Below are 246,920 nucleotides of genomic sequence, written 5' to 3'. Positions count from 1 at the left end.
TCGTCTGGAAAATGGGAATAAAAAAGCTGACCTCAGGGGCTGGGGTTGTGGCTCAGCGGTACGGCGCAACCCTAGCACGTGTGAGGCGCGGGGTTCGATCCTCAGAACCACATAAAAGTAAATAAGTAAAATAAAGGTATTGTGTCCAACTACAACTAAAAAAATAAATATTAAAAAAAAAAGCTGACTTCCTAAGGTCATTTGGAGAATTAAAGACATAAATCACTTAACATAATGACCAACAGACTGCCGGGCTGGTACCCAACCTGTAATAACTGTATTATTGTAATTTTATAATTTGATCATCCACGAAGATAACCTGTGTAAATGCTTTGACCTGTAGTTCTGTTAGAGCTAAGCAATTTGGATTCAATGGGCTTAGGCATAAGTTATCCTTAGATGTTTGCCCTTTTTTTCTTCTGAGAAAACAAAACCGTTGATATTTGAATGCAGCATTTAGAGTGTCTTAAAAGCCACAAGCTTTGAATAGCAGCAGCTAGGGTGGATTTTTGGAAGGAAAGATCAGAGCTCATTTTCACCTCTCAGAACTACCCCCTTCCCATCCAGTGAAATGAAGGTTCCTGCCCTGTTTGCTGCCTGATCTTAGGATATGTAAAAATGAGAATTATAAAAAAGCAACAGATTTCTACTCTCACCTTGAAGTGGCATGTAATATACCCTGAATATAAGCACTAAACTTGATGTTTTAAAAGGAGGGGGACAAAAAATAACTTTTTAATCAAGCACCCTATCACTGAACTACACCCTAGACCAAGGGACCAGGGTGAAATTTTAGTTTGAGGGTTTTTTTGTAATTGGTGCATTATAATTATACATAACAGTCGGGTTAATTATGTCATATTCAAACATACATAAGATAATTTGATCAATCTCATTGCCCAGAACATTCACTTTCCCTCCCCTTCCTTCTTCCCCTGACCTGATTGCTCTACTTACTGATCTCCCTTCTGTTATCATTCATCTTTTAATTAGTGCATTATGATTTTATATATATGTGAAAGTGTGGTCTCAGAATCCCTTTTTTTTATTCCTTTTCTTTATTTCTCTTTAGCCTCCATATTATGAGAGAAAACCTGCAACTTATGGCTTCCTGGCTCTGGTGTATTTCACTTACCATGGTGTTCACTATTCATTACCAACAAATGACATAATTTCTTTTTTATGGATGAATAAAACTCAATTGTGGCCAGGCTCAGTGGTGCATGCCCATTATCCCAGCAGCTCCCAAGGCTGAGGCAGGAGAATTGCAAGTTCAAAGCCAGCCTCAGCAAAAAGCAAAGTGCTAAGCTGTGGGAGAACAACCTTGCATGTGACTGAGTCACACTCTCTGGCTGGGTGCTGAGGCGCTCATTCACAGAAATGTGGCAGAGCTTTCCCCACCCTTCTTGGGTTCCTGGGACCGTGTCTCCTGCATGGGTGTGTCTTGTTACAGCCCCACGGGTGGAGCTATGCTCACCTGTTCCTTTGTAATATAACCCTTTGCTCTGTTTGGGATAGAATGTTCCATGGAAACACCTTTTGTGTGTCCCCCTATCTTACTGTGTCCTTGGGTGTGGCCTACCTAGATGTCAATCAACCTGATGACAGCAGACATCATGAAGCTAGACTCAGCCCCCGGAAACCTGACCCCTTGCCACATTTGAATAGCTTCTCAATAAAAGGGGTCAGCATGTGGTCTCTTGCTGTCTCTCTTCCTGTGGACCCTTAAGGTCAGAGGAGCCATCACAGCAACCTCAAAGAAAAAGGTATTTGTGTCTCTTGTGTGGTTATTTTGCGCAGCCCAGTTATCCCAGTTTATCTGGAGTGACCCCTGAGTGTTTTAGTCGAGAATGAAACCTGGCACTAAGCAACTCAGTGAGACCCTGTCTTTAAATAAAATAAAAACAGGGCTGGGGCTGGGGCTCAGTGGTCGAGTGCCCCTAAATTCAATCCCCAGTACAAAAAAAAATCATTGTATATAAATGCCATATTTTATATACCATTCATCTGTTGACAGGCACCTAGCTTGGTTCCATATCTTGATATTGTGAATTGTGCTGCTATAAACATTGGTATGAATTTATCACTATAAAAGCTGATTTATGTTATTTTGGATAGATACCAAGGAACAGGACAGCTGAGTCATGTGATGGTTCTGTTGCTAGTCTTTGAAGAATCTTCATGCTGTTTTCCAAAGTGGTTGTACCAATTTGCCATCCCAGTAACAATGTTCCTTTTTTGTTTGTATCCTTGATGATTGCCATTTTAACTGGAGGGGGTGAAATATCAGTGCAGTTTTGATTTGCATTTTCTTCATTGTTAAGGACGCTGAACATTTTTTCATGTATTTGTTGTCCATTTGTATTTCTTATTCTTTTTTTTTAACCAACAGTAATCACATTTATTTTCATTTCACATCAGTTGCTGAGGTTCTGAAGATACTGTACACATCATTCAGCATTTTCATAATACAGTAATAATTACACTTGCTGCTAGGTTGTATTTAATGTAGTACATTGTAAAAAGCAAGTTATATCACAAATTTACTTTTTAATATTTTGGCAACTTTCAAAATAACTGATTTATTTGCAATCCTGTGAATTTTGTTTATTTACAAATATTATCTGAAAAGTAGACCATGAACTTCAGACTGCTCAATGTCCTTTGATACCAGGAAAGTCAAATCTTTCTCTAACCTAGTCTCATGTCTGGGCTGCAAACTAGTGAATTACATAATAATAAACGCACATTAAAATTTTTATCCTGCTGGGCGCGGTGGCACACACCTGTAATCCTAGCGGCTTGGGAGACTGAGAAAGGGAGTTCAAAGCAGCCTTAGCAACTGTGAATTGCTAAGCAACTCAGTGAGACCTTGTCTCTTAAATAAAATACAAAATAGGGCTGGGGATGTGCCTTAGTGGTCAAGTACCTCTAAATTCAATCTCAGGTACCAAAAAAATAATAATTATTATTCTGATCTACTAGCTTAACAATCAGTTTTTAGATTATCATTGCTAAAATAGTCACTTTTATGCCATTGTCCTCCTAATCATTATATGATGTGTACTCTTATTAATTAAGCACTTTTACTCTGCCATCAGAGTTCTGGAGTTCAAATAAAATTCTAATAGATATTAGCATGTGAGTTTTGATAAGTACAAATTACTTAAACTATGTCTCACTTGTGTCATCTAAAACTTAGGATAAAAAATATATACCTCTTTTAAGATTGCTATAATGATTAAATTGAGGCATTTTAGTACCTGATACATAGTAAGACTCAATAAGTGTAAATAACTATTGTTAAACTTGAATAGTTAATACTTTATTGTAATTATTTTTTTATTTATATATGAAAGCAGAATGCATTACAATTCTTATTATACATATAGAGCACAATTTTCCATATCTCTGGTTGATTATATTGTAATTATTACTAATTTCAACATATTTCAAGATAGAAGTTAACACTGCCAAGGTGCTTTGAGGATGCTGCCACACTCTTGGAAAAAAAGATAATGTGATTCTTTCTGTTACATAGGTTTCTACTTGCAAAAAGACTAATTTGAATGTTACTCTCTCGTTGTGCCTAGATTTTTCACAGTCAAGTAACAGCTTTATATAAACTGTCATATTCCTAGAACCAAATCAAATGAAAAAAATCATACCTCCCAAAACCACTCAAAACTGGATTTTGCCAGACTCAGTGGCATACACCTGTAATCCCAGCAACTCTGGAGGTTGAGACAAGAGGATTACGAGTTCCAAGCCAGCCTGAGCACCAAGAGGATTATGAGTTCCAAGCCAGCCTGAGCACCTTATCGAGACCTTGTCTCAAAATGAAAACTAAAAAGGGCTGGGGATATAGCTCACTGGTTAAGTATCCCTGAGTTCAATCCCTAGTACAGTAAAAACCAAATGAACAAACTGAACTTCTGGTGAAAAGAAAAACCTTTTAGTAGACAACGTTCTCTACTGACAGATTGCTTATTTTGATGGGGGATTTTACCTTCACAAGGAACAGCAAAAGAGCCAAGAACATGCACTATTTCTTAGGGTTAAGGACCTGGCTTCACTTGGATGGAACAGGGATGCTGAGAGACTTTTAATCATTATTGTTATTAGTCTCTTTCTCATAAGTATAGATAATATTAAGACATAACCCCCATATTTTGTTTCATTTTGCTTTTGAGACTTGGGTCTCAGTATGTTGCCCAGGCTGGCCTTGAACTCCAGAATTGCTAAAAAGATTCTCATGCCTCCACCTCCCAAGTAACTGGTAGTATAGAAACATGCCATCAGACCTAGCTTGCCCAATATTCTCTCAATTCTTATTGACCATCACTTCACTCCAAGCAACTAAGTATTCTATGATTATTGTTTTAAGAGAAAGATGTAATGGCAAAGAAAGGAGAGGGATAAAAAGGAATCTCTTTCTGGTTTTGCAGAAGACGTGGCTTGACAGAAACAGAGAATAATTATTGACACACCAAAAGATTTGAACAAAACATCTTTTGTAAGACCATGGCTTTCCACTTTCAGAAGAAAATAAAACTAAGTCAAAGAAACAAACCCCATCTCCTGTGCTGAAGAATGAGAGGATCATAAATGGCAGAGAGAGGAGAGTAAGAGGGAAAGCAAGGACAAAGCAGATTTCCTCTTCCCAGAGTCGGGAGTGTTGCCTAGTCCCCTGATCACTTCCCTGAAAACCTTAATAGATGAGTTTTTTAAGATCCAGGAGCAGAGGAAACATGTACCCTGATACCTAAACAGCCTCCAGAATAACGACAGACCTGAGAGAAAAAAACACGTAGGAGTAGGTAGAAAGGAACTAGACAGGCTCCCAATATCCCTATACATCTAGGTGGGCATGGAAAAGGAAAGACAATCTCTAGATTTAAAGAGAGCTTGCAGAAGGGAACTCTGAAGTCAGCAGAGGCCTCTGAGAACTGAGGTAAGAGAACGGATTTCTCATTGGATTCCTGTGTAGACAAATGACATTGAGAACCACAGCATACCAACCTAAAAACTTGCCACCATGTCAGACCATTTCAAATTAAGATCCAATCTCAGTAAGGGTAATGAGGGATACCAGAAACTGACAACAATTACATTACCAATCCTTCAGAACAGCAATTCAAAATTGAATATAAGTGAATTACAGATAAAGTTGTATTTCACACACATCTGAGTTGTTTGCCTTTACATGGGCAAAGGTTGTGGACCACTGAATCCTTATCAGGACACCAGACAAACACAAAGTGGTGCCCAAGTCCTATGTCAAGGGAAATAAGTTAGGAAGGACACCATAGTTGGGGAAAAAAATTCCAGGATCCTATTTGTAGCATCAAGCTCTGCTGCAAAATTAGAAATTCAAGAAGAGATTAATATGTAACTCTTTTTTTTTTTAATCCATACTGGGGGTTGAACCCAGGGCCACTTTATCACTGAGTTACATCCCGAGTATTTTTTTTTTTAATGAGACAATCTCACTAAATTGCTGAGGATCTCTCTAAATTGCTGAGGCTATCTTGAACTTGCAATCCTCCTGCCTCAGCCTCCCAAGTGGCTACAATTACACATGTGCACCATTACACCTAGCTAACAAGTGAGTCTTTAAAGAGACAAAATATTCTGCTCCCAGAGGAATACTTGGTGTTGAGGTAATTACTTGTGGGAGAGCTTCCTTACCATGGATCCCAGCTCTGAGCCATACAGAGTGTTGCTTCCAAAAGAGAAAAAATTTACAGATCAGAATGGAAGAATAGCTCTTAGGCTCTGCCAATCTATAAGTATACTTGTAGGCTTTCTGACCAGGAACATTGAACCAATGAAAGACAGCAGATGCCACCAGGGGACAGCAAAGTCTATGGCACTAGCAGAAACGATCCCACATTCAGAATGGTGCCCCAAACTTTGTGCCTGAGTATTCTCAATATGCCAAGATTGTTCTAGCAGCTGAAAACCACATGACAAAAACAAACAAACACAAAGATATTGATTATCAGTTTACAATAGCACCAGAAAGACAGGGCTTGTGTAATACAGAACAATAGTAAAAATTTTTCTGAGGAGTAATAAAATTATTTTCTTTTCCACGGAGTATTAGACTGATTTAAACTGTTTTCAGTTGCAAAGTATTTATTTACCCTCATCTGACAAACGAAACTATTGATAGACTCCTTCAAATCCTCAGTATTTCTTTCCCCCAAAGGAAAACAAAAAGGTTACATTAAACCAGGCATGGTAGCACAGACCTGTAATCCCAGCAACTCAGAAGGATAATAAGGCAGGAGGATTATGAGTTCCAGGCCAGCCTGGGCAACTTAGCGGGACCCTGTCTCAAAATAAAAATTAAAAAGAGGGCTGGGGACATAGCTTAGTTGGTAGAGTGCTTGTGTCACATGTATAAGACCCTGGGTTCAATCCCCAACACCAAAAAAAAAAAAAAAAAAATTAAAAAGAGCTGGGAAATGTAGGTGAGTGGTAAAGCACCCCTGGGCTCAATTTCTAGTACAAAAAAAAAGTAAATAAATAACTAAAAAGACTTCCTTAAAAATAATTTTGTGACTATCACAAACAAAACTAGCACCTATTATTGATCATTACTATGTGCCAGGCTCTGTGCTAGGTGCACAGAGCATGCTTATTTAGCATGCTTATTTAGTCCTCAAACAACTCTATATTGTAGATAACCTTGTTATTCAATTTTACTCACCAGGCCAATAAGGGTAAGAGAGGTTAATTAAGTTGCCAAATGATTCCAAAGTCAATTTACCATAAAGATATAATCTAACAATGTGTGTTGTTTTTTTGTTTGTTTGTTTGTTTGTTTTTGTTTTTAACTGCTAGGGATGGAACCCGGGGCCTCACACATGCTAGGCAAGTACTTATGCTGAGTCACCCTCCCCTCCAATATCAAACAATATTTATAGGTCTAAGTATTTGTAAAAAAAAAAGTCATTATTTATATATATATATATATATATATATATATATAGAGAGAGAGAGAGAGAGAGAGAGAGAGAGAGAGAGAGAATCTTGAACTTGAACTCCTTCTGACATTAACATTATAGACTTGCTCTACATTTTGGCTTTGATCTGACATGATAAAATGGATCAGGTTTTTATACCTTTTATAAGATATTTTATATCTATAGAATGTGAACAGAGAAAAATAGCACATTCTTCTGTAGAAAATAAAAACAATAATAAAGTTTCTTTCTAATCATTTGATGTCAGTCAACTTTGGATAGGGCAAAGGGGAAGTAGAGGAGGGGAGGGGGTATGGGGATAGGAAAGATGGTGGAATTAAATGGACAACATTACCCTAGGTACATGTGTAAAGACATGAATGAGGGCTGGGATTGTGGCTCAATGGTAGAGTGCTTGCCTAGCACATGTGAGGCCCTGGGTTCGATCCTTAGCACCCCATAAAAATGAAGTAAAGATATTGTGTTCACCTACAACTAAAAAAAAATAAATATTTTTTTAAAAGGCATGAATGGTGTGACTCTACTTTGTGTACAACCAGAGAAATGAAAAATTGTGCTCCATTTGTGTAATATGAATCAAAATTCATTCTGCTGTCATGCATAACAAATTAGAACAAATAAAGAAAGAATTTATGTCAATCTTTTGGTATCTCCATGAACTTCCCTAATTCTGGGCAGAGATGGAAACTAAAAGAAAGATTTGTAAACAACAGTTCTTGGTGTCTCTGATAGAAGATTGTGTGTAGTGAAAGTTTAAATAAAGAGGGTCTGTTGGGTTTTATTGATTGACAGGACTTTTTGTGATTTAGGATTTTCTGCCAAAAGCAACAATAAGTTCAGCAGGGTTGATAATGAAGAGGTTTGCATTTTTTATTTATTTGAAGTTCTGGAAATTGAACTCAGGGCCTTTAAAATGCTAGGTGAGTGCTCTACCTCTGAGCTACGTCTCCAGTCCTCAAATTCATGTTTTCGAAGAATGTTTCTGAATCTAGCATGGAGGACGACATGAGGGGAGCCAAAATGAATGTAAGGAGGACAGTGAGTGAGTTAGTAGTGATGAGAGATGACCAAATTTGGACTAAGGTGGTGTTTGTAAAGATAAGTAAAAATGGATGGATGAGAAAGGAATATACAGATAAAATCAACAGTACCAGGTGAGAGATTGGATAAGGGCTGTGACAAAGAAGAAGGGATTAAAGGATAACACCTGGCTTCCTCGCATTTGCAATTGAATGGATGGTGAGGCTGTTTACTGGGATGAGGAACTGCTCACAGTCTAAATATATGTAAGTCAAATGGAAAAAGAATTCTCCATTTGTTTTCTTTTTTTTTCTTTTTCTTTTTTTTAAGAGAGAGAGAGAGAGAATTTTAATATGTATTTTTTTTTAGTTTTCGGCGGACACAACATCTTTATTTGTATGTGGCGCTAAGGATCGAACCTGGGCTGCATGCATGCCAGGCGAGTGCGCTACTGCTTGAGCCACATCTCCAGCCCCTCCATTTGTTTTCAATTCATCCAAATTTTCTCAAAACTCAGAACTATAAACAAGTAGGTTCAGTATTTTCATTTCCTCTTCAAAATTTAGTCATACCTGAAAAAGGGTTAAATGATACTTATTGTCTTCCAAGTCAAAGATTAAATCATGAAAAGTCCTTATTTGTATAGGAAAACTTTTCCTTCTAGTCATGTTCTTTACATAAATAGATCTTTAAAAATTATTAAATGCTTTAATAGCCTTACTAGAAATATAAACAATAAAGGCCCAAATTGTAGAACTTCATGGACAAAAGGAAATGTCTTTGTAATTTACAAAACCAATTTAATTGTTTAAAATTACTTATAGGTTATAAAAAGTTATTGTTTAAATTTTAAACAGCTAAATAGAAAATTATCTGGACATCTTTATTATAGTGAAAGATCATCTTTACATCATTAAGTTAAAATCTTAAGCGCTAATATTTTATGCAGGTTTACTCTGTCATGAGTGTTCTATATGTTTTATATTCATTTTATTTTTTTTAAGTAAACACATTCACAAAACACAATCAAATGATGAAAAGGAATACACAGTGAAAAGTTTCCTAGCTAATCAGACACCAAATTCCATAGTTGGAGAAAATCAATGCTACTCTCTTCTTAGGAGATTTTCTTGAGCATTTCTGTGAGTATGCAAGCAAATGCATTTGTACACACACACACACACACACACACACACATTCTTGGACTGGGTGTGTAGCTCAGTGGCAGAGTGCTTGCCTAGCATGTGCAGGGCCCTGGGTTCAATCCCCAGCACTACAGAAGACAAACTCTGCATGTATTATTTACTCTCCACTCCATTTTTATGCTGTTCTATGCCGCAGTCTGGCTGGGCACAAATCACGAGCCACTGAAGCAGGAACAAACTTTATTTTTAAACTGCAGGAAAACACTTCACACAGCTCCCGGGGAATCCTCCCCAACGCCACAAGGCTTGTCCAGGAACCCCCAGCTGTAAATATCTCTCCCGGAAATCCCTCCTCCTGCACTTCCCCAACCAATGGGAACTCTCGGGGAATCCCCGGAAATCCCCATGAGAACTCCAAAATAGTGCGAGAACTCAAAAGTTGCGGCAGAGGCGGATAGTAATGCCTTGCCTGTCAATCAATACTGTTGGCAAAATGCCAGGGGCCATACAGACTCCGCCGTGGCTCTCAGCAGTTCTACACTTTGATTTTTCTGATTAACAATATATCTTGGGGCTGGAGTTGTGGCTCAGTGGTAGAGGGCTTGCCTGGCATGTGCGAGGCCCTGGGTTCAATCCTCAGCACCACATATGAATAAATAAAATAAAATAAAAAAGATCCATTGATAACTAAAAAGTATTAAAAAAAACCAATATATCTTGGCAATATCCCTTACCATAACATAAAAAGTTTTCTCATTCCTTCTTCTTCTTCTTCTTTTTTCCCCTTTGGTACAAGGAATTTAACCCAGGGGCACTCGACCACTGAGCCACATCCCCAACTCTATTTTGTATTTTATTTAGAGTCAGTGTTGCTTAGCACCTCACTTGGCTGGCTTTGAACTTGGGGTCACCTGTCTCAGCCTCCTGAGCCTCTGGGATTACAGACATGAACCACCAAGCCCAGCTTCTCATTCCTTTTTAAGCATGGTATTTGATTGTCAGTCCATTAAAACAGCTCCTTATAGATGGAGGTTTAGATTGTTTTCACTCCTTTTCTATTATAAACTACTGCAATAATATCCACATACAGATATAAATTTACTCACTTATATCTGCATTTTAAAAAATATTTTTTTAGTTGTAGTTGGACACAATGCCTTTATTTTATTTATGTTTATTTGGTGCTGAGTATCGAACCCAGAGCCCTGCATGTGCGAGGCAAGCACTCCACCGCTGAGCCACAACCCCAGTCCCTACACATTTTTAATTTAATTTTAATAGTTATTGCTCAGCTCTTCTATGTGATGGTTGTACTAATTTATATCCCCCAAGCAATGTACAAGAGTGTCTGGTTCCACCAAACTCTCACCAACAAATGTATTTTTAAGCTTTTTAATCTCTGCCAATCAGATGGGGAAGTGCCTCAGTACTTGGACTTTAAATAGATTTTTTTCACTAATCCTTATAACAGTATTATGATCATTTTACATGTGAGAAAATTAAAGTTTATGGAGATTAGGTAACTTGCTTTGAGTCATTCAAATTAAAAAAAAAATGGAAGAATCAAGATTAATTTTACTCTGTCTACATCTTGAACAAAACCCCTAATCAGTAAATATTCCCATTAAACAATACAGCCCCCAAATCTTAACACTAAAATTGTATTTCTTTTTTTTAATTTCTTTTAGTTGTTGATGGACCTTTATTTTATTCATTTATTTATATTTCGTGCTGAGAATAGAACCCAGTGCCTCAACATATACTAGGCAAGTGCTCTACTACTGAGCCACAACCTCAGCCCCCTTAAATTTTATTTCTCAAGATTATTTTTGATGATTCAGAATTGTGCTCAAAAAGTTTAGTAGGATTTTACAGTATCTTAGTATCATCATTATCAGTATGATTATCATTGAACAATAGATGTTTGTCCTAGATTAAACTAAAAGTGACTTAGTTAACAGATGCCAAGTGAATTACCTTTAATGGTCTCATGATTGTCAATTCTGAAAATTTCATCCCATGTCCAAAGCTTGAGCCCTCATTATCCACACTCAGTGGCTCAGTTTCAGAGCTAGTTGAGTACATAAAGATGTCTATACCAACTTAAATAGGCCAAGAATGCTAAAGTCACAATAGCAGGCTTAAAATCTTTTTTATGTCTAGCTCAGAGTGAAATATTAAGCTTCTTTGAGTATAAATGGAGTCAGTTTGCAAAACAAAACCACCAGAAACCATGTGGCTATTCCCTGCCACCCTTTGACATTATTTGAGAGAATGTATGTGGGATGGAGGAACTAACTATATAAGAATCATGTGCTCACAACACCTTAAGCTACAATTTGGAGACATTATACATGTATTTACTGGGTGTGGGCTTTCAGCATGTTACAGGTTTGACTTGTTTGTAGCTCTCAGTGGCATGCTTGAAGTCTGTCAGGACAGGTTTCATGAAGAAAACACACTGTTACCTCAACTACAGCTCCCATCCATTAAATTCTGCCTAAGGATCTCCTAGGGAGCATTTCACACCAATGCAGAAAACATGAAGCATTTAATAAATGGTGGTCGGACAAATGATTAACCATCTTGAAAAAAACAAATTCAGAAGTATACTTTGCATCTGTACAAAAATGAATTCCAGACAGATAAAACATATGCATGTAAAAAAATTCATTCCAAATCCTATCACAGACCAAATGGACAAAGAGTTTCTACAAATAAATAAGAGAAAAACCAGCATCCCTAGAAAAGTAGGCAACAAGTCTCAGAAATGGAAATATAAATGTCTCTTAAACTAATGTTCCATGGGTTGGAGCTGTAGCTCAGTGGTAGAGCGCTTGCCTTGCATGCGTGAGGCACTGGGTTCCATCCTCAGGACCACATAAAAAAAATAAATAAATAAAATAAAGATGCTATGTCCATCTAAAATTTAAAATATATATATATATATATATATACATATATATATATATCTCAAAAAAGCTGATGTTATAACTCCTTCATAAGAAATGCACTTCACAACTGCACTCTGTCAGAAATTCAAAAGTTAATAACTTTAATTGGGCAGGAGAAACTATGAGGAAATGTACATGTTCATACGTTATTGGTGAAAGAACTCTGGCAACATGTATGAAAACATAAATGTTATGCCCTTTGACAATCAGTTCTAGGGAAATACCGTTTTAAAGAGTCCTTTCGTGACAGGGATAGAGACCTTTCCTGAAGGAGGTGAGGAAGTGACCTATGCCAACACTTGGGGTAGAAGAGCTCAGGCAGAACACCAAGTTCAGAAGAGTGCAAGCAGGTGATAGAAACAGCAGGAAGGCCAGTGTAGCTGGGGTACAATAAGCAAGGGGGAGATATGTCACAGCAGTAAGTATGGATGGAATAGGACCTTTAGGGGCCTCTCGGGCCTTAAGTCATTACAAAGCCTTCATTTTTCACTATAAGGAAATGGGAAAATCACTGGGGCATTTTGAGCACAGGAATGACCAGATATTAACTACTTTATTTATTTATTTAGGTACCAGGGATTGAGCCCAGGGACACTTAATCACTGGGTCACATCCCCAGCCCTTTTTATTTTTTTTGTTGAGACAGTTTCACTAAACTGCTTAGGGGCTTGCTAAGTTGCTGAGTCTGGCTTTGAACTGGTGATCCTCCTGCCTCAGCCTCCTGGGATTTTAGGCATGTGCATCTGTGCCTGGCTGAACTACATTTTTATTTAAAAGAAAAAAATTTTTAGCTACAATTTTCAAGATGACACCACCTTGAATTTTTATTTGATTTTCTTTCTTTTGTCACCCATTGATTTTTTTATGTTTTATTTATTTTTTTGCGGGGGAAGGATACTGGGGATTGAACTCAGAGGCACTCAACCACTGAGCCCCATCCCCAGCCCTATTTTGTATTTTATTTAGAGACAGGGTCTCACTGAGTTGCTTAGCACCTCACCATTGCTGAGACTGGCTTTGAAATCTTGATCCTCCTGCCTCAGCCACCAAGCTGCTGGGATTATAGGCATGTACCAATGGGCCCAGCTCCATTGATTTGTTTTATTAGAACTTTATAGTTATATACAGTAATTGGGTTCATCCCAATAAGCTCATACATGCATGGAAATCGATTAGAGTTCATGATCCCTCCTCCTCTCCCTCTCATCTTTCCTCCTCTCTTTCACTCTCCTTCCTCTGCTCTACTGGACTTCCTTTCACTCATTTATTAATTTATATTTGATTGTGAACTACATTTTTAAAAGACAAATGGAGCAAATTAAATTCCATATTTGTATGATCATATCAAAATGAGCCCCACTATTTTGTATAACTTTAAGGCACTAATAAAAAAAAAAGGGTGGGGATGGGCTGGGGATGTGGCTCAAGCAGTAACGCGCTCACCTGGCATGCACAGGGCGCTGGGTTCGATCCTCAGCACCATATAAAATAAAATAAAGATGTTGTGTCCACCGAAAACTGAAAAATAAATATTAAAAACTTTTCTCTCTCTCTCTCTCTTTAAAAAAAGGGGGGGGGGAATGCGAAGAATAGGACACGAATTTAAATAAGAAATTAAATGCCTTGATTCTTCATGACTGTTTAAAACAATAGTCTTATAATTTTAAGTGTTAATCAGTATTTAAAAAAAAACAGCTTATAGATCAACTAAATAAGAAAACAACTAGCATATCTAGAAATTAAGACACCCCAAGGTGCTTAGGTCTAACACATACTCTAGATCTCATGAGTCATTACATTATGGAGTTTTCATTACTTCTCTAATTGTGTCAGCTGAAAAATGGAAAGGATTTCAAAAACAAGTGCAATATAAACACAAAGAAAACACTTTCTGAATCCCCTAATCCTGCACAGGTAAATGTCATAAACAAATGCTCACTACATTTCTGCTATGATCATGCCGTGTCCTCAGACTGAGAAAGAGCAGAAAACAAGAAACTAGGTCCCTAGTTCTGTGGCTCTTCCAGTGCAAAAGGAGACAGAATATAAATAAGTAGATAAATAAATAAACAAGACAATTAGACCATTACTCTTAATCAGCTTTTTATGCCAAAAAAAAAAAAAAAGGACTAGCAAGACTATTTTTAATTGATTTTATTTATCTTGTTTGTCTCCTTAATAGCACGTACAAGTACTTTATTTGTTCACTATTTTTTTAAATATCTTTTTAGTTGTCAGTGGACCTTTATTTTATCTGTATTTGCTGCTGAGAATCAAATACCAGTGCCTCACACATGCTAAGCAAGCACTTTACCACTGAGCCACAACCCCAGCCCTTGTTCACCATCCAGCACTTCTCATTAGCTATGTACTGGGCAAAGAAATTATCTTAAATACAGCTACTTTCTCAGAGTTTAATGTCAGACACATTCACCCCATAAGTTTGTTGAATTAATGAATGAGTTAATGGATCCATAAATATTCTAAGCAAAATATATAACTAAGAGACTAATGTCATGCACTCCTCTGAAGTCTTATACAAGCAGTATCTGTTCATCTCTACCCTTTGTTTCTAGTTTCTACAGATGGTCACACAGATCTGCTCCCACCTCACTATCTTGCTTTCTCTACATGCATATTTGTCCAATGAATAAGATGTTAATACCTGTGTGTGGGGGGGGGGGAACAGTCTACCACTATAATAAAAATTAAGGAGTGACAAGAGGATCAGTTAAGAGACTATGGTAAGAAGCCAGAGATGACAGCAGATTAAATCAAGATGACAGTAATCAATAGGGGATAAATGGCCACATTGTGGGTACTTTAAGGGGGCTGGGATGAAACCCTGGCCCTTGTGCATGCTAAGCAGGATCTCTACCATTGAGCCACACTCCCATCCCTGCTTTGTTTTTTAAACATATAAATGGCGTGAAAAAGGTGGAGGGAAGCTGTTAGAGATGAAAAAAGACTTCAGAGACATCAGCTAAATATAATTGCTTCAAGTCTGATTTGAGCAAATCTACAATGGGGAGAAGTTTTGGGGATAATCCAGGAAATTTAAACCCTAGTTCTGCATTTAGATTTGTTAGAAATGATATTGGTATTGTGGTTGGCATTTTAAAAGTCATTATCTGTTACATTATCTGTGTACTGGAGTGTTTATAGGTAAAATTATGTGGTGTTCGGGATTTGCTTTAAAATATTCCAGAAAATTCAGGGAAGGCGGGGGAATGAAATAACACTTCGAAAATATTTTAATTGTTGAACCTGGGTAATGATAAAATGAGGCTCATTATAGAGTCTCTCTAGGGTTGGAGATGTAACTCAGTGTTAGTGCGGTTGCCTAGCATGCAAAATGCTCTAGTTTCTATCCCTAGCACTGCAAAAACAAACAAACAAAAAAACAATGTCTCTACCTTTGTTTATGCTTGAAATTTTTCAAAAATAACTTTTTTTTTTAGCAAAAGAGAGGATCAGGCATAGTGTCACACTCCTTTAATCCCAGCTACTGGGAGGCTGAGATGGGAGGATTGCAAGTTGCAGGATAGCCTCAACAACTTAACAAGACCCTATCTCAAAATAAAAAATAATGCAACTCAGCCAGTAGTAAAGTGCCTCTGGGTCTTGTTTGTTTGTTTGTTTTTGTTTTGTTTTGTTACTGCTCCCCCTCAAAAGAGAGAAAGGGGAAAGGAGAGAATGAATAAGAAAACAAAAGCTAAATTAAAATAAATATAGATCTCTCTTTACAGGCCTTTGTTATTAAACAGGAGTAGAGAGATAAAGTGATAGCTGGAACAGAAGGAAGCTTGAATGTTTTTGCTGTTGCTGTTGTTTGGTTTTAGATAGGAGAAATAAAGGCATATTTGTTTTTCCTTTCTTTATTTGTTCTAATTAGGTATATATGACAGCAGAATGCATTGAAATTCATTGCACACAAATGGAGCACAACTTCATTTCTCTGGTTGTACACAATGTAGAGTCACACCATATGCGCACTCATACATGTACATAGGGTAATAATGTTCATCTCATTACACCATCTTTCCTGACCCCGGTCCTCCACCCTTCCCCTCCCTCCCCTTTGCCCAATCAAAAGTTCCTCCATTCTCCCCCCACCCTCCAATTATGGATCAGCATCCGCTTATCAGAGAAAATATTCGGCCTTTAGTTTTTGAGAATTGACTTATTTCACTTAGCATGATATGCTCTAGTTCCATCCATTTACCAGCAAATACCATAATTTTATTCTTCTTTAAAGCTGAGTAATATTCCATTGTGTATATGTGCTACATTTTCTTTATCCATTCATCCACTGAGGGGTATCTAGGTTGGTTCCATAGTTTGGCTATTGTGAATTGAGCTGCTATAAACATTGATGCAGCTGCATCACTGTAGTATGCTGATTTTAAGTCCTTTGGGTAAAGAGTGAGGAGTGGGATAGCTGGGTCAAATGGTTGTTCCATTCCAAGTTTTCTGAGGAATCTCCATACTGTTTTAAATAGTGGTTGCACCAATTTGCAATGATAACGTCTTGCCCGTGTCCCACGCAAGAGGTGAAATGGGGTTCCCCTTGGTGGAATGGGCTGGCTAAGAAATAAAAGCTAAAAAAAAATAGAATGGCAAAACAAACAAACAAAAAACCCCCACAGAACACAGAAAATAGTTTCAAAAGCAGGGTCAGGGTGGGCAAACCGATTAAAGCTTCTAGACTCTGACAAAATGGAGCCTGCCCCTGCTTATTTGTATTGGGAAACATCAAAGACTTTCCATAGAATGTTCTTCTCCAAAAAAGGTTAAAGTTGGGCTGTCCAGTTCCCAACGGGTTATGCCCATCTCCAGAGCTACTAGTGAAGTGGCACTCCTTTCTCCACAGAAAAGCCCTCTTCACCATGGCTGATTTTAGGACTGTCAGCAAAAGAGTCCATTGTAGATAAACCTCCTATTTTCGTGTCACCCTGTTTACTTGGCCACTGGCCGAGAAGATACCAGCACTCCAGGTGCTGGACACCCCCTTACTAGTTTTTCACAAACGTATCCAGTATAATACTTTGAAGAAATGTGCAAACAAGGCCTCTGGCCTTGAGCTGGGACTTCACAGAGATGTCTACATTTTTAAGATAAGTTACAAATGGGCTCCATGGTAACAGCTGGCAGAGGGAGGAAAGAAAGGGGAGAAGCAGCTCTCCCCTTCTCAGGTGTTGTCCTTGAAGAGTTAACATGCCCAGAACAGTGAAAGAAAAAGCTGCTTTTATGTGAGCTTCTGCAGACTGTGAACTTCTGAGCCCCTCCCCTTACATGCTGGGTATAAAACTCTGAAACTCCCTGAACTCGGGGTTCAGGGGATTGATTGATTACAGCAAAGGCTGTACCCTCTGAACCTGGCTGCAGCCAAATAAAACTGTTTCCTGCTATCTTCGGTGCCTTGCCTCGTTTGTCCCTACAACACTAGGAGGGATCTTTCTAGCAGAGCGGAGATAAATAAAGGTCACGTTTGTTGGGCAATCTATTGCAGAGGGAGAGCCTCGGATTGTTTGCAGTGCCAAACCTAAATCTCCCTGGCTACCATACCAAATGTAATTCATGGATGGCTTCCTGTAACAAAGGCATATTTTTATGTCATTGGAAAGAGAAAGAAAACGTGAAGATGCAAGGGAAAAGGGAGACTTTTTGAAGCAATGTCTTTGATGAAATCCAGTGCAGACATGGAAGTGTTTTTTTTAAAAATTATTTTATTTATTTATTTTTATGTGGTGCTAAGGATTGAACCCAGTGCTTCACACATGCTAGGCAAGCGCTCTGCCACTGAGCTACTGCCCCAGCCCAGGAAGTGGTGGTCTTAATCAGGAGTACATAGAGTTTATCCACAGCAATAGGAAGCAAGGCAAGATGGAGAGGGTGGACACAAATGTGAGTAGGGACACGAAGAGAAAAGAGCTTGTTGAAATTCTCTGCTGAAACTTCCTTTTCCTGAAGGGATCAGGACGCAGGATTATCGTACTGCTGGTTATCTGTGACAGTCTTGCTTCCCCACATGTTTGAACATTAGAGAAGCACGCCGAGGCAAGCATATAAAGCAGGGTTTATTTAAAAAGGGGTAACAGTCTGGTTGGGGTCACAGGACATTTGTTGACCATGCTCCCCTGGGTGGTACTTTCTGCTGCCGCCAAAGCAGCCCCGTCTCAAGAATGCAGTAGTCCTAGGACCAGGGGTATTGCGGGCAACAAGGATCTTTCATACAAGGCAGCCACCTCTTCCTGAATATGGAGGAAAAGTTCTTCCTGGGCTGATCCCTGAGGAATTCTTCCAGTTTCTTTATCCTAAAACTGGTGTAATAGGACCCTACATGCTTGGAACTGGTCTTATCTTGTATTTTCTATCCAAAGAAATATATGTGATTACCCCAGAGACCTTCTCTGCCATATCAATAGTGGGTTTACTCGTCTATGTAATTAAAATATATGGTGCCTCTATTGGAGAATTTATTGATGAGCAAAAAATTGCCCCACTAGAAGAGGTGAAGCCACAGTGAACAGAGTCTGAGAGTTCTGGGAAAGAACTGATCTTACTCTGCTTGTCCCATGGGTTTTCTCTCATTCTTCCCAAAATGACATTGGGAAGAAACCAGTAGAAAACATCAGAAGCTTGGGTTGGAGTTGTGGCTCAAAGGTAGATGCAATTGAGTTGGAGAAGTCACTGCAGGCACTGGTTCAGAAGCGCCACTATCTTTTTGATGTCCAGAGGAATAACATTGCTATGGCCTTGGAGGTTACTTACTGGGAATGGCTACATAAAGTATACAAGGAGGTAAAGAATCACCTGGATTATTATATCTCTGTGCAGAATATGATGCATCCAAAGGAACAGGAGCACGTCATAAACTGGGTAGAGAAGCACGTGGTACAGAGCATCTCTGCACAGCAGGAAAAGGAGATGATTGTCAAGTGCATTTCAGATCTCCAGCTGCTCGAAAAGAAGTCTCAAGCACAGCCAGTTATGTAAATGTATCTGTCTCAGTTGAGACAGCTACGCACAATTGACTGAATAAATGAAAACTAGTCTACACAAAAAAAATAAAATAAAATAAAAATAAAAAGGGGTAACAGACTTCTCCCGAGAACGGGACCATAGTTGGTATCATGGTATCCCAAGAAATGAGGTGCTCTGCCCTTTTCATATGTCCTAGGATTCCTTTGTTCTCCTGCTTTTCCCCCTTATCTTTCTCCTAGTATGGAGGTGAATAGGCCCAGGAATGCTGGGTAGAGTGGTGAAAAGGTGGGAAATGGGTGGGCTGAAGGGGAAAGGGCTGGGTGGAGTAGCCAAGGACACATTAACAACCTTATAACTCTCTGTAGGGAGAGGAAATTCCTGGGACAGTTTACCTTGGCAACAGGTTGGAGCAGGGGCAGGTTCTCGACAAGATCCGTCAGGGGACAATCTCCAACTTCCCAGACTCACTTAAAATTGGCCTCCTTGACCTGACCTGACTCGATTTACCTATCTACACTGCCTGCCTGTCTAATACTGGCTTCAAAGAGAATAATTTATCTAGGAAGGTGGGGGAGTGAATGGACCAGGGAGATCTGAAATGATTGCCAGGTAACATTACAAGCCTACTAGAATTCAATGTTCCAGAATCTAAAGAGTGACTAATCATTGAGGGTTTTTCTTGGCCAGACTGTATGAGTAAATACAGGTGAGGAAGAGGCAGAGTTGCAATCTGGTTGTGGTTTTATCAGGTATTAGCAAATGAGCACACACTGAGAAGTTGGAGCATTATGAACAATAGAGCTAGGTTGCTATAACAAAGCAACCCAACATTTACTCTGTGACTTAAAACAGATGTCTTTGTCTACTTCAGCACAATCAGAAGGTAGCACTGCAGATCACTGGGTCTCAGCTTCAAGCAATCATTTACAAACTGAAGGACCTTCCATCTTGTTTCTCTTCCATGCCTAAGGTATTTTGCTCATCTGAATCATGGAAACAAGGTAGCAGCTTGAGGAGGAAGCACTGCCCTCATTTTAAGGGCTAATGGCTTATGTTCCATTAGCAAAGTACATTCTGATTTCCGATGCTACAGTTCAATGTAAGGAAGCCCAGGAATCAGTGTGCAAGTGAGGCTCTACTTCTATCATTTTAAAAGGGGAGAATAGATGATAAAGATGATGATGATGATGATGATGATGATTTTGGTGGAAGTGCTGAGGATCAAACTCAGAACTTCCCATATGTTAGGTAAGTTCTCTACCACTGAGGTGCTTCCCCAGACCAGGAGGATGGATCTTAGCAGACAATTAGAACTCTCTGCAATGGAGTGATTATAACGTAAGAATTTACACGAAGCAATGAAGAATGGGAGGATCTGAGAAGAAGGAGGCATAACCAAAAGGTGGTAGAGTTGTGGATAGCAGAGTATAAGGATGACTAAGGTCAGGATTCTAGAAAGATGCTTGACATTGAGAACATGGAATTATACTCATTGATTACATCAGGATGTAAGATGATCTCATATAAGGAGTGACTCACACAGGATGAAAGGCAAAATTATAGGAGTAAAAGAGGTCAAGGAACCGAGGTAAGACATGTGAAGGCTGAGCCATATGAATGTTGAAATGCTGGGTACTCCTGTCCCAGCTACTAAAATCTTTTAAGAAATGAAGGCAAGTGATAAATGTGGGATAGTAGTTAGCATAATCTGATGATATGAGATTCAAAGCTAGAATATTATTAGTTATCTAATTAGTTATACATGACAGTAGAATGCATTTTGACACATTGTATACAAATAGAGCACAACTTCTTATTCCTCTGCTGTACATGGTGCAGAGTCACACCAATACTGTAATCATGCATGTATGTAGGGTAATAATGTCTGTCTCCTTCTACCATCCTTCCATCCCCACTGCCCCACCCTTCCCCTCATTCCCCCTCACACAATCCAAAGTTCCTTCATTCTTCCTACCCCCACTCCCAAAACCTGCCTTACTGTGGATCAGCATCTACTTATCAGAGAAAACATTTGGCCTTTAGTTTTTTAGGACTGACTTAGTTCACTTAGCATGATATTCTCCAGTTCCGCTCATTTACCAGCAAATACCATAATTTCATTCTTCTTTAAAGCTGAGTAATATTCCATTGTGTATATGTGCCACATTTTCTTTAACCATTCATCTGTTGAGGGGCATCTATATTGGTTCCATAATTTGGCTATTGTGAATTGAGTTGCTATAAATATTGATGCGGCTGCATCATTGTAGTATGCTGACTTTAAGTCCTTTGGGTAAAGACCGAGGAGTGGGATAGCTGGGTCAAATGGTGGTTCCATTTCAAGTTTTTTTTTTTTTAAATAAAGCTCTATCATTTTATTTTTATTTATTTTTTATTTTTTAGTTATAGTTGGACACAAGGCCTTCATTTTATTTATTTTATGTGGTGCAGAAGATTGAACCCAGGGCCGCACATGTGTAAGGCGAGCGCTCTACTGCTGAGCCACAATCCCAGCCCCCCATTTCGTTTTCTGAGGAATCTCCATACTGCTTTCAATAGTGGTTGCACCAATTTGCTGTGTATGAGTGTACCTTTTTCCCACCAGCAATTTTTGAGTGTACCTTTTTCCCCACATCCTCACAAACACTTATTATTGCTTTTATTCTTGATATTTGCCATTCTGACTGGAGTGAGATGAAATTTTAGATTACTTTTGGTTTGCATTTCTCTAATTGCTAGAGATAATGAACATTTTTTTTCATGTTTGTTAATCGATTTTATTTCTTCTTCTGTGAAGTGTCTGTTTAGTTCCTTAACCCACTTATTGATTGGGTTATTTGTTTTGTGTGTGTGTGTGTGTGTGTGTCTGTGTGTGTTTTTAGAGTTCTTTATATATCCTGGAGATTAGTACCCTATATATATAAAAATTTTTTGAGAGGGCATCTTGGTATATTGCTCAGCCTATTCTTCAACCCTCTCCAACTCCTGGGCTCAAGTGATTCTTCTGGCCTCCAAGTAGCTGGGGTTATAGGTCATGCCACCATACTGGCTAAAAGCTGGGAATTTTTAGGGAGGAGAAGTAGTTTGAAACTGGAAATGAAGAGTGAAGGGAATCCTCATTCCATCTCCAGTCTGTTAAGCAGGATGTGAGAGCTAGAGAGAGCTACAGGGGAAGTGGAAATCTCCCAGGGGTGATTCAGGTTTCAGGCCCAGCAAGGCAGGGAAGGGGGCCTTCACAGAGCAGGGTGAGGACTATGCTTCCCACTTTAGGCATTACAGTGAGCACAGAGGGAACATGGTTGGGGAAGAATGGGAGAATGGAAGAGAAGGTGTTAGAGAGTCAGTCAGCTGTGTCGGGGCTGGAGTGAGGGACTTGGAGGGTGCCTGGATGTGCACAGCTGCTTTTAGTGTTGATGGAAACAGGGATAAAGGGATGGTGTGATTAATCATGGTGGATTCAGGGTAGATAAGGTTGACAAGGTTGAGAGTGTTTTGTGGTAGGGAGGAATGAGAGGTCTTTTCAGGAATTCTGAGGCCATTCTGCTCTTTGGCCACTGCAAGGAGAAGCCAGGGAAGGGTGGTTTGAATTACAGCTAGAGTAAGAAAAACAGCTGGAATCTATAAAGGAATTTCCTCTGGAGGAAGGGCAGGGTTCTCCTCAGGCTGATGAGCTACTGATTTTTGTTTTTTTTAAACATTTAGTTTTTCGTTGTAGGTTGACACAATACCTTTTTTTTTTTTTTTTAATGTGGGGCTGAGGATTGAACCCAGTGCCTCACGCATGCTAGGCAAGTGCTCTACCTTTGAGCCACAACTCCAACCCAAGCTTCTGATGTTTTCTACTGGTTTCTTCCCAATGTCATTTTGGGAAGAATGAGAGAAAACCCATGGGACAAGCAGAGTAAGATCAGTTCTTTCCCAGAACTCTCAGACTCTGTTCACTGTGGCTGGAATCTCACACACGGCAGGGGAAATTCTTGCCATATGGCATCACCAAGCCAAAATTTATCATCTATTTTTAAGAGATTATAATTTCTGGAGACTTTTCCTGGCATATCCCCCAGATTCTTCTTCCTGATATATTTCTAGTTTATGAATCAAGTCTTTCATCCATTTATTTATCCAACAAGTATTTCTTTCCTTAGTAATTAGTCTAGCGTAGCTTTATTTTAGGCATTTAGGAAAAGATAGTAGTGGTCTATTCCCAATTCTGCAAGAGTTTAGTCTATTTGGGATAATAAGATAAAAAATAAAAAAAGATAGAAGGAAGGACACAAAGGGAAGAGAGAGGAGAAAGACCACATTGACAGTAGCCAAAACAGGTTATTTTGGGCCAAAATATGTTATTTTGGGCTGGGAGTATAGTTCAGTGGTAGAGTGCATACCTAGCATACATAAGGTCCTGGGTTCCATGCTCAGCATTGCAAAAAAAAAAAAAAAAGTTAAATTTAAAAAGCTATATGTGAAACTCATGAAAACTACAAAACTTTATTATGGGACATGAAACAGGATTACATAAATGGAGAGACTAACTGGGTTCCCAGAAGGGGAAGATTCAGTATTGAAACAACATCAAATATGTTGAAATTAATCTAAAATTCAATGTCCTCCGGTAAATATGCAATATGCCAACTAAAATTTTTTAAACTTGATGAGCTGATCATAAAAAACTAAAAACTATTGAGTAAGCTACACATGAGCCAAAAAGCTTTCTTTGAAGGGAAACAAACAGCAATCCCACTTCTGGGTGTGTATATATGTGTGTATATATGTATGTATACATATGTGTACGTGTATATTGACAATCTCTCTCTCATATATATACTAGAAGAGCCAAATTTGCACATGCTTGATTCTTCTTGAATTGGTATTGTCTTTTGCCATCACCTATGGACCTCAGACTCCAGATTCTTCAGTTTTGAACACAGACTGGTAATAGTGGCTCTTCAGGAAGCCTCCAGGCCTTCAGTCTTAGGCTGGGCTGCATCATTGGTCCCTCTGGTTCTAAGGCTCCAGATTCTTGGACTTGAATAGCTACTGGTATCCCTGGCTCTCCAGCCTATAGATGGCAATTGTAGGAAGATGCAGCCTCTGATGGTGTGAGCCAATCTAATAAATCCCCTCTTCTAATTATATATATTCTATTGTTTTTATTCCTCTGGAGAACCCTAATATACCTCCTAAATTTAAGACAATTATAGCAATGTGATGACTGACTGGAAAGGAAAAACAAACAGAAAAGAATAGCAAACTCATTTGAAAAAACAATAGGAAGCTTTGCACAGTGACAGAATCATTAGCCAATGAGGTTTATCTGAGGCAAGATTATTGCTAATTGAAAATGATTCCCCACACCCCACCATGATGGCTTGAAATACAGTCAGCATTGGCAATTTTGACAGTCTTTACAGAGACTGAACATAAACAAACAAAAGCAAAACTGGAAATTAATGCTAATTTTTTGGAAAAAAACTTACTTTGCAGTACTGGGAGTTAAACCAGGATCTTGAGCATGCTAGGTGAGCATTCTACCACTAAATTATATCCTCAGATTTAATGCTAACTTGTAATGATTTTTTTTAACATGCTGGATACCAACTTAATTTTTCACGATAGAACATGGTGATTTTAAAAATATATTTTGGATCCAAAAATTATAATGTTAACAAAACTCCTTTCATTCTCAACTACTTGTCTATGTAAATAAGATGTCCCAGCATTTCCAGCTATAAAAACAAAAATATTTTACATATCATGTTATATTCATTATATTTATAAAATTATATTATACATAATATTGTTAATTTGAACCTGTCTCAATATTGCAATCAGTAATCTTCATCCATAAAAATGAATAAACTACATCTAGTGCTGTCATTCAGATATGCATTTACAATTTTTTTTCTGGTATTGGGAATTAAACCTACAGTGTTTTACCCCTATCCTCCTCCTTCAGCCCTTCTTTAATTTTGTTTTGTTTTGAGGCAGGGTCTCACTGAGTTGCCCAGGCTGGCCTCAAATTTACAATCCTCCTGCCTTATTCTTCTGAGTAGTTGGAATTACAGGCCTGAGCCACAATGCCAGGCTGCAATTTTCTTTTTTATGTTTTAAGAATGACAAACTTGCCAGGCATGGATACCAAAGAATGACTGATAATTTCTCACAAATAGATTTTTTTTTTTCTATAATCCCAGCAACCCAGGGGGCTGAGGCAGGAACACTACAAGTTCAAAGCCAGCCTCAGCAACTCAGTGAGTCTCTTTGCAATTGTCTATAAATAAATAAATAAATAAATAAATAAAATACAAAATTGTAGCCAGGCATGGTGCACACTATAATTCCATTGGGAGGCTGAGGCAGGAGGATCCCAAGTTTGAAGCCAGCCTGGGCAATTTAGCCAGACATTGTCTCAAAATAAAAAATAACCATGGGGATGTAGCTCAGTGGCAGAGTGCCCTGCTGGGTTCAATCTTTAGTAATGCACAAATTTTTGAAAAATTATATTGTTATATTGATTAAAATTTTTACTACTAATAATTAAAATGATAGAAGATTTGAATATTTAGACCATTTATTAACCCAGGAAATAAATTAATTTAAATTTATTTACATATAAGTTACAGGTTACAGAGTATAATTGATGATTAGACTTCAACTGTAAAAAGTGTTTTACATTAAGATAAAACCATGTGGGAAAAGTAGAATAGAAATGTTAGTTCCAGGATCTGAAAGACTGATGCGAAATCTCTGGATGTTTAAAAAAAAAAAGCCTCAAATTATTAGGATATTTAGATTTCACTGGATACATTTTTTTTTTTAACAACAATGTAACATGGTTTGAGACCGAGTCTTTAGTTTGCTTAGGGCCTAACTAAGTTTCTGAGGCTGGCTTTGAACTTGCGATCCTCACATCTCAGCCTTCCATGCCCTCTAATATTTTTTAAATGAAATGTACATTAGCGACTGTTGGATCCAAATTACACCTTGATTAGAAAATAATTGGGAAATGTAGCTCAAGGAATAGTGTTTAAACCAGGCACAGTGGTATATGCCTCTAATCCCAGTTGCTTAGGAGAATTAGTTCAAGGAAGTCTTGGCAATTTAGCAAGATCTTGTCTCAAAAATTGGGGGTGCAGACATCCACTGTGGTACACACCTGTAATCCCAGTGGCTTGGGAGGCTGAGGCAGGAGAATTGTGAGTTCAAAGCCACCATTAGCAACTCAGAGAGGCCCCAAGGTACTTAGTATTTTATTAAAAATGGCTGGGGATGTGGCTCTGTGGTTAAGCGCCCATGGGTTCAATCCCTGGTACCAAAAATAAATAAATTTTTAAAATGGGGGTGCAGCTCAGGAACAGAGTGCTCCTGGGTTCAGTCCCCAAACCCACTGTATCCCAGAGCGGGAAGCAGGGTGGGGAGAGTGAGAGAGAAGAACAAGTGCTTAATTGAAGTATGGGCAAGTTAAGAAAGCACTTTGATAACCAGAGAGAGAGAGTTACATGAAAGTATCTCCTTTATACTAAATCTTGAAAGAGGAGTAGCTCAGGAGAGGCCAATTAATGCAAAAAGAGCTGAAAAAAGAAATCTTTGCCAGGATTACAACAGAAATGGAAATTTCAAACTGTTGCCCAGGTCATCACTTCAGAAAATGTGTTCTGTAAGAAGTAAGGATGCACAAGAAGGTTGACAGCTGTTCTGTGGAAAAAAATTTTGTTACTGACAATTTCATTTTTAAAAGGTATCCTTAAAAAAAAAAAATCTCTGTGTGAGAAATTACCAGTCACTTTTCGGTATCCATAGGGGATTGATTCCAGGACCCCCTTGAATATCAAAACCCAAGCCCAAGTCTCTTATATAAAATGCCATAATATTGGCATATAAACTACACAATCATACTTTACACTTTAAATTGACTCTATATTCCTTATAACTAACACAAAGTAAATGCCACATAACTATTCTACTGTATTATTTAGGAAACAATGACAAATAAAATAAGTCTGTACATAGTCAGAACAAAGGCGATTTTTTTCTAAATGTTTTTGATCCAAGGTTGGTTGAATCTGTGGGTGCAGAACCCATATATATGAAGGGTCGGCTTCATACTAATAAAATTGTACATGGGATTGTTCTGTAACAAGTGGCCTTGTGAGAGTATAGCACAATAATTAAGAGGATAGATTTTGGTGCCAGAGTGATGGGTTCAAATCAATGCTGGCTATATACTAGTAGTGCACAGTAAGTGCATGGGCAAAATGACACAACTGCTACCACTTTCTTCATGAGGTTGTTGCCAGGGTTAAGTGAAATACGTTATAAGGAAAATGCTTAGAAACATGGTCTGGGATATAGTAAGTGATATGGATGGACTTACGGGCCATACCTAAGAATGTCAGAGATGACTTGACATGGGGTGAGGGGCCTTTGATATTCAAGTCAGTGCATTGTCAGCTTAAATATTAATAATGGCCATGCTATGTTATTGTTCAACAAACATTAACTTGTTGGCTACTGGTTTGTCTTAATAAATGTGATGTGCCTTCTTTTAGAGTATATTACTATACTTTTTACTTTCACTAAAACGTTAATTAATGTATAAGGTTAAAAAACATATAAATCAAAATTCAATATTTTCAATTTTAGTGATTCTGCACCAAAAATTAGATCACATTGTGCTTAATCCAAGTACATCTCATAAACTCCTGTAATATTTTGTAAAGACAAAAACAATTTTGGAAAGGGTTAAATTTTTGGAAAATGCTGAACTGTACATGAAATGACTAAAATATTGACCAAAGGTACAAGACTGCCAAAATACCTGCATTAAACTTTTCCAGTTGGACTGTGGACTATTTAGGTGACCTTGTTATGCCATTAAAGATACCACTGATGACTATAGGTGAACATTTTTTTTTTGAGATGGTGTCTCATTATGTGTTGCTTAGGCTGTCCTTGAATTTGCAATCTCCTGCCTCAGCCTCCCAAGTAGCTAAGATTATAGGCATTTGCTATGATGTTCAGCCTATTTTATCAATTGAATATAACTTGACTACAGGGCTGGTCGACACTGTATTGGTGCTAATAGATTCACATTAACATTTTTTGGGATACCAGGATTATATTTAATACACTGCCAAGTAGGAATGTACTGGCATTCACTGTGGCGATAATATTAAGTGAGGGACTGAAAGTTTAGCCAATGCTTTGTATTTTTTGTCATTTCTGAATTTTATAAAAAGTTTAGCCTGCTACAATATTTAGCTCCTCTTTTCACCTTAAATAATGAATGGAATGTCAATTATTCTTGGAAGGAAAGCAAGCAGGAGGCAGAAAATAGTAATTTTTTAAACATTTTTGGGTTTGATGCATCAAAGAGAATCTAAAAATTATGGACTCTCTCCAAAAAACTACACATTTTTACAATACTTAGTATATTTCAGGGATGTGAGTAATGTTTCTCAAAGTATCATCCATGGACCATTTGCTTCCAAATTTCTCGAGGTTCTAGTTAAGTTCAGATTCGTGAGTCCTACTACTGGTTTGAAATCTCACCAGATCAGGCCCAGAAACAACAGCAACAACAATAATCATCATTATTATTTTTGCTGTGCTGGTGATGGAACTCAGGGCCTTACATATGTTAGGCAAGTACTCTGCCGCTGAGTTATACCCTTAACCCCAAAATAAAACTTTGAACAACATTCACTTTTTAAATTTTTTTTTTTTTTTTTTTTTTTAGTGCAGATAGACATAATACCTTTATTTTATTTATTTTTATGTGGTGCTGAGGATCAAACCTAGTGCTTCACACATTAGGGAAGCTCTCTACCACAGAGCCACAACCCCAGCACCAATATCAACATTTTTTTTTTTTTTTTTTGTACTAGGGATTGAACTCAGGGGCACTCAACCACTGAGCCATATTCCCAGCCCTATTTTGTATTATTATTTAGAGACAGGGTTTCACTGAATTGCTTAGTGCCTTGCTTTTTGCTGAGGCTGGCTTTGAACTTGTGATCCTCCTGCCCTAGCCTCCTGAGCCGCTGAAATTACAGGCATGCACCACTGTGCCTGGCCCTAACATGCACCTTTAAAATTAAAAAATAAACTTTTTTTTTAATAAAAGGAAAACACAAGAGAAATAAGCATATCCATGTATATCATTTTAAAAGTCAAACAGTACTAGAAGGCTTGTGGTTAAAACAAGTCTCTTATCCCTACTTTTCTCAACACCTAGTCTTATCCCTCAACTTCTTTAATTTCACTAATATTTTTCTCCATATATTAAAAAACATATATGCTATGTCCATTTTTCTTTCCTTGATTTTGGTGCTGGAGATTAAACCTGTGGCCTTGTACATTCTAGGCAACTGCTCTATCACTGAGCTAGATCTCAAGCTCCTTATACCACTGTTTGCTGATTTATCAACTTTAGTCCTTGTCTGTTGACTTCCTGGCATGGTGAAAAAACACTAAATATCTCTCCCCTAGCTCAACTTTGTTTTTCTTACCCTGAACCCTAATTATAATTTTTTGTTAAACCAATGGTCAATGGTAAGTCAATATCAATATTAATCAGAGTGAACTATGATGATTGCAACTTCTTTTCCTCCATGTTTTCATTTTTTTTGAAGTTAATAACTGCCTCATTTTCCCATTATTTTATCTACCTATTGTTAATGTTTTCCCAATGTTCCAGCATCTCTGCTATATACTGACCGATTTCATATATATACACATATATACATATATATATATATGTGTGTATATATATATATAAATATTTATTTAGTTGTAGTTGGATGCCATAACTTTATTTATTTTTATGTGGTGCTGGGGATCGAACCCAAGGCCTTGCATATGCTAGGCAAATGCTCTACCGCTGAGCCACAACCCCAGCCCAATTTCATATATATATTTTTTTAGTTGTAGATGGACACAATACCTTTATTTTATTTACTTTTATGTGGTGCTGAGGATTGAACCCAGTGCCTTATACATGCTAGGCAAATGCTCTGCCACTGAGCTACAACCCCAGCCCCCAATCCCATTTTTTTTTTTAATGCTGAAAACACTTTAACATTATTTATTTATTTTTAAATTTTTTCTGAGCTGCCTCTGGAGCCCTCTTTCTTCCTCCTCATTTCCGGTACTGTTGTTTCCTTGAAGTTCTGGGATATCCCCTCGTGCCACCTTAGGATTTTCCTTGCTACTTTTCTTGTTGTATCTTCTTTTCCACATCTTCCATGTTCTTTTTTTATTTCCTTATTTTGCTGAAGTAGTCCTTCCAGTTTCCTAAGAAAGAATGCACAGGAGGTATAACATTTGAGATCTTGTATATCTGAAAATGTATAATTTATGTGACTTGATTCACAGTTAGTTTGGTTAAGGATTCTAAGCTAAAAATAGTTTTCCCTCAGATTTTTTTTAGTTCTCTTTCTTTCTGTCTTTTTGGTCCTGGGGATAGAACCAGGATATGCTAAGCAAATGTTCTTTCATTGAATTATATCCCAGCCTTCCCTAATTTTTAAGGTTATGCTTTATTATTTTCTATCAAGGGTAACAATACTGATGCAATTTTGAGGGTTTTTTTCTGATCAGCTTTCTGTTTCTGTAGATTTTATAATTTTTTTCTTTGTCCAAGATGTTCTGAAACATGATGTGACTTGAAATGGTTTTGTTTAAAATTTTAAGATGAGCCTGTCAATAATGGGCACTCCTAGGCTGGGGTTGTGGCTTAGTGGCAGAGCACTTGCCTAGCATGTGTGAGGCACTGGGTTCGATCTTCAGCACCACATAAAAATAAATAAATAAAAAAAAGGCATTCTGTCCATCTACAACTCCAAAATAAAAGCACTCCTATCTTTGAGTCTGGGAAATTTCCTTCTATAATTTCCCTGATAATTTGCTCTCCTTATTTTTTTCTGATTGCTCTTCCTAAAATTCCTATTAATAAACACTAGGATTCTCTGACATTCTCATCTTTCCTCTTTTATTTTCTATCTTTCCACAACCTTATTTTTACCTTTTATTGAATATTTACAAGTGTAAATATTCACAGATTCCCCTTCATATTTTGAGATACTACACATTTGTGTTAGTCAACTTTCCATCACTATAATGAGATACTTGAAATGATTAATAGCTTGCTGTTGCTATTGGGGTGGTGGTGGAACTTTTAAAAGTAGGGCCTAGTAACAGATCTTCAGGTCATTAGGGGCATACCCTTGAAGGAAACAGTGGGACCCCGGTCCCTTCCTCTTGCTCTCTTTTGTTCTCTAGTCATGAGATAAGTGGTTCTGCTCTGCCACACATGTCCATTTTGCATCTGGCACCCCACCAGAGGTCTAAAGCAATGGGTCCACTTGATCTTGGACTGGAACCTCTAAAACCATGAGCCAAAATAACCTTTTCTATGTGGAGTATGATTTTTTAAAATTCACAAGTAGATGTGCCTGCAGTGAAGTTTTTCACTGCTGGCACATCTACCTGTGATATTTGGGCTCTGCTGTACCCCTTCTCTGAGAGGAGAACATTCACTTAATGCCCCTCTTTTGGTCCACTGAGGGAAAGCTGTCTAGCTGTGCAGTCTGAGTACAGAAACCTAGGGGCTAACTATTTCAAAGAGACTTGCAACCATCCCTCCTAATCTGAGCCTGTATCTGAACTAACTTTCAGGGGCAGCTGGTACCTCCCAAATGCTGAAGCTTTAATCTCCCAGGAGAACTGGCCTTCATCTTGAGATTTAGGTTTCAATCTCCTCTTCTCTGCTAAACTAATTACTATTCCTTCATTCACTGTCATCTTCCATATACTTCTTGTCCAAACACTTGTTGAAATCTCTACTCTCATACTCCCCATCCTTTGTTTTGTCATTATAGGTTAATGGGTTATTGTTTCTTTTATTTCTTTACTGACACTTTAATGAGTTTTGAAGGAAAAAAATTATTGTGTACAAGGGAGATTCTTGTGAGCAAATCACAATTCATAAGTGGAATTCCGAAGTAATTTTTTTTTTTTTTTGGTACTGGGGATTGCACTCAGTGATGGTCTACCACTGTGTTACATCTAAGCCCATTTTATTTTTTATTTTGAGACACAGTCTCACTAAGTTGCAGAGGTTGGCCTTGAACTTGCCATCCTCCCTAGTCATAACAACTATAGGCATGTAACACTATGCCTGGCTCCAGAGTAATTCTTATGCAACATATACTTGAGGGCTACCCGCTAATTAGAATACTGAATAACTAGTGACCATTTACACGAACTAGATAAATTTATGTGAAATGAATGATTTGCAAACCAACTATGATGTTTGGTGAACTACTGTCCTAGGGAAGGACAAATGAATAAGAAGAAGAAAGGAAAGAAGGAAGGTCACAAATTAATTGTAGCTATTTTTATCTATCTACACTGTGGGATAGATACATTTTTATATTCATCTTTGTACTTTTTCTTCATTTTCTAAATTTTATGCACTGTCCATGATTATTGTTGAGAGTATGGGAGAGAATTTCTGTACATCTCCCTAATATCTTACCTGTAGAGGTGACATACTGTCCACAGAATCTAAAACACATACATTGACTGGATAGGCTCTTATTGAAAGCTTAGACCAAAGTTAAACATTACAGAGGTATTATTAGGAAATAGGCAAATATTTCCTGAATCATAAACGACTAATCCTGAAAAGAAACTATGAAATAAAAGTTGGGGTTGGGAGTTGGAAGTGTCTTCCTTCCTTTTTCTTTCAGTGCTGGGGATTAAACCCACGACTTTGTACATGCTATGTAAGCATTCTATCACTGAGCTACACCATAGCCCTAAAATCCAGTGTTTTAAGGGACTAGAAAACAGAATCAGAGGAGTAACTAAAAATGGAGATAAAGGGAGTTAGCCAGTCGATGTGTAATCAGTGACATTAAATTGAGCAGTGAAAAATAAATAGGAGTTAACCAGACATAGTTGTGGGAAGGGGGTGTGGGTAGAAGTAAAAGCACATCACTGTGACTGGAAGATAGCCAGTGTGTGGGGTGGAGGGTGATGTGAGATATATTTGGGAGGTAGACAGTGACCTAATCATATAGGACTTTGCAGGCAACACTAAAAATTTTGGGTTTTACTAGGAGAATTACTAGGAGGTTTACTAGAAACCATTGAAATGTTTTAATCAAGGAAGTGACATGAAACAATTTACATTTTTGAAAGATCCCTATGGCAGTGGCAATGGGGCAAGGAAGTACCAATTATGGCTCTTGCCAAAGTCCCGGACATAATGGTAGCTTGAACTAAGGCGGTGGCAATGTACACAGAAAGAAATATTTGAAATTTAGAAGAGAAGGGTTAAGAGAGCTTCCTGTGTTTCTGTTTTAAACAAATATATAGAGGCAGATGTCATAGGGAAGATGTCAAGAGAAGCAGAATTTGGAACAAGTAAAGATCAAGAGTTCAGTGTGGGATGTTTGTAAGATATCCAAGCAGATATACCAAGTAGGGAGGTGATTATAAATATCGGGAAGAGATGTCAGATCCAGAGGTAAAAGATTATGTGTCATCAACAAATAGATGACATTTAAAGTCACAGAATGGGTGAGTTTATTTAGGGAGAGGGAGGATATAGATGAAAAGAGTAGAAGAGAGAGAAGGAAAGCCTTTAAGAATTTCCTATTTTTTTTTTTTTTTTTTAAGAATTTCCTATTTTAAAGAGAAGTACCTTCTGGAGGATGAGAGAGTAGTCTTTAAGTTTGGTTAAAATCAGAAGGAAGTCTGCATGCAGTACCAAAGAATGCAGGTTTCAAAAAGGAAGATATGATCAATTTGATTGCAAAGATGATAGGAAAATGTCCTTTGATTTCAGTACTGTGGGGGTCACTGATTACCACTGTAAATTATCAGGTAGATTAAACTCTGTTGCAAATGCCAGAGGGACAAATTTACCACGGATTAACCCATTAGGGTTCATTCAGTTCAATTTTAGATTTTGAATTTTATTTTTTCTGAGATGTTCTGGTTACAAGGATAACTATTTCATAACTTCTATTCTTTTTTACACTCACTTTTCAAAAAAAATAAATTTTGTTTTTTAAAAAAACTAAAACTCATTCTATCTTGCAATTGCCATAAAGGGTCCACTGGACCTTTTCTTATAGTCTCTTAGTGATTTTGATTTCCTCTAGTTTCATACAAATAAAACATTTTGATATATCATTATTGTAAGAATTATTTCCACATTACTCAACAATACTCCTAACTGTGCTAGAAAAGGCAAAAGGTATAGAATTTGTAATCACCTAGCAGGTAGATTCAATAGTGAAATAAATCATTCACTGTAAGATAATAATTTTCTTGGTTCACTACAATGTCTAAAATATTGCATTCTCTCTTTTTTGTGTGGGGGATGGGGGACTGGGGATTGAACTCAGGGGCACTCAACCATTGAGCCACATCCCCAACCCTATTTTGTATTTTATTTAGAGAGAGTCTCACTGAGTTGCTTAGCGCCCAGCTTTTGCTGAAGCTGGCTTTGAACTTGTAATCCTCCTGCCTTGGTCTCCTGAGCCGCTGGGACTGCATCATCATTTAAGGGAGTATTAAAAAAAAATCTGGAGATAGTATCTTTGCATTGTTTATTGTTGTTTTAATCTTTTATTAACCACTAATGAAATTCAGAGTTTTTCATTTGTCATCCCATATAGCAAAGAAAGGAAAATTGATAAAGAGAAACATTTCAAAATATTAGAAAAATTAGAAAATGAATGCAAAAAAAAAAAAAAAACCTCTAGATTTTAAGGATGATGGTGCAATGTATCATACAAGTGAATTCTTAGACTGTGAATTCACAAAGGACATTCTGGATGATTTTCTCAAGCTAAGAAAGATGACTCAACAACATGTATTTAAGTATTAAAAAAAAAAGTATGGAATTCTCATCCAGTTAGACATTTAATGGGAATGACTTTCTTATTCAATATTTTGCAACTAGAACCCAAGCCATTTTAAATTTTTTATTGTTGGCTGTTCAAAACATTACATAGTTCTTGATATATCATATTTCACCATTTGATTCAAGTGGGTTATGAGCTCCCATTTTTACCCCATATACAGATTGCAGAATCACATCAGTTACACATCCATTGATTTACATATTGCCATACTAGTGTCTGTTGTATTCTGCTGCCTTTCCTATCCTCTACTATCCCCCCTCCCCTCCCCTCCCCTCCCCTCTTCTCTCTCTGCCCCCTCTACTGACATTCGTTTGTCCCCCTTATATTATTTTTCCCCTTCCCCTCACTTCCTCTTGTATGTACTTTTGTATAACTCTGAGGGTCTCCTTCCATTTCCATGCATTTTCCCTTCTCTCTCCCTTTCCCTCCCACCTCTCATCCCTGTTTAATGTTAATCTTCTTCTCATGCTCTTCGACCCTACTCTGTTCTTAGTTACTCTCCTTATATCAAAGAAGACATTTGGCATTTGTTTTTTAGGGATTGGCTAGCTTCACTTAGCATAATCTGCTCTAATGCCATCCATTTCCCTGTAAATTCTATGATTTTGTCATTTTTTAATGCAGAGTAATACTCCATTGTGTATAAATGCCACTTTTTTTTTATCCATTCATCCATTGAAGGGCATCTAGGTTGAGAACCCAAGCCATTTTAAAAAGATGTGTGATGTACCTAAATCAATCGCTTTCATATACTCCAATAATTAATATGCTAAAAAAGAAATTGGGAGAAGTTCCCATTTGCAATAAACTCAAAATATTAATAAAATATTAATTTAACAAAGGATGTGATGAAGGACCCCTACAATGAAAACCACAGAACAATGAAGAAAGTAATTGAAGAAGACCTTAGAAGATGGAAAGACCATCCATGTTCTTGGAGAGGCAAAATTAGTATCAAAATGTCCATGTTGTCAGGTGTAGTGACGCATGCCTGTAAGCCCAGTGGCTCATGAGGATGAGGCAGAAGAATCTCAAGTTCAAAGCCAGCCTCAGCAAAAGCAAGTCTGCTAAGCAGCTCAGTGAGACCCTGTCTTTAAAGAAAATACAAAATAGGGCTGGGGATGTGGCTCAGTGGTTGAATGTCCCTGAGTTCAATCCCCAGTTTACCCCCCCATCACAGAAATGGCCATACTACCAAAAGTGTTATACAGATTCAATACAATTCCCATCAAAATACTAATGACATTCTTCACAGAAGTAGACAGAGCAGTTCTAAAATTCATTTGGAAAGATTAGAGACCTAGAATAATTAAAGCAATCCTGAGCAGAAAGTGTGATGCTAGAAGCAGAAGACCAGATCTGAAATTATAGTACAGAGCTATATTAATAAAAACAGCATGGCACTATCACTAAAACAGACATGAAAGACAAATGGAATAGAATAAAAGACACACACAAACTTATATAAATACAATTATCTTATACTAGACAAAGAAACCAAAACCATATGTTGGAGAAAAGATAGCCTCTTCAACTGGAAATCTACATGTAGAGGAATGAAACTTGACTCCTGTCTCTCATCTAGCACAAAAGTCTACTCAAAGTGGATCAAAGACCTAGGAATTAGACCCAAAACTCTGCAACTGCTAGAAGAAAATGTAGGCCCAATACTCCAACATGTTGGCATAGGAATCGACTTCCTTAAACAAGAATCCTAAAGCACAAGAAATTTAAAAAAAAAAAAATCAATAAATGGGATGACATCAAATTTAAAAGCTTCTGCACAGCAAAGGAAACAAGAGTGTGAAGACAGAACCCACAGAATGGGAGAAGATCTTTGCCACCTGCTTTTCAAATAGGGCATTAATATCCAGAATATATATGAAGAACTCAAAAAATTTAATACCAAAATACCAAATAACCCAATCAATAAATGGGCAAAAAAAGCTAAAAATTCATTTCTCGAAATAAATGCAAATCATCAACAAGTACATGAAAAAAATATTCAATATCTCTAGCAATTAGAAAAATGCAAATCAAAACTACATTGAGATTTCATCTTACTCCAGCCAGAATGGCAATTATCAAGAATACAAATAATACCAAGTGTTGGTGAGGATGTGGAGAAAAAGGTAAATTCATACACTGTTTGTGTGACTGCAAATTAGTGCAACCACTTTGAAAAGCAGTATGGAGATTTCTCAGAAATTTAGGAATGATATCACCATATGATCTGGGAAAAGTGGGGGAGGGGACATTTTATCAAAATAGAAGAAAGATCAGTAGAATAGATGAAGGGAACTGAGGGGTTGGGAGAAGGGATGGGATAAAGGAAGAAGAGTAGAATGAATCTTCCCTAACTTTCCTATGTACAAGTATGAATAGACCACAGTGAATCTCACCATCACAAGACACTAACTTAAAAAACAAAACAAAACAAAAAACAACTAAAAGTGCATAATAGATCAGTAGAGTAGAGAGAAGGGGAGGGATAAGGCGAAGGTAAGAGGAAATACTGGGGACTGAATTAGAGCAAATTATATTCCATGCTTTTATAATGAGTCCCAATGTTATATATAATTTAAAAGAACCAATAAAAAGAAAAAAAATGTGATATATGTTCTGCTATCTTTTGTGATCTCATGTATCAACATACTTTATAAAGTTTTCAAGGCAACAAATAATAAAGGAATATGCACATACATAGGTGAATGGAAGGAAACATCTGAGGTAGAGATGAAAAAAAATTCCATGAATTGCTAATTCTAATTTTTGTTTATAAACCTAAAAATGAAAATGTTTCGCAGTTAAGAAGCAAAGAATATGGCTATCCTGTCTTCAACAAAATGATGAATCATTGAAGTTTTCAAAAGCTTTGAGTTTTGTGTTTTTCAGGTACAAGAAACAAGATTAATTATGAACTAAAATTGTCAGAGATGTATTTGAAATGAATATGATAATTATGTTCCTGGCTCATATATGTTAATGGATAACTAGTTTTATTCAAACTGAAACTACCATTTATGGTACCTATTTCTTCAAATGTAGGAAAATATGGGATAAAAAAATGAGTTTGCTATGTTTAAATTAAAACTTATTAAATATCTTTTCAGTATTCTTTTATTCTTGCTTCTGTAAATGATTTGCAAAATAACTTAAAATATAAAAAAAATGGGGCTGGGTAATGTAGCTCAATGTTATGGCACTTGATTATCATGTGCAAGGTTCTGGGTTCAATCCCCAGCACTGTCAAAAAAAAAAGAAAGAAAGAAAAACTAAACAGGATCATTGGTGATGAGTTTTTTCCTCTGGCATACTGATAGATAAATAGATATAGGTTTATTTAACATAATAAGCAACAGAGAAAAACAGAACCAACGAACCTCTCAAAGATTCTTTTTTAGACTCAGATAATAAAAATTAACTCACCTAATTGGGAGAAGCAGCTTAGTATAGATGGACGGTGGATCAATAATGTCATTAAGGACCCAGCTTGATTATAATTCTCAGTTCTGCAATTTTCAGTTCTGGTTTCATCTATATATTTGTATCAAGACAGTTGCAGCAATGAATTTAGACATACAATATCCAAAGGAAGAAAAAAATATCTCTTAAAATTAAGGAAACTTTTTCTAGAATAACTCCTCCACCAGCTCCTTTTCCTCTTGCCTCCTTTGTCAGGAAGAAGGTGGTATAACACACCAGGGAGGCTACTGACAAAGTCCATGACAGTCTATCTGTGAAAGTCAAACTGAAACAACTTACAGAACATACACTAACAACTGTCACCTGGACTCAGAATAAACCTGGATACATGTCAGCCCTTTTAAGTCCTTTATTTTCATATTAATGTTATTCTGTCATCTCCAAGTTTTCAGAATATTATTACATTCCCTGTTCCTCTTTGACAGTTGCATACAGAGTCATATGATCAGTGCTGGAGACCAGGACTGTGACCAGTTTCAGCGACAGGCAGTGACCAATGAATGACAGACAAAAGACTGGGTTTTTGAAGAGGCCCTGAATAGCCAAAAAGAAAATTGATGAGACTGGGAAAGATGTCTAGGGCTGTATCTCCCAGAACTTTGTTGGCTAGGATTTTTGTACACTTGGAAAACTTAAAGCAGGTGGAATGACTAGAACTAGAATGAGGAAGAATGTGATGTTGAGAGGAAGCAAAGGAGAAAGAGGAGGGAGCAGAATCATTTCATATCCTTTTTTCTCCTTAACTTGAAGTCTTGTCCTTAATGGTTTGTTGCCTAGTCAAGACCATAACTAAGTTAATGGAGTAGACTATTTTGGATGATTTTTTTTTGAACCCAGGTGTGCTTAACCACTGAGCCACATCCTCAGCCCATTTTTTGTATTTTATTTAGAGACAGGGTGTCGCTGAGTTGCTTAGGTCTTCACTGAGTTGCTGAGGCTGCCTTTGAACTCTCAATTCTCCTTTCTTACCTGTCTCAGCCTCCAGAGCCACTGGGATTACAGGCCTGTGCTACTGCACCTGGCCCTCTTTTGGATGGTTGTATTGCATACTTGGACTGGGCTAGAACTGACAGTTCTTGACCACAGGGAACAAGGAAGACCTGTCAAGTTCTTTATGTAATTACAAAAGCTTCTAGGCTCATAGGGAGTACTTAGGTTTTAGTTACAATAATAAAGGGCATTTTCTGACCAAGGATGGGGTAAGAAAAGGAGATTTGTGGCCACCCCAGTGTGTTAAGTCACAGAGATGGAGCCAATACCTACCTTATAGGATTCTGATAAATAGTGCACCTTTATGAGGTGAAGACCCTTAGTAAACAGAACAAAGTTAAAATCCGGGCTCTGCTTACATTTAGTAGTGCAAAAGGATGACTGCTCCCCACTATGAATACCTAAAGCCACCACCTTAACAGTAAAAAATCTCAGAGAAAAAAACAATTTAAGTGTTAGTCTCTACCATCTTTCCCTTAGCTTTGTGAAACTGCAGCATTTTATTTTTCATACCTATTTATTCATAGCTATTTTCCAACCAAGGCCAGAAACCTACACAATTAAAGAGGGGTGGGGAATGCAAATTAAAATTAAACTTAGATCCTGAACATTTTTTTTTTTCCCTTGCTGGGGATCTAACTCAGAGCCTTGAGAATGCCAGGTCAGTGCTCTACGGTTCAGTTATACTTCCAGTCTCCTGATATTTTTGATTACTTATATTTATGGAAATACATTTGCCTTTTTGAGTCTTCAAGAGTCCTCAAAGGACTTGTTCAAAGGAATAAGTTGGAGAGCCCAGGAGGTAGGCTTGAGATTTTACTCACTTTTGCTCTATTATCCATCATCTGAAAAACTTTTTGAGTCCAAAGCTTATAAAACATAAAGAAGTTGCTTTAAATCTGGAAACGTCCTTCATCACAAAACATTAAATTCTCAGGGGAGCTGCGGTGGGACTGGACAGGAAAATGAACTCAAATACAATTCAGTCTTTCCCCAATCCAGATACTATGTGCAGTTATTAGTATAATTATATGCCTTTATTGTTAAATATAAATTAGGAAAGCAATTCCTCTATAAATTACCTTGGTTCTAAATCTATATAATATGCTCCACGCATTTTTAAAAAAGGGCTTAACATTTCACATGCAACTTTTTATATAATCATGGTATGTGGTGTGACCCAAGATGTCAAGCAGAACTAATGACATAAACTGCTTAAAATATATATTTTTTTTCTTTTTGGTTATTGAGGATTGAATACAGGGTGGTTTACCACTGAGCCACATCCCCAGCCCTTTTTTTTTTCATTTTGATTTTGAGACAGGGTCTCGCTAAGCTGCTTAGGGCAAACTGCTTAAATTTTAACGGAGAAATCTCTGGATGTGGAAGAAACCTGCCAATCAACACCTTGGGTGGCCATGGAAACAGCAAACTCAAGCACTAAGCCCTCTCCCCAGCAGTCGTCTTCTATAAAGGAGTCCTCGTACCTGCGCAGCGCGAGGACCCAAGTTCAGGGCTTTGTCTCGAAAGAACAAAGGTCGGCCAGCCGCCTTCTCACCGCGAGGCGAGACCCAAGGCTCCAAGGAGCCTCGTGCCCTCGTGGAGCCTCGAGCCCTGGTGGAACCGCGCCCCCGCCGTCACCGGCCCCAGCCCGGTCCCCTTTCCGCGCTGCCACGCCCCGCCCCACGCAAGGGGCCGCTGCTCGGGCCGCGCCTCCGTCTCCCGCCTCCGCCTCCCGCGGGGTTGCGTGCGCCCGGGGCGGGCGGCCGCCGGGCCAATGGCCGCCGCCGGGGCCGCCGCGCTCCTCCCGCGCCGCCGCGGGGCTGCGGACTCCTCCCGCAGGAGGTAACTGTCAGCGCGCGAGGCGGCGGGCCGGCCCAGTCATATGACCGGCCGCCGGCGTCCCCGGCGCGGAGCGCAGTTCCTTAGCCGCCGCAGCCCCGCCGCCGCCGCCGCTATGGCCCCGCCGCTGCGGCCGCCGCGCCTGGCTGCGCGCTGAGCCGCCGGCCCCGAGCGCGCGGCCGGAGCTGCAGCGGCGGCGGCAGCATCATGGCCCCAACCCTACTCCAGAAGCTCTTCAACAAAAGGGGCAGCGGCGGCAGCACAACGTCGGCGTCCGCCCAGGGCAGGGCTCCCAAGGAAGGACCCACCTTTAGGTAAGGGGCGCCGAGGGCGAGTCCCGCGCGGTACCCGCATCGGCTTTACGCTGGTCAGAGGGGCGGGAGCCGGGACGTCGCCGCCGTCGCCGGCTCCCGGCCCGGGGTTTGTCACCGTGCACGCGCCCGCGCGGAGTGCTGCCCGGGACCCTCTGACCTGAGGGTCTCTTCCTCCCTACCTTCCTCCCTCCCTCTCCACCACTCAGGGTCCTTCCCGGTTGGGAAGAGTTACGCGTGTTCTCGGGGTCCCGGGCGTGCACAGGGCTCTGCTCTGAGAGATTGGCGGTGGTTGAGGTGAACCCCTTCCGGGCACAGCCGCCTGGAGCCTCTGCGGGCCCTGCAAAGCTGTGAGCTGTCATTTTGAGGGCAGCACCAGCCTATTGTGTGCGTGACAGTATTTTGAAGTTGTGAAGGAGCAACAGCCACTAAAAAGGCATCTTTCTTCTTTCTTGCCATATATGACAAGCTCTCCAACGGATGAATGAAAGTATGTAATTTCCACATCATTTGGAACGTTGATGCCGCATGATGTGTGAAAAGGGGGAGTGAAATGCTTTTATGAAATGTACGAGATTTCAGTTTAACAAAGCTGATGCATATACTTAATAGATTCAATATTCTGGATACATATCTTTGAATAATCATTTATTGAGCGTTTACTCTTTTAAATGATTTGTGTTGAGTTCTCTCCTTCTCTAAGGACGCCGTGAGAAGGATGCTATTTATTCCCATTTTACAGGCAAGAAACCTAAAGTCATAGAGAGCTTAAGCAGCTTTCTCAAGAACCACAGCAGTAAGTGGCAGAACCTGCGTTTTTATCTAAGCAGTTTAATCAGGAGTAAATTTCCCATACTATTCTGCCCTTGAAAAGGGCTAAGTTATTTTTAAAAATGTCCCATATTGCCTTTCAGAACCCTTATGTTGAGAAGTTTATTTATTTATAAAAGATTTCAAGCAATTTTTTTCTTTTTCTTTTTTTTTAGTGAGCATCCACTCCCAATTATGACACTCTGACAGGTGCTTTTGGCCAAAATGTCTTGCAAAATGTTTTGCAAAAGCAAGACTATTGTTTAATAGATCTAGACCCAGTACAATAAACCTTTTAAAAGTTTCAGGTGAAACTTTGAAATGAATTTTGGATTAAGTTTTATGCTTTGTGTAAAACTTTTCTTGAATTCCACTTAAAAACCCACAGTCCCTCACTGTAGTTATGTGAGAATTAAATAACTAGTATTTTTTGTGAGGTGTGTGTGGTGTTTGAAAGGTAAATTGTAAGAACTGCCCCTTTTGTTTTGTCTACTATAGTTAAAGTCTCATATTTCCTTTAGGCTAACTGAATCCTTATAATTTGAGCAGGGAATTTTCTGCCTTGTACTACTCTGAGCACTAGTGATGCCATGTACCTTCTCAGAATGGTAGAATTACTTCAGAACCAGGGTGTGTAATTTCTTCCTCTCCTTCTCAGTAACCCAGATTGGATCAAGGGTACAAAGCCTGTAGGAAAAGGGGCATGTGTGTTACAGGTGTCTTGCTGAGGGCATTTAAAGGCATTGTAAATGCCGACGGAGATAGTGGAGTTGTGTTGTCATTATTTTCTCTGTTGGCTGCTCAGTTGCCTACCACCACTTCCTCCATCTCTAAGTTTAATTGGGCGTATTTTAAACAAAAACAATTGTGGTTATATTTAGGGCTTGCCATATTAGGGAAATTGATTCCCACTTTGTGGGAACATTTTCAGTACAGTGTTCTGACTTTTCATTGGTGTAAAATGAAGGATAAAAAAATTGTGCCACAGACTGCGGGTTTTTTTTTTTTTTTTTTTTTTTTTCCTTGACCTCATTAGGATTTTCTGTAAGATTTTGAGTAAGTGTTTTTGGAGAATTTGGGGATCTCTGTTGAATACCTCACTTGATGAAGGCCTCCTTTTAGTACTATCCTTGATTAGGGATAATCAATGGAAAAGAAGGTGAAGTAGCAGATATCAGCAAAGATGCAGGAAGTTGGGGAGAGTCTACCAGTGCTCACCAGATTAATAAGATTAATAATGGACATCTGAACAAATCTTTCCTTCACCTGGCCTAACTCTTTAAGATGTTGGGTTGCCCTCTGGGAAAAGCTTCCCAGAGAATTTCCCTCTCCTTACCTAAAAAATAATGATCCTGAGTTTACTTTTATATTGATTTTACTAAACAGGAGCTGGTGTGTGCTTTTCAGGGAAGTGGGTGCCTCATACAGGGAATTAATTGCCCTTGAGAGTGTACCTCATATTTGAGTAGACAGAAGTTAAGGCACAACCTATAGATGAAAAGTTAAGCATTCCTAGTGTGAATTTGTATACTTTATACATTTAAACACAGGTGTAACATTTAGATCTAGAGAATGAAAGGTCCTCTTATAATTTTGTAGGGCAGTTTTATAGCATATTTTTGGGGAAATTCTAAACAAAAGTAAGATCTAACTTTTTATGTTTTTTAATTTTTGTTGGAGAGTTTGTGGAAACCTTTTCTGTCTAATGTCTGTAATGGACTTTCACTCGTTATCTTAAACTTTCCCTCAGAATTGATTTGCCCTTGACGTTTGTTTACTTTGGTGTACTTCCTAGTTCCTTCTCTGGATTTCTTATTGTTCTCTTGTTCCTCCAGTTTTCACATACTATATTAGAGTGGAAATTTGTTGTCTAATATGTAGCTTGTATCACATGTCATTTTCAGCTCTTCATGCTTCCTGGCATTTCACCTAGAAAGAGGATCAATAGAGTCACTGTTCCTTCTTGTTTGTTTTGTTCAGGATGAGCCCTTTAGATAGCTTCCAGGAAACAGGTTGTTAGAAAAATTTAAAAAAAAATCAAAGGAGATTGAATTTACCCATTTAAGAGAGGTAGACAGGAATATGATATGAATATGGTATTTTTGAAGTTTAAATTCTGTCTTTGAAATTTAAGGGAGTTTTCTCTGCTGCTATTCAGAATGCTTTTCACTTTTAATTAGTTGATATACAAGTTTGGACTTGAATAATGCTTTGTTTCATAATGATAAATTAGGACAAAAAATTGACTTGTATAGTGGCTCAAGTCAGAAATGGAAGTGGGCTCTTGATTACCTTGGATTTAAGACCAGGTTTACATGGGATTTTATAAAAGCAAAAATATGTCCAGTGACTTACACATCTGGTTCAAGTTTGAAGGATTAGCTTAAGGTGCTTTGTTTAATTTTTTTCGATGTCTCTGGTGAGTTAATGGACCAGCTTCCACCTAAAATGTGCATGTAACAGGGAGGTGAAAAATATCTGGCTGTCAAATGTTTTATTGTGGACCAGTTAAATGAAGTGAGTAGGCATGAATATCTCCTGGGATGTGGGGAGTGAATAAAAGCATTGAAGCTGCTTGGTAGTTAGCTGTGTAAATTCCAGAGTAAACTCCACTCCTCTTTCCCTAGTCTTGAGGACCTCCAGCCAAATGGCCTAGTTATTGCTAATCCCCATTGTTCTGTTAGAACAATTTAAAGTAATCTGTTATAGGGTTAGTATGAATATAATATAATCTGCTTATCATTGTTATCAAATAGCAGCTGATGTCTTGTGTTATGCCTTGGTACTCCACCTGTACAAATCCAGGTAGGACACCCATGGTTGCACCTACTGGAATTTACAATCCATGGGACAATAGATGAATAAACAACAGACAATACCTTGGAAACTATAACATGCATAAAAGTCAAACAGTTGATAGAGAAAAATTTTTACATTTACTTGCTGATCTTGTACTTGCATGGCTGAGGGCAGGACTGTACTTTCTGCCCACTGCCAGGTCCCAAGATGCAAACATTTCTAATAAGATTTTTCTGAGGCAGGATGAAGAATATTCTGGAGAAAACCATGATTTTTTTCAGTACACTAAATTTTTTTAAAAAAATATTGTTTTAGTTGTTGATAGACCTTTATTTTATTTATTAATATGTGGTGTTCAGAATCGAACCCAGTGCCTCACACATGCTAGGCAAGTACGCTACCGCTGAGCCCCAGCCCGAGCCCTATGGTCAAATTTTTAATGCCCTTAAGATGTGTGGCACATGAATAGTAGCTTTGATTTTTCTTTTTTTTTAAGTACTTTCTAAAAGTCTTTCTGGAGAGGTATTGCCTGTGCTTTGGATCTCCTCGAACACTTTTTTACATTATATCTCCTTGTCCTGAATACCAGCATACACCATGGGGGCTTATACTAATGATTTCTAGCAGAGGTGCAAAAGGGAGTTGTAGGTTCTGTTAAAAGCCCGAGGCAAACAGATTAAGGAGGCCATTGAGTTCTACTTCATGCACCATGTTGATATGAGTTTCAACAAAACTACATTTCCCTGGTCCTCAAGTTCTGCCATTTGTAAAGTGATATCACCAGTCTTATGTAATACAGTTGTGCTGAGGAGGCAGTTTAAACATCCTTTAAAAAGAATAAAATGTGGTACAAAATGATTTTAAGTATTACCAACTCCTTTTAGGTTATGAAGTTTTGTAATACTCCTGTTGAGGTTTTCCTAAAATTGAACCATTTTCAGAGGTTGTTTTCTTCCTGCAGATAAAGGACTGAGCTGAGGTACATGTTTTTGTTGGTTTGTTTAATGGTGATGTAATCAGTAAATGAAATAGACCCTTTAATGCTCAGAGGAGCATTAAAGACATGCTTCAGCCAGTAAATCAGACCTGGATAGAAGTGACTGGGCATTCAGAAATATTTTTAGGAATATGGTGTATTTACTTTTTTCAGGATTAGTTGCAAGTTTTTATTATCAAGACTATAGTCTTGTTTAACCAAAGGGGGCATTGGTTAAGCAAAATGATCATCACACAAAGGTGTTCTCACTAGAAGTGAAAGTAAGATGTAAATGTATATGATTAACATTTTAAAAAAGAAGTATTTTGGGCTAGGGTTGTGGCTTAGTGGTAGAGCACTTGCCTAGCACTTGTGAGACACTGGGTTTGATCCTCAGGACCACATAAAAATAAATAAATTAAATAAAGGTAAGAAAAAGAATGCTTTAGAAAAAATTTTTAAAAAGTATGTGATTATATATATATATATATATATATATATATATATACACACTGTACATCAGTGGTTATTAAGAGGTAGGTGAAAATTTCATTCTTCTTTGTTTTATTTTTTTGTTGCTAATTTTGGATTTTGTTGTAATGAATTTTTGTTGCTTTTGTGACAAATTATTTTAAATAATTTTTAGAATATTTTATACTATGAGGGAGTAGGGTAAGAATAATGTTTGCTGGAGAAACCTGATTTGAATAAAATCTCTTACTAGACTTTTTCCTCTTATGCTCCCTTCAGCAGCACATATACTTTTAAAAAATTTTCTTCCCTCATTAAAATAATCAATAGTTTGTGTTATTAAAGTAATAATTTTATTAGGAATTTTAATGTACTTAAAGACCTAAGATCATTAAATACCTTAGGTGGACAAGTTAATTGGTGATGTTAATAATTATAGGAATGCATATGTGCAAAATTTTTACCAGTTGGGCAGGGTTACTGCAATCCTTTGAACCCTAGTGTAGTCTTCACCTGAGGCTCAGAGCAGTTAAGAGTTGAATGCAGGTCTCCTCCAGCTTTATTTGAAATATATTTAGAGAAGAATGATGCAGACTTTTTGATTTGGAGAGAACTTGGATAAGTTGAAAGACCTAGATGAGACATTTTTTAATATGAAACGTATTATAATTGTAAATTGTGAAGTGTGAATTTGTCATGTTACATACACATTGTTGTTTGATTAGGTAGGTGGTATTGAGAGAAGGACTGAGGCATATGGTGGTTTAATGCACAAACTATATAGCTCCAGGAGAGCTTTGGTTTTTGTTGTTGTTGCTTTAGGTTGTCTTTCTCATGGTTTGCTTCTAAGATCAGTTTAAGGAAGCCACGTTGACTTTGTGTTTCCTTGGCAAAGGAAGTTACAAAAGATTGTCCTTGCCCTCATGAAATGCTTTGGCTGCCAGCATGAATTCCTGGTGGGTGAATCTGATTTGAGAACTGGTAATGTGATTTACTTCTCCAGCCACTGTTTTTCTTGGTGTGTGCAAAAGGAACAAATGTTTTATACTGATTGTACAAATCCTTTGCCTGGTGTGAATTGTTAGACCTGGGCTATGAGATCATGTACTTGGCTATAAATGTAAGTTTTTCCTTTGAGTATAAGAGTGCTGAAATACTTGGTGAATGCCTACTTACCAAACTTTCTTTATCTCAGGTTTATGAAAAGTGATTATTATGTAAAAGAGGAAAAACAGGATGGACTTTTCCAACTAACTGGGCATGTTACAGTGATTTCCCTCAACTCCACCCATCTGTAAATGGAACATCCATGACTCACTTCTATGGCCACACAGGCACTTTTGTAACCAGTGCTTGAATGGGAGGGTGGGATGGGGATGGAAGGAGATGGGCTGGCATCCCACTTGTGTTCAGTCAGAATCTGTCCAGCTGCCTTTATAATGGAGTTCTGAAAAGAACAATGTTCCTTCTCATACAGCATTCTACGTATTTTTTTCTTACTGTATTTCTGTTTGTATCAAAATAATACAACATATTAAGTGCAATAAAATGCAGCCATTAATACTATAATGTTGTGGGTAAGTTTTGTAGCAAGAGTGCTCTGTTATGTCTGGATTCCTGATTATCATGTTCTTCTCTCCTGAACACACACACACACACACACACACACACACACACTCTCTCTCTCTCTCTCTCTCTCGTACATATACACACACTTATTTAGGTACCAGGGATTGAACCCAGAATCAATTAACCACTGAACCACATCCCAGTCCTTTTTTTATATTTTATTTAGAGATAGGGTCTTGCTGAGAGTTGCTTAGGGTTGCAGCTGGCTTTGATCTTGCAGTCTTCCTGCCTCAGCCTCCCAAGCTGCTGGGATTACAGATATGAGCTACTATACCCAGCTAGAATATTTTTCTAGTTTTTTTTTTTTTTTGTCCCTGTGGCCTTGCTTATTTTGTAGATTGTACTCTAGAATTTGTGCCTAGCATAGTGCTAAGGAGAGATGTCTATATTGCTTTATGAAGATGATTTTTATCACCACACCCACAACTTTTTAATCATAAATAAGAAAACTAGTTGTATTTGCTCTATCTTTAAATAAATAGCCATTGCTGTTTGATTATCTACGATATCTAAAAAAAATGAAAACCAATTCACAAAGGGTGTCATAAGTGGGAGTGGTACTGGAGCAGTAAAATTCATCCCCAGAAGCTGAGGGGGATGGATCAAGAACCTGCATATCTGAGGGGAACTCTGATTCCCAGTAAGAATAGTTGCTTGTTGTCATAGCAACTCCATTTCTTCACAAGTTGAAGACAAGTTAGATGTTAACCTGCACATTCCTCAAGAGATGAACCAGGTGTTGATTTAGGATGTGTTAGGAAGAAGCAGCAGAACCACCAGTCTAATCAGTTTTGCCTTTAACACCTTATAAATACTTCAGACTGCCAACTGTCTCTCCAATGTACCCAGAAAATTGGACATTTTCTGTTTTCTGTCTTGTAGTCAAAACCTTTAGGGTTATGCAGGGGGAGGGGGAGGGGGTGGGGCTTTTGTGTGTGTGTGTGTGTGTGTGTGTGTGTGTGTGTGTGTAATGCTGGAATTGAACCCCAGGCCTTGTTGCATGCAAGGCAAGCACTCTACCAACTGAGCTATACCCTCAGCCCTAGGGAAAAGCATCTTTGTTATCATTTACTGCTTAACTACCTACCTATACTTGCTCAAGTTCTTTTACAAAGTATGATTGAGAAATAGTAACAAGAATATCTTTTAAATTTGATGCCACAAATCTTTTAAATTTAAAACTTGCATTTGAATGTAACTGTGCATGAAGTAAGAAAATGTATTGTTAGAGCCTAAATATGAGAGTTCTTTTACATCCCAGGCTCTGCTAATTGTATTTGTTGTGCTTAATGCAGTGCTTGGCAGGAAGTTGGTATTTAATAAACACCTGTTGAGTGAATGAATGAGTGAATTTAAGAGTTTTGAAAGTGATAATCCTTAAAGCATCTAGTATTCCAGAATCTGATTTCTTGAAATGTTAATGTTTATAGTAGGGAATTGTCTTTCTTGGTGTTTCTCATGTACATTATGATGTTAAAAAAGGAAATGTTTTTATAGGCACCTCGAAGAAATTTCCTTATTTCTATTAATATTAATTAATTGGTATCAGAAAGGGTAAGTGTTCTAAAGGATAGATTGACCTACCCAACCTCCAAAGAAAAATATAAAAAGGATACATGTTTAAGTAATATAGCTCTCTCAGCTGTCAGAAGTAACCTAAAATATTTAACTTAATATTTGTGAAGCTATGGAATTCCTAAGTATATGTTGATAATAAGGAACTCTTTTCTACATACTGTGTGTATGTGTGTGTGTGTGTGTGTGTGTTTGTGTGTGTGTATTACTAGAGATTCAACCCAGAAGAGCTCTACCACTGAGCTACACTCCAACCCACTTTTGTTTTAATTTTTATTTTAAGGTAGGTTCTCCCTAAGTTGTCGAGGCTGCCCTTAACTTGTGATTATCTTACCCCAGCCTCCTGAGTTGCTGGAATTATAGGTGTGTTCCACCACGACCGACTGTTCTTTATACTTTTTAGATTCTTTTGAATTCTTGTGTAGCATGGTAAAACTAATAGATTATAGATAGAAATGAATGAACTGTTCTCTTAAATCTAAGATACAGCACACTTAGTTCTGAAAACAGTATTGTAGGCTGAACCCTGCAGAGAACGTGTTTGCATCTTACATGAAGTGCTTTAGAAAAAAAGGTTGAATCATCTCTGCTTTCCATGTATGATTTTTCCATTTGAAAAACTAATTTAAAAATGGATGTATGAATCTGACTTGTTCCCTTAGGGGAGTATGCATCAGACTAACATATCATTAATGGTGGCCCACACTGTGTGAGAAAATGAGGTATGAGTAAACATTTTCCCCAAGCATATCAGGCAGTGACTGTTTGCTCTAGAATGGTACATTAAATAAGTTAGTTGCTAGGGCAGAAGGTGGTGGCAGGAACTACTGGCCCTACCCAGAGGGCAAATATGGATTCCTAGAAGCCATTTGATTCTTTCCTAGCGTGCAGGACTCCATGGAGGACACTGCAAACGTTGGTAACTAACCCCTACTATGTTATGCCATAACTATTATTTGATGCCATATGTTCCTGAAAAGTTGCTTCTGTATGAAATTATGATTTGTCTTTGTTCAAGATTATTAATTTTAAATGTATCTGGTTAAAAAATCAAACTGTATATAAAATATGTTGAAATATAAGCCTCTCACTTTATTCCTCTAATTCCTGTTCTCAAAGGCTACCATTATTGTATCAATTTCTTTTGTTTCCTTCCAGAAGTATTTTATGCAAATATAAGAAAAAGGCTTTTTTTAAAAAATAAAAATGGCAGTTGCTGTGTGTATTCTTCTGCATTTAGCTATTAATTGCCTTGATTTCCTCTGAATCAATGTACATATAATACTTTGTCTAGGAGTTCTTTTTTTGAGGGGAGGGGAGGGTACAGGGGATTGAATTCAGAGGCACTCAACCACTGAGCCACATCTTCAGCCCTATTTTGTATTTTAATTAGAGACAGGATCTCACTGAGTTGCTTAGCACCTTGCTTTTGCTGAGGCTGGCTTTGAACTTGTGATCCTCCTGTCTCAGCCTCCTGAGCTGTTGGAATTACAGGTGTGGGCCTGGCTCATCCAGTAGTCTGATTGGACATTAAGATTTAAATGCCCAGACTGCTTTTTCAGAGATCCTGATTTAATTGGTCTGAGCTGGGACTTCCTGTGCCTTTCTTTATGAAACCCTCCAGGTAATTTTAGTGTGTAGCCAAGCATTTTAACTAGTTCCCTATTGATGAATTATTCAGGTTATTTTCAGGCGTTATTGTTAGAAAAGGTGAATTTCCTGGCCAGAAGATCCTTATGCATAACCTTAAGTGTATGTGTGCGCAGCGTATGTGTATATGTGTGTATGCATGTGTGTATGTGTGTGTGTATATATGCATATATGTATACAAACACATACTTTCCAGAAATTATCCAGAAACCTCTAGAGAGGTTGCACTTGTTTACATTCTTTCCAATGGTATGTGATAGTGACTGTTTAGTAAAATACCCTAGAGAAACAGTATTGATGAGGTGGTGATGAAACTTGGACCCTACCTCACTCTTAGTAGTTGGACCCTACTCATTTTTGATCACTTTGTCTAGTTTAGTGGCTGTTTAGATTGTTAAAACTCTTCTGCAGTTCAATCTGGCTATGCTACCTCTGAGCTGCATCCTGCCCTTTAACTTTTTAAAAAAGTGTTTTTAAAAGCATTTGCTAAGTTGACTAGTTTGGCCTTGAACTTGGCAATCCTGCCTTAGCTCTCCAGTCACTGGGATTATAGGCAGGTACCTCCACAGCCCACACTTATAATTTTTTGACCTAGTATTTTAAAAGAAAAACTATGTGCACAAAGATGTTTATAAAAAAGCTTCTGCACATGAAGATAACTCTTTTTTTTCTTTCTTCTGTTTTATAGATATATTTTTTTTTTAGTTGTGGATAACATTTTTATGTATTTATTGGTATGTGGTGCTGAGGATCAAACCCAGTGCCTCACACATGCTAGGCAAGCATTCTGACACTGAGCTACAGCCCCAGCCCCGAAGATATTCTTTTAAGTGTTTTCATTATAATGATAAAATAATTTTTAAAAATGTAACCAGTTGTCCAATAGAAAAGTAGCTAAGTTACCATGTTAACTTCATATGGTATTATGTAATGGTTAAATCATTATAAAGACTGTATTAATTTGAAATATTTGATATGTTAAATGAAAAAGCAACATCAATTGGTACCTAAGTTGGGAATATATTAGTAAATACACAAATGTATGACCAAGAACTGGAAAGAAAACAGTTAAGAACAGTCATTGTGATTGGGTAATGATTATGGATAAAAATAAAATGCTTTATAAAATTATAAATTTGTGTGGGGGAAAAAATTAAAATTTGTAAAAAAGATTCTTATAAAGCAAATAACCTTTTATTTATGTTGTTAAAGATGTATTGTCAGGGCTGGGGATGTGGCTCAAGCGGAAGCGCGCTCGGCTGGCATGTGTGTGGCCCGGGTTCGATCCTCAGCACCACATACAAACAAAGATGTTGTGTCTGCCGAAAACTAAGAAATAAATATTAAAAAAAAAAAAAAAATTCTCTCTCTCTCTCTCTCAAAAAAAAAAAAAAAAAAGATGTATTGTCAGGCTGGGGTTGTAGCTCAGTGGTAAAGTGCTTGCCTTGCACATGTGAGGAACTGGGTTTGATCCTCAGCACCACATAAAAATAAATAAATAAATAGAGGTATTATGTCCATCAATTAAAAATATTTTAAATAAAGTTATATTTTAATCATAGGCTTCATTAATTTGTGAAGACATAATTATAGAATATGTATGCAAATGGCTTCCCCCAAATCTTTAAGATATCTATAAGCAACTTTTCAAGAATTTTAAGGGATAGCCCTCTAGTTTATTAAAAATAACTGACCATTTCTCATTTTTCACAGTTATTCTTTGAGGCCGGGTGTTTTTATTAACTAATTTATGAGTTATATACATTTATAATAATTTATAGATGAAAAAAAATGAGACTTGTTTGAGCTTGAGTGGTTAACAGTGAAACTGGGAATTCAAGCTATAGTCAGTTCTTTACTAATACATGATCTGTATTCTCTCTGTAGATTAATACTTGAAGTACCTAAGAAATTGAGATTCTGTGCTAGATTCTATGAGGTTTGTGAGGAGGTATGAAGTCTTAAGTAGTAGTTCTAGGGAGCTTACTGTTAATTATGTGAATAATAGATATCAAGTTTGAAAACTAATTGATAACATGAAGCAGAATCAGGACCAAGTCTCTAATGTTAGATTAAGAAGAAAGGAAGGATGGTCAGTGGGCTTTTTAGTCTGGAGTAGTTGGGGGAGACTTTTTAAGAAGGTAGGATCTGATGGGTAGAACTGAGAAAGTGAAGACTTTTTATACCTTTGGAGGTGTTCTTGAATTAATGATGAATGAAACTGGTTTCTTTGAAATGAGTGTTCTGTGAGATAAGATACACTGCAACCAGATTGGGCCTTGTAGGCATTATCACTTTTAATTTTAGGTGACCCTACAGTGAAGATGGAGAGAGTTCTCCAATGTATAGTGAGGTTAGTAGAGTAATTCCTTCAAAAGAGGAAAATAGTATTTTAAAAGGGGTATAAAATCACTTTTCTTGCAAGATTGTCTGAATACTGTAGAGATAATATATGTTAGTTATACCACAGATCCTGGCACCTATTAAGCATTCAATAAATAGTGACTCATAACCCTCAGAAATTTAAATATTGTCTTTTCCTCCAGCTCCTCCACCTGCTTCACTGTATTAATAGTATTTCAGGTTGTAGGGAAGAGCAAGCAGCTTGTCTTACGAAAAGGTGGGTTCCTTCTCTGTGGCAACTGTAGCTCTGAGTAATAGGGAGCTTCAACGACTTGCTCAGCCCGGGTACCTTGACTTATATTCAAAAGATATTTGAATCATATCTTTTCCTTGCCAAAGACAAAGAAAGATTTGTTTAGCTTATGAAATTGTAGTAGTGACAGTTTCAAGGGAGAAACAAGCCATGCTGGAGGTTTAGGATGCTGAAGTTACATGTATATAAACTAGTTTTTCCCATGACTTTCTTTTCTAAAAATCATGATGAGAGAGGTGCATGTTGGTTAAATGTGTAGCAATGTGATATAGATCACAATTTCAAAGTATAGTTGATAGGCTGAACTTAATGGTGATAGCTCATATTTGCATGGGTTTTATTTTCCAAAGCAGTTATATTTATTTTACAGAGTAGGAGACAGGTTTACAGGCCAAGAACACAGAGCTAGTTGTCCTTACAAATACGTGAATAGGACCAGATCTTGGAGCATAGACCTTCTTTTATTTTTTTTTAGTACCAAGAATTGAACCCAGGAGTTCTCAACCCCTGAGTCAAGTCTCCAGCCCTTTTATATTTTTATTTTGAGACAGGATCTTGCTAAGTTACATAGCGCCTCTCTAAGTTGCTGAGGCTGGCTTCGAACTTGAGACACCCCTGCCTCAGCCTCCTGAGTCACTGAGATTACAGGTTGCACTACCCTGACCAGCTGGACATAAGTCTTTTGATTCCTGTCTAGTGCCTCAGCCATTTTTTAGTCCTATGAATATGGCAGAGTTCCTCTGTTTAGCACTTATTAAAAATGGCTATGACTTGGTAGCTAAATTATATGTTATTGATTTTTAATTATCATAAGTTTATATTCCCTAATATGTTGTTGGACCATTGTGTTATTTCCATAACTTTTCCTCTTTTTGTTATTGAGGGGCTCAGAAATCCAGCCTTCTTCCCATGAGTGGCCCTGTCTCGTTTCTCTCTGCTCTTCCCCTTACTCTCCTTACTCCAGTAAAAACGAGCTTGTCTTAGTTCCTCAAACAATTTTGAGTCTTCTCTTTACAGGGTTTCTTTGCCTGGAATTTGCCTCCTCCCTTCCTCCTTTAATCTTACTAACTCCTACCTATTGCAGTGGTTGGGAGTGGAGGTGGGCGCTAGAACCAGACTTCACCACGTAATAGCTGCATGATCTTGAACAAGTTCCTTAACTCCTCTGTGGTGTGTTGCTGCTTTCTCATTGATGCTTTGGGAATGATAACTACCACCTCTTGGTGTGGCTGTGAAATTTAAATGAGTGTATTCTTGCCAAGTTAGAACTGCGTGGCACATACTAAGAACTCCGATGGGTAGAAGCTTTTGCTGATAGCATCCACAGCCCCAGTGGGCTAGTTAGCCCTGTTCTCTCTGACTTATCATTGTATGTAGCACCCTTTCCCTCTGGGTTCTGATGGCCTATGCATGACACTCCTCCACTATCAGGACTTGGAATGACCATGTCATGTCTGTGTTGTTCACTTTAGGACACAGTACCTGGTACTATGTATGTAATAGACAAATATTTGAATAAATGAATAAGCAGAAGCTTCCTTAGCGTCCATCATCAGCTTACATATTTTAGTTCAGCTTTCCTTTCTTTCTGTGAGCATTTTTTTTTAACCCTTTATTTGGGTCCTTTAGGTGGGTAATTGTAGAGAAGGCAGATGATAGAGAAGATCATCTTTTTTTATTTGTTTGCTTTTTAGTACCAGGGATTGAACCCAGGGGCACTTAACCCACTGAGCCATCCCCAGCCCTATTTTATATTTTATTTGGAGACAGGGTCTTGCTAAGTTGATAAAGGACCTCACTAAGTTGCTGAGGCTGGCTTTGAACTCATGATCCTCCTGCCTCAGCCTCCCTGTGTGCCACGGCACTCAATGAAAAGATCATCTATATACTGGTTTAACCTAGATTTCATCATAGACGCTTTGGAATTAAAACACATGAACTGTTCAGTGCAGTTTATTCCTCAAGAGGCCTGTCCATTAAGGGCAACTTCTTTGGGAGAAGAGGATATACATAATGGACAGGCCTCTTGAAAAGTTGTTGCATTCTTTAAGAAAAAGTTGAAGTGGGTTCCACATACAACAGGCTACACTCAGGAGGAGCTCTATGTTGACGCTGGCTTTAATCTATTTACTGCTACAGCCTCCCTACCCCCAGCTCTTGCTCTCTAAACACACACTCTCAGGATTTCCTGGCATTCAGTTTTTGCTGGTCATCAGGTGTGCCATGGCCATAAAGTAGTGGCTGAAGCCACTTGACTTTTTCACCTTAGATGCTCTCTTTCTGATCAAGAGTGAAAACAATGTGAAAGGAAAAGCTTCTGTAAGAGTAGAATAGTTTCTGGCTAAAAATGATGAGTCTGTTTTTTCCAGCTTCAGGGGTGGTGGTGAGCAGTCTCAGTCCTGGCAATCATGTGGAGGGGTTCTGGGTGGAGTAATGCCTTCCCGGAGGGGACAGGGCCTCAGATAAATCCATTAAATGGTGTGGAGGATGGTAGAAGAATGAGATCAGCCATTAATTTCTGCAGAATCTATCAGATTTTCCAGGGGAAGTAGTGAAAAGCAGAGGTTAACCAACCCCACACTGGACTTCACAGCCATGTTCCCCTTCTCTCCGCTCCCAAATTCAAAGCCTCTAAAAGAGGGTGTGTGTGTGTGTGTGTGTGTGTGTGTAAAATAGCAGGCTTTTATCCCTCAGAAAGTATTTTCCCTGTAGTTAATATACTATGTTATGAAGGACAGGTAGTTCATTTATTTGTTAGAAAGTGGATATATTATATATTAACCTGGTTCTGGTAGAATGACCAAATACTCTGACCATCCTTTTATAATAATGTTTCTGATGTATGCTCTTAGTTCTAAAAGTAAACTTACAAATGAACTTATAGGGCCCCTCTGCAAGAATAACCAACTCATTCTTAAACTCACTTTCTCCTAACTTAGAACATAGATCACTTCTGATACTATGTTTTGGGATTTTCCCCCCACCACGAACAAGTGGGCAACTGGTTCTTTAGCAGCAGATACCCTCTAATCCAGTGCCGTTCTGAAACTGTCTACCTAGAGATCTATCTGGATGAGACCTCTGTTCCAAAGATCTTGGTCTCCCCACCTTAGATGCCAGTTGTAAGCTCCAGATCATCTTACCTGTGCTTCTGCCCAATCATCTATAAATTGGGAATGGATCCCCGATCTCCTCCTCAGGTTTAATTAATTTGCTTGAGTGGCTCACAGAGCCAAGGAATAGTTAGGTTTACTGGTTTGTTGTGAAATATATTACAAAGGATACAGATGAAAAGATACATAGGGCAAAGTATGGCAGAAGGGCGCAGAGCTCCTGCACTTTGGGGCAGTGCTACTCTCTAGGAAACTCTGTATTTGGCTCTCCAGAAGCTCTCTGAAACTTGTCCTTTGGGGTTTCAGTGGCGATTTCATTGCCTAGACATGATTGAAACATGGACAGCTGTGTGGAAATGTGATTGAACAAAAGTATGATCTAATGCTATAATGGATTAGGTGGGGAACCCCAGCAAGGCCTGTCCAGATTCTTTGGCATTCATTCCTCATAGATGGGGGCAGAACTCATTCTGAAATTAGGGTCTTATCTACTATCAGATAAGGTAGGTCAGAGAAAGACAGCCAAGAATGGAGTTTTTGTGACCTGCCTTGGGGAAGAGAAATTCTAGTTTCTCTGGCTTGTTATTCTCGTTTCTGCAGTAAATCTTCATTCAAGAGCATCTACTGACATCTTCCACATTCCAGGTACTGTGAATTGCTGGAATATGTAACGACTATGATGTATCCCTGCCCTGAAGAGGTTCAGTTGGTGAAGGTTAATTTGCTATTGTTCTATGGGAACTTGTATAACCAGAACTAATAGCATACTGAGAAGTAGACACAAGGGGGCCTTAGAAAAGTGCTCCACAAGATTTATTAGTTGATTTAGGTCTCTAAGCTTGGTAGAGTCCAAGTTCATTCTTTTTTCTGTACTTAGCATTTTCTTAGGTTTTTTTAAAAAATATTTATTTTTTAGGTGTAGATGGACACAACATAATGCCTTTATTTTTATGTGGTGCTGAGGATTGAACCTGGGTCTTGCCTGTGCTAGGCGAGTGCTCTACCGCTGAGCCACAATCCCAGCCCCTTAGGTTTTTTTTAAAAAAAACTTCTATTTGAAGCATTTGATGACAAATACATGTTTTTTTTTTAATATTTATTTTTTAGTTGTAGATGGACACAATACCTTTTATTTTTATGTGGTGCTGAGGATTGAGCCCAAGACCTCTCACGTGCCAGGCGAGTGCTCTACTGCTGAGCCACAATCCTATCCCAGACAAATACACAGTTTTTAAATTATTTTGATATTTGTGCTCATAGTCCCCCCCCCCCCGCCCCTGTTCAACTTCTCATTGTCTTTCCAGTTTATCAGTAGATGATGTTCTAAAACTAAATAATTGTTAGAAGTTGTTCACCAGTTTTCTCAAAAACTAAGTAGATTGGAGAAGGCTGAGGGTGGAGAGGTAGGTGGAGAAGAGGCAGCAGGAACTGATTTCTGATAAGAATTTTTGGTTTCTTTCTGACACCCTCAGGCAGTATTGTTTCTACCTCCCTCTATAACCTTTTTTTTAATTTTTTTTTTAAGTTTCCATAAATACTGTTAGGTCTTAGGTGTTTCTTCTATATCAAGAACCCTTTAAAGAGTTTGCATTTTGGTTTGTTTGTGATACTAGGAATTTTATTAGTTATGACCAGTCCCTGTTGAAATGTGAGGAATTCTCTTTGGGAATGCCATTGTTCTGCCGAAGCTTACAGACTGTCAATATGGACCATCAGTAGTGACTCTTGTGTTTCATTTCCCCCCATGTTCTCTGCATCGTATTGAGTAGCAAATGAGGTTGTATATATTCATAACTTTGAGTGTAATATGTGCCATTTGAAGGTTTGAAAACAGGTAAAAGATGGTGACGTAAGGGCAAGTTATGAAGTTGTATCACTTAGGAGATGAAAGACAGTAAAGCCCAGAGATAGAGTCTATCCAGTCTTACTCTTAGACTAGAATAAGCAAAATTCTTTCCCATAGGAGAATGCAAAGGTGAATGTGGGCAAATTCCAGCTAACAAACATTTATTGGGTGCTTTTTTTAAAAAAAAATCTTTTAGCTGTAGATGGCTACAATACCTTTATTTTATTTGTTTATGTTTATGTAGTGCTGAAGATCAAACTCAGTGCCTCACATATACTAGGCAAGCACTCTACTACTGAGCTACAGCCCCTGCTCCTTATTGAGTTCTTTTTATATGCCAAGCATTGTTAGTTTCTGGGATCAGATGGAGGAATGAGACATGATTTACTTTCAGGGAGCTTACAGTTTTGTAGAGGAAATGTTCACAGAAGGACCCCATCAGGTACAATACAGTCACTCTTCCTTGTTTGCAGATTCCATGTTTATGAATTCACCTACTTACTAAAATTTATTTGTAACCCCTGAATCAATATTATTGGCTCTCTTATGGCCATTCACAGATGTGTGCAGAGTGGCAATACATTTGAGTCTTTTATACATGTTCCCAACTGAGGTCAAACAAGGCAACGTTCTGCTGTCGTGTTTCAGCTCTTATACTGTAAACAAGTACCTTTTTGCAATACATTCAGTGATATTTTTTTCATTTTTTGGTTTTTGTTGGTGATTTCATTGTTTAAGAAAGTGTCCATCAGTGTAGTATTGATGTGCTGTCTAGTGTTCTTAAAACTAAGAAAGTTGTGGTGTGCCCTTGAGAGAAAATGCATATGAGTTAAGTTTGGTTCAGCCTTAAGTTAGTATTGTTGGCTCTGAGTTCAGTGTTAATGAAGCAACAATATACATTAAGTGTCTTGAAAAGGAAACACACATTAAAAATGTATTAATTAATTAATAAAATACTGAAACTATAAGTTTGTAGGAACCTAACTCTGTTTTTTCCTTAGTAGCAATTGTTGGTACAGATTCTAAGTTGGGTACGGATTCTAAGTGCCCTGAAGCATGATCCAGGAATCTTATAAGTCCAGGTGTGAAAGAGACCTATGTAGATTATTAAATGACTGGCAAGATTCTTACTGCACAGGTTCATTTGTTCTTTTGATGTTTACAAGCCCAACACCACTAGTACTGCATGAAAAGACACTGAGGGAGAACCCCCGCAAAATGTGTTTATCCATTAAGTTGAGGAAGGAGAGGGAGAAGAGCTGAATGGTTAAGGGTTGTGCTGGTGTTGCTAATTGCTATGATATGCTTTTTCTTCTGCAGAGTGAGATTGATGTTATTCTTCCAGAGTATTCTTTGTTATCTCATAGTTCTTCAATTTTCAGTTCCCTTGTCATGTGATTTTCAATATTATAGCACTTAAGATTGGCAAATGTTCATACTTATGATTTGGCCAATAGAGGTAATGATTCCTTTCAGTTCTGTCTGTGTGGGGTTTGGGGATGTAGTTGGCTTCCTCTTGACTGTCCTCAGAGTTTGACAATTCTGGATACTGAATTCTAGCCTTTCTGTTAAGTTTCCTTTCTGTTCTCATTGGTCATTGTGATGGGTTTTCCAAACAGACAAATCATACATATACCACCATTGTAAGTCTTCTTCTGAAAACTGTTGCTTAGTTCACTAAACTGGGCACATTTGGCTGGTGGCACCTGGAATACATCTGGTCTGAATTGAGATGTTCTCTAAGTGTAAAACTCACGCTCTCTCTTTTTTTAAAAATTGTTTTTAGGCGTAGTGTGAAAAACAGACTGTGAAATAATATTTCATTAATAGTTTTAAGATTTTGTATATGCTGGGTTTCTTTTTGCATTTTAAAATGTGGATATTGGAATATTTAAAAACATGTATGTGACTTACATTATCTTTCTGTTGGATAGCACTGATTCCTTGGGATTATTCCTTTGGATTTCCAAGGATTAATTTAGAAATGATTGCATTAAATGGTATACTTGCCAGATTATTGGGGGGCAATTGTATTTGTAATGCCATTAAAATTACTGCTGGAATACCTGAATATTGCTCTTGTAAACAAAAGTAATACTATCAAAAATACTAAAACTTCTCCCTAAGAAGTGACTTGTTTTGCTTAGAAATTCCTCTGTAATAAAATGAAGTAAATACAACAATTCTACCATATAGAATATAACTGAATCCTTTTAAAAATCAATATCAGGGGCTGGGGTTGTGGCTCAGAGGTAGAGCGCTCGCCTCGCACGCATGAGGCACTGAGTTCAATCCTCAGCACCACATAAAAGTAAAATAAAGGTATTGTGCACCACATAAAAATAAAATAAAGGTATTATGTCCACCTATAACTAAAAAATAAATGTTAAAAAGATCAATATCAGGGTTAGCTTTTGCTTGTGTTTTGGATTAATTGTATATAATCAGGTTTTTAAATGTGTAATTATTTTTCAAAGGATCTTTTTAATCTATGTCACATTGAGCCAGGGTGTAATGAGGTTTTGCTATCCCTGTGAGAGTGACCATTTTCAGAACTTGGATGAAGAGCTTTTTGCAAGACAGCCTTAGTACATATGACAGAAAAGAGATTCATTTAAAAGAATCTCATTTAAGAACTATTTGGTAAGTACTTTTTCCCTGTTCAGTGTTTGTTTAACTGCACAAGCAAAACACAGAAGAAATTAAAGTGATACATGTCCTGTAGAAGCTCCTCATCTGACAGAGGAATTCATAAAGGACATTCTAATATGGTGTATATTGTGAGGTGTGAGCAGAGATTAACAGTTTATAAAATCAGCCAAAGCACTAAAATGTGAAAACTGTTTATGAGAACAATGCAGGTCCAAAATTACCCGAATAAGTACCCCTTCTACACATTCTTTTATGAGAATTGTATATAGCCTGCAGCAATTCTTCTCTGAACTAAGACCTAGGGCAACTTGTAAGACACAGGGACTGTTGTTCTAAGGTTTAGCTAAGGGAAAAAACTGAAGCATGGTTGTAGTTAGGGAGGTTCTGAACTCTTAAGAAATAAGAGTCCTTCAGAGATGTTATATATAGAGTTCATTCTGTCTTCCCATTGCAAATGTTGAAACATTTTCAGAAAAGGGCCATTGTGGGAATTTTTTACAGAGCAGATGGCCCTTGGTTTGTGTCCTCAAAGAACTTAAATTTGGCTTGGAGAGTTAGATGAAAGGAATTTTAGAAGAGGGGATTTATCAGTTGGAAGAGAGAATGCCATTTATTAACTTGAAAGCTAATTATTTCATAGTTATAATTTTCTAGTTGTTGCACTAATTTGTTCTAGAATTTACTGTTCCCAAGGGACTCTGCAGAGTCTATTTTAGAGTGCTTAATTGCCTGGAGCTTCAAGAGAATTGGCTGCATTTTTGGCGGGTGGAGTTGGGGTGGGGAGGTGATTGACTTTCTTGGGTAAAATTATTATTTGCCAGATGTCGTTGTGGCCAAAGTTATTTATCTTGGCTTCATGTTGTATAAACACAATGTAGTCGTCTCTGAGCTTAGTAACTCAAATAGGACAGTGAGTACTTTTGGACTTGTGTATATAAAAAATAGTACATCACATTTGTCTAGAGCTTTATAGGTTTTCAAAGGGACTTTCAAATGCTCATGTTGAACATTTGCAACATGTCTCAGAAATAGGTGGCAGAAGTATCATCATTAACCTTTTGTTTATCTCCAAGGAAAGTGAGGCTCAGAGAGTCTGAATATCTTTCCTGACAGTCATGTGGATAGTAAGTGACTATGTCAGAACTAGATAAAGCTCATGCCTTCTAGCCCAAGGTTCTTTTTCTAGTGTGACATCCTGTCTCAGTGGGAACACCGCTGATGGTGATGACTGTCCTGGTTCTGGCATCTCCTGAGTTCCTAGTGCACAGCCTTATCATGAGGAACTGATTCAGAGAAACGAGTGTCTGCTGATTCAGAACATCCTTTTACCAGCTTTCTCTTCTCATAAATTGATTTCTGTCCACTCCCAAGCAGCTTTCTTAGTTTTTGTGGCTAATAGAACTCCTCAAAGCCTTTAAAATTCTGTCTCTTTCTTTCTGATGGGGATTGAACCCAGGGCCTGTGCATGCTAGGCAAGTGCTCTACTACAGAGCCACGGTCCCCAGCTCAAAGAGTCTTTCTTAGTTTGCCAATAATAAATTTATTTTATGGGAAGCTTTTCATTTTAACTGTGTGTATGCATATATATATATATATATATATATATATATATACACATGTGCATACACATGTATACACATATGCATATATATGCATTCACACACTCACATTTTGGTATGGGGGATTGAACCTATTACCATTTAGTAATAGCCCTAGTCCTTTTCATTTTTTGAGACCGAATCTCACCAGGGTGCCCCAGCTGGCCTCAGATTTGTAATCCTTTTGCTTTAGCCTCCTGAATTGCTGGCTTACAAGGGTGCCCCAATATGCCTGGCTAATTGTAACTATATTATGGTGAATATAGTTGTTGTTACTTGTCAGACGAAAACTGAAAGAGAGCGGGAAAGAAGCATCTTCTTCTGTCACTGACTTATCTCTTAAGCTCAACATTGATTTCTTTGAATAATTCTTAGCAACTCTATAATTCTTTTTTAAATACATATTTATTTTATTTTTAAAATTTTTTCTTTTTAGATATACATGACAATAGAGTGTATTTTGTCATTATTTATACATGGAGTATAACTTATTATAATGAGAATCTCATTCTTTTGGTTGTAGCAACTCTATATTCTTTATATCATTGACTCTCATATTGAATAGGTTTATTAGCAGGCCAGGATTGAGTGTGATACCATTAAGAAGGTGTTCTTCAGGCTGGGGATATAGCTCAGTTGGTAGAGTGCTTGCCTTGCATGCACAAGGCCCTGGGTTCAATCCCCAGCACTCTCCCCTGCCCTGCCCGCCTCAAAAAAAAAAGAAGAAGAAGAAGGCTAACAACAGTCCTGACAAAACATGGAGCTTAGACTAAGGTAGTAGCACTGGAAGTTGTGTTGGAAACTGCCTTCTCCCCATTGGCAGGTTTAAGAGGGAGTCAGATAAAACTTTTTACCTGGCCTTTATGTCAGCAGTGGTCAGTGAAGAGAAGACCATAGTACTATGGGTACTTCTAGCAAGACTACCTTATGATCTCCTGGCCCTGTTACACCTGACATACTAAATATTTGAAAGGACAAATGAGTAGGGTCTTTAGATAGTATACTTTAGACATAAGGTCATCATATGCTGTAGAAGCAATGAGAGGCCTTTATAAATTATAGAAAAGTGTCAGGCCAGGTCTGGTGCCATACAACTATAATCCCAGTTACTTGGGAGACTCAGGCAGGACTATTGTAAATTCAAGGCCAGTCTGGGCAATTTAGAGTTTGTCTCAAAATAAAATTTTTGAAAAGGACTGGGGAGTTGGGCACTGTGGCACACTCCTATAATCCCAGCAATTTGGGTGATTGAGACATGAGGATTGCAATGTTGAAGCCAGTCTTTACAACTTAATGAGACACTATCTCAAAATAAAGGGGGAAAAAAGGTTGGGGGTACAGGGTGCCCTGGGTTTAATCTCAAGTACCAAAAAGTAAAAAAAGTGGGGCGGGGGGTAGCTCAGTAGCAGAGATAGCTTACATCATGAGGCCCTGGGTTCAAGCCCCTGTATTGGGGAAAAAAAAAAATTTAGAAGAGTGTTATGCCTCTTATTTTGTTTAATCCTATTTGGTGGCATGTTTAATTGTAAAACAGGTTAATAAACAATTCTGAGTAATTCCAGGATTATCCCAATGGCTACAGTAGTTAAAATAATAATATTAATTATGTGTTGGCATGATAATTTGATTGCATAATTTATTTATCTTTGAGATAAATGTATCTCCATGTTATAAATGTTTAAAAAATTATAAATGCTTAATTTAAAATGTTATAGATGTAAAGAGACCTTTTCACCAAAACATTCTTCCCAGGAAGACTCAGGGAGCAGTCTAATGTGAGACACACTCATGTAGCTCACCTGAATGAACAAGGCAAATGGGAAGATGAGGAGGGTCGAGGAGGCTGAGAAGTCTTGCCAGGAGGACCTTCATGCTCAGCCAGTGTGAACTGGGGCAAATGAACTGCTGCTTCTCAGAACTGACAGCATTTTAGGACTTTGTGTGGCTCTTTATTGCATGCTGAGTTAATCCAGGTTGCATGTTTCATAGCATCAACAGAAATGTTTGATTATGTTATAACTGTATATCCAAATGGAAGGAAGATGGAGGTTCTGGAGCAGAGAATTCTCCATTATTCTTTCAAACATAAATTTCCTGAATTATATGATTCTGTAAGAATAATGATGGTTTTTGATGGGCAAAATATGAGCCCTGAAAACTAGTAGTGCTATACAGCCCTTTTCAGTCAAGTAGGTAGTGAGTAGATGTGTTTCAGAAGAATTTTTACAGGGTTCTTCAGGGCAACCTCTATTTTACTTTGTAACTCTGTGTCCTGCTCACATGATTTGCAGAAAATGAGAACTGTGAATGATTCCAATCCAATAGCTCAGCTTTCAACTTCCTAAATGGCTCTGGACTACTGACACCTTGCTAAGGTCCAAACACTAGTGACAACCTGGGTTGACATCAGAGTTAAACTTTAAAAGTTGCATAATATTCTGTTGCTAATGTTTTCTAACTTTTGGAAGTCTTAGAAATAATTGGTTGGCTCTTGTTAATTTCTGTGCAACATGGAGATGGGGTGTAAAAATCATACTTAAAGAAAAAGGATTGTGGATTAACGTTTGGTATTGGATTTTAAAAAAGTCATGAAGGTTTTTATCTAAGTTGCTGGTTATCTCACTGATTTTAGAAAGAGTGAATCATTTTACTGGGATGCCCCTTCTTGGGGGTGGAGAGTTAGGCTGCCTTAGGACAGCCTCCTGTTAGCAGGTCTGACCTGGCTGCCTCCTTTTGGTGTTAAAGTTCAGGAATGAAATAATTACTTAAAACCACAGCTTTATTGTAGCTCATCTCCCAGGGTTACTGTGTCATTTATTAGGTCCCGGACCTCCTGGAGTCTTTCCTTCCTTCCTTTCTTCTCCTTCTCCTCATGTTGCCTGTCTGCTGGTACTTGGTGAGATAACCTTTGTTTTGTTTTGTTTATAGTACTGAGGACTAAACCCAGTACTGAATCCCCATCCTTTTTTATCCTTTCTTTTGAGACAAGGTCATGCTAAGTTTCCCAGGCTGGCTTCGAACTTGTGATTTTCCTCCCTCGGGCTTCCAGATTGCTGGGATTACTGCATGCACCACCAGGGCCAGATAACCCTTAAGTAGCACTTTTTCAAAGAAAGTGTAATGTGTATAGTTTAAAAATTCCTCTCATTATATGTATTGTATTGCTGCTTAATATTAAATAAAGTCTCCAAATAAAGGGAAATTGTGGAGTTTTGTTTTTAGTTAGATACTTGAAGAGTATAATAGCTGCAGCTACAGACTTTTGCTGACTTACATAAATATCAATATTTTATTATGTTGAAGGAAAAAAAAAATAGTGTGGATAGAATTTCACCCTTCCAGGGAAAGTACATTTTTATATATTTATTTTTTTATTTTCCTTTTAGCTGAGATTGTTTTGACTCTAAAAATTCCGTTACAATAAAACCAATAGAATTATTATAGAATAAAGAAATCAAGTGATCATTACTAGCAAGAAGTTTTTTTAAAATGAAAGTAGTTCTCCTGGGATTGGAGATTTAGCTCAGTGGCAGAGCACTTGCCTACCACATGCAAGGCCCTGGGTTCAGTCTTTAGCCCTGAAAAAAAAAAAAAAATAAAGTGAAGTAAATAATTTTACCTATTATTTGTAAATGATATATGCCTGTTATTAGAAGATGTAGAAGATTAAAAAAAGAAAAGTCAGTCTGGCTACTCCAAGGCACTTTGATATTTATCTCTGGTATTGTTTTCTGTTTTTGTTTTTGTTTTTTTTTTCCATGCTGGGAATCAAACTCAAGGCCTTATACATACTAGGCTACTAGGCAGGCACTCTACCACGCATGGAGCCACATCCCCAGCCCCTATATTTGGTTTTAAAAAAGCGCATTTGATTTCAAAGTACCTGTGCAATTTCAGGTCCTTTTCTTTTTAGTTAATATGACAATATAAAAATCTTTCTATGTTTCACATATTTTTATCTAGACATGCTATTCATTCATTCATTTACTCATTTCCTTCTTTGTGCTGGGTACTAAATGCTTTGTTCTTCAAAGTGTGGAGACATGGGTGTAGAAAACAATCTAGATTACAGTGAATAACTACAGCTCATTCTGAATTTTCATGTAACTTTTTGTTTTGTTTTGGTTTTGGTGCTGAGGATTGAACCCAAGACCCAAAGAGTATTAAGCAGATATTAAACCATTGATCTATATCTCCAGCATCATGTAACTTTATATATATATATATATTTTAGTTATAGGTGGACACAATACCTTTATTTTATTTTTATGTGGTGCTGAGGATCAAACCCAGTGCCTTATGCGTGCGAGGTGAGCGCTGTACCACTGAGCCCACAATCCCAGCCCCCTCATGTAACTTTTATTTGAAACTGAAGGTTAAATTATCTCGTAGGCAGGAAGTTCCTGGTTTTAAGTCAAAGTACTAATACTGGTTGATTTTAGTATATGTTTAAGCTAACCGTATGTGGGTAAAAAAGGAAAAAAAAAATCACTCTGCTTAGGAGCCTGTCCCTTAGCCTAGTGCTACACTGGACAAGGTTGAGAGTGGAAAGCAGAGCAGGCATCCTGTGTGGTCATTGATGTCCTTGGCTCCTGCACAGGGATTGTTTACAGGAGAACAGGGCAGGGTTCATGGCAAGGTGTCTGACAAGAGACTTAGTCACCTACAAAGCACATGACTGGGGCCTTGTCCTCAGAGGACTAAATTAGGCAGACTCCAAACATTCTCAGTGGTGTAGGATTTAAGATGGTGGAGAAAAAATTTCTTAATTTATCAGTCAGTTATGTCCAACCACCTCCTCCTTAACGTTTTTGCAAGTCTGTCCACAGATGGTCCTGCACAGGTGTGCACCACTAGGAAGAATAGTGCAAGAATGAGAGGGGTACGGGTTTACTTGTGAGCAAGAATTCCAGTGCCTGGGTTTCAGTCCTGACTCTGCCACCCGCATGTTACATACCTCAGGCCCAATTCCTTAACTTTTCTGGGCTTCATTCTCCTGTTAAAAGAAGATAATACTGCTGCCTACTTTCTGTGATTAAATGAAGCATGTAGAACAATGCCTGGCATGCAAAATAGGCCCTCAGTGAATCTAGCTAACTATCATCTACCTTGTATGACCAAGTTTGTACATATTGCCAAATTTCTTAAGTGCTGAGCTAGTCAGATGGTTGAGTTAACACTGGGGCAGTTGTGTTATTTATTTACTTATGCAGTACTGGGGTTCAAATACAGGGCCATGTGCATGCTAGACAAGTGCTCTATCACCGAGCTATAGCCCTAGCACCTATGTTATTTTTTGGTTGCACACTGAACTGGTATTGTGAGGATGGGCTGAGCTTAGTAATCAAAAGCTATCCCTGATGGCATTTCTGAAGACAGACTTGGTTTCAGTCTTGGATCAGTTTCTAAAGCCCTTTTCCCTAAGGCATGCTGCTTCAGAAAAGTTCTCACTCTCTTACCCAAGTCTGCTTGCTTTAGTCTAACATGAGGGCCTTTTTTGTTTTTTAATAAGTTTCATACTAAATTATAGAGAAAAGTATATGTATTCTGAGTGGTCCTAAATTATACAGAGTAGTATATATATTTTGTTCATAGCACTAGCACTGAGATCAAGAAACAACATTCTATAACCTTTTTGTGTTGCTTCCTGGTTATCACACTTTGAAAGTCACAGATGGAAATGTTTGTGATTGGTTGTTGTTATGTATGGAAGTCATTATGGGGAAAGGTTGGTTTGGTACTGCAGATCATGAACCTCACTGTTCCCTCTCTTCCTGCATTTATTCCCTTTTTTTTTTTTAATTACTAAGGTAATGTGAACTGGCAAAGAAAGAGTCTTTATAAAAAGATTCATTAGATGAAAATATTGGACTGGACTTTTCTGTCTTCAAACTCATTTCTTTTGATTGGGACTTTTGAGGGTTTTTTTTGGTACTGGGAATTGAATCCAGGGATGTTTAACACTGAGCCACATCTCCAGCCCCTTTTTATATTTTATTTAGTGGCAGGGTCTTGCTAAGTTGCTGAGGCTGGCTTTGAATTTGTGATCCTCCTGCCTCAGGCTACTGAGCCACTGATATTACAAGTGTGTGCAGCCACACCCAGGTCCTAAATTTTTATTACATATTGTGATCTGCTACATTTTTATAACCTCAAGAGTGAGGTCAAGGGAATGCAAAAGTGCATCAGTACTTACCTTGAAACTTTCCAGATTTTTTAATTCTCCCAACTGTAAATCAGGCATTGGCCAGGTATGGTGGCACACGCCTGTAATCTCAGCAAGTTGGGAAGCTGAGGCAAGAGGATGTTCTAGTCCAGCCTAAACTCTGTTTCTCAATAAATAAATAGATAGGACTGGGGATGTAAGTCAGTGGTAAATTGCCCCTTGGTTCAGTAATTCAGTAAAAAATAAATAAATCAGGAATGAGAGTGGGCCTTTCTTGGATAGGACGTAGATCCTGGGGTCACTGCATTGAGTCTGAGCATAACATGAAACTTAGAGTGTTTTGGTTGATCAGAGATTCTGTCCATGTGCAGGAGGTTGGACTGGTGGCATTTATTGATTCATATACTTGGCGCTTTTCTGTAGGACCACTCAATATCTAGGATATGAGAAGGAAAACTGTACAAATATCAGCTTAAAATTAAGGGACTGAAAAGAAAATAATTAAGAGCTTGAAGAGAGCTTGCAGAATGGAAGAAAATCTTTGCCTAGTACTCTTCTGACAGAGGGAGGAAAAAAAAAATATATATATATACACACACACACATATATATATATATATATAAATTTGTCCATTTATTGACTAGGTTATTTGGTGTTAAGTTTCTTGAGTTATTTATATATATGAACATAAATAATAATATATAAATATTTAATATATGTTTATAATAAATATTATAAATTATATTTTAATAAACATAATAAATATAAATTATAAATATATATGTATATAAAAATAACTTTAAAAACTTAACACCAAGCAAATAGTGTAATCAATGAATGGCAAGTGAACTAAACAGAAATTTTTTAAAATAAAGAAATACAAATGGCCAGAGCCAGGGTTGTGGCTCAGTGGTAGAGTGCTTGCCTAGAATGAGTGAGGCCCTGGGTTTGATCCCTGGCACCACATAAAATTAAAACAAGTAAAATAAAGGTATAGTGTCTCCATCTACAACTATACACACACACACACACACACACACACAAACACGCACACTCATATGTAGAAAGAAGTACAAATGGCCAACAAATACTTGAAAAAATGTTTAACATCCTTAGCAAGCAATCAGGGAAATGCAAATTGAAACCACACTGAGATTTTTATCTCACTCCAGTTAGAATGGCAGTCATCAAGAATACAAATAATAAAAAAGCTGGCAAGGATGTGAGGGGAAAAAAGAACATTTACATATTGTTGGTAGGACTGCAAATTAGTACAGCCGCTATGGGGATTCCTCAAAATACTAGCAATGGAATCACCACATGACTGAAGTATTCCATTTCTTGGTATTTATCTAAAAGAACTAAAATCAGCATATTAGAGTGATACATACATATGTTTATAGTAGCACATTTTATAATAGCCAAGAACCTGTCTAGGTGGGAAAATGTATAAAATATATTTATACAGTGAAATTTTACTTAGCCATAAAGAAGAATGAAATTATGTTATTTGCTGATAAGTGGATGGAACTGGAGAACATCTTTTTTGGAGGCAGGGGGTACCGGGGTTGAACTCAGAGACACTCAATCATTGAGCCACATCCCTAGCCCTATTTTGTATTTATTTAGAGACAGGGTGTCACTGAGTTGCTTAGCACTTCTCTTTTGCTGAGGCTGGCTTTGAACTTGCGACCTTCTGCCTTAGCCTTCCAAGCCCCTGGGATTACAGGTGTGTACCACTGTGCCCTGTTGGAGAACATCTTCCTAAGCAGGCTCAGAAAGTCAAAGATTCAATGTTTCCTCTCATATGTGGAAGCTAGAGAGAAAAAAGTAATAAAAAAGGTATCTCACTGGACTGTTGTTGTGGCTTAGTGATAGAGCGCTTGCCTAGCATGTGTGAGACACTGGGTTTGATCCTCAGCACCACATAAAATAAATAAATAAAATAAAGGTATTGTGTCCATCTACAATTAAAAAAAATTTTTTTAAAAAAGGATCTCTTGGGCTGGGGATGTGGCTCAAGTGGTAACACGCTCGCCTGGCATGCACTGGGCACTGGGTTTGATCCTCAGCACCACATACAAATAAAATAAAGATGTTGTGTCCACCGAAAACTGAAAAATAAATATAAAAAAAAAATTCTCCCTCTCTTCTCTTCTCTTCTTTTCTGTCTCTCTCTCCCTCTCTCTCTCTCTTAAAAAAAAAAAAGGGTCTTGTTAAAATCGAGGGGAGACCAATAGAGTAGAGGAAGGGGATCGAGGGAGACAGAGGAGGGGATGGGTAAAGGAGGTTCTGGGGAATTAAATTAACCAAATTGTGCTATGTGCATATAAAAATATATCACAATGAATTTCACTTTAATGTATAATTATAAATGCACCAACTTAAAAAAAAATGGAGGGGAGACCAACAGAGTAGAAGAAAGGGATCAAGGGGAAGGAGGAGGGAAGGTTCTAGAGAATGAAATTGAGCAGTTTATGTTAGGTGTTTCTACATATTTCACAATGAATGACTCTTGCTATTAGGGATAATCATAATGTACCAACAAAAACAAAAACATTGAGGTGTTGGCTAGCAGTATAACTCAGTGGTAGAGTGCATGTGCAAGGCCCTGTGTTCAATACCCAGTTCCAAAAAATGAAAGTCTGAACCAGTAGTCTTCTTGCCTTATGTATATCACGTGGGTTCAGTTCACTATACTTCTGTGCTCCTCCCTCCCAGACTGGTGAAGTTCATCTGTATTGTGGAAGTATCAGAGGAAGAGCAACATTCCAGTCAACATGTTGAACTGCTGGAGGAGTGTGGGAGTCTCGTCAGTGGTTGCAAACACTTTTCTAAGTTTGTAAACTTTGGATAAAGCAAATTATTTTCTGTAATGCATGGATCAATTATGTAAGGGAAGTTGAGAACTCAGCCATGTGTAAAGCTACAAATAAGATTGATGTGAAATTATAGTATGCTTATGATTTAAGACTCAAAAGTAGGATCCACAGCATGATAATGGATAGCAGCGTGAGTGTATTGTTCTATTTCAGGAAAGAGAGGACTGAGAAAATAGGGAGATTGGTTGAGGGAAAGAACAGACTTTAGGGCTCTAAAGGTCTAAACATACCTTCTCTCTACCCAATGAGATGCTCTGGATTCTCAGAAAAATAATTGATCTCAGAAAAATAATAATGATACAGTTATTGCTTGTTTTTCAATTACTGAAGAAATTTTAGAACTCTCAAGTAAATGTAAAGAAATTAGAGTCCAAATAGAAGCATCCATTTTAACTACAATAGTGGTTTTGATGTGCATCTGTACTTTATTATTTTTTATCTGATTCTATATTGTGGAATTAAGGGTTATGGACTGGGATAACAGAGGAAATGACATTTTCACTTTTTAACAGTCCAAGTGTCCTTTGCGTTAAAATACCACGTGAGTTACATTGATTGTAGTGACCATAAGATGTGAGCCTCTGGGAACTTTTGGTATAGAAAATAAGGTTAGATTGCAGAATGAGTGTGCAAGTGCCTCCTGCTCAGAGTGTGTGCACAGGACTGTCACAGAAGCACTGCTTGTTGCAGGTAGATTTGTATCAGGTTTAATGCACATACTTAGTTTCATCAGGAATTATCTATTGGGAATCTACCATGCATAAAACTTGGCACATTCATACAAAGATGAATGTCAAGACCTAGGGGTTTTTTTAATATTTATTTTTTAGTTATAGGTGAACACAATATCTTTATTTTATTTTTATGTGGTGCTGAGGATCGAACCCAGTGCCTCACGCATGCTAGGTGAACGCTCTGTCTCTGAGCCACAACCCTAGCCCAAGACCCAGTTTTTATATTCAAAGTGTTTACAATCTAGTTAGGACATAAGATACATATACTGTCATAAAACAAGTATGCTTAAAAAGTATTATAGGGAAATACAAGGAACAGAGGCCTAGGGAATGAAAAATTCTTCGTGGGGAAGATGGAAGTTTTGCTTAAGGAAGTAATTATCCAATTGGACAGTTCCCAGCCAGCAGCACCTGTATCCTGGAACTTGTTAGAAATGTGAGTTCTCAGATTCCACTTCAGAACTTTGGGATCAGGAGCCCCAGGTGTTGGTCAGCAGTTTGTGTTTACAAGCTTAAGTTTGAACATCACTTTACCAAGGAAATGGTGGCTGAAAGATGTGCTGACTGAATTTAGGGAGGAACAGCAACTGGCACATTATAAGGTACATGAGGATGGGTGCCTAAATGAAGGGGACTGGTTAAAGGGACCTAGTGTTTTTTGTGCCATGTAGTTTAGTTTCTGTTTAAGAGAATTCTTTCTGAATGTAGCTAAATCCTTTTTTCATTTAAATGTCTTTTATAAGTACGTTGTCATTTTGATCTCTTATTATTTACAATGTTTGTACCTCCTGGATGAGGAATAAAATGTACATGTTTATATCATTATTCAAAGTAGAAAACACACATCATATTGTATATGATAAAAAATTCATATACAATAGATGTTTCAAAATAGAATTTCATGACTTTTCGTCAGATCCTAGGTAAATATCTGTTAGAGACTGAAGTTTTAAAACTAAAATTGAGTTTTTATACATAAAGAATGGGGTGTATTCCCCTAGTACCTCTATTATCTATTTTATAAAATATAGGGTTTGGGGGCATTTTTAAGGCTCTATCTCTCTTTTCTCTTGTGGTTTTTAGGCCAGACCCTAGGTAGTTGGAAAAGTTGGTTTGGAGCCACACGTGAACCCCTTGTTAGGTGGGCACAGAATGTTGAGAGGAGGCTCTGCTCTCCCAATCACCTTGTGCCTAAAACTGAAAATATTTTTAAAAAAATGTTTTTTAAAGAGACGAGAGAGAGAGAGAGAGAGAGAATTTTTAATATTTATTTTAGTTTTCGGCGGACACAACATCTTTGTTTGTATGTGGTTTGAGGATCGAACCCAGGCCGCACGCATGCCAGGCAAGCACGCTACCACTTGAGCCACATCCCCAGCCCCTGAAAATACTTTTATAGTGCTGTATAAGTAAGTATAAGTAATCTTCTGAGTCTTTGTTAAAAAGAGAAAGTTATCTTAAAGACAGCTCAAGGGGAAAAAGAACCCATGACCAGACTATGGCCCTGCAGTTAAGCTTTAAGCTCAACGTGTTCTCCTTCCTGAAAAATGAATTCATCCTCTCCTAATCTGATTTTTTTTAATATTTATTTTTTAGTTGTAGTTGGACACAATACCTTTGTTTTATTTATTTTTATGTGATGCTGAGGATCTAACCCAGGGCCTTGCACATGCTAGGTGAGCCCTCTACCACTGAATCACATCCCCAGCCCCTCCTAATTTACTTTGACTTGATACTGTCAATTTAGCATGTGCCATGTTGAAGCCAAGCTATTGCCATAGGTGTACTGCAATCTTTATTTCATAAGGGAGAGTGCATTTTAGATCTTTTTTGAGTTCATTTTAGGGAGACTTTCAGGGATTGAATATACAGTCATGTGTTAGGGCTGTCCTACATCAATTTTTCCTCATATGAGTGGAGTGAAATACATGGCTACCATATGTGAAGGTATATTTAAAGCTTCCTATAACCAAAGAGCCAGCCAAGGGTTCACCAAATTTTAGGGGTCTGTTAATATTTCTTCAGCCAGATTCCAGGATGAGGAAAAGAAATTGGGGCAATCACTTGTTGTTGGGTTTTTGTTTGTATCAGATTTTACCTGTATTCTGGGGTACTATAATTTTTATTTCTTCTAAAAGGAAAATTTGGGGCTTTGTGGTGTAACTCAATGGCAGAGTGCTTTCCTTGCATGGCAAGGCCTTGGGTCCAGTCACCAGCATGATAGGTAGATAGGCAAAAAATGTTTTATCCATGAACTCATAGAATGATATTGATTTTATAACATTAGTCTTAATTTTCAGATGATGTATGTTAGTATCAGAAGTCAAAATTGAAGTGGCTTTTGTCCTAGGGCTTTCTCAACTTGGATGTGTTGGAATTTAGTGCAAGAGTTTTGAGGGTTTATGGCTTGTCATTATCGTTACTCTTTTTGCTTACTAATTTTTTCCCTATATTAAAGCAAAAGTATGTCCGTACTCGATTCCTTCTCCCTACATCACCATAATATACATTTAGTCCTACATTTTGGCTGCTGTCTCTCACTTGCTATGGGTAGAGTTTTGCAAGGTTGCAGAGAAAGACCTGTCAGCTGACACTTGCTCACATGAGAGCCATTAAGAGGGTGGTGTGGCCAATGTCAGAACAACCTTGCAGCTGAAGGCAAGTCACTGCAACTGCCCAGAGCCATATGAATAGTCTTGTGACCAATTAATTGACTACAACATAATCTCCAGCTAGGGAGTGCAGATGGAGTGAGTCAGTCCAAGCTGCTCAACCTGTTGAGTGTTTTTTCTTTTGCTAACTGGAGTACAAGCTTGGGAACAAAAGTAGGAAGTGGGATTTGTACTCGTCTATGTTTATAATGGGTTTGCTGAGAGCATGTTTTATAATGTGATGGATGCATTTAACTTCCTAAATCATCCATGGGCTTAATTTATGTAGCAAATGAATGTTCCTCTTTTTTTTTTTTTTTTTTTAAAGCTTCTTAAAGAGGAAATTAGTAGGCTGTTGCCAAGTAGCTTGTCTCATATACTGTATAGGGAGTGAAATGATAGCTTAGAACTGCTGGTCGCTGCGGAATATTCCTCAAATAACAAAGGAACTTCAAGATTTGTGTCCAAGTCCACGTTCACATTGATGGTTGGGATAAACCGGAAGAACATTAAACCACTCAGAAGATGTGTGGCGGCACAGCAAAAACCACAAACCGGCCAGGAGACTGGCAAGATTCGGCCAGATGTGTGAGTGGTGTCGTCTCTGGTGCTGGGAGAATTTACAAGACGCTTTTATGCACAAAGATTCGAAAATGTGCTGGGGTTGGAAGGGGTACTGATCACACGGAACCAGATGACAGGTTTGAAATTTTAGTTCTATTTTAAAGTCTCAGAGAAAGTTTTAATTCACTTTTACCAAGTAGATAGAGTTGTATTGACTTGAAAGTTGTTTTTCAGTAATGCCTCAAAGTGGGAGAAATGGGCTTACTGATGTGTGTACAAAGAGAAGACTTTTCCTTTACGGAAAAAGTTTTAGGCTTGGGCATTTTTTTTAGAGATTCTTATGTTTCTACTACCCATCTGCTTTCTTAACTTTTGATTATGTTTGCTGGAGCCAACTTAAAAGAAATGATTATATCCTTGTCCTTTTGTTGCAACTTGAACAATACTATTTGCATTTATTTATGGGGGAAAAAGTTGTAGTCCTGAAGTACCTCCATACCTAGTAGATAGGGCACAGGATTGTGCTTCTTCCTAGCTGCATGGTAGGTGAATGCCTGTGCCTTCTGGTGGAGGCAGGGTGCTGAAGGAGAGCCCAGTCTCCCTCTGGAAAATCCTTTTCACGAGAGAGGGATAATTTTAATACTGGAGCTTGTCTAAAAAGAATAACTTTATACTTGGTATATTCTTTTAGTTTATTTCATCTACTTTGGAAGAATTCATTAATTTCACTAGTAATGGAACTTAAGTGAAACACTATTTGTAAAGAATATTGCATATTAAAAAAAACAAGAAGAAGAAGAAAGAAAGGAAAAACTTTGAGAATTGTGTTTCATTTCAAAATCTTGTGTCTCTCGATAGTAAGGAGAACCAAAGGTTAAGCTCTGCTTCTCACGAAAAGTATAAAGTTTCTAAATTCATTTAAATGCTTTTTTCTTACAGGAATTGGCTCAAAATGAGCACATTTTATAAGCTGTTTATCTTATAAGTATGTTCATTGATTTGAATGACAAATAACCAGGATATAGTTTCTGTCATGTAAAAATCTTTGAGGAGAAACTTAATTAAAGGGTAAATACTTCACTATAATCTGAGAACCCAGTAGATTAGAGAGTTAGAAGGGGGAAGTCACTTCAAAAGTGTTGGGTCATATGTTGTCCACTCAAAGAGAGATGTTTGTAGAAGAGGAGGTAATGAATGATGTGGTATTTTAGAAAAATACATTTGAGTATGCGGATAAGGATTTCACTTTTATAATGTTTTTATCTATTTCTTTTCAAGAAAGGACAGCTGGGTGATAGGAGAGTGATGGAATGGCTCAGTCTATCTGAATCCTGATTGAGATCCCCAGCTCTGCTGCCCAGGAGCCTTATAACCATGGGGAGGTCTCTTGGATTTTCTGGGTCTCACTCTCAGTTGTTAAACTATATGGTAGATTCATATTACTTTAAAATTATTTTCTAAAATATTCTAAGATATACTATTAGGACCTTCTGTATTCTGTATTTTGGTTATCCTATAGAATTCCACCTCTCCTAGTAAGTTATTTGGTGTACGCCATTAAAAAATAAATAAAATAGAATTTTTATATAAGCTGCTAACCTTTCAGTGACTTGGCTGTTTTGGGTAGGATTTTAACTATTTTTATTTAAGCAACACTTTAAACTTAATGAAATGTTTTTGTACTCATTTCCCCTTTCTTTATTCCCCTCCACCTTTTTTCCTGTACTGAGGATTTAACCACTGAGCCATATCCCCAGCTCTTTTCATTTTTTATTTTGAGACAAGGTCTTGCTCAGGGCCTTGATAAGTTGCTGAGGCTGGCTTTGAACTTCTTGTGCTCCTCCTGCCTCAGCCTCCCGAATCACTGGGATTACAGGTGTGTGCCACCCTTTTATCTTAACCTCCTTTAGATTTACTTTCCTAATGCTAAGGTTTACAAAAAAATTTTTTACAATGATGACATAGATTTTTAGATTAATTTGGAATTAATTGGAATTAATCTCTGGTTACCAGATACCTTGGTAGATGTCACTCATTTTCTCTTCCCTTTGTTACAGTCTTAAGAATATATGTGTTCTTTGCAGTATTGTGCTGGTTTCCAGCTTTATTATGAGTTGGGCCAACCTCAGGGATAGAAGTGAATTATTGACAGAAGCTCCTACTGTGGGGATCAGGCTCCAAAGTGCTCATGAGTTATCTGTTTGCCTGAGTTATGTGGCAGTCAGTTAGGGAGACTTTCAACTCACCTTTTGCTCTTGGCTATCTGAAATCAATAATATCAGGTAGTTTTCTTAGTTGAGCATACTGACCAGTAGGGAGATGTGTACACCCCCTACTCCCCCTTCCGCCCTTATGATTTTTTTCCCCAGTAATTCAAAAGATGAATAAAAAAGTCTCCACAAATACACTAGAGTCACATGGCATACATAACAGTGGCCACTGTGCTAAACAGACATAATTCAATGCAAAAAGAAACATTTTTATTATCTCATTGTGGTTTCATGGATAGAAGTTGTCCACTTCCACTCCTCTTCACCTCTGTATTGACAGATATTGGGGTTCAGTTCGTTTTACGAAGTTGCAGATTTAACAAAGAACTACAGTTTCATGAGGCATTGTCAGTCCTTTGTCAATACAAATCTCCTTGGTAACAATTCAGATATGGTAACTTTGAAGTATGATGCTGAGTATATGATGCAGTGTTCAAATAATTGCTTCCAGTTTCCTGTCTTAAAATCTGGACTGTAGCAAGGCTATTAACAACTTTTGATTTTGGCCTTGTTCAGAAAATTAGATAAGGCCCTAGGACTGTTTATATGAACATTTGCCAAGCATATCTGTGAATCAGTGGTAAGAGAAAACCTGTCATACCTTCTTGTTTTAAAGTGTACCCTTCACATGCTGAAGAGGAACTGAAACAAAATACTTCAGAGTCAATTAAGCTTACAGTTTCATATCTTGAAATTTGAATTCAGAAGAAATTTTCTGTGCTGCTTTAGTTACCATCATGGGTGCTTGGGGTGTGACTCAGTGGTGACCCTGGCCCCAACACCAAAACACTACAATCCCCTGGATGGAAAAAGCAGAGGATTGAGTTTAGATATGGATTCACATACATTTTAGGTCAACTAATTCTGTTTAAAAAGGAAAATTCTTAGATTGTCTGTGGTGGTTGCTTTAAGAGGAAAGTGAGTGCAGAAACCAAGGTGTATTTTCACTAGTGAACTGCTTCACAGACATAAGCCAATCATGATTTGCTACTAGTCTTTATTTATAGGAGTTAGGATTACTGACTAGGAAATGCAGAACTAGTCCCAGATTTAGATAGCAGTATGTTAAAGCACCAGACCAAAGAATTGTGAAGAGTCTAGGAAAAGGCTGCTAAAATAAAGTACAATGCAGGTTGTAGGCGTGGGAAGAATATTTTTCATTGCGTTCTGCACATAGAAACAGTGTGAAATTCTACTCTGATACTACTTAATAGAAAAAGTAGCTGTTGGACAGGTTGAATGAAATGGGTGGAGGAAAAAAAAAAAAAAGACCAAAGCCTAGTCAGCTGATAGTCTTGTGCTTGTGACAAACTTCCCAGGGAGGTTGTACATTGCTGGGTGTGACTATGTTCTGGTCATTACTGTCACAAGTTCTTCTGTCCTTCCTGCATTCCTTCCCTTTTCACTGATTTTGTGTGCAATGAGGAATTTTCTTTGTCTGGTTATAAAAGCTGATTCCACTGGTTGATGGTTGTGAGATGTAACTTGAGACTGAGTAAATGCATGAAGGAATGTGGTGATAATCTGGTATTGCTGCAGTTCCATGTCTGATTTAGATTTCAGCATTCGTCTTTTCTGAGGACATGTTAATTATTGGGAATGAATCACAGAAGTCTAAATACAGGGGATTTTCATAGAAACTGACAACTGATATAAACTTTTGTCTGGGTCTTATCTTGATAAGCGTTGATGACATAACAGGGTAAAGCACTTGTTATTAGTCACCATAAGTAATCGTGTCCAGAATGACAGTGTTCCAGACGGAAGGCGAGTTTACTTCATCACTGAAGTCTGCAAGCCATGGCAGCTTCTGAAGCCTTTTCCCCTCAAGTTCCTGCTCAGCTCTGTGTTCAACTGGAATGCTCATTGGACTGGTCCAGGATTCCTGATTCTCCTATTATGACTCCTGTTGTCAGTCAGGCTCTGGCTTAGCCTTATCCTTTTATTGTTAGATTGACAAAAGCTGAATATCTGCTGAACAAAGATGGAGCAAGCTGTGATGGGAACTGGTGAGAACCATAACTTGTGACCCATCTAAGATTATAATGGAGCTCCCAGTCCAGACTCACCAAAGTGAATCCAGCCCGTGGACTGTGGAAACACCAAGATTGCTAAGAATTTTCTTTTCTTTTTTTTTTTTTAAATGGGCCTAAAGAGGATGTTTGGATATCAGGTATAAATCCATGTGTTAAGCTTTATATTTGAAGGGTTTAATCTAAAGTTCTATCAGTTTAGAAAGTTTAAAAAACTACTTTCAGGTCTTTATAGAACAGATATTAATGAAAACCCTGTTTCTCACTGTTTCATATTACCCTGCTCAAAGTAAATTTAAAAAAATTAAAAAGAAGAACTTTATGAAATTAAGTTGTGTTTTAAAAAAATATTTATTCTTAAGTTTTAGGTGGACACAATATCTTTATTTCACATTTATGTGGTGCTGAGGATTGAACCCAGTGCCTCGTGCATGCTAGGTGAGCACTCTACCACTGAGCCACCACCTCAGCCCAATTAAGTTATTTTTTTCATCTTTAATGTGTGAAAACCTGTGGAAAGAACTTTTCTACCTTGATTTCATGATTGGGGTAGGGAAGTCTTCTCTGCCTTGAATTCACTATGTCTTTGGGAATGTTTCCAAATATCTCTGTTTCTACTCTCTTCTAAAAAAGCATAGATGATGGATTGGGTAGTAATTTCCCAAGTAAGTGATTTTTTTTTTTTAAACGTAGGTTCCTGATTCACTTTAAATCACTGAATCAAATTCCTGCAGGTGGAACCTGTAAAGCTTTGTACAAGGGAGCCAAGTTTGGGAACTACTGTGTAGGTGGTGTTAGGTCCTTTCAGCTCTTAACTTTCAGAAATGGGAAGACTTGGCTCTGAGTAATCAAAGGAATCAAAAGTACCTTATAATAATCGTTTTCCATGTAAGGGAGCAAGCCACATAGATATTTGCTGAAATACAGTCTCAGCAGAGTGAACAGCAGATGGCAAAACATGCCTGATGTGCATCCTAAAAAGAAAAATGTTTCCTGAGGGCAAAGATGGTTTGGATTCAGAACGTAAATGGCCAATAATCCTTTGTGGGAATGTGAATAGGGCAGAGGTGTGCTACTAGTAGGCAGGACTAGCAGTGGCATGCTATGATATGAGGGAGGTAGAGGTTCCCCGTCCTCCTAATATTGCTTCCACTGTCCTTCACTTGATAGCAAAACCTCCTGTTACTCAATCCTTGTTTCTTTGTATTTAACCCTTGTTCTCTGTAGGCAGTAACTCATATCTTAGTGTGAACTATTCTTATGAGAATCCTTTGCTCTTTTGGGAGGAGCAGAACGGGCAAGGACTGGGAATGTTCCCTGGAGCAGTGTGAAAGTGGACCCTCACCTTTCTAGCTGAGTGGATGGAACTCATGGAATTCATGAAGTGGCCTGTGATTACTGCTGAACAGGAACAGACTTGATGGTGATATCTGAAGCTCAAGTAATATGTCCTTGGTTCTCACCATCACTGGGAACCCTCTATCGGGCCATAACAGACCAAATTCAGAGAATAATCCCATCACATATTTTAAAACTATTGCCAAAAATTCCTGTATTTAAAAAAAATTCCTCTGACAATTGAAATTAAAAAAAAAAAAATTTCCCTTTTAGAGTACATTTAGAGCAGTTTTAGGTTCACAGCAAAATTGAGCAGAGTTCCCATAATACTCCTGCCCCCATGCACCTGGTGCCTCCCATACTGTTGACATTTCTCACCAGGGTGGTGTACTTAACCAATTGTAACACAACCGATGAACCTGTATTGACGCATAGTTATCACCCAAAGTCTGTAGCTTCCATCAGTGTTCACTATTGGTGATGTACATCTAATGGGTTTGGACAAATGTATGATATGCTTTATCTATTATTTATACAGGCTAGTTTCCCTACCCCAGAAACACTGTGTACTTCACGTATCCATTCCTTCTCTTTTCAGCCCCTGCAACCACTCATCTTTTTACTATCTCCACAGTTAAACCTTTTCCAGAGTGTCATTTGATGAAAATCATACAGTATTTAGCCTCTTCAGAATGACTTCTTTTACTTAATATACTTAAGGTTTTTCCTTGTCCATTCATGGCTTGATAGCTCATTTCTTTCTAACCCTGAAGAATATTTCATCTATAATCTTTTTACCCATTGAAGGACAGCCTGGTTGTTTCCAAGTTTTGGCAGTTATCAGTAAAGCTACTCTAAACATCTGTGTGCAGATTTTTATGGGAACATGTTTTTAACTTGATTTCTGGATTGTAAAGTAAGAGTAATGTTTGGTTTTGTAAGAAAATGCCAGATTGTCTTCCTAATGTCTCTATGACCAACACTTAGTAAGAGTTTCTCTTACTCCATATCCTTGTCAGCATTTGGCATTGTTAGCCTTCTAGATTGGGCTATTTTAATAGTGAATAGCTCGTATTTTCTTTTAATTTGCATTTTTCTAATGACATGATGTAGAGCATGATTCTTGCTATCTTTTCTGGTGAAGTGTCTGCTCAGGCCTTTGCCCTATTTTAAATCATGTTGTTTGCCCTTTTTAAAATCATGTTTTGCTTTCTTATTGTCAAGTTTATAAGAGTTTTTGTTTTTGTTTTGGATGGCATTAGATATGTCTTTTACACATATCCCCCCGCCCCCAGTATGTGGCTTGTCTTCCCATTCTCTTTACAGTGTCTTTGGCAGAGTAGAAGTTTTTAATTTTGCCTTTTGTTAATTTCTTTTATGGGTTGTGTCTTTGGTGTTTTATCCAGAAACTCTCAGCCATACCAAAAGTGACCTAGGTTGTCTCTTGTGTTATTCTTTCTGAGTTATATTTGCATGCTACATTTACATTGGCAATTCATTTTGAGTTAATTTTTGTGAAGGTTGTAAGGTATGTTACTAGATTCAGTTGTTTCAGTATCACCTGTCAAAAGTTCAGATTCAACTGTTCATTGCTTTTATATGAAATATTAAAAAAAAATTCCAATGGATGTATTCAGAGCTGATCTTAGCACCCTGTCTGTGTTCATGTCAGGGTAGCTACTTTCCTCCTTTCTTTTTATTTTTTATTTTTATTTTTTATTTATTATTTTTTTTAATTATCACCACTTTTATTCACACACAAGAAAAAAAGAAGAAAAGAAAGGCAAATTAGAGCTATAGTACAAGTCTCTCTCTTTTCTCTCTCTCTCTCTCTCTCTCTCTCAGCATATTTCAAAAATAGAAGCAGGAAGAAATAAAAGTTAACATTTCAACTGTAATCAGAGAAATGCTGTCTTTGGATGTACAGCCTGATTTCTGAAAGTATCATACCTATAAAAATGATCAAATATTTATAAAAAATCACCTTTCATATTTATAATATGAACATTAAAATTTCTAATTAGTTAATGTAAACAGAGGACACAGATGAATTGTGAGTTTCATACTAAATATACCAAAACTTTAACACATTATTTTGTCTGATTTGCTTCACAAATGGGAAGGTAATGGGAAACAATGTTAGCTGCTGGACAATTGTCTTACAACCGCTTTTGCATGGTAAATTCATAGTTGAACATTCTCTGAAATAGGTTGGAAGACTCTCATTCCAGAAGTTCCCTGCCTATATCAGAAGGAAAGGAATATGCTTCTCTCTGAAGACACAGGGACACACATTAAGAATTATCCAGGTTTTGTAGTATCCTCCTTTCTTTTTAAATGCCCTCAATTTGAACTTTATGTTGGTATTAATTAATTAATTTTTGGTACTGAGGATTGAACTCAGGGACACTCAACCGCTGAGCCACATCCCCAGCCTTATTTTGTATTTTATTTAGAAACAGGTTCTCACTGAGTTGCTTAGCGCCTACTATTGCTGAGGCTGGCTTTGAACTTGCAATCCTCCTGCCTCAGCCTCCTGAGCCGCTGGGATTACAGGCATGCACCACCACACCTGGCTTGTAAATTTATTTTAAAGAATTTTGTGAATCCTTTTTTCTGATTGTTAAGACAATATAGTTTTATGAAACATTTGGAAAATGCAAGCAAGCAAATTTAAGAATGAAAGTCCAAATCATCCTTAATACTACCACATAAAATTGAACTATTAACACTTTTATTTATTTCCTTCCAGTGTTTTTTTTGTTACATGGGGGTAAGCTAAGTTGTACTCAGTATATTATATTATACATCAAGTTATATGATCTGCTTTTCTTTCATTATAATAACATGATAGTTTTACCATGTCATTAAAATTGGCTTTTTGTTTGAGTGTATGTGCCTGTATGCACAGACCCTGTCACTCTGGCTAGTGTGTGTGGCTATAACAGGCTGTCTAATGATGACCCCTAAATCAGACTGCCCGCCTCTGCACTTGGGATAGCTATCACAAATTGCCCTTCATATATGGTCATAAAATTTTGTATCTCTATCTGTATTTATTTGGTGTGGATGGTCAACTCAGTTTTTGGCCAGTCTAATAATAGGTATTGATTTTTATTTTATTTTTATTTCCTTATCTCTCAAATCAGGGCTTTGTACCTGCTAGGTAAGTACTCTATCACTGAACAATATCCCAACCCCCTCCTCCTTTTGTTAAATTTTGAGACACAGGTGTCTCTTAAGTTATCCAGGTTGGCCTTGAACTTGAAATTCTCCTGCCTCTGGCTACCAGCTTTCCTTTTCTCTTTTTAAAAATGGGGTTTAGCATTTTTCCATATGTTAAGACTATTTCTTTGTGTATGTGTGTGTGAACTTTCAGTATCTTTTGCCTACTTTGCTGTTGTTTTAATGAATCTTTTAAACAATTGACTTCTAGTTTTTTAGTATCAGGGAGATACTTTGTGATATGAACTAATTTTTTAAACTTTTTAAAAGGCCTTATTATATATAGATAGGTATTTTAAATTGAAGTCACACTGTAGGTATAATTTTGTGTTCCACGTTTCAATCTTAAATTATATTACCAGTATTTGTATTTTTCAAATAGAGCAGGTTTTTACACCTCAGATGGGGAAACAGAGGGTGTTACCCTAACTCATTTGTCACTGGTGTTGAGCCAGTAGTGTGGAGTTGGGAAAGCACAAAATCCAGAGTCTTGTGACTTTGGTTTGAGTTCTGACTTTGCCTTGTACTGGTTATAACCTTGTTGAAGTCTCCTAACTTCATTGTAAAACAGATTATATAATACAGATTCTCACAGAACATTTTGTGAAGGTCAGCTTAGGTAAATTCTGTAAAACTGTTTGGCAACTCTAAAATGTTAGGCAATTATTTGTGTTGTATGCTGATCAGTTTTTTTAAAAAACAATATTTTTATCCAAAAATGTTCTTTTTTCAAAAATAGATCTTTTTATTTATTTATTTATGGTGTTGAGGATCAAACTCAGTGCCTCAATGTGCTACGCAAATGCTCTACCACTGAGCCACAACCCTAGTCTACGCTGTACAGTTCTGAACAGACTTGTCCTGTCTACCTCCCAGCACCAGGCCTTGGAAACTGATGTCTCTGAGCTCCATGAGAATTATGTAGTAAAAAGAGCATTTAAATAGTATGATGGAAATTCATTTGATACAGTACTAGAACAGCAATAGCAAACTGAAAACCATAGATAGATTTAATAAATGAAAAAAGGAATACTTTTTTTTAGAGAGAAAAGTTCTCCCATTCTTGGGGGACACAGGGGTTAATGAAGGACAGGAAGATGTGATATATAAATGTTGAGAAGAAAGCTCAATAAATGTCATTGTCTAAGACCAAACTACATATTTGGAAACTGAATCTGAATGCCTTGAATTCATTAAGGTGGTTTCCTTGTAGGAGTTCACCCACTGCCTCATGCTTCAGCTACCAAGAAGCCTCTTAAAGGAACTGGTATCAAGGGTATTTGTCTTAAAGCAATAATAGTCCCACCCACTACTGGGGGTTGAACTCAGGGCCTCACACATGCTAAACAAGTGCTCTACTACTGAGCTGCATCTCCAACCCTGTTTTATTTTATTTTGAGACAGAGTCTTGCCAAATTGCAATCCTCCTGCCTCAGTCTTCTGAGTAGCCAGAATTACAGGCATGCACTATCGTGCCTTGCAATAATGGATTTTAAAAACGAGGGGTTGCATACTGGGATTGTGGCTTAGTGGTGGAGTGCTTGCCTAGCATGTGTGAGGCACTGGGTTTGATCCTCAGCACCACATAAAAATAAATAAATAAAATAAAGGTATTGTGTCCATCTATAATTATTTTTTTTTTTGTAAATGAGGGGTTGATTTTGTTACAGTACTAATCTTTTTTTATTTTAAATTAATGAAGAGATAGTACAGTCACATAGTTTAATATTCAAAAGGCACAAAGCTGTGGTAAGCAGTTAGAGCACACTTACTGTGTGCCTGACTCTGTTAGGTACTTTATAGATTACAAGAGAAAGACTGAAATGTAAACAGTATTCAGGGAAGTCATCTGCTTTCTCCACTCTGAACAACCCAGCTTTCTGCTCGGAGACAAGTTGTGTTAGGTATTCTACTCATATGTAATAAAATCCAGATTCCCTCATTCCCAATTTTTCCTTTCTGTAGGTATATGGTAACATTTAATACACAATTTTCTTTGTGTGTGCATGTTTGTTTTTTGTGGCATCTGCTGTACTGCTGTACTTGGTACACCCCAAGCCCTACTACTACTACTACTACTACTACTACTTTTTTGTACCAGGTATTGAACTCAGGGGCATTCAACCACTGAAACCCATCTCCAGCCCTATTTTGTATTTTATTTAGAGACTGGGTCTCACTGAGTTGCTTCGTGCCTCACTTTTGCTGAGGCTGGCTTTGAACTCACCATCCTCCTGCCTCAGCCTCCTGAGCCCCTGGGATTACAGGTGTGCACCACCATGCCCAGCTACTTCTTTTTTTTTCCAGTTAGAATTATGTCTTAGAGTTTATTACTCTATGGAATTGCAAAGGAGGAGCTTTCCCATTCTTTGTTGTATCTAAATAGCACTATATCATGTGGACATACTATAGTTTTTTCACCATCTATGTTGACAGTTTGTTTTTAGTTCTTTACTATTCCAAACAGTTCTGCAGTGAATACTTTTTGTACATAATTGTTTTGCACCTGTGCAACTTTATATGTGGGACTGGTTTCCTAGAAATGGGGTTCCTGGATCAAGGGTATATGTGTTTGTGCTATCTTTTTCAGGAATATTATTTTATAACCAGAGACAAATTACAATTGTTTATTTATTTTGGTTCTCCCAATTTACATACAAAAGAGACCTTTCACAGAGAATCATATTTTTGACCTCTAGAAACTTCTAGGAAAATAGAAATATTACCTGATCTCTGTTTCTGTTAATTAATATGTAAAACAGTTAGAATTAATATGTAAAATAATGTCTCCGAGGCTTTAAAGACATTCATTCATCTGTTACTGGAATACGGTTTCCCTGGAAATAGGGAAACCTTGCCTTCTGGAAAAGCGAGGCAGTGGTGTTTGCAAGTTACTTTTTAGCAAAGCCATTGTACATTTCAGTAATCCAAGAATTTATTCAGTCTTGAATGCTTTGGTTATGCTGACAAGGATATAAAAAATTATCTCGGTGAATATTGAATTAATGCACACACAAAGATGAACATCAAAACTCTCTTTTTGCTGGGTTTTTCTTTTTTTTAAAAAGTGCATGCATTTTCTAGTTTGTAGATGTTGGAAAAGAACAATTAGTGCTCATTTAGAATTAAAGGAACATTTTGGGGAAAATGGGCCATATACAGATATTCGTGGAGTTTAGGGAATAAACTATTAATAACAGCAACAATAAAATCTGGAAAACTAGTCAAGGACAGAATCTTAACTGCATGGGAAGCCCTGCCTTTTCAGTGTCCCTCTTACTCCAAAAGGATTTATACTTTAGTCCTTTAAATTTTGTAAGCATCTTTTGAAAGTTTTATTAATGAGGCATGTTTTTATTAAGAAGCATGCTTATCAAAGCATAGAGTGTATCTGTAAGTGTTAAAGAATACCATACTGCAATGTACATTAATTAATTCGGATTATTTTCCTCTTAGGACCTGGCTGAGATTATCTGCTGCAAAGTATCCTATGCACATTTAATAGATGACAGGGGTTTATAGTGTGTTAGAGCTGGAAGGACCAGACCTGTGGGGATAATTTTAGCCTCACCCCATTTTACAGAGGAGGACAGGTTAGACTGTCCTCCTCTGATCACAGACTATATATATCCCAGGCCTTCTGACCTCTAATGTAGTTTCGTCTGCACTGTGGTAGCCCCAGGGCAGTGGAGCATGAGTAGTGGTGGTGTGAGCCACATGGAAACCTCACCTCATTCAGTTTTACCTTATATGACCCTGAGCTCAGAAAAGATGGGAGAAACTGTCTTCTGTACTTGATATTTCATAATAGCTAAACCTCAATCTGTATTGTGACTCATACTATAATGTTTGGTCACGGCTGTGAACACATTTTGTATAAACTTAAGTGGTTTTGTGATGTTTGCTGCCATTTATAGCATTGTTTTGGTGGCAAGTGTGGGAAACAAGCCAGGAGCTATACCCTACTTAAAACAAAAGCTTCTGGATGTTGTCTTTGTTAGGGATCAGCTATCTTCAGGAAAATAGGGGACCTGAAACTTACGTATACCTCTTTTGTCCTTCCCTCAGAAAGAGTATTAGTTACATAGATGAACAATCCACTATCCCACAATTCCCCAATCCTAAAATATTTGAAAAATCTTTTGGAATTGATCTGAACTGATGGAAGGCTATTTATAGTCTCCATTTAATCCACCTAGTTAAAGTATTCATAATTTGGGCTGGTAAAATATTAATTTGTTTGATTTTGGGGTTTGATTACATCTTACACTATGGAGTAGGTATTATGTAGTTTAAGCAGCTTCCTAAAATTGAGGGATCTGAATTCTGAAATATCTAACCCTGAGGATCTCTGTTAAAGGAGTGTGCACCTGACCTTGGAATTATGCTCTACATAAAAGCACTTTTGTACTTATGTAGTTCTTTTGACAATCTTATGGGACGATAAGGCAGACATATTTTGGGAAAGTTTATAGTACTAGAATTGGAGGGTTCTTCAATTAGTCACCGGAGTTGAAACAGGTAGAGTTAGAAGCTCTGTTTACCATGGCGAATGCTAATCCAAGTCCCAGGCATCGTGTCCTCTGTGACTTCCATCCGTCACGCTACTATATGGTCTTCTCTTCGTCCTTTGACTTCCCCATAAACCATTTAGACATTTATCTGAGTACCTGTAGCAGTGGACTGTTACCAAGTTTACTTAGGTATTTATGTGCATTTTGAGGTCAGAAATGAATTTAGTTAATTTCTGTTACCATAACTGGATTAGGACAGGTGCTTAACAGTGTGTGGAGGAATTGTGGCAGAGTGTGCTTTGGGACTTGTGTTCTTTCCATGCCATGCTGCTGACTATGTAAGATGTGTTCTTCATCCCAAATTATTCTTAAGAGTAAAGGATTTACTTACATATCACTATCTTTTTGGTATTTTTAGTTTTTATTAGAGCATTATAATACCATAATAATGAGATTCATTTGTTACATATTCATACATGCACAAAATATAACTATAATTTTATTTCGTATCTCTCCTCCTTCCCTCCCTTCACCTATTTTTTTAAAGATAGAAAAATTGTAACCAGTATTTAATGTAATTATTTTTTGATATCAGTAGGATACATTTAACGGAATAATTAATTAATTAATATCTTTAGTATTGCATATTAAAGCTTCTTATGAAAATTAGAATCTTAAAGCACTTTTTAGTGTACTCTTAACCACAGGACAGTAACTCAGTGGTGAATTGTTATGCATTTCCTATGAAATAACACCAGGCGATTCTTGCACACCTAAGCTTGCAGAAGTACAAAATAGGGAAAGAAAGGAGAGTCAACTAATTTGCAGATTATGTTCCCATTAGTCATCTTCTTAAGAGTATTAAACTAGCAAAAAAAAGAAAATAAATACCCATTCTGTAACTGCCATCTATTTACACAACTTTTTCTTGAAATAAATAGCTTACTACTGGATGGGGGAAAAATGTATATTTTGTGCTGACAGGTGAGCTCTGAATGCCACCTTGAGCATAATTTTGACTTCTCTAGTCCCAGTTTTCCTTTCTTTTCAGGTTGTCATTCAGCCCTCTTCACTTTGCTTGAGCAAAACTTTTGGAGACATTTCTGTTTGTAATTTAATTTTTTTTGAGAGTAGAGAAGTGCTGAGAGTTAAAAACATAGACTAGGGTTTAAGAGTGGCTGGAATATATCATCATAAACATAGTAAGTTCTGTTGGAGCAGGGGTTATGATTCGTTCATTGTTTTACTCCAGTTCCTGAATGATTGCTCAACACAGTCAGCAGGCAAGAACTACCTTTTAAATACATGGTATTCATCAGTTTTTGTTATCATTATTGTTTTCTTTTTAAAAAATATTTTCTTGATTTTGATATTTCTTTATCATATATGACTTTTTAAACATTTACATTCTTAGGTCACAAGACTGCTCTTTAGACTCTTTATGTGAAGTTGTTTTTGACAGTAGAGGGTTGCTTCCTTGTGGGAGACCAAGAGGGGAAAGGTAAATCATGCTTTTCGATATGGGCTTACGCCCACTTCTGGTCTGATTCCTGTAAAAGTTTGAGGCAGGAGTAAACTTGGACAATAGAACTAGTCTTGGAGGATATAGCAAATCACCCTGCAACAAATTATATAACTGTGCTCTCTTCCTTATTGCTATTACTCTTTAAAACCCTGGAGACAAAATACAGTACTACCTCTCCATTGACCTGAAAATGCTCTTCTCAAACCACTTCAGTATTTTTTCAAAAACGCAGGTCAGATCATGTTATTGCCTCTCTTGAAAACTTGGAATTGGTACACCCCTACTTATAAAACAAAATGTGCATTCCTTGGCATAGCGTCTAAAGTCCCCCACAGGTAGTCCTGTACTCTCTCCAGTTTCATCTGCTTTGTCATTCATCTGCAAGAAACATATTCCAGGCACACAAGATTTTGATATTGTACCATTTGCTTTTTTTGTGTTTGTGCTGTATGTACCCTCAGCCTATGATGACTCCCTTGTTCGTTATTCCCTCTGTGTCTTTGTCCGGATTTTATTCTTATGAGGACACAAGTCATTTGATTAGTGTCCTTACTAATTTAGTATGAGCTCATCTTAACTTGATTACATCCATAAAGACCTTTCCAAACAAGGTCATATTTGTAGGTATAGGAATTAGGACTAGAACCATACGTAACATATGGGTTTATAAATTTTAGAGAAATCTCTTTTGCTTGTCAGCTTTCAAGGGAATAATTCAGACTTTGACTATTGCTTTCTGCTCTTCATTAGTAGTTCCAAAAATAAGGCCTAGTTTCCATTCTAACCAGGCAGATTTTAGCATCATAGAATTTTAAAATCCAAAAACCTCCACTTGTAATTTTGTTTAAAATTTTACAGTAAAAAAAGGTAGGCCATCTTATTTTCTTGTGCTTAAATCATAGTGGGCAAATAATACATGGTCCCCTGAGGCCAGATGTGGTAGTGTTTCCTTACTCTCAACAAAGGCAGACAAACAAGATTGTTTTGATTAAAATGCATTTCTCTGAAATGGTCAGTATTTTAAGGCAAACAGCCCAGAGCTTATTGTTTATTGAAGAGTTGCCCTCAGTCATATGGAGACTGTATCATTTGATATTATACCATTTGCTTTTTTTGTGTTTGTGAGTTAGCCTCAGTAAAGTCCCAGGAACTTTGTTCAGGGCTCACAGAAGTTCCATAGTAAGTGACGGTTAGATGTTGAAGTGACTATGAATGAAAATATATTTGTCACGTGACTGCTACTACTAACTCAAGCCCTGTTAGTGTGGTAGGGAAAGGAGCTGGCGGAGTGCTGGGAATCTCCCTGGATTATCTCCTTTAATCTTCACAACATGCCCTATGATCTGCTAGGGAGACTTTCCCAAGGCTATAAAACTCGTGGGAGGCAGAGCTCAGATTTGATCCCAGGCCTGTCTTATTCTGAAACCCTCATTTAGTGGCCTTTGTCAGGTCTCTTTTTCCTTTACCCAACTGTGCAACTGTTAATTCCCTCTGCTAATAATAGAGATGATGAATGTCAAAATTATGGTTGGGTGTTAAACTAAAGAAAGTGATCATATGAGAGAAGAATAGAGTTTTCCTTGTTTCTATAAAATACTTTTAAAACATTTGTGTCAAAAAATTGAATAATCTGACATATGTACTTCTCCTGTACCTTTTATTTCCATCTTTTTTGATTGAAAAAGAACATGAAATTTTTAATAAAGTCTTATAATCATTATTAAATTTGAATTATTCCTAGGTAGGCTATCTTTGTTTTAATTGATATTTTGAAACATTCATCGTAAGAATGGAACAACTTGTAAGTTATAATGCTATTTTGGCAAAAATGTAATTATTGGGACAAAATTAAGAGTAAGAAAATATAAGGCAATTACATCTTTGTTGACTTTTTTCACTCACTTCTAATGACTTCAACCTGTGTATTTTGGTTTCTGTTTGTTTGTTTCTTTGTTGTGCTGGGGATGGGACCCACAGCCTCAAGCATTCTAGTTAGTGCCCTACACTGAGCTACAGGCCCAGTCCTTGGACTGTTTTAATACATAATTTCAGAGAGTGTTTTAATGGCCTTTTGTAATTTTAAATTCAGTGGTTTGAGTCACAGTCATCAGACTTTAGGTTGTGACAGAAAATGAACTTCAGGGAATAGTGCTTACTCAGGAATAGCTGGTTTCAAGTGCCAGCAGGAGTCTGTGTCATTCCATTGCTCACCTGCTTTTCCTCCATGTTGACTTCATTTTCAAACAGGCGCTTGCCTCGTGATGGCAAAAATAGCCACCAGCAATCCTGGGATTACCATTTACAAGCTGAGCAACTAAGTTTTGGGACTGGCTCCCATAGCTCAGCTCAGGTCATGTGGCCATGTCTCATTGCCAGATCTAGAACTTGGACTACCTCTGGACTGAGAGTAGAGGAAAAGCGCTTTCCAAAATAAACTTGCCATGCTGTTCTCAAAATTAGGAGAAAAGAATGCTGGGCATAAATTAGAACACAGGTTGTTGAAAGAAGGTACAATCAGAACTTTGTATTTTTTGCTGCTGGGATTTAAGAAAACAAATCTGCTGCACTAAAAGAGCATGTTCCTTTTTAACTAACCACTGCCAGAAAAAGGAAAGAACCAAAAATGCAGTTTGTGATTGGGTACCAGACTTTGTATTGATTTTCTTTAAAAATTACGATATTCATACTCCTTCAAAGACTGTAGAGTCCCTACTGTGTGTCACCCCCTGTGTGAAGTGCTTTATGTATTTTATTTATCTGTACAGGTACTTTGTGAGGTCAGCATTACTATACTCATTGTCCTTAATCAAAGAAGATGAAAGGTCAGAGTGTTTGGATTGAATCCAGATGCGTCTAACTTCACTTACACAGTCTCTTACTTTTACAGTTGTCTGTCCATCTGTTACCTGTCTCTCTTACATCCTCCTCCAGCAGTTCCTGTCTAAGCACCTGGCACCTCGGTTCTGCCTCTTGAAGGTGTCTCCATGCCTCCCTCCATTCCTGTTGCTCTGGCCTTCATTAGGGAGGACCTGAACTCTTCTCATACATTCTCTTTGGCGTACCTGCCTCTAGTCTTAGCCCACCCCCATTTTCCTTAGAGCAGCCCAGCTGAACTTTTAAGCAGTATGGGTCTGATCTTAACAACCGTCTGTTTGCCTCGGCTTCTCCTTGCACTGAGAGCGAGATCCTGCCTCTGCCGCTTTCCACCACCTCGCCACACTCTCCAGGCTCTTTTTGTCATCTCTTCCCCTGGTGCAGCAGTCGTACGCTTGCCACGTTCCTTAGTCTTCATAGTACATTCTTTATTCTCGTTCTCTCTTTAACTCTTACTTCTTCAGTTTTGTCTTTAAATGTCACTTTAAGTCCTCAGGGACTTCTTGCCTCTCCCACTCCTTCAATCTGGAAACCTGAGACTCCCTCACATCCTTTACTTTTTCTTTTTGCCCTTTTGGCAATTTTTAGCTGCACATTTACGTACAATTTATTAGTCTGATATTCCTCATTAAACCTTGGACTCCATGAATGCAAGGACTGTTTGTTAGTCACTGACTCTTTGGCATCTGCCACAGAGCCTCAAATGGGTGATGATTGAATTCATCTGAATGTGCCGAGAGCAGTACAGTTTTCATTATTGCTTTTTCTATAGTTCTCTCACTCTGGTATCATTTATTACTGAAGAATAAACCTGTATTTTCTTCTGAGTAGTTTTGTCCCAGTAGCTTTTGGTCTGCTTAGGAACAAGCTGTGCTTCCTAGCTATAATCTTTAGCACTTCAGATGCTATGCAGTGATGCACTTGGTTTTCAGAACTTCTGTATCAGAGCCAGACATAATAGGGGAAAATAATAATTCAGAATATATAACTTTTCTCAATATGACCTGAGTGTGGGTGGCTGGAAGAGGGAGTGAGAAGGCTCTACTGACTTGTTCCACATGGTCCCCTGCTCAGTGACACAGAAGCTTAAATACTCCTTTACTTCTGGTGTGCCATCCTCAGAACCCAGGCAGCCAAATTTAGCCCTCTCTGCATGTCCTTGCAATTTCTGGCTGCCATCTGTGCCCAAACTGGCTTTGGAAAGAGAAGCTTTCTCTCCAATGATTTATTATTTTAAAGCAGTCTTCCCAACCTTTCTCATGAAAACCGGCAGTACTTATAAGGCACCTTGGCATCCACATTGGAGGCCATCGCCCCTGATTCCTACATACCCCAGGTCCGAGGGGATCACTATCTTTCTCTCTCTCTCTCTCTCTCTCTCTCTCTCTCTCTCTCTCTCACACACACACACACACACACACTCACACACACACACTCTCACACAGGTGTTAGCTGAAACTTACTTGTCCATGATCATCCCAGGTGTTGGAGGTAACCTAATTTCTCTCTCCCTTTTTAATCCACAGTTGGTCATGTTCAGAGTTTGACTTGAGTGACATTCGCCTGATAGTTTACCAGGACTGTGAGAGGAGAGGCAGACAAGTGTTGTTTGATTCTAAAGCTGTTCAAAAGATTGAAGAGATGGCAACTCAGGTATGAAATGCTGATTTGCTTTCACCTTTATCATTTGTGCTTTTAACTGCCTTGTTTTGCTTTTCTTTTAATTAAAAAAAAATTTTTTTTGAGTTGGGGTCTTGCTACATTGTCCAAGCTGGCCTTGAATTCCTGGGCTCAAGGGATCTCTCAGTCTCCTGAGTGCTGAGACTACAAATGTGTGCCTCCATGCCTGGCTTTTAACCACTTCATTGATCCATCACTTATTAATCCATGATTATCTTAAAAGTATATTGCATGCTACTCATGGTTTAGAAAAAAACATAAGCAGACCCCTCTTCCCTAGCAAGCATGCACATGTCCATTAACAAACACACATGAAACTGTTAGTGGGTAATCATGACAAGAGTTGACAGTGTATTTAAATCTTACTGGAGGTGAGTTTGCTGGTCAGTTTCCATCCAGTAGGATTTTTTTATGTCAAGCATGTGCATCAAATGTAGGAAGAAGGCAGAACACTGAAATGCAGAAAGCAATAAAACGTTTGCCTGAAGAGAAGTAATGTATCATTCTTTCCTGTGTTTCTCATAGATATTTAAAGTATTGTATAGTATTAGGTTAAACAAATTTATGTAGCTTTTTAAACATAAAGTGCCCATTTTCATCTTCTAAAAGAGTGTTTTTCAACCATATTTGACCAAGGAAGATTTCATTCATTTAATTTTTTTTTTTTTTAATAGAGAGTGGTATTGGTGAGGTGGGGCAGGGCTTGGAGGGGCAGGGTTAGGCAGGTGAGGGGGGCTAGCTATGGGGATGAAAGAACAGTTCCTTACCCTTTTGAGCCAGAATAAGAAAGGTGAGAAGAGTCTGGTCCTCCTTGAGTCTTTGGCTGTCAGTCCAAGGTACTTCTAAATTATGATCCTTAGGCCTTTCACTCTCTTTTCAGTATTTGTGCAGATGTTTACGGATTAAATACATCCCTTTGTACTCATCCCTTTTATGCTCAGTAGCTTGCTACCCATACTGAACAAATTCTGGCAGTTTGTAGAATGTCTGCCCTAAGTTAATGAGCAGTTTATAGCTTGGTCTTTGTCTCATGGGGCCTAGGGGCCCTGCTTTTGATAATGATCACTTTTGCAGAAAGGAAGTGTTTGAAGGCAGTTTAGCAGGGTGGATTCCACAGCATTTCAGGTGGAATTGTACCAGGTAGCTAATCATTACAGAAGTTGTTGGGCTTGTTAGGTAGGTGGAGGAGCAGGTGAGATGTCTCTTGGTAATTCACTGTAGGTTTTAATTGTGGATTGGAATTAAAAGCTTCGGTGAGCCAGCATTTGACCCTTTATTGGTGGACAGGAGATGGCAACCCCTTTTTCCCTGAATACCTCACAAAGATGGTTTAGTTGAGGACACACGTCCCATCACTAGGGCTGCTGATGATGGAGGGGAAAAATCCTCACTGGTTTTCAAGTGGACTGGAATTGTCAGAATAGCAGAGTAGTGATAACTCTGTAATCTGGAACACAGGCTTTCTTAGAAGCACTTGTTTAATCAAAAAAGCAGCTTAGGTTCAGGAACATTTGTAGGTTTCCCGAGACTACACAGAATCCAGCTGGTGCTCTGCTCACTACCAGGTGCTGTGTCCAATTATAGACTGTTGACTGTGTTGTACGCCAGCCAAAGGGTCCCACAGTCTGTGAAGCAGGTGGGACTTCCTGTCATTTTAGGCCCTCTGAGGGACTATGTTTCTGGCATAAGTGGCATTAAATAACAGCAGTACAACTTTGAATGCCATCATTGCTGGAGTGATTGTTGTGGACCAGCACATTTTATGTTTTCCTTATGTTTTTTTTCCCATTTTCAGCCCCCCTCACCCCCACTTGGCAAGCACAAAATGTCATGAGTTTGTATAAAGCACATGACTGCAGGCATTTGCATTAGACCACCAGTGTGACTGTCACACTGAAGATTAGATAAGCTGCAGTTGCATTCATGGTTTTCCAAGCAAAAGCTGTATAAGGAAAAAAAAAATAGTTCAGAATAGAAACTACTTCTCATAGATGCTGCAGGATGCTTCTGTAGGGAACGATAGCTTCTGGTGGAAGATGAAGTAAAAAATTAATGATGGTAAATCTTTATACCTTCATGTCACTATCATAAGAAATTAGCAGTGAACCCTGTTGAGGGAATATGGAGTAGATAATCCTCTGTCACCTCTAACCTTTAAAGACCATATTTCCATCACATGCTGTGTAATTAACAGTAGCTCCTGTTTCAGGGTTTGGGCTTCATCTTTCACAATTTCAACCTCGTGATTTTCTTTCCTGTTACCTTCAAAGAGGTACTAGAAGAGGTGTGTCATGAAAAACACAAGCCCAGCCTGTCCAAAATAGTTTTGTTGTCTTAGTTCCATTTGCTTGTTTAAAATTTAAACTTAAATCACCATCTTTCTCCTCATCATTTTCATAGTTTATGATTTTACATGATACTAAAGATTTTTTTAAGAATTGAAAACATTCTTTATCATTTGATGAAATACAAAAGCTGGTAATTAAGGAGAATAATGTCTAAATTCACTAGTTTTTGTGTAGTAGCTTCAGTACTTCCCCCTCCCAAATATTGTAGGCTCCAAGGAATCATATTTTTGTCATAATTTTAAAGAAAAAGTCTACGAGAGCTTCTGGTTTTGAATGTAGTGCAGGTTCCTGCACGGTTTGACAAAGGAATTCCCAGTGAAGAGCTTGTTGATGAAGCCTGATATACTTAGTATCCTTTACCTTGCTTGCCTCTCTTAACCCAGAAAACAGAGGATGTCCCTGTGAAAACATCAGCCAAGTGCTGCCAAGGAAGTAGCAGCAGCAGCAGCAGCAGCAGCAGCAGCATCTCTTCCCATAGTTCTTCTGGAGGATCTTTACAACACACCAAGGAGCAGCTTCCAAAGTACCAGGTAAAACATGCCTTCTGTAGGAACACCCCATGGGTTGAAGTAATTTACTGTAACTTCTCCTCAGGGGCTAATGCCTGCTGGAGGGTTCTACTTCAGGAATGTGAGAACAAGTATTCAACAGAGTGATCCTAAATGTTTCACATCAGTGTTGTTTTCACACTTTGTCTTTTATCTCTCTATAAAAATTGTAATCCAGCAGAGATGATACAGCATAATACATACTGAATGAGGAAGAAATATTGCAAACGAGGTAAATTTTTTTGTTTTGTTTCCTTTGCTGTTATTATTATTCTGATCCAGAATAGTAAACCTATGAACTCCTAAAGATTCTTTGAATGCATATGGGCATCCTGAGAAGGTAGAACTTGCCAGTGAAAGAAGAAAGTCTTGTCTAGCAGAAGAAATAAATAGTAAGGCCAAACTTGAGAGTGAAGGTTTGAGGGCTGGTGGCATTCTTTTTTTAAAATTTTATTTATTTATTTGTTTTAGCTGTTGATGGACCTTTATTTTTTATTTATATGCAGTGCTGAGAATCGAACCCAGTGCCTCACGACATTTGAGGCAAACTCTCTACCACTGAGCCACAACTCCAGCCCAGGTGGCATTCTTTTACACTGTGAGTTGTGTGTTTGGGGAGGTAGAGGATAGGAATGAGAAACATAGATACAAAAGTAGAAATGTTTTGTAAATTTTGAATAGTAATGGCAGAAGGGCATTAATTGATGGGTGATGTACCAAACTTTCTCTTTTAAGCCCATGTAGAATCTTGTCTTCTATATTGCTGAAAAAGCAAAGCCAGGGTAATTACCAGCAGCCACAGGCCCATAGAACTGTGTTAATTTCGTAGTCAGGACTTGGGCCATGCATTTGCCCTTATTGTACAGTGCTTTGGGGGGGTCTCAAGTAGTTTGTAATTTAAAAATTATAGAGTGAAATTTTCAGCTAGTTGATAATTACAATTTATATTCCAAGAAAAAAAGCAGATTATAAAATTAAGAAGGTTATTAGTAAATAAGGTGATAGCCAGATGGTTTCTATCTGCATGTGGTGGGAAGAGGTTGATGTGAGCTCTAATCCAACAGAGGAACCTGGTTAATAAGACTGGTTTACTTTATCTTTCCACCTCTGCCATCTTGTGTAAGTAGGTTATATATGTGTGTCAGTGTGTGTATATATACGTATGTGTGCATTTGGAGTTTTAGTAAATGAAAAGAAACACGGGGGCATAGCTTAGTGGTAGAGCATCACCTAGTATGCACAAGGCCGCACATTTAATCTCCAGTGTTGCAAAAAGAAAAAGAAATGAAAACGACTCAGTGGAGAATGTTGAGGATGATCCCCATGTTTTTCCTCAGATAGAAAGCACTCTGTCAAAGAGTCTGACTGATGGGTTGGGGTGCAGGGAATGTTACTTTGTTTCAAGCTATGCTAGGGTGCCTGTGGAACACTGGTTTGTTCAACATTTATTTCTATCCTGTCCATCATTGTGTCCCCAGGACTTAGCATATGTACTTAAGACTGCTATATCCCAAAGGATTCGGATATAGGATTTTAGAGCCTGAGGAGAGGTCTGGGCCTAGAGATAAAAATGTAGCAGGTATTCCTATGTGCATAAAAATCAAAGTCAAAAGAATGTTTGATTGAAAATGCAGGCAGTGAACAGAAGTGCCCTCCAGGGAACAACCATGTTTAAGGGATGATTTCAGAAAGAAGAGATTGAAAAAGCAAAGTAGTAGTTTTAAGAAAACAAATTGGAAAGTGTCCATTAGATTTGACAGGAAGGTGAAAGTTATCCTTAGAGCAAATGAAATCGATGGAGCATGAGAGGTGAAGTTAGGCTGTGCTGGTTAAAAAGCAAAGGAGAGGGTTGGGGTGTAGCTTGTGCATAGCACCACCAAAAAATAAAAGTAAATGAGAATATAGTCCACCCTTTTGGATAACAAAAAGGCATGAGAAAAAATGGTTCAATGTTGGGAGAGTCAAATATTTTTAAAATATTTTTGTAAAATTTTAGAACACTTGGACCATCTGTTATCTTTTGTACCTGCACAAAACCCTGCCTGCACTAATTGACATTTTTGATCAAGTCTGTAAATTATTTGATTGAATAATACTGAATTATATTTCTTCTCAGGATGAGTTCTTAGTACCAAGGGAAGAGTTACCCTGTTTCTTCCATAATATAATCTATTTAGAATTTATAAATGGAAATAATGATAATCTTTTTTCTCATAATAATGTTAAAAATGATTTCTAATGAACACTTGGATCCTATAAACATAATATGTTTAAAGAAAGAAATCAAGAACATTAATAATAATTTTGGGGAAAACCCAAGCAATCAACATTACACATTGTGATTGTAAGATGACCAACTGCAGGTTTAAAAAATAATTGTAGTTACCCAGTAAAGAGGGACCCCGAGATTAATAAATCTTGTTTTCTTTTTTTTTACTTCTGCACCATTGTATATTTTTTCCTTTTTTTCTTGAAGTTTTAAAAATGTCTTTATTTAGCACAGCATGATTATACATGATAGTGAATCATTGTCACATACTATATGTGCATACAACATAACAGCATTGGTGCTATTGCATTGCATGTCGCATAGTTCCACATACTGACTTTGACTTGGTTTCTTTTGTGTAGTACACAAGACCAGCTTCCGATGTCAACATGCTAGGGGAAATGATGTTTGGGTCAGTCGCAATGAGTTATAAAGGCTCCACCTTAAAGATACACTATATACGGTGAGTTTGAACTTCTTTTTCTACAGTTTTGAGAAATAGTATGGTGATACCGACTCCGTAATTTAAAAATGCACTTCTTCCCCCATCCATCCATCTATTTTTTATTTATTTATTTTCCAGTTCTCCTCCACAACTGATGATTAGTAAAGTTTTCTCTGCTAGAATGGGCAGCTTCTGTGGAAGTACAAATAAGTAAGTCATATTTTTGTGTGTGTCTTTTTCTAGGTTGAGTAACTTTTTGTGGGCCATCAGACGTTTTGAAATGAGAAGCAAAATGAATCCAGATTAACAGAAGGGTTTTAAAGGGTTAGGCAGTGTCCAGTAACATTGAGCAGGGGAAGGACTTTGACTTTCTTGGGTGTCCTTAAAGACAAAGCAGCATCTTTATTTTGGGTTGCCTTCAATTATCCACTACATTTCTACAGGCAGCTACCAAGTTTTAATTTTCTGGAAAATAGAAGGGGAAAAAAGGAGTAACTATATTACCAATTTAATGCCATTCCACAATATTATTTTGTCTTTAAAAGTATGTATTTCTGAAGGATTGAAGTACATAATGACTTTTTCTGGGATGATCACAGAGTGGTAGGAGGGTTGTCTGTACTTGCTATCTATTCTGAGCAGTCAGTGTAGCCTTTGTGATTGATAGGTATTTGAACCATGTAGTCATTTGATTTGCCCCTCTTTTTGCACTTGTGCATAGACTAAAAATACTGAAATGGTTAACTTAAATTTTCATCACAGTGCATTTGTTTATACATTTTGAACTTTCAAACAGAAATATTTCATATGCTTGTTATATTTTGTTATGTATTTAAAGGAAGTACTTAGTATAATAAGGGACATTCCTAGATGTTAAATGAATAACCCTGGGAAATTAAAATTTTATTCCTCTGCATCTTTGGGTACCTCTGAGTAAAAATTTTGCTTTATCCTACAACAAAATAGTTTGAACACTTAACATTGGGCTACCATGACTAAAGCCAATGTGAGAATTGATGTTTATTTATTATAAGATATACTTTTTTTCATCCCCTTGAAATTACCTGAATGTTTGTCACACTACTGCCCTATAGTAAAATATTGAGCTCAGATTTAAGTAAATATTATTTGGCTTCATTATGCTACATTATCCTCAAAGTCTTGATATTTATTTTCCTGTTAGAGAATACATTATTATAATAGGGGCTAGGGTTTTAGCTCAGTGGTTGAGTGCTTGCCTAGTGTGCATGAGGCACTGGGTTACATTCTCAGTGCCATATATAAATAAATCAAAAGAATACAGTATTAAAATCTATTTCCCTCACATTTTTATGAGTAATTCTAACTTTTTAGAAGTTGTGAAATCAAACTCCTAAGAGAATCATAATTTCTGATGCATCTCACCCCTGAAAAAAGTTGCTGAATTATTCATAGATGTTAATCAAGAGTTAAAATTAATTTTATTTTGAGGGTTTATGTAAAACCCTTGAAATGAATAGCAACATCTTTAGTGTCAGTTGCTAAAGCAGAATTTAGAAATGAATAGCAGTATCCTAGGTGTCAGCCACTGAAGCAGAATTTAGAGTTTGTTGTCCTGTTATAGAATATGAAATTGTTAGGAATGCAATTGTTTAGTTGTATGGATCTGGCTACTTCTAAAAAGCTTTTATTTTCCTTCAACAAATTCTCCTATACTTGCCGATTTAATTCCCTTTGGTAGATGTGAGACTATCAAATACAGTTGTATGCATTTGGGTGTCACTCAGCAGTTGTATATATTTGGGAGTCTACTAAAAAACAGCTTTTTATTAGCCTGTTGATGTTTTTCTCCTCTCTTTGCTTTCCTCTTCCTGGCCGGATTTAGCTTGCAAGACAGCTTTGAGTACATCAACCAAGATCCTCATGCAGGAAAACCGAACACGAATCAGCATAGTTTGGGTCCTGGTCGTGCCGGAAGTAACCTAGGTAAAATGAGACACGCAAACAGATTTTCTCTCTGAATACCACTATTATGGGTGTTTTTTACTTTATTTGAGTTGGTTGTGTTGTGTTGTTTTGGTTTGGTTTTGCATTACTTTTAATCGGTGTTTATTTTTGTGTATGTGTGTGCTTTGTTTGCTGTCCTCTGTGTGTCTGTCTCCAGGTCTGCTGCAAGCATGCAGCAGCAAACTGCTGCAGGGGGCAGCTGAAGGAGGACCTCTCCGGCTCACCCGGAGTGCTTCTTTCTTTGCAGGTTTGTGTGGAATGCTGAGTACAGTGTGACCCACACACATTAATAAATCCTTTACTGGTTCTCAGAAAAAGTCCTATTTGTGCTTTCCTAGAAATTCAAGGGGCTCTTGTGATAAGAGACATAATTTCAAATGCAGCCAAATTAATGATGTTTTGGAAAATTCATCCCATGAACCTCTATAGTAAATGTCTCTGCTAATATCCCAGGGTAAGCTGATTTTGATCTGAAATGAGCCCTTAGGGTTTCTAAGACAATTCTTTTTTTCTGATTTTCCTGGGCCCTTTTGCTGCTATGAACTGTTTCCCTTTGCCGTGGTGTTTTCTCTCCATTTGTTCACTTGCATCCTTACCTGCATGGAGTTTCTTTAAAAGTCACTTTAATTAAAGAGCATGGAAGATTGATCAATCTCTCTCTCTGTGTGTCTCTCATTTAAGTGATGTAAATGCAGTTTCTAGGTTCTTTACAGTTATAATCATCAGGGTGTTCTAACATTTCACTGGCCTTGCTATCTGAGGCTGTTCAATGTGTATTGTAGTCTTGGCATGATTAACAAGTGTGGGGGATCTTCATTACTAACGTTTAAGATTGTGAGTATGGCAAATGATATTTTTCATTCTGTTCTTCGTAGTCTGAAATATGCTAAACACCATAGTTAACTGACATACTAATGAAACTGACACCCTCCCACCTACTTAGAGTGAGGATAACATGTTGATATACTCTCTTTAAAATTGTGAAAATAAACATGTTTCAGAAAATAACTGGCAAGTACAACAATCAGGCAGGGCACTGGGCTTCTTGTACGTTATAAAACTTACTGAGCAACATTTCATCAGCCTTCCAGCTCAGTAAGAGTACAACTCCGGCCAATCTAAAGTCTTCCTATAAGTCTTTAATACTTCAGATTTTCCAAAATTCTTGCCAACATATGAGTTTTTCTAAGTAACTCAACAATAGTACTGTGTATGGGTGTATATGGAAAAGAAGTAGAGGAAGAAATATTTGAAAAGGAATATAAGTGTTTTCTGTCTGCCAAGAGAGTGGGTTATAAATAGAAACATTTTTTGAATTTATGAAATGGTTTTCAAGTATTTCTCTTCCCTAAGTTGCCTACAGTTACTACTGAAACTAATTATAAAGCATTTTGAAAATATAGTTCTATGTAAGTACTACTATTAATGAGGAAAATAGCTAAAAATATTCACTTGAAAAATGATCATTGTATTATCTGCACAATTAGTTTATGATACAGAATTTTTTAAAGAGTGGAATTCATTCAAAAAAGTTTATGTGCTTCAGTAGGATAAAGGCAGATACTTCTGTTTTCTTCTTTCTTTCATCATCTATGTATTTAATTTTGCTTTCTAGTTAATCTCTATAATAAACAGGCCAATAATCAATAGCAGTAGCCTACTTTGAAATGTAAAGATTACGGCAGTCATTTTTTAAATTTTTGTATCTTTGGATTCAAAACCTCAATAACATGTTTTCCTTGTACCTTTATCTCAGCACACAGCACCCCAGTTGATATGCCAAGCAGAGGACAGAATGAAGACAGGGACAGTGGCATTGCTCGATCAGGTATTTCCTTTTATTGGTTTAACTAATGCAGTGAACTATCCATAAAGATTTAAAAAAATTTTTTTTGATGTGTAACATCTGGGAATGAACATAAACTAGTCTTATATCAACATAAACTAGTCTTATATCCAAATTCATATGAGACTAGTGTATGCTGAGAAATCTCTTCTCAGAGTGAAATTTCCTTGAGTCAATAATACTGGGAATTTGTTTGCTGACTTCTGTGTGTAGAACCAGAGGAGGGAAAGTGTCTGCGAAAATAAATCTTTGAATGACAGTGGAAGTGCCTGCCAACTGACCTGATCACCCTTTCTTCTGTCTTAGAATACTGATCTAAGTTGTGTCTCAGGTACCTTTCTGTTCTTCCAGAAGTCCTAAACTTTACTTTTACTTCTTCTTTTTAACTAGCCCTGAACTTTCTAATACTGCTTTTAGGATCCCATGGTTTCTGCTTTTGTACATGATGCTGCTTTTGACTTTTGATTTGTGGTTCAGATCTGAGTTAGGTTCTGTGTTAGAAGAGAAGTAATCCAGGGACTTAGGTGTGTGGGGTTTACCTGATGATTACACATCCTGTAGGCCTCCTCTATCTTCCAGTGAGTACTAGGAGCACTCTACTGGTTTCTCCTCTGACACATAGCTCCTTCTAAACCAGCCAGCAGTCCCTGCACAGACTGGATCCAGACCTTGGGTGCCTTTCCTTCATTTGTGTTTCCACCTCTTGCTCTCAGACAGTGCCTCAAAAATCCTTGTTTCTTCTGTGTAATATCAGGGCCCTTCTCCCATTCTGTCCAGTTCTGCTCCCAAGTTGTTAAATGAAATGTATTGTTACTGAATCTCCCTGTTTGGCATTTAATATTTATATATGAAAGGGGTGATGGAGAGGGCTGCTAATGCCCCTGAGTGGCAGTTTGCTCCCCTTGCTGTCATTTATATATATGCATATGAATGTATATGTTTATATTACACACACATATGTAACATACATATATGTAATAAAGTATATATATATATATATATATATATATATATATATATATATATACACACTTTATATAGTGTTTTATTAGTTGTTAAAATTGATTCATATTGGTATTCATTATCTTCTCTGTGAAGTTGGGCTAATAACCTTTGGTCTGAAACGTAGCTCCCATTGATTAGACTTGTATAATTTTCACTTAAAATCTGAAAAGGTAAAAGGCAATATGTGATGTGCAAGTGAACTGTTTTTCTTTTGTCATATTTAATGATACTCATGGTAATTTCCTCATTTCTTGTGGGTCACTGTCAGCTGAACTCTGAGTTCCATCAGTTACTCAAAAGATTCTGAGTGTGCACTGAAAAACCCTAGTGTCCTAGTGGCTCTCAGCCCAATGCCGTTCTCGGTCCCCTGTCATAGGACTGGCACTGGACCGACTTTGCTGTGGTTGAATTCCAAAGCAGAAAGGTGAGAGCTTTTCACCTGTCTATGGGGGAAGGAGCATGAGTAATTTCCACCAGGGCCTCTTCTGAATGCTCATGTCACGGGATTTCTGTCCTGTTGTAACCTTATTTTACTTTTTATACCCCTTGTTACAGAAAAGATTCAGAGATTTTTAGGGAACTAATACCAACAGAAACATTATTAGAAGAAAGTTTGGATTTTCCTAGGTAACTTCAGTTTATAATATAATTGGTAAAATTAGTTCATGTTGTACGAATCTAAATCGCAACTTGTTTGATATTCTTTAGATTATATATTGCTCTAAAACTACTTTTCCATGCCTTTTGAGAAGCAGGAAAATTGAGTTCACATTAAAGTACAAGTCCATGGCAGCCAGAGCCAAATATTTTCTTGTAGTCCACGAGAGGGATTTGGGACTAACCAGATCTGGGAACTGGGGACAGTATGATACAAAGGTTAATTTTGATAATGAAAGAAGACTGGCTCTGTTTGGTAGTTTGGCAATCTGTATTTCCAATCTCTGCTTCTCCTGTTGAGAGGACGGGGTCAAAGGGGATGGAAAGAACTGCCAGTGCCCCTGGGTTTTACTCCCCTGGCTGTCCTGGTAGTTGTGCTTACCTTTAGGTTCACAACTGGGAACTGCTCTGATATCCCTGAGTCTACATAGACTAGTGTGAGCTTCACATCTTTGGTGGGATTAAGAACTCTGTTAACGTAAGAGCTCTTTTATCTTCTTAGTGTAATCCATTCTCTACTCCTTATTTCCCACCTTAAATTGTGGAGGAACCAAGATCTCGGTTCTAAAACAGAATAGGAGCTCCAAATATTAGAGTTAAATTAGCAGAAGAAGTAGAGAAAGTAAGATGGTGTTTATTGTCTTTTAATTCTGTAATTTTTAACTTCTATCTAAAGACTAGAGAGATAGGAAAAGTGTTGTTGTTGTTATTGTTGTTTGGTACTGAGGATTGAATACAGGGGTGCTCAACTGCTGAGCTACATCCCCAGACTTTTTTTATATTTTATTTAGATACAGGGTCTTGCTGAGTTGGTTAGTGCCTTGCTAAGTTGCTGAGGCTGGCTTTGAACTTGCAGTCCTCCTACCTCAGCCTCCAAGCTGCTGGGATTACAAGCATGTACCACCGTGCCCAGCAGGAAAGTTTTTAAGGTAGATTTTATTGTTAGAATAGTTATAGATTTACAGCAAAATTTGGAAGATTTTTTTCACAGAGTTCTCTTATAACTCATCCTCAGTCTGCCCTGTTAATAACATCTTAATATTAGTGTATGAATTATGACAATGAATGAGCCAATATTAATATTAGTGAAGCATGACCATTAGCCAAAGACCATAGTTTAGTTATTTCCTTGGTTTTTACTTAATGCCCTTCTATTCCAGGACCACATTACACTTATTGGTCAGGTCTCTTCAGGCTTATTTGGCCGTGGTAGGTTCTCAGACTTACTTTGTTTTTGCTAATCATGACAGTCTTGAGTACTGACTGGCTAGTTATTGTGTAGAATGCCCCACTATGAGAATGTTGGAAGTTTTCCTCATGATGAGGCTTAGGTTGTGAGTCCAGGGAGGGAAGACCACAGGGGTAAAGTGCCATTTTCATCACAGCAGGTCAAGGCTACCTACTGTCACTGTGCCTTGTGACCATTGACACTGGCCTTGTTTACCTGGCCAACGTGATATTTGTCAGGTTTCTCCACTGCAGAGTGACTATTTCCCCCCTCCATACTCTGCTTTGGTAAGATGTCACTATCACCTATGGAGTGGGGAATTGTGGTCCTCTTCCTCGAGAGCAGAGGCTCTCCATAAATTAGTTGGGATCCTCTGCATGGGAGAAATGTTTCATCTTCCCATTTATTTGTTTATTTGGTTATTATATCAGTATGAACTCCAGGATATTTATTTTTTTTACTTTGGATTATAATGTAATAGTACTTCTTTTAAAAAAATTGTTGTAGCTCAAATCATCCCAGCTTTGGCTATTGGGAGCTCTTTTTCTTAACTCCTATGCTCCTTTTATATACCCCCATCTATGTGGGGGGTGCTAGTTTGAGCACTGTCTTACATTCTATGCCACAAAATGCCGTACACACACACACACACACACACACACACACACACACACACACACACATATATAGTCATCTTCTGTATTTTTTTTTTTGCCCGAGTCCCAGAGTTAGTTGTTTCCTCATTCATAGAATGTTTGTTTCTTGGGGTGTAAAGGGGAAATACCTTGTTATTGTATTTTCTTTTGGATATTTTGAATATATCTTCTGTGCAAAGATAAATTTTAAGAGATTATTTTAGTAGCATAGTTGTTTATTTTAAGTAAGGCCTTGGAAGAAAAGAGAGGTGGATTTCTGGCATACTAAGCAGATTGCAGGCTCAGTGACTAACGGGACATGGGTTTTAGGGGAGGAGTAAGAGAGCAAGCATGACTCTTCAGTTTCTGACTTGAGAAGACAAGCAGAGGATAATGTGGTGACATTACCCAATGTAGGACAAGCCAGAGGCCCTTCAGGGAGACAGATAGTGAAATAATTTTTAGCTAGAAGTGTCCACAAATTCTCCACTTGTGAGTAGCCTGCTGTAATTTAGAAATAGAAAACTGACTCAAAAGAGATGGGTCAGCTGAAATTCAGAAGACTTGGATCTGCGAGCAGCATGAGGTTCCAAGGGCTGGGATTGAGACAGCATCATCATCGAGCCTTGTCATCTGCCCATAGTTCAACTCTAGGCTTTCTTCATCAAAGTTGGCAAATCATAGTAAGGAAAACGATTTCCCATTCTTTTTGTAGCTGCCATTTCTTCAGTCTTCAAAAGTGGTAAAACAAATAGGTCGGTATGAGGAACACTTGTAGTATGTACTTTTCAAGTGACTCTACCAGATAAGAATACACATCATCAAAGTGTTCAGATAAAACTTGTGTTTCAGCCACTCTGCAGATACAGAATGGACTCTGCCCAACATTTGGTTTGGATCAAGACTGATGATGTCACATACGCATACTGTAAGGATGTGGAAAGGCTTTTTACTCACATAATGAGGGTTTTCTGGAGAGAGTAGGTGACTTCCCAAGTTGGCCAGAAAAGAGCTTGAGAGAACAGGGTAAAGAGACTAAACTGGGGTTTTCTTGGTGGTAAGATTGTGTGAGTGTTTCTGCATGTGGTTTAAACCTCCCACTGGCACCAAAAGAGAGAGCACCTGGGCTTTCTCATCAGTTTGCTGAGAGGGAGCAGAATGAGGCCAGGGGAATGGGATGAAGCTCCAAAGCCATCAGCAATAGAATATCAAAAATGAAGTCAGATTCCTCACAATGTAGGTCACCGTGGAATAATGCACAATGATGTCCCATTTGTACCTGAGCCTCTTGCTGACTTAACTGATTCAGTGCTTAGTAAAGAGAGGAGCAGGAGTCAAAAGGACAACACTGCTTTTTATTTTTTCATTTTGTTTTTTGGTGCTAAGAATGCATTCTACCACTGAGTTTCATCCCTATGTCTAGGTATTGTTTTTTGTGTAGGGGAAAGACCCTACATGCTGTTGACCTTTGCACCTGTGCACATAGGCAAAAGCTTGAACTTAAGCATGAGTCTTGGTCGCATAACCTGGGATCTTTCTGGCACATAAGAAGATAGGAGGACTCTGAGGAGCTGCTAAGAGGGTATCTCCCACTCACTTCCCTGTCTCCCCTGGGAGGCTGCCATGAAACAATTTCTCTTCAACTCCACAGTTCTGATAGGGGACTTCTGCCCTGCCCTCTTCAAATAGAATTGCAGAATATAAAAGTACTTAGCTGCAGTTTAGAACGAGCTCCCAGCAGTGGGTGTCCCCCAGCTTGTACTGCAAGCATTGATCCCTTTTGTGTTGTTACCATTTTGGGTGTGGGACAAGTATCTTTGGGAGCTGGTCCCTTTGGCTTATTCTTTCCATCATCTAGGTGATAAACATCCAGGTCTAAAAATGTCTGCTTGTGTCTTTACTGTTGAGGATCTGGGCCTTGACCTTGCTTTGCTTTGCTCATATTATATTTGTTTGATGTCTTGTAAGGTGTCTTGGACAGAACTTAGTTTCTTTATTTCTTTCCACTTCTTATATTTCAAGTTAGACCTTTGGCATTTTCCTGGAGTGAATATTTGCCATCTTCACTTTCACAGGCTTTGTTGGCTTTTTCTTTCACTTCAGCTTTTTCGGTTCTAAACTTGCATTCCTGTATACCTGCTTAGGAAAAATTAGAATCAGAAAGTAATGAAAGTAGCAGTCAAACCCATAAGGGTTCTAGAAATAAATCTAAGAAAATGTGTGATATGTGATGGAGAAATTTTAAAACTTTATTAAAAGACCTGATTGGGTGGAGTGAAGGATCACATTTTACAAATTAATCTATAAATTCAGTGTAATTTGAGTTAAAATCTCCTGTGAAGTCAGACTAAACTTCTACTTCATATGGAAGAACAAAGGACCAAGATTATATATTTTTCATAAGTTTTTGTAGGCACTTTATTCTTAGATCCCAGACTCTGGATAATAGACAAAAGTCAAAAAACTTGGTAAATAAATGCAGAGAATGAATTGATCACCTAGGGTGGGCTAGAGTTTATGTCCCAGATAAGAAATTAAAATTTGAGATGTTTTGAAATCATGGTAGTGAGAACATTGTCTTTTTTATTATTCAGGGGGCTTTATAGGAATTTTATTAAAACTTAAAATGGCATTTTTGAGGACCATTTAAACTCCTAAATTAATTTTGTGGTTTGGGAATTAAAATGTGTTATGTGTAATTTGATTTGCCAATAAAATAATATGCTTGGTTTATTAAAAATGAAGTTTTCCTCTTAGACAATAACAGCTGTATTCATTGACCCATTAAATGCTTCTATTTTGTTGTCTTTAGAGTGTAACTACATACTAGACTAAGTCACCTTACATATTTTCAAGTTTCTAAGCAAAAACTTGAAGAGAAGAACTTTGAGTCTCACAGTGAACAAAGTCCATTGTGTTTGGGCTGTAGTACCCTTTCATCCAACAGATAGAAACAGATAGAAAAGGTACTCAGAACAATACCACCAAAAAAACAAAAACAAACTTTAAATGAAGGTTATGAAGGTTGGTTAAAAAGAGAAAATGTAAATACTATATATACAGCTTTAGCCACAGGAAACCTTAAACAAATTCAATATGTGAATTCATCTAGAAAGTTGTTTCTCTACTGCTCTGTTTCTGTTACACTTACTGATTGAGACAAACATTATTTTCCTTAACTGAATTGTTGGCCCAGTATTCAGTGAGCATCTATGGAACAATCTTCTAGGGTATGGGGATAGATCAGTGCTCAGAATACACATGGACTCTGATCTCATTGAATTTATAGTCAGTTAAGGAGAGATGGATGATAAACACTGAAATGTAGGCACACACTTATCAATGAAGGAAAGAAAACATATGGGGTGCCCATGAATAGCCCTCTGAAAGCATGAAATTTTAGCTGAGACTTTAATGCCAGTAGGGACTCCATGAAGTCCCCATTAAGTCTCCATGAATTCTCTATGAGGATTGGTTCAAATACCATTTTAGGGATGGTATAGTTATTGCAAATACCTAGGGTAGGAACAGACTACAGATTTGTGAATAAGGAATAGAAAATCCTTGTGAATAAGAATAGAAAAAAGACAGCCAGATTTCAAAGAGCTTATCTATAATCAAAGGCTAGCTGCCTTCTTTCAGGTAAGAGGCTGAGACAGGAGGATTGCAAGTTCAGGGGCCAACCTTATCAACTTAGTGAGACCCTGTCTCAAAATAAAAAAATAAAGGGACTGGAAATGTAGTTCAGTGGTAGAGCACTCCTGGGTTTAATTCCTGGTACAAAAAAAAAAGAGAGAGAAGGCCAGTTGTGGTGTGGAAAGGGTGGTATAAGATGAACTTAGAGAAGAAACATGGGGTCGATCCCATGAATATGTTTTTTTATATTTTGATGGGAGCATTTCCAAACATTTTCCTTTGGATGGCTGCAGAAGACAAGAGAAGATTAAGGGTTATCTGCAGAATACTTCCCCCATATGTCTCCTTGCAAGTTGAAATGTGTTTGACAGCATCAAAACCTTCTGCTCTAGGCCTTAGTTCGGACCTGCCCTGGGCTTACTGTAGTCCTGTGTCAGCACAGAGTCCTGAAGAGTGTTGACTGTCTGATACTATGATCGCATTTTTCTGCAAAAATAAGTAAATCAATCTCAAGATTCTCCCATCAAAGAAATTGTAACAGCTTCTGAGTTTTTGACTCTTATACTTCCTCTTCCCTGTGGCAAGGTTGTTCCTTGTGATTTGCCACATTCTGTGGTTATCTTCTTCATTTCTTGGGAGTTTTTGTTTGTTTCTTCTTCTCCCTCAGAATGTGAGCTTACCGACAACTGCAGAGACCTACATCCTCAGTTGTGTTTACTATTCTGTCCCCCAGTGACTTATAAAATAGTTGACATATAGTAGATGCTCAATGAGTATTTGAATGAGATGGGGAAATATGTCCACCCATACATATAAGTAGAAATACACATAGATTTTTTTAAACTATTGATATTATTTAATTCTTTCATAGAATGTCTGGGGTGTACCTCCTCTGAGCCCTTCGTCTCAGTTGAGGTATCTGTTTTCACAGAGGTGTTCTTTGAGCACTGATTAAAGAATTTACCCCATTACTTAAAGAAAATCATAGTCATTTTATTTTTATATTAATTACTACAGTCTGAAATAATTTATTCCATAAGTATAAACTCATGTAAGCAAAATAAGTCATTGAAACAGAAAGCATATTTAGGACTAGAAGTTGCTCTTTGACAAACAAGGGGACTGCAGTGGTTGGAGGATAGGAGGATAAGAATTGTGTATTTGGAAATTGGGGTCCGGACACAGGCTACAATGGAAGGAAATACTTAATTTCACCTAAAAGAAAAAATAAGGGCTGGGGATGTGGCTCAAGTGGTAGCGTGCTCGCCAGCCATGCGTGAGGCACTGGGTTCGATCCTCAGCACCACATAAAGATAAATAAATGAAATAAAGATATTGTATTCAACTACAACTAAAAAATAAATATTAAAAAAAAAGAAAAAGAAAAAATAAGAGTAATGAAGTAGTCAAGAGGAAGAAATTCTTATAAGTAAGCATGATAATGTGGCATTAGTTACCAGCTTAACAATATAAAGTTTTTGTAAGAACCATGTTATCAGAAATCTGCAGTCTCCAATTGATTAATAATTTATTCTGCATAAATAATGTGGGGCCTGATAATTTATGCACGTGCCTTATCTGTGATTCTTATTTCCTTTAATATGTTTTCCTTTATAAAGGATTCTTTGCTGTGTAGAAATCTTCATAAAACAAAAATTATAAACTCCCCCTGCTGGATATGATTGGTAGAACCTGCAAATAATGTTACTTAGCATATATGTATTTTTTTTCAAAGTTTTTTTTTACTAAAATACACATAACATAAAATTTGCCATCTTATCCATTTTAAATTTACAGTTCAGTGGTACTAAATACAAACCTACTGATGTGCAGTATATAATATGTAAGGACTCATTTACCTCAGGTTTCAAATTCAAAATTTCCTTCTTCACAGCCTCACTAAGCAGCCTTTTGATCACACCTTTCCCATCGCCAAGCTCCTCTACATCTTCTTCCAGCAGTTATCAGCGCCGTTGGCTTCGAAGTCAGACGACAAGTTTAGAGAATGGCATCTTTCCAAGGAGGTGAGTTTCAAGTTTGTTCTTGCTGGGGAAAGTGCTAGTGTAGGCAGCGTGATGAGCCCCGCAGGGTGATCGCGCTTGCCTGCTGTCAGTGGGAGGAACGGGAATCTTCAAGGAGCCTCAATGTAACCAGAAAGTTTACAAGTTAGACATTTGAAGGAGAAAATAGATTAAAGCTTACCAAAAGATTCTGATATAAAAGACACTAGGAAATATCTCAGTAGTTGTGCCATGTTTGAGCTAGGTTTGGTGTTAAAGTGAGTGTGCACTCTTTTTGAGTCCCTTACAAATGTAGCTCTTGTAAGTCATGCAGGGTGGGATAAATCTCTTCCTTGGAGTGATATGGTATTTGAAAATATGACATATTCTCTATTCATATTAGTGGTTTATTCTTATTGTAAATCTTAAATTTACCAACTGAACAGGCATCAATATAATTAAAAATATAAATGACATCAAATACTTTCTACCTTCATTTCTGTTGGTTTTGTAATCTAAACTTCAGTTATGTCTAAAACATATATTTGATCTTAAATCAGTAGCATCTAAACTCTTCTTCTATCACCCCAAAAGGGAAGTTTTATACATAACTATAAAAATTCACTTCAGTTGATTTAGTAAATTAACTGGTAATGACTCCATAGGGATCTGTGAGGGTGTAAAAATGATTTGGCTATGTGCCTGCATTTAACCTTTTATGCACTGGTAGGGAAGATGATATGCACCTAAATAATGGTATAAAGAGACTACATGCTATAGGGAGGCATAAAGTGCTTTGGAACTCAAGGAAGGAGAAAACACAGTGATGGTTGCACAGGAAGTGGGGAATCCTGTAGAGGAGAGGGCACTGAAAGGATAAGCAGAGAAAGAAGAGGTTAGGGCATCTCTTCTGTTCCTCTCACAATTCTAGGGAGCAAGACAGGAAGAAAAAAGTAGAGCTGCATTATTCAATAAGGAGCTGATTTTTGGTTGATGGACTTCCAGTGGAATGAGTAGGAGCTTGGCACTTGTTGTGAGGACAAGTCCTGCATGTTAGAACAAGTTAACCTGGATTCTAAGCATTGCTTCTGCATCTGCATTAGTGATAATAATATTAGTTTCAGCCTAAAAGGGTTGTTCAGATGGCCAAATGAGATACAGCAAGTCAGGTGTTAGCCTGGACACAGCATATGGTGAATAGAATATTGGCCAACATGATTTGTTTGCTATTGCTACTGCTATCACTGTCATTGCTATTACTACAACTGCCAGGAGTTGGCGCCACCACCATCCCCACCCTGGCATTATGATAGCTGTGAGTGGAAGAGATGGATCTTGGAAACCTTCCCCCTTAGCCATCTCTTTGCTGAAAATGCTCTTTTATTCCTTCAGGTTTATGTCCCAAGTTGAGTATAGCATTTCTCCATTCCACTCCACTGAAATCCTTCAAAATTCTAATTTGAAGTAAGGACTGGCATTGGGAATTAATCAATCTCTAGTGAATTTGTACCTAAAATAAGACTCTCACATTCAGAAAGCCTATGAATACAGTCAGGGCTGATATATAATTTGCGGGACCAGTGCAAAATAAAATGCCAGGCCTCTTGCTCAGAAAGCGGGAAAAATTCTGTTAAAGGTACTGAAAAGTAAAACTTTGCCTTTAAAAATATTACTTATAAAACATAATAGAGATAACAGTGATATGTAAATAGCAACATAAACTTATAAATTCCAAAAATATTTTTGGTATAATTTTATATACGGCTATAAAAATACTTAATATGAAATCTTGATTTATTATAAGATTTTTCAGGCTTTTCAGCAAATTCACTATCATTGAAATTTCTACTTTAGCAACTTGTCTTTCAGTTGATATTGAAAGTGGCATTAGTCATTCCTGGCAAATTCAGAGTGGCAAATAATTTTGTATAGTTATTTAGAGAAGGATCTTTCTACTGAGGCATTGGGATGTGACAATATTGGGATGAATGACTGATAAACTTTTGATCAGGTGATTCTTGTGGAACAGTTTTCTAAAAAGATTAAATTCTTCACAGAAGTCCATTTTGTGTTAAATCTGAATTTAATTATAGATATAAATTTGTATGTGGCTATTTAATGTTTCCTTTGATGTTTCCTAGAACTTGTAGTTACCTTACAAGAAACTGAAGGTCCTCATAAGCTGTTCAAAATGTCTGTTTATGCATTCTGTTGCTATTTCTTCAAATATGAGGAAACATTAATTTTAAAATGATCTTCCTCATTAGTAATTTGCCTATCTGAATGTTCATATAGAAACAGTGAGGTATTTTTTCTGTTCAATACAACAGTCTTTACATTAATATTCTACTTCTATACCTGTGAATATTGCTTTGTAATATTGCAGCAATTTTCAGAATCAGAGATGACAGCTTTTTGAAAGATTCTAATAACTCCCAATTCACTTTATTGCAGTGTCCATGTGTATGTCTTTGCTTTGTGATAATTTACTCCTTTAGGGCTTAGGTCAGGAAGTTAAATATTTGTGTAAACTCCTTAGGGAAGGGCTCCAATGGTGGATGGACAAGCTGGCCTCTTCCCATGGTTCCTGTCAGAGGCCCTCCCTTCTTTTCTCATTCCCCTCCCATAACTGGCCACTGTTGCTTCTGCTGTTACTACTGTCATAGCCATCAGTCTGGGTCCAAGTCCAGCCTGCCATCTTGGAACCTTGTGGCACCCTGTCCTGCTTCAGATGTGTTGGTGTAAGTCTGACTGTCAGGCCTGAACCCATCCATGTATAGAGTGCTGCCCCATATCTTCCCTGCTCATGTGCAAATATCATTGTCACATTAGACTTCACTTAAAGGACACTAGTACAAAGATAAATTATTAAGAATTCAAGATGCCAATTGCAGAACATTATACCAATCCTGGGGCCTTTCTGAGAGCAGATTTAATGCCCATGAAGCCAGCCCTGAGTATAGTATGTTGAACATTGAGAATATATATGTAGAAGACATTTTGACTTGATTACCTGTACCTGAAGATCAATCTCTCCATTCAAAGGATGTTGCTCTTAATCCACTCCATTTTGGCAAGTAGTAGGTAAGAAAATCAGTTTCTTATACTAGAGGCAAGAGAACAGTAGGTATCAAAAATTGTTATTACTTCTGACCAAGAGAAAATTCACAGTAATTGAAAACTTCTTTTTTTAAATCATTTTTTAATATTGTTTTTTAGTTTTAGGTGGACATAGTATATTGTATTCTTATGTGGTGCTGAGGATCGAACCCAGCCAGCACCTCATGCATGCTAGGCAAGCACTCTACCTCCGAGCCACAACCCCAGCCCCTGAAAACTTCTTTTCTAAGAGAATTAAAGGCAGTCAAGAATGATACTTGAATCCATAACAGGTGGCACCTCACTGACCTCAGGGCCTCCTGCTGTACCTGGTGATATGCTTTTGCAGCTTGGGCATTTGATAGGTGGTACCAGCAGTAGTACTAGTAAGGAAAGAAAAGCCACAAAGATTGTGCCACTCAGGCCATTGAAACTTCAAAGGAGCAAGATAAAGTAACCCAGAAAGCCTTTTGATTTGATTTGTTTGATTTATTAAATGGAATCAATCAGTCAGGCATGATGGTCCACACCTATTATCCCAGCTACTTGGGAGGCTAGAATGGGAGGATCACAAGTTGGAGGCCAGCCTGAGCTTAAGAAGACCCTGTCTCAAATGAAATGAAAGGGGCTGGTGACATAGTTCAGTGGTTGACTGCTTGCCTAGCATGTGCAAGGCCCTGAGTTCAGTCCCCAGTACCTAGGGGGAAAAAATGATTGAACAAACCATATGAAGTTGCTGATGGGATGTTCTGTGACAACAAAAATGTCAATTTCCTGTGGTCCAATGTAATTCATAAGGTTCATTGTAAGTCAAGGCTGACATAAGTAACAGGCCAACTAGTCCTGATACAATGAATGATAGGTTGTCGAGAAATATTAAAATAATTATAGTTTTTGCTTTATCTGTGATCTTAAAGTACTTATAATGTACATAAATGTGTATTCAGAGCATTAATTAAATTCTCTTTATAAGGAATAAGATTGTGTAGGGTGGTAGGTATTGTTTTGATATTAGACTTTCCCCAAAGCTCTTATGTGAGACAACGCAAGAAATGTAGAGGTGAAATAATTGGGGTATGAGAACCTGAACCTAATCAGTGCATTAATTTGCTAATAGGGTTCAACTGGGTGGTAACTGTAGCCAGGTAGGGTATGGCTAGAGGAGGTTGGTCTCTGGGGCTGTGCCGTTGTGGTTTATATTTATATGTCCCTGGTGAGAGGAGCCTCTCTCTGCTTCTTGGTGTCCATGTCTTGAGCCTCTTTGCTATGCCACACTTCCACCATAATGGTCTGCCTTACCTCAGGCCCTGAGGAATGGCATCTGCCATCCATGAATCGATTGAGACCTTTGAAACCATGAGCACCAAATAAACTTTTCCTCCTCCAAAACTGTTCTAGTCAGGTCTTTTGATCACCACAGTGAAAAAACTTAACTAAAACAGTGGTCTTTCTGCAACCTGGAGCCCATTAGCTGATCTGGTTGCTTCTAGCTTCTTCCCCTCAGTGCTCCAACTGTTGTAATGCCTCAGATGGCATGAGCACCAGCCAACAGATGAGGAATGGGGTCAGAGTTTGGTCATTTCCAGTGCCCAGTAACTAAACCTATACTAGAGACAGAAACTCTGGGTTCTAACTCTAGCATTGTCACTAAGAAGCTTTTTGTTCCCCAGGCAATTGAGTAAGCACCCTGCCTCAGTTTGTTCATTTACAAATCAGCCTATGCACCTTACATGGTTGATGACCTGTGGGAAAAGGTACATGGAAGTATTGGGCATGTATACTCAAATTTTTAAAAACATTCTTTTATTATGGAATAATTTTTAAAAATGGAATTATGATACTATGAGATCTGACTTATTCCAGTTTTCATAATGGATCCAAGACTATACTCAGTTGCTTTAGAATTTACTAGAGGATATATGTAGTGAAGCAAGGAGGATTGCTACTGTTACAACTATGGAAGTTTTACAGAAATTCAGCAGGTGGCGCTCTCTGCTACGTTAAACCGAGGAGAGAATTTATTGGGTAGAACTGAAGATAATGGATGAAGAATAAAGGTGCAGAGTTCAGTGTTTGTAACTATTAGATTATTAAAGATCATGTTGGCCTAATGAGGAGTGGACTGGTATGAGAGTTTACTTTTGAAAAAGAAGAGACGTAAACAAGCATGTTTAACAGTACAAGCTCAGAAGAATTTTTTTTAGAGACAACAGAAATAAACTAGTGTAGGAAAACAAGGTTTTAACAGAGGTATTTTAGAAAAGAATGGGGCATTGTGTGAAATCACACATTTTAAAAGATTCTCAAAGAATTTTTTCTGATGAGGACGATCTAGGGATTTCTTGAAGTGTATAGTTGATGGTTTATTATAAAATGTGACATTAATAGGCTGAGGTTATGGCTTAGTGGTGGAGCACTTGCCTCACTCAGGTGAGGCACTAGGTTCGATCCTCAGCACCACATAAAAGTAAATAAATAAAATAGATGTATTGTGTCTGTCTACAACTAAAAAAAAAATTAAGAAGTAACACTTACAACCTAGAGATGGAGTGCTGCCAGTGGTGAGTCGGAAGTGAGGGCATTTTACATACTGATCAGCCATACCTGCATCTCTGAGAGCTTGGGTGAAGTTAAGGGACACAGTAGCACATCTCTGAGATTAGAACAAAATGAAAATTAGAACAAAATTTAAAATTAGCTTTTCTAACCATAAAAACTTTTTATCTGTTTATGTTTTATAAAATCTGGATGTATTTGAACTTTATAGATCGTGAGTACCGCACCAAATATAGGACCAAGGACCGGAAGCTAACTGCCTTGAATTCTGCCCAGCATCAGGAATTGTTGTGTTATAAGGCAGCAGTACCCTCCTGTATTTGTCAGAGATAGAAGCTAAATGGTAGTGAGAAAGAGAAAAGAAGTTGCATACCTACCATGTGCCAGGCAGGGTGCTTTCCTTTACAATGTTATATCCTTTGCTTTAGTGTCTTTGTAGAACAAAGCAAATTAATTTTTTTATCCTCACTCTTGCTATTAGCAGCTTTGTGGCAGCTATTCTGGCTTTTCACAATAGTTAAATAAGAGATTTTGTTAGGCCATAATAGTGAGAATTATCCTATAAGACAAATTGTGTATACATTCAGAATTTATTCACGTCGTGGTTATTTTATCATAGAAGCAGAGTCTCAAAAGAATCATAAGTTTTTGAGAATTTCACTAAAACAGAAGAGGTGATTCTTTCTGCTTGGGGAATTTCTCAGAGAGCTCAGTCAATCACATGGCTTAATCTGAGCACTGAGAGGAGTTTCATCTAGTGGTCTTAGTATCTTTGGGAAAGTTAGCCTGGAAAGCCAGTAAATATTCAAATGCAATGCCTGTGTTAGAATACTGTGTACAATTTTTCCTTTTTTGACATTCTTATCTGTTGATGTCAATCAAAACAAAGGGCTTATGAATTTTGAGTGAACAGGTATTTCATACCACTCCTAAATACCACCAGTCTACAAAATGATACAGGGGGAAGGGTGAGAGTCTAACAATGGTACATTCAAATTAACTTTTGGTTTTCATTTGAGTTCCTTTTCATGTTAAAATAATAATGTGTGGCAAGCCAGTGTTCTCATTTTTCACACAGAGAATCATAAAAGAGAATGAACAGGAAGTAGATAAACTCTTTACCAAGACTCTGAGGGTTCTTGATAAGCTTTCTGAGTGTTGTCCTTGGCATGACAGTTGACCATCAGTGTGACTCATTGATGCATGGCAACTTTTCAAACTTTTTCTTCCTCCATTCAGGTCCACTGATGAGACATTTAGCTTGGCTGAAGAAACCTGTAGTTCTAATCCAGCCATAGTTAGGAGGAAGAAAATTGCCATAAGCATCATCTTTTCCCTGTGTGAGAAAGAAGAAGCGCAACGGAATTTCCAGGACTTCTTTTTTTCTCATTTCCCCCTCTTTGAATCTCACATGAACAGGCTAAAGAGTGCAATTGAAAAGGTAAAAACATCATAATCTAATGTCAATTGGAGAAGTGATTATGGGGTTTTAAGGATGGCAGAATCTCTGTTTATGTACCAGATCACCTTCCTAAGGAAGTTAAGTCAGCCCTAGCAGTGATGGATTCTTAGGAACATTGATGTTAGCTACCAGATACTGGTTGCTTTAGGAAAGGAAATTATTGCTTTCTAATGACTGAAGGCATTATTACCTTGGGTGTGCTTAATTTATTATAATTCACTTTTTTAATTAATGAAGCCCAATAGATATGTTGTAAGGTAGTTTCTTCTTTGAGTGATTGGGCTTGCTTTCTCTCTACCAAGGCCATGATCTCCTGTAGGAAGATTGCAGAGTCAAGCCTCCGTGTCCAGTTTTACATCAGCCGTCTGATGGAAGCTCTGGGAGAATTCAGGTAAAGTCAAGTTTTGGCAAATCCAACAAGAAATTGATGAAGAGCAGCAGTGGCAGCAGCCATGGATTTTAGGATTATAGGGAGAATTGAAGGGCTAGTCACTTCAGTGGCTCCGCCCTTCAAGATGGAAACAGACCAAATGGAGCAAGAAATTTAAATAATCCAACACTAAAGAATCTTTACCCCTACCTGACAGTTCTTATATGATTGTTCTGAACAGAGTAAGTGGAGAAAACTGACATTTGGTGTGTCTTATAAGTCTGTTCATTGTCTCATGTCATACAACAACAATTCTAGGAGTAAGCACTACTACCCCCATTTTACATATGTGGAAAACTGAGTTCAAAGGTGCTCATCCAGAGCACATAATGGAGAGCATGCATATCAACAACACCTATGTTCCAGTTTGCCAGCACAGTTGTAGTTTGTATCCACTGTCTTCCTGTACATGTCCTGGTCTGGACGTTACTTATCTCATCACCCTCATATGTCTTCATAGGCAGTTTCTAATTAATGACCTTTGTACTCTGGAATCCACTTTTCTAGAGTCCTTGCTCCTGGTGTCTGTGTAGAAAGGTAATCTTTTCTGGGTAGCAGGTGGAATTCTCTCCCACCATGACGAATTGAAATTGTTGCACCATCTCTTAGAGCTAGTCATGGTGGTGAATGGAATCCCACTCCAAAGTAGCCATGTAATGAGTCAAACTGTTACTCCCCAGCTGAGGGATAAAATATATTTTATAATTTCTAGAATGTTAGGACATTTTTGTGGTGCTTAAGGTATCTGCTGGTCAACTGTATAATACTGCTTACAATGAAATCACCATGATTTTTTAATGTAAAGTACTCAAGTAGCACCGTAGGCATTATCTGATGATTGTTAAGACTTAAGTCACATGTTTGAAGAGTATTGTGAAGTTGTGCTTTTTGATGGCAACCTGATGATTAGTAAACCTCCCATAGTTTGTTTGGACAATACTAGAGTTACCTGTTGCTCTGCTGTGGTCAGACTCAAAGCTGGATTTTGCTTGAGTCTGGGTACTACTTTAATGAGAGTATTAATTTTTCAAGAAACTGAAAGAAAAGAACTAAAAAGCTTCACTGTGTACATAGATAGGTCTTATTTTTCAATAGTCACAACTGCCCAAAATGGTGACAGAATTAAGTTTCAGCATTTAGAGTCCTTGGTTTTACTAAATGAATTCTGGTGCTATGTACTGGTAGCTTGTCATTGCTACCTAACTCAGCAAATACTGTGTTTTTGTATTACCAAGGTGGAATTCTCTTAGGTCCCAGTTCTTTCATATACAGTCAGAAAATCAAATCAATATGTCTCTTCTATCTTGATTTGGGAAGGGTGGATGTGTTATCAAATCAGAGATATATTAGCCTTTTACCCCGTGGAGAGCCTAAGTTTTTCTACTCATTGAAAAAACACTTGTAACTCATGTAGCTTAAAGCAGAGCCCTCCATGCCCGGCAATGAGACCTGAATTCACATCCTAACCTTGCCATTAAATATCTGTATGTCTTGGCAAAGAACCTAATCTTCTCTAGGCCTCTGTATAAAGTTAGTATGTAATATAGTAAAGAAGAGCAACTTCTATAGGTTTTTTCCTATAAAATAAATAGAGTGGCTTTAACTAACAAAATCAAAACATTATTCAGAAATTGGGAGAGTTGAATTAACTGATCACATTTTTAATATAGTATATACTTTCTCCCTATGTCTCCTTTACTATAAAAATGGTTGTATGATACCCCACAAATATGTATTTTTATGTTTTATGTATAGGTTAAAATATATTAAAATTCAAGTAGTTGTAGTTTCTGACACAGGATATGGTGAAAATAAATTGTTTTTACAATGAATATTTTATGTTGGAGAGTTGGCATACTTTTTCTGTAAGGGGTATGTGTCACATCTACTCAATTTTACCATCATCCTATAAAAGTAGCATTAGATAGTATGTCAGTGAATGAGTATGTGTGTGTCCCAGCAAAGCTTTATTTACATAAAATATAGGAGTCTGATTTGTCCTGTAGTTCATACTTTGCTAATCTGTTATATATACTTCTTGAATCTCTTAAGGACTGCAGAGATCCAAATTTTTCTCCTTTATTCTTCCTTTTTCTTTTTTGGTACCAAGAATTCAACCCAGGGTCCCTTAACTACTGAGCCATATCCCCAGCCCTTTTTATTTTTTATTTAGAGACAGAGTCTCCCTACAGCCTCACTAAGTTGCTGAGGCAGACTTCAAACCTGTGATCCTCCTGCCTCAGCCTCCCAAGCCTCTGGGGTTACAGGCATGTGCCACCATGCCCCATTCTCCTTTGTTCTTTTGTACCAAGATTATCTTAAAATATTTGTGACTGTTTTATGCATCCCTTCTCTCTCTCTCTTTCTCTCTCTCTCCTATAGAGGGACTATCTGGAATTTATATTCTGTTCCAAGGATAGCTGAACCAGTATGGCTTACTATGATGTCAAACACTTTGGAAAAAAACCAGCTCTGCCAGCGCTTTCTCAAGGAGTTTACACTTCTGATAGAACAAATCAACAAAAATCAGTAAGCTTCAACTATCTGGAGGCTTGTATGTGAATTCTATAGCCAGTGCATGTGCTGCATAAGACATGCCTCATCCAGTATTGACTAATCTGGTTGTATTTTCTTCCATTTCTCCAAGGTTTTTTGCTGCCTTACTGACTGCAGTGTTAACCTACCACCTGGCTTGGGTACCAACTGTCATGCCTGTTGATCACCCTCCCATTAAGGCCTTCTCAGAGAAACGTACCTCTCAATCAGTGAACATGCTGGCCAAAACACATCCGTACAATCCTCTCTGGGCACAGCTGGGTTAGTACCTCATTTGACTGTTCAGATAACATAGGTGCAAAATTGGAAAAATGCTAGAATTTATAGCTTATACGGACTGTCCAACCCAGTAATTCAAAAATTGTCGCTGAGCAGGGAAAGAATAGAAGAGTGACCCACAGAATCTAATTGTCAGACTACTACTTTTCCCCTTCTGGTAGCTTTGTTCTTTTAAAGGAATATGGGCAGCCATTCTCCATTTCACAGTGCCTGTTCACTCTAGCACACGATTTCTTAACCTCAGCACTGTTGACACTTTAGGCCAGATAATTCTTTATTAGTGGAGTTGTGTGGGGGTAGGAAGATAGCATCTTAGGCATTGTGGGATGTTTAACAGCACCCCTGAACTCTGTTTTATAGATACCAGTAGAACCCAAAGTTGTAACAATTAAAAAATGTCTTAAGACACTGTCAGATGTTCCTAGGAGAGGGGCAGCTAAACAAACCTTGTTTGACAACCACTGCGCTAGAGGGTGGCTCAGGTGGGAAAAGAATAAGACAAAGAGGAAAGTAGAGGCATGCTATAATCTTGTCAGTTGTAGCATAAGTAGAAATTAGAGGTGGTATTGACTTTCTCAAACTTGTCCTGAGGCATGGCATAGGATTCTATACCATGGTTGGTGGGTGGTTGTAGAGTTTGGGGTTTGTGAGAATAGGGTTTGCATATTTGGGCTCCTGTGGAGAAGAGGCATCCTCTAGAGCCTCACATGCTCTATACCAGACCTGTGGCGCACATGGGAGGGAGAATGGAATACCTCTGGGAGCTGGCTGTCTCACAGACAAAGCAGATCCATATTCACATGACTAAAGAGCATCCTGCTTATGGCTTTAATAAGGGCATACAAAGGGATGCAGGAGACAGTACAGTGGGAGGTGAGGAACTTGGGGGCCAGCAGCCTACTGCTGGGTCTCAGCCTCCACTGGCAAGTCACTTAGTTTCTCTGTGCCTGTTGTTTCTTCTTCTTCTCCTCTTCTTCCTTTCCTCCCCTTCCCCTACCTCTTCCTCTCCTCCTCCTCCTCTTCTTCCTCTTTTTTCTCTTCCTCTTCTTCCCCTCCTCTCCTCATTTGCCAGGCAAGCACTTCACCACCAAGCCACACCCCAGCCTCACGCTTACTTTTGCATCTGTCAGATTATCAAGTGGGGTGGTGATGGGACTTACTTCCCGGTTGCTGTGGGGATTAGAATGGCTGTATAAAGCACCGTTGTTATGTTGCTACTGCAAATTTATATTGTGGGGTACCTTGAGAGAGAGTATGAGGGGGATTTTCAGGGAAGGCTGTACTTCAGGAAATGTTAAAATGGAATTTTCCAGAAAGAAGAAGGGGAAGGGAAAAAAAAAAAAAAAAACTAGGGAAGAGCACTCCAATCTTAGAAAACAGCATGTTTAAATAACAATATCAAAAGCTGAAGCAATGAGCCAAGCACTCTTTTAAGTACTTTTTACACATTAATTCATGTATTCATGTGTACACTCCTACCCTATTACTATTGTTCTTTAAAAAAAAAAAAAGTATTTTTCAGTTGTAGTTGGACACAATACATACATACATACATACATACATTTATTTATTTATTTATTGCTTGCTTGCTTGCTAAGGATTGAACCCAGTGTCTCACATTTGCTAGGCAAGCATTGTACCACTGAGCTACAACCCCACCCCTATTGTCCTTATTTTAGAGCAATAAAAATATCTTCTTGTCCTTGTGCCCTTGGTCATGAGATGTGTAAGAAGGAATATGTAAGTCTCATGATGGGGAGAGGAGTGTTAATAGATGTATTCTAAATAGATTAAAGAATCTGTGTATATTTAAGCCATTTTAATACAGTACTTTAATACTTGATGCAAATAACCCAAACTAAGCTCGGGAAGACCTCAGAATGTGCCTGGCTCAGTCTGGCTCATACAGTTCTTCCTTGGGAGGGTAGAAGGTTGTACTTGTTATGGAACAGTAGCCTTTTAAAAATGTAGTATTAAATGGTGAAAGAAAGGGGGCTGGATATTAAGGAAATATAGTATCTCAAGCTGCCAGGTCACCAATTTAAAAACAATGCTAATTAAGCAGTTTGCATTTAATTAGATAAATGTATTTATAATTAGGCATGCTTCTCATTTGCAGCTGAACTAATTGGGAGCCATTAATTCCCTGTTTTCAGCATAACAAGGCAAGATCCCTTCCTGTGGGTTCACATTTGTCATTTTTCATTGCAGATCATGTGTTATTAAAGGTCTTCAATTCTTCCTTCCCCCAAACAATCCATAGGGGTCTGGCTATTGATTAGAGTAGTGTGAGGAGGAGACAAGGCCCTGGTGCAAGAGAGGACGTGCTAGCTTCGGAGAGCCAAGTGTGAATGGTGGTTTAAGTAGAAAAGATTCTGTCTGGAATCATTTCAAAGACTTGACTCAGAGCTCGCCAGGACAGTTAGTACCAAGGTGCTCACCATTCTGTATGGCTTCTCAGTGCTTCCCGGCCAGGGAGGGTTGAAGACAGAAGGTGCAGCCCCTTGTTTTCACTCTCAGGAGCTTAGTGATCTGTGTCTCTACCTCACACGGCCCCTCTTGAAAGGGCTTGTCCACAGTGAGGATCACTACCCACTAGTGGGCTGCAGAAGCAATTTAGTGGGTTGAAAGGCATCTTAGAGGTATAATTTTTGTATAATGTGAGTTGCAGAGGGCATATGAGGCTGCTCTGTAAAATGTGCTTCTTTGTTGGCATGAGGACACAAAGTTTGAAAGCCACTCTATGGTGACACGGATGAAAGAGTCTCCTGTCTGCCTCCTTTGGACTTAATCAATGTCAAGGGTTTGTGGAAACAGAATGCAGCTTTTCTTCTTAAAAGATGTTTCATTTATTTGGCGGGGTGGGGGGAATGTTTGAATTGCTTTTTCATTTTTCTACCTAAAGTTACATTTTTCAGAAAGCAGTAAAATTAGACTTTAAATTAGCTAAAAGAAAAAAGAAAATCACCACCTGGTCAGAAGTTGAGTAACCACATTTAAATAAGCCAGGTTCACAAGAGAAATTAAAAGATATCTTGAGTTAGTGATACAGAGATGCTGCAGGGGTGGGAGCCCTTTGCAGGGGCTCCAAGCAGACAGGTGAGCACAGTGGTGTCCCATCAGCACACCTGGCTCCAGTCTCCTCCCTCACATGCTCACGTATCCACCAGCCTTTGTTTGTTCCTCTGTCTTTACCGGGCTCCTGTGTTCTTGTGGCTCCCTGCCCTGATATTTTCTGCCCTCTGCTTCTAGTTTCTATTCATGTCATTGTTTCCCTCTAGACCTTTTTCTTTTCCTCTCCCTGTCTCCTGGGTGCTTTCTTTTCCCCGTGTTTTGACCCCTGGCTTTTGGCTGTACTCTAAAGCCCTGTGGTTCGTTCCTCACCAACTTACTGCACCTCTCTCCTTTCCCCTCTTTGCCTTCCTTCCCTTCTCACCTTTCTCTTCTGTAGTTTTCTCTCTTCCTCCACTCGCTGTCACTGCCTTCTCTCTGCCTCTTAATTCTTCCTTTTTTCTTCTGCTTTGCTTCTGATTTCTGTCTTTTTCCTTAAATTTTCATTCATTAAGGTAAAAACAAGTAACATACAGTTTATCATCTTAACTGTCTGAGTAGACAGTTTGATAGTGTTAAGTATATTCACCTTATTGTGTAACTTCTTCATTTTAAAAAATCATCCTCATGAAAACAAAGCAGTCTTCTCTAAAATTAGTAGCTTCATTAGTTCAGGACTCAAAAATTGCCTTCTAGTCAGGAGCCAATAAATCTTTGATTTTTATGGGTCTATTATTTTAATGATGCATTATTTTATGAAATTTCTCCCTAAAGTAATAACATTCATTGCTCTCATTACTTTATATACTTTATTATAAATTTTAATAACTTCCTTTTTTAAATTTTTTACTACTTATTCCTTGGTCATTAAAACTCACAATACTAAAAGTTAAATGGATTGTTAAAAAATAATACTGTCATTCTGAGCAGCCTTTCTCGTGTGGTTTGTTATACCAGATTTTGAAAGTGTTAATTAATTACTCCTTAGTTACATTGAGGATGATTTAACAGAAATGTCCCATAAATTTCTGAAGTGACTATACTATGGGCACATACAGTCAGAGGAGAGTAACAGAATGAGCTCTTGGTCTGTGAGATTTTCTCAAACAAAAGCCTGAGCATCACACTACAGTCCCTGAATCACTCTTTTCATTTTTAGGATGATTCCTCAGTGAGTAGCAAAAGCTCTGTTAGCTTACAATCTAGTCTTTTTATAGAGAGGATGTTTTTTATTATTCCTGTCATGTTCTTTAAGTGTTCTGAGGAGCCATACACTAGGGAATACTCTCTAAAAGATGTACTTCCTTGTGGTTCCCCAGGGAGAAGCACTTTTGATGGCTTCTCATAACTTTTTTTCTTTTTCTTCCTTTTTTGGTACTGGGGAATGAACTCAGGGGCACTCGACCACTAAGCCACATCCCCAGCCCTATTTTGTATTTTATTAGAGACAGGGTCTCATTGAGTGCCTCACTTTTGCTGAGGCTGACTTTGAACTCACGATCCTCCTGTCTCCACCACCTGAGCTGCTGGGATTACAGGTGTGTGCCACTGCGCCTGGCCTCATAACTTTTTCTTCAGCCTTAATCTGTTAAGTAGTTTTTTCTAATATATGTTTTTATAAATACCCTCCTGCCTCTCTTTGGCACATATATACCTCAGATATATACTCATCTGAGGGTATTTATAAGGGCATATACTAGAAAATAAAAACTTCCCAGGTTTTTATTTGTAAATGTTTACCATATAGCAACTTTTTTTTTAACTTAGTATCTTTTCTGGTTTTGATTTCTTCCAGTGTTCTGGTTATTTTTTAATGGTTTCTGACTCCAGGTTGGTTATGGCAGATATAATGAACAGTGCCAGTCCAGTCAGTCAGTCAGTGTTGTGTTTGGTCTGGTTGCATATTGAGAGCACTGGTCTTTCCCTCCTTGGGCCAGCTTGCTGGCCAGCAGGCCTCATGAACATAGCACCACCACTGCCAGGCACCAAAGGTAGTGGCTGTGGCCTGGCCAGGCCTTTCCAGGCTGCCTCTTCATTCTGGAGGAAAACGAAAACATGGTCATTTCTAGAAATTAGATATCAGGTTTATCTGAGGAAGTAATTCTAGGTTGGCAATCTTAGTCATCTGTTCTGCTCTTGTCAAGACTGATATATTGATGCATGATAACCCAAGAGAACTTTGTCTTGGTGTCCATCTTGACTCTCTAGGTGACCTTTATGGAGCTATAGGCTCTCCAGTAAGACTGACTCGCACCGTGGTGGTAGGGAAGCAGAAGGATTTGGTCCAGCGCATTCTTTATGTCCTGACCTACTTTCTCCGTTGCTCTGAGCTGCAAGAGAACCAGCTGACCTGGAGTGGGAATCACAGTGAAGGTGACCAAGTTATAAATGGAAGCAAGATTGTAACAGCCTTGGAGAAAGGAGAGGTGGAGGAGTCCGAGTATGTGGTAGTGACAGTGAGAAATGAGCCTGCTCTGGTACCCCCCATCCTACCAACAGCAATGACTGAGAGAAGGAGCCCTGGGCCCACAGGGTTAGCTGGGACTCCAGAGGGCACTGACATTAGAGACCTGGATCCCAGACCTGACAAAGAAGGAAAGAAGAGGCCAGACCAGGGATCTGAGGCTCATAGCATGGGGTTCCAAGAGCCAGAATTAGACAGTTCTTGGAAACCTCATCCCCTTTGTGGGGATGAAGGAAGTGAAAAAGAGGCACCATATGATGTCCCTTCGAGGTTTCCCAGGTGTGCCATTCCAGGGGCAGAAAAGAAGATCAGCCGGCCAGCTGCCAACGAGGAGCTGAAAGAGGAGATAACTAAGAAGCTACCTGAACGGTCAGCAGCCTGGCCTTGCCCTTGTCCTGACAGACATTCCCGAGAGAACTCTCCAGTAGAAAAGGTCACTTTCCAAATTGGAAGCTCCCTATCTCCAGAGTCTGACTTTGAAAGCCGCACCAAAAAAATGGAGGAGCGGCTGAAGGCCTGTGGACAATACCCAGAAGTGGCCGGTATCTCAGCCGAGTCCAGTGTGGCTGCTGACATGGCTGAGAGCCAGCAGGTTTCTAGGTGCTCCTTCAAGCCTGGCTTTCAAAAGAATGTCTGCTGTCCTCAGAATCGATCTTCTGACGGAGAGGAAGGTGAATCTGACAGAGGTTTTGCTGAGGACAGAGGTATCAGACCTGACGTGGCAGCAGATGCTGGGCAGCTCAGCCAAGCTGTTCCCACTGACAGTGCGGCGGGAACTGGAAGGAGAACACTGGAGACAACTAGAGGTTTGTATTTGAAAGATGTGGAAGGACCTTCATTAGAACCTGCCCCCAACAGGTGTGTCCAGCAGGTATCTGGCTTCTTGGTTGCTGCAGATGTCCCCTGTGGGGATGCCGATAGGAAGGCTGACTTCAGGATCGAAGGAGACATTCCCAGAAACGAAAGCTCCGATAGCGCTCTTGGAGACAGTGACGATGAAGCATGTGCTTCAGCCACATTGGATCTAAATCACAGTGGTGACAGGACTGAAGGGACCTTAGAAGTGGAGCTGCCTCTGCCAAGGTAATGCTGGCAGGCTGGGAAGCAGAGGGGACTGGGATCTAGTGTGTTCCTGGCCTGACAGTGTGATCATGGTGGCTACTGTGGGCTACTTTACACATGGTACTTTTCTTTTTCTCTCAAAATATAGAATTGTTACCAAATAAATCAATACAAAAGTTTTCCAACCTGGGCTGGGGCTGTAGCTCAGTGGCAGAGTGCTTGCCTAGCATGTGTGAGGCACTGGGTTCTATCCTTAGCACCGCATAAAAAACTAAACAAATAAAGGCACGCTGTCCATCTACAACTGTAAAAAATAAAAATAAAAAGTTCTCCAACCTGCTCCTCCTCCAAGGAGGCTCACTAGCTCAGGGTGGTACATCTCTCTAAGGGAGTACCAGGGGTTGTCTCTGTAGCTCTTCTGACATTTGGGGAAAGGTAAGGGAGGTGGTGTGCGGAACAGGGAATCTAATTTTCTGTGGTCACATGGAAGGTAGATGGCTGGCAGCAGATGCCTTGACTCAGAGGTGGTGGATCACACTTGCTGTGGGCCTCCTCTCCTGCTGCTCAGAGCAGCGTGAGGTGGTTGGGAAACAACACCTCTTCCTTAACACTCCATCAGGTTGATTATTTGGTCTGTGATGACTGAAAGCAGTAATTAGAGATTTCTTCTGTTCTTCCACACTGCTGTGAGTACCACCCTGTGCAGATAGGTCAAATTCCTAAAGCCAGACTCTTGGCAAGAGCCCCCCTCCCTCCCAGACCTCCTCTTTCACTATTTTGACAGACGTCTGGTGGAACGTATGAGGTCCAAGAGCAAAATCTTAACCGGTTGTGGAAATACTTTGTTTTTTTTCCCAGGCTTCCATTTTTAAAGAAAATTCCCTTTTACTAGTTTCACTCTCCTTCTTTTCTTATGCCAATGATCAACTTACGGGAGGATTGGTAAAAAGTCAACCACCCTGAATCTGTTTTATTTACTTGTGTCATTGAGATTTTTGTTCTGTTTGGAATGCAAAGAAGAAAGTACCTGAGTTTTTAACTCTGTGTTTTAATGTGCCAAATATTGTTTTAGGTCTCAAAGCATCAGCAACCCAAATGTAAGAAACTTTGGCCGCTCTCTCCTGGCGGGTTACTGCCCCTCATACATGCCTGATCTGGTGCTTCATGGGACCAGCAGTGATGAGAAGCTGAAGCAGTGCCTGGTGGCTGATCTTATCCACACAGTGCATGTAAGTGGAGCCACTGGCCACTAAAAAGGTGTTGGCCGAGGCTGTGGCCAGCAACAGGTGTTTAGAATAAAGAGCCTTCAATTAAGGGATTGTTTTTAGAGATGTGACCAGGGTTACGGGAACCCACAAGGGCTGGCGAAGCACCCAGAGACAGGCTATAAGCACACCTGGGCCAGAAGAAGTAAAGGGAGGGATCGTGACAGCAGAGCTGTGGAGAGCTGAAGCCTGGGAGAGGGGCTGCTGGCTGCAGTCTCCCCTCCCATCCTCTCATCCTCCTATTGGCTGAGCCCAGCTGGAGGCTAGAGAGCAAAGGCATAGCTGATGCAGATACGGTGCTATGGTCCATAGAGGTCAGCCTCCTGGGGCCTAGAATAGGACAGAGAAGGGCAAAGGGGGTGGGGAGGCCAGGCAAAGAGAATAAATAGCACAGATGGTGACAATTATACACCCTCCCAGGGAAGACTGAGGAGATGTCACATATGGTTTGCTTTTTATTCGATCCTTACAAGTTCTTAAAAGTAATTTATTTTAACTGATTTGTCATTAAGTTCACTTTGATGGTTGCGTGAGGATGACTGTATAAAGATTAACAAGTCTTTCTGGAAAATTGCCTTGTGGCTTCCGTTAAGTGCTTTTCTGCTATCTGCAGCGTGACAGGAATTGAGCAGTTAAGAAAACTGTGTCAATCTGATGGGCCTGTTTTTAATTGAGCTGCTATTGGGCAGATGTGCAAAAATAGATGTTTTGCATTAGAAGCATATTGTATCTTGTGCAATAAGGGAAAGTCTTCATTACATTAAGAAAATTTAAAGTTGGCATGTTAGCTAGCCCCCTATCCAACAAGTTTTCTTTTTGCAAGGTGGAACTGAAGGCATGGCATATTATCTTTGGCCTTGGGCATATCCCCTGTAAAGGCTAAACACACATCAGACAGGCTAAATAGGCTGAGGATATTTGTATGAAGTGGGAAGAAAAGCTCAGTAGGGAAGCAGATGTCCTCCAGACTCCTAGGAGGTAAAGAGTTGAGGGCAGGGCGGGTGTAAGCTGGGGAAGGCCCTCCCAGTGTACATGTGCACCCAAACATTCCTAATTCCACCCTCCTTTGTGGTCAGAACCATCCCTTACCAGGATATTCCTGGAATGAAGCTATGAAATTGATTTTGTCTCCTTAAATAAGATCATCATTCTTTTTCCATAGTTAGCATACTCACTTATCGTTTCAGAAGTCCGTACATCAATGACCCTAATATAAAAGCATGCCCTCAACACATGGCATTATCTGAGTTGTCCTAAATGCTGTGTGATACCAGGCAATTTTATAGACTGCACTTGTGTGTTTAGTAGCTCTCTGGAACATTAAGGTGTCAGGGGAATAGAGGACCTCATTTCCTTTTCTGCCAGCATCTTATGTGTTTGTATCCATATTTGCAAAACCTGTATTTTCCTTCTGCTCTGCAGTTTGATTCCTGAGAACATTGGTGTTGCTCATTGGACCTTTCTTCTACAAAGCCCTGTATTCTGCTTTTGACTCCTTTTTCTTTTTTTGGTTGGGCGGGAGTGGGTACTGGGAATTGAACCCAGGGGCACTCAACCATTGAGTGACGTCCCATCCCTTTTTTATTTTTCATTGTGCGACAGGATCTCACTAAGTTGCTAAAGGCCTTCCTAAGTTGCTGAGGCTGGCTTTAAACTTGAGATATGCCTCTGAGTTGTTGGGATTACAGACATGTACCACAACGCCCAGCCTATGTTCTGCTTTTGACAGAGGCACCAGGAGATTGCATGTGAGCTGTTGGGATCATCTTCTGTGACATCTTACCAAACTGGGGAATTTTGCCCAAATTCCCTAGACTAATTCATTAACCAAGAAGGAAATGTAATCTATTGGATTGATATCCCTCCTTAACTTACTGTAAAACCATTCATGAAATTTTAAAATATTTTCTATAGACTGGCAAATTACAATTTCTGAATATCAGATTTTCATTGGTGACCATCAGTCTTAGATTTGGAAAAAAAAAACAAACATAACCATATTTGCCCTATCATTCTTCTTAAAGCTTTTCCTATTTCATCTTCTCTTTTTAGAAGTAGTGTTTTCACACTGTAGCATTTCTCATTTCTTTAAACTCTGCAGTCACCCTGAGAGAGATAGTTATTATGCACAGTTGCCTATATCATTGTCAGATTGTGGGTACATCCAAAGTGCAGCCATGCATGGGTGTTAATAGGAAATGGTGAAGGGCTCATAAAAGTATCTTCACAAGTTTAATACGTTCATAATATATTCAATTAGCATTAGTGGATTTCTAATTTCACTTGACATGTTGATCATAATGAGTTTTATGTTTTGAAGTAGTGTTCTCTTTAGACTGCCTCTCAGACTGGCAGTCTGGTCTGTGGCGGGCTTAGTTTTTGTATTTTGTTTTTGCTTTACTTTCAACTTGAATTTACAAATATTTGTTGAAAATAAATTAGAAGTACTTTTTAAATAATAAACTTACTGCTCTGTAAGGCACAGTATACTAGTTATTTAGTTTCATGAGATGTTGCCAGAGAAAGAAGACTCAAGAACAAGTCGAGCTGAAAGGAATAAGCTCACTGAGGACGAGAAGATTAGAATAAAGAGCCTTATTATTGCTTGTTTTCAAAACCTGTCTTTTGGACATAAATAATTTTCAGTGTTCATGCCAATACCAGGCTTTGGTATTCATAATTCTTTTTAGAGAAGGATTTTTAATAACTGTTTAAAGGCAATTGACTTAGGTTATTGATCTGTTTTTGAGACCAGTGCATGACTTGGATGTAAAATCTGTCGTACATAAATGTGGATACATTTGGAGTTTCTTCTCCAGAGCTTAAGGAATTTCTTTCTAGAGTGTCCAATACTAGAACTTTCTTTTTGTTCTTTCCATTATCCAAGTCTCTTACAAAAGAAAGAAAGATTAACTTTACTTCATTATTTTCATTTTTCATTGCTTTTCACATGTTAAGATTTAGATGTTCTTCAAATATTTAAACACGTGTTCTTGTTTAGCCCGTGTACTGCCTCTTTTCTGTCATTTGAACTCTTTCTGTGCTCCTAATGTATAGGTTATACAGCTGCCTTAAATTAGTTCAAAGTAATATTGTTTCTTTTTTTTCCCCTGCCACATCTAAATATGCATTCTTTCCTGTTTTCCTTTGACTTGAAAAATCAGGGAGGCAGGGGGATAAGCCACTAGCACACTGTACCTATGACCCTCAAGTCAATCATTTTTTTCTCTTTTTCCCCTCCTGCATCCTGTGGGCTTGTGAATTCTGCAGACTTGGGGAACATTGGGGTTTTTCTAAACCACTGGGCACTGAGGGTAGTGGAAGAGCACCAGCTTGGCATCAAGGGCTTGGTATTACCACTCATTCATTAACCTTAGGTAAATCATTTGCATTGCTAAGTCTCAGAATGTGTTTAGAGGATCAGATGGAATATAGTCCAGTGGTTAAGAGTGACTTTTGAAGACAGACCTTAGTTTGAATGGTAGCTTACCTCTTGATGGCTTTGCGGCCTTTTAAGCAAGTTTCTTTGGTTTTCTAATCTTTAAAATGGTCACGACTGATGTCACAGGTTTGGTTAGAGATTCTGCAAGATAATTCACATCAGATGTTTAGGATAGTGCCTGGTACGTGACTAAATGCCCAGTAAATGTTAGCTATTAAGATAATACATGTGCAAGTGCTTTGTAAGTGATAAAGCAATACAACATGTTTCTAATATGAAGAGCAAAATGACAAGCATTATTTTAGTAAAAATGAAAGTACTGTCTGAGAGGGTTATATGCAGATGCACTCAAAGCTATCCTGACCAGTCAACATCCTTGTCCTTTCCAGAAAGCTCCTGTCAGAGGTGAGTAGATGGAACCACAGACTTTCACTCAGTGCTGAAGCATCTCCTTCCATTTACCTGTGATGTCATAGGGAACTCTGCTGGGCAGGGTCATTAAGACCAAAATTAACATCACATTATAACTTTTTAAAAATGATGCTCCAGAGCTTCAGGCATTTTACAGAATAATCTATAAAATGAAATAACAGTTGGATATAGTAGCTTCTTCCATTTAATTTTAAGAATAGCAACAGATTGACTCCAGAAATAACCATGCAGGAATTGGTAGCACAGATAAGGAGCTTTGCTAAAAGCATGGCTGTGATGTATGCTCATGAATACCTAATTAATCCATGCAGGATATCACCAGTAAGACTACAAAACAACAGCAAGTCCCATCAAACAGTTAATCACTGCTTTAAGCAACACAGTTAACATGTGCCTCCGGTCAGTAACAACCTTAGAATCAATAGGTTGCAGATGAAACGGCTATGTAGGACAAGCCGGCTGTTTAGAATACCCTTGTTGCTTTCATATCCCTGGGTTGGATAATGAATATGCCAATGCCTTGGGCCTGTACCACTGTCTTCTAGTCTATAGACCTGAATGCAGCGCTACCTGGGCTAGGAGCTGCCTTTGGAGGGTTTATTAAAGTACATGTTTTAGCCTATAACTGGGTTTTCATGACCAGTTTTTTAGAATAATGTAGAGTAGAACTGAAATCATCACAGATAGGCAGGGTTATTGTTTAGTGAGAGCTGTGTGTGAGTATATGTGCATATATGTTCAGATGTACGTACATATTGTACATTCACTTTGTACAAACATGTATACTGGGTCAGAAGTCTTATTTCTGCCAAGAGGGCTGTAGGTACCTTGAAGCAGAAAACAGACTTACTCACTTCCTTCATACCCACGCCCAGTACCTCATCTGTACTGTCACATTGAAAGTACTCACTAATATTAGTTGACTATTCCGTGTTTAGTGGAGTGTGTATTTGTTAGTACAGGTAAAACTTCATTAGGTAGCATGCCTCTTTCTTCTGAAGTAAAAAACAATGGCATATGGTCTTTCTTTTAAAAAATAAAAGGGCTGAGGCTGGGGCTCAGTGGCAGAATGAGGCACTGGGTTTGATCCTTGACACTGCATACAAAATAAAATAAAGGCATGCTGTCAATCTACAACTACAAAAATAAAAAATAAAAATGTGAGTAGATGGAACCCATGTGACTGGGCCCCACCAAGTTTAAAAAATAATAATAAATAAAATAAAGGGAAGAGTAACGTGTTTAGACATGATGCCTGTGGCTCTTTGTGTTTGTTTTCTTTACCTAAAGAAAAATAAATGCTTATTTTAGGTCTCTCAGACTACTTGTCTCTTATATGGTGTCAGAATTAGACACATGTCTAATTTTGATGTTTTCCTAATTTTTTTCACTACCCTCAAGATACTGGAACATCTGTGCCATTCTGTGTCAGCAGCTAGCAATACTCTTTTATTTTGAGGCTGCCACATCCTCACATAACTTTATTCTGGTGACCCTTTTTGACCTTGAGCACCTCTCCACAACCTCACCCTGACAGTTAAGCCCATTAAGAGCTGCACACTGATCTTCAAGGCTATAGGATGAATTTGGGAGCCAGTCATGGGCATAGGCACACAGAGGCCAGGCATTTGTACCCCTCCAAGATCATCTCACCTTACCTTGGGGCCTCCCCCTCATTCCCTTTGCCCCCAAATCTTCATGACATCTTAGTGCTCCCCAGAGTCTTCCACCTTGTATATCTACCAGGATCCCTTAGCAATGTTCCATAGTCCACAATGGTTGATTTTCCTCTTTGTCTTCTTTGCCTTCTTACAATTCTTCAGCCTTCAGTGACTGACATTGAGCTTAGTTCCAAGAGAAAAAATTCTGATGGAGGTGTGATAAGATCATGTAATTGTTAACCCCTCCTGGCATTTTCAAATGCTGCAAGTCTGTGTGGTGCACTGGAAGTCTGATGGTGGCATCCCGGGTAGTCCAGCTAACTCAGTTCACTAGTCATGGGTGTGGAGCCTAGAGATGGCTTTTGGGGGAAAGTAAGAGAGTCTTACCTCAGAGATTTAGTTCTTGAAAAATACTAAGCACCATTCATGTGCTAGGCACTGTGTTTACTAAAGGTCTGAGGCAAGAGGATTCTAGCCACATGTTGTACTAAATGGCTGTAGGTGACCTGTCTCAGCTGAGAGCCATAGCCAAGTAGGAATGATGCATGGCATTTTTGGTTGAAAGGTGATGCCAGCAAGCCATTGAGATGATAATGATTATGTTAAGATGTGCATTCGATTAAATCCCTGCTGTCCGCCTCGGCCTGCTACTTTGGAGCTCTCCCGGAGAGTTCCCATTGGTTGGGGAAGTGCGGTAGGAGGGATTCCGGAGGAGGGATTTCCTGTTGGTGTAGTGTGTCCCGGGAGAAGGCCGCGTGCGAGGCATTTTCGCGGGAGTTTTGGAAATAAAGTTTGTTCCTGCTTGAGTGGCTCGTGATTTTGTGCCCAGCCAGACTGCGGCATGTCTCCCCTTCAGAACAGTAGAGCAAGAGCTAAAATGTTAACATCCATATCCTGTGTTATGGTATCTGTGCATATGAAAAACTGGAAATCCTTTTGTCTTAGACTAGTAGAAATCAAAACCTCTTGGATCTTATCCTGGACACAGGTCCTAGGAATTGGGTGCTGTGGTTATGAGATTCACCTTGGGTAAGCAGTCTGGTTACCCATGCACATAAGACTCAGAACCTAGAACTGAGCCCTTTACCCGGAGTGCTTTTTCCATGAAAAGGGGACTAGAAAACGCCAGACACAAGCAGCAAAACAGCAAAGAAACAGGTGGAAACATGGGTGGGAATATGGCCACCTATGAGAAATCAAGACCAAGGCCTGTGCGGTTTGTGGGACTGTGGTCCAGCTCTGTTCTACCTGAGTGACTCGAGAGCCTACCCAAGAAATAAACATGAACACCAGGAGCAGAGAGCCACTAGGACTCTGGCTAACGGAAGCACACTGCTTCAGACACTTGACTCAAGCTCATGAGATACATACAAGAAAACACAACAAAGAACTCCAACAAGATGGGCCCATGTTAAGAAAATACAAACCTCGGATGAGGAAACCCACAGCCATGGTGAGGGCGAGCAAGCAGACACAGGTGGAGAGACAGTGCTCTCCAGCTGTAGTAACCATTCTGTAGCTGTGCTTAAAGTGTTTACTCTGATGGAAGGAAGCAACTGGAACATTGAAAAGGGCGGGGGGTGGGGGGGATAATTTGACAAATGATTATTTAGAGTGGTATAAGAACTAAAAACAACTTCGAAAAACAGTCATTGAAATCGAAACTCTGGGGGTTGGTTAAAGGACAGAGCAGGTAAAATACAATTAAAGTATTTGTGAAATGGAGGCTGAACATCAGGCCACCTTTTTGAAAGCAGCTCTGAGACAAAAAGACATGAAAAATGTGAAAAAGCAAGTAAGAGACATGGAATCTGGAATGAAAAGATTTGATAGCATATTCAGAAGAGAATAGGGAAAACAGTATTCAAAGAATGACTGGGATTCTTCAGATTAAAGAAGCACACTGCCTCCCAAGGAGGGTAAATAAAAACAAATCCACACTTTTGAGACTGCATATCAAAGATAAAGAGATAAGCAGACAGAGGTGAGAAGATGCAGCCCCACTTCCCCTACCCTCATCCTCAAGGAGTTTGAAATCTCACAAGAAATACAAAGAAATAAGCAAGAGGTGCAAAGCACTATGGACTGGTGTGCAGCCATGGGAAGCACAGGGTACTGAAGAGTGTGCAGGGTGGTAGAGACTCCCCAGCCTGGGGAGGTGGCTGTGAGTGCAGGGGACAATATGGCCATCAAGGAACCAAAGATCCCTCTGGTGGGGAGCAGGGGTTGATGGGTATCTTCTCAGCCTACTCACTTGCTGGCTTGGCCACCAACAGGAGGTTATGCCTGGCCCTGTCTTAGTAAACCATATCAGGAATGTCTGAATATTCAATATTTTGTGAAAGAAAACTTCCTAGGGCTGGGGTTGTGGCTCAGCAGTAGAGCACTCACCTCGCACATGTAAGACCCAGGGTTCGATCCTCAGCACCACATAAAAATATATAAGTGAAATAAAGGTACTGTGTCCAACTACATCTAAAAAATAAATATTAAAAAAAGAAAACTTCTTAGATTACTTCATATTACTGGAGGGTAATGTTTAAGAATGGTGATAATGGTTGTTTCCCTCTGAATAGATATAAGACTGGAGGTGTTTTTTGTTTATATATGTAAGAACTGAGTGATCTACATACATCCTCAGTCCTTTTATGCCGCCCTTGGCCATCAAGAAGTTGGGTGGGTGGACTGAAGACTTTTCTTACACAGTTAAATTTTTAATGCCAAGATCATGAGGGATATGGTTATATCAGTAGGTTTCTACCCTAAGGAGGCAGAAGAAAACAGGGGATCTGAGGACATTCATCTAAGAGTGAGTGCTAGGAAGGGACCTTCACTGTGTGCACCATCCCATTTTCTCTGCATGAGTAACCAAAGGCCTCTCTCTTAGCTATTACACAAGACTATTATTAATACATCATGGTGCTATAGTCTAATGATGAGAATCATTGCAGAAAGGTGTTTGGTCACATAGCATCTCTTAATTCTAGTACAGTATAGTAAAGTTATAAAATTCACCAGAGCTATATATTTTAAAATCCACATAAGGAATCTTGTGTTTTATTATACAAAATATCTCAAAGAAAAATCAAAGATATAGGAAATCATTTCAAGTTACAGATATCATAAGGCACCTGTTCCCTTTGTGTTGTAAAGAAGCTTCCCAGAGGCTCATCCCTGATGGTTAAATCTGTATTATTGGCTAGGCATGGTGGCACACACCTGTAATCCCAGTTTCTTAGGAGGCTGAGGCAAGAGGGTTTCAAATTCGAGACCAATCTCTGCAACTTGGCAAGACCCTGTTTTATTTTCAAAACAGCAAGTAAAAAGGGGGATGTAGCTCAGTGGTAAAGCACCCTGGTTTTCCCAGTATGGGGACCAGTGGGTGGATTTTGTACTATTATGATCTGTGCAGACTTTTGAACTGGTTGAATACAGATCTCTGCTCTCCTGCTATCCCTAATACACATGTGGGCTGAGATATCTTTGAGGATTATAGAGTCAGTTTACAGTATATTTTAGGCAACACAAGCAGCATTAAGATGGGAGAGTAAAATTTCTTAGCAAGGTGCTTAATAAAATTATTACACAAGACTAATATTAATAGCAGTAGCCGTGTTTTCTCCTGTTGATAATAAGTTGAGAACATCTTTCATACTTCTTGAAGTATAATCCAAGGAATTTCCACTCTGGTGAGGTCCTGGGATTTTTGTAGCAAAGGGTTTTGCAGACTCCTTGAATTAAAAGTTGGAAATACTTTTTGAGTCCCTTGATTTTCATGTGTTTGTGTGTGTGTGTGTGTATACATATATACAGATATATGGGGAGTTGTTTAGGGAAGGGTATCAGGGATTGAACTCAGGAGCACTCGACCCCTGAGCTACATCCCCAACCCTATTTTGTATTTTTATTTAGAGACAGGGTCTCACTGAGTTGCTTAGTACCTCACTTTTTTGCTGAGGCTGGCTTCAAACTCACAATCCTCCTGCCTCAGCCTCCTAAGCTGCTGGGGCCACTGCACTTGGCCCTCAATTATATTTCTGACACACTGAGAAGCCTAATCACCTAATTTTGGGGCCTCAGTATTCCCATTCATAAAGCCAGGACGACTCTCCACCGAATAGGAGAAAATGGCATTGTGAAGTGATAAGTACTTGGAGGAAGCATATATGTAAGAATGGCATTTTCTTACCCTCCGTCAAATTAAAAGATTATCTATCACATGAAATACTAGTCATTTAAATGTGGTACATAGGAAAGAAATTAATAATTGTACAGAAGATTTAATAGGAACTGGGTTAAATCCAGAAATTGCTCAGCACAGCTAGGATGTATTAATGTTTTGCACATGCACAGCACTTTTTTACACTCATTTCAGGAAATACTACAGAAAAAAGATAAATGTGATTTCTCTCTTTGAGCGACTTATAAAGTCACTGAGTAGACAGAGATGTGAAATTGAGAAAAAGTTAAGACTGTGTGTGATCAAATGCCAAAGTGAATGATATAGAAAGTTCAGGCTCTTGGAGGTCAAAGGAAGAGTGAGGGAAGGCTTCATGGGCAAGGATGGGCCTGAAACCAAGGCCTTGGAGGAATGTCACACTGAGAAAGTATCAGGGAAGATATTCTGGCCACAACCTGAGGAGCGAGAAGGAGGTGGTGGTCCTGATGACCTGGAGAAAGTGGGTCTTCTTAAGAGAGGTAAATATTGTGGGTAGCATAGGCCCAGACTATGAAGAGCTTTACGTGTGGAAAAAGAGCACCTTTAACTTAACAGTGTGGGTGATGTGTTGCTAGCATAGGTTTTTGGGTCAGTGAGGGAAATGATAATGTGGTATTTTAGGGGATTGAGGGTTTAAGTAAGGGTCATAAACTTGGGCAGTGTTGTCCAGTCTCACTGTTGACGAGCTTTGAGTATGAGGTTTTAGGGCACAAGGTTGGTAGAGGCAAGGGTGATGTAGAAAGAAAACAGATGTTCAAGTCCCTAGTGCGTTAGGCACATTGCTATATCTTTCACAGCATTTTTTCCCACAGAAAACTTTTGTGAATTAAACCAGAAACTTGGGCTGGGGATGTGGCTCAAGCGGTAGCGCGCTCGCCTGGCGTGCGTGCGGCCCGGGTTTGATCCTCAGCACCACATACAAACAAAGATGTTGTGTCCGCCAAAAACTAAAAAATAAATATTAAAATTTTTCTCTCTCAAAAAAAAAAATAAATAAACCAGAAACTCTGAACTAAGTACTGTTTCATCTTGCAGATGTAGAAACTGTAAGTTGCTAAGGTTCCACAACTAGCAAGAGAGCAAAGTGGCATTCTAGCCTGCTCCTATCTGATTAGAGTCCTTGCCTTCATCATTGTCCCTTGTGGAATTATCAGAAGCTCTGCTCTTCTGATCTCCACACTGCGTAGGCTTTTCTTTTTCCTGGATTAAGTTAGGTCAAAGTCAGCATATGTGAAACAGGTCGTGTACTCCAATGTAACCAAGAATCTTGAAATCAGAATGTCCCAAGCATTTAACATTCCCAGGAAATGGATCCACAAATCCTGAAAAGCTTCAGATTAGCCAAGCTAATTGTGTTGTTTCAATAAGCTACGATAGCCAAGAAAAGTCTTATAAAAGATCTGGAAAACAAAGCATTTTGTTTATCTTTCTTGAGAACTCTTTACAGGAAAGTAGTTTGGGTTAAGTGAGATATTGACAAGGTAGAGCTGAATAAGTGATCATCTGTAACTTCTCATGGCTGCTACCTCCTTGCTCTGGTGGAGGCCGGCCATCCACCCTCATTTCTCTCCACTCATTCCTGTTCTCCAGTGACCTGAAGCCTGTTAGCAGTTTCTGAGTTGCCTGGTCACGTTTCTGTGGGTGGTGTGGAGACCGGCAGCAGTCTACAGGGTGGTGGGTGAAGCATGGTGATAGGGCAGCACTTGTGGAAGTCTCAGGTGATGGAGAAAGAAGAGATATGTTACTATGAGAGAATTTGACAAACCTGTGGGCAGGTAACATTTGAAAATTGATTCTCTAACTTGGAAGAGAAAAGCAAGTCAATGTATATGAGCATCAATATGGTTTGCCAAGTTCATCAATTAAACAAGTGTTTTGAGTGGAAATGACTTATTTCTTTTTTTCAGTGATGGGGGTTGCACCCAGGGTCTCATGCATGCTAAGCACACACTCCGCCACTGAGCTATACCCCAAACCCAGAATGACGTTTTAATGTCAATCTTTCCCTCATATGTTCATTTAAAACTCAATCATCAGAGGATCTGATTAATCTGAAACAATAATGGTTTGGAGGAGAATTTTTTTAAAGGGCAGACATATAGTGTGGGCTTTTTTTGTTTATTTACTTTTCTTGTGATATTTAGTCAAAGCCCTTTGGGAAGAGTTTTGACATTAAAAAGAGGAATTTTACTAAGTAACTTTCTTTAATGAAGCTAATATTTCTCTCCCTTTATCTTACTGTGTACAGGAAGGAAAGTGAGACTCATGTGGTTCACATTCAGCATCAGGGTGCTATCCAACCTCCCCTCCTGTTTTCTTCAGTCCCCAGACCCAGACTCCAAAACTAAAGAATATCCCACCATTTCTCTTTCCCCAATTTGAGAAGAAATACAAACTTAATCTGCTTCCCCTATAATAAAAGAGTTCAGGACTTGGTAGCCACATCTCCTGCATCACAGGATGACTGCATCTTAGGTTTCTGTTTGCAGCAGTACCACAACTTGCTTAAGTCTTAGAAACCAACCAAGGTTGTGTGTCTGTATGGGTTCTCTGTTGTAATCAGCAGAAACCAACGACTCTTATTTACTTAAGCAGAATGGAATTTATTGGAAGAATATTAGGAACTCATAGAATTGATGTAAGGGGCAGAGCGAAGAACTAGGCCTGGAATAGACGGAAAACAAAGCAACTCTGACGAGGCAAAGAACCATGAACTACGTGAAGGTATTTGTACTGATTGCTGTCTGGGCAAGAATGTGGTGGTGCCCCACTCCAGGGTAGGAGCATCTCATTGACGTAGCTTGGGTCCTGTGACTGACCACAGCTTGATAAAGGGGAGGGTGAGGCCTGGATTACAGACTTACCAGGGCTTATCCAAATAAGGTCATTCTTAAGAGGGGAATCAGAATGAATTTACGGGGGAGAAGTTACGCTCCACAGCCAAAAGTAACCAGTGGTCAGCGCAGGGTGATAGAATGGATTAAATGACAGAAGAAAGACAGCACTGGTTTTCCTTTGGGAAACGAAGGGTTAGAAAAATGTGCTCACACGCCTTGGCTGTGAGGTTTGTCTGTCAGCATTGTCTGTTGCTGTTCGTAGCCTCACCCCTTCCTCCTCTCTCTCTTAATTGGAGCCTAGTGGGGCCATCCTGTTGGGATGTGGATTTGCACACGCACAGCATGCTACATGTGCATGCCAGGAGGTGCTGGTGGCAAAGCAGTTCCTCTTTGATCAGTTTAGGGAGATTAGATGTAGTTAAGGCCCTTTTCCTTGCCTGCTTCGTGTCACCCCATGGCAGTTGTTCTAGAAAATTTCACATTTTAAGCATGTTTATCAGTAGCCCAACTTTGGCCTTTTATACTCACCTGGATAAATAATTCAGGCTTCAGTCTGATTTTAGTTGTTTGTTAGATGATTGATACATACAGCATACATAGTTACTAAATAAATTTTACTTAACGAATAAAGCTGTAACTTTAAGAGAATATTAAGGTACCCTAACTAACCTTGTTATTGGAAAATGGCAATAGAATTCTATACTTCAGTCTGATTTTCACTACTTAAAAGGAGAATGCAGTCTCAAAAAGAAATGAATTTTTAATATATTGGATTGTGGGAGGGCACATACCTTGTGCTTCTCTATGAAAATTTAACAGTTACAATATACCTCCTGGTTGATAGGAAAAAAAAACATGATTAAATAAAAAGCATGACTAACTTTTTATCTAATTAATTTTAAATGATTTAGTGTCACTCCTGTTTGAGTCCCTATCAAACCCTAAATTTCTGTAGCTCCCGTAATTAGTTGTTGCTAAACAACTTCAAAATTGGAAGTTAGTCTAATGCTAAAGAAAAACACTCTGGGCATTTTGAGTGTCGCTTGGAAGAGATATAAAAAGCTGACCTACTGTGTTTCTCTTTCAGCATCCAGTGCTCGATGAGCCAATAGCTGAAGCTGTCTGTATCATCGCAGACACAGACAAGTGGAGTGTCCAGGTGGCCACAAGTCAGAGGAAAGTGATGGATAACATGAAGCTGGGCCAGGATGTCTTGGTCTCTAGTCAGGTGTCCAGTTTACTTCAGTCTATCTTACAGCTTTACAAGCTTCACCTCCCTGCTGATTTTGTAAGTATGTGATCTCATATCATCAGAGAAAGTTAGCTAAAAATACTTTCAGCCACATTTTGATTATGAAAGCAGAAATCTGGATATTGTTTTTAATAAAATCAGAGGTTAGCATGAATTAAAATGGGACATGCAACATAAAACCAGCAAACAGGATGGATTTCAGTAATTCTAGCCCTTCCATGAAACAACAGAGAGTGGCACTGACATCTTTTTAATAAGGTGTATGGCAAAGTAAAGAAGGTATTAGGGAGGGATCCAGCATAAAAGGAATGTGCAGCCATCCTCACAGAAGTATTAAGGGTAAAATAGACCAGGGTTTGTGGAAACACTTAAATTTTGAAGTACTGTATACATGTAAGATGGTATCAGTTGTTCCTTTTCAAATGGGACTTGAAGATCACTTTCATAACATTATTTTAAATATGAACAACAAAGCCTAAGAATTCCTCACAAATTGTCAGCAGTTCACCCCTAGTGACTGGAATTAGTATTTACCTTTCAGTGCATGTGTGCGCGTGATATATGTAGAGATTAGAAGAGGAAATATATTTAGTAAGGGAGGGAGAAATGTTTCAGAAGGAGGAGAGAAGCTGAAGGGCATCTAAGAAAAGTCTGGGTGAGCTGTCCTCGGGAAGACACTTCACTGGAGCAGCGTGCTTACTCTGCTCTTTCCTTCCTTCTGTGCAGGCTGCTGTCTGCAGCATAGTTCGGAACCAAAACCTCTGGCTCCTTTCTGGCCTTGGGAAATGACTCAGAGCTATGTAACAACAATGTAGGAAGATGAATATTCATTAAATATACTATTTGCCAGTGAATTGATCACTTTCCTGGATTCTTAAAGTCAAATCTGTGGCACCATAGTCCTCAGAAATGGTCAGGATTTTTAATGGCTTTGAAGAGGTGTTCTGAAATAATGATTGTCATCAAAACTGGCAGCATGGCATAGCAAAAAGACATAAATGGATTAAGGTCCCAGCTTTGCTATTGATTACTGTGTGCCAGTCACAATCCTGAATGTCTCTGAATCTCAGCTTTCTCATTTGTAAAATGGAGAGACTACAACTGTGCTGGGAGAATCTTCTGAAAATTAGGGATAGGATAATGCTTTCAAAACACCAGGTTAAAAGCCAGCATGTAGGGGCTGGGGTTGTGGCCTAGTGGCAGAGCACTTGCCTAGCATATGTGAGGCACTGGGTTCAATATCCTCAGCACCACATATAAATAAATAAAAAATAAAAGTACATTCAACAACGGAAAAATAAAATTTTTAAAAAGCCAGCATGCATACATTAGTGGCCAGTGGCCAGTGCCCAGGCTAGAGTCAAATTCAAGTTCTACTACTTACTTTGTGATCTCTCAAAGCCTCAGTTTCCTTATCTGCAAATCTAGAGAAATAATAGAACCTAACTCATGTTTATGTAAATCAGGCAATTCATGTAAAGCATTTGGAATAGAGTTAAATGTTATAAACCCTCACTGAATCGATATTATTGGCTTATCAATTAATAATTAGTTTTCTGGAACAGTATTAATTAACTTCATGGAACAGTAAAAACTGAAATACATTTTTACTAAAATCTTTATTTGGGATTTAAATTAAAGCATACTCTTGCAGGATGTCTGTCTTAGGGTAATATGAGAAGTATTTATGGGTTATTATGACCTTACTTTCTGTTCTACATTTGTAGGCAGGTTTTCTTCTACAAGCAGGTTGGGTTGTGCTGACTTAGAGGATGATGTCTCCATTTTTATGGGCAAAGAGGACATATTAGAATTCAGGTTTTTACTCTTATAAGTATTTGCCAAACATCTGTAATACATAGTTCTTGTTACATACAACATTTTGCTTATTAAAGCAACACATTATTATAGCTGATTTTTTTTACTTCATTTGGATAGAATATTTAAACTTGTAATAATAAGAATGATTTATTTAACCTGATAAACCAATGTCAAAGAAAATTTCATCTGTAGTTTAAAATTCTCTATATATTGTTTTAATGAAACATAAATGATTAGGCCCTTTAGTACCGACGGATAAAATAGCTATTTAAAATTTTAGAAGTTTGAAATTCAAGAAATACATCTCCAAAGTAAAATCCCATAAAAGAGGAGGAATTTTTTAAAACCATCATAAGTTAAGTCTTTTTGAAAAACTTTCTAAATGTTTTGATTTCATTTGATTTCATAAAGAGTTCTCTTTATTTCCACGTTGCATCATATACTTTTCATGCAGTCTGTGAAAACATGGTAAATTAGCTGTTTTAAAACAAAGGATGTTTATCAGACCCAGTGCACCTGCCTAGAATCCCAGCTACATGGGGAGATTGAAGTAGGAGGATCACAAGTTGTAAGCCAGCCTTAGCAACTTAGACCCTGTCTCAAAAAATAAAAGGGGCTGAGGATGTGGCTCAGTGGTAGAGAATCCCTGGGTTCAATCTCCAGCACACACACCACATAGCACACACGCATACACAAAAACCCAAAGATTTAATATAATATGAATGGTCTTTTTTATATTTTGGAACAGTCTTACAGAAACCTTTGTATTTCCACTCCACAAGTTAACTGGAGGCCACTTCACTCTGTTCACTGGGGGAAACATTTCCATGAGAACTGATGGAATCTCCCTGCTTTGATATCACTTAGCCACTTAGCAGTGTGTTTCATCTACCATACACAATGCATCTAAGGTTGTGAGCCAATGAGAGGCTGACAAGATCGAATCTCTACAGATACTTTTTCCATGCCACTGATCAGCCCAGATGGTCAAGATCAACATTTTCAAATGCATCTGTTAATCTTTTTACCTTGAAAATAACAGGCCTAATGGTCTAGAAGAAAAGTATGTATTATGGAATTGCCCTTGCCAGAGCCATCAGGTGTCTCACTGAAGGTGCTGGGGTGGCCATGCCTGCCAAGTACAAAAGTACTTGCCTCTGGTGAAAGACACAGATGGTTGGTATTCTCTAAAAACTGAAGCTGGACACAGTTCCAAGGGTAAAGATGTCCTGAAAATAATTGTCTTTTCTTATTTGTCATTAAGAAGACCTAGTTAAAGACACTCTCAAAAGCAAAATACAAAGTTTGAAATGACCTTGTTCCAGTTGTTCTACTTCTGGGAATGTATTGGGCCCAAATAATCTGAAACACAGGAAGAAAACAATAGTGAAGATGTTCTTCACAAAAATGCCTTACAAGAAAAATACAAATTGCTGTGTGGTTCAGTAATTAATGGCAAATTCACATTCTAAGGAATTATTTAGCCATAAAAATTACAACAATAAGGAATTCTTAATATTTTATTAGGAAGTTATTTAAGGAAATTCTAGTACTTATAGAATATCAATCAACTATGTGGAAATGCTTTTTTGAAAAAAAAAACACTAGAATAATATATGAAAATCTTGTCATTTAACAAAAACCTGATTATATACCTATTAGTTATGGGGCTTGTAGTTTTTTTTTTTTAAAGAATATTTGAAAAGGTGTGAGATTACAGCTGTACACTTGAGTTCCAGCCCTCATTGTGAATGCTGTTGACTCCACAGTGCATCATGCATCTTGAGGACAGACTGCAGGAGATGTATCTTAAAAGCAAAATGCTGTCTGAGTATCTTCGGGGACATACACGAGTCCACGTGAAGGAATTAGGTGTTGTGCTGGGGTGAGTCCTGTGAAGTACTACTGTGTCTTCTCCCTGTGATGGCCGGCCTTCGCCCTCATGTTACATCCTCTGACCTGTTCAACCTGCACCACCCAAAGCCAGGCCCAGGTTCCCTCAGACGTGTGCCTCTCAGCTCCTTGATGAACAGTATGTTGTTTGTGTCTTGATACCCGGTTTCACACCGGGAAACCATCATGGAACTTTGGGCTGGTGGTACTTTTATGTCAGTCTCCTCCCTGGTTATTTTACCCTTGAAAGAGAACATTTAATACCATTCTGTCCATTTCTAGTAAGTCAGTAAGATGCCAAAGTCAAAACTGTCAGATGTGCAGTGACAGCTCTGGTATATGTCTCACTTCCTGAAGGAGGAGTTGCAGGCATCTCCCACTGGACAACAAGGAGAAAGAGCCCTTCTCCTGGGCTTTTAGGTGCTGCCTACATGTCCCCAGCAACTGTCCCTTTCTGCCTTTCATTGTGAGCCCACTGAAAAGGAGACTTGTTTATGTTAGTTACTAATAACACGTCATCTTCCGAGAGCATTTACCATAATTTCTCTAGGAGAAATTCTGACTTGAGTTATTCTGCTTAATGTGTCAACAGAGAACTCACAGACAGGACATTGTGTCTTTGGGAAATTGTCTTCTTTATCCGTGGTGATGATTCCCTATATTGGAGTAAGAAAATACTGTGTTTATAATACCACCCTTTAAATTCTCTTTTAAGCCTGTAAGCAAAGTATTATTTTAAAACTCTGGCCTTTGCATTCTTGTCAGACTTTTCATCTTTCACACCCAGGATGTGACTGGCTGTTTTATTTGGCATTTTCTGTCACACATTTTTCTTACATACCTCATTTAAAAATATTTTCCCCTTTTGAGATGGCTACTCTTGCAGCTACTTCACAGTCTCTCTCTTTGTTGTTTTCTTTCCCTTAGTTTTGGTTAATGTCTCCTTACCAGACTCATATTGTAGTCTGCTTCATAAGGTTTCCTATTGCTAGGCGTAGTCCTTAATTTCTAGGACTTTCCCCTGGTTCCTGACGCTGACAGTCATCCATCAACACTGAAGAACTGCAAGAATGTTTTCCCCTCAGCATTCCTCTCTAGGTCTTGTCGTGTTCATACTCTCTTTTTATATCCCCTTCTTCCATGGCCAGGACCAGCAGCACCTCCAGTACTAGAAAACGCATGGTCCACCTGAATGAGATTCGTAGGTAGCTTTACTGGAGAAGGAATAGAAAACTCCACGAAGTAATGTCAGCTCCTGTTTTTGTATTTGTAATTTGTGGAATTCGAGGGAAAGAACTAGGACGGGTTCCACAAGCTGAAACAGGCCAGCTTTTTTTTTTCTCCTCCACAACTGGTAGCATTTAGCCAGTGACCGTTCTGTGTCCGTCTCTCCTTTGAGAGGCAACCAGAACTGTGTCTGTCTGAAACTTATGCTTCTTACTAGTGTCACCTTGCTCTCAGAGCACTGTGGCTCAGGAGTTCAGAGGGGATCTAAGTTGTATGACTTCTTGAACAGAGATCGCCAGGGTTTTTGAAGACATTAACTGCCATCATCATTTTCCTAAGACTAACTTGAACCTAGGTGCCAAATCAGTAGGCCTTAGGAAATGAGGAGACTGTGGGGGAATGGAGTCACATAGGCCACACAGAACAGGGAGAGACTTGAAGTAAATGGAGTTGGTGACCCTGCTGCAGGATTGGCCTTACGTCCCACCTGCAGGCAGCACAGCTCCAGCACCTCCTTCACGTTGTCCCACCTCGCTGTGTGCCCTGGGAGAGCTTATGACCTTTTCATCTGTTTTACTTTTTCATTTGTTTTCAGTGATAATCTAGCAAGCTTCGACCCTAGAAATAATACTTTAAGTACCATTCCTTTTGTTTTTAACACCCAGGATTGAATCTAACGACCTGCCGCTGCTGACTGCTGTTGCCAGTACTCATTCTCCTTACGTGGCTCAAATACTCCTATAAGCTGAAGCTCAGGACAGTTCTTCCTTGGAATAAGAAAAACAAATTCTCAACTGAAGAAGAGAGGAATAAGCTCTCTGGGACATCCAAAGCATGAGAAGAGCAAACAAATAGTCATTCCACCGTTTGTTTTGCATTGTTACTTTCGAGTGGATGCTTCATTGGAAGAGAAGACAGGTTTACTCTAAATATTGGCATTTGTGATTTTCAGGAACACTTTAGGCCTTTGTTACCCATGAATCAATCAGGGGAGAGAGTGGCCTTTCTGGTGGGGGAAAACGTAAGCACTACACTGAACACTCAGCATTTGGTACTGATTGCCTTGTGCTGTCAGGCAGAATAATGATGGGTGACTTTGGAGCAGGGAGGTAAACAGTGTATGTAACATTCCAGTAGGAAATGTTTCAGAGCTTAAGTCTGAGCACTGCAAGCTGTAGAGAGCAGAGTACACTAGGCTAAAGTCAGAACAAGGACTTTGGATTCCAGGTCAGAGTTTGCTTTTTAGAAAAGAAAAGTGAAATGAAGAAAGCCATTTTTGGCTGTAGCAGCTGTTTGCCATAAGATGTGAAAGAAAACTGCCTATTGGGAAGAGAGAGAGTGCTTTGGGGACCCTCTGTTCTCATTTCTCCTCAGAGTTTACCTTGTTTCAGATGCAGCCACAGGTAGGTTAGAGATGGATTGCTGGTGCAATACACCCAAGAGTCAATGTAGCATCCTAATCCCATCAAGATGTAGTTTGTAGCAGCAAAGCATAGTCTGACGCCATATGTTTTATCATTATGATTTAGAGTTCTCAGCAGCCTTTTCAAGAGAGGCCATTTACCAAAGTTATTTCTATAAGCTCAAGAGTGTTTCTGTGGGTGAATTCTTCCAGCCAGAGCCACTTTCTTCCTAGAATAGTTTATACAAATGACTATTTATACTTTTAAAGACACTGCTGTCCCCATGAGAAATGAAACCTGCAATAATTCAGGATTTTCAGTGAAAGCAATTAGTTTGAACATTAAGAAAAAGGTTCATACATGGCCTAAATTTTTACATTATCATCTCTGACTTGACCATTTTATAAAACCTACCAAAGTAAAGAATTAGTAGTCCAATTCACTTAAAAAAAAAACTTCAATTGTCTGTTAATATTAAAGAAACTTAGTTTACTGACCATGAAACAGTCTAAGTCCTGACATCCAGGATAAAGTAAAACACTTCAAAAATTTAAAAAATGATGGTCAAAAGACAGGAGCTAATGTAATAAGGCAAAACATTGTTAGCATTTCAGCCCTTTCTGTGAATCTTCTGTTCCTAAGAATATGAGGTGACCTCTTTTTTATGGGTTGGAATTAGTTCACATTTTATGTTTGATAAAATCCTGACCCTGTCCATAAGTTCGTCTCTCATTATGGTCTGTAATTATTTGAGAGCGTCTACAGCTGTTCCAATGGAGGTGAATGGCTGTACTGTTTATTTATTAGGAATAGGTCAGAACTGCTACCTTCCTCTTTCTCCTGTGTGCTGTGAAAGTAGATGGGTGCTTCAAGGTTCTGGAGATCTTTAATTTGCATTTTATGTCTTGGTTTCGCAAAATTGAAGTTTTCCATTTCCTTTTGCCTAACATTGGAGTTTGGTGTTTTCAATTCTCTGGTTCCGTGACATCATTGTTTGCTGTTTGTTACGGAAGGAAAATGAACCCCACCTGTAGCTCGGCCCACTCAGCACTTGCTTTTCCTTGCATGTGAATAAATTGTCAAAGCTGTCATTACAGCTCTTCCGTCTGCACCAGCTTAAAGCATTCCCCTCTGGTTCCCTTCTCCTTGTTTACATGTTGTGGGCACCTTGCCTCAGTCACCACCTTCCAGGGTTTCATAGAAAATAACCTGATTCAAAATCAGTTCAGTTCTAATGTGGGCATTGTGGCGTGCTGAAAATCAGACCCTTACGGGGAAAATTGAGCTTTAAGTGACTGATTCTCAATCCCATACATAAAAAATCTAACCCAGCTCCCCAATGCCTGCGAAAATTTAATTTGCCTCTGGATCTAATATTCCAAAACTGACTCTTAGAAAAACACCTATTGGGAAGCTACAAGTGGGTCACAGGTCGGGGTCGTCTCAGTGACACTCAGGATTCCTGTCAGAGCCGAATCCTCATATCTATCGCCTACAAAAACACACCAAGAATGTTGCTGCTCTTTTTTTAAAGCCTCCTTTAATATTTAACATGCAAGTCTTTGTCTTAAATTCAACCTCTTCCTAGAAGCAAAAAAGGAAAAAAATCTCATGGGATTGTGTTGAGGGACAACCGCTCGCACATCACAGACCACCCCGTGACTTCATTCTTGTCTCAGCTGAACAGTTGGAGGGATCCCACCTGCTCCCATGCCCACCTCAAGAAGAAAATAAAAATTTAAAAAAAATAAAGAAATCTACCTCAGTTGACAGGATTCCAACTTTAGGGTTTCTTCAACTTTTAAGTCTTACCTGTTGAGTGTAACTTTTGTGGCATCTTGCTTTCTCAAGCAAGCTAGTGAGGCATGACAGAGCAGAAGTATGTGAATGTTACTGTGATGGACCTCTTTCTAGCATGTTGCAGTTTTATTTTTAATAAATTGATAAGTGATATGAATGTAAAGGTAATTGTGTATGTTTTAAACATGACAATGAAAATTTGAAATGTAGCTTCCATACTTGTGCATAATTCCAAAGTATTTTATTTTTATCAGTGTTAAATAGCTTTTTGTACAGGCTTCAAATCCATTTTCTGAAGTGTGCTGTTTTTTAATGAAAGTAACTATAATCTTTTCACATCCCATGGAACTGCTGTTTACACATTGCAACTTTTTAAACTGACCATATTTTTCAAAATTAACTTTTTTGGAGGGAGGAAATTTCCCCCTTGCTAAATGATACTAAACTGTTGTTTGGGCTCTTATAATTAGGTCCTCAGATTTTATAAAAATTTAGTCTGTAGCTTTTTAGGTTCTTCACTAGAGTTGGTTGTATATAAAGAATATAAAGTGACCCCAAAATTCTTTTAAATGTCTGGATTTTTCCACTAATATGTACTTTGGGGAGCATTTCATTCTTGCATACTTTCACCATTAAATTGAAAAAAAAAAGTCTTTAGCTTTTCTTAGTTAATGTGAACGATTTGTTTTGTTTAATTCTTCTTGGGGGGGGGGATATTTTAATATAATTTCTGCCTAAATCAAACATCCCTCTGAATGTTAACTTTTAAATGTCAGAATTTGGTGAACCATATATCTAGGAAGTGAGATTGCAATATGCTTAAATTTGAGGCAGATAAGGAGAAAATTCTGGGAATTGTTATTGAAAGTCCATTAAGAGAAATTGATAGGACTTTATAATTTTGATGAGCTGAATAGATACCAATGTCAACGTGTGGAAATTTTTTCTTAAAACTTGTTCATGTATTATTTTGATCAATTTTTCTGTGGCATTTGGTGCAATAAACCTTTTGAATTTATCTTGAACATTTCCTGGCGCTGCATGTGATTTGTTGAATTTAATTAAATCTAGAGTCTCAAGAAACAAGTTCATTATATGTATCAATGATTTTCCACAGGTGTGTTTTGGAAATAGGACATTTTTGATTAGCAGACTGACAGGTGAGGGCTACTGCACAGCATGTAGGAGTGGGGGGCAAGGTGACTCATGAAATGTCCTGCAACATGTGAGATAACCCCAGGACCAGCAGACCTTCAAATGCCCTGCTGGACATTCATGTGGGTGAAAACCCTCTTAAAAATTATCTTACCTGAAAATTGAGTTCTGCTTTACATAAAAGCACAATGTGTTTTGTACATGATTTGGGTATATGCTGAATTTTCCAGGGATGCAACTGTTGTATACATGAAGGGAAGGTTTTACTCTGTAAAGATTTTAACAAGAATTGTTCACTACGTCTTTACAAAGAATTGAGTACTTGTGGAAAACCACGTTACCAACAGCCACAGCACTCATAGAACTCAAGTCAGCAGTGCAGTACATCTCCACAGTTCTCATTTATAGCTGTGACATCCATAAAGATTCTTTGTACAGATGTAAGCATCTGTCCACCTCATTGTATTTTCTCTGTGTGTATGTGTGTGCACACAAACGTGCAAGTGCTCTACTATTGAGCTACATGCCCAGCCTGCTTCATCATATTTTCTACTCTGATGGTGTTGCTTGCATCCACGACTGTGGAATAAAAGCTAAAAAAAGAGAAAATGCGAAGAAACCACAGGACACAGGAAGTAATTTTAGAAAGCAGGGGTAGGATGGTTCTCTGATCTTAGGAATCGAACTTCCACACTGGAAAGAGAGGGAGAGTCCTCACTTGCTTTACTTATAAGAGGGCAACATCAAAGCTTTTCCATGGAATGTTCTTTACCAAATAAGGTAGGGGGTGGGCTGTCTATTTCCTGATGGGTTGAGCTAGGAGACCTGTCCCACTAGTAGAGCAAGGGCAGCGATCTCATGCCTTGGGCAGTGTACACACGGTAATGCTGGGATAGTTCCCAAGAGAAGACCCAATTACCGCATGCTCGGTACCAAGTAAAAGACCACTCAAGCAGCTTTACAGGGAAAGCTTTATATATGTTTTATATATAAAACATCCCCATTTTCATCCAGTTCTAAAATGGATGAAAACATGGGATACTCTGTAGAGGTTTATGCTTTTAAATCCCCCCCCCCCCGCCCTCCAAAGACCACAGCGGTGCACCAGAATATACTATAAAATGTTACTTCTTAAACAGTACATCCAGGGGATTACAATCTAGGGGATTGCATTTGTGTGTTATAAATTGTTAACTTATATTTTCTGAATTTTATTTTGGGATAATAAAGGAGTATTAAAAAATATTTACTAAGAAAAGGGATGAGTTACTTTGCTAATATATTATCTCAAGAAGAAATATGCCATTGAATGTAACTTCTGTACCAAAGAATGGCATACTTTGTTAGGTTATCTTAAAGATTCTAGGGAGAAGTTATATTAGGTATTTCAAAATCCTTTTTGGTTGAAAATTTCAAGTGTTTTCCATGTTCCCTGAAGCAGTTTTTTAAAAGTGTGCCACCAATAAAGGTCTTAAATATACATGTACACCCTCAGCACATTTTGGTTCCCTGGTGCCTGGATTCTTTCATTTAATCCTCTCAACTGGGTGAGAATGGCACTGTGATGGTGGATTTTATGTGTCAGCTGGGCTTGACCACAATACTCAGTCTTTGGTCAAAGGCCAGTCTGGATGCTACTAGGAAGATATTTTTTAAGATAAAAATATTTAAATCAGTAAACTTTGAATAAAACAGATTACCCTCTATAAAGTGGGTGGGCTTCATCCATTCACTTGAAGGACTTAGGAGAGAAAAAATAGATGCCCTAAAAAAGAGGTAATTCTGCCCCAAGACAGCCTTCATCCAAATTGTAATATCACCTGTTCCCTGTGTCTCCAGCCTGCTGGCCTTCCCTGCAAATTTTGGACTTGTTAAATTAAACCAGTTCCTTATAAAACACCTCTCTCCTTCACTCTCCAAACACATACACACATGCATCTCATTGGTTCTCTGGAGATCTCTGATAAAGTTATAGAAGAGATCAGTCCAGTAACACTTAGAATGACCCAATATGGGAGACTTAGGTAGGATCAGAATAGTCACTCCAAGTTATAAGAAGTAGACTTTCTTTTTTTTTTTTAAATTTGTTTTACTTAGTTACACATGACAAGAAGTAGACTTTCAAGCAAAGAGTTTTCATATAGTAAATAGTACTGTTATCCTTTTCACAAGTAACAGTCTGAATATGTGCTGCAGAAAAGAGTGGGAAAACAAAGGAAACAACCCTTTAGTTGAAGTTTTGATTTGTCCTTTTCATCCTTGTGAACAAAAGACCTGACAAGAACAGCATAGAGGAGGAAAAGTTTATTTTGGCTCATGGTTTCAGAGGTTCAGTGCATAGATGGCCAACTCCATAGCTCTGGGCCCGAGGTGAGGCAGAACATCATGGCAGAAGTATGTGACATCAGGAAACATCACATGACATGACAACCAGGAAGCAGAGAAAGCTTTGCTCACCAGGGAGAAAATATAAACCCCAAAGACACCCCCACTGACGTACTTCCTCCTGCTCACCTATAGTTAGCATCCACTCTACCCATAGTCACCCCCCAGTTAATCCATATCAGTGGATTAATCCATTGATCAGGTTAAAACTCTCATAAACCAATCAATGTGCCTCTGAATATTCTTGCATTGTCTCACATGAGCTTTTGTGTAAGACATCTAAACAATAATAGATGGAAAGGAAGGAGGTAACATCATTAAAAGTGGAAGAAAAAAAGTTCCCTTCCTATAAAGATTCATCCCTACAGTTGTGTGTGAATTCCTATAGTTATGCATCTTCCTCTGTGTTTTGGGTACTTGGAACTCAGTTATCTCTTTGTCTCTCATCTTTAGTTCTCATTCTGCTGACTTTTTCTACTGAAAGAGTTAAAAAAAAAGTTTCACCTATAATAAACCCTAGTTTCTCTCCTTTGATAACTAGGGATTTTCTAGAGAGGTCTACTTAACCGACCTTCACTTCTTTTCCTCCCATTCATTCTCTGCTCTCTGCCACTCTCACTGAGGGCTGAGGACCCAACATCCACCTCCTTCCTTCCCATGGTAGATGAGTTTTCCAAGGCCCAGTCCGCACAGAGTGCCCTTGAGCTGACTTTACATCTCAAATCTACCACCTTTTTGCTTCTCTGTTCCTAGCTCAAAATTCAGTTTGTTGTCAGATTCTCTAGTAACTTGCCACTCAAGATCCCTGGACTAGCATCAACTAACTGCAGAAACTTTTTTTTTTTTTTTTTTTTTTTGGCACTAGGGATTGAACCCAGGGGCACTTAACCACTGAGCCCAGCCCAGCCTATTTATTTATTTATTTATTTATTTATTTAGAAACAGGGTTTCACTAAGTTGCTTAGGGCCTTGCTAAATTGCTATGGCTAATTTTGAATTTAACAATCATCCTGCCTCAGCCTCCCAAACTGCTAGGATTACAGGCATGTGCCACCACATCCAGTGAGATTACTATTAAGCTCACACTGAGTGAGTGGAGGAAGAATGTATCAATCATTGATATTTATGTCCATGTTTTGCAGTGGAGGTGGAGGGGAGTAAGAATATTTGCAAGCAAGGAAATAAAATAGAAGTGGATGATTTTAAAAGTATCATATGCTCATAAATCCTGCATTTAGATAGCTATTACTAATTTGGAGAAAGAAGTTAGCAAAAATCAAAAAGGGAAAATAACAAATGAATAGAAGATAGAACTTGAGAGACATTTTGTGATTTTAAAAAGAGATATTGGCAAGAAAAATAATTTAGAAGTAATTTGTCCAATTGAATTCTAAAAATATCCATAAGAGCATTTGGGGTAAATGTGTACAAGAATAAATATACTGTTAAATATCATCAACTGTACTTTTTTAGAAAGATAATTAAGTTCTAAACTCCAGTTTTTAAGTAAAAAATGAAAATGAGCATGAATATAAAACATCCCCAAACATGGGATACTATGGAGAGATTTATGCTTTTAAATTTCCCCCCAGGCCCTCCTAAGATAAAGTTTTACTTCTTTCAATGCATGCTTCTCACTCTTGGAGATGAAAAGTGGAAAATGTACCAGCATCTCAGGTAAGAGTGCTAATGGCCGCCACTCCTTGATGGCTCAGGGTGAGGTACCATGTTGGAGGCTTTCCATGTGTGGTATTCATTATTTGCTTTTGACTACATGGGAACACTGGCTTCAAGTTTTTTTCACAGGAGAGGATTTATACTGAGGGGGACTGGTGAGTACTCACTGAATATGCACAACTTTTGGGGATTGTCCAAAAAGTGGACTTGAAAGACAGTTTTTTATGTATGTCTGGAAATTTAGAAGACAGCCTAGGTGAAAAAGATGATTTCAAATGACACAGTATTCTGTTTATCTGTAGAAGGGAAAAGGTGGGACCAAGTGACCAACTACCTTCACGGATGTTGAGTTAAACCCACATCTGGGGCATCTGGATGTGAAGCATTGAGAATGATGCTCCATGGATCCGAGATTCCTGTCAGCCTGAATCCACTCAGGAGGAGACATCAGACAAACCTATGTTGAGAAAGAATCTACAGAACCAGCATGTAGTCTTCAAAAATGGGGGTGTGGTAAAAGACCAAGGCTGAGAAACTTCCAAATTGAGAAGACCACAGCGGTGAGAACTAAATATAATACATGACCCTAGCATGAATCCTGGATCAGGGAAAAATATAAGATCAATTAATAAAATTTTATTATGCACTTTAATGTATCAATGTCAAATTTCCTGAATATTAAAATTGTAACTGTGGTTATGTTAGAGAACAGCCTTGTTCTTAGGGAAAATAACCTGAAGTTTTGAGGAATAAAATAGCCTCATATCTGCAATTAGCCCTCAAGTGTGTGTGGGTATGGGTATGGGTGTGGAGAGAGAGAGAGAGAGAGATGTTGGGGGGAGGGAGGTAGAACATTAAACCAAATAAAATTAACAACTATAGGTCTGGGTGAAGGATATATGAGGAGTTCTTGCAATGTCCTCAGTAAATTTGAAATTTTAAAATAAGTCTTTTAAACATTTTTTTTCTTTTTTTGGTACTGGACCTCAAAATGGGCAGGCCATGACCTTCAGAACTCATGGGTCTCATGAGGTCCCAGCCTTAATAGCCACCTTCAACTTCCCAGCATTTTTCATTCTTGGCTCTGAAAGGACATGAGGGACAATCATGATACATCAAGATTCTTTTTTGGGGGGTGGGTACCAGGAATTGAACTCAAACCACAGAGAAATGTTAGTGACTGGACTGCTCCCCTTTTCCATAAAAGTGTCCCTGGGGTCAGGACCTACCAAGGAAGACTACTATGACTCCCTAGCAGAATTTTTCAAATAGACGTAATTAATTGCTGAGGAATCAGATCTCTGGTGACACAGGGTAGGTAATATTCTAGTGAGTTGGCAAGATTCTTCAATGGGGCAAGACAACTCTTTGTGTGTGGACAGGGGTCTCTGAATGGATCTGATCTATCTCCTTTTCTATCATGGAAATTTGCTGTCAAACAATATTTAAATGACTACAAAGGTAGTTGTGCTTTTGGATTATGCAGAAAGCTAAAATAGGAAAGTGGTCTATACATAGGAAATCATGGTTGAATACATACTTATGTATTCTTTCTTTCTTTTTCTTTTAGTATTTACTTGATTCTCATTTTAACTCTACAAATTTTTCAGAATAATACCCAAATATTCCTTTCTGACTTTTTAAGAAAATTATGCAACTTGCCCAAGATTTCCTAGATGGCAAAGCAGGGGAAAACTTCCATTTTGAACTAGTATATTCTTACTACGCTAACCAGTATGTGAGGTTTTTAAAGGGAATTACAGATTTACGTTCATTTTATAAACTGTTTTCTCAAGTCTTTGGAAACCAAGGGGATGGTCATTCTCTCCAGGTTAAATCAGGCAATTAATAACCATTCTAAGGACTGGCCTATGAAACTGCTTGTTTTCCTTACCTGTAAAATGGGAAAAAGACCCACTGAACAGATGTTACTATGGAAATCCAATAGAGATCACAACGTGGTTTGATAAAGCTAAAAGGAGCTATAAAACTGTTAATATTAATACTAAACAACACTCTTGACTTTGTATGTTAAAACAGACTGATTTTTTTTTTTTATGATGCTTAGAAAACAACAGGTCATACCTCTTCCTTTTCTGGTAGCTTTGGCAACCTGGAAGGCTTGGAAACTCTTGGTAATGGTGATTTACTCTGCCTAACCATAAGAGCCCGATTGGAATTTCTCTGATTGGAGTCTTCGTAATCACTCATATTCCAGGCAATAAAACCACGACCATGTCTTCCTTGCTTATCCAGGATAAACGGCTTGGGTTGCCTGAAATAGGAATAAACTGCTTGGTTCTCCAAGGGAAAAGGTCTAGAACCAAGGCCATGAGTTTTCAAAGTTGAGATTTATATTTCTCTGGTGACTTCAGGTGATTTCCAGCCAAGTGACTTGAAAAAGCTAAAGGCGTGACCCATCATCTAGCATTCTGAGAAGTTTCTGGACTCTTTCCTGCTCTAAATCACTGGACAGTCAGTTGCTGGAGATGCAAAGAACCACCAGATGGACACTTAGGAAGCTTGATGAGGGGCTGGGGCTGGGGTTCAGTGGTAGCGCACTTACCTAGTATGTGTGAGGCACTGGATTAGATTCTTAGCAGCACATATAAATAAATAAATAAAGTAAAGGTCTATCAACAATTTAAAAAAAATTTTTTTTTAAAAAAGAACCTTGATGATACTGGGTGCAGTGGCACAAGCCTGTAATCCCAACAGCCCAGGAGACTGAGGCAGAAGGATCCTGAAAGTTCAAGGCCAGCCTCAGCAATAGTGAGGCACTAAGTAACTCAGTGAGACCTTGTCCTTAAATAAAGTACAAAATAGGGCTGGGAATGTGGCTCAGTGGTCAAGTGCCCCTGAGTTCAATTCCTGGTACCCACCCCCCAAAAAAGAACCTTGATGTATCATGATGGCCCCTCATGTCCTTTCAGACCCAAGCATGAAGAATGCTGGGAAGTTGAAGGTGGCTGGTAAGGCTGGGACCTCATGAGACCCAGGAGTTCCGAAGGTCATGGCCTGCCCATTTTGAGGTCCAGTGGGCATTCAATAAAACACCAACTTTGTGATTCCAAACTCTGGCATTGAGCAATGTTTTTGAGGAAAGTTCTATGCTTCATTCTCTTTCTCCAGTGAGATCCTTGGCTAGGTTCCCAAAACCTTAAATTAGAACATTACCTCAGCCCTGCCTTCCCATATAAAGACCCAACTCTAGGGAAGAGACAGGAAAAGAACTGTACAGGTAAGGATTTGCCATCTCAGAAGATTTGAGAATGTCTCTTGGAACTTCTTTCCCGTCATTCCTTGACCTGGGAAGCCACAGCCTCTTGGTGACCACAAAAATTTCTCTTTCTAGAATCTCAGTTTCATGAGTTCCCAAGTGTGTTAGTCAACTTTCTGTTACTGTAACAAATGCCTGAGATAATTCACTTATATAGAGGGAAAAAAAGTTTTATTTTAGTTCATGGTTTCAGAGGTTCCAGTACATAATTGGTTGGACTGCTGTTTTTAGGCCTATGACAAAGCAGCACATCATGGTGCAAGTGTGTGGAACCATGTACCTCATGACTGGAAAGTGAAAGAGAGCAAGAGGCAGGGGGTGGGGTCCCAACACTCTCCTTAAGGACACTGCCCCCCAATTACCTAAAGACCTCACCTCTACCTCTGAAAGATTCCATCTCGTCCCAAGAGCACCATGCCCTGAGCCTTTGATATGTGGGCCCTTGGGGCATTCAAGATCCAAACTACAGCACCAAGTGGTTTGGACCAAGGTTTGTAGCATTGCTCCCCACTCTGGAATACGTGAGCACTTCTATAGAGTATATCAGGCACAGCACCACAGGCCTGAAAGGACAAGCTATTAAGACAAAGAAACAAGGAAGTATTTTGTGTGGGAGGTTCTGTGAGGCAAAATAAAAGCAGAGGAGGAATTGAAAATCCTGGACGTTCTCTTTCTGTGGGGGCAGGCGGGAGGGGAAGAGGAGGTCATGCCTGAGCAGAGAGCTGAAGGAAGCCAGAGGGCAAGGAATTCCCACAGCACACAGGCAGACACTCCCTTCCCATTCCTTAGAATCAGGCTCCCTGGGTGGGAGGGAAGCACTCTCCAGCAAACCCTTCACTGACATCCCCTGGCCCCAGAATAAAGTCCAGACTCCTTAGTACAGCACACGGGTTAGGGTCAGGGTCAGGGTTGTTGCTGTTTGGTTTTTCCTTTTCTTTCTTAAGATTGTCTGACTGATGGGCCTCCTGGTCTGCTCTCCCCAACCCATCCCTGCCCCAGACACACACGGGCCTTCCTCCTTCCTTCCTCATTCGATTCTGAGAACACTAAAGTGAACCTTCAGCCTGTTCCCTCAGCTGTTATTCATTCCCCTCCCTCCTCCTTTATCAAGATGGAGCTTTAAATGTCACCTTGGAACTGGGATGTAGCTAAGTGGCAGAGTGCTTCCCTAGTATGTGAGAGACCCGGGGTTCCATCCCCAGCCCTGCCAAAACATGAAAACATAAAATCAAGCCAGACTTTCCTCATTCCTGTGAACCAATAATTCATGATATTTGAGTCGCTTTATTAAAACTATTAGAATATTCTGAAATTTCTAGCTCAGCACATTCTATCCATCCAAATCAATGCTCCTCAAAGGGTTCAGAATGTGTCTCATGTTGGAATCCCAAAACCTTTACCTTGCCTGACATGTAGTTGACAACTAATCTCAGGGGATAGAGGAATAAGGTGGGGGGGCGAGGGGGGGTGGAGCAGACCTAGTGAATTTACAGATCATCTACTTCTCTCTATTCCCATCCCACCCACCTGCTTCTATAACCTCCTTTTTCTCTCCCAAGAACAAAGGAGTAGCTCCCTACAGTCTTTTATTTGTTGGTGAATTTATTGAGTTTTACTATTTACAAATACAGCTATATAGCTGGGAATAATTTCAAGAGAGTTTAAAGGGTAAAATACCTGATAGTTAGAAGGTATGGAACAGGTGTTGCTAATGGTTTAGATTAGCTTGATTAATGATGAATGAGAAAACCATTTCATGCAAATGTGCCACTTTTCTTTAATGTATTATAGAAGTAATTCTATAAATAAAGAAAATGTGTTATATATACACGGTGGAGTTTTGCTTAGCCATAAAGAAGAATGAAATTATGGCATTTACTGGTGAACAGATGGAAATGGAGCATATGTGAGATAAGCCAGAGTCAGAAAGTCAAGGGTTGAATGTTTTCTCTCATATGCAGAAGCCAGAGCAAAATAAGGGTAAAAGGGAGGGGGGATCAGATATTGTAATGATATAGGGAAGATCAGTGAAGTAGGAGAAGGACATAGTGGGGAAGGAGGGAGGGTAGGGAAAGGGGAGGATTAAACCAAATCACACTATGTGCATATATAAATATACCACAGGGAATTTCACTTCTGTACATAGATAGGTAAAAGCACCAATCAAAAATAAACAAATAAATGAGTAAAAGGAAAATCAATGGAGTACAGGAAGGATAACTGAGGGAGGAAAAGAGAGAGAGGGAGAGAGGGAGGGAGGAAGAGAGAGAGGGAGGGAGGGAGGGAGCGAGGGAGGGGAGAGAGAAAGAGGGAAGAATGGGGCCTGAAAAGGAGTCAATTAAATTCCATGCATGTATGATTTTGACAAAATGAACCAAATTACTATGTATAACTATAACGCTCTAATGAAAAAAAAAACAGAAAAGAAGTAATTAGTTTGCAAAAGAATACATACTTAGTTACATATATTTCGTTCTCACTTCAGTGCTAAAATATTTTATGATCTAAATTCAGAATATCATATGTCCCTGGAATCTCAAATCCCCAGAAGCAGTGGAAAGCATCACCTGATGTCTATCCACAATGATTCCCTCCCCTTTTTCCCACAGAGCATTGGTCATATCTAATATATATGGTGGTATCATGTTGACTCACCTTGAGTTAAATCTGTGAGTAAAGGAAAGGAACTGTTTCCTCTTCTTTGCAGTACTGAGGATGGAACCCAGGGCCTTATGCATGCTAGGCAGCTACTCTACCACTGAGCTACACCCCAAGCCCATGTTTTACTTTTTTGTTTCCTTAATGTCTACAAAGTTCCTGATATAGAACACATTTTCAATTTTACTTGTATATATAAAAACACACACAAAAGGCTGAGGTTGTGGCTAAGTGGCAGAGTGCTCACCTAGCATGCATGAGGCACTGGGTTAGATCCTCAGCACCACATAAATATAAAATAAAGATATTGTGTCTACCTGAAACTAAACAAAAACAAAACCCACACACAAAAAAATTCTATCCCTAATAAGAGAGACTATGACTACATTCAGTAGAGGGATTAGAGCATGGTGGCATTGATTTAAAATTTACAATCTCTTTTACTATTGGAATTAATTTTATAATACAGCAATATTTACATTTTTCTTAAAAAGCCATTGGCTATTTGAGAAATGACCAGTATTTTCCTAGCAGCCTGGACAGCACAGTAATGAACTGAAGATGATGATATTCATTTAGCACTCAGTTCAGAAAAGACTGGCTGGGCCTTGCTTATATAACTGTGTGAAACTGATGGGACAACTTGACTTTCATTTGGACACTTCTGCCAGAGAAAACACTCTGGGTGGCTGAAGAGGGGCCCTGCGAGAGGTGGCACTGTGCTTGATCGTCCATGTTTCTGCCTTTGGTGACTCCTCTGCCTAGGCCCACCACCATGGATGTGTGGCAGCCACTTTGATTCATGACCAAACAATTCAATGAACCCTCAGAGTGGTAAAAAATAAACTGGTTTAAATAAGGTGGTTATTCTGGACTATTGACCACCAGCATCAATCATGTCCAAGAACAACAGTTTCTCTTCTGACCCACATCGTCTGAGTTCCATCTAAAAATAGTTCCAATAAGTGGTTAAATTACTGTCTTTTTGAATTCCATAGTTTAAAAAAAGTCACTGTTTAAGTTGCAGTGAGTCAGTCTAGTCGCCTAATATAGACGCCAGTAACAGTTATTCACTTGAGTTTCAAATAGAAGAATTATGTGGAAACTTCCCTTTGGGGTTTTGTATTTTCCTTGTGGAAACATGAAGTGATGCACCTCTGTGCATTCATGAGTTTCTGGCTTGCTCTTGTTTCTAGTGCTGTATCTAGATTGTGACCTAAAGGCAGGACTCTCTAGTTTCTCAGCAAGTTTGTTCCTTACATGCTTGTTTGCTAACAGCATCATTGATTTCTGCTTTGTCCACTTCCGGAAGTATAAAAAAGCCATGAATGGCACTTGGAAATTTTTGAGGAATACATTTAGAAACCATTTGGCAAGGTCTGTGCTTTCTGGACCGAGAAGCTTCTTTCCCTGTTATTTTCACCTCAGAACATTTGCAAGAAAACAAGATCTCTGTTTTTGAAGGATCTTAGTCTATACCTCAGTCAGAATCTTCCAGGGAATCTCAATGGGGTCTTCAAAGATGTGTTTCATCATATTTTCCTTTTCTAAATTGGCCTTCCTTAGAGGTGGAGTTGGGGTTGCTGTTGACACAGGCAGCCACATGTGTGGTATGACTTCAGACATGCTGAGAAAAATACTCCCTTCCACTCTCCCTGCAGCTGCCATTCATTCTACAACCAAACCAGGCAGCTGGTGCTCACAGCCCAGAAGAGGTGCTACATGGCACCATTACCTGACACTTCTCAAGAGAGCATATTCCAAAGGAGGAGGGCCACAAAGAATGGACAGGAAATTAGGGATGCTCCAGGTCAGCCTTAGACATGATTGCATTGAGACCAGCCTGATTTCTTACATGTTGATCCTCCTTTACTCTCTCTGCCTTCATGGAATCATACATGATAATGTTGTGTCTTGATTTCTAAACATTTAATCTTAATGTTCTGGGATAACACTTATTTGATCCTGGATCAACAGCTGTCATGGAGATTATTGAAAATACTAGATTATTTTGATATTTATTTGTATTTGAACAAACCAAAGAAAAATGCAACTATGTTCAGCAATTATTAATAGAGAAAATTTTCAATATTAATGGAGTTTATCCTTGAATATTTGTTGCCCAAGAGATTCTCAGAAATGGAAAGAGAAAGAGGCTTATAAAAAAAAAGAAAAAGAAAAAAAGCTAATTTTTAGTATTCAAAATCCCAAGGAGCTTAGAGAGATTTATCTAACATGTGTTATGCTTACTTGTTTTATGTCCTGTCCTCAGGAAGCTGGAAAAATTGAGGTTCTACCTTTGAGTGGTCACTTAAACTGTATAAAATAAAGGTCTTTCTGGGTGTAGTAGCACACACCTTAATCCCAGCTGCTTGGGAAGCTGAGTCAAGAGGATCACAAGTTCAAGGCTCACCTCAGCAATTTAGCAAGACCCTCCCACAAAACAAAAAACAAAAAGGGCTGGGGTTGTAACTTGTTGACAAAGAGTCCTTAGGTTCCATCCCCAGCATTGCAAAATAAATAAATTAATTAAATAAAGGTCCAAAGTAACAGTGGGCTGACTAGTTAGGACAATTTGAGGCAATTAATAGCCTCAAGGATCCAGAAGGGATCTCTATGGATGTTACTCCTGTCTTCAGACAACAAACGTCTTAACCAGATTTTATTGAGCAAGCATACACATTACCAGGTCCTCTGGGAGATCCCACATAGATCTAATAGCCTATGTAATATAGACACATGGCGGGGCTGGGAGGGTAGCTCAGAGGTGGAGTGCTTGTCTAATATGTGTGAGGCACTGGGTTCAATCCTCAGCACCACATAAAAATTAATTAACATTAGGGCATTGTGTTTCTCTACAGCTAAATAAACTAAAAATATATAGACACATGGCAAAAAGGCATAAAACTAGGGTGTGAATAAACAATTGCTTGTTTACTATTGTACCTAGAAATGGGTGAAATAGATACTAAGAAATTGAGTAAAGTTAAGAGGGTAACTGTTCATGATGAAATATGATAGATTTTGGTTTTGGTTTTGCTTTGTTTTGCACTGCTGGGTATTGAACCTAGGACCTTGTGCATGTCTAGGCAAGTGCTCTACCACTGTGCTACATTCCCGGCCTGGAAGATCATTTTCTGCCCCTGCTTTAATCGTTTTATCCTTTCTTTGGATTTTCCTTCCTCCCCAAGTAGCAAAAATGTCATCCATCAGTTGTACATCATTAACAGTCTGAAAACATTTTATGAATAGGTCTGCATGTCTATGGGCACAAACGATCTTGAAAAAGTAGATAGGAATTATTTAAATTTACAAACAAAATTGTGTAGTCCCACATTAGTATGACACCTATACTGTTTCCAAGGTGAAAATGAAATTGCTTCCCAAAGAAGTGTTCGGGAAAGCACGACAGAAGTCTTTCCAAATTTCCGGGGCATTATCTCAGATGTTGCTCTAATTCTCTTTTTAAAGGACAGAAATAAGTAACAAAATGTATGGATATTTGTTTCCCTTTAAAAAGGAAACGCCCACTTGTGCTGATTCTCTTCCATAAGGAGAGCATCAAAGGACTGTGCAGTTCTGTAAATTACACGCACGTATGCTTCAGACCTCAGGTTGTGATTATTTGGGTTTGATTTATTGCTTTTATTTCCTAGGAAACACGACCATTTTTATTTGAAAGCCTTGTTAAATATTCTACCACTATAGTGAAGTAAAGAATTAATTGAAACATGAAAGGTCTCACATTACCCTAAGTGAGCACTTCATTAATTTGCCAGATTGTCTTCCCTGTGCTGCAGAATGTGAAAAATGCTATTCTTGCCATGGTGATGTCACCAGCACATTGCTGGTTGCCCTTCTGGGCTCCAGCTGGGCTTCTTCTCACTGCACGGGCTACGCAATCTAACTCGAATGTTGTCTTCTGGTGCAGAATAACATACTGCAAGAGGTTACTGCTGCCAAGAGCCGATCCATGGTGTGGAAATGCACAGAGGTGCTGATTGATTTTCACTCAGTATTTTTAAATGATTTATATGAAATGACTGTCACTTCAGGTTTTGCCGTGCCTGTGGCCTCAGAGGCAGCTATCCAAAATCTTACCAGAAATGCAGCATGTTAGATTGTCTAGGGTCACCTATTAAAGAGTGTTGAATATAATCCCTGACATTGCCAGAGATTCGGGAGATCTTACAGAAGACATCCAGGACGTTCTGGCCACCCAGCAGCTTAGGGCTTCTCTGTGCTGTTACTTTCTGGGCGTGGCTTGCTTATTTTGTGTGAGCATCAGAGAACAACAAGGAAAGAAGGACACCAATTTTTATTGAAGCTGCTTGGTAGCCATGGGATAAAGTTGGTTGAGAGACTGTGCAATATTGACTCAATTTAGTTTCAAACAAGTTTATCATCTAGATGATAAATCTTGAACTTCACTAATTAAGGTTAAAGTTGATACAACTTTACTTTTAGCTACATTTAAAAATTTTAAGATAAAAACGAATGTATATAATAAATTATAAATATAAAATGTGTGTCTAATAAATAATACAAGGATTCCCCAGTACACATCAGTCAACTTCAAAAATCATCAATTTATAGCCAATTGCATTTTATCTTTGTCTTACTAACACACACACACACACACACATATACACACACAGGGCTGGTATAAAATTTAAAAGCTCTTTTTCTTATTATAACCACACTGCCATTATTTATCCTTAAACTTTAATATTTTCAGCAACTATTCAGCATTCAAAAGTCTATGTTTTATAAATGTTATGATTTTTTAACAGTTTATTAGAAACAATCTAAGTTACACACCTTGCAACTGGTTGATTGATGAGTCCTTGAAGTTTTTTGTTGTTGTTCTTGTTGTTGCTGTTTTTTAGTTTATAAGTTCTCATCTCTTCTTCTCCTGATTCATTCATTAAAGAAACTAAGCCATTCATCCTATACAATTTCCCACAATATATTTTTCTGATGACATTTCGTGAAGCCATGTAACATTTTCCACTGTCATTTTGCTATATACTCTTGGTTGGATCTAGAGGCTTGATCTGAGTTGGACAAGACTACTGCATGAGCCTGCTAGGCTCATAACAAAGCACCATAGCTGTGGGACTTCAACAGCAGCATTTGTGTTTTCTCACAATTCTGGCAGCTGGAAGTCCAAGGTCAAGGTTTTGGCAGGGTTGGTTCATTCTGTGATCTCTCTTTGCCTTATAGATGGCTTCTTTTCCCTATGTCTTTATATGGTTGTCCTTCTGTGCCTATGTCCAAGTTTTCTCCTTATAAGGATACCTGTCATATTTCTTCTTCATAAAATCCCACCATTAGTGTGGGATTAGGACCCTCTTGAATGACCTCTTTTTAACTTAATCACTCCTTAAAGACCCTGTCTCCATACACAGTCATATCCTGAGGTACTGTGGATGCTATTCAGCCCATAACACTTCTTATGTGGTACATGTGGTGGGATATTCTTGTATCAATCTTTTCTGATTATTTTCCTTGTGGAGCTTTTGACAACCATTGATGATAAGTGCTTACATTCATTGATTTATTAGGGTTTGCAAGGTGGTGATGAACTAATTTCTCTTATTCCTTCTTTATTAACTCAATTACTTTGATTTTTTTTAAAAGTCGCTTTGTTTTCTATTTGTTTATATAGTGGTATTATTTGTGTTTCAAAGGTAGTATTAATGTTTCGTTCTCTCCTCTTATTTACCATTTTCAAAACAATGAGTTGGTTCATTGGAATGATCCAACGTGACTCAGTTATTGTGTCATGTGGGTTGTGATACTGGGATTGAACCCAAGCCTTGCACATGCTAGGCAAGCACTCTACCACTGAGTGCCACCAGCCCACGTTGTATTTTATGAGTGATATTATGAACTTATAAATACTTATGTATATAACATGTATCTCTGAGACCTATTAATCCATTGTAGTTATACCTTTATAGTTCAAGTTGTCCTGTTTGGGGCCGGTGGAAATCTTTTCAAGTTTGACTCCTATGACCCTTAGATAGGACTGTTAGTAGTCTTCCTTGCTATCTGGTCTGGAAAGATGTTCCAAGCTCACCTCTTTAATTTCTTTCTCCAGATCCATAATCAGCCATTTCTCCAAGAAGCACCAATTTAGTTTAATGGAAAGGGTATTTGAAGAATCTGAGTACTTAGGGCGCTGACAGCTACTGAATTGGTCCCTATATCTAGGCATTTATAGTGAACAGAATAATGAAAAACTGTAAACACACAATCATTCATATATGTAGACGTGGTGTGTGCGCGCACACACACACACACACACACACCTACATGGAGATAGGCAGACCTATAAAATCTTTTAATCAAATTCAGCTCTTTTATCTCAATGTCTGTATTTCCTTTCCCCTACTCTAGGAAATCTTGCCCTCAATCAAACCAGGAATGACTAAATAAGAACATCACATTTGCTTTATTCCATAGTGCACCCATAACAGAACCAGAGAAACAAGACTAAACTTTCACTGAGCTTTTTGCTGTTCTTTTGTTCTCAGGGCATAACCCACAAAACTTAGACTCAAATTATCATGCTTTAAATCCCTTGGGGGGCTGGAGGTTTAGCTCAGTGGTAAGGCACTCGACTAGCATGTGTGAGGCTCTGGGTTTGATTCCTAGCACAGCAAGAAAAACAAAAAGCAAAAATCCCACGTAATAATTCTTTTCTCTTGGTTAAACTTTCAACTAGAAACACATTTGGGGTTTTGAAAATTTTTTATGTTTAAAATAATTTATTTTAGAATCAGGTAAGATATGTACACAGTTCCAGAGAACCAGTCTTGCTATTCTCTTTCTTGCTGTCATCACTGTATGGGTGCAGTGCAGAGACAGGGAGGGTGGTGTCTTACTGAACAGCTGCAAAGAGTGACTTCGATTCTGAGAGAAATGTCTTGAAGGCCTTAGTTCTGCTCAGTGAAGAAAACATTTGTTCTGCCACCCACTATGTAATTCATCTTTGAATTTTAATGAGCTAGCCTTTAGGCTGCTAGACAGAAAACAAGCAGCATTCTGCATAAACCCTACCATCTTTACACATTGCTGTAGAGACTAGAAATCAAAAGTTTTTATTGTCAAATGTGTGGTAATTGTGCTCCAAAGGAATTCATCTGAACACATGAGACTCCATCTCTAAAAGTAACAGCATTTTGGAATCTAAACCCAGCAGTTCTAGACGCTAACTCCAATCGAACTCAGATGACCTTATTGAGCCTTCCTGATCCTTGCTCAAAATCTAAACTCTCCGATGTGTGTTTCCAACATACCTTCCAAAATACCTTCCACTGTAACAGGCACTGCACTCAGTGGTAAGCTTTATGAAGTTATCTGAACCTAGCAACAAGCAGTGTCTAAGCAGAATCCATAAATATTTGTTGGCACAGTATTTGTTCTTTCTCTCTTTCTTTCTTTCTTCCTTCCTTTCTTTCTTTGTTAGATGGATCTTTTTTATTTTTTATTTATTTACATGTGGTGCTGAGGATTGAACCCCAGTGTCTCACACGTTAGGCAAGCATTCTACCACTGAGCTACAACCCCAGCCCCAGTATTTCTATCACTGAATCTTAACATGCTCCAGTATCCTTATCTACTTATATCCCTACCCCAACTAGATGATGAGCTCTTTGAGGTCAGGAACTATGTCTTATGTCCTTGGTACTGTTTCCACACACTTGGATGAAATAAAAAACAGGAGTGATGTTCAGACTTCATAAACATCATATGAATGCTCCTGTATACTTTATTCCACATTTTATCATCTCACTTTTAAAGCAATTACTTGTTTAGTCCAACTGAAATTCATTTTGCGTATGGTAAGAGGTGTACTGTATTTTACTTTTGCTGAAAGTTACCCAGTTGCCCAACTCACTTTTTCTCAGACCCTATATCAAGGTGGCTTAGCTTGTCCATAGAATAAGTAAGTAAGCTTGCTAAGACAAGCACATGGAGTCTGACCCCCAGTGGACCTTCAGCACTCTATACAACAGAGATCCAATTCTTTTGCTTGTCCTTGATGCAAATCATTCCCACTCCCTTTCCCAGCTGTCCCAGACTGTCCTGATTTTTCCAAAATCCCTACTTACTTCCCATTCCCATTAATCTAATTGGTCCTTGGTAGGATAGTCTTGTACCAGACTTCATGGACCACTGTATTGTATACTGACATATGATTAAAATAGTAAAATTTATGTTGTGTCTATTTTACCACCATTGAAAACAATTACGTACACACACACACATACACATACACACCCCTCCATGGAGAACACCAAAGCCATCAGGACGAAACTCCATCAGGTTCCACCATCAACCACACAAACCACTTCTACATACAAGTATCTTCACCTCCGTACATAAGCCAGTCCTGCTTCCCTCCTTTTATTCTCTGGGAATGAGGGAGCTTTCTCCTATCCAAGGCCTCCACATTTACTTGTACCCTTGAAGCTGCACTGCATCAACCCTGCCCCCACCCACTCCATAGCATCAAATCTGTCTCTAGTTAAAGCTTCTCACATCTAAGCAGCCTTGGTTCTTCAGCTGCCTCTAATTACTGCTCACATTTTCTTCTCTTCCTCATCCAGATTTTTCAAAACCATGGCATGTACTTGTTTATTTCACTTCACTTCCCATTCACACCACAGTCTACCATATTTGAACCACCACCTCTCCTCGCCTTTCTCTTCCCCATATTATTCTACTCTTACCTATGTCTCCAGTGACATCCTCCCTATTTTCTACAGTGGACACTGTTCAGTGCACACCTTATTTACCTTTGAACACTGCTCCTCCAGATTCTCCTGTGTTTCTGCTGTCTTCTTTCAGAGTTCTTCTTCTTTTTTCAAACAATCAGAGTTTGAATTCCCTACAATTCTGCACTTCTTTCTCTGGTCTTCTCTTTCTCATCCACTCATATATTTTCAAATATGACCTGAATATGATGACAGAAATAGCTCCTTTCTCTAGCTTCACACATGGGTCTATCTGCCTGTCACTGGATGTCCCCCAGATACTTCAAATCCATGCAAGCTCATCATCTCCTCAGCTTCTTCCATTAAAGGATGGAGAACATGTTCAGTCTCAATCCATCCCCCGTGAAATCATTCATTCCAGCTAGAAATACGGAGTTGTCATTGAAGCCATTATTACTTTTATCCCCCATATCTAACACCTAAGTCTCGTTAATTTTACCCTTTAATGATCCTAAAATCTGTTTCTTCCTCTCCATCTTGACCCCCACTCTCCCAGGTTATCATCATTACCATGGGCCACCCTAACAGATGCCCCCTCACATTCATCCTCTATTCAAAATGGAGAGCTGAACTTATGGCTTTAGGTACCATGTAAAAAGACAGGTGGATAAAATTTAAATTCCTTCCTGAAGTTCCTCATCATCTCAAGAGTTAACTTGCCCCTGACTGCTTTTCTGGCTTCACCTGCCCTGCACCATTCATGACCCTGCCAGATCCAGCAGCACTGAAAGACATCTTTTGCATCAGTTCCTGCTGTTTGCCACTTCCGGACTTTTGCCACTGATGTCCGCTCTTCTTGAACCAGTCCTTCCAGGCACCACTAATCTAACCTCACTTTTCAGACTCCTCCACAGAGAGCTTCCTGTGCCTGCCCTCCTCTCTTCTGCTCTGGGTCACATTCATAATGCCTATGGCTCTATCACAGCCACTCTGTCATCATGTTTCAGAATTATCTCGGTCTCTTTTTTCCCCCACTACTTTATAAGCTTTTTATCATGAAGAATAATGCTGTAAAATAAGTTATTGATTTATCTACTGAATAAATGAATGGTCCCAACAAAGACTAGAAACCTAAGTAGTTAGAAAAGAGCATTTCTTCTTCTTTGAATATTGAAGAGACAAAGGGAGCTCCAAGAAAAATACAAACACGGGACAAGAACTTTCCTTCTGAGCATTAGTAATTTCAAAACACCCTTCCCTAAGGGAGCAGACTTCTTGAGAAGCTGCAACTGTCATCAGGTTGTTACTGAACTCTCATGGTTGTCACAATTACCACACAGGTGATTGATACTGATTTACCCATTCAAGAGAGACCCAAGAGCCAAAACGATGTGCCAGGCACTGTGCTAGCCCTAGGTTTCAGGAGACAGACACAATTCTTGCCTTCTTTACATTCTATCAGGGAAGACAGGACAGAAACAGTCTGATTGATCCACTGCAACCATAGTAGGTGGCATGAGGGAGAAGATGCAGTAAATGTTGAATAAATGGATACTTCTCATGTCAGGATGGAGCACATACATCAAAAGGACAAGATACAACTGATTTTTAAAAGGTATTGTTTTATAAGAAAAGTTAGCCAAAGAAGAGACCATACTGCTGTTCTTTTTTTTTTTTTGGGGGGGGGTTGGGGTGGGCGGGGGAGTACTGGGATTGAACTCAGGGACACTGGACCACTGAGCCATATCCCCAGTCCTATTTTGTATTTTATTTAGAGACAGGATCTCACTGAATTTCTTATACCTTGCTTTTGCTGAGGCTGGCTTTGAACTCTCGATCCTCCTGCCTCAGACTCCTGAGCCACAAGGATTACAGGCATGTGTGACAGTATCCGGCTATATTGCTATTCTTAAGAAGAAATCTTATTAGCCTATCACTGGATGCCCAGCTGGGGAAAAATTTAGTTTCAGAATGTGAACTTACTCCTACGGGGAATTGAACCCAGGGGTGCTTAACCACTGAGTCACATCCCCAGCCTTTTTTTATATTTTATTTTGATACAAGGTCTTACTAAATTGCTGAGACTGGCTTTGAACTTACAATCCTTCTTAGTCTCCCAAGCTGGTGGGATTACAGGCACCCAACTTCGGCTGTTACTCTTTGATACAGACATCTAAATATTTAAGAAAGAGGAATTATCCACCACTGCCTATTACCTACAATTTTTCAGGATCTCAGGTCTCAGAAGATCTTAGACCATGTTTCAGGAGACCAGGGCTCTCCAGGAAACAGCTACTAGATCTCACAAAATGGTTTATGGCAATTAAATCAAACATGGATTGCAAATTAGAAGTAAACGGTTGAGCTAAAATGTCAGGCTTAGGCAAACAGAGTTTATGTACTGAAAAGAGCATAGGAAAAAAGAAAAAGATGAGGTATATCATGAGTGTTCAGATTGTTTTCATTTCATTATCATCTATTCAATTTCATAAAGCCAGAAAAATGCCCTTCCAATTATAAAAGCCTGCAACAGTGACCACTTTTAAGAGGAAAATTAAAGGAATGAATGAGAAGCAGAAAATGAGAGTAGCACACAGTAAATGGAAAATATTTTTATTCTATTGCTTCATCTGGTAATGTAGATATTAGGCTAATGATTACTGATCCTTCATAAACCACTTGTGTAGATATTGGTGAACATAATAAAAATCTCTGAAATTGCCATGATTGGGAGCCTTGGGTGGGAGAAGGAGGCGCAGGAGAAGAAAGTGGGAAGAAAGGTTTTAGTTAACAAATCTAAAAGCCAAAGCAGGAATGAATGGTGATGATGTCAAACATTGCAGAACTTGGCTATACTTAATACTTGCGGAAATCCCACCCATGTGCCAGTCACTGGCAGTCTTAAAAATAGAAAACCTTCAAAAGATTTATGGATGTTTTAAGGAAAATAACTCCAAAAAACAAGCACACGTTTATGTACCAATATATTTTTAAACACTGGCTGTCATTAAGTCTGTGCTAGTTTAACAACTGGTTTTGGCAGTATTTCTCATGGAAGAAAAAACAGGCAATTTTCTACATTCTACCCAACTAATGTCAAATAAAGACACACCTTGCACCTTTCTTAATAAACAAAAAGTCTAGCTTATTTGGATCCATGAATGTTTCTTTAGCACGGAAAGTCCTGGTTTTTAGATTGAAAATTACTATTTTTTTTTAATTTAGGAACTCTAACTACTAAAATTCTAGCTGAATATTGCTATTTCTCCCATAGTCGTTTTTATGAAAAAAAAATGCATGTATTTAAAATGGTATTTTTTTTCAATTTCAACAAAACAATTTAAGTATATGTAATAATATGGATAACTAGTACAAAATGCTTATAATAAAAAATATTTCTCTTTCCTTCCTACTTACTACCTGTTCCAACATTCTCTTCACCAAAACCACCTTTAGTCCATTAGGTTCTTCTGGAATGTAACCCACTGTCTATATACAATAAGCACTGTCTGCAGCTCTCCTACCTGCCTGTTCCCATTGGAACTGATGGTTCTCTGGGCCCCAGAATTGGCTACATTCTTATGCCTTCCTTGAACAATGATTTGGAAATTCCCTTTGTCACCTTTGTAGGTACCTTCTTTCCTAGATTAGATATCTCTATTTTTTTTAGACAGGGCCTCACTAAATTGCTGAGGCTGGCTTTGAACTCACATCCTCCTGCCTCAGTCTCCCTAGCCACTGGGATTACAGATGAGCACTACTGTGCCCAGTTGGATCCCTTTCTTTTTTCTTGTTTTACCTGCTTGTCTTGCTAGAAATATCCTAGCTTCCTGAGAAAAATACTCATTTATTTTTAGTAGTACCTACATGTCTGAAAAATGCCTCTTTTTCTGTCTTCCCACTTGCTCCTTGGTTGAGTCTGGAATTCTAGGTTGAAAGTTATTTTCTATCCATTATGGAAGTCATTGCCCAGTGTCTTGTAAAGGCCAGTCTTGCTGATGATGTGATATGTGATACCATGTGTCCCTTGTGGACATCCTACTTTTCCTCTGGAAGATTTGTCTCTTTATCCCTGTATCATGAAGTTTTTCAATGAAATGCCTCAATATGGTGTTTTGAGTTTTAGTGTTTGTTTCTTTGTTTTTCATTCACATTAGGTAGAAGATTTCAATCTGGAATTCATGTCATTTCCTTCTGAGAAAGTTTCTTGAAAGATTGATTTCCTTATTTCTGTCTTCTCTGATCTCTTTCCAGTTCTTTTATTAGTCAGATATTAGAAATTTTCGTTGATCTCCATTTCCATATTTTTTTCCTTACTTCATTCTCAATTTTTTTTTTTTTGGATTTTTTGTTCTATTGGGGGACCAACTCAATAGGTGGTGTGAACTCTCTATACCATATTTAGTCTTTATATAACTGATAGTTTTCACCCAACAAATGAATTTTAACAGAGGCACTTACTACATTATTTCAATGTGCCGTACTTATTTAACTAAAAGGTAATATTTATTAATAGTGGCCTGTTTTGATCAAGATAGCTTCAGTTTAGTCTGTTGTCCTGGAGACCCATTTGATTTGCTGCTTCTTTCACTTTCACAAGTATTTAATTAGGAGTGGTAAATTATTATACTATTTATTGAGCACATAGTATGTACCATGCATTGTTCTAAGTATTGTATATATAACACACAATCTATAGAATAACCCTGAGGAATAGATTCTATTATTATAATTTTGTGGATTAGGAAACTGGGACCTAGTTTAAATAACTTGTCCAAAGTTTCAGCACTAACAGGTGGTGAAGCTAGAATCTGAACTCACAAAATCTGTCTTTATAATCCCCTACTTGGGGGATATTAGGTTATTTCTAATTTTATATTACTATTAACATACAGTTGGCCTTCTGTTAGCTAAACTCTGTGCATCTTCTTTATTATTTCCTTGGGAAAGATAAATTCCTAGTGCAATGAGCTTTCTTGATTCTCAATTCAGGGCTCCCTCACTGGGCTACACTGCATGCCTCTTGCTCATGGGTGCTCACTAATGAGTCCTCTGATTAGGAAAGGACACCCCACAGAGAGAAGACAGGGGAGTCAACACTGAGAACACCGCGACTTGCTGACTCTCAAGTAAATGAAACGTCAGGGGCGGCTGTGTTGCTTCTCTTCTATTCACGGCTGCCATGCACGTTGGTGGCCCTTACTTATAACTGCAGCCATCTTGACAAACCCCCACTCCAACCTCCACCTAGTGACAATGACTGTGCACAGGAATTGGAGATGTTTCTTAAGACATTATTCCAAGACAGATCTATAAATAAGTGGCAAACCTCAGAAGTCCTCAGTTTAAGGAGGCAACTTGGTAACAATATGACATCAGAGGCACGTTATTATTCCTTTCTAGAACCACGTTTGCTGTGGATAATTCTGTTGATTTTATCATCTCAGCAAGTCTTTCGTTTGCATGTGTAAAAAGAAGGCAGTTAGACATTTTCCTAAAATGTTCCTTTCAAATTCAGATTAAGTTTGACTTGTCTCAGGAAGTCCTCATTCACTTCTCAACTGAACTCTTACCAATTTGTGCTGTTTATAAGAACTGGGATTTGACTTTTATACCCAATTGTGCAAGTAACACCTTGTGTCGAGTGCCTTGTAGATGCCAAGCACTGGATTAAATGAAAGGGAAAGAAAGAAAACAAAATATTTTCATGCCTCACAGTCCCATGGGGCAGATCAACTTGCAACGGAGTTGCGTTGTAGTCTTAAAAATGGAGTTAGAAGGGCAGACCCATAGGAACTTAAAAGATTCACAAAGGAGAGAGTATGTGTTTTGAAGCACAAATATAGACTTCCAGAGAACTAGAGATGTTTCCTACTGTGTGCTGCTATGGCATACAGCTTCCCATTCAACCTTAACCTATTGGATTAAACTGCCATTATCATATCCTAATTTATTTTTCCTGTCTATTATGAGTTTCTTGATGACAAGTACCATCTTATTATTCATCTTTATTTCCCAAAGGCTTTGCTTGATATCTGCTACATAGTATGTGCTTAATAGCTAACCACTGATGAAAAACAAGTACTGAATTCCTGATCTTATCAACAAATCAAAGACACATGTGGAGGGGGTTGTTTTGTGAGGAAGTTTAAGCTATTCCAGGTAGGGAAAAAAAGCATATGCAAAAAAAAAAAAATAAATAAATGCCTACAGAGAACAATGCTAGACCTGCAGAGTTTATGTCAGACCCATGGGACATGGTATGGTGAAGGGCGGGGCAGCAAGTTCCCATGTGCGAGCTCCTCTTGCTTGGAGTGCTTTCCTCAAGTAGGTGACTAACTGAAATACATCAGGAGTGGATGAAAGTCCAGAGTGCCCAGTGATTTCATTACCTTCAATAGTTTTTTTTTTTTTTTTTTTTTTTTTTTTAATGGATTCTCACTATAGGTGTGCTGTGAAGGAATTGGGATAAGATTTATCACTGACTATTTCTAAAAGTACTTTCTGTCTAAGTTCTTCATTCCAACTTGTAAAAATGGCAGGGAAACCCAGAATCTATTTGCTTTGTATGGCAGGAAAACACATTGTCTCTAATATGTGGGCAGTTTGGGATTGTTGGTTTGATATTTTAACTTTAAAGGTTAGACGTATATCTCTGAGGTAAAGAAAATCAATGCACTATAGAAGAAAAGTAAAATTTACCAAGCAGTCATTTCTACTCACTTTTTGTTTGAAAAGGACAAAACTTGAAAAGATTTTATGGAATTAATAAGAAGAACTACAGCAACATTGTCTCCTTCCAAACTTGTCTACTTTTAACTCAATGTAACTTTAGAGAAACACACTATCTTTGAGATGAAGCTCATGCTCAGCTATTTAAGAACACAATACTTTTAATCACCAAAATGAGAAGTTATATTCTAGCTAGCTAAAGAAGTTTTTATCCCTGGAAGTAATAATTTTTCTAGAGTTCAATGACTCAGACCTTGCTATATTTGGATCTTGAAGACCCTTGTGTTAAAGATTTGGTCTCTAACCCATGGTGCTATTGGGAGTTGACAGAACCTAAATTTAAGAGGTAGGGACTAGTGGGAGAAAGATCATTTGGAGTATGCTCTTGCAGGGGATATTGGGACCCCAGACTCTTTCTGTCTCTTTCTTTGCTTTCTAGCTACCAGAAGATGAACAGGCCTCCTCTTCTTCACTTTCCAGTCCTGGTGTTCTGTACTGCCACAGGCCCAAGCAACAAGGCCAAATTATCATAGACTGAAACTTCTGAAATCTTTCTTCCTTTTAAGTGTATTGTCTCAGGTATTTTGTCACAGATATAGAAAGCTAACTAACACAACCTCTCCTATGAAAAAATTTTATAAAAATGTTCTCTCTCATATCAGAAAATAAGAGAAAGAAAAGTATTCCTGAAGTCAGCCTTTCCGATTATTTGTTAAAAGCCTACAGGGTAGGGTGGGTCTTTTGATGATGGTGTATAGCTCCCAGAAAATCCCATAACTCTTAAATTCATTGTTTGCCAGTACATTCTCTTGTGATCTCCCTTAATTGGACTGGGAACTGTTCCTGTATTTTCTATTTATGGTTTTTATCCTTCTTGTTGAAATTAGAAATACTGAATGTATATGTTGGAAAATTTCCAATTGCAAACAGAATATGAAAATGAGTAAATCATCTGGTCACATATCTAGTGAAACTTGAGATATTTAAAACAGAGTATGTTTACTTTAATTCAGAAGAAAAAAAAAAGTTACCCCACACTCAGTTACTATAATCATTCTCCATTGGTGTATACTGTACTAAAATCCTCATCTTGAGTAACTTGAGAGTAAGGATCCTGCTTAAAAATTGAAAATTCTGAGCATCTGGCACACACCAGGCCATTGCTTCATATTTGCTGAAGTATATCTTTATTGGTCTTTAAAATGCAATAAATTGTGTAACACACCATTGATTTAATACAGCTTTGTATAAGAAGGGGAAAAAAGAAGTACTATATTTATAAACAACTATTATGAAATTCATCCTGACTTCAATTAAGTTAAAATTTTAAAAGTATGCCTTAGAATGGAGGAAATCCTGTAATTTTCTTCTATTGAATTTCTCATCTTGAAAACAGATTGGACTCTTGCCTCCATTATGTCAATAGATGAACATTATTTAGCACTGTTGATGTTGACTCAAATTGTCCTAATCTTCCTATATTGTTTTTCTGAGGACACTGATCACATTCAAGTATTTATCTGCTATTGTTTTCCTTGATTTCTCTTAAATACACCTCTTAAAAACTGTGTAAGCCTCCCTGTAAGCCCAGCAGCTCGGGAGGCTGAGGCAGGAGGATCACGAGTTCAAAGCCAGACTCAGCAACTTAGCGCGAGACCCTGTCTCTAAATAAAAATACAAAAAAGGGCCTGGTACCAAAAAAACAAACAAATAAAAACCCCTCACTCTTCACTGGCTCTTACACCCTCTGTTGTCTCAAGGGACCTACTTCTAAGCTCCTTTTCCTCTCTCAATGTTTCCCATTTATCTTATGCACAATTGAGCACCACCAAGGCTCAGTTCCTCAACCCCAAGGCTCAGTCCCCTTCTTTTTTCAGTCTTAACTAGGGGTTCTCAGTTCTGGATGCACATCCCATTTGCTTAGAGAGCTCTGCTAAAAATGTCCAAGGCTAGATCCCAACCGAGATCAATGCAATTAATCACCTTCGACTGAAATATTAGCCAAGCGATCCTTGGTCGTGTGCCACCTCTGAAATTCAATTTCTTTACCTGAAACACCAAAATAATGTTAAATCTGCTTCATTGGATTGCTGTCCACATACAGGCTTATTCCCCATCATTATGATAAACATTGTCTCCTCCTTTCTTCATTTATTTAAGCCTATCTTTCTTTAAAAGCTCAACTCAAATCCTCTCCCTTCCCCCTTTGAAAGCTCATTGAAAACTCAAGACACACCTGTGTAAATCAAAGAGTTTCTACAATTGCCTCTGTCACCATTCTCCATAAGCACTCCAACAGTCCAGAGTGATCTTAACAAAAACAAACAACAAAAAAAATGGACCACATTGCTTCCTATTTTAAGCCTTCCAGTGAATTCTTTTTCCTTTCAGAGTAAAACCCAAATTCTCTAAACTGGTCCACAAAGTTCTGCAAAATCTGACTTTATCTCACCACCCACCCTGTTGCTTTCCGTAGACCAGCAGCCCAGGGCCTAATCTGATGTCCCATTTTCCCACCTCAGGGCTTGGCTCACATCCTTCCCACTGCCACAAGTGATCTACACACACACACACACACACACACACACAGTGTGATTCATTGTTATATCTTCACATCTGCACCTAACATAATTTGGCCATTTTCACTCTCAATATTTCCCTTTTCTTTCCTCTGTTCCCCCACCACCAATCTTCTTCTACTTTGCTGGTCTCTCTTCTATTTTTATAGATCCCTTCCGCCATCAGCTTCCACACATGAAATAAAACATATGACCCTTGACTTTCCAAGATTGAATTGTTTTACTTAGCATGATGTTCTCCAGTCCTATCCACTGTCCTACAAATGACGTAGGCTGAGTAGAACCCCTTTCTTCTTTATAGCTGAGTAGAACCCCATTGTGTATAAATACCACATTTTCTTTATCCACCCATCTTTTGACAGACACTGAGGCTGGTTCCATAACTTGACTATAGTGGATTGAACTGCTATTTTCATGGGTATGCATGTTTTGCATACCATGTTGACTCTAATTGTTTTGGATAAATATTGAGGAGTGGTATACCTGGGTCATATGGTGGGTCCATACCTAGTCTTCTGAGGTACTCCATACTGATTTCCATAGACAATGCCACCAACAGTGTGTAAGCATTCTTTTTAAGGAGTGGATCTTACATTCACCTTTTCAATATCACCTTGATAACAGGCCAAATTCATAATTTACATAAACTAACGTATAAGAGGAGATAAGCCATAACAAGATAAGCATACTGGAAAGTCTGCTTGGGTTAAGTAAAGCATAGCTTAATCCAAAGCAAATACCAGTTCACTTCCTCAGAGAACACTTCTCCAATCCTCAGCCAAGGTTGGTTCACCAGGAAAATCTCTTTACATCCAATAAATACTTTTTGTACTGAACTGTTTTATCCTGAACTGGATGAACTGGGGTAGACTATTAACCTTTTCTTAATCTATCTCTGTACTATTGAATTTGTTGCCACAAGCAAAAATTATAGTTATAATTTAAAAAATTAAAAAGCACCCTCAGTCCCTGGCTACACACACACACACACACAAAGTTATTAAGAACATATATACATATATATTTTTAGAAGCTGCAAGTTGATTTAATGTGTCTCCCCTCCCCTAGAATACAAGTTCCAAGAAGGGTGTGTGCTGAACCTGGCTTGTTCAACATTGTGACTATAGATTCTAGCAGTGTTTTCAACAAAGGCGGTGCTGAATTAACTGAGTAAATGCTGCTGACTGAGAACTGAGCATGAACACTGGCTGGGAGGACAAACACTGTCCTGGCCTCAATCCAACTGAGAGAACACAAGGGGTGGGGCACACCTGAGCCTACAGAGCTAGCGACCTATTCAAAAGTGTCTTGCCAGCCCAGAATGGGCAGAAAGCCTTCCAAAGGCACGGGTGTTTAGAGTCTCAAGAGAAAAGCAGTGTCTGACTTCTTAGAAATAGGATACCTACCAGAGTCTGGGGTGGGAGTGTTAACATTTTTTTTAATTAAGTTTTTCTAGCTATAGCTTATTGTCCTCATTATTAATTTGGAATTTGCTATAGTTTGGGTAAGTGTCCCATAAAGGCCCTCAAGTTAAAGCTGTGGTCCTCAGCCCGGGATGCCTTTCAGAGGTAGAGCACAGGCGTGGGGTGCAGCTCAGGGATAGAGTGCAGGCTTAGCATGGGCAAGACTCTGGGTTTGATCCCTAGTACCAAAAACAAAAAAGATGGAGCCTAGTGGGATGTCTCTGGTCATCAGGGGCATGGACTGAAGAGGGTTTCGGACCCAGTCCCTTCTTCCTTTTTTCACATCCTGGCCATGAGGTACATGACTTTATTCTACCACATACTCCCCGCCATGATGCACAGGACCAACTGATCATGTTCTGGAGCCTCTAGAACTATGAACCAAGATAAGCTGATAATCTCAGGTATTTGTGATAGTAATAGAAAGCTAACACACTATTCAACATACAAATTGATTTTGCTGTTTTTCTTCTTTTACTTAAATCCAATTTCCCAACTTAAATCTATAGTTCCCTGAGTACAAGTACTTTTTCATAAGCATTTTTTATCCTCATGAGCTGGTATAATTCACAGCATAGTCCCAGAAATGAGTATTCACCAATATTCTTTTTTTTAAAAGAGAGAGAGAGAGAGATTTTTTAAATATTTATTTTTTAGTTTTCGGCAGACACACATCTTTGTTTGTATGCGGTGCTGAGGATCGAACTCGGGCTGCACGCATGCCAGGAGAGCGCGCTACCGCTTGAGCCACATCCCCAGCCCACACCAATATTCTTTTATCCAGAGAAAATATTCAAAGCTTCAATGTTTCTCAAATACTTCCCGACCAATTTTTTAATATTTAAATAAATGTATCAAATTTTCACACTTTTATCACCAACACTTGTTATAATTTCCTTGATTTCTAGTGATTTTTAATGCTTTTCTTTGCTTGAAAATATTTGATAGGGTATTTTCAGTAGATACCAACAATCTCATTTAAACAAAGTAGAATATTTTAGTGAGAACGTGCTTTTCATACAATAAAGTTTAACTATTCTATTTAGCTTTATATTTGGAATATGCTTAACAAGTTACATGAATTGCCCAGTGGAACCTCTTATTATTCTGGAATTAGTACCTGATAGGCTGTTTGTTCATTTTGTTTTTGTGGTACTGGGGGTTGAACTCAGGGTCTATTTACCATTGAGCTACCTCTCCAGTCCTTTTTTTGCTGGGGCCGGGGGAATGCTAGAGATTGAACCCAGGGGCCCTTAACCATTGAGCTACATCTTCAACCATTTATTATATTTTATAGAGACAGGGTCTCGCTAAGTTGCTTAGGGCCTCACTCAGTTGCTTAGGGCCTCACTAAGTTGCTAAGGCTGGGTTTAAACTTGCGATTCTCCTGCCTCAGCCTCCTAAGTCACTGGGATTCCAGCCCTTTTTATTTTTTGTTTTGAAACAGAATCTCACTAAATTTCTGAGGTCAGCCTTGAACTCACTATGTTCCTGCCTCAGCCTTCTTAGTGGTTGGTCTTAACAGGAGTATCTACCCTGCCTGACTTGTAATAGGCTATTGACGTGAAATTTGAAGTCTTGTCTTTATTCTGTGCAGTTTATGTTGTTGGAGTACAGCAGAAAGGGACTAAAGTACAATAATTTTGCACATGCTAAATAACTGAACTGTATCCTTCAAAATTTAAAAATGAGGTAAAGTAGACCCCGGAAACCTTTACCTCCTCAAACCTATAATAATAGTGACAATATTCAATCTGCAGTCTAGTAAGAGCAATGCTGATTGATCCCTCTTAGAATCTGAATTTTATGTTCCATCTAATTGACAAGCCCAGCTTTTTGCTCTTTTCCCGTTAATTTACCATGCCTTGAGCTGGACATGTTTTATTTTGGTTCGACATTACCTTAAGACAGCATGAATTCAAGTCTTCATGTGACTTCAATAGGATTATGTTTATTAACCAAGGTTACCTTCTATTATGGTTTCTAGGCCAACAGCATGAAATGAATTTTTTAACCAAAAAAGTTAATAGTTTCCCCATTATAAGCTGCAGCTAACCTGGTCATTGAGTTGCTGTTCTTAAGAGCTGCAGGTTTGCGTATCTTTATTGTATTCTGACAGTTTCTTTTTCGAATGCTTGCTTTACTCCTTCCTTCCCTTAATTAAACCTGGTGATAGTGAAAGTTTATCTTATCTAGTAGGAATAAAGCTTATAATCTTAACCCTCTAATCTATGTGAAATAAAAAGAAATAAAGTGGCAGTATATTTTCAGAAGTTGAAAAAAAAACTGCTACTAATTTAGGAAGGAAACTCATTAATTTAAAACAGATTTGGAGGGCTAGAGATGTAGCTCAGTATTACCTAGCATGCATGAGGTCCTGAGTTCAATCCCTAGCACCAACCCCCCCAAAAAATACACACACACATATGTATATATATATTTATAAATATATACATTTAGAGAGAGAGAGATACTTACCATGGGTTTTGATATCTATGGTTTACTTTATTAATAGCTTCAAGTGTTAGTTCTCCACGCTGTAAAAGGAAGAAAACAAATGTACCATCAGTCCAAGGTACCAACATAAGAAGTATAAGAAGTAAAATAAATATGATCCAATGTGATTTAATTTCCCTATCTGTGAAAGGAGGGTGTTGCAGACAAGGAGGGTCAAGTCCCTGGCTTTCAAGCTCCTTGATATCTTTATAACTCCATGAACAAGCAGGCATTCTAAACTACTATTCGTCATTTAGACCATAACAGTCTAGCATTCTTCTCTTTACCTTCTTGCCCTAGAATTTAAAAATGTGGTGGCAATAAAATAAGAAAGTGCTGGATCTTAGACACCTTTGGTCAGGGGTAGATCTGGAAACACCCTTCAGAAAGCATATAATAGAGTACTGACAGAATATTTGGGAACTTGGTACCACTTTCCACATTAAAAAATATTTCCCATATTCTCCCATGTGTACTGAAATGATCTTTCATTACTGAATGAATGACTTCTATGGACCAGCTCCTCCTCCCCAGGATCCATCCAGTGGATGGCATATCTTGGAAATAAATATGGGAAATAAGGGTGTCAGATTTATGTTGAAAAGGGTATGAGTCTATACTCATTTCTCAGTTTTCCATAAAGGGGCTGGGAAACTATGATAAAAATTATCAAAGAGTAATTCACTTCAGTTTTAGATTGCATCTTTATTTACATTGATATAAGATGCCAGATTTGTAACATCCCCAAAAGTAGCAAGTCAGATTATGAAAATGTTATCATCAAAGGAAGGACCGGCTACTAGTTTTCGTTTGTTTTTCTCTTCCCTTTTATTTCTTCCTTTTCCCTTAAGCTTTGGTTTAGAAAGATTTTGCTTATTGACTGCAGAGGCACTTAACCACCGAGCCACATCCCCAGTCCTTCTTACGTTTTATTTAGAGACAGGGTTTCACTGAGTTGCTCAGGGTCTCACTAAATTGCTGAGGCTGACTTTGAATTCATGATCTTCCTGCCTCAGCCTCCTGTGCTACTGGGATTATAGGTGTGCACCACAGTGCCCAGTTGAATTGTTTCTTTATGTTACCTTCTCCAGGTTAAAGACCTGAAACTTGATCTCTAGAATGTCCACACAGAAAAGGAACAAGATTTGAATGCAGGGTTGCCCCCACTGCTCCATAGAAAATGTGAAAGTAACAATCTGCATATAATGGAAAGATCATGGTGTAACTTTGTTTCTTCAATCAATTCTTGACAGGATTCCCTGAAAATGGACCATATCCATTAACTTCTACATAATTTAATTATCAGCATCGCAAAAAATCTCCAGGACTTGGAAAACTTTTGATCTTGAACTATTTATGCCCCCCACCATTTTTTTCCATACTGAGGATTGACCCCAGGGGTGCTTTCCTCCTGAGCTACAGCCCCACCCTTTTTATTTTTTGAGCCGGTCTTGCTAAGTTGTAGAGGCTGGTCCTGAACTTGCAATCCTCCTGCCCAGCCTCCCTAGTTGCTGGGATTACAGGCCACGTCCACCACACCCAGCATACTTCCAGTTTTTTCATAACCCAAAAGTGCATCTTCTTAGAAAAGAGCTTTCTTAGAAACAAAATAAAACATCTTTTTTTCCCCCATCTTTCCTATAGATATCAGTAGATAATTTCAGAAAAGTTAGATGATCTAAAATAACCTGCCCTTTTTCTATCTTGATTTATTTAGACAGACATGCTCACTGTGATGTGAAACCTAATGAAATTCAGAATCAAATAAATCAAAAAAAATTTTTTTTACTGCTTAGCAATTTATAAGAATAGGAAAAGACTGATTTAAAAACTAATTCAGAGGAAAGGTGGGGGATCCAGGGATCTAATGAAAATCAAAGGGAAATCAGTAGAGGAAAGAGATATGAGGATAGAAGAAGAAGGAGGAGAGAAATGCTGGGGAGTGATATTGGCCAAATTATAGTATACTGTGTGTATTCATAAATAAGTAACAATAAATCCCATTATTATATATAACTATAAGGCACCAATTAAAAATGTGGAAAGAAAAATAAATAAATAAATATTGAGAAAAATAAAAAGGCTAATTCAGTGACTATTATCAAAAACAAAAAATAACAAAGGCTGGTGAAGATATGAGGAAAAGAGACATTTACACTGTTGGTGGGAGTGTGAACTAGTAATAGCCACTATGGAGAACAGTATGGAGGTTCCTCAATAAATAAAAATAGAACTACCATAAGATCCAGCAATCCCACTCCTTGGTATAAAGGAAATGAAGTCTGCAAACAAAAGAGATACCTGTACCTTCATGGTCATTGCAGCACTGGTTCCAATGGTCAGGTTATGGAATCAGCCTAGGTGCCCATCAACAGATAAATGGATAAACAAAATGCCATATACATGCACTGGAGTATTATTAGCAATAAAGAAGGACAAAATCATGTGATTTGCAGGAAAATGGATGGAACTAGAAGTCATCATGTGACATGAAATAAGCCAGACACAGAAAGAAAAGTATCAAATATTCTCTCTCATACATGGAAACCAGGAAATAATGCCCTGAAAGTAGACAAGGGACTATTAGGGAAGCGGAAGTGGGGAGGGAGATGGGAGGGGAAAAGGAAGAGGGAAGTGGATATGATCAAAGGATAATATATGGATGTATGGAAATATCACTTTGAAATATTAATTTGTACAATGACTATGTATTAGTAATTATAATAAAGAATAAAATAAAAAATGAATTCAGGCCTGGGAATATAGTTCAGTGGTAGAGCACTTGCCTAGCACGTGTGAGGCCCTGGGTTGAATCCCCAACACTAAAAAAACAAATATATAAAAATTCAAAAATAACAGTGTCTTGGGAGGCTGGAGGCAGGAGGGTCATGAATTCAAAGCCAGTCTCAGCAATTTAGTAAGGCCCTAAGCAACTTAGTGAGACCCTGTCTCAAAATAAAAAATAAAAGGAACTGGGGTTGTAGCTCAATGGTAAAGCACCCCTGGGTTCATTCCAGTACCAATAAAGAAATTAATTAAAAATAAAATTATAGGGCTGGGGCTGTGGCTCAGCGGTAGCGTGCTTGCCTGGCATGTGTGAGGCACTGGGTACAATTCTCAGCACCACATATAAATAAATAAATTAAATAACTATCTATCAACGATTTAAAAAAATTTTTTAAATAAAATAAAATTACAACTAATTCATCTGGGGATGTAGCTCAGTGTTTTGCCTAGCATGCTCAATCCCTAGCACCACAAAAATATAATATAAATTAATAAAAATTTAACATATTCACAGAAACAGTTAACTAATTTGCAGTTAACTAATTTTAAGGAAATTAATGTAAACCTTTCATACCTGTTTTGAATATTTTCAACTAACAAAAATATTATAGCTCCAAATTGGATACTTTCTACAAAGCAATATTTAAATTAGTATAGGCATTACTAAAAGGAAAACACTACACTCAAATACTGTGAGTTAGACACAACTTCTGAAATGAGAAAAATCTGTTAAATTTGAGTTAATTAATTGCAGACATTTGAGGTGCATTTTAGTTAAATATCAAAATTGTTGCTTAAGATGTTCACTGTTAATCTCAAACCACTTGTCTAGTCCTGACATGTTTAGGAAATCTTTTGAGAATTGATCCCTGTGGAATCCTCTTGCGTTATTATCATACACCAGGATGCTTTTCTTAGTATATCCAATTTTAGCTCTCTTTACTAGAAAGAACCCTTTTTCCATCTCTATAACCCTGGGTCTTTCTCACCAATACGATGAATACAGTGGCTGTGCATTTGGAGAATTTGTAGACACTAGGGTTTTCTTCTCTAGCCTCCTCCTTGGTAACATAGAACTCTCAGTACCAAACATTTGAGTGGAAAAATCCCCCTAAGGCTACCTTTTCTTATGCTAATGTATTTTTCTCCAATTGCCTCAATTTGCAAAATATTACAGTTAACCCCTTAGGTGTCTTTCTTCCCACAGCCTGTGAGAAGTGTTTCCTGTTGAAGCTGCATCAGCAAGTTGCATAATATTACCTCTTCAAGACTGGATCTGTCAGGAGGGAGAAAGGGGCATAAAGGCCTTTATATGAATGGAGCATTTGAAGTATTTGTTTTATATTCAGAGCATGGGTAGAAACAAAAGAATTCTTTTTGGAAAATCAGTATTTAAGGTATAACCTCTGTGATGCATTTTTCTTATTAAAAAGTTAAAAAAAAAAGAAAGAAAGAAAGAAAAGGGGAAAAAAGAACAATATAGAGACCATATTTCATTTTATACCACATTATAGGTGGGCTTGAATTGCAACAGGAATGATACCCTGGTCCTCCTCCTCCTCTTCTTCTTTTCTTTCTTTCTGTTTTTTTAAAAATATAACTGCAGAGTTTTTAAATAATTTAAACTAATTGATCAATTTCCAGCAAATAAGGTAAAAATTTTCATGGGTTTGTTGACTATGGTCCTGGTGTTTCTGTTTTCTGTGGGGTATTCAAATAAGGAGCAACATATTTCATCATGTTTCTAGGGTCCTTATAATGCTGTAATTCAAAATTCTGTGCAGGTAAGAAAACCTCAAACCACAGGTATCACCCTGATTTCCACTTTGAGAGACCTCAGCAGACAAACCAGTCATGCCAGCTCTGAACTGCTGACTTAAATAAAGAACTCTGAGAAAATAGGTGTTGCTTCAAATTGCTTAATTTGTAATACAGCAATTGAAAACCAATATAATCTCCATTTTATAGATGGGAAAACTGAGGAGTTCTCAAAAAAAAAAAAAACAATAACAACCAATAGTCAGACTAGCATGTGAAAGAGGTAAATAAAAAGTTTTGCAACTGACCACTTTAGCTTGTAAGCCACATACAGCAATAGATTTACCTGGAAAATTAATGCTAATTATCTAATTGATTCTTGAAGAAAATGCAAATTTCTGTTATGTTCTCCCAGTACTCTTTCAGGGAGACATACATTTTCCTCAGTGTTTCTATGATTCGTGATACACTGAGATTTTCTTTCAGTGAAAGACCAGAATTTATTCTGTTGAATGTATTTTGTTGGGAATTGCTATGATTTGTGATGGGTAATGAATCTTTCTGATAGTTCTTGAGCCATATTGGCTCATTATTTCTTCCAGGGTCTGAAATTTGAGCAAATTCCACTATTCAAGCTACAGGAAAGCAACACCAGAGCTTCCCAAATCTCTGAGCACTCTTTGCACAGTTTCTGAAATACAATCAAGCGCCTATTTTGCATTTGTACTCACCCTTGGAGGTTTCTAATGCATTTACCACTGTTGTTAATTGGAAGGTTAAAAAGTGAGCTTCCCCCAAGTTAATTGCCCAATTAGCTCTACCACTAGGGGTGGTAGTTCAGGCATTTAAATGCTAACAGAATGTATAAATTTCAGTGAAAAAAAAAAAGGTAAATAATTTTTGAATGATTTTATTGAATAACCTGGGAGTAGAATAATTGCTAATTTAATACACACTTAAAATGTCATTTCTATCTACAATTTGGTCTCTCAACAAAGTCACTGCATGAGAATAATGGCAATTCTGAGTCTACATCTCTCAACATTTCTGGGTAATCACCTAACCCATGTGATGCACTAGGAGGTGGTAGACAGGCGTGAGTAGTACTAATATTATCAGTATAAAGTCAAATACAACAAATTTCAGAGCCAAGTTGCTCAAAGCTGGTTGGAACCGAATAGCATAATTGCTGACAATAGTCACACTAAGAACTTCTGCAACAACACAAAGAAATTTTCACAGTAGACTCTTATAGCACATAATTTCAGTGTAATTTTTTTTGTGCCCAAACACAGAGAGGGGACCACATAGCAGGGGTCCCCATATAAATGAATTATTTCTAATTTTCTCAATTAAGATTCCTTGATTTCCTAGATTCATTCCTGGGCAAAGAATAGATAGCTCCAGATTTCTGGTCTCATTTGCTCTGCATTCTATGCATTTTTGTCAGCATAGTGGAGTTACCCTGGGGATGTTGGGTGTGAATAGAGGAAAACCATCATTGTCAGTTTATGATGATTTAAGGATTTCCCCGGTGACCTTAAAAAGACAGGATCAATGGTAGATTTAGAAAACAGATGTCCTGTTTTTTTTTTTTTTTAATACACCTGTGCTTAGATCATGCACAAATTTCAGAATTCTTTGACAACACACCTGAAAGAGCAGTGAAGTCATATCACGATTTTACTAGAATCCATTTTAAGTGAATCCTTTTTTAATTTTCTGTGTCCCCATCATTACTGAATAATATTTATTGAAAATATACAACATATGCTTAATTATTAACTTTGAGAAATTAACATTAAGAAGTTTTTTTTTTTAAGAAAAAGGTGATTACATTTAGATTTATACTCAAGACATTTAGATATATACTTGAGACATGTCAGGCTCTAGAAAAGTTGGTAACCACCAGGAGGTATTTTTAGTTTTCCTTAATTAAAGGATAAAACCACCAGGAGGTTTCAAATAGCACTTGGTACCTTTTTCTTGTTTCTGCTCACATATCCACATCTTAACAAAAGATGGGAAAATCAGAATGTGTTTCTTTTCCAATTTACCAATAATTGCCTATTAGTCATCTCAATAGAGAAAGTATTATGTTTAATTGAGAGGCCAGGTCATTTAGGGTTGAAATGCCCAGTAGAAAGTGCCTGGCTCATTCGAATTCACTATTCCTCATGGAATTGCCCCAAACACAGTGCAGAGAGTGCAGATCAGAGACTATGTTGTGAGCTACTGAAGGCACTATTCTTTTAAAACTATTAATCAAATTTTATTTTTACTTTTTAAAATTTTGTTTTTGATGGGCTGGGGTTGTGGCTTAAGAAGTAGCATGCTCGCCTGGCATGCGTGGAGCACTGGGTTTGATCCTCAGCACCACATAAAAATAAAAAAATAAAGATGTTGTGTCCACTGAAAACTAAAAACTAAAAAATATATATGTTAAAAAAAATTGTCTCTCTTTCTCTCTCTCTCTCTCTCTCCCTCTCTCCCTCTCTCTCTCTTAAAATTTTTTTTTTGTTTTTGAATTTGTACATAAAATATTGCACATATTAGAGGCTGGGGTTGTGGCTCAGCAGTAGAGTGCTTGCCTCACAGGTACAAGGCCCTGGGTTCAATCCTCAGCACCACATAAAAATAAATAAATAAAATAAAGGTATAAAGAATATTGCACATATTAATGGGGTACCTGAAATGTTTCAATACCCAATTATGAAATGTTAAACTCAGATTAAACATATTTATCTCCTCTAGCATCTATCTTCTTGTTCTTTCCACCCCCCCACCCCCCCCTTTTTTTTGTGCTGGGGATTGAACTCAGGGTTTCATCACCACTGAGATACATCTGAACCCTAATTAAGACAGGGTCTTGCTAAGTTGCTGAGGCTGGCCTCCAACTTGTGATCTTTTTGCCTCCGTCTTCCAAGTCAGAGGGATTTCAGACATGCACCATAGTGCCCAGCTTATACTTCTTTAAGAAAATTTTCCAGCTCCTTTCTTCTAGTTTTTTGAAATGTGTAGCATATTATCATTATTGATAAATACCTTAGTGTGCAACAGCACACCAGAACTCCTTGCTCCTATCTGGCTGTAGCTTAGTACCCATTGATCAGCCTTGGGCCATCTCTCCCTTTCCCCATTTTCCTTGCTGCAGGTCACCACCAATCTACTCTCTACTTCTATGAGGTCAAAGTTTTGAGATTCCACATAGGAGTGGGAGCTTGTCTTTCTGTGCCTGGCTCATTTGAATTCACTTTTCCTCATGGAGTTGCCCCCAAACACAGGGCAGAGAGTGCAGATCAGCGAGACCCAGCCACCTTGCTATTTCCACGGCCTGTTAGAGAAAGGAAACATCAAACCTAAAATTTATTTTCAGGAGGTTCAGTTCCAAGTAAGATTTCATAAGGAGAAGACTTCCTTCAATTTATTTGAAGAATTTCATAGAGCCAAGCTTTATAAAATAGGCTAAAACATAACCCTGTGTAGAAGGAGGTTAATGGTATTAATATACTATTTTCAAAGAAGTAAAGGGTTTCTCCTCCTTCACAGATGGGCAGCATGTGGCACTCCCTAAGAGCTTCCTGGGGGATCATGAAATGTATTATTTTATCCAGCACTTAAGGATGAAAGGTGATAATGCAATTATTTTTATGTTAAACCACAACTGTTAGGATGCAAATAACTACAAGAAGAAAAGAGTGAGAACTAAACACATGCCTATCTGGAAAAGAACATGTCTAATTTTAGAAAAGCTATTTTCTATTTTGCTTAGATAACTTGGTTAGAATGGGGAAGCATTATTATCTTTTCAAAATCTTCTCTATTGATAACAACATCTGGAGATTAGGATTTTTAATGAGATTCAACAATGTGGCTGTTTTTATAATTGTTCTAAATGAGCCAAAGGTAAATGAAAATTTGGGGGGGTAGAAAAGAAACCCAGAAATTCTGAAATTTGTTTTTGGGTATTCTATATACTTAGCAACTCCATACTGTTAATGCTCCCTCAGTGAGACTTTACTATCATCTCTCTTGTCCCACTCCCACCTCCCTGTAAAATACTAATGGTCATATTTGATATTTTTTGAAGGGTTATAAAATACTTATTAAGTAAAAAATTCAAAAATAGCTATCACCAAGCTATTTGACCATCAAATATGAGTGGTACAATTTGTTTTAATATTGTAAATGAAGTATACTGTGTGCAAACAAGGCAGAGTGGGAAAACTAAGAGCACCATGAAGACAGACAGACATTCCTTACCAGAGAAGGCAACTAGAATCGACATAGTCAGATACCACCTCACTTTACGGAAAATTGACAACAGAAATGAGCATGCTACCCAGCAGCTCCAATCTAATGTTTGGACCTTTGTCTGTTGTTTCATTTATTACATCATGTACTTCCTTGAATTCCATGTCCTGGGCTGAAATCTGGGCTATACCATTAACTAGCTATGTGGCCTCAGGCAAAAATCTTACCTGTCCATATTTCAGTTTCCTACCTGTAAAGTAAAGATAATTCCTTATTAAATACCCAGTTACTTGTAGCTGTTTTCTTTTTTTTTTTTAATTTTTATTGTTGGTTGTTCAAAACATTACATAGTTCTTGATATATCATATTTCACACTTTGATTCAAGTGGGTTATGAACTCCCATTTTTACCCCGTATACAGATTGCAGAATCACATCAGTTACACATCCATTGTAGCTGTTTTCATATATGTATTCTCTAAGTAAATCTATCATGAGGAAAAAGTCTAATAAACCGACAAATCTTGAATGAGCTTATCCTACTGGCCTTCAAGAAATTCAATAGCTCATCAGAAATCTGTTCAAATGTCCATAAAACTGTCCCAAAGAAGCCCTCCTAGCTCATGATAGTGGAATTTGGTGCAGTTAAAAATGAAGCAGAGGGCTGGGGTTGTGGCTCAGAGGTAGAGTGCTCACCTAGCATGTGTGAGGCACTGGGTTCGATCCTCAGCACCACATAAAAAGAAAATAAAGGTATTGTGTCCACCTACAACTAAAAAATAAATATTAAAAAAATGAAGCAGAAATAACAAAACCTCAAATTTTTTAGTTACTATATCACATATGAATATGTTGATGGATTTTCCTGGTTCTCTTGGGATTTTTAAAAGTTACCATAATGTGCAATGAATTGGTTGTGATATATGTTAAGATTAATTGATTTAATGGTGTCTTTGGGATCACATCAATGAAGAGTTAGTACTTGAGAGCAGTGTGACATCATTTCTGTGGGAAACGCAAATTACTTAAATCATTTTGTCATGAGGTCAGAGTGCAAGAGCAGAAAACAGCCATCAAGGAAGCTGCTGACCCTTTTGAGGTTTGGGTTGAAGAAAGGCCAGGGGAGCAGAAGCACACCAGCCAGGAGGAGGCAGGTTGAACTCCTAGATTCTTGTGGAGACAACGTATATAGTTTGGCAGAGACCAGATCCATTTAAACAAAAGGAATCTGCTGCTCTTAAATCTGAAATAATAACAAAAATAATGGTTCCTCACTGATACACACATGCATTATTATGGCATCATAACCCACATAAAGTGAGGAGGAAATAGCTAAACACACACACACCAAAAAAAAAAAAAAAACAGAAGAGAAATCCAATCTTGTGGTTTTTACTGACCTCTAAAATGTGGGAGGAATTTTTCAGGTGTCACTCAGCATGGAAGTTATTATCTTCCTGCCAAAAGCCAGATGATCTATAGAAACCCTCCTCCTGCCCCAAATAGGAGAGACAGTTCCCAGGTAGGGGGCAGCTGCCCCCAGGCATTTTAACCAGGAGTTTATTGAAGGTGGCTGAGCTTCCTTTGCTGCCTGTCTTAGACCTGCAGCAATAAATTAGGAAAAGCAGCTGTTAGAGCTATAAAATCCAGTAGATGAAGGTCTGAGCACGAAGTGAGAGACACTGAGGAGTATCTGCAGTCAGATCAAAACAAGAATTGACCATTTTTAATTTGCATTAAGATGGAACCAGGAAGATTGAGGGATGTAGAGATTAGAGAAAGGTGAGGTACTGGAGAAAGAACTAGAAGTGGACTGGGACATTTCCTAAGTGGCACCACACTGGAGAACTGATTGGCTCTGCAGTGAAGCTAACCTAGGTTAAGACCACTACTCTGACAGCTTGTGTGTATGTGGGAGTGCGTTTGCTATGTGTGGTGTATATATGTGTGTGTCAGTTCACGTGTCAATCATGCACCAGGTCTGATTGGTTGGAAGTAGCTGCCTGAAGCTGTGGGTTGATACGGAATCAAAATCTGAGTCTAGACTCAAAGAATGGTATTGTGATTTTCCTTGGATAATAACAGAGGGAAGGAAGCTCACCTTAGATATGCAGAAGAAGATGAGCATTCCCGGGGACAAAACCAGTTTTAACCGGTAGTTAAATCGCAGATGGTTCTTTGCTAATATGAATAGTCATTCTAAGTGACCAATATTCATGGTCATTGTTAGAATAATTTTGTTCTCATTATAAAGCTCTATGTCCAGGGAATTCTTTAAAGTGTTCTTCAAGCTTGTTATCTGAGACAGATAGATCCTTGGAAATAATTAAAGTTAAAGTACCAGGACCGAGAAAGTGTGTAGATGCTCAGCACACTTGGGATCATCTTATACCACATGCCAAACAAATCCAGTTCCTGAGTGTGTGAAAAGTTGGAAAAGAAAATCCCTGCATGGCTCACACTAACTGCCACAGAGATCAAGAGGATACTGTTACCAAGCCCCATCAAATGCAGTCTGAAATCCTAACAAGAGAAACTGAATAAACACCTTCCTGGAAAGCTAACTTCCAGTGACCATCTCTTTTAGATTCTCAACTTGCTTTAAAAACGAAGGAATGTTTGGTTGCACTTCTTTTGAGCAGACAAATGGGTCCTTAAGTTAAAGATTAAGAAGGAGAAGTCATACATGCTCAGATGGCCAGACAGGTTGCAGACTGTGTGTAAGCAGGACATCCCCAACCAAAGGGAAGCAACCAGGCAACCAGAGTTTGGGATCTCTTAGAACTGACTGCTTTGCTTTGGGGTTGTACTTTCCTTGCTGGTGGCCAGTTTGATATTTAATCAAATTTCAGAACTTCATTTTTGCCTAAGTAGAATAGCATAAAGTTTAACATTATGTTTCAGGGCATTCATTCTGTTTCAATGATACTGAGTAACATTAAACACAATTCTGGCACAATGGCTCAGACCAGTCCTTCTAACTACTCAGGAGGATCACCTGAGTGCAGGACCAGCCTAGGCAACATAAAACAGAAACAAAACAAAACAAACTAAAAAAGAAAAGAAACACAAGAATTAATACAAATAGCTAAAATTTAGATATCAACCATTTGTCAGACATCAGGCTTAGTGCATTTCTGTGTTCTCACAGTTAGTCTTTGCAACATAATAATATTAAATACATATAGAGCTCCTTACATGCCAGGCACTATTCCTGGCACCTCACAAAATCAACCTGTTTAGTGCCAATGACAGCCCATTAAGGTAGCTATTAAGATTTCATAATGGGAGGCCGGGGTTGTAGCTCAGTAGCAGAGCACTTGCCTAGCATGTGTGAGGCACTGGGTTCAAGCCTTAGCATCAAATAAATAAATAAACAAGCAAAGGTTAAAAGGTTAAAAAGATTTCCTAATGAAGAAACAGAATCACAGCAGAACTTAACCAAGGCCATGCACAGCCAGGATCCTGTGACGTGGGCCTCCCCCTGCCAGTACTGCCAGGTGCAGAGCCGGAAACAGGAATGCAGAAAGGTGAAGTCATTTGCCCAAAGTCACAGAGATAGACCCAAATCAGAGTTTCCAATTTCCAAGACTGAGTTCCAAACTATTCTCCTGCATAGACAAAAGTTGGGCTGTTCAAAGGTCGGTCTTTCTTTCGTTCTTGCTTGCTTTCTTTCTTTTCACCATGTGGGACTGCACTACATTGCCTTAAGAATTTGAAGAACTCTGGTTATTGCATAACTGGCACATTCAGTTTTCAGACAATGCAATAGGCCTACCTAGAAATAGATACCTGAATTCTCAGATTCTGGTTCCAAAATCATTTGCATTCCCTTCCATTCCCAGAAGAGACTGTGGGCACATGCCTGTGTCCACATCACCTAAAGGAAATCAGACAAGGTTTCTAAGACTCATCTGAGTGCATACCCTGAATTACTGACACACAGGCATGTGCAATTCAGTGGCTTCCAAAGATCTGAGACTCCTGTTTGGGCTCTGTGGATCATGTCCAACACGTTTTTCTTCCTTGACACCGCCCACTCACAGAACAGTGCTGGGATGGGGAAAGAGTGTGCGAATGCCTCCGCATCCATGTGACTCAGAATGCATCCCCAAACCAAGTCCAAATGCTTTGGGATTATCCATTGCTTCATTTTCTTCACACCTCCCCTCTCTTGTATTAAAAGGGCTAAGGGGGCGTTGCGGTAACAAGAACATTTATTCAAACAATTTATGTTTCTGAAAAACTAGAATCCCATTATTTTTTCCATAAGAGATCAAGTACCTGAAACAGCCTATGGAAGCAAACCCAGAAAGAACTGAAGTCACGAAACAATACGCTAGGAAGAGCATAAATCTAAGGGCAGTACCTTGATATGAAAGCCGCTCTCTCGTCTGGATTTGTTGATGAAATTATAGTCTTGTATTCCCCAACCAACTCCACCGACATACTCATGTTTATATTTTGCTGGCCAGCTTCTGTTTGAGGCAGGCCGCCATAAATATTTAAGATCTCCAGTTTTTTCTAACACTGGACGCTTTTCTCCTATATAGGAAGTGTGCTGATGAACTTCAGGTAAATGATCCTTTACATAATGTGGACCTTAAAGAGACAGGAAAAAAAAGAAAAAAAAAAACTTTAACAACATTCCTCCCACTTTATGCTAAGATGCTTTTATTTTAATGGTGGAAATAATAATAGCCACTGCTTACCATGTTTGTAAGTGCTATTATAAGCCTTTTAGATGTGTTAATTCAATTAATCCTTATTAATAACCAAATGGGAGAGGTAGAATTATTTTCCTCAGATGGGAAAGTAAGGCACATAAAGACTGGTAGCTTGTCATAGCTAACAAGCTCTTCATGCCCAGAGAGGCTGCTGTGAAAGTTGGGCTCTTGATAACCCCACTAACTGCTCTGTTTAATATAGACATATTTGATATACAAAAATTCCTCACACATGCCACATATTCAGAGTGTAGGTCTTCATATGTTGGGGTGTTTTTCTGGATAAAATCTGAAATGAGAGGATATTCCCCAAATGTATTAAAAGCAATTGGAAATTGAGAAAATTACTAGATGATGATGAGCAAAGTCAGGGGTGTTTAATAAATATTGGTATTTAAAATGTCAGACAAGGAACAAAAATGAATGATGAAAGTGAAAGTGAATGAAACAGGGAAAATCAGACGTCTGGGAAAACATCACTTAAAGGTGGTTCTTGGAGTCAGATGATTTAAAAGTGATGAAGGGGAGCTTAGTCCTTTTGGAAGGATGGTACTGATGACAAAGAGACAACGGAGTCACTTGTCCAGGAACAATTTTGAAAATTCCAGAACCCAAATGGATGGTATAGGTAGGGCTGGAGTGGTGGCTCAGAGGTAGAGGGCTCACCTAGCACGTGTGGGGCACAGGGTTCCATCCGCAGCACCACATAAAAATAAAGATATTGTATCCACCTACAATTTAAAAATAAATGTAATTTTTAAAAAGATTGTAGAGGTAAATCAGGGATACAAAGAAGGAATTTCTGCTTTCAGTCTAAAAGTTCACCAAAGACCTTGGAGGAGAATACTGCATGGAGGTCACTGCCCAGGCTCCTCGAGGCCACACGGCTCCTTTCATTCTACTCTCAGATCAGGGAGCTGGGCATCTGCAGGGAGCACAAGATGAGCAGGGGATTGGATTCACTGCCCCTGCCACGTGGCCCAGGTGTCCCTGTGGGATGGTCAATGTGCTATTGAGTCTGTGATTAGAAGAGACATCTCTGCTTTCCAGGCAGGTTGCAAACGTGAGAATTGTTCAGACACATGATTTGGGCAGGTGTTTTCACAGCTTCCTAATCACCATCGCTCCCCGGGATGCACTGAGTATTCACCAAGTAGCTAATTTCCCCTGATGAACACTTTGTAGCTTCAGTTTTATTTGCTTCAGGTTTTCACTTAGATCTAATGGCTCGGGTGCAGAATTGTCAGAGTACAAAAAAACTGTTCTCTTCATCTGTATGACTCCCGTCAAAAATAGAGACATGAATGCAATCTCTTCTAAACAGGGTGAAATATGGAAGAACTGTGTTAGTGTTGCTGGAATTCAGGTCAGAGCATTCCCACCTGTTTCCTCAAATACTGATCCCATGAATGTACCATGTAGGTATATGGGAAGGGAAGAGGCTCCATAGTCAAGTACATTTGGGAACACTGCCTTTTGGATACTCCCGGCCTGCAAAAGCATATTCAGAGTTCTGAGAGTCCTGTGGTTAAGCAAACCTGTTTATAATTATGTAATCTAGAGTCTCCGAATTTGATTTAAACATTGATTTTTTTTTCTCCATCAGATTACTTATATGCATTCTACAGACACGGAAAGATCTGGGGCAATAATGACCTTCTATATAATATTTTGGTTGTTAAAATTTTGTCACCACACACTATTATAAAAGTGAGGGCAGGGCTGGGGTTGTGGCTCAGTGGTAGAGAATTTATTTGCCTAGCACACATGAGGCACTGGGTTTGATCCCAAGCAGCACATTAAAAAAAAAAAAAAGAAAACCCTGAATAAACAAAATAAAGGTATTATGTCCATTTACAATTAAATTTTAAAAAAGTGACGGTAATACCAGTGGCTCAGGAGGCTGAGGCAGGAGGATCACCTCAGCAATGGCAAGGCACTAAACAACTCAGTGAGACCCTGTCTCTAAATAAAACACAAAACAGGGCTGGGGATGTGGCTCAGTGGTTGAGTGCCCCTGGGTTCAATCCCTGGTGCCTCAAAAGAAAAAATAAGTGAGGATAAGTGTGTATCTGTCATTAATTCCTCATTCTGTGGACTGCCATAATTTTTTTTTTTTAATTTTAATATTTATTTTTTAGTTATCGGCGGATACAACATCTTCGTTTTGTATGTGGTGCTGAGGATCGAACCCGGGCCGCACGCATGCCAGGCGAGCGCGCTACCGCTTGAGCCACATCCCCAGCCCCATAAATTTTTTTTTAAGTCGTTATTTGCCATCTGTTTTGATTCATTTGTGCTGCTATAACAAAATGTTTGAGATTGGGTAACTTATTAAGAACAGGAATTTATTTTTGCTCACAGTTCTGGAAGCTATTGAGTCCAAGTCAATGCAGAGCAGGTTTGGTCTCTGGTGGGGGCCACTTTCTGATTACAAGATGGCACCTGGTTGCTGCGTCCTCACCTAGCAAGAGGCAGGAGGGCAAACAAGCTGCACACTTGTAGGTGATGCCTCTTTCACAAGGGTCTTAATCCCATTCATGAAGGAGGACCCCTCATGACCTAATGGCTCACCTCTTAATACTATCACATTGGCCATTATGTTTGAATACCTGAATTTGTACTGAATACCTGAATTTGTAAGGGACACATTTCAACCATAGTACCAGAAACCCAAAGTACTTTGGAAAGTGCTCATGTTATGAAATGTGTGTGTTTGTGTGTGTGTGTCTAGGCAGGGTGCTTCATGGCTGACTTAGTGAAGTCATTAAACTTCACAAAGCCTCTGCCTCCTCAGGTATGCTTTAGAGATGTACAATGCAATGTGCACAGCACAGTGCTAGTTACAGTCTTCCTGGCTCACAGTCTTCCTGGGAAGACCCTGCTCTGGCCTTGTAAGCTATGTAACTGACTCAGGTGCCTGCCCATGAAGCAGAGATATGAGTAGGCTATGGTAGGAGGTAGATCCCCACAATCACAGCAGGTCTCCTGCAGCCACATCTGGGTTTCCCTAACCAAAACATCCCTTTATCACTACCTATAGCAACACCCAAAAACACAGTGTATGGTTCTCCAAAAGTCCTTATGTTAAAGGTTTTGTCCCCAGGTGGCGCTATTGGGAAGTAATGTGGACCTTTTGGAGGTGGGACCGAGTGAGAAGACCTTATCTAGAGGTCTTGAAGTTGTACCTTCAAAGGGAATTTGGAGACTCTGGTTCCTTAGTCTCTCTTTGCTTCCTGACTCATGGCATGAGGAGTTTTCTCTGACATGTGCTCCCAGCCATTACCATCCATCCCTCTTCAAGGGCCCAAATCAATCAGGCCACCTGGTATTGGACTGGAACTTTCAGAACTGTGTGTTAAATAAACCTTTTCTATTTTTAACTTATTTGCCTCCAGTATTTTGTTACAGTAATATAAAGCTTACTGGTGCACATGGTTTCTAAAATAAGACAGTTCTGAAGGCATTTGGCTTTAAGTAACCCACGTTTTTATTTCTAAACCTCATTCTTCAGAGCCTAGACTTTGCTGGATTGGATTCCCTGATTAAAAGTAAATCTTCCAATTCATGCCAACTTTTGGTCTCTTTATAACAAGTATCATCTTTGTTTAATTGACTATTGTTGCTATATCCCTCAGAATGTTTCTAGTGTTTCTTCATCCTGCAGCAAGTTTTCTTGGACATTTCATCCTCTTTTCACAAACTCAAGCCCTCATTTGCCAAGAGTGAAGTTGGCTGCTCCTAGGTTAATAAAAATTAATAAATAAATCCATCCCATTTTCTATCTTCTTTGAAGTTTTCCTTCATGTCTGGGCGCCAACTCTAGCAGGATGACTTTTAGCTATAATATTCAAAAGGAGCTGTTGTTATCTAATGTTGGTCATAATCCCTAACTCTTGCTCTGGTGTAGTAGCTACATTGTCATGGGGAAGGAAATGTACCATGAAAATCTGTATCATGAATTATGATTCCACATTTCTCTATTTTTGTGCCCTGGAAAAACTATGATTTCAAGGACAGTAGGCAGATCTAACTTCTACTCTCATCTCTCTGTGTCCTCAACTTTACTTGCTCACTTATCTCTGAAATGCCATCTACAGTTAGAAATGTGGCTGTGGGGTTTTCGTTTTTTGCTGTTTGTTTGTCGTGTGTGTGTGTGTGTGTGTGTGTGTGCGCGCACTGTGATGAAACCCAGGGCCTCCTGCACGTTAAGCATGTACTCTACCAATGAGCTACAACCCCAGGCATGAACGTGGTTTCAAACCCAACTAGTATAGGTAGAAACTTTTGCATTATCTTATGCTGGTTTTGTGATCTGGGGAAATTTATCCAACTTCTGTGTTTCCACCTCCAAATCTGCTAAATGGAAATAGTGTTGCCTATGTTATAGCCTTATAGGAAGGAGAGAAGAGAATGCATTTTATATTCAGCTGAGAACCTCGCATATAATCCATACCTAATGGTATTATATGGGTTCATTTTGTTGTTGTTGTTGTTGTTTAACTTGAGACTTTGTCTTACCTCTTGTTTCTTTGTTTACATCTTGGGAGCTTTCACTAATTAATGATTTATTTCTTATTGTGAATGGAATTCAAATCCTTTCTTCAGAGTTCTTTAAGATCCAGGGTCAGCAAACTGATTCTTCTTTTACTCTTCTACCCAACCATTAAAAAACCCAAAACCATTCTTTGCTCATAAGCCCGACAGAAAAAGGTTGCAGAATGAATTGGATCCAGGAGCTCTAGTTTGCCAATCTTACAGATTGATGGTAGGATCACTGAGGAAGTGGATGCCAGAGGCAGGAAAGAGCACAGGTAAGAGGATCTGGGAGGGTTTTCAATGAACTTCATCTCCTTCCAACATTTGAAAAAAGGCCCCAGCTGAAATGTGTAAAAATCTTATATAGAGAAGGAGAAAATCCCAACTCTGAAACAAATGTCTCTTTCCAACATCTCTGAATTTTCATTGTCTCATTTAATTTGATCTTTTGCTGATTTCTTCATTTATTCAACAAATACTGTGAACAGACGCTGTCTGTCAGGCACAGTTCTGAGTGTGGGGAATCTAGCAGTGAATACAGTGAATACTATGAAGTCCTGCCTTCATTGAACTTACATTCTCTTTGAAAGACAGGCAAGAGAAGCAAATCATCCTTCATTACCTTCTTCTGAAAGACTAAAACAGCCTCCTATTTAGTCTAGGTTCCGGTTTTTTTTTTCCTTTATAATCCATCTTCCAGGGCTATGTATGCAACTCAGCAGCAGCACACTTGCCCAGCATGCACAAGGCCTTGGGTTTGATCTCTAGTGCCCCCCCAACCCTCAAAAAAAAAAGTCTACTACAGTTTGCACAGAGGCCTTAAAATTTTATTATTATTAAGACAAATTTTACAAAGATTATTGGGATTATTGTAAATGCTTTCTTTTCTTAAACCATCCTAAGTCAATATGAAACACCCAGCACATTGCCTTCATAGAAGCTTCATTTAATTTCTGTTTTCTTCTCTATATCATATTTAATGGGGATCCTCTCCATTTGTGAGCTTCCAAAGAGTAAGGACTATTATCTTATTTATCTCTATTCATTCTTAATTGCCAGCACAGTGCTCTGAACATAGGAGATCCACACAAGAAATACATGTTGAATGGATATAGCAAATTGTTAACTGAGCAAATGAATTAGAGAATTCCATCATAAGACTGAAGATATATAAACTCATGTTGGAAAGATGTAAGTGCTGTTTTAAATATCTAATGAGCCATTTAATTTTCAGAACTGTCTTAAATTCTTCTATTCTGGACTTTAAGGTAAGACACCAAAGGGTAAAGTCAGAAGAACTGCTTTTCACTATGTTCAATTATTCATTCATTCACTCATTCATTTATAACATTAGCTTTACTGAGCTATAATTCACATATCATCCATTTTTGTCCACAAAAATCATAAAGACTTTAATATTGCAACTGTGTTCTAAAATGTGTGAAGACAAACCAAGAATTTCTTAACAATGAATATCATTTGATATTTCTGAAATAATAATACAAGCACTATCTGATTACTTACAATCTGAAAATACTACTTCACCAGAAAACAACTAAAATGTTAATGCCAGCTACCAACCAAAAAGGCATACGAAGTAGTCAGAAGAACTTAACCACTGTGTTAGTCAGCTTTCCATCACTGTGACCAAAACGCCTCACACAATCTGGAGGAGGAAAGATTGGTTTTGGCTCATGGTTTCAGAGGTTTCAGTTGATGGTTGGGGCTGGTTCCATTGCTTTGGGCCTGAGGATGAGACACAACATCCTGGTGGAAGACACAGTGGAGGAAAAGGACTCAGCTCATGGCTGCTAGTAGGCACAGCAGGGGGTGGGGGGAAATCAGGAAAGTGGGAGGGGACCTGGCACAAGATACAGTCCTCTAGGGCACACTGCCCGTGACCTACTTCCTTCAGCCCATGTCCCGTCTGCTTACATTTTCCACCACCTCCCAGTAGTCTATTCATCTATCTATGGATTAATCTACAGATGAGGTGAAAGTCCTCATGATTCTCATGATGACTTCCCAAAAGCCCCACTCTGTATTAGGGACCAAACCTTCAACACAGAAGATTTTGGGGGACACTTCATATCCAAACTATAATAACAACCCTCCAGAGAGTCTTGTCCATATCCACCTAACCTTGACTTATCAAGTAACTATCAATTAAAAGTCACAAATTTAGGTGGTGCATGCCTGTAATCCCTTGGGAGGCTGAAACAGCAGGATCACAAGTTCAAAGCCAGCCTCAGCAACAGTGAGGTCCTAAGCAACTCAGTGAGACCCCATCTCTAAATAAAATATAAAATAGGGCTAGAGATGTGCTCAGCGGTTGAGTGCCCCTGGGTTCAATCCCCAGTACCAAAAATAAATAAATAAATAAAAAATAAATCACAAATTTATTTTAAAATTATTAAGACTTTTAAACCTTCTAGATGTGCTATCTATTTTTAAATTTGCAAAACAACATATTTCAGTAGTTCTAGGCCTGTGATTATCAACTGGGGGTGATTTTGTCATTCAGGGGTCCCTAACAACCACCAAAGACATTTTTGGTTATTACAACTGGGGATGTTTGCTCCTGTGGCCTAGGGATGGTACAAAATACTCTACTACACACAGCAAAGTTTTCCTCCCTCTAACACAGAATTACCTGGCCCCAAATGCAATAGTCACAAGGTTACGAAACTGTTTTAAATAGTCTAGAGCATAATACAACACGAAATACCATCTATCCAACTGTCTGACTGCTACATGTTGGTGTCATAATATTTACCCAATGATAGCAAGAAGGCAGTATAGCTGCAACATTATATAGGCATCGAGAGAACATAGAACTAAAATAGAATCCCAACTAATTCTAACAGATCCAAACTTAAGTTGTTAACTATAAAAATAATATTGGCTGGGGCTGAGGGTATAGCTCAGTAGTAAAGTGCTTGCCTAGCATACACTAGGCCCTGGGTTCAATCTCTAGCATTGCAAAGAAAACAGAAAACAAAAATGCATGTTTATAATACTGGTAACTTCTCAGACTTTTTGTGGGATATTAAATTTAAGACAGTTTTTAGGAGCTTAGAACAGAGGCTGGAACTCAGTAGAATCACTGGCATAGTATACGTTAGTGAGGAATGTGTCTTCCAATATGGAACCCAATATTAACAGAAACTAGTTTTCTTACAAAGCTAGCAATTTACTTTTGCCAGCTCCATCTTCTGGACATAAAACATTCTTGTTTCAAAACCTGCCTCTTCTAGAGCCATGCCATTATCTTGTTGTGATTTAGAAAGAAGCTCCATGTTCTATCTGTAAGCCCACTTATGCTCTCAGATGAGGTAATTCTTTCTAGGGTCGAGGGGATGATTCAAGATGCTTTTCTACAAGTCTTCTTTTTAGGTGTTAATGAGAAAAGTGATTCCTGAAATCCTTCATGTGAGCCATGCTTCAGAGAGGAACTTTCCCCACTATCCTGAGACCTGCTCTTTTGACCTATAGTGGCCTCTGTCCCAAAAAAGATGGGTACTTTATATCCCAATTCCTTTTTCTCTATAGGGAACCAAAATTCAAATGACAGGGTTTTCTCATCTGAAACCAGAGGCCAGAGGAAGTAGAGCAATTACTTTCAGTTCCTAAAAACAAAAGACCTGTCAACCCAGAATTCTATATTTAGTATTTTTTCAGGAAATTAGGGGGAAATAAAAGACATTTTCAGACAAAAAAAATTCAAATCATTTGTCACTTAGTAAACTGAACGTTTAAAGAAGTTCTCAGAGATAAAATGTTAAAAGAAAAAAATTTGGGGGCAGCAAGACATACTAATAGAAGCAGAGAGAAGGACAAGAGCTCATAGTAATGTTACTTCATTCTATAATATTGCCTCATGAGGCCAATCCTACATCTCAGTGACCAAAATGAAATATACCAAGGAAATAAATCAAAAGGAATCACATGGAATGTGAAAATGGGTATTTTAGTAAATACATTTTGATAATCTGTTGACAAACAACGGCATAATTTGGCCATTGCAGATATGCAGTGCAGAACAGCTTGTCAGGGGAATCAAGCCCAGGCAAGGGTCAGAGGGCAGTGCCGGGAATGTGGAACTACGAAATGAACTCTAATGGGCACATCTGACACATGTAGGTAGGGAGCAAGAGAGGACAATGTTAGAGACGAAATGCCTCAAGTCCTCATGTGAATAAACCTCTCCAGCTCTAACAGTGACCACAGGATGGACTCGTGGACTGGAAAATTTTTAAATGCTGCATTTAATCCAGTCAGTGCAATTACGCAATGGGTCCAACTGTTGACAAAACTGAATGACGTGGCTTATCAAGTTTCTGAATGAGCCAAATAAACATCAGGCAGAAACTTCCTTTGTACATGCATTAGGTTTTTTTCTCCAATGATAAACCTCTTTGTGGGTTACCTGAGTCACTGTTTCTAGTCAGAATGCTTCCAATACTATAAAGGGATTAATCTAACAATAAGATAAGTGAGATGATAATTATGCATTGAATTATAGATTGGGACTTGGAGTTATAAAGTATTAGAGAATCCAAGTGATGGCCTATGCCTGTAATCCCAGCAATTTGGGAGGCTGAGGCTGGAGCATCACAAGTTTCAGGTCAGTTTCAGCAACTTAGCAAGACTCTAAGCAACTTAGTGAGACTCTGTCTCAAAATTAAAAGTAAAAAAGGATTGGGGGTGTAGCTCAGTGATGGACAGCCCCTGAATTCACTCCCCAGTACCATAAATAAATAAGAAGAAAGAATACACATAATGCTTACGCACATTTCAACCAATGGTTCAAATAATATTACCACCTTATTAAGTGCCCAGTGCTAGTTCAGTATGAACAAAGATCAATACGACATGGCCTCTGTTTTTCTGTTTTTCCGTACAATCTAAAAAGAACCATGCTTATCTTCTTTAGGACACATTTTCTGCTCTTTATAACAAACATTTATTGAAACTTTATGGTTTGATCTGTGTTTCATGCACATGCTGAGATTTCCTAGATGTTTCAGGAGTGTATGTTTTATCTGCTTGTCAATCCAACCCCTTTAGGAATTTGCACTATCCCAAGCTTAAGCTTGGTGTTATAGTTTGGATATGAGGTGTCCCACAAAAGCTCCTGTGTTCATGCAGAATATGAAATGATCAGATTATGAGAGCTCTTTGAACTTGAATGAACTGTACATTCATTCAAGTTGTGTGGCTGCAGGAAGTTAGGTCACTGGGGATGTGACTTTGGGGTTTATATTTTATCTTTGGCTCCTTAGTGTTCTTTCTCTGCTTCCTGAATGTCATGCGCTGAGCACCTTCTGTCTGTCGTACCCTTCTGCCATGATGCTCTGCCTCATCTTGGGCCCAGAATGGTGAAGCCAGTCAACTATGGAATAAGACTTCTGAGACTGTGAGCCAAAATAATCTTTTCCTCCTCTAAATTGTTCTTGTCAGGTATTTTGGTCACAGTGATGGACATATGACTAATATGTTTGTTAATATTTGTTTTAAAAAAAGGACTACTTTATACCACAACGTTGCTTATGCAATCCAAAAATATAAAATTCCATGTTTTTCTAGGTGAGTAAAGAAAGAAGGCAGGATTAAAAACTTTCTACAAATTCCAGGACTACTTCTACTCAGAAAATAAAACTGATTCATTATCCTGATAAAACTTTACAACCAGGTGGCTCTTGACATATCTATCTCACCAGAAGAGGAGATCCAAGTAGAAAATAAATCATGTTCTAATATTGTTTTTGACTTAGAATCTTTCTAGTATAAATATGCATAATAGAGTCTTTTTTGTTTGCTTGTTTTTGCAAGACTGGGGACTGAATGCAGAGGCTCACAGTCTAGCCAAGTACTCTACCATTGAACTACATCCTCAGTCATTTTGATTTTTTTACTTTTTATGTTGAGACAGAGTTTTGCTAAGCTCCTCAGGCTGGCTTCCAACTTTTAATCCTCCTGCCCAGCCTCTCAAGTAGCTGGAATTACAAGTGTGTGCCACCACATTGGGAGTAATCAATTTTACTCTAAGATACTCTCATCATTCATGTGTCAGGGCTCTCAACATTACCATTAAAAAACAAAACAAAACAACAACAACAAAAAAAAAACACACAAAGATTCGACATTGCCATAAAAAAAGATACACACACAAAGACATATGTGTGTAAGACTAATAAAAGTATGTGTAAAACTAATAAAAGCATACTCTAAGTAAAAGGAAATTTATTGCAAAATGGATTAAATAATAAAGGAAAATTGTGTTATATAATAAGATACTCTGGCATAGGAGGAATCCAGTGTTGCTTAATTCAGGAGCTCGATGATGGTTTCAGAATCACAAGTTCTTTCCACCCAAGTGTGCTGCATCCTCTGAACATGAAGTTGTCTTCAAATGAGCTCCCTTTGAGGTCCAAAGCAGGCTATCACAGTGCCAGCAACCATATGCAGATACAAAAACTTCCAACAGGGTGTGTGTGTGTCTGTTTTGTGGTGCTAGGGATCAAACCAGGACCTTGCACATGCTAGGCAAGTGCTCTACCACTGAGCTATGTCCCCAGTCCTGTGCATCTGTTTTTAATCAGCAGAGAAGCACTTCCTAGAAAGCCCCAGATAAATTCCTCTCTCATTTCTGCCAGAATTGAGTCATTCATCACTTCCTAAAACCAAACACTGGCAAGAAGATTGGGATTTCAGTGACTAGCTTGCATGAATCAGGATTTTAATCCTGAGTCATGTGAGGTCAATGTAGATACCCACATAAAATGGAGGCTCTCTAAAAAGAGAAGGGTACACCAGCTTCTGGATTACAGCTTCAAATCATAAAAGAAAACACTTCATGGGAAACACACTCACATGGAATGAGTTTGATTCTACTTTTCAGTCCATTTTTAAGACCACATGAAGCTGGATGTAGTGGTGCACACCTGTAACCCCAGCTGCTTGGGAGGCTAAGGCAGGAGGATCTCAAAGTTCAAGGCCAGCCCCAGCAACTTAGGGTGAGCCTGTCTCAAAATAAAAAGAGCTGGAGATGTGGCTTAGTGGTAGAGCACCCCTGGGTTCAATCACCAGTACCACAAAAACAATAAAATATGAAATTATTTGAAGTCATTAATTTTTTCTCCTTTGGTTCTTAATTGTTTGCTAAAATATAGTTCGTTTGCCATTTGTACTATTATGCTTGAGGACATGTATTTCTATTGTAATAATACAGAGACATCATCTTTTCCAAATGCAAGGGAGAGAGCAATTTAAAGATGTTCCTCAATAGTTGAACTCTATGATCTACAGGAAAAGCCACTAGACTTTTCTGTAAAACAGGACCAGAAAAATGCATATTTCAAGCTTACGGGCTAGACCATTTCTGTTGTAACTACTCAACCTGCCACTGTAGAACTAGAGTAATCACAGTATTTAACTCATGTTCCAATAAAACATAACTTATGGACACTGAAATTAGAATATTTTTTGAGGTGCTTGGGATGGAACCCAGGGCCTTAAACATACTAAGCAAACATTCTACCACTGAACTACATTCCCAGCCCTAAAATTAGAAATCTGTATTCTTTACACAGGTGACAAATATTATTCTTTTAAACTTTTCCATAAATTAGAAAGTGAAAAACTATTTTTGACCTTTCAAAAACAGGTAGCAAGCCAGATTTGGCCTAGGAGGCAGTTTTCCTAATCTCTGATCTGAAGTATTTGTCATATTTACAATTTATCTTATACCTCTCTCATGCATATTTAAATTTTTTTCAGTTGTAGATGGACACAGTACCTTTATTTTATTTATTTTTATGTAGTACTGAGGATTGACCCCAGTGCCTCATAAGTGCTAGGCAAGTGCTCTACCGCTAAGCCACAACCCCAGCCCCTCATGCATATTTTAGATACGAAGCTTCTCTGTGTTCAATAGTTGACTACCTCACTGCAAAAATAAATATTTTATTTAATGCACCATTTTGCAGACTCATGAAAGAGTCTACTTTTTATAAACTTTATTTTTACCTTTTTTAATGTTTTGTTGAACCACATGTAGAATGTATGCATGTACTCTACACTGAGCTAGCTACATTTCCAATCCAGAATACACCTTTTTTTTAAGAGTACATTTTAAATTGCCTAATAATGTCCTGATGAAGAGTGTTGTTTTATTCCACTTTGCTGGTGTCAGTTTGACCTCATCTAATTTCTGACTTTGTGATAATTCGTTTTCTTTCCAGAGTTGTCTTAAGTGACCAGTGAGAAGATGTAAATATAAAATGGATTTGTCAATGCAATAAAAAATTAAAAAGTGAAGGGATACTAAATTACACAAAGAGATTGGAAATAATAACATGGTAAGAATTGAATTGGTTTCATCCACACTGGAAAGAGCTGAGAAGGTGTCTGCATTGCTCCTTTGATACCCTGAATAATGATAGTAATTACCACCTAATCCAAAGAGAAAAACATAATTCACATAGGACTGAGTGGAAATCGTTCTCTAAATTCTCCACTCTGTGGTGATAGGGGTTTAAATGTACCATTGACTTAATACTAGCTTTGCTTCAAAAAAGAGAAAAGCAAAGAAATTTACCACTTTAAACACAGGCTTCAATAGTAAAGAGTATCGCAATTACCCACAAGTTAAAATGTAATTTATTAAAATGATACTTTTTAGCCTAAATGAAATATGGCAGGCAATTCCCTTTCACTACTCCCTGGGTAAATAGTACATAAGAAAAGACTTATCTGTTTCTAAATGGCAGTAAGTTGATTTCAATTTATGCCAGGGTAATTTACACCAGCTAAGTGGCATTTTTTTAACCTTGTATGTTATGTAATTAACAAATAAAATGACTAAAAGTATGCTATAAGAAAAACATAGGTAAACCTGCTACTTGGTTACATTTAATTGTAAAAAGCAAGTAAGCACAAGTATTCTTTAAATTTTTTGGTATTTTTTTTTAAGCACTTTCACCCTTCTTTCCTCAGCCAGGGGATTGGGTATGCTTCCAGATCATTAGGGAGATTGAAATGAAATGGCCTTATTCATTCCAAGAATGTATTTTACTATTTTGCAGCACTTTAGATTTTAAAATGGATTTGTGAACAGATGAAGTATTAGGTAGATAAAACCACATGACATCAGAGATTTATCAAATAATTTAAATGGCCTTATCAGTCCATATCTGAATATCCTTACTTTGAAGATCTAATTTCCATCCATGTGAACAAAACCTTTAGAACCAACTTACTAGTGATAGGAGTGAGAGTAAGGCCTGGTGGTACACACCTATAGTCCCAGCTACTTGGGAGGCTGAGGCAGGAGGATCACAAGTTCAAGGCCAGCCTGGGCAACTTAGTGAGATCTTGTCTCAAAATAAAAAGTACAAAGGGCTGTGGATGTAGTTCAGTGGTAAAGCCCTCCTGAACTCAATCCCCAGTACCCAAAAAAGAAAGGGAGTACAGCAATTGGGTTTTGGTCTTAGCCTTCCTGCCTTTGATAGACAGGAGCTGGCAAAGTTATGTCATCTTCCTTAGCTAAACTCAGTTTCTTTCTTTCCTTCCTTCCTTCCTTCCTTCCTTCCTTCCTTCCTTTCTATCTCTTTTTTTTTAATTTTTAAAATTTTTTTTAGTTGTTGATAGACCTTTATTTATATGCAGTGCTGAGAATCGAACCCAGTACCTCACACATGCCAAGCAAGTGTGCTACCATGGAGCCCCAGCCCCAGCATCTCAGTTTCTTTTTTAATGGTCTCATTGAGGTGTAATTAACACAAAAAAACTTGCACATATATAAAGTGTATAATCTGTACATTTTTACATATATGTACACACATGAACAGAGTTGCTAGATAAGATACAGGATGCCCAGTTAAATTAGGATTTCAGATAAACAATGAATCATTTTTTAGGAGAAGTTCATCCCAAACATTACATGGTTTATACATATACTAATATTTTTATCTGCTATTCAAATTTAACTGGGTACCCTCTATGTTTATTTGCTAAATCTAGTAACCTTGTCCATGGAACATCACTATGATCAAGATCAAGAATGTATCTGTCACTCCCAAAAGTCTCTTTATGACCATTTGTAAATCTTCTCTGATTCCCTGCCCTTTTTTTCTATGTCTATGCATGGGAACTTTTCTACTCTTTGTTAGTATAGTTTGTATTTTCTAGAATTTGACATAATGGCATTGTATGGTATCACTTTTTTTTTTGTCCAGCTTGTTACATTAATTTTGAGATCATTCATATTATAACATGTACCAATAGTTTATTACTTTTAATTCCTGAGTAATATTTCATTGTATGAATACTCAACAGTATGTTTACCCATTCGCCTGTTGATGGATTTTTGGGTTATTTACCGCTTGGGGTTGTCACAAATAAAACTGTTATGAATATTGAGTACAAATCTTTGCATGGGGGGCTGGGGTTGTGGCTCAGCGGTAGAGTGCTCACTTAGCACGTGCAAGGACCTGAATTCGATCCTCAGCACCCCATAAAGATAAATAAATAAAAGTATTGTGTCCAACTATGACTGGAAAATAGATATTAAAAAAACTTATAAAAAATCTTTGCATGGACATATACTTTATAAATACCTAGGAGTAGAATGGCTGAATCATATGGTAGGTGTATTAATTTTTTAAAAAAACTTCTGAATTGAACAAATTGTTCTTAAAGTGATTGTGTCAATTTACATTCCCAGCAGCAGTATATGAGAGTTCTACTTCCTCCACACTTTTGCCAACACTTGGTAGAGTTGGTCTTCTTAACTTTTTCATTCTAATAGGTGTATGGTGTTGTGTTAATCAGGTTCTTCACCGCTGTGACCAAAAGACCCAACAAGAACAATTTTAGAGGAGGAAAAGTTTATTTGAGGCTCAAAGTTGCAGAGGTCTCAGTCAATAGACAGACAACTACATTGCTCTGTGCCCAAAGTCAGGCTGAATATCATGGAGGAAGGGTGTGGAGGAGAAAAGCAGCTCAGGGCATGGCAACACGGAAGCAGAGAGAGAGATCCGTTCACCAGAGAAAAAATCTAAACCTCAAAAGCATGCCCCCAATGACCCACTTCCTCAAGTCACACCTTACCTGTTTACAATCACACTCAAATTAAGTTATGGCTCTTATAACCCAATCATTTCACCTCTGAACTTTCTTGCATTGCCTCCCACATGAACTTTGCAGGGACACAACTGGTGGTATTTCCTTGCAGTTTTAATTACATTTCTCTAGTGACTGATCATGTTAAGCACCTCATGCTTACTTGTCACTCGTGTATCTTCTTTAGTGAAGCTTCCAAATTTATGTCCATACACACACACACATATACTCACGGTGTTTGTTAACTGGTCCCTGAAAAATATATTTCTTACTGTGGGCTGCAGTCAGAAAAGTTTGAAAGCCACACTGCAATAATGACCTAAATTATTTTTTCCCATCTTGGGTCCCTTGGTTGTACTCATTGATCACATCTATACATTCAGTATTTCCCACTTTCTTCAATTTCCATTTTCCTCTAAAGCTTCATTCTCTGTGGAAGCACATTTTTGATCACCCTAGGAAACCATTGTTTTCTCTTTCTTCAATTTTTTCCTTCTTCTGTCTACGATACAGGGAAATGATGAAACATTTTATTTCTCCCTACCAAATTTCTATCACTCTCCATGTATAATTCACACCCTGGCCTTTCCCTCAACATTTTTGTGGTTTGCAATGGTTTATAGCAAACCAATTCCTTGTTCATTTGTTTTGTTTTATTGAGAGGCATCATGATGTGGAAAAAAAGAGAATGGACCCTAGTTCATCTGAACTCTGTATCACAATAGGCTTGTAACTTTCTTCAAAATACTTTTGGTCTGAGATTCCTTTTCTTTACCTGAAAAATGAAACTGTAGCTAACAACCTCATACACTTATTACAAGAATGAAGCAACAGTCTGGCTCAGTAGTGCACCCCTGTAATCTTAGCTACTTGGGAGCCTGAGGTAGGAGGATCGAAAGTTTGAGGCCAGCCTGGGGCAACTTACTGAAAAACCTTGCTCAAAATAAAAAAATCAAAAGGCGTTGGGGGATGTAGTTCAGTGGTAAAGCACACTTGCTGGGCAGGGGAGGGAGATAATTAAGCAAAATATTGTTTTTAGCATGTGTATTTCATGTCTGGTTCTATACCTGGAACATATTAAATATCTGATCATAGCTATTATCATATTACATAACTTCTAATCATTTCTCTTATTTCCATTACCTTCCCACATGTTCATACTTTCTACTATGCTAATGTTATTGTAGCCAATACAATATTGGGCCTGAGATGACTCAGTGTCCTGAGCCCCTATAGTAAGAAAAGTTTAATGACATACGCAGAAAAGTATCATGGTGCTAAAGAGATGGGGATCAGGCTTAAATTTGTTTTCTAAAAATGAGAAATTCTTCTGCAAAAGAGATATTAAAATCCATCCCCTTCTCAAGATGGACAGAAAAATATTCCTCCTAAGAGAATGCAGCTATTAGAAATGTTAACCACTGGGCTGGGGGCATGGCTCAGTGGTACAGCGCTTGCCTAGCGCGTGGTTATCTCCAGCACCACATAAAAATAAATAAACAAAATAAAGGTATTGTGTCCATCTACAACTAAAAATATTTTTTTTTAAATGCTAATCACTCAGCCAAGCAGGTCAGAGATATAACCCAATATCCCATTCCCAGGATTTACAAGCCAAAAACAGGTATGCTTTGTGATTGTTGACAAGGGCAAGAATATTCTGAGACCTGATAAATAATATGTTGGATACAGGAGGGTGACTCAGATTGTACAACTATTTAAAAGATCATCAGTTAAGTCAATTTTAAGGAGGAAACTGAATATCTGGAATTTATTCTAGATTTGTTATGGGTTTTTAAATTAAATATTATAATAATCAAAAAACCTTTTTAGGAATTCCTAGGATTGACCCTACCAGATTATACATCATTGATATTTGGGCATCAAACTTGGTGGTTCTATTTTTCCATGGTATCACAAATTTGATAAATTCACTCCTTTTGTTTATACACAGTAAGCTTCTAGTTGTCCTTCATCATAATTAATCCATTATTATTCATCTTAATATTAATTATGTAACCCAGTATTGAAGCTACCAAGTCAAGAATGTTTAATTAATACTTCCTTTCAGAAACTTAGTTAAAAAAAACCATTAGTTGGGGGTGTTGAATATTTGGATGTTTCAAGATGATGTTAACCTGAGCTTTATTTACTTTTTGTGTTGTTAGGGATCAAACCCAGGGCCTTATGCATGCTAGGCAAGCCCTCTGGCACTGAGATATAGGCTAGCCTGGGCTTTATTTAAGGTCTACAACTGCAATTTCCAGTAGCCATTAGCCACATGTGACTCTTAAGTACTTGATATGTGGATAGCCTAAATTGAGATGTGCTTTAGTAAGTAAAATACTCCCAATTTCAAAGACTTCATACAAAAGAAATAATGCGAATTGTGCTGTTAATATTTTCAATATTGATATTATGAAATAACAATTTAAATATGTTGAATTAAACAACATACATTATTAAAGTTATTTTTCACTTGTTACAAAATTATCTCATCTGTTTAACTTTTTTTTTTCTTTTAATGCGACTCCTAGGAAATTTTGTACTATGTATGTAGTTCAAATTCTATTTCTCTTTAACAGTGCTGGTCTAGAGTTTAGAAACTGAAATTCTATGATATATGAAACTGGTGGATAATTATAACTGTGGCTCAGTAAGATTTGAAAAACTTGTTACAATGGTAGCAAGGGCTAGGTGTTTAGCATAATTGGCTAAAGAGTCAGACAGAAGTAATATAGAAGAGATCATTCGGAAGACCAAAATGAAACTAATTTGAGCAACCACATTTATGCCGCGAGAAAGCCAGTGGCTTTAACTTACAGATGAATGTCCCACGCCTTACCAGTGCAATGTAATTTTCAACTTGTTACTCATCCATGAAACAGGCCCCCCAGGTTTCTGTAGCTAATTGCTCACAGTAGGATGCCTTCTAAAGTGAGATTGCACTCCCTCCAGTACATTTTGCACATGCCGTCATCCTGAGAATTTCTAGTTTTTTTTTATTATTATTCAACCTAATATTCATTTTTGGTCATATTAAGGCTTTGAACAAAACAACTGAGCATGAAAGATGAATTGTGTGAAATACTAAGTGACAGAAACCCCCAGGATTTGTTTTGGTTGTGATCAAATGGTTACAAAATAATCTTTAAGTTTTTAAGTCAGAGCAATCATAGGCTGATAATAACATAATAATGATACATATATTTAAATATGTCTTACATAGCTATAAACCTCAGGGAATCACAGATATTAGGGAATCAGACAAAATTGATAATGTCCACCTGTGGTGAAAGAGGGCTGAGGTTCTCTTTTTGAGAAACATAGCTCAAAAGAAGAATCTTTTCATCTGCAAACAAGGATAATTTAACTTCCTCCTTTCCTATTTATATCCCTTTATTTCTCTCTCTTGCCTGATTGTGCTGGTTAAAATTTCAAGTACTATACTGAATAAGAATGGTGAGAGGGTTACCCTCTGCCATGCATTTTCCTATTTTTTTTTCTTTTTTCCCCTCTTGGTCTCACCCTTCTTTTGATTTCCCTGTGCTCCCTTTTCTGGACCCCAGTCCAACCACCCTAGCATGAGCAGCACGTGCACCACCAATGAATGATTTATGATGGTGAGTTTCTGTGGGGAAAAAAAAAATAGGAAATCACCATTATCTTAAAACCTGAAGGCAGAAGTAGGATGCTGGGTTCAGCAAAACCAAGCTCTTCTAAGCTAGTTTGGACACCATCTTGACCTGAGTTTGCCCTCCACTCTCATTTTTAATTCATTTCCATAGTAAAACTCCTGCCTACACCATTACAGTTTACAAGTTCCATGGCAACCTCCAGAAAAAAAATAAAATTAACAAACAAGACTGGGAGACAAGACTCTCGGAGATACAGCAGTGACTTCCTGAAGAATTCATATGTGTGTCCCCCCACCCTTTTAGTGGGAGAGGGGTCCAGGGATTGAACTCAGGGGCACTCAGCCACTGAGCCACATCCCCAGCCCTATTTTGTATTTTATTTAGAGACAAGGTCTCACTGAGTTGCTTAGCACATCACCATTGCTGAGGCTGGCTTTGAACTCTTGATGCCCCTGTCTCAGCCTTCTAAGTCGCTAGTATTACAGGTGTGAGCCACCTTGCCCAGCTGTTCTTCCCACTTATTAATCAACCTGACCCTTCCCATTTTATGAAAGTACATTACTGTTTTGTTGGCTAGAGGCAGGGCACTGACCTGAGAGCACAGTTCCCGGTTCCTCCCTTCAATGCCCCAAGGACCTCTAGTGTGATTATTGATTCTGCTCTGGAGGGTTAAAGAACTGAGATTTTGTTCCATGGAAAGTGAGTAACAAATGGACACCCACCCTTGTCTTTTTCTTGATTTTAAAGAAAATGCTTTTAATTTTCCCCATTCAAACCCCCAGTATGATACTGACTGTGGGTTTGTCATATATAACCTTTAAGTTGAGGTTGGTTTCTTCTATTCCTAGTTTATTCTAAGCTTTTATTTGAAGGGGTGTTGAATTTTTCAAAGGCCTTTTCTGCATATATTGAGATGATCATGTGATTTTTATCTTTGATTCAATTTATGTGCTTGTATGATGCTTATTGATTTGCATATGTTGAACCATACTTGCATCCACAAAATGAAATCAACTTGATCATGGTATATGATTGCTGCACCCTTTTTATTTTTTATTTTGAGACAGAGTCTTACTAAGTTGCTTAGAGACTTGCTAAGTTGCTGAGGCTGGCTTTTTTTTTTTTTTTTTTGCATTTAGAGGTACAGAATTTACTTCAACTATTAAGGAGTTAGGTAGGCATTACAAAATGAAGCTTGTACACGTGCCAATCTTACTAACGTCACTTGAGCACAGATGCATATAGATACATATTGACGTCCAGTGCCTCAGGGTGGTGGCGTATCTTCTTCTAGTGTCTTAACATTTATGAGCTTGTATTTGACACTTCAGCAAAGCTTTACGCCAGGTTGGATGCGGTGGTTCACACTGTAATCTCAGTGGCTTGGGAGGCTGAGGCAGGAGGATCCCGAGTTCAAAGCAATTTCACAATGCCCTAAGCAATTCAGCAAGATCTTTAAGAAGAAGTGAACAAAACTCAGGAAGCTATAAAATCACCATATGTCAATGTGGTACATCATTTTTGTAGCTCACAATATTACTTGGACAAGTAATATTTTCATGGTATAAAAACACCTCAGAGCACTTTGCACCATATTTATTCGTTTATGGTTCCTTTGGAACTTAAATTCTAGGACAAGGCCTTTAATTTATTCAATATTCTAGCCCAAAGACTATGGCGGGCTGCCCGAAGACACGGGCGCTTGACAATCCCTGAGGCTGGTTTTGAACTTGAAGATTTCTTTCTTTCTTTTTTATTTTTATTTTTTTTTTTTAGTTGTAGATGGACACAATATCTTTATTTATTTTATGTGGTGCTGAGGATCAAACCCAGTGCCTCACACATGTGAGGCAGATGCTCTACCACTGAGCTACCACCCAAGCCCTTGAACTTGAAGATTTCTTGAGTCACTGGGATTACAGGCAGGCCCTTCCATGCCTGGCTATATATGATTTTTTCAATGTGTTATTGAATTTGATTTGTTAGGATTTTATTAAGAATTTTTTCATCTATGTTCATATCAAGGCTATTGGTCCATAATTTTCTTTTTTTGTTGTTATGTTATTATCAGGTTTTGGTATTAGAGTAGTACTGATTTTGTAGAACGAATTTGAAAGCATTCTTTCTCTATTTTATGGGCTAGTTTGAGGAGCATTGGCATTAATTCTTTAAAACTTTGGTAAAATTTAGTAGTGAATTAGTTTGTTTCTGGGCTTGTCTTAGTGTGGAGACGTTTTACTGCTACTTCAAATCATTGCTTGTTATTGATCTATTTAGTTGTAGTATGTACTCTTGGTTCATTTCCATAGGTCATATATTTCCAGAAATTTATCCATTCCTTCTAGATTTTCCAATTTATTGGTATATATTTTTAAAATATTTTTAGTTGTGGATGAACACAATCTCTCTCTCTCTCTCTCTCTCTCTCTCTCTCTCTCTCTCTCTCTCTCTCTCTCTCTCTCTTTCTTTTTATGTAGTGCTGAGGATTGAACCCAGTGTCTCACACATGTCTCTACCACTCAGCTATGATCCCAGCCTCAGTGGTATCTTTTGTAATAGCTCCTTTTTCATTTCTAATTTTATTTATTTGGATCTTTTCTCTCTTTATTTTCACTAGTTTAGCTAAAGGTTCGTAAATTTTGTTTAACTTTTTAAAGAACCAAAGCTTTATTTCATTGATCCTTTGTACTGTTCTGTTCTTTTAGTCTCAATTCAATTTATTTCTGCCTGAAAGAAATAAAGATGACCTAAAAGTGAAAGAGGGAAGGGGAAGGGGAGCTGGAAGGAGGGGGCAAGGGAATAGAAGGGAGGGTGGACGTGATCAAAATATTTATGTGGACGTAGGGAAGCACCACAGTGAAACAGTTAACTGGTACAATTAATACGTATAAATAACTATAATAAAAAAAGGAGAGTTAGGGTTTGTAAGCTATTATGTTTAATTTTATTAAGTCAATATTTATCATTACTTTCTCTAGAATGCCAGAGTTGTTCTATGAAAGTATCGATGCTGGCGGTGTGTTCTTTTTTAAAAAGAACATATTTAAAAACAATATATTTAAAATGTAGTGATTATAACATAATAATCATCATGTGCCCAGTGCAGTGGTGCAGGCCTAAAATCCCAGCAGCTCAGGAGGCTGAGGCAGGAGGATCAAGAGTTCAAAGCCAGCCTCAGCAAAAGCAAGTCAGTAAGCAACTCAGTGAGACCCTGTCTCTAAATAAAATACAAAATAGGGCTGGGGATGTGACTCAGTGGTAGTGTGCCCCTGAGTTCAATTGCCGGGGATGATGATGATGATGATGATATTGATGTAACTGTTCCCAATAAATTATTTTAAAGAAATGCTATGTTGTCAATAATTAAGAATGCAAGGAAATAATAAATGTTGGTGAGGATGTGGGGGTAAAGGAACACTCACATTCGTGGTGGGACTACAAATTGGTGCAACCAACCTGGAAAGCAGTATGGGTATTTCTCAGAAAACTTGAAATGGAACCACCATTTGATCCAGCTATTCCACTCCTTGGTCTATATCCAAAGGACTTAAAAACAGTATACTTCTGTGATGCAGCCACATCAAGGTTTATAGCAGCTCATTTCACAATAGCCAAACTGTGGAACCAACCTAGATGCCCTTCAATATATGAATGGATAAAGAAACTGTGGTATATATACACAATGGAATATTACTCAGCACTCAAAGAGAATAAAATTATAGCATTTGCAGGTAAATAGAAGGAGTTAGAGAATATCATGCTAAGCAAAGTAAGCCAATCCCCAAACACCAAAGGCCAAATGTTTTCTCTGCTAAGTGGATGCTAATCCATAATTGGGGGCAGTGGCATGGAATGAGTGGAGGAACTTTGGATTGGCCAAAGGGGAGGGTAAGGATGGGAGGGGACATGGGGTGGAATGAGATGGACATCATTACCCTAGGTACATGTATGTTTGCACAGATGGTGTGATCCTACTTTGCATACAACCAGAGAAGTTAAATTGTGCTCCATTTGTGTACAATGAATTGAAGAGCATTCTGCTGTCATGTATAACTGATTAGAACAAATTAATTAATTAATTAATTTTTAAAAAGAAAGAAAATAAATGCTATTTTTGAGGTTTCCAGGATATTATATGTGAGATTATCTGATATATGACTGCTTCATATTCCACAGACACATTGACAATAGGTATCAAATACCTATAGCTGTGGCCATTTTTTAAAAATCTGTAAAGTGGGGACAATAATATTTACACCACAGAGTTTCATAAGATTAAATGAAATAATTTATGTAAAGAATTTATGAGCTGGGGTTGTGGCTCAGTGGTACTGAGCACTCGCCTAGCACGGGTGAGGCCCTGGGTTTGATCCCCAACACCACATAAAAATAGATACGTAAAGATATTGTATCCAACTACAACTAAAAAATAAATTTTTTTAAAAAAAGAATTTATAATAGTGCCTATTTTAAGCAGTCAGTAAATGTTACATGATGAGAAGGAGGATGAACTGGTACATACATTCAACATGAACTGGTACATACATTACTGGTCTATGGTCATGTTCTTGTTTTAATTTTAAGACACATTTATAAAATGAATCAAATGTTGGCTATTTATTTGAGAAATTGGCATATGAAACCATAGTTCATTGTCTGCTTTAATCCAAGAATGCATTTTATTTCCTGAATTCCATTCTTTCAACACATTAAAATTGAAAAAATATTGCTGTGGTTATGTTGCCAGGACTCAAAAAATATTCATTAAAATCATGAATGAAGTAAATCTGAGAAATATTGCATTAGACATTAGATCATCCAGCATTTCCTTTCTGCTCTGCATCTACAGCATAAGTTTACTGGCAAATGTCCAAAAACTGGCTCTCCAGGGGAAAAGGAAGTTTTAGCATTTACTAGTTTTTATGGTATAAATATTCCCACCATGGCCAATTTCAAACTACCAATGTAATATCACTGAATATAAAGTTGGAAAGAGATGCTGTTAATAATCCACTCTGTCAAGCAGGTGTAAGCCGACTCCCACACGCTACTCTTACAAACACTTTCCTGATTACAGCATGGTTCATTCATTCATTATATCACTAGTTCTCAACATGTGCTCTACTGACTTATTACATAATCTCACCCAGGAATTTATTAAAAGTACAAAAATCTTAGGCTTTACCCACCTTATGTCTCCTGAAACAGAAACTCTGAATGTGGGACCTAATAGTCTGAGACTTAACAATTCCTCCAAGTGCTTTTAATGTGATTTTAATTAAACCATGGCATCATACGATTGCAGTTGGTTCTGAAAGGGTGGACATGCCAACCCAGCAGCTTACATCATAAATTAGTGTACCAAGACTAACAATGCTGGTGTTCTGATTATTTTTTTTTAATATTTTTTAGTTGGGTTATTTTATTCATTTATTTATGTGTGGTGCTGAGAATTGAACCTAGTGCCTCACACATATGATGCAAGTGCTCTACCTCTGAGCCACAACCTCAGTCCATGGTGTTCTGATTCTTAAAAGCATTGAATTATGCACTGTAAAATTGCGAGTCATATATTTCTGGAATCCACATTGCTTGCCATGTTCATTGCAGCACTAGTCACAATAACCAAGAAATAGAAACAACCTGTGTCCATCAACTGATGAATAAATAAAGAAAACGCAGCATGTACATGCAATGGAATACTATTCAGCCACACACACACACACAAAAAGAATGAAAGCCTTTCATTTGCAACAACGTGGATGGAACCAGAGATCATTATGCTAAGTGAAATAAGCCAGGCAAGAAAGACAAGTACCGCGTGATCTCACTCATATGTGAAAGCTAAGAAAGTTAATCTCATAGAAGTTGAGAGTAGAATGGTGGTTACCAAAGGCTGGAGAGAACAGCAGGGGATGGGGAAAAGCTAGGGAAATAGGTACTAAGTTAGATAGAAACAAGTCTTCTGTGCTATTGCACAGTAGGGTGAATATAGATAATATTAATGTACTGCATATTTCAAAAGCTGGAAGAATTTTGAAGGTTTTTGCAATAAAGAAATGATAAATGTTTGAGGAAGTAGATAAGCTTAACCTGACTTAAACATTCAATGCACACATATATTGAAACATAGTATTGCCCAGTTAACATGTGAACTTTCATGTTTTATATATAAGTTAAAAATGAATTTAATTAAAAGGAAAAGAAAAAGGATATCAAGATATTGCTCTTGGGGGTAGGAAGGTAATTTTACCTTCAAATGTTATGTTTTGGTTGCTGTTGAGAAGCTCTGAGAAGGGGCAGTTAGGAGCTACTGGCTATGATCTCTGGTGACTTCTGCAGTGGAGACCATGGGCAAACTTCCTGGGCTAACATTGACACATGTCCTGCTAACCCACTTGTATTACTAGTTGATTGTTTGGAAGTCACATTAATGCAACCCCAAATTCATTTATACCCTCCACTGTATTGGCAGAGAAGTACAGAGTTTCCGGCATGTTCTGAAACTTTGGACTGGTGCATCCTATAAAGGTCAATCTGGTGCCCTAGGTAGGGTTCTACCCCCAGCACAAGTTCATCCAACTGCCAAAATGTCTTCAGTAACAGCAGCACATTTTATTTTTGGACATGTCTAACTTCTTCCATGCTTTGAACTGTAATCTGGCTTCCTGTACAATTCATATATGGGTCTGAATTCTGAATTCTAGTTAAAAATCTCTCATTGGATGCCATTTCAGATACTAGGAAGACTCACACTAGGCTCTTTTGCAAATCAGGCTTCTCCACTGTTTTCAGGTGTTCTTTATGTAATATGTTTCTAGGGCTCCATCATCCTTCCTCCTGATGCTCTTCAATTTATAAGTATTTCCCTTTAAAATGTGGCATGCACAACTCGAGTCAATGCTACGATATGGTCCAATCAAGGTAGAATCTGTTTGTTGAACACAGAGCTCTGTGATTATGTTAGTTCTGTCAACAACTGTGCTAAACTCTGGGTACATCTTGAGTTTATGATCAGCTACAAACTCCACACCAAACAATTACATAAGGCCTACTCCAATTGTTGATTATTAGTCATAAGTGTAAAGTTCATATTTATTCCTATTAAATTACAACCTTGTTTGGGGGACCTTTACTTCTAAAAGAGCAAAATCCATTATAATTCAAATTGTCATCTAATTTTTCACTCTTTCTTCCTCCTAGGTTTTCACCTTTAGCACATCTCTCTCTCTCTCTCTCTCTCTCTCTCTCTCTCTCTCTCTCTCTCTCTCTCTCTCTCTCTTTAAAACCACTGGCAAAAGTATTGAACAGGACAAAGCTAACTCCTGCTCCTCTCTTTCAATCAATTAATAGCATTAAAGGTTAAAACTTGAATGAAATGTCTAAGTGAAGTACAGTTAAACATTGACTCTCAGTTGCCAATTTTACTTTCCTCTGACTTTCAGCTGACATAGACTGAGAAATGAAAATCTGCAACCCCTGTAAATAATTCCTAGGAAGCATTTAGAATGCCTAACAAGTATTTGATATTTGAAGTATAGATCCCCATTCTTTGCTGTGTGCAGAAGAAGATAGTTTGAGAATAGTACAGAATAATTTAAAATTTGATTTGGAATTAATTGAAGAATTTTGAGAGTTATACTATAAAGATAACCAGTATGAAAAAATTTAGATATTTTTGCACTTTGAGGAATTTTGTGTTTATAAAATAGTTCTTCACATGGCTTCTTAATTCTATTAAAATAATTACAACGAAAAAAAATTAAAAGATCTTTTACTTAACACAGAAGAAATCTATTAGTAGCTAATTATGTGAAATGTGAAGCTAAAAGCCAATAACATCATGATCACAAATACCGCAGTTCAATTCAGGCGTGGTCTCTGAGATGACATCTCATCTGATACTTTCAGAGCATCCAGAGAAAAAAGATTAGAAAATGTGCTTTCAGCAGACAGAGTGGAGGCACTGTGGGAGGGAGGGGAGTGGCTTTTTGCTTTTATACATGAATAACCCTTGCTAACCTAGCACCACTGCATGTCGATTGGTTCACTTTGTTTTTTTTTTTTTTTTGGCACTGCTGGGGATTAAATCAACAGTTTCACATTCACACATGCTAGGCAAGTGCTCCACTTACTGAGAAACACCCTGAGCTCCCTTGAAATAAATTTTGATAAATTTATTCTGATATAAAATGGTACCAATGATCCTACTTATTTAAACTTCCCCTTCAAAAACAGTCTTGTGTATTATTGTATTACTGCTTATAGGAAAGCAAATTAACTTTACAAATTTAAATATGCAGTCAATAGGCCCCCTTCTATAATTATTACTCAGTAGCCACAGATTCCTCACAATAACCAAAATATCATATTTAAATGTCCTTAAAATGGGAGATTCTAAGAAATTGGAGCTCTGGTGCATTGCTGGTGGCAACATTAAATGGTGCAACTCCTATGGAAATTGGTATGCATTCTTCAAACAATTAAACAGAGAGATGACTTAAGACCTAGCAATTCCATTTCTGGGTGAATATCTGGAAGAAGTAAAGGAGAGGACTTGAACAGATATTTGCTCACCCAAGATCCTAGCAGCATTATTCACAATGGCCAAAAGGTATGGAAGCAACTTGAGAGTCCATTGATGGATGAATGAACAAACAAAATATGGTACCAGAATATCTATTAGTTTGCAAGGGTTGCCATAGCAAAATGCCACAGACAGGGTGGCTTAAACAACAGAAATTTATTTTCTCATTTTGTGGAGGCTGAAAGTCCAAGATCAAAGTGTTGTCAGAAATGGTGTCTTTTAAGTCCTCTCTGCTGGCTTGTAGAAGGCCACCTTCTTGCTGGGTTCTCACACAGCCTTTCCTCTGTGCATGTACAGATAGAGAAAGCCCCGGTGTCCCCTCATCTTTTTAGGGACACCAGTTCTAACAGATTAAGGTCCCATCCTTGTTACCTCATTTAACATCAATTACTCATAAAAGTCCAAGTACAGTCACATTGGAGGCTAGAGTTTCAACATAAGAATTTTGGTCAGGGAAGAGGCGGGGAATTCAGTCCATAACAATAGGCAATGGAATTAGACTTAAAAAGGAAGAAAATTCTGACACATGCTATGATGTGGATGAACCTTCAGCACATAATACTAAGTAAAATAAGCCAGTCCCCAAAGGATTCCATTTATGTGAAGTTCTTAGAGTTCTCAAATTCACTGAGAAAGAAAGTAGAATGGTGATTGCCAGAAGTCGGCAGGAGGGAAAAGTGGAGAATTAGTGTTTAATGGGTGCAGAGCTTCAGTCCTGCAAGACAAAAAAGTTCTGGAGATGGATGATGTTGATGGCTACACAACAATGAGAATGTCCTTAATGCCATATCTGTACCCTTGAAAAGGGTGAATTGTGTGTTAGGTTTGCTTTACCACAATTTTCAACAAATGAGTAAAACACTCTCAGATTATATTTAGTGTGTGACCCCACAGAGCACTCATTCTCAGTGGATCTATTTCTCCTAAAGCAAAAGGGAACACCCACTCTAACCATGTTGCCATGTTGTGCCTTCAGGCTACAACCACCAGCCTGAGCCCCTGGTTTATGCTTTTATCGTGTTGTCTTTTCAAAGGCATTTGATGGGTATTTCATCTTTTGCCTTTCCATACAATCTTAAATTTTTGGTGTGAATTGCAGCTTCTTTTTTTCCCATGTATCATCACAGTGATGATAACTAAATTATAAATTTACTGAATTAAGGAAAATCAGTTTGGGGACTTCCAAGTCCTGAAAGAATGTAAATGATTTAACCATATTGTCAGATGTTAATTGACTCTAAAAAAGCAGAAGTGGAAAGTCCCAGGCTGATTATGTCTTCTGTTTCTTTCCCTTCCTTGACTAATGTTCAAAAGTAGGGAATGCCTGGGTCCTAACACACAATAAATATTTGTGAATAAATGAATACATGTGTGTAGGCAAACTATAAAAAGAATTCCCCACAAACCAGTCATGTGCAGACCGCGAAGCATCACATTTTGGGATAGTATTACATTATGGTAAGAATAATTTCCCTTTTAAAATACAGTTGATAATTTTCCATGTAGACAGAATTATTTTTCAGACACAGCAAAACATTTAGAAGTGAAATTTGATTCCATATCAGTTATTCCCTTCTGTAAATCAAAAACAAGAAAAACTGGGGCAACTTCTGCATATCTGTCTTTATGCCTTTACAACAGATTTTAATGCAAATGTTTCAAAATTTGCTAGACCAAGAGAAGAGAAAGAAGAGAACTGGGACAAACAAATTTAGATTTTGCAATGTTTTGCATTGGAATTTATACATAAATATGAATAATATATATTATAACACTGACATTAAAAAACCTAGAATTTTTTTGCAATTAGAATGAATGGTTATAACTGTTTAAAAATTGTATTAATGATTACTCCATGTATACCACTATTACATTGATGGATGAGGAGAAGGCAAAAGGATATGGTCCATCTCTCAGGGAGTATATAATCTATTAAAAAAAAATAGTCCTTTCTTTTTTTCCTTCCTTCTTTCCTTTCTTTCGTGTTAGGGATTGAGCCCAGGAACACTACCATTGAACTATATCCCCAGCTGTTTTTAATGCCTGTTTTTTTGTCTGCCCCTCCCTCCCCCAAACAAAAAAACACCAGACTCCTCCTCAAACCTGAAATCCTCCTACCTCAGCCACCTGAGTAGCTTGGATTACAGGAGAGCACCACAGTCCCTGTGGATAGTTTTACCTGCTACCTGTAATCCCAGCTATACTGGAGGCTAATGCAGGAGTATTGCAAGTTCGAGGATAGCCTGGACAACTTAATAAGACCCCATCTCAAAATAAAATAAAAAAGGCTGGGGATGTGGCTCAGTGGTAGAGGGCCCCTGGTTTAATTCCAAGGGCTGTGGTAGGGGATGAAATCCCACAGTCAAATACATGTGAAATGTGGGGTTGACAGTTTGTTAATTTTTTTATGAGAAATAGAATATAAAGCAGATTTCCAAAATCACAGCCAATCCATTAACTAGACCATTATGACATGCTATATTCTTATAAGAAAATCTCACAGTTCTCTACCTGCTTCAAAAGCTAATCATTGCTGGGCTGGGATGTAGCTAAGTGGTAGGGTTCTTGCCTAGCATGTGATAAAGCCATGTAAAAAGAAACAAAGAACTCTCAAAGATAGTCCTTGCACAGATGAACAAATTAAGGTGATGACCCTGGACCAATTAGCTGAACTCCCTATAGCCCACTTATCATTCTGTTCACAAATAATATATAGATAGATAGCTAATTACATTTGCTTCATTGGGATGCTACTTTTCTGTATTAATTATTGTTGAGAAAAATGCAACCATTTCAAAATTACATATCTTTTTCTAGTATGTACACACACACACACACACACACAGAGGGGATTCTGGGTCTTTTGTTCTCTTGGGGAGGCTCTCTAAATTGGCATCTCTTCTATATTTTATTTCTCCACCGTTTCTTTAGGGTTTCCTTGTGGCTGCAGCCTGGCTCCCTCAAGTTTGTTTGCCAGCTAAAAAGACTAAAGTGGGGAGTCTTACTGTGCTTTCAATTTTGCCTTTTTTCTGAAGTCTATCCCCCCCACAAAGAGGCTGGGTGGGCAGCAGGTGAGCCCCTGGAGGAAGGGGATGGGTGAGATGCCTTCCCTTTGAACTTTCAGGGATTTGCTCCCATTACGACTCACAATGCACCTGCAATACTTAAAGCTTTTCCATTTCTACTAGAAAGCAAATCTGCCTCTTCCAAAGGAGCATAAGTAATCAACACCCTGGTCAGCTCTGTGGGGAATGAGGGGAGAGGAGGGGCCTGGGTGAATAAAACATGGATTGGATGGGAGGCAGCAGGTGGAAGCTCTTTATCCGAATTCTGTTTCTGTATGTTAGTCTCAGCAGTCCTTTAAAGTGATTTTTTTTTAAATAAATCATTGAGAAAATAGTGTTAGAAAATTTTGGGATAGAAAGGAAGGTACTACAAAGGACTCCTTTCCATCACATACCCTATTCCACGCAAAAAAGAAATAAGCAAAATTAGTGAACAATTATGTGTTCCTTCTACATTGTCCTTTTATGCTTGGATAATTATTGACCCAGTTTAGGAATAAAAAGTTATCTAGAATGACTCTCTGGATAGGAGAACAATCAGTCAAACATGTCAGTTAGTGCCTATGCATAGTAAGATAAAGAAAAACGCCTGAGACTGCAAACTTCTCAAGAACTTGTCAATCAGTTTAGTCCTTTACACTTGCTTTTTAGTGTCCTTTGTGTTAGGCTGGTCTTGGTGCTGAGACTGTATATGTCTTCTCTCCCTATCCTCCAAAGCAGGAACCAGCAAAAAAAAAAAAAAAAAAAGAGTCCCAACAGTTTTGGTCTCCCAGCTAGAGCTGCCCCCAAATAGGCAGCTTCACAGAACTCTGCCTGTGATGTACCTACTGTGGACAGTCTACCAACACCAGCAGTCCAGGAAAATGATTGAGATGCTGGGAAACAGGCAATAGGCTAGAACCAACATGGACTTGAAAATGGTTAGAGAGAGAGCCTTGGTCCCTGAAGATAAACAGGGAGGTAAGACAGAGCAAGCAGTGGCACTAAAATAAGAATCACACAAATCACAAATCATACTATATCTGTTTCAGCTGTGGCTTGGGGTGTTCAGGACAGAATCAAAGTGGGCTTTAAAGTTGTATGACTAACTGGAACACAGTTAGCTACACCCATGTAGCTCTCTTACCTCCTCCAAACTCCCAAATTGGATGAATTCCAGTGGCTTCTAGTAAAAGCTGGTGCCTTTCAACATGGGGTTTAACACCACCTGGTCTGATGTCAGGGAAGCTGGATAAGGAGGTGGAGGTTGCTGTGGGCATGACTGTAGTCCCCAACCACAGGGTGAGCCTAGCACACCAGAGATAGTGTGCTTGCCGGCAACAGCACCTGTGGCCCGCACCAGCCTTCTGAGCACAGAAATAATACATCTGACCCACTTGAATCTAATGTATGAAATATGATATGTCAAGAGCTTTGTAATGTTTTGAACAATCAATAAAAAAAAAAGAAATAATACATCTGCTACTTCACTTCTGCCTTCCAAATCTCACAGAAAATGTTTCCTGTGGCCCAGACTATTCCAAAACTATATGGGGAATGGGATTCTGGGAATTGTAGTTCCAACTTAGCTCACATGACAACACAAAACTACCCTGTTCAAGTCATGGCAGAGAGTTCAGTTTAGCAATATTACTATGTTCTTCTTCTTACTTGTCCTTTATATGGATTTGACTCTAGTGTTAGGCAATATATATCGATCAATAATAGGAACTGAACAGATAGCTTATCATTGAACAAGGCAGAGAATATATTAAAAAATGAAAGATTTTATTTTAATTTTTACCCCTAAGCAAGTAAAACAGTTCAGAATGCCCCTTGCAAAACTTAAGGACATCCCTGAATTAACTGGGAACAATTTAGGATAACTTCAGAGCCTTCTTGGGTTTATAATGAACTCAACACATGGGCTTACGTGAGTTATCTTTAGTCAAGAGGAAAGAAAGAAAATAACATGGACCAACAACCATGAACCTTAAACCCAAAATCATAAAGCAGAGATTCTCAATCTCCCATATTGACTTGAAATTGAAGTTTCTTCACACTGGAGTTCACCCTTCATAATGTTCCATGAGCAGCAGGGAATTGTTTATCAAGGAATGATTAATGAGGTCCTTGATAACATGTAGATGCACATAAATAGCTTCTTACATTATAGTCTTCACATAAAACAAATCCACGCAGACAGACCATGTTTCCACAGCATGCCTCCGCCCCCCAGAAGCAGATGCAGAGTTCACACAGCATTGTGCAATTTACTGCGGATTTCTCATTTCAGTCTTTATCTTCTGAGTGGTTATGTGTTTAGGTCAATGATAAGCTTTCACTTATTTTCGGCTCAACCCAAGGGAGTCTAAGATACTCCCTTTTTTTTTTTTTTTTTTTTTGAGAAAAGGGAAAAAAGCAATCTCTGAGATACGGAAAGTGAGAATTTTGTTTGTTTTGTATCCATGCAGACAAGGCATCCCTCAGGGCATTTCTGCATCTCAAAGGGTTTGTGTGTGCTCAGGCGCCTGCCTGCACACCCTGGGGGAGGGTGGCTATAGGGAAAGTGAGCATAGTTCAACGGTGGATCTTGTGTTCTAAGTGGCTACAGAATCCTCAGAAAAGGAAATTAATGTGATCTGCCACATCAATTCCTAGTATTGTGAGATGACAGGTTTGGGAGGTGTTTTGTTTTTTTTTTTAACATCTTTATTTAGCTCACATGACTAGCATATCAACTTTGTTCTGTTGCCATTTTGTGGAAAGAAGGCAGGGATAGCTACTTATAAATTGAGCTTTGAAAGACTCTAGAAATCTTTAAAGGAAAGAGATGTGGGAGGTAATTTTCCTTGCTCATAGCAGAGAATTTATTTAACTGAATGCTATCAGCATTTATTCACTAATCTTCCCTTAACTTCACATGGCTTTGTTTGCATAAGTTTTGACAACTCAGATTCCTAATTATCCTGTCATCAGTGCTATCATTCATTGGGGCTGAAAAACAGATTTCCTTTTTTTTTTTTTTTTTTTTTAATTTTTTAATTTTTTATTGTGGGTTGTTCAAAACATTACAAATTTCTTGACATATCATATTCCACACTTTGATTCTAGTGGGTTATGAACTCCCACCTTCACCCCATACACAGCTTGCAGATTCACATCAGTTACACATCCATTGATTTACATATTGCCATACTAGTGTCTGTTGTGCTCCGCTGCCTTTCCCATCCTCCACCCTCCCCCCTCCCCACCTCTCCCCTCCCCTCCCCTCCTCTCTCTCTACCCCCTCCACTGTATAACCCTGAGGGTCTCCTTCCATTACCGTGCAATTTACCTTCTCTCTCCCTTTCCCTCCCACCTCTCATCCCTGTTAAATGTTAATCTTCTTCTCCTGTTCTTCGTCCCTACTCTGTTCTTAGTTACTTTCCTTATATCAAAGAAGACATTTGGCATTTGTTTTTTAGGGATTGGCTAGCTTCACTTAGCATAATCTGCTCTAATGCCATCCATTTCCCTGTAAATTCTATGATTTTGTCATTTTTTAATGCAGAGTAATACTCCATTGTGTATAAATGCCACATTTTTTTTATCCATTCGTCTATTGAAGGGCATCTAGGTTGGTTCCACAGTCTTGCTATTGTGAACTGTGCTGCTATGAACATCGATGTAGCAGTGTCCCTGTAGCATGCTCTTTTTAGGTCTTTAGGGAATAGACCAAGAAGGGGAATAGCTGGGTCAAATGGTGGCTCCATTCCCAGCTTTCCAAGAAATCTCCATACTGCTTTCCAAATTGGCTGCACCAATCTGCAGTCCCACCAGCAATGTACAAGTGTACCCTTTTCCCCACATCCTCGCCAGCACTTGTTGTTGTTTGACTTCCTAATGGCTGCCAATCTTACTGGAGTGAGATGGTATCTTAGGGTGGTTTTGATTTGCATTTCTCTGACAGCTAGAGATGTTGAGCATTTTTTCATGTACTTGTTGATTGACTGTATGTCCTCCTCTGAGAAGTGTCTGTTCAGGTCCTTGGCCCATTTGTTGATTGGGTTGTTTGTTCTCTTATTGTCTAATTTTTTGAGTTCTTTGTATACTCTGGATATTAGGGCTCTATCTGAAGTGTGAGGAGTAAAGATTTGTTCCCAGGATGTAGGCTCCCTATTTACCTCTCTTATTGTTTCTTTTGCTGAGAAAAAACTTCTTAGTTTGAGTAAGTCCCATTTGTTGATTCTAGTTATTAACTTTTGTGCTATGGGTGTCCTATTGAGGAATTTGGAGCCCGACCCCACCGACTGTAGATCGTAGCCAACTTTTTCTTCTATCAGACGGCGCGTCTCTGATTTGATATCAAGTTCCTTGATCCATTTTGAATTCACTCTTGTGCATGGCGAGAGAAAGGGATTCAGTTTCATTTTGTTGCATATGGATTTCCAGTTTTCCCAGCACCATTTGTTGAAGATGCTATCCTTCCTCCATTGCATGCTTTTAGCCCCTTTATCAAATATAAGATAGTTGTAGTTTTGTGGATTGGTTTCTGTGTCCTCTATTCTGTACCATTGGTCCACACGCCTGTTTTGGTACCAGTACCATGCTGTTTTTGTTACTATTGCTCTGTAGTATAGTTTGAAGTCTGGTATCGCTATACCGCCTGATTCACACTTCTTGCTTAGCATTGTTTTTGCTATTCTGGGTCTTTTATTTTTCCATATGAATTTCATGATTGCTTTCTCTATTTCTACAAGAAATGCCATTGGGATTTTGATTGGCATTGCATTAAACCTATAGAGAACTTTTGGTAATATCGCCATTTTGATGATGTTAGTTCTGCCTATCCATGAACAGGGTATATTTTTCCATCTTCTAAGATCTTCTTCTATTTCTCTCTTTAGGGTTCTGTAGTTTTCATTGTATAAGTCTTTCACCTCTTTTGTTAGGTTGATTCCCAAGTATTTTATTTTTTTTGAAGATATTTTGAATGGAGTGGTTGTCCTCATTTCCATTTCAGAGGATTTGTCGCTGATATACAGGAATGCCTTTGATTTATGCGTGTTGATTTTAAATCCTGCCACTTTGCTGAATTCATTTATTAGCTCTAATAGTTTCTTTGTAGAGCCTTTTGGGTCTGCTAGATATAGAATCATATCATCTGCAAATAGTGATAATTTAATTTCTTCTTTTCCTATTTTTATGCCTTTAATTTCTTTCGTCTGTCTAATTGCTCTGGCCAGTGTTTCGAGAACTATGTTGAAGAGAAGTGGAGAGAGAGGGCATCCCTGTCTTGTTCCAGATTTTAGAGGGAATGCCTTCAGCAGATTTCCTTTTTATATAATCATTTAAAAAAATAGTACAATGCACACTAATTTGAATTATACAAACATTCCCATCCTTTTCTTTTTTAAAAAAAATGTGGGCTTTTAAATTACTTTTTTTTTTTAATAAATGGTTAAAAACCAGGCACAGTGGCACACACCTGTAATCTCAGCTGGGGAGGCTAAGACTGAAGGATCACTTGAGCCCAAGAGTTTGGAGCCAGACTGGGCAACATAGCAAGACTCCCACCTCAAGGGAGAAAAAATGAAAGAAAGAAAAAGCCTCTATCTTAGAGGTAAATTGGACCTTGAGGAGCAATATTGGGTTTGGGGACTGCAGCTTAGGGGTAGAGCATTTACCTAGCATGCGCAAGGCCCTGGGCTCAATCCCCAGCACTGAAGCAAAAAAAAAAAGAAGAAATAGAATTGGAGCATGTGGGAGCTTCAAGGAGCAGAACATGTAGGGTTCCTATTACTCTCAGATCTGCTGACTTTCCCACAATGTGACACATGTAAGTTATTTTCCTGGTAGGCTTCTTTTTTTTTTGGTGGTGGTGGTGGGGTACCAGGGATTGAACTCAGAGGCACTTGACCACTGAGCCACATCCCCAGCCCTATTTGTGTATTTTATTTAAACACAGGGTCTCACTGAGTTGCTTAGCGCCTCGCTAAATTGCTGAGGGTGGCTTTGAACTCTCGATCCTCCTGCCTCAGCCTCCCAAATTGCTGGGGTTACAGCAACTGTGCCTGTGCTACCATGCCTGGCTTGGTGTGCTTCTTTACCATACAGGTTTCACAGTTCCAGAAGAATTAGCTCAGAATTTGGAGTACAGGGCCAGACTTGGCATTCATCAAAGTCTCCTGTAAGTGGTTGTTAGAAAAATTACATTTGGAGGATCAGTGCCCTAGATTTGGAATTGTGGTAAGTTCAAGTTGCCTTCAGGGAAATTCTGATGGTTAATTTTGTGTTAAGTTGACTGGGCTAGAGGATTTCAGATAGCTGGTAAAGTATTGTTTCTGAGTGTGTCTGAGAGGCTGTTTCCAAAAAACATCAAGATTTGTGTTGGTAGACTGAGGAAAGAGGTGCTTTCACCAATGTGAGTGGGCATGATCCAAGCTGTTAATGCCCCAGAGGGTGGTGGGGGGGAACTGACGGTGGAAGGGTAATCTTGTGGAACTACATCACTGATTCTGGTTCTCCAGCTTATAGACACAGATCACGGGATTTCTCAGCCTCCCTAATCACTTGAGCCAATCCCTCACAATAAACTTCTTTCTGTATATCTACATTTATCCTCTGTTTTTCTAGGAGATCATGACTAGTACAGAGAGTTTAGTGTTACCCATAATAGAAAGTCACAAAGGACCCAGAAACTGGATGTGGCTCACATTTCATAGCACACTGTCTTTTTTATTCCCTGGCTTGCTACCTCCTCTCCCAGCCATGCACTGGTGAGTTTTGATCACTGTTCAGTGAACCTGGAAGCTTCTACATTTGTTCCAGCCATGTAGGCTTGCTGGCTCTGCCCTCAGGTCCCCTCTTCTCTGTTTCTGGGGTGGTTCACTTGACTGCCAAGACAGAAATAGAGCAGATCTCCTCCCCCTCCCCCAGAAGGAGGTTTCCTAAGGTTGTGGTAGGTACTTTTCAGGGCCAGGGTCAGGCATCTTCCTGATTAGGGACTCCATCCTGCTCAGGCTCTGCTTGTAAATGGAATAGTTGGACTCCTTGGGGCATTAGGTTCAACCTTGCGACCAAGCAGAAGTCACCGGTCTGCTCATTTCTTCCCCTCAAGTCATTACATCTTCTGCACTCTTGCAGTTTCCCCAGAATTGTCTCTATTTTAGAAGGTGCTGCCCCAAACACATGATCTGTCCAATGTGATGATTTGATATACGCTTTCATGCCATTGTTCTTGAGGAAGTGGATAATCATCTATGCACCTCAGCCTTTTTCTTGGGGTATTTTTTTTCCACAAGGTGATATTGGTGGTCAAAAGGGCCTTTTAATAGGCACTGTGAAAGGGTTTACCTTTTCTGAGATAATTGCTGGCAATTGGCATTAGCAAGAGAGTGAGGCACTTTATCCTTTATCACTTGCTGTGAATGAAATTGACTAGGATCATACGCAGCAGGTGTCAAGGGTAAAATGCTTCCTCGCCAGAGTTCAGCATGTGCTTTTCTCTTCTTGCAGGAGAGGGAGGAAAGGAAAGGGAAATGGACTGAAGGTAAACAGACAAAGATGACACCCATAGTAAAAGATTTTCCACTAGAACACCCTAATGAGATATTTCTATTCTTCCTGACTATAGAATGACACTTTTCAACCAAGATTATATAAACTAGTGAGTAAAGTTTATAGGTAGAATTCTAAAATCTGCCATCTTTCCAGAAATTTTTTTTTGGGGGGGGCGGGGGTTACCAGGGATTGAACTCAGATGCACTTGTCCACTGAGCCACATGCCCAGCCCTATTTGTGTATTTTATTTAGAGACAGGGTCTCACTGAGTTGCTTAGCATCTGGCTAAATTACTGAGAGTAGCTTTGAACTCGTGATCCTCCTGCCTCAGCCTACTAAGCTGCTGGAATTATAGGCATGCACCATTGTGCCCGGCCAGAAAATATTTTTAATGGAACTTGTTTTTCTTTAATTTTATTGAGATCAGGTTTACAGGAAAACCCAAAAGGCAGGTTAAGAAATTATTTCGTAGACTCAGGAGACTGAGTTTTCAAAGGATCCGTGTTTTCAAAGCCAGCCTCAGCAACTTAGTGAGGTCCTAAGCAATTTAGCAAGATTCTGTCTCAGAATAAAACATAAAAAGGGCTGGGGATATGGTTCAGTGGTTAATTGCCCCTGGATTCAATCCCCAGTATTCCCTTAAAAATATATATGTATATGTATTTTATATATATATATAGTGTGTGTGTGTATTTCATTACCAGCATGACAAATAACTTCATCCTCAAGGCCCTGTAGCCAGCAGTTTACTTGCATTGCTAGTGATATCTATCAGATGACAATAGTTAACACATATTGGAGCTTACCACATCCCAAAGTGGCAAATACTCTGCATGCATTAACTCACATAAACTCCCAGCCACACTATAGAGTAGATATTTTCCTGTTTAACGGATAGTAAAACTGAGGCACAGAGGTGCAGTTAGATTTTCCAAAGTCACACCTGTAAGTAAATGGTAGAACCAGGATTGTTTAGAGCCTTGCTACAATGTGTGGTTCCTGAACCAAAAGCAGTCTCATCTGGGTGCTTGACAGATGTGTAGATTCTCAGGCTCACATCAGACCTTTGTAATCAGAATCTGCATTTTAATGAGACTGCCCAGGTGAATCATATTCACATTAAGGTTTTAAAACCACTTACATAATCTTAGATTATTTCTTCCTCTACCCTTTAAAAACCTACTTATGACTTCAGACATAGGGAAACAAAGTACACTTTGTTGGTTTTTTAAGAAAAAAGAATGGGCAGGGCATGGTAGTGCATGTCTGTAATCCCAGTGTCTTTGGAGGTTGAGGCAGGAGGATTACAAATTGGAGGCTAGCCTGGACAACTAGCATGACCCTGTCTCAAAATTAAAAATCTTTAAAAAGGGCTGGGGATGTAGCACAGTGACAGAGGGCTTACCTAGCATGTGCAGGGCCGTGGGTTGGGGTCTCCAGCATCACGAAAGAGAGATGGGCAGGGGGGAGGGGGAGAATGGGATTTTGACATTATTTTTCTGTCTTGTCCTTTTCCCAGCACCTCCCTCTCCCAGATCGTCATCCTCAAGGGAAAAAAAGTTTTTGAAAACAGTTAAATTTATATGAAATAGGTACTATTATACCCAAATTACAGCTAAGAAAATTAAATTCAGAAAGGTTAAGGGAGAAAGCCAAAATTGATGTCTAATTTTCAGTTTTTCATCTTAAAGCAGGAACATCATTTCCATCTCTATTTCCTATTAGGTAGCACAGTGCTTAGCACAGAGAAAACAGTCAATTAATCTTTGGGTTTTTTCCACCCTAATTATGAGCACTTCACCTTGATTTTAAAAAGTGATAATAACAAAACCTACAAGGCATCAAGTTTGGAAAATTAAGACAAGAAGACAAATTCTCATCCCTTCATCTTAGCTCACGTAATAAAGGTGCTTGTTGTTCTCAAAGAAAAAAAAATAATAATAATTTAAAACAAAAAGAGAAGTACTTGAGATTGAGACAAAGCTTTTTGTTGGAAACCCTCTTCTAAGAGGTTGTTCAAATGCTCTTCAATGTAATGGCAACAAATCATATTGGTAATCATTTGGGTGGTCAACAATTTAAGGTAGGATTGATTTGAAATTGCAGGCACCTTGGATAAGGCCTTCATCCCAGGCTTATCTTACATGACACATACTTTTATCAAAATAATAATGTATCATGTAAGAAGAACAATGCACGGTGGAAAATAAGTAAGGACTGCATTAGGCCTGCCACTCTTGATATCCTAGTAGGATTACCTGACATCTAATAGGCCCTTAGAAAGTAAATAAGTCAGTGCAGCTGGATGTGGTTAGGCTAACTATGCTCCATTATCTTATCTTACATAAATGCTCATGTATTCCATCAGAAGAACTTTTCCAACTAAGCTTTACTTATTTATTTATTTTTTCTTTTTCTTTTTGTGGTTCTAGGGATTGAACCCAGGGCCTTGCTCAGGCTAGGCAAGAACTTTGCTGCTGAATACACTCCCAGCCCCTTGATATTTTATTTTTATTTTATACTATTGTTCTTGGTGCTGAGGACTAAACCCAGCACATGCTAAGCAGGAACACTGAGCTACACTTTCAGCTCCTACATGTTTGTTTTTTTTTTTTGGTAGTGGGGATTGAACCCAGGGGCACTCAAACACTGAGCTGCATCCCCAGCCCTATTTGTCTTTTATTTAGAGACAGTCTCACTTGTGCTGAGGCTGGCTTTGAACTCGCAATTCTGCGGTCTCAACCTACTGAGCTGCTGGGATTACAGGCATGCACCACCGCACCCACCTCCTACATTTTTATCCTATCTGAATAGACCAACAATTTATGATAAGGATAGATGTAAATCACAGAACAAATTATGAGTTGGCAAATGGCATGTTATGACAACATAATAAAATGCAGTTTAAAATAAATTAAAAAATATATAAGTAAAATGCAATTTAGCCAACACAATGTTTCAGTATCATTTAAATGTATAAGCTTTTGTCATGAATTAGTTTTAAAAAATATATAGTAGTTCTGAGACTGGAGCTGAATTTGCAGCAGCATGGCTATTTTATTCTTTCTTTAAACAGGAAACCACTGGCAATTCACTGTGAAGTCATTTTCTATTTTTAAAATAATTGAATTTGAGACATGACTATTAGTGTGACAGTTTCACAGGGCAAAAAATGAGATGAATAAATGGATCTGAAACCCAGACTAATGGAGCAATACTTTTCAAAATTATGTATGCATTTATGTACTTGTCCACTGCTTACAGTTTCATTCATCACATTGGTTTTCGCCATTTTCAATTGTAATATCCTCCTAACAAAAATCCTGTGCTATGACCACTCCATTATAAGGTGGGGTTCTGCAATATTCCTGGTTTACATAATAACTACTTTTAGTAGATATATTATGGCTGACTATGTACATTAATATTTTTATTTAGACACTAACTTGGATAAAATGCACATAAATACACCGCACAAACAAGGGACAGACAGAGGCTCCCATTCCTTCTGATTCAGGCTTTATGAATCACTTAACTTCTATGAACCCTTCTGGAAAATGTTAGGTTGAATTAGATTATCTGTTATTATGGCTTTTTATTTTTGTACTTTTTAGGTGGAGTCTTGATGTGTTGCCCAGACTAGTCTTGACCTCTTCAGCTTAGGTGATCCTTCTGCCTAAGCCTTCAGAGTTAGGTGTTGGCACTATAGGTGTGTGCTAACAGGCCTGCCTATGTACTCTTAAAATGTCCTATATTTATTATTCCACAAGTATCTTGGACCAAGTGGAAATTCATCAAAGATTTTGATTGATGTATTTTTTAGGGCCTGGGGTACAGCTCAGTGGTAGAACACATGCTTAGCATGTACAAGGCCCTGGGTTCAATCCCCACCACCACACATACACACAAAATGTAATTTTTAATAAATATAATTTTTTTTAACTTTAAAACTATGTAGGACCTGGAAATGGGTTCACAAATTATATCACTTATATGTATATAGATGTTTCAAAAACATATAAACATACTGTAAAATATTTTTTAAATCTCTTTATAATTTTGTTTATAATATTAGATTTTCATAGTAAAATGGTAGATGTGGCAAAATTTCAATAATTGTTAAACATGGCTGACAGGTAAGTGGGAGTTTTTTGACATGTTATAAAAATATTCATAATGAAATGATCAAAAGCTGAAAGGAAAAATAATTTATACATACTTCTTCAAAAGAAATAAAAGTGATTTTTTAACATATGGGGGGCTTTAAATACATATATATTGTTCATAGTATTTTATATAATCCTTCAAAGCTTTTGTCATTAATTAAAGTTAAACATCTGTTTGTTCTTTTCATCTGTTAATTCTGTTCTTTGTAAATATACCACAAGAAAATAACAGAAAAAGGAAAAAAAAGTATGCTAAAGTATTCATGCAGCTTTATTAATGACAGTGAAAATTTGGAAATTAAATATAAAATGTAGGTGAATATGAAGCTGATTATTACACAAGGAAAGACCATAAATCTATCAAAGGGACAAGAATTTGAACCATGTAAATAAATAACAAGTAAACACTGACAAAAATTAAAAGAAATTTTAAGTGTCAATTAAGATAGTTTTATAGTTGCAAATGAGAGAAAACCCAACCTAAACTGACTAAAGGAAAAAAGGAATTAAAAAAAAAAAATAGACAGAATGCCTTTATTTTATTTGTTTACTTTTATGTGATGCTGAGGATTCAACCCAGTGCCTCACACATGCTTGGCAAGCACTCTGCCACTGAGCTACAGCCCCAGCCCAGGAAAAGAGGAAATTTATTGGCTGATGGAAATGACAAATGTAAGAGGCACAAAAATTGTTTCAAAATGTATCACAGACTTAAATGAAAACACAGACTTCTAGAAGAGAACACAGGAGAAACAATATGAAAAGCATAATCTATGAGAGAAAAACTTGATGTTGCATTTTATTAAAATTAAAAACTTTGGTCTTTGAAGGACTACAGTAAGAGGATGAAAAGACAAGTAGCTGACTGGGAGAAAATTTTTGCAAAACAAGGACCTGTGTATGCAAAATCTACACAAAATTTGTAAAACTTGGCAATAAGACAGTAAAAAAAAAAAGCCCATTATATAAAGGACAAACATGAATAGATACCTAACCAATGAAAATATACAAATGGCAAACATACTCAACATCATTGGTGATTAGGGGATTGTGAATTGAAACAATGTGATTCAATTACACACGGATTAGAATGATTGAAAGTAAAAAAACAATAAAAGAGAGAGAGAGAGAGATACCACATGTGGATAAAAATGCAAAGCAACAAGGACTCTCCTTTATTGATAGTGGAAGTGTAAAATGGTATATCTAGTTTGGAAAGCAGTTGGGCAGTTTATTATGAAGCTAAACATATAATCTACCAATCACACCCCTAGATATTTACCAAATTGATTTGAAAACATGTGTAGACAAAAGCCTGCACATGAAAGTTTATAGAATTTGTTTTTCACAATTGTCCGAAACTGGAAGCAACCAAGATGTCCTTCAATAGGTGAATGGATAAGAAAATTGTGGCACATCTAGACAATTAAATATTAATTAATAAAAATAAATGAGCCATCAAGCCATGAAAAGATATGGAGGATCATTGAGTTCTTACTGATGAGGGAAAGAAGACAATCTAATAAGACTCCATATCTGATTCTGGGTCTATAACATTGCTATGGTTTGCATACCAGGTGTTCACTGAAAGCTCCTGTTAATGCAGGAACATTCAGAAGTGAAGTGACTGAATTAATAGAACTATAACCTAATCAGTCCTTCCTAGTTTGGATTAACTGGATGTTAACTATGGGCTGGTGGGGTGGGCAGGAGGGCATGGGTCACTGGGGTGTGCCCTGGAAGAGTATATCTTCTGTGTGGCTACCTCCCTTTTCTCCCTGGATGCCATGAATGGAGTAGTGCTCATCTGCCACATCCTTCCACCATGAGGCTCTGTCTCACTTTGGGCCCAGAATGATGGGGTAGGCCAACCATGGACTGACCCTCTGAAACTGGGAGAAAAAATAAGCTTTCCCTCTTCTAAGTTGTTCTTGTTAGGTATTTTGTTCACAGCATCAAAAAGCTGATTAATGCAGACATTCAGGAAAAGTGAAAAAAAGTCAGGCAATCAGGGGAGAAAAGAATGGAAAGAAATAAGTGAGGCACAGAATATTTTTAGAGGAATGAAACCATTCTGTATGATTGTACAGTGGTGGGTACGTGTCCTTATGAATTTTCAAAAACTCCTTTATAGCACAAATAGTAAGCTTAAATGCATGTAAATTTTAAAAATTGTTTAGGAGGTTGGGGGACTCCAGGAAGTATTTCAGACTAAGACAAGAATATACAGTCACAGACTGTGACTGTGACTATATTACAAATGTACTAAACAATTTCATTAAAGGAGCAGGGGGGAAAGTTGCTGACTTAAATAACTTAGGAAACGAGTGCAGTATGTAAGACTAAAAGCAAAAGGAATTGCAAGTAAGCACTGTACTCAAGCTGGTAAAGATTTTTACCAAAGTGTATATGAATTACTAACTCTGATGTTACTGTACATGAAGACTTTAAATAAATAAGTAAATGGATGGTACATAGGTAGGAGTCATATTTCTTAATACTGGAGTGGGGCTTTACACATAAGCAAGGGGAAGAAGCTAGAATGATTCGCATAGATATGGATTAGAGTTGGGGACATGATCAAAAATTCACCTTGAAACTTAATATAGATACAGATGGTTACACTTTGGAAATTTTATAGATTTGCATATACACATATATTTTCTTGCTCTGTCAGTTGAGAAGGCCTAAAGGAAACAAGAGTCCGGTAGCAATTAGCATATCTTGTGTACAGACATAGGTTTCTAATCCATTCTCCAATAAAGGAACTAGGGCTCTGGGAGAAATGGCCACTTCTAGCACTGGGGCAAGAAATACACAAATGATCTTGGAGAAACTTCTAGTACCAGAAAGTAAGGAAGTGCTACCCCAAGCAA

At 38.3% G+C, this 246,920-nt stretch overlaps 2 protein-coding genes, 1 long non-coding RNA gene, 1 other non-coding gene and 1 pseudogene across 15 annotated transcripts; 3 read left to right on the top strand and 2 right to left on the bottom strand.

Moving 5' to 3' along the window:
• The first annotated feature begins 18,246 nt into the window (after positions 1-18,246).
• LOC124102456 (ATP synthase F(0) complex subunit B1, mitochondrial-like) lies at positions 18,247-19,169 on the top strand (annotated as a pseudogene).
• Positions 19,170-24,374: 5,205 nt separating this feature from the next.
• Positions 24,375-24,515, top strand: LOC124102774 (U4 spliceosomal RNA). The gene has a single exon (XR_006854973.1). It is a non-coding gene; the product is annotated as a U4 spliceosomal RNA (small nuclear RNA).
• Positions 24,516-29,868: 5,353 nt separating this feature from the next.
• On the bottom strand, positions 29,869-41,201 carry LOC124102496 (uncharacterized). Its single transcript, XR_006854885.2, has 3 exons — positions 41,009-41,201; positions 38,475-38,582; positions 29,869-30,396 (listed from the first exon to the last, which is right to left on the bottom strand). It is a non-coding gene; the product is annotated as an uncharacterized LOC124102496 (long non-coding RNA).
• Positions 41,202-41,512: 311 nt separating this feature from the next.
• Fnip2 (folliculin interacting protein 2) lies at positions 41,513-155,750 on the top strand. Of its 12 annotated transcripts, XM_046458818.2 has the most exons (19): positions 75,640-76,583; positions 95,752-95,878; positions 98,637-98,783; positions 101,433-101,533; positions 101,654-101,725; positions 103,380-103,480; positions 103,659-103,748; positions 105,258-105,329; positions 114,403-114,532; positions 121,403-121,604; positions 121,928-122,016; positions 124,438-124,584; positions 124,703-124,872; positions 130,150-131,211; positions 131,302-131,488; positions 132,540-132,696; positions 146,411-146,611; positions 150,166-150,281; positions 152,182-155,750. In XM_046458818.2, the coding sequence occupies exons 1-19, from the start codon at positions 76,408-76,410 to the stop codon at positions 152,258-152,260; spliced, it is 3,426 nt and encodes a 1,141-aa protein (XP_046314774.1). In that variant the 5' UTR covers positions 75,640-76,407; the 3' UTR covers positions 152,261-155,750. The 12 variants fall into 12 exon arrangements, with proteins under 12 accessions (XP_046314770.1, XP_046314775.1, XP_046314774.1 ...); XM_046458814.2 differs by lacking the exon at positions 75,640-76,583 and adding an exon at positions 41,513-41,677 and having other exon boundaries at positions 130,150-131,488; XM_046458813.2 differs by having other exon boundaries at positions 75,641-76,583; positions 130,150-131,488.
• A 6,265-nt stretch (positions 155,751-162,015) lies between these two features.
• On the bottom strand, positions 162,016-233,613 carry Spmip2 (sperm microtubule inner protein 2). The gene is made up of 4 exons (XM_046459156.1): positions 233,481-233,613; positions 201,041-201,273; positions 187,856-187,914; positions 162,016-162,211 (listed from the first exon to the last, which is right to left on the bottom strand). The coding sequence occupies exons 1-4, from the start codon at positions 233,611-233,613 to the stop codon at positions 162,016-162,018; spliced, it is 621 nt and encodes a 206-aa protein (XP_046315112.1).
• Between the last annotated feature and the right edge of the window lie 13,307 nt (positions 233,614-246,920).

Source organism: Marmota monax, unplaced genomic scaffold, assembly GCF_021218885.2.
Source record: "Marmota monax isolate L192 unplaced genomic scaffold, Marmota_monax_Labrador192_F-V1.1 WCK01_AAM20220418_F8-fsc00002, whole genome shotgun sequence".
Lineage (NCBI taxonomy): Eukaryota > Metazoa > Chordata > Mammalia > Rodentia > Sciuridae > Marmota > Marmota monax.
This window is presented reverse-complemented; position numbering and strand designations above follow the sequence as displayed.

Bases quoted from the DNA above. Each gene is read 5' to 3' on its own strand.
- Fnip2 (XM_046458813.2), top strand. From the start codon at position 76,408: ATGTGTGGCGGCACAGCAAAAACCACAAACCGGCCAGGAGACTGGCAA. The intron at 95,879-98,636 runs GTATGAAATGCT...CTCTTAACCCAG, and splicing joins TTGAAGAGATGGCAACTCAG to AAAACAGAGGATGTCCCTGT. The intron at 101,534-101,653 runs GTGAGTTTGAAC...TTTATTTTCCAG, and splicing joins TTAAAGATACACTATATACG to TTCTCCTCCACAACTGATGA.
- Spmip2 (XM_046459156.1), bottom strand. From the start codon at position 233,613: ATGCCCACAGCAACCTCCACCTCCTTATCCAGCTTCCCTGACATCAGA. The intron at 201,274-233,480 runs GTAAGAGAGCTA...TGTCTCTTTAAG, and splicing joins AATTTGGGAGTTTGGAGGAG to GTCCACATTATGTAAAGGAT. The intron at 187,915-201,040 runs GTACTGCCCTTA...TTCCTTTTACAG, and splicing joins AGAGCGGCTTTCATATCAAG to CGTGGAGAACTAACACTTGA.